Raw genomic sequence first — 288,358 nt, forward strand, 5'->3', positions numbered from 1 at the left:
GCCTAGAGTAAAAAGAAAATTATAAATACCTCGAAAGATGAACAAGCAAATATACCCGCTGAGCTAAATTTCTTTTCTGCTGGAAATTTAAATCTTAAAATAAAAGCTATGCAATTTGTGAGTATTATCTTCACCCTCCCTAGTTTCCGAGCTCGACTGCCCCCCTTCATTCTATCTTTCGAACTATCCTTTAGTTTCCTAGATATTGAAGTTGCAGGGAGGGCTGAAAATCATTGATTGCTCCAGGCAGGTGGGGTTATTCTTTCAGACATAGCGCAGAAGCGCCTCCATCTAAGACCGGCAGGAACGTAATTTAACTTGTCCGCCATTTTTAAACTCAGTCTTATTCTTTACTTACACGGTAATAAGTCGGAACTTTCTTCAAAAGACACGACATTTTTATGCCAATGACTTTTTACCGCCAAATGTCAATGGACTGACGTAAGAACGGCGTCTCAAGATGCTGATAGTAAATAAAACCATGTCAGTTAACCTAACCATTTTTTTTCAACCTCTGACATAGATCAGAACATCACCTGTTCTAGATGCAGCAGCACTATTTTATAAATAGAAACTTTTCATTAAAATAAATGTCTAAAACTTTTTTATTTACATAGGGTAAATGACTAGTTACGGGCACCCAACCATAGTTATGGGCAGGTTTCTCATGTATTGTCGATATCAAGTTTGTAATCGATATTCCAGTAGTAGCGGATTTTAGGGGGGCAGGGAGCCCGTGCCCCCCCCCCCCCCAAAAGGATGAATTAATTTCACTACTTCATTTTTTTACCTTTTAATTGATCTTTCTTTTTCATTTTTTTAACGTAGTTAATGAAAAAGAACACAAAACACACACAGCATATTTTGAATAAGAGCATTTTTGTTTGCTAAAGAAGTGTTACTGGAGTCAGAGGGCCCAGAGTTGCAGAATACGTTTAACTCATTGGTTTCGAATTCAAGTGACCGTATTATCGCGATTCGTCCAGAGCGCGATAATTCTGATACTGGACATGGGGCACAATTCTATTTTAGGGCCCTCCTAGAGCCCAACTAAGGTTTTTGAAGACACTGGGCACGAAATTCATTTTCCCTCCCCCCCCCCCCATTCCCGCTTATATTACATGATGAAACAATAAAATATTTCAGTGCTTTCGTATTAACACAGCCATGTTAAATTTGATGTTACCTCATATCACAATAGTATATACAGTTAAAAAGCATAAGAGATGTATGTGATAATAATTATATAACATATGGTTAAACTTTGTTCATTGCAGTAAATCGTAAATATCAAACTTATTAACGATATAACTTTTAATTGTAAATACAGATTAAACTTGGAGTGGTTTTGAGATTTGCAAAAGAGATAATTTTCTAAAGGGGAATAGTTATCAGCAAATAACAGATTTTCCCCTTGTCTTGGCATTTGCAAAAAAACCAATGATATCATGTACTCTAGATTCTGAGTGAAATAATTATTTAAACATAATAATGCTAAGGATGATAGTTTTCCTTGCTGAAAAAAAATCATAAAGAAGATTTCATTCTTTTTTCGAATGAAAATGATCGTTCTGCAGTGCAATTGGATATTGCCATTGTTAAAAAATTGCGCATAATAGTCTCAACATATGGAAACCCTGAAGAGAGATACGTATTAATGGCATGGAAGACGATTTTGGGCCCCCTGAAATTTAAGAGGAGGGACCTGTGCCCCACGTGCCCCTGCGGTAATCAGGCTCTGGATTCGTCCACTAATTCTTCTTTGTTGGAATCAATAATAACCATTTTTTTTAATGTGTAGGCGCACCTAAAAAGAGTCATTTTGATTCAGGAACCTATTTGCGAAATAATAGATTTCTTTTTCAGCTTATAAAAAATGCAAAATGAAAGAAATCATATGGTAGTTTCTTGGAAAAACCATGATTTTTAATGGAAACGGCATGTAGTATCAATATGCCATCTCAACTCTATCATCGCTTTAAGAACAAATCAGCAACTGTTTTGAAATTCTCGCAGAAATAGTTTCTGAATTCTTCAATAAAACTCATATGTTATGAAGTTATGATTTTCTTTATAAATTAATTAAAAGAAACTCAAGCGAGATATGGGTTTATTTAATAACCTTGCCCTCGTGTTATAATCATTTTGACAATGTTCCTAAATAAAGCTTCTCATAGTCTAGCATCTCGGTGACATTATATTGGGTTTCGTATTTAAATGGCTTGAAACGTTAAAGATGTTTTCCGTCCACATTCAAAGTATATTAGAGCATAATATTCATGTACTTAAAAGTAGATTCATTGACTTGAAGGAATCCTAAAAAAGAAATTAAAAAACAATTGATTAGAACCTTCCAGAGTTACTAAGAAAGCTCCAGAAGCATCAATGCAACCATGACCAAAGCAGCATTGCAATTCTTGTCTTGAAAAGACTGTAGCTATCCAGGAACTTATTCGCTCTCATTAGGAGTTTAGTTAACCTGAACGGGCATTGATCGAACTAAAGACGATACACTTAATAAATACACTCAATTAATCCTTAAACTTGTAGCTAATAAAATTTCAAACACCAATGAGGAGTCTGCATTTGTGCTACTTGAAGCAGTTCAGGAAACATTTTTGCAAAGATACTTGATTTTACGGGGAAATAGGTGAAATCCCGCAACGTCCCACGGAAATAATCAGTAACATTTCGGAATTTTGTTACAGTGTATGTGCGTATGCTTTTGTGTATAATCGAGGCTCTACACACTCTCTTAAAATGACTTCGGGAAGGAAATGCGGGGGGGGGGGGGAGACCCTGCCTAATGCTTACAAGAACCTATTTTTTCCGATGATGAAATACGGCAGTGAAGTTGTCTCCTTGGCAAGCAACACTAGCTTAACTTCGTACAATTTCGTACAGAGCGACAACCCCCGAATAATAATCTGCTTTCATAAAGTGAAATATGGTTTCAGTTTGCTGAATATCAGCCCGTTGTTACTCTCTGCTTATAATCAAAGTATTCAAAATTTGTATTCCTTTTCTAAGCGTCAAAATCTCGTTCAAAAATTATTTAATTTTGAATATCTTTGAAAAATGTTTTCACCGGCAAAGCACCCGAGCAACCCCCGCGTTTACACCTTTCGGAACCACGGATTTTAGGAGCACAATCTCCACATGTACCCGGCGGGTATACTTGGAAGCTTCGGGCTCCGTACCCGGAACCCTTCGATTCCAAGTCTAGCTCTCTAACCACTACCTCCCCACGGCCAAACGTTTCAGGCTGCGTGTCATAGCACTTAAATAAAGCGGAAATTTACAGTTTAGGATTTAATTTTAAACCTTTTCAGTTGCTTTACTACATTTCTCCCAAATTCGTTTTTTCTACGAAGGACTGGAGTTTTATTTTCGTTTTCTGTTTTTGAAAAAACGGATTAGGTTTTGATATCGGTTGTTAAAATAAACTGTGTTTTCACTGTAAAATCAGTAAGAAATGAATGTCTTTCTTTAAAGCACTTTTTTTTTTTTTTTAAAGGTAAACAACTGTGCTGTGAGATAGTCTTTACTTCCACCTTCGTTTTTTGACTAACAGTTGCTAGTGAATCAAGGTTGCCCATGTGCAAAATTGTAGGGGGGGGGGCTCAGATATTTTCCCCATGGTTTAGCAGCGTATTTTCTAAATGAAATCGATTTCAGGACAGATTAGAGTCATTACAATTTGTCATTTTTACTAACTTATTCATTAATGGCTGGAGACTAAATGTTTCTACATTTTTGCAAAGAAAAGAGTACCAAAAGCGAGGAAGATCTAATTTCAAAGGGGGACTTGAGCCCCCCCCCTTGCCCCCTACATGGGCGCCCTTGTAGTAAATGCCGGAAGCGGGCTTTGTGAAACACTTCATAATGTTGATTTGTGCGTAAAGATGGCGGTAAGAGTGGGCCTGGATCTATCGGAGCTCTAAACTGCAACCACCCTCTCCAGATCGTCCCCCCTTCAAGTTCGTCTGCTAGCTTCTCCCTTGATGTTCCATCGTTCTATTCCTCGAAGCTCCACTCCCGTTCGAAGCAAAAAGACGGGAAAAAATAATAAAAGGAGGCGCAGTTGACTGATACATACCGGGCGATTGTTGAGTTATAATGCAGTCTGGAGATTAATGAAAAAGCAAAAAGAAAATAGCTAAAGGAGGTTTTTTTCGGCGAAGTTTTTCCGTCCTCGTTTTTATTCTTTTTTTCCCATCCAACTTTTACTTACTTGTTGCCAGCCGCGGGGTTTAAAAAACAAAGCAAAAACGAAAAAAACTCGTAAGACGCATTTCAAAAAACAATCCTTCTTTTTTTTCCTCCACATTTTTCATCTTTTTAAAACACGGTAATTTTTTTTATTTTTTTTCTTTCATTTTACTAAACTGCATGCGAAAGAAGGGAAGTTGTTTCACATAAATTCGGTGCATTTTCAAGGAGAGAAAAATAATAAAAGACTTTTAATTCATTTAGTACGCCATTGTTAAAGCCTTTTATCATTTTGACGGGTGAAAACTTTAATGGAAAAAAATTTAAAGATACTTAATAGCTTCCGATTTCGAATTTGAGTTTGATATATTTTGGTATTATATTTTGTTGATGGAACTCAAAACAATTTAAGCTTTGTAGAATTTTGAACACAGAAAAAGTATCTTATTTTAGATACTTTATAAAGCAGGAAATTTTTATCGTTCAGCATATCACATTCAAGTTAGTTTTAGTTATACAATTGTTTGAGCCAAACATAGAATACTGTTAGAATTATTTTTGCAATATGTCGTGCAACTCTCATTATGGTTACACTGGTAGCCGAATTTGAATGAACTACAAACAAAAAGTAGTAGAGTAAGTGGGGAAACTTTTACATTCTTGCAATATTTATTTCAAGCACTGTGTCATCTACACAATGCTCCCAGCACGTTCTTGACATTTATCTCATGATTACTTGCGTACCTACATTTATCTCTAGTTTTAGTCAGTTATCACTTATTGGGGGGGGGGGTTCATTTTTTTTAATTTACTTAAAAATGAAGCAGAAATCTGTATTTTTGAGGCTTGTAATGGAATATTAATGTTTCTTTGATATCTGTAAACTAAATATTTTTCATCGGTTTTTATAATGCATTAACCTCACTAAAAATAATCTCAAGATTTTTTCTTGATTTCGAGAAAATGACACTTTCTTGAGAAATTTTACAGAGATCTCAAGATATTTTTAAAACTTTTATTTTGCTTGAAAATATCTCTAGAACGTTTTAAGACTATGAAATAGTCTGGTTAATAAGACGTACATAATATGGTCTAGCTCAGCTGATCCAAATATTTTTTCCCTTTGCCAACTCCATCCAAAATCCGAAAGAAGTTGGCGAACCCCGTGTGCAGTAAGTAATAAATAACAAGCAAAAAGAGAAAGAGAGAAAGAAACATACACCCACACAATAAAATTTGAGAGAGGTGTTTTTTTTTTTTTTTTTTCAGTTTGATGTTGTTTAGTAACTCAAAACAAGAACGAAAGTATGATTGTAAAATACAGAGGTACAAGCATTGCTTTAAACTAAAATGATAGCTAGAAAATAAATGAAACATAAATTTAAAAAAAAAACTGATTATTCTTCGTTTAGCTTCAGTAAACTTTGAAAAAACTCTCAAAATGGGACGATTGTGAATAATAATTATTTATCTACAACACGGACGCATTTTTTTTTCCTTTTATAAATCTTTTTTTTTTCCATGAAAATTTTGTTTTATACCTTTTTGAAGCTATTCGGACAGTATATTTTTCCTGTCTTATTGCCTTTTGTCTGTGAGAGGGGTCCGATTGTGAGTATCGTTGGTCAAATGTTACTTCATACAATTGAGGATTAGAGTTCCTGATGAAATTTTTGAAAATCTTCCAGAAGTCGATGACGCATGAATCGTCTCATCATACATCAAATTCCTGCAATGTTTGGTTTAATACGCCCCCCCCCCCCCCCCACACCCCGATAAAATGAATCAAAACATAAAATCTCTAAAACAATTTTTATTTGGAAATACCACCCAAGCACATTTGCAATCAAACCCAGAAGCAAATTTTGCAAAACATTCTCAGTGTAGAACGTGCTATAATCGATTTTGCGTTTTCCCGCTTGGTACATTTTTTCATCACTGGTCTAACAGAATACGTAAAATCTGAGCTCTTACATTGAAATTAGAAAATTTTTTTATCAAAATTTAGTTTACTCAATTAATCGACAATTTCATGAGAATTTTAGAAATAAAGAAAGAAAGAAAGAAATCTGAATCCAAACAACGAATAAATGTTATTTTATAGCATTTTATTCAACTTTATTAAATATTCTAGAATCACTTCGTTTCAAGTACGTTTATTGATATACAGTACGACCTTGTTTACCGATGGGTCATAGCCAGAACACATTCTTAAATAAGCAGATTTATGTTTTATTGCAGCAAAAAACAATGCTTTGTAACAAAATTGCATACAATCGTTTCTCACAAGCACTTTATCATTGATATCTCAGCTGTGGCATCGGACTGACGTTCCGAGTACGTCATGTTGTTTATTAGATTACAGTTTAACCACCAATTACCTGGCAAACTTCCGGTTTACAGGCGGAAATGAACGCATCTATTAGTTTTCAGGGATGCCAACTTTTGCAGATGTATGTTAGCTTCTAAATTGAGCAACGGTCACATTCAAATGAGAACACTCGCATCAGTTTTTTACTTCCCCCTCATCCGATAGACTCGTCTTAACTGGACATTTGCCAATTCCACGTAATCCGTGGTCCAACTTGTACTATAATTTGTTTTATGACCTATGCGGAAGTTGCAACTTTAATCAGAATAAAAAGCGAATATTTGGCGTGTTTATGATTCGTTCTTGCTATTATAATTTAAAATTATTATTTAAGTGAGTAACTTTTCATTTTTACCCTAAAAATTCGATCTGAATAAACCGGAGATTCGGATAAACGGTGGCCGGATAAACGAGGATTTACAATAACAACAAAAAACCGATGTTCATTTCATGAAAACAACTAAGCCAAATGAGCGATCAAAAACCATTTTGAGAAATGCTTTTCCATTCTTCAGTGTTTTTTTTTTTCCTGTTTAAAAAATAGCAAGATATTAGAGAAATAAATATAAGAAACTTTTTTTTGCACTTTAACAAACGGGTTCACATTGTGAAATGGTTGTTCGAAAAGAATCTGAAATTGTTCGACCTCTTCAATTATCGCAAATCAATTGTCTGTGTGAGAGTAAAAACGAGATGGCTGTAATAGATTTTCAAAAAGATAATAAAATTGAAAGAGAGAAAATCTTCGGAAAAGTTCACCCCGAACAAAGTTACGAAGTCAAGTGACTTAAGTTTTATTTATGTCACTAGAGTTGAATGATATGATGTACGAGCGGAAACGTTGCTCAGAAAGATAATTTTTAGAATTAAAATGCGTTGCCTTTGCCTTAACTATTGAATGATTTTCCGAGAAGCAAATTTTGAACAGTTAATTCGGAAATTCCTTTAAACTGTCTCTTTCTTATTTTTTATTCATTACTGAAATGAGTAAGAGAGATGAAACAAATGTAACTCAGGATCAGTTGGGATAAGTGGGAACAAACAGCGTAATCACACTGTAGTGATTTAGAAACTAATCTAATGATGAATTTAGAGTAAGCAATTTAGGGACAAACCACATAATCACAGTTGTAAATTTTTGAAAATAAATTACTAGTGAATGAAGACGAAGCAATTTAAGAACAAACCGCATTATCACACTTGTAGTTTTTTTGAGCAATCACGATTGCTTATTGTTCTCATTTGACCATCTTTGATGTTCCCTGTCTTTTTCAAGCACCACCGCCACCTGCAGGCGCGGCTCCGTCCTCCGGTAGCCGCTCCTGGTCGGTGGCGTCCATGTCCTAGACACACGCACGCTCATACACACACGCACTCACACACATACACACACGCCAACGTGCATACACACAGGTCTACGCACACACAAAAGCCTACACATATACAACTAATACACACGTCTCCATTAAACAGGAGGGCAGACCTGGAGGGACAAGAGCCGTGTCTAGAAACAAGTGAGTAGAGTAGTAACTAATTAGTAGGGTTCTGTCGCAACTCGTGATTGCAAAAAACATAATTTGAATTCAAAAGTTCAAAATTCAAATTAATTTTTTTTATTTTTTTTTTAAACTAAACTAATGGTGAATGAAGACTAAGCAATTTAGGAACAAACTGCAGAATCACATTTGTAGTGATTTTTGAAACTAAGCTAATGGTGAGTAAAGACAGCAATTTCGGAAAAACATTCCGAGATTTCAGTGTGTTTCCAAATAACTGTGTAGGTGTCAGTGGTGTAATCACGGAAAACAAAGTCGAAGGACGCAGTGCCGGTTCGACCAAAAATCTATGCACAAGGGGGCTATAATTTGACGCCCAGATCTAAAGCGAATTTCTCGCCCGCAACACGAAAATGTTCGAAAGGGAATTGCGGTGTGTAATTATCGGCTTTGTTATTTTCTCATCACTGAGAGCGGAAGTTCCCACATCGTATTAGTCTGAACATCGCTTATACAAATACTCCTCATTTTCCATCTATTTAATTTTTTTTCATTCTAAATGTGAATGTTGATGAAATATAATGACACCTAAGAGCTCCGTTTCATCTAAAGTTTGCGAAGATGAAAGAAGAAGAGAAAGTTTCTGACAATTAAAGAAAAGCTAAAGGTTATGTGCATGAACAACTATAAAATGCGTTGAAGGTAGCACTACAATTAGGTGTGAGTGAATCTTCCATATGTACAATTAAAAGTCAAGAAAAGGAAATTCGTAAAAGTTCACCGAGTAGTTATCTAAGGAAAATGCAAAAATTATGAAAATGGAAGCTGCTCTTGTATTTCGAATTTACGAAACCAGAAAGAGGGGGGTATTTACCATAGATGGAAACGTTATAAAAAATAGTGAAGCAACTGTATTATTTATTTAAAAATATATAAGAATAACGGTTTGATCAAGCAGCATAAATCATCATCATCTTCATTTTATTAAGTTACAAATATCATTACTGGATCTACTATATATCACAACTAAAGTGCATTTGTTTTTCCTACTACATACAGTACGCACTACGTATCGTACTGGTTTATTTTATATCTGATTTTGTGCATCGTAGCAGTATTTTGGATTGAATAAAACGGTTTTTTTTAAATACAAATAAAAATTTAGTTTTTTATGTAAGAAACAGTAATATATAGTTGAGAAACGATTTTTAATAGTTTTAGGTGGTGTTTACAAGTGTTTAAAATAATTGGATATATTTCTAAAAGTTTCTACACACACCCTTTGCCACAACGCGAAATTTCGACTGACTTGAGGAGTCTTCCCTCGCGTAAGTCGGGATTCCACGGCATTTTACAAAATTACGTAATATTTTATTTCACAAAAGTTAATATTGTTTAACAAAAGGCATAGTGTGCACTTGAAATTTTAGCATAGAAAACTAACAATTATGTAAAAGGAAATTTCCTTGCGATATTCAGTAGTTTATTTTACACACCAGTTTATTTTACCAGAAAACACCAATTTTCACAATAACTCACGCTGTATACACAGTACTTAAAAGAATGTTTCCAACTGCTCTCTGCTATCTTATATTAGTAAATGGCACCATATGCAGTCCTCGCCGCCAATTTTCGGAACCTCCCGTAGCCACTAGGGAGAAGTGCCCATATTTACACCATTACACCTGTGTTCGTTTTTACACCTTTTCCTCTATTATTACTTTTATGGATAAAACAAAAAAAAAAAAAAATAAAGAACTAATTAATAAAAAATGAATATTATATTTACGTATGCGAAAAAAAGTAGACTAAAATATTAATTTCCACAGCGTTCATCGTGTGATTCACTATTTATCAATCATAAAGTAAAGTGATCTGACATCAAGGCCACGTAAAAGTGAGAACAACAAGCAATCTTGATTGCTCAATAAATGAATCGTGATTTATTGATAGAACGCCAAACACAGAAACGATATATTTCGAAAACAAAAAAAAAAAATAATAATAATAATAAAAAAGAATTATCAAATGTATCAAAATGCTTAGCTTTCTCCAATTCCAAGTAGCTTATTATGTAAGGGGATGTGCGGCAAAGTGAAATGGTGACATATTTACTCTGCTTTTAGCGGCACCTATCTAATAATATTTTAATTTCTACGCAGTAACACATGTAGTCTAGTCCAGTCAAGAAAAAATTACCTCTGAAAATCAAAGAATATGATGATACAAGCAATTTTCAAAAATTGATACTTATATTGTAATATTTTGTCGTAAGTCAAAAACTATTTTTGTTATTATTAAATGATACCCAGTTCTTGTTAATAACATTTGAAATATTAATTGAAACCTACTAATATACAGTACAGTATTTATTTGTTTAATATTAAGCTTATTTGTATTTTAAATGCTTTGTACAGTTAGTCAAGTGCATGCGGGGAAAAGTGAATTAGTTTATTTCATTTACTTGTTTAATCTTTTAACAAATCACTGACTTATTCATTTATTAATTATTTCATTTACATTTATTCACTTAATACTTCACTTATTTTCTTATTCATTCACTGTTTTATTAACTAATATCTTTTTTCTCATTTATTAACTTATTTATTTATTTGTTTATTGTTTCATTTCATTTTACCTTTATTCATTACTTCCTTTATTTACTCATTTATTTGATCAAAAATATATTTAATAATCGAATAGAAAATATTTTCATAAGAAAAATATTTTATTTTTCACTTTTCCCCATAAAAAAAGAAGTGAAAATTTTCCACCCTTTTTTCTGGGTACAAATTTACTGCCAAAAATAAAATATAATATTTTAATACAAGTTTTATTTTAAAATATATTGTCCTTTATTTATGTATAGTAATTTTCAGAACAAATTTTCAACTTGTTCATTTTGAAAAAAAGTAAGTTATCATATTTATTTCACTTTACCCTACATTCCCCTACTCTCTCTCTCTCTCTCTCTCTATATATATATATATATATATATATACATATATATCCGTTTTAACCTGTAAGACCTTTACTTTCGCAACCGTAGTCCTAGATGTATACTTCCAATTGCAAAAATGCTCAAAATCAGATGCAGGGTTAAGACATTGAAAGTTTGAAGCGAAAATTAAAAAATGTCAAAAAATACAGAATTTAACTTGTTATACACGCCCCAGGTCCCCCAACTTATAAACGGGAAAATAATCTCCACTGAAAACTATCACTAACACAAAAAACTTGACATTTTTGCGACCACAACTCAAGGAGATATTCCAGTTTAAAGTTTTAAGGGATCATACAGAAGATGAAATTGGAACTTATCGCCTTTTCAGAAGAATGACAGGTTGTCAAAGCAAAAAAAAAAAAAAAAAAAAAAAAAAAAACAAGTTGTTTATATTTTTCATTGCTATTCAAAAATAAATGCAAATGTTATACCGTGATACGCAAAAACGCATTGCGAAACCTCGAACAATTTGAAAAAAAAAAAAACACTCTATGCACACATTAATTTTACACATTTGTTAACCGCTTATTCCCCCCCCCCCCCCCAAAGGTGTTATTGACGGCGAATGTAAAGTGGTGTAAGTCACAAAACGCTGCTTTTCATTCCTCGGTGAATATTGGTCATACCAATGTCAAACTTTTTTGTGTTGGAATTATATTTTAAAGGAGATTATATCCCTGAATATAAGTAAGGGGAGCTGGGGCCCGTATAAAGCGTAAATTTTGACTTATTTTTATTTTTACTTCAAACTTTCAATGTCTTAACCCTGCATCTGATTTTAAACATTTTTTCAATTGGAAGTATACATCTAGGACTAAAGTTGCGAAAACAAAATTCTTGCAGGTTAAAGCGGAACACCCTATATATATATATATATATATATATATATATATATATATATATATATATATATGTGTGTGTGTGTGTGTGTGTGTGTGTGTAAACGTTCGCATTAGAGCCCGGATTATATATAAAATGCATATGTGCACATTTTTACTTATTTTGACGCATATGCATAGAAACGGCATTTTTTAAACAAATACATATTATACTGCGTTTTTCACATATTTGTAGATTTCTTTCAACTAAGAAATTTAAAAACCAACATTTAGTTCTTCATAAAGAAAGGAAAATCGGACTGACTATGGAAACCAATTTCGTGGAAATAAATATTGCCCCTTTCGATAGCCAATAAGAAAAATAAACCGTGGGGGGTGGGGGGGATCAGCGACCTTTCTAAATTAGAGTATTTTGTTTCGAAACATTCAATGGTTCTGAGCGATTGAGATGATCGAGTTGAAAAACTGTATGCCATCACTAAGTGAACGAAGTTTTACTGCAATCGTTCTATTGTTGTAAAGAAGTACACTTTACGGTTAAATGCATTTTTCACGCGGAAGAAAGAGCTTAATAAGCAATTTTTTTTCGATAAAATATATTATTTTAATGAGCTTTTTATTTGGCGATAAATGAATTTTTTATGGAAAAAATATATTAGCTGCATTGTTTAAAACTGCTACTATATACTTCACTGTTTTTTTTTCTTTTTTTTACGTATCTATTTCATTGGATGAGAGAGGCGTATTTAGTTTCTAGAAACAAACGTAGAATGTTAAAAAGGTATGTTTGACATAATTTGCAGTCTAATTAAAAGAATATTGATTACATACTAGAGATTCGATGTTGATATATGAGAAAATGGGCTCGCTTAGTTTTAGACGGATCTTCTTTTTGTGATGAACTGCATTCGGGGCCTGAAGTGGCTGCTTGTGTCGCTTGCCCCTAGGACTGGCCCCTTAGGACGCTTGTGTTAACTTTTTAAAAAGTAGGGGCTTCCTGGTAAAAAAATAATAAATAAATAAATAAAGGAACGGCGTTGTTTCCTTTCCTCATCCTCTCAACTACTGCACTGGAAGGTATTACCAGAGATGTAGCTACAGGTTTTCTTTTTTTTTTTCGGAAGAGTGAAAATACTCTTTGCTACAGTTAAGAGCACAGAAATTCATTTCAAGGACAAAACTGCAGTCCCTGGTTGCTGTTACTGAGCTGCTTGTTATGTGCTTGCAGTTCTGTCTTAGCCCTGGCTATAGGTGGTAATTTATATCATCACAATTAATTAGTATTTTTACTTAGAATGGACGCGTAGTTGTACAGAATGTAATTTAGTTTACAGATTTCATTTGTTCGCAGTTTTCTTTTCTTTTTTTCTAACGTAATGTTAAATCAAACAATGGATGTCTATTTTAAAAACAAAGATTTCGCTTCTAGGCCATAATTTACTCTTGAATATACTCGTATTTTGAAGAGTATTAACCTCTTTATGATACTGACAAAGACTGATTATTGAATAGGCCAACTAGACCATGGCTTGGGGCCCCGCTTTTTAGAGGCCCCCAAATGGCTGAATTTGTTTCAGTCAATGGCTAAAATTATAAGGTTTGACAACAGAGGCGCCCAGAAAAAGAGTTAGACCTAGGGCCTCTCGATCTCTCAATCGGGCCCTGGATCCTGAATATGTTCAAGTAGCACATAAGTCACACATTTTTGTCATCAAACATTCATGTCAAATGTAACAAGCCATCTCAAAATGTAGTTCGAACTTGATTCGTTTTTTATTCTGCAATTTTTCAAACTGTTGTTCCATTTTTGCTCGAATCGTATTCCTAAACGAGAACCGCCATCCGCTTCAGAGAAGTTCCATGAGAAATTCCACGTTTTCCCATACCCCCGACCACTCCCTGGAGACATCCCCGTCTGTGCCGGGATCCCCTCTTCAAAACACGTGACCCAGGATAAACGTCCCGGGAGACTTCCAGACTTCGCGCGCCAAAAAGAGGTCCGGGAGCGAAAAAAGACGCGCGTTCTTCGGACGTGGGAACAGAAACAAATAGAGATGCCCACCGATTGCGATGCCATAAATTTGCCTTCTGTAAGATTTGTCAAGTACGTGAATTATTGGCCTCGACTAATGAAAGAGAAATACGTGTGCAGTTCATCGATAATCTATGCTTCAGTAAACTTTTGAGTGTTTCGAAACTTGAAGAGATTTTTCAGCATCATCGATTCCTCAGACTTGTATTTTGTAGTTCAGAATTTTGCTTTGAAAATGATACTTGCACGATATTTTTTTGTACAAACGTGTGGAAAAAATCAGTTCTACATCATAAAGACATAAAAATCTATCCACGAAACTCCGTTTCATTGAATCATCTTATTCATTTTTGTTGACACTGACCTTTCTTACCGCAAAAATACTTTAACTTTACATTTGGTTAAAAAAATGCTCTTATTACTACTACTTTTTGAAAACTTTAAACATAAACAGTATTTCTTTCGAACTTAAAGTTTACGTCAGCAGCTCCTTACAGCTTTCATTTTTCCTATAATGGATATGGGTCATTCTCCAGAAAACGTAACTTTTGAACGCAAATGTTTTTGAACTTCGAAACATTTTGTTGTCTTTTATTTTCATTCTTGTATGAAAGTGTTAAAGCTTGACCACGAAAAGAAGGCGGATGACCTTGAAGCGAAACATCATTTGTATCATTTGTAATAGGTAGAATCTGCCTGAAAGCACCGAATAGTAAGAAGTATGGTCTCGCTAATCCTATCTATTCAAAAATAATAACAAAAACCCTATTATAAATGATACAAATGATGTTTTTGCTTCAAGGTCATCCGCCTTCTTTTCGTGGTCAAGCTATACCTGCTAGAAGTAACCATAAACAATGGCCCAGCTACGTTCCAATTATTTTACTCATAAATAAATTTAAAAAATAACAATAAATTCCATGTACACGGAAATAAAAGAAAAAATAATAAAATTATTAATATTTAAAAATCGAGGCTAATTTAATATCAAAGTAGTAATTCTGTTAATTGTGCAAACAATAAGCTATTTTAATGATTAGTGGGAATATAGTATTAAGCTCTCTTAATCAAAGTACACTTTAATTAGTAGTGTCAAATGTATGTTAAAAAATAGCGTTTAGTAAATTTGAGGATACACTGGCAATTTATAATTTTAGTATAATGCCTATTATTGATGTATTTCCCCTCCATCATTTATTTTCACCTCAGAAATAATGACATTGATAAGGTCGATCACGGAGGTGAGGAATTTAACATTTAATATAGGACTAATAGATACCTTTTTCAGAGATTTTTTTTTCTTCGTTGCTACAATCTGCACATGTTAAGTATATGAAAACATGTTCACTTCTTTTTTTACATCAATTTACATTCCTGAAATTCAAGTTCACGGAGGTGAGAAGTCAGAATAACCACACTAAGTTTTTAAAGCAAAATGTATCTACTTGTATTTCGGCAAAAATCTCACAACTTCAATTATGACTTTAAAAAAAAAAAAAAAAAAAAAAAAAAAAAAAACAAGAGGGCTTCTTTGTATTATGGAAAAGAAAATTTGATGTCATTACTTACTTCCACGTGTTAATGAGGAATGGCATTTTTTTTTCTGTTTAGGTTACGGAGGTGAGAATTTATTACGTGACATGACTCCTTGTTCCACTAAAACGAACTAAAATACAATATTAAAAAATTAAATGTACTTAAAAAATTAGTATTTGAGACACTTGTGAAAGGAATAATAAATAAATAAGTACATACTTTTAATTAAACAAGTTATTAATCAACATAAACAGTCACACCAGGTGTGTGACGGAGGCGAGAATTATTGACATGTTGTGAACCAAAAATGTACTAAAATAAAAATTATTATTAAAAAATTGTTGGTAGGTTAAAATAGATATATTTTTGATGAAATTAAAAATCATCGTTAAATGAATTGTTCCTTAAAGTTTTTACTGTAAAAGCCGTGTGACAAAAAGTTACTTTTTGAAGAATGACCCATATTCATGAACTTACATAAAGACACTGATAAACTTTTATCAGGAAACCAGTGCCAATCACCGCATTCTAAACAGATTTCATCACATTTGTGTTCAATGGGTTACTCTTCTGTTACCAAAACCAACCCCTCCTGATTCGTTTTTGATCGAATCGTTCTTTGGGCTGAACTCAGAATCTTAACGACAGGAATTCCGTATACCTGTTTAGGATTTTAGAAACATCAAAATAAAAGATTAAAAAAAAAAAAAAAAAAAAAAAAAAAAGAAATGCCCTTTCGAGAGGGAATAGTTAATATGTGCCTTCAATTTAATAGGAATAAAATTAACATCATGTCTATGGGAAAAATCGCGCCTAAATATATTGACCCTTGAATAAGAGTGATCCTTAAGAGAAGTTTCTCTGCATGTACAAAATTAATTTTACTGGGAGGAGAAGTTTTAAGTACAAAATTGAAAACGAAAGGGAAAGCCGGGGCAGTATGAGACAGCGGGCGGGATTACAAGGAGCTCTCCCCCTCCAAAAAAAAAAAAAAAAAAAAATTAACTCTAATTTGAATTCCGAAACTTTGAATTCAAATTATGTTTTTCGCAATCACGAGTTGCGACAAGACTTCTACTGGTTAGAGTTATTGTTTCTAGAAATGACTCCCCCGCCCAAGCATGTCCCTCCTCCTGGGTGGTTACGTGTGTAGAGTTGTGTGTGTCGGCTTACGTGTGTGCACGTAGGCGTGTGTATGTGTGTAAAGGCCTGCGCGCGCAGGGGAGTGTGTATGAGCATGCGTGTGTAGGACATGGCCCAGCAAAAGTGGATTCCGGGGGACAGTGCTCAGGACCAGCCGCGCCGCCGCCGGTGGACGGTGGTGCTGCAGGCCTGGTCCAAGCGGAAAAAGGCACGGACACCAAAGACGGTCAAGTGAGAACAATAAGCAATCGTGATTGCTCAAAAAAACCATTATATAATAACTGCGTTCGGAACTGGATGAAAAATCGTCTGAGTACTTATAGTTGAGGCAGACCTAACTGGCAGCATTGTGAAGGCTATACATAGATCCTAATCACAGCTACTAGGTTAGATTTACCCCAGGTATAAACGATTAGTAAAATTCTCGATTGAAATTAGTCTCTTGAAAAAATATCCTGGAGCTAAAAACGCTTATAACTCGTGGCGAGGAATAAAAAACTGCTAACTGTACTTTAGATCAAGGAAAGTCTCAAACATTGAGCTAAAAATAAATTTATATGTTTTGTTCTATCTTAGAAAATTCAAACATGGAAAAAAAAAAGCTACCAGATTCCTTTTGGATCAATCTCTCTTCGGTACTAAGAATAGAAAATAGAAACTCACTGAAATTTTCAGTAAAATTAGCTCGTTAGGTTTGACTTAAAGTCAAACATGTAAACTGTGGCGGCACAAATTGACATGCAAATGCGCGAGCCAAAGGGTAGTGAAGTCAAGTGAAATGGGTAACTTTTAACTAGAGGTCAAGGTGAAAGGAATAAGCGAGTCAGAAGCTCGAAATTCTTAGCTACGGATGTGTGAACTATTTTTATCACTTTTAATTCAAGCTTTTACCTTTTTATGTTCTTTTGAAGTTTTCCTGTTTTATTGTTCATAAAAATAAATGTTTAAATGTGGATTGTTTCATGTGATGAATTTCAGAATTAGCACCAACTATATCATTACAGCGTGGCATTGGAAAGCCGATATAAGCAAACATTCTTTTTATACATAGATAAGTAAAAGTATGAAATTGTTTCCATGCTCAGTTCACATGCGTGGGAAGGGCTTAACCGACGTTGCATGCACCCGACAGGATCCCCCCGATATTTTCGGACACCTGCTGGACACGTGTGAACCACAACTCATCTACAAATCTTTTTGCTGGAAAAGAGCAACATCCATTTACACCGTGTTCCAGCCACCAGCGCATCCAATTCCACAAGGGACCGGAGAGGACGGAAGAGCGGAAGTAACGTTCGGAAAGGGGGCTGTAGAGCCCTCACGTGTGTGGTCACGTGCCAACCTGGGAAGTCAGGAAGGATGGATTAGCATCCCGCACGCAGTCCGTCATTAATCTGGGGATTGGTGTAATGGCGGTTTAATGAATTATAGCATTCGGAAAGCCGCAAATTTGGGTAATGAGAAGATAAGGATTTATAAATCCAGATACTGAGGTATTCGGTTTGAATGAATTAGGATTATACTTCTAGCTGGCAGTTACAGGAATTTAGTTGAAATTAAACTAGGACGATGCGCACACTTCGGACATTATTCGTAATAATATTATGAAACGCATATTACCAGTGTTATAGTGCTAATCTTTCTTTTAACGCAAAGCAAGATTTAAAAAAAAAATGTTGAAACCATCTTGTTTTTTTAATCAATCAATAGAGGGGGGGGGGGGGGAGAGAGAGAGAGAGAATTTTCTAGGAAAAGTATTGAGGTCTTATTGCTTTTTAAGCGGATGCTTTAAAAAAGTCATTTATTGGTAACCAATAAACGATATTAAAATAGAAAATAACGTAAATGTTGTTTTTATTCAATAAAAAACGATAAATAAAATTAAATCAAGTAGTAATTACTAAATAAATAAAATGCATTCAAAAGTTTCCACTGAGGATTTTCACTTGACGTCAGTAATTTGCTTTACCAGCCACCACGTTTTTTTTTTTTTTAATTGAAAGTTTTTAAATGAGTCAATGCCCTGTGGTATCTTGTGGATAGGTAACAATATAATAATCGATTTTCCGCTGTTCTTTAGCTAGATCAACAATTTTAAAGAATTTGAAATTGCAACAGGTGAAATGAGGATTATTGACTTTGATTTAGGCACAATAGTATTCAACTGGCGACATTCGTATTCTGCTAAACTTACTAGTATGACTCAGATACAGTTTCATTATGGTAATCAAATTTTCATAAATATTACATTCGCGGTTAACCAAAAAAGCGTAGCAGGTTTCCAAAAAAAAAAAAGCAGTGGAACGGCTCGTTAAATTGTTTCTTATGCTGACTTGCTGACAAAGATTGAATAAATTTAAAACCGAGGATTAAAGTATCACTTCAGTGATAATTATTAACCGTTTTATACAAGTAAAACACGTTTTAAAAAATCATTTGTAAATATTTTATTTCCTGAAAATTTTTTAGATCAATGTGTAAGCCTGAGCAAGAATGGATTTACGTACAAGCTATAGGTTAGGGCCTCCGCTTTGTTAGGGGCCCCCAACTCCCGGAAATTAGCATGATTCGTTCCAAAAAAAAAAGTATTTGAAAAAATAAATTTAATTTTCTAGTGTCTGAAAACCCCTCCTGGCGCAAAAAGTCTCTGTATTAACTGTGTATGCTTCGATAAGGACTGAATAGGATTCATGATTGATAAAGAGCGGATTAAATGATGGATATGATTGACACTTGACTAGTCCATGTTCATTAGAATGGAACTTCAAAATATGGAACATAAAATTAAAATTTCAGTTTTGGAAGCAATTTCACCTCGAAACAAAGCAAGTAAAAGTCCGTTCAAAAGCACTTAAAAGATTGGCAAACATAGGGACATCTTAAACAAAATTTTATCATAAAAAAGGTACATACTTATGTTGTGAACGAACTAGTATAAGAAGAATTATGTTGGCAGGTTCGTATTTTCAAAGCTTTTCAGGGAGGGGGAGGGGACAAAGGGTATGAATTCAATGCATTTTATAGGAAATAAGGGTCTATCCCCCCCCCTCTGATTGCCCAAATGACGGGCATGTATATGTGGCCCGTCTATATGAATACCTTGTGGGTAAATTGAAATTGCGAAATGGGGGATGTCATGGAAGATAATCTTACAGCTTTCAACAAGAACATTAGCTAATAATGAATTAACTAAAAAGGGAGTGGGTAGCAAAGTAATGAAAATTTGAAACCATGTTGTTTTAAAACGAATTCAGCATAAATTTAAACAAGAAGTAAACTTTTATTTCGTTGTGAAGAAAACCTAATGAATTTGGTTAGAAGCAGTAATAAAAAGTGGTACCAACTTTTGGAATAATTTGTCTAAATAGAATACAGGTTTCTTGAACCTTTGGTGAAGCAAATAGTTTAGCAAAACGAGCAATAGAACGAATAAAAAACAGGTTAAAGGGTCGTTGAAATAATTTGAGCTAACGTAACTATTGAAGTATTAGATCTTAATTCCTTACAATGGGAATGTTTATTTATTGCCGATTAAGTACTAATTGCAATCATATCACTTATTTTATCAATTTCATCAACGTATCATGAATTGATTTAAAAGAATCCCGATAAATTACCATTTGGTAATGGCAAGTTGAGTATTAGAAATTACATTCAAAACGCAACGACGGCCTCAATTTACAACCTGTTTTCAGCCCTGTTTTTGAGAACTCTAAACTAAAATCAACATTAGAAGCAGTAAAATGATGAAACGACTCTTTTTGTCAAAAAAAAAAAAAAAAGTTAAGGCACAAAATTCAAACATTTTCGTTTGAAGAAATAACATTAGAAAGGAAATTTTTACTCAAAACAGCTGAATTGCCGCTGCGTCAATACTTTATTTTAATTACTATTTGATGAATAGTAGGAAATCCATATATTAAGTATACAGTCGACTACTGGGTAGATCAACCAAACAGTATAGAACCAGTGGTCAATCTGCCATGGCCAACTATTGGAAGTGCATAAGAATTTAGTACCCAATGGTCGGCCACCCCTCTAAAAATAATTGAGTCGAAGAAGGAGTTTATTTTTTAATTGAAACGTAATGTTATACCTTCTATTAAAACATAAGTAAAAGCAAATTTACATTAGAACGAAAAAAAGAAGGGTACTTAACATTTAAAGATGATGTGCCCATCTTAAGAAAAAAAGAGCTGATGTGTGCATCACATGACTTCCTTTTACTCCAATTTAATGTTATTTCCCCATTATTGGCAATTTTAATGTGATTCAATTGTTTACTCTCTAAATATCACCAAAAGTGGCCAAATTGAAACCAAATTTAAAAAAATAAATAAATAAATAAATAAAATCGCCAAATTTATCGCCAAGTTGGCGACAAAACTTGGCGACCAAAAAACTGGCGATATATCGCCAAGTGTCCGAAAATTATAACACCACTTGCGTTTACATCGAAATTAACAATGATTTCCCTCTAAAATGATGATTGGGAAACGATATCACTTAAATATGAGGAAATTATTCAAAAAAATTAAATACTTTCTTTAAAAAAAAATTTAATAGATAGAATTCTTTTCTGTGTTTTAATTGTGAACAATTGATACAAGATAAGCTAAACCTTTGTTTGTAAAAAAAAAAAAAAGGTGATTATAATAATCTATTTAAGTATTTTTAAGTGCCTGCTGCTGCTGTATCGATTATTTCCGTAATGATATCTTCTAACATTACTTCAGTTAGAAATAGGGAGGTTGTTAGGGAGGCGACCCCTTAATTTTGTCAAATACATGCATCAATACAGAGAGAGATAGGGAGAAGATTGATTTTCTTGCATGTGAAATTGAAATCTTAAAAAGGCGATTGTAAACTTTTTTTTTTTTTTGATGAAAACTAGGACATCGACAGTTATTCAAAAGTTAAGTTCCAAAAACGAAACTTTTACCGACCTTCGATGATTTTAGGAGGAGGAGTTATGGCGAGGCTCTCCTTGGAATTTTTTCGAAATTCAAGCATTAAAAACGAGATTTCTGACGTGCTTTACTGATGATGACGAAAGGGAAGGGGGGGGGGGGGACTTTCTTTGAAATTTTTCGATGCTGTAGATTCGAAAACGGAGATATAAACGATCTTTCATAATGTTACTAAGAAGAGTGGTGTGTGGTGTTTAGATTTAAATTTGAGGTTTTAATTTAATATTTGGGAATAGGTCAAAAAATCTTCTGTCATGATGTTATGGGGAAAATGGGGATTTGGGGGTTTTCCTCCTTTTTTTTCAGATTGAAGCCCAAAAAAGGTAATTTTAGACGATCTTCGATGATATTATGGGAAGGAGATGCTTAAGGGGCCTCCGAAATTTTTTCGACACTGATTTCTGACGCTCTTTAATGATGGGGTGGGAACGTTTCTAGGCCGATTGCGACAGAAATACTCTCCTCGAAGTTTTTGAAGCTGCAATCCCAAATACGCTGTTGTAGGCCGTCTTTAATGACGTTAAACTAAGAAATGGAGTTCGGGAGTTTTTCCCAGGAATTCCTTAAAAAGCTAAGTTTCAAAAACGCACTTTAGGCAAGCTTTGGTGACTAAAAAGGAAGATATAAGCTTTTAGATCCCTCTCTTCCCCCCTTTTGGCTACGTCCCAATCTTCTTTTATTTATTTTATTGATAAAAAATATGAAACACCCTCCAACAGTGTTCTCCTTCAAAAAAATTTACATTTAGATTTTCCGTAATAAAATTTTAAATTTCCAGCCCAGTATTTTTATTTGCTTGAAATGTAAGCTATCTGCGGAACCAAGTAAAAAAAAACTTTTCTTGAACTGATCTGGTGCTTTGGTGACCTTAAATAACACCTTAATGATCTTTTTTTTTCACTCTATTTTATTTTAAATATGATTCCTTTTCACCTCTTGATAAAGTTTTGTTTCAATTTTCAATTCATACACGATTTTTACATTCAAACTCTTGGAACTACTATGGTGTGACTATTAATTTCAATATTTTCAATCTCTCTCGCTATATTTTAATTTTTCTCCTAGTTAAACCATATTTCGGGGACCTATGTATTTTTCTATATGCATAACTCTGATTTTCAGGATGATATTTTTCATTAAAAAAAAATAGGAAATGTAAATGGTAGAAAAGATCGGTGTGTCGGGCCGACATACCGATCTTTTCTACCTAATTCTCAGGGAATTATATTTTTTTTATATAATCATTTTTAAACTGAAGGATCTTCAACCGTGGGTTTTAACCCTTCGAGGGATATTGAGTGAGAGAAACTGAATATTTTATTTTTCGCAAAAGAAAATGTTAGAAACGTTTAGGAGGTTCTTTACTTAAATAATCTTTAAATTACAGAATTTTGGATGCTCCAAATTGTGTTTTAAGATTGCATTTTCTGTTAATCCTTTATTGAAGAAATACTTTTTGTCACTCTTATTGCAATTGTTATGAACTACAATTCATATGAATACAATTCATAAGTAAAGTAAATGTGAATTGCAATTCATAGATAAAATTGAAAAATGGACAAAAGTATTGCAACTTTTAAATACTGCCCTTGTTTTTCTGTTTCTTATTTCATTACTAAAATGAAATTGGCGACCCATTTCTGAAAATCTGGTAGCACTCCCACGGCCCCCTTAGTGACGACCTTGCACCTTCCATCCGTGGACTTGAGCCCATGCGCATAAAGAGGGATTGAAGCTAGGGGATTTACGTAGCTGTATTTACATTTTACTGTTTGTAGACAGGGCAACTGATCGGCCCGATACATGACCGGCCCACCGGGCAAATGCCCGGTTGCCCGCCGGGTTTATCCGCCACTGACCCCACTAGGAGTCTACGTAAGAAATTTCAAATTTCAAGGACATACCGTTTTTGAGTTATGCGAGACACATACGAACATACATACACGGACGTCACGAGAAAATTCGTTGAATTAACTCGGGGGTCGTCAAAATGGATATTTCGGGTGTCTGTAGGTTCTTAGGCATATATCCACGTGTGGTTGCGGGTCAAAAAAAAAAAAAAAAAAAACTCAACATTCATTCGGGGTTGAGAAAAATGGAAATTCAGGCCGATTTTTGAGTGAAAATTTTTTTGCGAATACAATACTTCCTTTTTTGTAAAAGGAAGTAATAAGCAGAATTGCAAGCTAGTACAACGTTTTTTTTTTTTTTTTAAGACTCATTACTACTTAATAAAACGTGCTAAAATTTCCGGCTGAGAGCCACTAACCCCACTTTCGCGTCACCACAATTGCCATAAATATTCCTTTTTTAAATGAATTTCGGAATTTAGAAATTTTAGTTTAGCAATGTTCTCCTCATCTTCCCTTACCACCCCTAAATTTCATTTTTAAGGCTTCACTTCAGAAAATTTTCGGGGCAGTTCTCACGTAACGCCCACCTCCGTCTATTCTCTGAAATCACCGAGGATTCCCTGAAATTAGGTTTTTTCGAGACTTTTAATGTTTTGTAGACTTGTAACTTTTATTTCGGGGGAGAGCCTTTTGAAGCTTCACTGATTTTGCCTTTGACTTCACTTATCGGAGCTCCTCGCGAAACTTCTAGCCAGGGCGGATTCAAACAGAATTCTCGGAGGGGGCCATTTGAAAAAATACGATACTTTAGGAAACTTTTGAATTTTACAAATATCAATATAGCCCACCTTTAACTAGAGCATTTTTAAGGAATTTTCACTAGGCGGCGTTAGTTTAACATAAAGGCTGTAACCTTCCCAATAATTTTCCTCTTTTCTCAACAAACGTGTGCATATATCGTGGCCTCAAAATGGTATTAATATAATCACTACCGTATTCTGAGGAGATTGTACAGGACTTCTGATTTTAGAGGAAGCCGATATGAACCAATCGCAAGTATAATATTAACTCCGAAGTGGAAAATTTTCGAGTTTGAAGTCTTAAAAACGTATTTTAGACGATCTTTGGTAATGCTAGGGGAGAAGAGGTCCGGTGGCGCTCGACTGTCTAGTTTTCGAAATAGTAGCTCTAAGAATGCCGTTTTAGACGATCTTTGGTCATGATAGAGGGAGGAGAGATTTGAGTGCCCATCTAAGGAAATTTTTCTGATTTGTAATCTTAGAAATTTATTTTAACTGTCATTCGTAACATTAAGGGCTTGGGTGTGACCCCCCCCCCCGCCTATTTTTAGAAATTGAAACCGAAAAAATGCAAACATTACCTTCAATAATGTTAAGAAAGAGGTTCGGGGTTTCTCCGGCGGATTTTTTTTTTTTTTTTTTTTTGTCCATTGTAGAGCCGAAAGCGCCATTCAATACGATCTTTTCGAATACGTGGAGGAGAAATTTGACATTTTTCTAATTTGCAGTCTTAAAGATGCATTTTAATTATCTTTGGTAATGGTAGGGGAGAAGAGGTTTGGAGCGCTCCCTGCGAATATGTAGCTCTAAAAAGGCTGTTTTAGACGATGTTTGGTGATGTTAAGCGGAGGAGAAATTAAAAGGTCCATCCCAGGAAATTTTACTAATTTATAGACTTAAAACGCATTTCTAGAGCATCTTTGGTTTGGTTAAGGGTTGAAGAGATTCTGAGGTTCACTCCCAAAATTTTTCAAGATTGAGCTCTTTAAATTGTAAATGTAGGCAATCCATGATTCATGAGTAACTTTTAAAGGACCAGCAATTTTTCGAAATTGAAGTTCCAGAAACGTAATTCTTGTAGACTTTCAATGATGTTAGGGGGGGGGGGGGGAGTTACTTTTAGAAACTCAAGCGCTTAAAACAAAATTTAGGCCGATCTTGAACGATGATGAAGAAGATGAGAGGTGGAGGACTCTCCCCTGGAAATTTTTAAAGTTATTTTTTAAAACGTGGTTTGTTAACGATTTTTGGTAATATTAAAAAGAGGTTAGAGTAGTTTGGAGGGTCTCATATTAAAAAGGAATGAAGAATATTTAAATAGCACAGCATAAGGTTAAAATTTAAATCTAATTTTAATAGAGACGTACCGAGCAGTACTTTGGCCGAGTACCGAGTACTCGGCCTTTCACTACTCGGCCGAGTACCGAGTTCTCGGCCTTTTACTACTCTGCCGAGTTACCGAGTACCAATTATGTTTTATGTAGGGGGGACACACATGTGATGAATTTTGAACTTATTGGAATAGTAGTATAGACTCCTTGTCCATATAATAGTTTTTTAAAACTAAATTCCTGCTGAAATTTAATTATGCATTACATAAACAATTTTGTTTGTGTCAAAAATTTTACAAAAAAAAAAAAAAAAAAAATTTAAAAATAAATAAATAAAAGGTATGATAATCAAGTTGGAATTAAAACAAATTACAGTAAAATCCCTCTAATGCGGACACTAACAGGACAATTTTTTTTTTCTCCGCAACAGAGAGGTGTCCACAGGACAGGGGTTTAATAATGTTAGTTTCTGCCCCCCCCCCCCCGTTAAAAGGAACGTCTTTTTCAGTGCATAACATGTGAGTTAAAGAATGTAAAGACATTCGATAAAAAAATCCGACTTCTGTCGGATGCCTTTAAATCCACGGGCTCCCATTTTGTGCATTGAAAAAGGAATTCCTTGTAACGCCAAAACACGTGTCTGCAGTGTTCCTGCACTGTGCTTTTAACGTTGTTTTATTTCCTTTCATTTTTTAAGCAATTAGGTATTTTTATATTTTTTATAACTAATTTTTGTTTGTAGCAAAAATACATTTTTAATATAAAAATTCCATATTTTCTATACTTACCTTTTTTGCATAATTTTGAATAAATAAGTTTTATTTACTTTGGGGACATTAAAATAAAGATTTATTAAATTGAAGCATTAAACTTCATTATTCTCAAAATTTAAATTTGACTTATAAATTTTAATTGTAAATGATTGCAGAATATAATGCTTGCTCTTTTTTTTAAAATAAATTTTAGTATCTGTCTTGGACAATATTCAATTTTTTGCAACTACTCGGTATTGGACGAGTATCTGATCAGAATTTCGCCGAGTACCGAGTACTCTGCAAATTGGCTGAGTACCGAGTAGTTACTACTTGGTATGTCTCTAAATTTTAACTTAATGCGCGATCATTAAATGTGAGTATAACTTTTTATCGTACATTGACTAACGCATATTCCTTTTCTTTCCCCCATGGGGGAAGTAAACACATCTAACAAGACGAGCCCATTATGCTAAACGAACCCAAATATTTGGCATACACTTGACATTTTTGAAATTTTCGTGGGGTGGCCATGCCCTCCCTTTGGCATTGTTTCCGTTCCTTTTGACTTCACACGAATTACAATAAAGTTTTTTTTTTTCAATTTAAGCTAGGAAAAAGGGTTTAAAAATTTATACTTGAAACTTCCTCAATGTGGTTTTATGGCTTCCCGGCGTTGTTTTTATATTCTTGTTAGACTTCGAGGAATTATAAGATTTTTTTTATATTTAGCTCTAAAAAAGGTTTTTAACTATTTTTTAAAACTTTTTCAAGGTGGCCATGCCTTCCCCCTCCTATTATGTTTCTTATTGTTAAACTTCATATGTATTATAAGGGAAATTTTTTTGCATTTTTGCTCAAAAATAGGGGATTCGAACTATTTTTTAAATTTTCTCGGAGGGGGCCATGGCCCCGCCCTGGATCCGCCCTTGCTTCTAGTCCGTCCCAGGAAACAATTTTGTGTGCACCTTTGTTTGGAGTCGTAAAACTTCTGTCTGAGCTGTTTTTGCCCTTAGTCACACTTATTGGTCACAAATTCCCCATCTTACAAACAACTTCTCTCGTGCAAACCCAAAAATTTCATTGAACTCACTTTTGGATGACATGACAATTAACTGAATTGTTCACTGTTCGTTTTTGTACACTTTCCGGACATTTCCAAGCCACTTGAAGCGGCATGCCGCATCAAATACTGTTTACCGAGGCACAACAAGCAAACGAGTTGTCATTCGACTTGGTTAAACATCTTTAAAATAGGTCTTTTGCTTAAAATTGTAAGAAAAGCGAAAAACAATACATAAACTAGGAGATATATTGTAAATTATTTTCTAATAAAGTGAGAAAAAAAAAATAAAGATACTCGTTAAAATGAAATTACTTTACTTTCATTCGATGATGCAATATTTGACTCGGGTTTTTTTTTTTTGCCGCACCCTGTATACTGCCGTGTTAAGCACAAAAGTGGAATCATGCGTTTGAGCTCAAGCTGAGATATGTCGTTTTAAATTTTGGCTCCTCTATATTTGATTCAGATGTCTTTTTTTTTCAGAACTTTTTAAAAAATAGTTCTTGATCAAATGACCCTAAAACATTTTATTCATTAAGTAAAATACGAAATAGAGAAAAACTTGGTTATAATAACTTAGTTTTGTTAAAAGTGCAGGTATGACTACTTTTACTGATGTGCTTAGCACGACTATATGAAAAAACAGAAACTCCAGTTTAAGTTTTGGTTCAGCTTTAGAAACCATTACGCAGTTTTGGTTTGGGGTTTCTGTTGGAAAGAAAAACCAATTTAGTTTTGATTTCGACTTAGACTGGATGGGAAAAATTCAAAACTCAATAGCTTTCATTTTCAAACAATAAAGTTACGTTGCAAGGAAGGGAAATCATACTTATTTTTCCTTCAAACAATATCAATCATGTTTGAAAGTCATTAATTACAATTATTATTTCAAGTTTCAAAGACAATCTAAAACAGAAAATTTTCGGAAATTTTACATCTCGACTCCTAGCAGAAGCAAAAGTTGATAGTTATTGGCCTAATTAACTAAAACAGCTGTTTACCTGAAAAACAGGAATTGACAAGTACTGTACAGAGGAAGACACCTTATGAAATATTTTTTGACAAAAAACCATCTGCAAAAGAATTAAAACTGTATGGCAGTAAAGTGTATGTACAAGTACTAGAAGGACAAAGAGAATCCAAATGAGATAAAAAGGCTGAATTTGGAATCTTGCGTGGATACACGGAAGTTGTACACAGAATTTTGGTCAATAACAGAATAATAGTTGCCAAGCATGTTTACATTATTGAAGAAGACGTTAAAATTGTGATGATGATGACAGTCATGATACAAATGATAAGACATTATCTGAAGAAGTGTCAAATGGGCAAAGTAATGAAAAGAGTTTCAAAGATAATGCGAAAAATGATAACGGAATTAAAAGTGAAACAAGACCACACGTTCAATTTGATGAAGAGTGTGGATATTATTGTGCTGATGCAAATTTTTTGTGATGCTACGATTCCAGACAACCCCAAATCATTACACTGCCTCCGAAAAAGTACACAGTGTGAACGAGACATGTAGGGTCCATTGCTTCGTGTGGCTCTCTTCGAACCCTGACGCGTTCGTCATTCTGAATGAGCGTAAATCTTTTCCCAATCATTAACAGTCCAATTTTTATGATCTTTTGCAAATTGCAGTCTCTTTCTTCGATTAATGGCACTGACAAGGAGCAGTCTTCGACAATGGCTCTCGTCGCATTGTACGCTTGGAAATTGTTTTACTTCCCTCGTTGAAGAGTGCTGTGAGTTGAATGGTCGATTTTTTGCGATTTTTCTTCAACAATCGCTTCAGAGAACGCCGGTCATGTTCGTCCAGAGTGGATTTACGATAACAAAGATGTCGCAAATAGGTAGCTTCTCCACAATCTTTCCATTTTTTAATAATGCGTTGAACAGTTTGCAATCCTATACCACTAATTTCAACTATGTCTTAGCATTTTGTCCCACTTTGGTACAAGTCAACAATTTGTTGCTTTTTGAATTCCATTACATCACTTCCTCGAACACAACTACCAATTCCAGTCATGTTTACTTCGAACTAAACAGTCTTCTAGTGCAACGCCCGCATTTTAAGCTTGCAAAGATTTATGCAAAGTTTCGTTACATTTTCGTTGTTGTCTTTTGTAAATAAATATAAGTAAAAATGCATCAGAATCTTTTCTTCAAGGAATCTAACAAATTAATGGAGATTACATAAAAACTTAAAGTTTTTATGACTTCAATTACGGAAAATTTCCAGAACCCCCTTTTTTGACATCATAAGTTTGTCTATCAATACCATTGCATTTTTTGGAACTTCCATGAGAAAAAATTGGAGAGATGGCAGGAGGAATAGATTTCAATCTTTTTTTTTTAATCGATCGGGGTAGTCTCTGAGCCTCATCCCTTGCCTAAACACCAAATATGAACTATTAAAGATATTTTTTATATTATTTTTTAAGACTTCAGTTTCAAAAAATTGCTTCGGAGCCCCTTGTTCCCTCTAACGTTACTGAAGACTCTAAAACTGTTTTTAAAAGTACAATTTCGAAATTATTCCCGGACCGGATCCCCTATCAGATGACAATATTTTAAAGCAACCCCCCCCCCCCAGACATTTTTTAGTTGCACCACTATAATAGATGACTTTTTTTTTTTTCTCCACTCAAAAAAAAGTTTTAAAATGAGATTTTTGTATAAGTACGTCAAACAAGACAAGTACCAAGTTAAGGTGCTTGTTTTTCTACTGCAGATTGAGGACCCAGAGTTCTCCATGTGGGGCTTTAGCACCTTATGCTCCAGACAGCAACCATCACAAAAATGCATATTGAACAGTATTTTTTATAAAAATGTCTGTGCCCTTAGGTCGCTTGTCCACCGTCTTTTTAAAGGTCCCTGCTCGGTTAAGCAATAAAGGCACTTTTTTGCTCCTCAAGAACTAAATATACAGAGGCAGAACAAGGTGATCAACAAGTGATAAAACAAGGAGCATAATTTATTTAAAAATAAATGATAATGATTTTTACAAGTAAAAATATATAATGTATTTTTGTGTTTCCACATTTCAAATATGGGAAAAATATATATAAAAATACATTGAATATCTACACATTTCTCAGTAAAAACAAACATTAAAAAAGGCTACTAATTTAAAAGTACATACATTTTTTTTAAAAAAAATCACAAATCAGCATCAGCCAGATCATCACCAGTTTTTCGGTTTTTAAGGTGGGCATGAACTATCTCCCCAAATTTGTTACGTTTCAATAAATAATAAGCTAAAGGCAAGAAGCGAAGTATATTTGGATGAAAGTATGGATCTCCATTACAAAATAAATCAATCCCCAGCTCAAGTCCTGTGCCAAAATCACATTCATCATTGGCTAAGTGCACATTATGGATGATATCAAATAAAATGCTTTCATTTTCTTCCTTTGTCTTCACATCTTTAGCAGTCACAATTTTATTCAGAGCCCTTTTTAATGAAGCTGAAAAGTAGAAATAAATAACTGAATAATAATAATTAAAAAAAAAAAAAACACTGCATGCATCTATTATGTACAGTATAACTCTTTGTTCCAGCACTAACAGGGTAGAAATGTTCCTTCATTGCATGAACTTAGTGCAAGTTTGCCCACTGCATTTTTTTTTTTTTTAAGAGACACTTTTTTAACAAGTAAAAAATATAATAAATCCTCCCTTCAAGATATTTTCCCTGCCAAATGAATTATTCCATATTATTCATATTTGATAATGATTCAGTTTTAGCTTAGTCCCTCCCCCCTCCTCCCCATACAGTCCCCCATTACTCAAAATTAAGTTTTTATCCCTCTACAAGATTTTTTTTTTCAATTACACATAAAGCTCAATATTTGAGAAAATTTCTTATCAATGAACAAATGTTATATTCGGATAAAACATCCTTTTTGCGTGGAAATTAAAGTGATACACTTGGCAATTACATGCATCATGCACAACAACGAAAGTTTAAAGTAGCAATAAAAAATAAATATTTTAAGTGGGAATGCACCAATTAATCGGTAGGAATCACTAATCAGCTTTTTTTACCGATTAACCGACAGAAAAACCTGTTTTAAATGTAAATTAATTTAACCTAGTCGCACCCAGTGCTACGCAATGATTCCTCTCTTATCAGCCCAGTAGCACTGCCCTGCTACGCGCTCTGATCGATGCTGATGTACCAGCGTCACATATATATGCTTTCTCGAAATGGAACGATTGAATTGAATATTTAAAAGATAATAGATGGCCCTAAATGGCTATAACTTTCATCATATTCGAGTCCCATGGTATCTGACCTTCATTTCTCTTTTTTCGTTACGAGTAATTGAAAGAGATATACATCTAGCTGAATAAATTATGGGTGAGCATAGGAAGGTTAAAATATTTTTGAGTATGTGTTCCAGACTATTGGGATTCCCCTGTTCAATGAGAGTACAGGAATGATTTCAATCACTGAAACTTATGATTATTTTTTAATCCTTTCTGATATCGTTCTTTTTTATTTATTCTTTTTCATTTGGAGACTGGAAAACTGCAATAAAAATGGTTAGCGAAGTGAGTGAAAGGGAATGTTTTTGAGTGCATTATGAATCAGTTTCGAGACTTGTCGCGGGAGAATTTAACTAGTTTAAACTCGTGGACTTTAGTTATTTTAATTAAAATTATATAAGGAACACATTTTTTTGCTACATTTCTTTTTCTTTGATTACACACTCACGATGTCTAACTCTAACTTTGTTTTTGTGCACATATCATTTATTTTTTGTGTGCATCAAGTTTTAGTATTCTACTTATTTCACTCCCTTCTAATAATGTCATAGCCTTTATATTAATAATTAGTAATCAGTAGTACATTGTTTAAGCAAATAAAAAATTGAGAGTCATTATTTTGAGATGCTGATTTTAGATGAATATTTTTGTAAAGTTAGGCTTAACCGCTGTAAATGCTCGGGCCAATAGCGGCGTTCCATTTCGGAACGTTCGGTCCCGTAGCTGCACTTTGTTTTCCGTGCGCTGGTCCTCAAGAGGTTAATGGGGGGGGGGGGGGGGGACCAGTTTAGACGGGTAAAAAATTTTCTTTTTGTTTTTTAGTATCATAAAATGTTAGTAAAACTTTTCAATAATATGTTGCCAAAGTTTCAGTTTGTTCCGATGCTATGAGCACTTAAGTGACTGGAGATTCGAAAACGTTCACAGCAGTTTTCTAGCTCAAAGAGTTATTGAACAATCATTCTACAAATTTGTGTAAATACACTTTATTCAATTATAATCTATACGAATCTAACTCTGGGATGATATTATTTATTTAAAAAAAAGCACGAAATGCGAAAAAAAAAATGGTAGAAAAACACAACATTGTAATCTCCTCCCCCCCCCAAATAGCCAAAAACATGCAATTTTCAACTTTTTAGATCCCAATTAGGTTCATATTCATAGGACATTTGTTGTTAACCAAAAAGAAAAATTGCAATGATAACAGATAAAAATTGTGGCTTTGGTAATGCCCACCAGCAACAAGCTCTGATGGCGAACACTCATGGACAACAGCTTCTAACTACACTATTTCAGGCGGAAATTACAAAGTGTACTTCAAAATATGAATAAAATATCCTCCAAGTTTGAACAAATTCTGATTATTCCTTTCTTGTTAAAAAAATCAACGAGAAAAACTAAAATTTCGGCCTCCTAAACTGGTTTCCCCCTTAAGTATTCCAAGAAGAAGAAATTGTTGAATGAGTTAGTTAACAATAAAAAAAATGTAATTTCCAGCAACATAAGAAAACATGTAAGCATTGAATATGCCCCTGGTTTAATGTCCTGCTAATACATTAAAGCTGTGCAATTTTCGAAATAACCATTCAATCAAACTATAACATGCACAAAGACCGGTAGTTTTCCCTGAACACAGAAATTAAAACCCCGAGTTAAAAAATATACAATCAGTTTTAAAAAGCAAACTGAGAAAATGGGCACAAGCAATACTTAAAATATTTAACACTTTGAGATCTATGCCCAAGCGTCACTCGAGTTGCCGTTTTTGGGGAAGTTAACTAAGCCCGCGAGTCTCTCAGGGTCCAATATTTACTCTCTTAGGAATAAAAGTGCAAGTTATATACGTTTCTAGCCTTATTAGAAATTATCTATGAACCTTTTACTTTCAGAAAAAAATATAGATGGCACCACCAGGCAGAAATGGCTACATGAAACGCGATAGAATTGGGGTTTAAATTCGGGTTCGTGCTTTGAAATGTACCATCTAAAAGTAAATTTTATCAAATAATGTTTATTTAGAATTTAAACCTATTTCCAGATATTTGTTCAAGATTTAGGTAAGTTTTTAATTCAGTCTAAGTAAACTTTTATGGTTAAAATGTTTTCCTATGCAGAGCTTTTTTTTTTAGTTTAAAACATGCCTTTTTTGGTAATTTCTTAAAAGTGATTTTTATTTCATTCAAACAGTTCCTCCATTACAAAAGAAAACGTCTTGAAGTATGTAATACAAAAAAAATTTATCAAAATACACATCTTCCAGGTATTTTTAAAAAATCATGCAAAGCGCTAAAAAACCCCGGTCTGGAGGGAGTTATGCGGTCGAAATAGCTCAGACCTGAAAGTGCAAATAAGTATTAATTTTAGGAGAAAACAAAATCAATCCATAGCTTAAACACAGATTAGCAGTTTTCCTTAGTTATTCACTGAACTTTCCAATTTGAGTAAAAGAAGTTGAGGGAAACGTGGAGTTAACACAATTTTTCATTTTTTAAAGACTTACTTTAAAAAAATCAGAGTGTGTGTCATTATTGAAGCAATTATTTTAACATTGATTTAAATTAAAAAAAAAAACCTTACCATCAGTTTCACTTAAACATCTATATCCAACATCACGTACAATCGGTACAACAATTCCAAGAGAATGAAATGTTTTTGCCACAACCCTTTTTTGTCTATTTTTAGTTTTTCCTGTTATTGTTTCTAAGGAATACTTTTTTTTCTTTGCAAATACTTGTAAATCACGTTGAATGTTCAAGAACTTTTCTTTCAGCTTTTTTTCATTTATTCGATTCAATACCTTTGAAAGGGCAGAACTATAAAAAGATAAAATAAAATAAAGACATTTTAGAGGCTTACAGTAAATATTGAATTACAGTCAAGTCCCGACTTATGCGAGGGATGCATTCCAAGACTCCTCGCGTAAGTCGAAATTTCGCGTTGTGGAAAAATATATGCATACAAATCTTTTAACGTATACCAAATACTTATAAACACCCCCCAAACTGCTCTAAAGCGTTTCTTAACCATACACTACAGTTTCTTGCATAAAGAAATAAACTTTTACTCAATTTAAAAAATAAGAAACTGTAATTCAACATGAAATACTTTAAGATGAACAAAATGAATGACCAATGGGAATGAAAGACATAAAATTAAAATGAAAAACATTAATAGTACAGTAGATACAGTAACAATATTTAAGAGTTAAAAATGAAGATAGTGATGATTTATGCTCCATGATCATATCGTTATTCTCACCTAATTCCATTTTTAAATACGTTTGCTTTGCCTTCATAATGTTTCAATTTGTGGCAACATTTCCTCTTCCTGATCTCTTTATTAATCCACAATACAAGAGCAGCTTCCATTTTCATAATATTTACTTTGCTAGACTGCTCTGCAAGCTTTAATATTGAAACTAAGTTCTGAACTTTTACGTTCAGAACTTTAGTTTTTTTTTTTAGTTTTTACTTTTTATTATTGTATGGAAGATTCACTCATACTTATTGTCGCTCTACCGTTGAAGTTTTGTATTTGTTCAAGCATATCGAGAATTTTAGAGTTTCTCTCTCTCTCTCTCTCTCTCTCTCTATATATATATATATATATATATATATATCAGAAACATCCTTTTTCTTCCCATCTTCAAACTTTAAATGAAGGTGACACTAAGGTGCCATTCTATTTCAACAACTTTTATATTTAGAAAAATAAATAAATAAATGAAAGATGCGGAGTGGTTATTTGATGCATCAGACTAGTTTGGTGTGGGAACTTTGGCTGTCAGTGATGCTGAAAGGGATGCAATAACATTCACGAAATCAATATTTAGTCGCCAATAATGAAGCTGATACTTCTTTCCAAAAATATTCGTGTAGTGGGCGAAAAATTCGTGTTATAACCATTTCGCGTAAGTCGAATTGCGTTGTAGCGGGAGTCGACTGTACATAACAAACATGTACAACTAATGGAAGCTATACTTTTTTCAATTATAAGCATGTGTTAGTATTTAGTCACATCAATGAATTAACCAGGGTGATTCATTAAAGGAAGTTTATACAGACTTCAGTAAAAAAATTTCCAAAGAGTCCAAAAAACTTTAAGGAATTACCATAAAATTAAACACACAGAGTGTGTGCAATAGCACTTCATATTTTATTTACTTTGAATAAAGACAAACCAATCTGCTTTTCTTAAATTTACTTATACTAAAACTACTGTACATTGTCAGTGTATAAGAAGTCAATTGTATTATTTCCAACAGTCTCACATCTGATAAAAATTAGAAGACAATTTTAATATGTTTCATTCTAACAATGACAAAAATGCATGCTATTTTCAACATATTGTTCAATATTTCAAACTGGTTTCAAAGGTTTTATGGATAAAAAATAGATAGATTACAAAGCCTCCAAATACTAAATAATAATTATATTACTGCATCTACATGAAATTAAAAAAAAAAAAAAAACTGTCAGCCCCACTTAATTAAGTAACGGATAAATGAATAATACCCTGCTGAACCTGGAACCGAATATTTTCCCATAGATGTAATGTTAAAAATCCCCTCTTATTCAAATAATTTCCCCGAATCATCGAATAATAATGGTCCGCTTTTGAACACACTTTTGCAGAGAAAATTTTTGAATACATTAAAAATAAATGAAATAAGAGCAAAAATTGACAAAAATTTAAAATAGTATTTTTCGGCAAACAATGGGCGGGAAAAACAACATTCATATTTCATCAAAGCATTTAAACTATTCTATCTAGTTTCTTTTATAGCTGCCATTACCAACAGACAGTCGATAATTAAGTTAAAAAACACAATGAAATACAAACATTGTAGATGATAAGAAATTGATAAATAATTATTAGGTAAAACACGGTAATTGAAGTTAGAAAAGTATTCTCAAAATACCTTGAGCAAGAAATCCACTATTATAGACTTTCCCCAAAAAATATGAACTGAAAAAAGGTGTCGAAACAAAGATTTAATACTTCAAGCTGTAAGTTCAGCGCTGCCACAAAAGTTCAAGAATGAAATTCCCTGACATTTGAATGAAACAATGCTTTAAAAAATTATCAGTAATTGTAATAAATATTTAGGTCATGTTAAAGTAAAAATTTAATTGCATTGAATACGAATGCTTTAAAAGATCAACAGTTTCTGATTGGTACTTTTTTTTTTTTTTTTGAAAAATGACTGAAATCTCAAATGCACTAAGCAATTTTAGGCAAAGTTAGTTTCAATGTTGGCATGTTTCAAAAAAAAAAAAAAAAAGTTTTAACCTATAAAAGCAAAAGTTTTGACACTTTAAATTTTTATAACCATAATTCATTTCATGAAAAAAAAAAAGAATGAAAGCAATTAAGAGATTTAAAAGACCATGCATTGCGGAAAATTCTAGTATTTTATAGCCAAGTATGACTTGGGTTACGTATTGATATTAAATCAGAACTTTATGATTTTTATGAAGATCTTTTTTATGTTTATAGTCTTATCAGATTCAGTCTTCAAACATGACCTTGAATTTTCCTCCTCTCAACAATCAGGAAAATTCCCATATCTGCAATGCAACATTTACCATGCTGCAGCATCTTAGCCCAAATTGCGCAGCAGTTTCCCAAAACAGACGGAAGGAATTCCCTGACATTTCCCTGACCATTTTAGGTAATTTTCATTTTCCCTGACGATTCCAGGTTTTCCATGTTTTCCAGGTGCGAGGCAACCCTGTAAGTCACAAATCTTTAATTTTCATAAGTACTTATATATAAACAGTTATTATACGATTTTGTTGATTATTTAGCATATTAAAAAAAAAAATGCTTTTTAATCAAAAACATTTTTTTCTTCTATTACTTAGATATTGGTTTATTATTATGTTTAAAGACAAAAGTTTTCAACCAGGAAAGGTAAATAAAATTTCCCCGTTTAATCAAATAATATTTCTTGGAACCAACGGTATTCGTTTTAAGCGGGGCCGATAGTATTATAAGAAAAAGGGTGATCTATTTTCAATGCAATATACACAATAAAATGCAGTGATTTACCAACTTAATTTGCTTTTTATGATAATAGCAATAATTTGATTTATTATATATATGTTGTAAAAGGAAGTTACACTTCAAATTTTTTTTTTTTTTTTTTTTTGACATTAGATTTTACAAATAATTAACAACATAAATAATTTAATAATAACTAAAAGAATTAAAAAATATGTACTAATAACATAAATATTCCAATTTAAAGCAGCTAAAGCAAAAACAACTTTTATGTTTCAGAATACTTAAAACATTTACGGAAGGATTCAAACCTCAAGCACTGATATAGAGATATTAAACAACTTTGAAAGCATATTTGTCACCTCGTATTTTAAATAAAAATTCTCTCACTGTGGAAAATGTAGGAAAAAAATCATTGTCATTCAAAACATTTCATCTGAATTTATAATTATATTTTTTATACAAAATTTTGAACACTTTAAAAGGTAAAAATTAAAATAATACACATAACTTCTTCTACCATCAACTATTTAATCATTTGAAAGACTTTAGCTGAAAAACCTTTTGAAGACTCAATGATGTATTACTACGAAAAGTAATTTCTAAACACACTTGTTTAGTTTATTATAAACTGATTTCCAATTTATTTGTATGTAATTCATTTCTGCATTTATTTGAACTATGAAAAGTCTAAAAAGAAATGTTACAACAAAATAAAAAATAAATAAATAAATAATAAATAAATAAGAATAAAAATTAATTTGAATTTTGACATTTGGAATTCATATCATGTTTTTCGCAATCACGAGTATGTGTGTGCGTGTATGTAGGCAAATGTGTTTGTGTCTGTGTGCAGGCATGAGTGTGTGGGTGTGTATGTGTATGTGTGTGTAGGTGTGTGTGTGTGTAGGATATGGACGCAACCTGGAGACGGTTTTCGCTAGAGGAGCAGCATCGGGAGGCCAGTTGACGGTGGTGATGCAGAGAAAAGCGGGGGGGGGGGGGGAATAAAATCATATAGGAATTCAAAACAGTAAAATGAGAACAATAAGCAATGTGATTGCTCAAAAAAAAGAACAATAATAATGCAATTATTATCAAAATAAAAAGTTGATTTAAAGTAGCATAAGCTAAAATTATTTCCAACTTCAACAATAGTTAATATATTTTTAGAATGCAAAAGAATTGAAACCACAAGCATAATGTTCAATTTTTGGCTAACTACGTACTTGATTTAGGCATGCTACCAAAACATAAGTTTCCCTAAAACAAGGTAGAAATTTAAAAAATTCAGTTCAAATATCAGAGATTTTGGTCAATTTTTTTAAAAATTTGTTTCTAACTTTAGCAAATAGATGTAGAACACAGATTTTCATTAGAGGACGACTGTATTATTCTTGTTTGTCAACACCATATTATAGACAAAGAGGGAATGGGGAAGAATGCAATAAATACATGAATTTAAACAATATTTACTTCATAGCAGCAAATACATTGTCACCCATCAAAGTTAGTTTTGCTCCTGAGTTTGCCTTATTTGAAGCCAGTATCCGAGGCACTTCAGATGGATCATCACTGCAAAACCAGTACCATTAAAGAATTTTAAAACATATCTTTGAAATGGTACATAAACATTTTTATCAATCATTTCTATTTAAATCATGTTGCTTAATTTTTTTGAAATCATTTATTAAAATCATTTGAAAAGTGATGTTGCAATCTTGGAATATGTTATTCTAAATTTGTTGCATTTACAACTTCAATTAAATAAGCCATCTATAGCTGGAGCGAACCTAACCTGGCAGCATCGTAATGCTGTAATTAAGATCTGCGTAGCCTTCACAATGCTGTCAGGTTAGGTTTGCTGCGTAAACTAAAGGTCCCTCTCTGCCTGCAAAATGTGTGAGACAACTCTCTGTGTGTAATTTTAATATTTAAGAACTAAATTATTTTTTTTGGTACCTTAAAGTATTGCTGTTATTTTTCAGACATGAAATAAAAAAACAAGCAAAAATTGTAGTTCTTCACCAATATGGTTATGAAAAATTCAATTGTTCAACATAGGATTCCTCTGCTAAAGACATATAGATTGCTTGGGTGGATCGCATGTCACTGATGCTTAAAAGTGTAATAGAATTGATATTCAAAATCTTAGAAGCCTACAAAAGAAATTTAAAAAAATCAGATTTAAATTCAAAAAATCTGTTTTTTTTTTTTTTGGTTCATGCAAAAATATGAATCCTGATTTTTATACGTATGCTTACAGCAAAGTTATTAACATATATTGAATTTCAATAACATATGAAATCACTGAATGAAACCCATAAATCAAAATTAATTTGAGGTAATCTAGGCAATGATGTTCTCATCAATTTTTCTGAGGGGGTATACTTCCAGTAATCCATTACGTGCAACTTGTGTATGTGATCACACACATAGTATGTCATAATATGAAAATTAATGCAGCTTGAGGGTATAAGCTATATGCCTAAAAAATGTTTGAGAGTATACGCGTGCATGGAGTACGGCGTATGGGAACGCCACTAAATCTAGGGTCTAGGTGAGGTTGGTACGTAACAGCAGCCCCTTTCACAACATCAGTGGGAAAGCTGACACTCTTTGTCCTAGACAAGTTTTTGATTAGGTTTTAATTTCTGACAAAGTGCACCCTAGGTCACTTTCATAGCCTCGCTCAACATTGTAACTTATGCTAAATGCAAAAATCCAGATTCAAACAGCCATGTGGATGAAAGCTAAACTAAAAACCTCAACAAAAAAAAAGTGATAATATTGAAAACATTTAAATGTCATAACAAAAACAAACATATTTTTGTTTGATTTACTTTTTCAATTTTTTTTAAAAAACATTTACGTCTCCATTGAAAGTTTTTTACACCACCTAAAGGTGAGCATACATTCAGGTTGAGATTCCATGCATTAGACAATGCTATAATTTTTGAATCTATGTGCTGCTTGCTAAACAATCATACAATATTAGTTGTTAGCACAGCTAATGAATTACCTGAAATATCCAATATGAAATAGGTCATCCCCATCTAGTTTGATAATAGTTTGAAATTCAGGGGGATCATAGTAATATCGCCAATGGCAGTGCAGATACACCGTTTTCGTCTTCGGAACTTTCTTTGCCAGCAAATCATAGACTCCAACTAGGTGAAAACCAATTTCTGCAAATGCATCTAAAAAGAAAAGGCTTTGAATAACTATATGCATCATACCTTAAGTTAAGGTTAGTTATCACGTTAAAACTTTTAAAAAGACTTCTTCAAAATTTTGAACATGAATATTATAGGGCTAGAAATACCAAAATAAAAATTTTCAAGACATTTTCAAAAAAAATTTATGTAACATTGAAATAATTTTTTAAAATCAACATAATAAAGATTGAAATTGTGAAGTAAAGAGCAAGTTGATGTATTTATTGAACATATATTTTATGTTATTCAATCATATTTTTAACATTGTTTTTTGAAATAAATTCATTGATTCATTTACTTTTTATTGAGGCAAGATTTAGCTTGTTGAAAAATTATTAGCATTCTTTCTTTTTTCTTTGTAAATATAAAGCATAAATGCTCATTCAAAGGTATTGACGATAGAGAACAATTCAGAAACAGGGATGAGAGTGGTCAGAGAGCAAAAAGGAGGAAATCCAACAAAATTTTGTAAAAGGGATGATATCCAAAACTGCATCAAAATAGAATGTGGAAGCCATAATATTCAAAAATTCACCAAAAATGTCTAATTTACCAGTTTTGAAGGCAATATGTATCTATATATATAAAAAATGGAGTTTGGTAAATTTGTTCCCTAAGATCTCAGAAACTACCCGGCAGATTTGGCTGAAACTTTCACCGTTTGTTCAGTTTGGTACTGGGAAGGTTTATAGACCAGTTCGAAAAAAATCCGATTGATAGTTCCCTTTTTATTCCAATTTTAGTCCCAATTTTCGCATAAATGTCCCAATATGGGGGTGGAAAAAAACGTGCACATATTAACATTATATGTCCATCGAAAGCGCCAATTTTTCGGCTGAAGATAGCATCTGTTCGAAGTTTCTAAGTTGTATAAAAAACAAGTTATGAGCTTTTTTTGTTCCCTGTTCGAAGGCTTTCATCAACCCAAGTTATTATTTAGTGTGTCATTTCAACTCCCACGAATTGTTGCACTGTAGAATATTTTTGCATTTCGTCTGACTTTTTGAGGCTTTTCTCAAGTCAAATCTTAAAGCAACGTTTTTCCACAAGATTGGCTAAAAATAAATGGATTTGGCTGATCATTTTACTTTTAAACGAACTTATGTAATTAATGGATTATTATTATTATTATTATTTATGCTGATTGGACACTTGCTCACTATATCCAACCAACCAGCAGAAATATCGCCAGAATTTTTTCAGAAAGATTTCAGTAGCTGATGCATTTGGCAGTTTTTTCCACCGTCGCTGTTTTTGAGCCCAAAGACTACGTAATGTTGTTTCTCAGCTTTCACCATATAAACAAAATATCGCCAATCAAAGATACTTAAAAAAAAAAAAAAAAATTACTGTGTAAAAAATAATTCAACAACTAAATTAGGCAAATCCATACACCGCACAAAAACTTCTATTAATTTTTCTTTTTGCACGATTTCAAACAATCGCCGAATTTTACTACTTATTTTGGAAACATTTCGGATGAAACCGTTTAGTGCCATTTTATTTTGACCAAAAGTATCACAGCATCTGGTGACAACATTTCTATAATAAAAATTAGTAAGAGGAGGGAGTATTATCGAAGGTGTCCCAAAATGATTCTCGCAAATTTGGTAACATTTTAAACCGCAATAAGTGCCTACAATAATTGAAATTTCCCAAAAAAACTAAAGCAAGTGTAAGGGGAATATGGACAGCTGCATTTTTTAAAACAGTTCGTACATCAATAGCCATACAGAGAAGGTTTTAGATGTAAAAAAAAAGTACCAGCAGATAAATCTTTTTAAACATGTAAAGTTTAACTTCATTTTTCGGAAATTTTTCAAATTTGTATACGCTTAAATGTCATGCTTTCGTTTGTTCTTTATACTTATTACTATTTTAGTTTTATGAGTTAGGAAGAAGCTCGATTTTTAATCGCGTCAAAAAGGTTTGTTTTGAGTTCTTTCGCTTAAAACAGAAAACAAGGGCAAGTAACGATTGTTTCTCATAACTATTACTGACCCGGGCAACGCCGGGTATTTTTGCTAGTTTAAGATAAATAAATACCTTTGTGCTGAACAGTAATGTAAGACAAACAACGTTAGTTGCAAATTTGTGCTTCTTCTAACGTTGTTCGTCTTATAATACATATTTAATTAAATATAAGTAATAATTTTATACAATTTGCTGCATTGTACCATTTCTTGCAAAAGTGTTTATTCCTAAATAAATCTAAATTTTGAGAAACAGGCAACAATTTCTAACTCCCGAGTCCTCAACAAAGGGTTGTGGTAGCCAGAGGTCAATCTTGGCTGCATCACACAATAGTGTCAACTTTTCATATTTTTTAGAGAAAAATACTTTTTTTTTCATTAAAAACATTTGAGTTTATAGTGTTAAATGAGTGGGAACATAAATTTAAAAATTAGGTCAGTTTGTAAAGTAAAAATTTACAACAAAGAGAAAAATCAAATATTTCCCTTTGTGGTAGAACATACTTTTCATAGTAAGAATTGAAAATAAATAAATATATATGTATATAAACGATTGGTTATCTTTTTCCTTGCATTGGAACCCGAAATTTGTTTTTAAAAACTTCCTAATCCAATTTCGGAATCAAAGGAACAACTTGCAGCTGCCCCATTTAATCATGAAATCCCAAAACTTTTAACAGGCTGTAAAGCCTTAACCATTTGAGATTCACGATAAATATTTTTAACACTTTCTTAAATGCACAAAAAAAGTAACCATGCCAAGTTTAATTAAAATTCGAGACTGTGGATGCTAAGCCACATTTTTGGATTGACTTTTGCATTTTTTCTAAAATAAATAAAAGAAATAAAAATATTATTGAAAATGATGAATAAAATAAGCAGATATAAGGTTAAATATAGTAAAAACCCACCCAACATTTAAAATAATTGAATTAGTTGCAGGATGCAAAAAGATTAAAATCTCAAACGAGGCGGCATGCAACTTTTGATGCAGGACGTGTTTGACGTCGCTGGCATGATTCCAAAACATACGTTTTCGGCAGAATGAAGATTCCAGGGGGAAAAATAGAAAGAATAGGACATCGGGGACCGAAAATTAAAAAAAATCCTATTCTCTTCCAATTTTTGAGAAAAAAAAAGGCTTGAAAGAGGAAAAAAAAAAAAGAAAGAAGGAGGAGGAAAGGCTTTAAAAGCCAATAGAAAAGGCCAGAAAAATCTCATTCCTGCAGAAAACAAATTTGAAAAATCAGAAACTTTGACTGTAACAAAATGATAATAGTACTCAGGGCAGCTCTAGAATGTTCTGCTGCCTTAGGCAATATTGACAAGTGCCCCCCCTCATTGAATAATAATAATAATATAAAATAATAATATTTTAATATAATAGAAGTAATAGTAAAGAGTTAAAATTAAAGTGAGTTTCTAGTTAAATTTCAAGCTGGGTTTTGCATATCCAAGCACTGATACACACTTTAAGTTATCTTTTTTAACATTAAAGTAGCGCAACTTATGTCACTCAAACGGCTATTAATATTTTCAAAAGTCTTTTGAATCATGCAATTTGCTGCCTCTAAAATTAAATTGAATTTCTAGTTAAATTCCAAACTATGCTTTGCATGTGCAAGCACTGGTATACACACTAAATTATTTTTATTTTTATCATTGAAGAGTGAATCTTATAGCCCTAAAACACATATTCATACTGAAAAAAAAAATGTTTCAACATCAAAATTTGCCGCCCCTAAAATCTGTCGCCTAGGTCGCCTACCCCAAGAGTCGGGCCTGATAGTACTAAAAATGCAAAAATAAAACAATGAAGTATGAAACTGAAAATATCATTTCAAATGCCAGAAAATATTCATGTTTTTTTTTTCTTTGGCAAGCTCTGAAAATGTTCAGTGACATGACTAACGCAATTAAAAAAATAGTTTATCCAAAGTAGTACAAGTAAGAATAACTTTCAATTATAAAAAAATATTTGAAATTTTTACAGGATGCAGAAACAGTTTTCTTCTTTTTTTTTGGGGGGGGGGGGGGATTTCATTGTAGGTGCTTGAAGCTTATATATTCAGACTTGACTGGTAAAAATCAACTGCAAAACAGAAGATGTCTTTAAAAGCAGGAGTTTTTCGTTCAAATCACGAGGCGAGGGCTGAAAATTGTTGCATTGGTATTATTTCCTTCTCTTATTTCTGTTTTGTCTTCTGAATTATTTCTACTTCTTTTTCTTTCATTTTTTCTTCAGCTTGGATACTTTGAACTCTCTCTTGAGCTACTTTTGCTGCTTTAAGGTTATTTTTTTCCAGAGCTTTTTTTAGTTTCTGAAAGCTTCAGCTATCAGCTCATTTCTTGATGCTTTGGTTTAAAGATTATACTTTTTTTTTCATTCAGAGCAAGTTTCACTTTCAATAGATGATTTAATTCTTTCCATTTTCTTCATTTCTTATTCACAATCCTTTCCTTTTTGCTCCTCTTCTTGCTTCTGTTCCAATTTCAATTATGTTGCCAATGTGCGCAGAAACAAACTACGCAGCTGAACTTAGTCAAATGCTCTGCAGTAAGAAAGAAACAAAATGGCGTTTAGGCGTTACCTACGGAAAACGCCTTGAAGGTAAAGGGGGATAGAAAGACTTATTTGGGACTGCTCTTCAATTGCAAGCGATAAAAAAAATTCTCTGATATTAGCAGAAATTTCCTGACGTTTTCCAGAAAATAAAACTTCCCTGAGAATTCCCTGATTTTCTGGTAGCATAGCTATTTTTCTTAAACAACAAGGTGCGAGGGTAGGGCACATTTAATGCTATTTTTTTAATTATTTTCAATGTTAAAGCTATCAGTCAGATACTTTTCAAGAATTTAATTATTAAAAAATTTTTCCTGAAGCACATTTAAAGAAGAGCGAGTAGGGCGACAAAAATTACAAAAGGTGAGGAAATGTAACCAAAATTTCCAAAGGTGACTAAAAGTGAGAAAGGCAACCGACTCCTCGTCCTGTCATTTGCATAGTTTGTAAAACAACATGAAATTCCATGGACTTTTCAAAGAAACAGCTGTATTTAAGTCTTTGATAAATGGTACAGCAAAAGTTTATAACAAGTATTTGTATTTCTGTATTTTTTTTAATGGCCATTTAAGGATCGAAGAAGGGATAGAGTTACAATCTTATTAGCTTTCAAGTCCCCCCCCCCCCAAAAGAAAAATCAGGTCACTATAACTTAGAAGCATTTGATTGTAAGGATAACAACCATTTGTGTGACTAGGTCAGGGTTGCAGCCTAGAATCAAAGCAATCAATCCCTTAGGTATTTATATTCCTTGTGTTAAACAATCAGTAAGTTTGAATGGCTCTTAAGCAGCAATGTAGTAGTGTTGTACTGATTGTGCAACGATTTTCAGATTCTAGCGAGGCATTTCATTTTATTTCTATTTCGGCAAATAAGAAGAATTTGCTTTTAACACTGAAATCATTGTTATACTTCGTTTCACTCTAACTTGGCACTGGAGAGAAAGCTAGGCAAACCGAATTGCAGTCGTTGTCGAGGAAACGAGGTTACTCTATACAGGGCGCACGCCAGTCAGTGGCGCGACTTGCCGAATTTGGTGAGGGAAATTTAAAATATCAAGAACAAAACTACTCTTTAATTTTTCAAAGAAATTAGATTTGTTTCAAATATATATTTCATTGTATTTTTTATGACAAATGCAAGGCTGTGAATGGGATCTCATTTAGCAATGGCAGAGAGCTACTGGTCACCAAAGTAATTAACAAATACTTTTGAATGATTAAAAAATTAGCAGAAAAACTAATAGTAATAATTAAAAGAAGAGAACATGCTCTGACAGACGCATACTCTGTCTCTGGTGATTTCTTTGTTCGCTGATAAAAAGCATGGGCCCACATGCCAAAATACTGACAATCCAGTATATATATAATCTATTTCAAAAGAAAAGGCGACGACAGGCATGTTCTTCAAAGCGCATGTTCGTTTTCTACTGTAGATCAACACTGTTCATCAACAAGCCGTTAGCGAAAAAAGTTTTCAGTCCTTGCCTGCAATTTTATTAGTTTGTTAAGAAGTGGAACTTTTACCCAGCCTGTGACATGGAAAGCTTACCATTGTTACCCCCCACATCCTTTACTTCTGTTTTGAATAACTTCTCTTTAATTTTTCACAAGTGCTCGACTTGCTCTTTGCAGCTGAGAAATGCATCCTAAGTTCGTTAAATCTTTGGAAAAAAAAAGAACCTATAATATTTATAGATTATTTTCCATAATCCCACTGATTTAAAAATTCAAATGTAACAACCATTATTTCGGCATTTGGAAAAGCTGCCAATGTGTCTTTTTATACATATATGTTTGAAACGCTTTAATAAAAGATAAGGTTTCCATCAATATTTACATTTTTAGTGTAAAATAATATGTTGAACAATTACTTTTCTTGACTATAACATATTTTGTCATGGTGTATGAGAAAAATGTAAATTTTTATTTTGTTCTGAACAACTGTTTTTGGAGTAAAAGCAATCTTGAAAGAGTTTGAGAACCTGTTACACACAGAAAAAGAGAGATCTATGTAGTTTTGGCAGTTGGAGTTAAGATTGTATAATGCAGCATTGTTAAATTTAGAGCCACACATTCTAAAAATGCAAAATCTTAATATATAAAAATCTTCTGTGCGGACGTTTGTCACCATAAGGCTTTTAAACAGCTGGACCAATTTTGATCAAATTTTTTGTGTGTAATTAAGTTGTGGCAAGCATGGTTTCGAAGCACGATGGATTTAATCAGAAATGTTTTTTTAATTAATTAATTAAAACATTGGATGGTTATGTCTCCTAAATGATTTAATCAATGTATTGTATTTTTTGTTTATTTGGCAAAATATTTCAAATAGTAAAGAAATGTTTTTTGTTTTTAAAGAGTGTTTAGTCATTTTAGTAAAAGAATGTTTATATTACATCGGGAGGGGGGGGGGGGGGTTGGGATGAGTGATTTTCGCTTATTCAGAGAACTGTTTTTTACCTTTATTACTTTTTAAACGATATCCTTTCCATTGTTTTATTCTTTTTCATATGGGTGATGTTGCAGCAGGATTTCCCCTTTATTCTAGATGGGTAACTAGTTTTTTACACTCAATATCTGATTATGCTTTTTATCCTTTGAGTATGGCTGAAGGAACAAACCATCAAGTACGGGAGAAAAAATAGTTAATACAACAATTGCTCAGTGGGCATTAGATAAATCAAGTTGTAATAAATATACGCATTCTGACACCAAGCAGCTTAAAACATTTTCTTTTTACGTATTTTTTCAATGAAACGGTTTAAACACCGGATAGTTTATTGAAATTTTTTAACTTTTCAATTTACAAAGTTTGAACAGAACAACGTATGTCGGGTCCTCTAGTTAATTTATAAAAATAAATGCAACTGATTTCAATCAATGATTTTGTTAAAAAAATCACTTGATTGAAATCAATTGATTTAAATCAATGATTTTTTTAAAACAAATCATTTGATTGAAATCATGATTTTAATCACGATTTGAATTAAGCTGATTTAAATCAACAAACCCTGATTTTAAACCTCCAAATTTACGAGAATTACTCATACAGCGTACAATCTCGTACCTTTCCCTCCAGTGCCAAGTTAGATTGGAACAGACTTGTTTCATTGGAATCAAGAGGGTGTTTAAGGGGTTTTAACACCCCCTTAAGTCAGGGTTTTAATATTTTCAAACTAAATATGGAAAATTTGCACATTATCTGGCTTGGGCTAATACCAAAGTAAATTGCTATATACGCTTCTGATGCATGAGAAGAAGCAAATACAATTCCTTAGATTGGACAGCTGTATTGGTAAGCGCTTGCACCATTTTCTGAAGGTGCAAAACAAGACTGATTGAGATAAAACAAAGCTAGGAGTTTACTTACACAGATGAGTCAAATTAACATGGCACTTTTGTCTAGATTTTTTAAGAGTCATATTCCAACAGTTTGGGAAATAAACAGTTTGGAAAATCTAAAAGCTACAAGCAGGTTTTGATTTGTAATAGTAGTGCAGAAGACCTCTTATCTTCAGTATTTTTTTTATTTTCATACATAAATAGCCTGAATCACCTCTTGTATGTGAACATTCCAATAAAACTGAAAATAAATACAGGAGCAGAGTTCCACACAAATAAAGCCCTGGGTATGAACAGAAGATATGGATTTGCCAGCTGTCAAAGAATTTTTTGCAGCATTGGCTGGTTATCTGGAAGGATTGTATCATGCAATCAAATTTCAATATATGAAATGGATAAGGGGAAATGACATTACAGTATGAAATCCCAGACTTTGGAAAACCTGAAAACCCAAACTTTTTTCCTTAAATATATTTTTTAAAATCAAAATCTTTGTTTTCAGTTTTAAAAAGTTTAAAACTGCTAACGTTCGGTAATTACATGTTCAAAACACAACACTTTCAATTCAGCCTTTTTTTGAAATGTTTTTCGCTGCCAAGTGTTCCATGTAAATAAGAGTTTGTATTCCGAGAGAAATTACACAATAGTTAATTTGGCATTTTAAAGTACTGAGTAATAGGTGATTGACCATTTCCTTGATAATTGAATCAAAATAGTTCTCTTTCAACTCTATGGAGAGAAAAAAAATAATACTGTGACATTTACAGCCTGCTGCATGGGATATGATTTTAGTTTCTAGGCCATGTAAAGCATTAGAAAAGGTAACAGTTTGAATGGGAAGTTTCATTTTCGCTTTCTGCAGAATCGGTATTCATTGGTTGACCTCTTGCCTGTCAAAAATTGCTCATTCCAAAAAAAGCCTTTTTCTGCTTCAGACAAGATGGATATATCATTTCGAAAACAATCCAATATTTCCAAACTCAAATTAACTATAAAAAATTAATTTTGGCGGTTCAAATAATTTGTTACTTCAGGGCTTATTATTTGTCAAATAGATGTTTTTGCCTTCATCTTAGTTGGAGAAAAAGAAAAGTTAGCTAAATTGTAAAATTCGTTAAATAGAGGTTCGTTAAATCGGGGCCCGACTGTACCAGAAAAGCATGTTTCTAATTTTTCATTAGAATAAGTAATATAAAACATTACTTGGAAAATTGAAGGCATGCTCTGCAATTAATTTAATGTTCATAATAACCAACTGATATCATCAAATATTAAATCATAGAATTAACCAATAATAAAGTACCTAGTATTTATTTATATGTTAAAATAATGTAAATATCTAAACATTCTAAACACAAAATGTTTCACTTTTGTAAGACTTTAAAAGTAATATCATGCATTCTTTCCTACTAGTCTATTATTTAGTATTGATTTTTAGGGGAGGATTTAACAATGTCATAAGTTAAAATATGTAGACAGATTAATGAATTTATATTTAAAAAACTGAAATATTGCACCTATAACTATCAAATAATTACTTAAGTCGCATATCCACCCTTGTATATATAAATAACATCACTATTGTTATAAGTTTCAAAGCTAGAAACACTTGAAGAATGTGTAATGCAGTACATTTTTATGTAGCTTCATTTTAAAACTTAAATTTTTTTTAATGGAATTATAAACTAAATATACATTGCTAACAAATGTTTTATTCATTGTTGAATGAATTCTTTCGGAATTCATTCAACAATGGTTCAATACATACAAATCCAAGAGTTCAATACAAATTTAAAACAAATATGCATTTCTATTATGATTTATCATAAGGTACAATTTTGAGTTTAAAAGACAATATCAAATTGTAAACAAAAATTTGCAACTAAATTGTTTCAGGCCGAAGCGACCAAATTACAGCTCACAGCCAGGTTGAATCTCTAGTAAAGATGATCACTTTTATGTATAATGATACTTCGCTATAGCGTATATAGCTAGTGCGTTTTGGGTCCTTGATCATTATAAAACATTGTGTCACAGTGCATATATTCACCGTACTAAAGGTTTGAATCATCATAACTTAAGTAAGTTACCTTCAGGTTTTGCTTTGTTTATAGTAGAGCAAAAATTCCAGAAATCAAAAAAATCAGGAGGCATGAGTTTCAAGATATCTTCAACAGTTTCTCCACTTTTCTTATTCAGAGAATCTCCTAAAAATCCATTGCTTTTTGGCTCTACAACTTTTTGAAGGGGTTGCTTCTGCTATAAAATAAAATATCCTGTCAGTTTTGATTAACCCGAAAGTTTAGTTATGAAAGTATAAATCTAGATTATTTTAATTCTTATTACAAAAAAATTAAAAAGAATTGGAGGCTTGCAACAAGATCAATATTGAACTTAAATTCGAAAATAACAAACTCTGACCAACACTAGTTAAATTAAAAACAAGAAATAGGGAGATGTAGTAATAAATAACAGAGTTTATGTTTAGGCGCTATAGCAGGATTTTTACGCTAATTCTTTGTAAAGGGATGCAACTTCGGTTCTACTCGGCTTTTAAGTCAATCAGAAGCAGGGCCTGATTGAGTAAAAATAAAGCTTAGATGCAGGTGAATTTTAGAGCCCCTCTAATCAAACCTTTTCAAAGTAGTTGTTTCAAAAAAAGGTAAGAAGGAAAGAAATTAACTCATTTTGGTGCCCAGGTCTATAGACCTGCAGGATTGTGCATTAATCAGGCCCTGTTGAATAAAATGATCTAAACCAGCCATAGCTAAGATTTCTTTTCTTCTGTCAAGCCATACTTGGGACAAGTATTCGACTTAGGCTGCAGCATCAAAGACAATGAACGCATTAGAAACTTATTTATCTTCGGTAATGTTGCTCGAATTTGTCTAACAAAAAAGTTAATTGTATCTGCAACTTTCAAAAAAGAAAGTACTGGAAAAAAAGATTATGCAGAGTGCCCAATAGGGTTTCCAATTCCGCGGGATCTCAGGATCCCTCATGATTGACTTCAGTCTACTAAAACTTAAAATTTTAATATAAAACAAAAACAAAAAGTGCTTTTTAGGAACGATGCTTTTGTTACTTGAACTAATAGTTATCTCGAATTCCGTGCACCAAATGCAGAGCATTTCAAAAGTCACATTCCAGTTAGCATTTTGCGTTATGTACGCAAAAGTGTGCCGTAAAAAAGCCTCATGTATCCAAAGCATCACTCTCATAAGATGGGAAATGATTTTTACACAAAAAATAATGCCATTGATGAAAACGTGTGCTGTGGCTCCACTACAGTTGGTTTTAATGAGACTGAATAGTTGTGGATATTTAGCAAAAGATCCCACAAACTTCTCACCTTCTAAAACAGATTTTTCTTTTCCTATGGGAGTCATATTTGGGTTTTGCTCAAGAACTGCAAATTCGGAACAAAAACTATTATATATTTGATTTGTGTATTACTGTATCCCATTTAACTTGCATCGAAAAATTCCCTCAATCATCAATTGCTCTCAATCCCACGGAATTAATTCAACTAAACATCATGCAGGATCCTGCAGGATTCGGGATTGGAAACCCTAGTGCCCATGGCAGGGGAGGGGGGCAGTTATGGTGGCACTTTTAAGGATTGTCTTAAGGGATCTTTGTCTTTTTTTTGACCAGGGGGGGGGGGGTGAGGGGTGGATGCGTTCTACTCAGGGGCGGATCCAGACTATGGATTTGGGAGGGGAACTTTTCTATCAAATATGATTGTGGGGGGGGGGGGTATATGAAATTACACATTAAAAATAACCATAAATATTGAGTTTTACAACGTATCTACTGCTCCTTAATGCTTCATGTTAAAAAATTTTATTCATTACAAATTCTAAAAGTACAATTCTTAAATAATTATTTTTAAAAATTTGTCCATTCTTCTATTTTTAAGTGCTTAAATGAAATTTGCAGCAGTGGTTTAACCAGAAAAAGTTTTAGAGGGGACACTTTTAAAATTTTCACTATCTGACAGAGATTCCGGGGGCCGTCCCCCGGAAAAAATGTTGAAATTTTAGTCTTAAGAACGCAGTTTTAGACGGTCTCTGGTGATGTTACGAGAAAGAAAGGTTCGGGGGCCGTCTGCGGAAATTAAAGTTTTAAAAACGCGATTATAAGCGATATTTGTTGACGGTAGATAAGAGATGGGATTTTTTTGGGGCTGCCTCCGATCGATTTTTTGTAAAATATATTTAAATCGATAATCCCTCCGCTAAATTTTTCGAAATTGAATTTCCAAAAACACAGTTACAGACTAACTTTGACAATGCTTTGAGCAGTACGGTTCTGGGGCTTTCCCCAAAAAATATTTCGAAATTGAAGTCCTAGACAACGAAGTTTTTAAGCGATAATCGGTGATAAAGGATTTAAACGCTCTCCTCATTAAATTTTTCAAAATTGTAATTTTTTAATGTTCAGATTTTCTACAGGAGCATTCGGACCCTTGTCCGGAAATTTTTCGTTATTGACATCTTAAAAACATGACTGTAGACCATATTTGGTAACATCAGGGGTTTGGCAATTTTTCAAAATTGAAGCTCCAAAGAAGCAATGTTAAACGATTCTCGATGTTATTAGAATGCGAGGTGTTAGGTAGTTAGTTCTCCCCGTTTAAAATTTTCAAAATTGAAGTCCTGAAAACAAGATTTAAGAAGCACTTTAAAGGTATTGGCGGAGGAAGCGGACAGCATAGCATTATGAAGACTTTCTTATTTTTAGACTAACTAAAAAAAGGCGACTGTTCCCAAGGTACATTAAGAAATATTTTACAAAAACATTCTAGGGGAACGGCCTTCTGGGGGAACACGGGTCCTGTCGCCCTGTGCCCCCCCCCCTCTCGCCTCCACCTCTGATAACGCCTCTGAATTGCAAAAGCTTTACAATGATCAACCCTTCACCAAATAAATGCAAAATACAGTTTAAACTGGTTTGTGTTCAAAGAGGCTTACTTTGAAAGGTTACTTGAAAACAGATACAAAAAGCAAGTACAGAAATTTGGGAGACTTATAATGGCCCTAAAGTGGATAAATTGAACTACGACTGGAAAGTTGTATTGTACCATATCAATGAGTCTTAAAAAATAAGTACGATGAAAAATATTTACTCTCAGTCCCCGAACTCGAATTTTTATATAGTTAACTTCCCGTAGTCTTATAACTTAGCATAGCTTATAAACTGTGACGAAAGCATTTAATTTTTATATTTTTCTATAATATAACTATCTTTACATTCCTTCAGTGCCGGATTTTCGGTTTTTCAGAACTGGAGCAAATTACATTATAATAGGTGACTAGTTGGCGAGTTATAACTTATTAAAAGTTTCCCCTACGATGAGTTCCCTCTAAGCTATGTTAACTAACGCCAAAAATTAATCCTTTAAGTGGTCAACTACAGGTGTTTTTTCTTACTCTGTTTTCCGCACAGTTTTAGGTTTACTTAAGATTATTTTGTTTTGTCGAAGGACATTCCCCAGTTCCCCTCTTTAAGTCCGCTTTTGCAATTTTTTCCTTGCTTTTCCCTGCGCCTTTCTTCAAGTTCAATTTTTATGAAACACAAGAATTTTCCTACACTCTGTTCTAAAAATTTTTAGGTACAGTTGTGATTTTTGGGAGGAGGGGAACATTTCCCCAGATCCCCACCATGGATCCACTTCCGCTATTGTCACATCGCTTTTCCTGGAGCCTTTTGTCAAGTTCTAAAAAACGGAAACATTTTCCTGTACTCTGTTTTCTGAAGTTTTAGGATCACTTGGGATTTTGTTTTGGAGAAGGACGTTCCCCAGTTGATTTCTTTGAACCCGCTTTTGCAATTCTCCCCTCTCTTCTCCCTGCTCCTTTTTTCAAGTTCAATTTTTATAAAACAGAAGAATTTTTCTGCACTCTGTTTAAAAATTTTTAGGAACACGTGGGATTTTTGGTGAGAGGAGAACATTGCCCCAATTCCCTCCTTGCATCCACTTTTGCTCTTGTCTAATCGCTTTTCCTGGAGCATTTTCTAAAGTTCTAACAAACGGAACATTTTTCCAATAATCTGTTTTCTGTACAGTTTTAGGATCACTCGTTATTTTTCTTATGCAGGGAAGAAGGGAACATTCCCCCCCCCCCCCCCCCCAGTTCTCCTCTTTAAATCTGCTTTTGCAATTCTCTCCTCGCTTTTTCTTGCGCCTTTCTTCAAGCTCAAGTTCTATATAACAGGAGAATTTCGCTGTACTATGTTGTGAAAAATTTTAAGTACATATGAGATTTTAGAGGAAGGGGAACGTTCCCCCAGTTCCCCTCCATGGATCCGCCTCTGCTATTGTTTGATCGAATTTTCTGGAGCTTTTCCTCAAGTTTAAGTTTTATTAAACAGAAGAATTTTTTTGCACTCTGTTGTGAAATTTTTTGGTATATATGGAGTTTTTTTTTGGGGGGGGGGGGGGAGAACGTTCCCTCACTTTTTCTGGCGCCTTTCTTAAAGTTCAAGTTTTGGAAAACGGAATTGTTTTCCCGTACTCTCTTTTGAAAATTTTTATGTATACTTGGGGTTTTGGAAGGGGAACGTTCCCCCAGTTCCCCTCCCGTGGATCCGCGCCTGGTTCTACTGCATTTGAAAGGAATACAACATTGCTCCCCAGTAGGCGGGGAGGTAATATGTAGATTATAGAACATATCTTTTCTGAAAATTTGACATTAGCAGCTTTTATGGAATAAGTCCTGTTATTGAAGAATAAAGTGATTAAAAAAAATGAATAAACATGACAATACAGGGTGGTGACAGGAAGTGTGAGAACAAATTTCCCTGATTTACGTTACCAATGATAATGGTTTCCCCTCTTTGTCCAACTTGAAAACTATTGTATGTTATACAAAATGCAGCATTTAAAACGTTTAAGCTGTTAAAGTTTTAAAAATATGATTTTTTTTTAATTAGAGAAAAGTTTTAGAAAAACTTATCAAATACACTTCATTGGAAAAAAAAACCCCCTAAGAAATAGTTTTTTAAATTATAAACATGGAAATATTTTAGGAAGTTTGTAACAAATACTTTACTTCCAGCCACCAATTAGCATAAGAATTCGAAGAAATTATCAAAATCCCTCATCAAAAACATAAATCTAATCACGATAAAACTAAACAGTTAATATTGAATTAATTTTGAACTAAATTTTCAAGCAGTATAATAATTGCTGCAAGAGCAACAAGTAGCAGCGAAAATATAGAAGTAATGTAATTATACTTAGGTAAATAGATATATTTTTGTAAAACAAACTGAAACCTTTCGACATCCATTTACACTGAGCTATTTTCTGATCAAGAACTTAGGTTTTTATGAGTATAGTTAATAACTTTAAGACAGTGGTAGCAACCTTTGGATTGTCGATCTCGGGATTTTCTCAAATTTTCATTCTTTCTTGTTCAATTTTATATTGCTATTAAATTTATCCATGGGTGCAAGTTTGGTGATGTGTTCAAGACGGAAAATATTTTCAGCCCCTCGCCTCAAGCATGCGTGCTTAAGGAAAAATTTATGTGGGTAAATGTTGTAGATTTTAACAATGCCAGTTTTGGAATCTGATTTCAGTTTTAAGCTTTTGACTTTTCTAACAACACGAACTTAGTTTAGATTGTAATATTTAAGCGTTTTGATATTGTAATTCCAAAAACCAAAAAGCCGCCAATAACGGGGACTCTTGGGGATTTTTCTCCAGAATTTTTTTCAAATTGAAGTCCAAAAAACGCAATAGTAGGCCATTTTGATAAAGTTCAGGGAAAGGAGGGGTTCAGGGACTCTCTAACATCATTTTTTTCAAACTGATTGCCTCAAAATCACAATATTAGGCGACCTTCAAAAATATTAGAGAGGGGGAGGGGGGGCTGTGGACTCTCCTCGAAATTGAAGCTTTAAAAACGAAATTGTACTCCATCTTTCATAACGTTTATACGCTTTTTGAATGCATTATCGAAGGGATGGAGTTCAGGAACTCTCCTTCGGCAATATTTCGAAATTGAAGTTCCAAAAACGCAATTTTAGACGATGTTGGATAGGGCTAAAAGCGTTCAAGGCTCCCCACCGTTAGTGTTTTGCCAATCGCAAACATTTTTATTGCAGCAATAAAATCGCTTGGGACATAAGATTTTTCACTTTTGCAACATAAATCAATTCTGATCGGAAAGTCTACCCAAGTTAGTGCCAATTTAACCAGAAAAGAAGGAAAGGTGGGGAAGGGTATGAGCGACTAATGATAATAAACTGGCACCATTCCCCCATAGTCTTCATTTGAAAATAAATTATTTCGTAAGATAGCAGGTGGTGAAATTAGCCATAAAAAAAAAACCACTTCAGTGAAGTAGATACATTTTTTAAATGAGGTATACTTTCCAATATTCATTAATTTAAAAAAAATCAATAGGGGAACTGAATCCTCACCCCAGGGAGGGCCGCCGACTCACATCCCTCTTAAATCACTCAAATATAGCCTAAAGTGACATTTTAAATATTTCAGCTTCAAAAAATTTTCGGAAGAGAACTCCCGAACCCCTTCTTCTGAATTTACCACAAATATCCTAAATTTGAGTTTTAAGAGGCTTCAGTTTCTAATACTTTTTTTTTCTAGGAACAGTACCCCCCTTACCTATATACATGACTTATGACCGCCTAAAAGTTTTAATATTTTAATTTCGGAAACTTTTTTAAAGAAGCTTCCAACTTTCTTCCCCCTAAAGTTATCTAAAGATATCCCAAAACAGAGCTCTTAAAATTTCAGAAACAGAAATATTTCGGGCTGGGCGGCGGAATACCCCCCCCCCCTCTCTTTGTGTTTATTAAAGCAGTATAAGTTTGTGTTTAAGATTTATTTTTCTATTGAAAGAGCAACTCTCCTCCCTACATCACCAAAGACAACCCCAAGTTTTAATACTTCAATTTCGAAAATGTTCCGAGAAAGACCCCCGAATTGCGTAACTCTTAACTTGCTCAAAAATAGCCAAATTAACAGTTTAATACTTCAGCATGGAGAAATTTTCGGGGAAGAACCCCCCCCCCCCCCCCCGAACTTCTTCCCCTAAGTTCACTAAATTTGACTTAAATTTGAGATTTCCCCTATTCATCACTGAAGTTTAAAAAATTTAAGTTCTAAAACTTATTGGGAGAAGGCCTTCGAATTCCTTCCTTAGTCCCCAAAGATAACCTAAAGCTGAGTTCTGAATACTTCAGCTTCGAATTTTTTTTCGGGGAAGGGGAACCCCGAATCCCAAGACGGTCTAAAGTTGCGCTTTTAAGACTCCAGTTTCGGAATTTCGCCTAAACAAAGCCCCCTCCCTCTTGACATTGCCAAAGACAGCCTAAAAGTTTTAAGACTTCAATTACAAACACTTTTCGGGAGAGGGTCCCAAATTCCCTTTCTCCTATGAAACTTAAGTATAGCCTCAAACAGTTTTTAATACATCAGCTACAAAACATTTTCCGTTTAGAACACCAAAACCATCTCAGCAATTCACCAAAGATTGCCTAAATTAGTGTTTTCAAGACTCCAATTTCCAATTTTTTTTTTAAAACCTCCCCACACCATTAAAGACAGCTTCAACATTTTTGACTTTTAAATTTTTAAGAGTTTGCCAGTGGGAAAACCCCAAACCACTCCTAGCTTCATTAACGACTTTGAATTCAGTTTTTCGATATTTTATTCTGGATCCCTTGAGTAGCCACCACTCCCTCGTTTTAGATTGTCCAAAAATACAAACGTTTTAAGACCTCAGTATCGTGGGCTAATTTGCGGACTCACTCTCTTTGCTAGAGCAGAGTTTTTTCGCAAATTCGTGTTGCCGTTATTTTTCTCGTTTCCTTTTCTTTCTCTGCCCCCCCCTCCTCCCCTCATATTTCCATTCTAGAGAGTGTTAGATTGGAAGACATTAGAATTTAGTGATTCCTCAAGTCCAAGAATATTTTACCAGAAACATGTTGAAAATGCAGGAACAGTTGCCCATCGGTGTTTCGAAACAAGCTCGAAAATTTTCCCGCTTTCCAAAATTCCCATTTTAACTAAAATCTTTAAAGTCCCTGATAGTTCCCGTTTTGCCTGGTGTGTGGACGCACTATGTTGTGGCGTAAACATTTCACCCGTCAGCAATCACTCTCAATTGGGGGTTTAGATTCAACTCTAAGACATTTTTTGAAAAAAAAAAAAAACGAAAGGATGATCCGAAATGGAAAGAGAAAAGGCTAAATTTTCAAATAGAGACGATTAATTAGATAAATCAGGGAGAATAATGAGCAACTTCGCGGTCTGCAATGCAGTGAGTTGGAAATAATGGAGCGAGTCTAAAAGCCACTCCTTCCAAAAGCACGTTGCAAACAAAACAAGCCCATGGTTGAAAATCGAGAGAGTGTCGATGTAATTTCGTAGTTATAGAACGGTTCAATAATTAAAGCATATTTTTTAAACACTCAATTTTTCTTTTTTAAGTAAAAACTGAAGGAAAGTCATCGAATTTCTTTCCGTCTTGACCTCTGTCTCGGAAATTTTCACCAGGACGGAAATCCGTCCTGAGATGGAAGGTCTTGCACCCATGAATTTATCGTCTACTAGTATCAAAGAGCTGCCTATGGCGCCTATTGAACTGAGATGTGATGTTCAAGGCAAAAGTTGATTTTGATTCAGCATTCAAATTCCAGCAATTACATTAAAAACGAAAATAAGTACTTTTTAAGCTTTTATCAACATCTAATCTAAAAATAAAGATTTCTTCCTAAAATCGCAATTATAAGATGCTAATAACTTTAAGACAGCAGTAGCAACCTGTGGATCGTTGATCTCGTTTTTAGTTGATCGCAACAACATGCTGGACCATGTTTTTTGTCAGATCAACTTGAATAAACGTTATTTTCTGGAGGAAAATTGGGCTCAACTTCTTAATCAAAAGTCATTTGAATTTTTTCCAAAGCTTTTTTGTAATTGCTGAAAGAACCATAATTCCTAAATTTCATTAAAAACTACTTTTTGCTTTTGAAAATTTCCATTAAAGTTACTATATAACTTTATGGAAGTTACTATATTTTGATTACAAATAAAACGTAGCATGAATGATTTACATATCTGTTGCCAGTTATCAGAAAGGAGGATCATCCCTTTCCCCCCTACAACAAGTCGATCTTAGTGTCCACCAACTAGGGAAGTTGATGGACAGTTAATTTAGGTTGCGTACCGCTGCTTTAAGACACTGAGTAAAGGCAAGAGTGCTAAGGCAGAAATGAGGACTTCTTCTTTGTCTGTAGGGGTTTTATTTTACATAGAATGGAACGCGTGAATAGAAAATTAATGTTATGAAAAATAAACAACCCTTCCGGCACAGAAGCAGTCTTTGTAAGTGAATCCTGGTTTATAAGTTGAATTTCAATACTTGGAAGTTACAGGAAAAAGGGGCACAAACACGTGGCAGCCTACAATTCGTGCTCAATTAAATTTACTTTTTTTAAAAACAGATCATCGGTGGATAATGCACCATGAATTACGGTACTTAATTTTGCAAAGCAAAGATTTTTTTTTCATTCAATCATTTTTCCATGAATTTTAGTTATTTTTTTCGAAATTCCCTGATTTTTCGCTGATTAATAAAGTTTCCCCGACTTTTCCATGATTTTCAGGTTCTGTCGACACCTTGCAATAGTTATAGTGCTCATTAGCTACCTTACATAGTTTTATGAGGGGATTTTTCTGAAAATAGGATTTCCCTGTTGACTGTGGTCAGAGTAGTGTATGCAAGTCAAAATATAGAACGAGACATTAAAGATAAAACATAACTTTATCTGTCCACATAAGTACCAAAGAAGTTGAGACACATGTCATAAGACTTGATAAGCTTCAAAAAGCTCTCTTAAGAAAAACTCGGGGCTTTGTGCATGGAAGAAGCGTTTAATGGCTTGTTTGACTTCAGCATTGCTTCCAAAGCTCCTTAAAACCGAGATTCTTCTATAAAGCTTGAAACAGATGGCAGTCACTTGGTGCAAGATCAGAACTGTGCAGCAGATGATGTAAGCGCTCCCTACCAAGAGTTACAACATAGTTTTGTGTTGTCATCAGAGTGTGGTCTCAGATTATCATTCAACAACAGAACACCAGGCTGTTTTCTTCCGAATCGCCTCAATCAATCTGGATACAGTATCGCAGTATACTGTGTAGCATTGTCCCGTATGCAAATTCCTGATGTTTTTCTGGAGGTCTTTTTGAAGCTTATCAACTGGTATGACAAATGTCTCAATGTGCTTGGTATTTATGTTGACAAAAAAAAGATAAGTCATGTCTTTCATATATCTTTATATTGCTTAACTTTCATACACATCTCTGTCCACAGCTACCATGGGGAAACTTATTTTCTGCTCATTCTCGTATTATTTACATATTAAAATAATAATAATAATAATAAAACTGTGGGAAAACATTTCGATTTAATTCATTTTTTATACTGATTACAACTTGTGGAGATGATTCAATAGAGCTCACCTTTCATTGAAAAAATAAATTTAACTACTAAAACCAAATAAGACACGTTGGCAAACTTCGGATAGAGATCCTCTTCAGCAATTTTTTAAAGACACTAAAACGGCTGCAAAAATTCATAAGGTTTGGCATTTCTTTGACAAGAGATTCCTAAGTTATAATTTTTTGCTGAACTCAAAATAAATTATATTTCACACGTTGGGGAAAATACTTCAAGATACATTTGGACCTCTAACTCTGAATTCTGTACTTCCTGAACTTTTTATTTGGCTAGGAGGTTGCTGACGAACACACAATACTAACTCTTCGAATTATTTATAAAATAGCAGAAAAATCGAGTACAATTTTTACTTTATACTATAACAGCACATATTTTTGCAAGCCGTAATTTTCATGAAAAGGAAGATTTTGGTAGTTTTGCGAGCTGAAAGTTTGAAAAATTTTATATGAACAGAACCAAAAGTTGAAAGATGTCATGGAAAAATATTTTGCAAGGTTCAAATTTTCATGATTACAATGAGCATGCAAAAATTGAAGTCTCACAAAAAATAAATGCTTTTACAAAAGTTGAAAAATGAAAAACTTTGAGAAACTAACTTCAGTTTTTATTTGGTACTGGAGATAAAAATTCAGAATATGGTCTGCGCTGGCCCACAGTGGATTGAACCTTTGGAGTAACTGGGTAACTTTGAGTCCTCTTGGCGGCTATTATTGTACGCATTTATAATTTTTAAAAGAGCTTCCTGCAAGAGCAAAATGTTGATAAAACATTGGTTGAATCAATGTACTTTAGAACCCATAAATAAAATTGGGAAATTGTTGTAATACAGTAGAATACCTTTATAACGTTGATCTATCAAACGCAATTCTCTATAAAATTCACATTTTTTAGAAGTAAAAAATAAGTTTTTTAGTTGAAAGAATGCTTGCATATAAGTGAAGACGACCCCCTTCTTTTAGGAAGAGAATCGGGGAAAAATCAAAAACATGCCTATAAGTCGAGATCCTTTTTTCTGAAAAAATTGGGAGCTTTTTGCCTTTCTTATCATCAGCCTATCAGTTCAAGGAGAAGAATAATTCTTATTGGCTGGGTAAAAATGTCTTTTACGCTTATCTTATTAGTTGTTCAGTGTGTGTATGTGCTCTGGGTTGCAGATAACACTATTGAAGATCCTTTTTATGAATCTCGAACAACGTATTGAAGTTCTGAGCAATATGAGCACGCAAAATCAGTGAGAGAATTACAGTATGAAACCCCAATTTCAGAATCTTAAAATCCGGAAGACCCAAAACCGGAACTCTTCCGCGGAAATATTTGTACTTATTTATTTTCAGTTTTAATAGTTCAAAATTGGGTTATGTTCGGCAATCGCTTGTTGAAAACACAGTACTTTCAGTTCAAACTGTTTTTTTCGCTGCCACACATTATGCGCAAATAAGCATTTTGCTGTAATTGTACAGCACTCTTTTAACACTAGAACCGCTGAAATTTCCGTATACCTAAAGCCGGCGGACAGGGGTCAATTTGACCCAAAGCTTAAAATGGGTTCTTTGATGTTTAGGAAGAGGTAAAAAATATATTTTTGATGAACAAGAGTAATACTAAGATTATACAATATAATAGTAAGATATAAAATTCTCTCCCATTAACTTTAATCTTTGTAGTGTAAATTTCCTCCCAGAAGTAGTTTTTTCTGCTATTACATTGTCCACAGAAAAATTAGATACGGTATCTTCATTCGAGGAAATATTTTCTTCATCTGGGGGCACATATTCATCATCGCTGAAAACAACTTCTTCATCATTATCGTTTTCGGATTCATTTCTTGATAATTGTTGCATATATTCGAGGGCCTCGCCATTTGGAACAAAAGTTCCTGATTTTATTTCATCTGGATTTGAATTTGACAACTTTTTCGTTTTTTGTACATATTGTCTTTCTCCTTCCAGAAGTAGTTTTCCTGCTAGTACATTGTCCAGAAAAATTAGATACGGTATCCTCATCCAAGGAAAAATTTTTCCTCATCTGGTGGCACATATTCATCATCGCTGAAAACAATTAATTCATCATTATCGTTTTCAGATTCATTTTCAGATAATTGTATCATATATAAGAGGACCTCACTAACTGTTAATTTACGCCTATTTCTTCCAGCCATTTTCACATCAGATCAATTTTATCTCCGTGTAAACAAGGCACCAAAAAATCGAACAGACTGGTACAATCAAACTATCCAAGGCAATGCGAACAACCAGTTGTGATGTCATAAAGAACAGGATGTGCGCTAGTTCACCACTTTCCCTTCTAGGCCGAAACAAAAAAACATCAGAAAGAAAACATTCCTTGAATACACTAACCAGACGCATTTTTTCCACAAGGAACGATAACGTTAGGAGAGGGGGGGGGGGGTGTCTGCAACACTTGTTACTACAACTGCAGGCGCCCCTTCCCCCACCTGCACTTCTGTTATAAGTAGCAATTAACTGACCTTGAAGTATTGTTCTGCCTTCATCTGGGAAATAAAGAGAAAACTGAGAAAGCTTTTCCTATTCTAGGAAACGTTGAACTACAACTTTAGTGCTTGTGATTATAATGGGGTCAAAATGACTCATTCCGTGGTTTTAGGTATAAGTATTAAAAACAAAAAAGTGGTAAGTATTTAACGTATCATAATTTCACAGATTATTATTGGTATAAAAATAGGAAAAGTCACGAATTATTTTTTCAATTTCGTTTGTAATTTTTTGAGGAAATCGGAAACAAAATTGCTTTTTGTCAAAATGACCCCATCCGCGGTTCTAGTGTTAACATCCACTTTCAGTTAACAATACTTTACTCATCCTCTCATAAGTACATAGGAAGTTTATTTAACAAAAGAGCAAAATTATTTTTTATTGTTTACATTGGCACATTGCATAATACTAAAAGCAACATTTACGAACTTTGCCCTGCTGCAATTTGTCTCCAACTTTTGTTTTAACATAATGAAGTATGCTTTCATTCAGATTGATTAAAAAATAAAAGAAACTCAGTGCGAACATTTGCAAAACCAGAAAAAACATGACAAATACCTCCTTCCAGGAAAGTTTTCGCATCAGCATCCACAATCCAGAAAGGTCACTGACCCGAGCATTCCGGATTTAGGGTTCCATACTGTATCATAAGAGTATGATTTCGAATTCTTTTTGGTTTGAAACAGCTTTGATAATTAAATGCAGACTGACAAAAATGTCTTATTTTTAACAAGGCAGCGAATATTTTCAATCAAATCTAATTTTAATTTGAGATAGATTTATATCAACTAATAAGTTTGCTGTGTGCATTATTAACATTTTTAGACCAAATAAATTTTGGAGACTTCAGGCACTAATTCGCCCTTGAACAATCAATTTACCAGTATGTTTTGTAATTGTCCGCAAGCTAAACTTGTCAACTAAAGTGATTTTGGGAATAATATAGTATAAAGTCATCAGAAATTTGGATGCAATGACAAATAAAATTGGTTAGCATGTTATATTTTGAACTGAAAATCAAATTTGAAAACAATTGTTCGAATAGAGTAAAAACTTAATTCACAAAACGTATCTTTCTTTCAAAATATGTAATCAATAACTACAGAAAATACAGTAAAACCCCTCTTAATGGACACCCCCTCTTATGCGGACAATTTTTAATTCCCCAGTTCCAATGCAAATAACAGTATTAAACCCCTGTCCTGCGGACAACTCTCTATTGCGAACAAAAAAATTTGTCCTGTTAGTGTCCGCATTAGAGGGATTTTACTGTACTATTTCCCCTTTAAAAAAGTCTCAAACGTCCTTTAATGGGTTTAAACTTCCTAATATTATGGACAATAGAAATTATATTAAAACTGTAACTATTTAAATTGGTAATTCCCTTAGAACAGCCAAAATTTTACTGTATGGCCAAAACCTAAAAACACGAAACCTCTGATCCCATATTGCACGTTATAACATCTTCTACTGTACCTGTACTTTTGTCCTAAATAATATGATTCAGGAAAAAATTACCTTTGGATTATCTGCATCATCACGGTCATTTTGCATTTGTCTTGTGGCATTTGTATCGTTAACCTAGTAATAGGAAGCATAGTTAGACAAATAATACATACAAATCAAAACAAAGAGATGCATAAGTCCAATTCCATCTAAATACTGTCAGATCTTTAGCCAGGGTGCCCACCTAGGGGGGTTCACGGCACAGACTGCACCCAGGGGTCTGTCCAGGATTTTTTGTGCAGGGTCCATTTTTTGTGAAAAATCAAATAATTTTGTGAAAAATGAATTAATTTTGTAAAAAAATCAAAAAATTTCGCAAAAAAAAAAATTGTTATAAAATGAAATTTTAGAATTTAGAGATGGCACAAACTGCATCAATTAAACTTAAAGTTGAGTGTTTTCCTCTTCTACGTCGAGAAAATCATTCCGGATTTTTTCTGATATTTGGCGGGGGGGGGGGGGGGCATCGCTTTTTCAAGTATCAATATTTATCTACCATTCTACATTATGTTAAATTATACTAGATATATTTCTGTACAGTACTTAAAATAATTGTAACAAAACTATAAATAAATAAAATAAAATTCAGAATAGGGTTCAGCATTCAACTTTTTGACCCAAGACACTCTTAAAAAGCAGAGAATTTCGTTCAAAACTTATAAATTCCGTGATTTTAACAAAAATAAAAAGATATTTCAATTGTTTACCCTCTTAAAAAAGCGTAATAATCATTAAAAATTCGAAAAATCGGATTCCCATAGCGGATGCAAAGAGATCGCAATTCTCAAAGTGAAGGCATCAGAAGTATAAAAACGGCTTGTAAAAGAAATATTTTTGATAAAATTATTTTTAAAATTGCATTTTAGAGTCCTATGACAAACATATCATTAATATCTGTGGACACAGTTGACCCAAAAAATAAAATAAAATAAACCCATCTATTCAGCATTTTGATTTTTGACTCATAACAGAAAATGGAATTTTGCTTTAAAAACTTGAAATGAGAGTTCTAACAGAAATAAAGAGACTTTTCATTTACTTGAATCCTAATTAAGCGAAGTTAGCTTGAAAAAAGAACAAAATATGATTCTCATATCGGATGTTAAAAGATTGCATTTTTCAAAATGTAGACATCTAAAGAAAAAAAACGGTAATTAAAAGAGTTTATTTAAAGTTAATCATCCTTGTTAGCATCGAAAAATCAAAACCCATATAATTTTCTCCCAAAATAACAATTAAACATCGCACCGCACCGTAAAAAACGCATATATTGACAAGCTGGCAAAATGATGAGAATATTTTCTAATCAAGTCATTATAAAGATTCAACGCCAGACGCTAAGTGATGATAATTTTGAAGTTGGTAACACTATCTGAAGCGATCATATTTTTTTCCTCACCCTTACTATCCCTTTGCAGTTCTAAGTTCATTTCGCAGATATATATTATTATTGTTTTATTAAATCATGAGCGGAGAAAAGTGCTAACCAATGCCTTTTCAGAAAAGTTTACAAAAACACCGCTGCTAATTAGCTGTGATAAAACAAACAACCATTATATTTATTTGGCGAGTAGCAATTATTTATCTCTTGCAGGAGCATCCCAAGAGTGCCGATTTTTTTTTTTTTCAAAATTAGCCGATTTTGTATAAGCTGATCCCTCTAATTTTGACTTAAAAAAAGGTTCCAAAAATTATCGGTTTTATACCCAGAAATATGCGTTATTTTTGCTTTCAGATTTGCTCTTTCAATAAACAATTTGACAGATCCGATCTTGTTTATCAGAATTTTGTGAAGGGTTCGTTTTGTTTGATCGGGATTTTGTGAAAGGTCCGTTTTGTTTGATCGGGAATTTGTGAAAGGTCCGTTTTGGTTGATGGGATTTTTGTGAAGGGTCCGTTAACGGACCCAAATATCCTCTGGCCAGACCCCTGGCACCATTGAAATTTTTAGGGGTAGGGTATTTTTTCCCCTTCTTGTTGAAGGGGGGGGGGGGAGGCACCCTGCTTTATCTCTATGTTTTTATTTGGTTTCAAACACTTGACACTGTAGTGGAAACTTCTCATAACTTGGAACGTTTCAGCTGGTCCCTTGGGACTTCGACTTATCGGGAGTTGAGTGTAATAGTTCAATAACTAAGAAATTCTCAGCTTGTCAGCAAATGTAAGTCAGAAGTTAAAATGTCTAAGGAATTTTTTGTTGGACACAAAGATACACTCTGATCATTCATGGCAATTTATGTGGGATAATTAATTGAAATTTATGTGGGCTACATCAAGTTATCATGCGCTTGATGTGAGGCGTACAAACTACATCATTCTTTTGGTGCATAACTACCAACGCGATTTTTTGTCTCCTATTTAAAAATTGGAAATCAATTTGGGATAAAGTAATCGCTTTAACAATCAGGAAACAGAAATTCAACTCAAAAAATAACAAAAGTGTCTTACAGTTTCAGAGGATTTCTTTTTACTGTCACCATGCTCAGGATGAAAAAAACTCTTTAAATGTTCTGGATTCTTTCTATAGCAGGGCAAGAACCATATTTGCACAAAGGTTTATCTGCAGTTTTTCTTTTCAATGTTTTTGTTTTGACATCCATTATTTGACCAATTTAATTAGCAATTTGACAGGCTCGAAATGAAACACAGAAAGCAGAAATAACTGCGCGCCAATTCTTACATTCGACTGATGAACCTCACCGGTCGACCGGTGAGTTACCGGTTGCTAGCCACAGCGTTCTTGAGAGTTACCGGTTAACTGGTTGCTTCCGATGTCGTTCTATGAGGCTCACCGGTTGATCTACCGGTCGACCGCAACTCTAGCTGGTTGATTGGTTGATGGAACCACGTGACATTTTTGGCCAATTATATGTATTTTGCACCTGCGTATTATTCGTCTGCGTCATGTCTGCGCAAGTAACTGGTGATCAACAGAAAGCTTTCGATGAAGCATTGGTCCGTGAACAGCAGTAACCACTGACGTCATTGCTGTCACGTGATGAACTAACCGGCCGTTACCGGTCATGCTGGTCGAACGTAAGCTCTGGTTGTGTTCGACGAAACTCACCGGTCGACCGGTAAGTAACTGGTTACTAACCGAAGCGTTCTATGATCAGTCGGTTACCACAGCGGTTACCATTCTACGCAGTTGATTCGTTGATTGGAGCACGTGATCATTAGCTGTCACGTGATTAACTAACCGGTAGCTCCCGATCGAGTTCGTCGAACGCAACCAATAACTGCACGCTTCAAAAGTTTTTTTTTTTCTTTTTTAAACCCAAAAATATCAAATTGAATAAAAAATGAGTTAAAAACTCTTGACAAGTCAAAAACTACAATTTCGTGAAAATTTAGCCAAACTACAATGACAAGCTGTAGAAAAATCGAATTAAAAAAAAAACAAAGCAAGTATAAAACATCATAACATAAATGTTTAAAGATAAATTTAACTTGTTTAACTTAAAGAAATGCTGCTTGTGATTTTTTCTTTATTATTATTTTTTTAATTGTTTTTTTTTCTTTTTAAGTTAGAAATTGCTTACAAACATCTAAACTCTAATTGTCTTCTGCACTCCCCAGATCTCGGATTCGCGATCGCGAATCTATTTATAACCTTGTACCTTGTGCAAGTTTGCCTGCTGTTGATTAAATACAAAGTTTCCGTGGCTTTGCAAGCGGTCTCGTTAAACACAACCTTAGTCGATGGTAATTGTGTTTCCACATAGGAATGTAGCATACGTTTCTTTACAAATCAGTTCACAAAAATGTGATTTGTTTACATGCGCTGTCATTGAGCATAAACAAGCATGGTAAGTGGAGAGTTGTACGTTGTTCTTTCGAAAGCATCGAAAAGAACATGACCATACCAAAAATAATTTCAACATGAATTTTTTAGACATTTAACGCCAATTTTCGAGTTTTTTAACAAACTATTCCGAATGTTTCCTCCATTCGAAATCAAAATGCCAATGTCGCCGAATCAAATGGATACGGAAGATGTTCATGACATCATAATTAGGCAACAGAAAGTTATTGAAAGACTGAAAGAGCTCATAGTTGAAAAAGATGAAGAAATTCAAAGACTAAGATGTTTACTTGATAAGTATCAATCTGTATTCAGCCCCAATGCTAATTTAAATAAAACGTATGGACGAAGAAAACATAGAGCTCAAGGTATTTCTGCAGAACCATTGTCATTAAGAAACATTCAAGAGTTGATACAAACAAAATTCCCGGAGTACCCTAAGTCTGACACGTAAGTGAAAAATTTTTCTTCTGTTGTTTTTTAAATAAATTTGTTCAATTTCGAAAAGGTTTTTGCGCATTAAGCATCGAAAAATTGATAAATTATTTTATAATTACTCTTGTGTTTTTGATATTGGATTAAAAGCATGAAGTGTGTTGCGATTGAATAGCTTATTAGTTGAGAGAAGTAGTTTTTAAAGATCCTAAGATACGGATGATGCATTTTTACGTTTTTACGGCCATTAGGGGCCATTCATTAATTACGTAAGGATGATTTTGGCAATTTTTGACACCCTCCCCCATGTAAGGGTAACTAAGATTTTTCAGCCCCCTCCCCCTATTCTTAAATAAGATTCCATTTTGTTTTTCAAAATAATGAATCTTACATCACTGGAATTGTTATTAAATTCACCATTATTAAATTAATCCTTTTGTGTAATGAAATATTTACTAAAAAGTTGGAATCTGGACTGAATGTTTTTTCGACACTTTTTTTTTGTATATGATGCAATAATATAAAATATGCTATACATAGTGTGATTCTTCTATTGTATGTTACACTATTCATTCTTTGTAAAACAAATAAAAAACAGCTCTTTTAATATGTTTTTTACCTTCCAGACGTAAATGAAATAGGATCCCTTCCCAAACCACGTGACCGCATGATTTCTGTAATAAAAGATTGATTTAGAAAATATTATGTAAGAATGGGTTTGATCTCCCTCCCCCCAAAGTAAGGGTATGTAAAGAGTTTTCCAACCCCCTCTCCCTTGAGACCCTTGCATAATTAATGAATGGCCCCTTATTATTGTAAGAAGATCGTTTTGAGGGACCAAAATTTGTGCATAAATCTTTTTTTGAAAACCGCCTATTTACATTTTCACGGGAGGTCTTTTAAACTGTTTGATCTGTCACTGACCTAAAGTATTCATTTTTCACTACTATTGTTTAAGGTTAGGTCACGTTGGGACAATGCAATTTTTTTTTTTTTTTTGACATTTTAAAGTAATTTTGGAATGTTAGTCAAATATTATTCGTGAAATAACTAGTAGAGCTTAACATTTGAAATAAAAGATCTTCAACCAGTAAAATGTATTTACTCAGGATGCACCGTTATCTAAGTCTTTATGAGTAACGATCCCACCCCTCCTTGGTAAAAAAAATATCCAATGCATTTTGATGATGCAATAAATTGCGATCTGAGTTGTAAAAACTGCAAATTTAAATGTACATTTTAAAATATTGGTATAAAAATAGGGTGATTTGAAAGGCAAAAACTATAGCATGGTTTTGCATTAAAGTCAACCCTCATTTATTGCACTCAGTCCGCTCCGAACTCTTCCATGATAAATGAATTTCCACACTAAGTAGGATTCTTTATTTATAAATCAAATATTTTCCCAGTTAGAGACTAAAAAGCTTCTTAAAAACCTTGTGTTTTAACATTATTTGAGCTTTCTAGATGTGAAATAGTATCATTTAGTCACAATTACACTTCTTTTTTAATAGGCTGAGTACTTTTAAAAGCTGATAACTTGTTCTAGGCTGAGCCCTTTTAAAAGCTATGATAACTTGTTCTGGAAACTGGTTAAGTCGGGACTCACTAAAGAAAAGACAAAGGATGGCGAAATCATTGAGGGTACTCATACTCATATCAATATATAAAGATTTAGACTAGGGATTCTGAATAGTTGCTATTGGCTACTAGAGTCACGAAACCTGGTAGCCACATTTGAGTTCTGTTAGCCCTTTTTAAAAAATGTGTATATTCAGCCTGAAAAATAAACAACCTCAAAGGAGATTGCTCTGTATGTTGCCGAGCTGGAGTAAACTGATGTGCGGGATATCTCAGGATTGGATGCGTGTTGTTGTAGCACAGTATCGATATGATTTTTAACAAATAAAGAAACACATGGTCACCCCTTTTGGAGACTAAGACACAATATTTTTATAACCATTTTCAATAAACTGTTCACCCCAAGGGTTGCCGCATGGTTTGGCAGGATATTTTCCCCATAAAAGTCGTTTTTGATGCAGTTTGGAGTTATTAAAAGTTGAAATTTTGAATACCTTATTCATTAATGGCTGGAAAAGAAATGTTTTTACATTTTTGCAAAGAAAAATGTACTAAAAGCAAGAAAGTTCTCATTTCTAAGGGGGAGCTTAAGCCCCACTTCCCCCCTGTACATAAGCGGATTTAGGACTGAGTTCCTGGGGGGGGGCAGGATATTTTTTTTTTTGAGCAACATTTTTAATTGCCCTCCCCCCCTTCCCATGTTTTTGTCTGTTTTCTGTGATGCGTAAGGCCATTCTTTACTTTTTTATGTGTCGTTTTCATTACTGTGTGTAATCATGCTGTCCTTTTTAAATTTACCTTAAAAGAGAGGGGGTTGGTATTAAGAGAGTAATGCAGTGCTCCCTTTTAAGTGGGATATAGAATATCTCCAGTTTTAGGGGGTCCGGGGGTTACTCCCCCGGAGGAAATTATCTAAAATGGATATAAAATTCTGCATTTTGAAGTCTTATAAGGGTTATTTGGAAATAATAGGCAAATAATTTTTTTTTTAAGTTTTACGCTTTAAAAGTGCTTTGTGATGCAAGTTAATACTTCAAAAGAAATGGTGCACAGATTTAGAGAATAGGTATCAAGAGAGTAACATACTACCCATTCGAACAATTCTTAATTTATACACTTGATAAGAAATAAAATTGAAGCACACTTTGCTTAGGAGTTTCAAAGACTTGTCTAATTATTTTCAAGGTTTGGTTGGTTAGATTGGGTTTTTGGTTCAAGAGCCCTTGTAGGCTATACTGCGCCAATCTTTTCAGGGATTTTAGAATCTATCAATAATTTGCACTTTCCAGCCTCTGAAATTGAGTAGTAGATTATACACTTGTACAGTATTGTTCAAACTTTGTAAGAAACGACTATTTTAAGTTTAAAAGAAAAAATAAACTTTAATTTCCTATTCAAAAAAGAAAAAATCATGATTTTTTTTTGTTATAAGATTTTGGAAGATAAGTTGTTACTATACAAATTCCTCCCAAAACTGGGGAGCATTGTCCCCTTTGCCCCCCCCCCCCCCTATAAATCCACCCATGCTCTTCTGAACTATTCAAAAACGAAAAAATAATGTTTTTTTTTTTTTTTAATTTTTGGAAAATGTGTTGTTACTACATAAAGTCCTCCCAAAACTGGGGGGGGGGGGCATTGCCCCCCTCTGACCCCCCATAAATCCGCCCATGCCCCTGTATGGGCGCAGAAAAATTTGAAAGTTTCGACATTCCACGACAATGGCAAATGATTTTTTTTATTTGTTAATGAAAGGGGGTCCCTTTATAAGAATGAGGCTTTAATGTCTTACAAAGAAATGCTGCAAAATTTAACCACTAAAATGAATAATTTTTTAAATCACAGGACAGGAACCTAACTCCTATTTTAACATTACGATTAAGTCTTACTTTAGGGGCATTCCAAGGTATTTTTAAAATTATGTAGAGTCCGTAACGTGACCTTTTTTTGCCATAACTTTTTAATTTACCATTTGATTTGCAAATAATTTTAGTTTGAGCTGGTGTGTTGGTAGGAAAAGATCAAAATAAAATAATATGCTAATCAAACAGTAAACTAAAAAGTTATGGCAAAAAAGGTTACGTTACGGACTCTACATAAAATGTCAAAAATACCTTGGAATACCCCTTTATGCAATTTTGCTTTTCGCGGTATTTTTGTGGAATGTAACCCTCCTCATAGGATCTTCCTACACTGTGTTAATGTGTTTGATTCAGTTTATCTTAACGTGACAAGTGAGAGTAACAGGTTGCTTGTCAATAATAATTAGTTATCACTTTGACTATAACACACATACTATATGCATAGCTCCCACATGGGGGAGGTAGGGGTATCTCAGCAATGGGGCCTGGGTGAATAAGGGCCACGTGGTGAGGTTAAAACTTATTTCATACCCATATATATTTTCCACGTTTGGAAAAACTAGAAATGTGGGGTTTGTGATTATATGTAGATAAGTAATCAGCGTTAGAGATCAGTAAAAAATCCTTCTTCGGACCAGTCAACATGAATACATACTGGTTCGCAGACATCATCACTTCTCTGCTTTAAATTGACCCTAAATATCTTGGTCTTTGTGCCTAAAATTATTTTAACTTTATGATTCTGTTATCTTAAACAGCAATGTATGGTTTGAAAACCAATTTCATTAAACAAACCGTAAAATAGACTACCAAAAATTTGAATATTTTTACTCAGTTTCAGAGCATTTTTTTCTGCCCCCTCTCCCCTTAAGTATAACAAATATTAAGCAAAATCGAGATGTGCAATTTAAAGATATATAAAGCTATTTGAAAAGAAAACTTGTCAAAAAAGCCAACCAACAACTTGGTTAATAAATAGCCAAACATTGTATGCTAGGCGAATGCTTTTGTTAATGCTAGCCATAGGCGGATTTACGGGGGTGCCAGGGGGTGCGCCGCACCCCCAAAATTTTTGGTTGGGTTTTGAAAAAAAATTAGTTTAGTATATTTCACTCAGAAACGCAGTTGAGGGAAAAAAATTCATAGCTGCTATACTAGTTAATTTACTTGAATCCAGTGTATCACCACACGTCGCTAGTGCAAGAAAAACATAACTGTGCTCACATTAAGAATTAAAGTAATTTTATCCATTTGGGAAAAAAAAAAAACTAATAAATAATTTCATGCAAATAAAGAAATTTCTCAAACAATTTATTGTTCAGTGCTGTGTTATTGTATAGAATAATTGCATGTTCTGTAATTGGGTATTTATTCGTATATCAATATAAATTCTTCTATTTTAAAACAACAATGGCTAATAAAGTCCCCCCCCCCCCCCCAAAAAAAAAAAAAACATGGCTATTGCAAGAAACTTGATCAATAAAATCTACACCGAAATCAACCGAAAACCAACAATTTTAAGGTAAATAATCAAAAATATTTGAAGGAGGACTTCCGGACGTTTTGCTGCAGTTGTGCATCCAGGGGGGAAAGGGGCACAAGACTGGTGACCCTCCCCACAAAATGCTGAGTAGATGTTTTAAAAAAAAAAATTCTTTATTATTGAAGAGAAGAAAAGATCTCATTTTGGGAAAACGCAGTTATTTTACGAAAAAAAAAAAGAAAGTTGGGAAAACATCTTAATTTCTTTTTCAAAAAGAAATATTGACATATAACTTTTTCAACAGCTTCGGATTATTGGCGGCGAATTGTGTGCCTTCTCGCACAATTCTCTTTCTTTCATATCTCCCCTCCCCCCCCCCTTTTTTTTTATTTTTTTTCTATTAGTCCTCAAAATGTTTCTTCTCCAAATCCCTTTCTCCAGCCAAAGTTATTACAGAGTACCTCAAATTTCGTTTCTTGGGCTTCACTTTCGCAAAATTTCCAAGGAAGATCTTCTAATCACCTAAACACATCGAAAATCGTTTAAAATTGCGTTTTTGGAGCTTCAGTTTTGAAAAACTACAGTGTCCCCTAAAGTTACCAAATATGGTCTTACACTCATGTGTTTAAGACTTTAATTTTGGAAAATATTCGAACAGGGGCCTCTGACCCCCCTTTCTCTATTATCATCAAAGAGTGTTAATATTTTGGTTTTGAAAACTACTATTTCGAAATACTTAACTGGGAGAATCCTTTTTTTTTAATACCATGGATTATTGCAGAAGAACTTCATTTTTAGGACTTCAATTTCGAAAATTTTCCAGGGGAGAGTTCCAGAACACCCCGTCCGGTAACAGCATCAAAAATTGTCCTCCGTAGTATTTTTGAAACTTCAATTATAAAAAGTTAAAGAGGTAGCGTGGGGGAGGGGAGGGGGGTTACGTATTTCTATCTGTTTTTCAAAAAATCGATTGGAGACAGTCTATGAGTCCTCATTCATAACCCAAACTATAAATATGAACTATAATCACATTTATAAGACTAAAATTTCTAAAAATCGCCTTGGAGCTACACGTACCTTTCTTGCCTCTAAAATATCACCAAGAACTGTAAAACTCCTTTTTCCCATCCCATTCCAAACCAATAGCTAGATTCACCCATTGCTTCTAATATTGACTTTCGTTTAAGACTTTTTCTGCAGTTTGAAATATTAAGTATAATCTTACTAAATATGGTTTACATCGCGTTTTTTAAACTTAGAAGTGTGTCCGCCCTAAAATTATTTTCTGATTTCGCCACTGCCTTGTTATGCCAGGAATACCCCTCCCCCTCCCTCAGATCCCTGTCATTGTTGCACCCCCAAATATTTCGGCCTAAATCCGCCTATGATGCTAGCTAAGTATGATCTAAAATAGTCAGTGGTTGGTAGTCCCGCGGACTACTGATCACTTTTTTATGGTGGACTAAGGCAGGTTTCACTGGTCTGGGACCAACAGACCAGCAGTAATTTCGAATGCTAAGCTAATGGACCATTCAAATGGGGAAAGAAAAATTGGCCATGGGAACTTGTAGGTTGGGTCCCGTGCATGTATATCCAGCAGAGCATTTTCAATGTCTTGAAATCTGTTACAGAACACTGTAATACACCTGTTGCTTGGATTATTTGAAATGAAAATTTGATTGTTTGAAATCTTTGATTAGGGGTACTTGTAGACTTTCTTTGAATAGAAGGCTATCTGCGGCAGATTTATGTTTTTGGGAATGTCGGGTTACGTGAATCTAGTGAGATGGGGGGTGTATTTTTTGTTTGATTGAAAATATTTTGTGTTAAAAAGTAGGGATTGCCAGATGTCCCGGTTTGATGACAAAATCCAGGTGTCGCAGTCCGTTATGATACGCCCTGGTAAAGGATAAATTTGATTACAGATGACCAAAAAAAGTCTCAAACTAATTTACTGTGAAAAATTGTTAAAGATAATTACTTTGTTATTTGAAACATTGACTTGTAAAATCAATATTGGATTAGTTTTCATGGATTTTTCCAAGAGTAAAACCAAAGAAGACTTTCTAAAAAAGTCTTAGCGAATGAAATATTGTTCAGACTTTTATCCTTCATTCAAAGTCTTTTTTCTTACTAAAGTAACTAAAGTAAACAGTGGTGTTCCCATAAGGATTCTCCTATGCTGTGTGCTCTCAAACTTTTTTAGACTCATAGCATATACCCTCAAGCTTCAAAAATTTTCATATTATGGCATATTATATGTATCATCGCATACACATATTGTGCATAATAGATTACTGGGAGGATACTCTCAGAAATATTGATGGGAACATCACTGTTTATAAGTATTAATAACATGTAAGAAATAAAATGTTTAAATTTATCTGCTTGTGTCATTTATAATTACCCAAGGTTTAGGCTTGTAATTAGTAAAATCATTTATTCATAGCTTTAAGAAGGAACTACCCTTTAAAACTCTAAAAATCAGCAAGGAGTGTGTATCCTTTTGAATATTCGCGTTGAGGGGGGGGGGGTCATTTCAGGGTCCCGGTTGACCGTTTCAAAATATGAAAAGCCTAGTTAAGAAGGCTTAAAATTTACTCTTTAAATTCACACTCAAACTAAGACTCGAAATAGATTTCTATATAAATTATGACTATTAGCATGCTTCATATGTAGTGGATTGTATCTTGAATTGAACTTTTTGCTGTTAACAAAAGGTTATTATTTTTTTAAACTGTTGTAAAAATATAGTTTATTTTTTAAAAAATATTTGTTTCATAACTGGGCTTTAAAAAATGCTTTGTGGGAACGCATAGGTTAAAATTTAAAATATTAGCCAATTACTTGGCTAATTATAGTTGAAGAAACCTTTGCATATATTAAAGGTGATCGGTTTAACTTTTTCCCTTTAAAAATAATCAAAATCTCTCTCTTTTTATGTTTATTTTAACTGTTCTAAGATGTCCTATCTTTTACATGTTAAAGAGCATTTCCCACTTCAAGGAAAAATGCCTGGATATACTTCTAGTGCGTAGTAACCAGAATGTTCTCTTATCATTTTTGATAAGATATTGGATAGGAGCTATTTCCGTAGCAGTCGACTCATTCCACGAGATAAAAATAGATATGTTGTTAGGATTCTGACTTCTGGTTTAAAAAATTGTTAATTTAATCAGTTTAAGCATCATTACAGAGTATTGTTGCATCATTATAAATAATTAGTGTTACCTTTGAATGTTGTTTATTTGATTTTAACTTAGTTTACTTCCTAACTGTCCTTTTTAACCAAAACTACTACCTTTGACAATGAAAGGATCTTTACTAGGGGAGGGGGCACAGGTAGAAATATTTTTAATGCAAAAAATGCTTATTCGTTCTATTTTATCAATTTTTTTTCTAATCACAATCTTACACGTAATCCTTTCAAATGTGCTTGCTCAAATATTAGGAGATATGACAATGTTTAAAAAATATATATATTTAAAAATGTAAAGAAATCATCATCATGTGCCCTTATATCTGGTACATTTGAACACCATGAAAAAAAAAAGCACAATAATAATTTAAAATGTCAAAAAACAAATGGCTTGAAGTCACATGAATAGATATCCCTCTTCTTTTTCCCAAATCTGTTTGATTTTTTTTTTTTTTTTTTGCCACTTTCAGAAGTTACTTTTAAACTGGATAGAAATTTTGGGATTACAGACGAACCAAAATTTAGAGGTCTGCTTGGAATGAACTTGTATCAAGCCACAAGATCTAAGCATTTTTTTCGGGCAATCGCCCTAATTTTCGAAAAAAGTCGATTTTGAGATTTTAATAAATTCAAAGAGGCCCAATGTTCTAAATCCAGATTTTTTTTTAAATCAATGAATTGTTGAGAAAACTAAAAGAAATTTTTTAAACACAAATGTGGTGCAAATAATAAACATTTTTTAAACTAGCAGAGCATCAAAAAGTTATGGGGAAAATAACACATTTTCGGACCGGAAAAGTCCCCCACCCCCCTTCTCTCCTTTTTTTTATGCTTTTTTCGCAAAAAAATTAATTAACTTTGGACTCGCAGACTGTTACAGTGCAAAAAGTTAGCGGGCAGCTGAGAGGTTTTTTTTTTTTCAATTTTTTTTACAGAATAAATAAATGAATAATAATAAAAAAGTATACAAATAAATAAAACTTTACTTGGCATTAAAAATCTGTTGCAAAACATTTAATCGTAAAAATTGTAGTTAGATAATTACTGAAATAACTGTCCATAAGTAAGCGAGCATTAGAGAAAAACCATAGGGAATTTTGAAAATGAATCACAAAATTCACGCAAAATACACTGCATAATACTATGATTGTTATTATTATTTATTTTTTCAATAAGCTTTTTTTTTAAATCTTTTTATCGCAGATGAGCAAAATATCTGAGGACTGGCAAAATTTTACTGCGGACAGTGCCGGACCACCGGTTGAGAATTAACAGCTTAGATTCAAGGTTGGCATGATTTAAATCAATTGAGTTAAAGCTAGATTTAAATCTGTTGATTAAAAAAAAATCATTGATTTAAATCATTAGCTTTCAATCAGTTGATTTTTTTTTTTTTTTTTTGAAAAAATCATTGATGTACATAATTTTTTAGTTTGGACTTAATTTTTAAAAATTAAAAAAATGTTGGATAAGAATCAAATATATATATATCTCGAAAGATATGAATAAGCAATTTAAGCATGCCTTTGGGCAAGAGTTTATTAAACCCCTCTGTCTTAAATCGAAATGAAATTTCAATTAGTGTGGATAAAGATAATCAAGGTGCGAAATTTATTAAAGAAATATGTCCATTCCTTGTCAGCATTATAGCCAATTTCCAAACAAGAAGTGGCCCATTTCAAAAATCAGCATTGATTGATAAAAATGTAACAGATAAAATGACCTATGATAACTGGTGGGGTTCATTTTATGCAATATAGGAGGTAGAGAGAGAGCATCACAGAACCAGAAATCCAGTTTATACACCAGCTAACAACAGCCGTAGCTTCAGGTATACAGAATAGACAGACAGGTTTCATCTTTTGGTTTTGTTCATTCTAGACTTCGTAACAATTTAGGAGTGGACAAAGCATCAAAACTAGCATTTTTATACAAACAATTAAATCATCAGAATTCATTTTCTTAAAAGATGTTGTATGAATTGTGATTTTTTTACTTTTAATAAAAAGTTCACGTTAAATATTTAATTTGTTCCTAAAAATTTCCTTTTAGTTAGTTTGAATTATCTAATAACAAAAAAGAAAAATAAATAAATAAATAGAATTAAAAAAAAAATAGAATGCCTTTAGGTTAAAATATAGAAATAAATATTTAAATAGAATATTTTGTGTAGATTATATCTATTTGAGTAGAATATTCCATATTTTCTTGTAACAAATTGTTCCACGCATTTTCCAAAGAAATTTGTAAGTATAAGATAAAAAAATCAAATAAATATGATTTAAATTAAAAAATAATCCGATTTATTTGATTTTAAAAAAACATGATTTTTTTTTTCCAACCCTGCTTAGATTATATAAGAGCCTGATTTTTATTTTTTCTGATAGTATGGTGCATTTGATATGTATATGTATGATACTACCAAAGACCATCTTTGACACTATGCAGTTCGTCAAGGTTCCAGTTTCACAGTGCCAAATCTAGAATGTTTATGTACTCAAATTGTGTCATAATTTGTCAGGCTGAAAATTATTCTAAGTACTTGTGCAATATCTAAATGTAATTTGTTAGTGATATTTTCTCTATTTCGTGGGAATACGATAATGACATAACATTTTAAAATTCTATTAAAAAATAAAATAATATAGCAATAGGCCAATATCATTGACTCGCCCCCGGATGAAAGTTAAATAATAGAAATAAGAATAGATATAGGAGGTATTTTTAGATCAGGTATTTCATTGAACTTTGCTTCCAGTTTCCAGACTAAACTTCAAAGAGCATAATGTTACATTTAAGTGTTATCAGTGCTTTTATCTTTTGAAGTCTTATACAAATTAAGTTCTGATTGGTGTAAAAAATATTTCGAGAAGCTGTCTAATATCACTTTTTTTATCACGAATTTGGACCTATCAACTTCAGTAAGAAAACACATATTTAACTCTTATTTGTTCTTTTTTTTTCTTCGTTCGAATGCCTTCATAGGAATTATGCAATGAACTCGAACGTTAACGACGAACACACATTTGTAAAAAGATTGTTTCAAAATACAACTGCTTAAGTACAAGAGTGTGTTCAATGCACACTAATATGATATGCAGGGGTGCTCATTTGCCCAAAGAGCAAGGGCGCAACCTCCAAATACCATAACCCCCCCCCCCTCCCAAAAAAAAACTCTAAAAATTTCAATCACGCCGGCTCTCGACGGTCCTGTTCTCAAGAGGAAAAGCTTTTCGATTGTCTGTAATTGTTGTTGTAATGACTGGTAAGTTGACATTAGTATCTGAATTAATTATTATTAGTATCTAAAGAATTTGTAATTGAACTAAATAGCAGAGAAAACGCGCGATTTACCATGTCATTTGACCAAAAACAGTAGAAAAGCGATAGCCTAAAAAGGGGTTTCCATCTGAGTACATAGATTGTTTTAAGGAAACAACTGCCAAGAAAGACTGCTGGGGGGGGGGGGGGGAGGAAATGAAATTTTAGAAATTTTTGGATCGATTAGCTGATTTTCTTGCGTTTGATTGGACCATGCAAAAGGTTCTCTACAACCTAAGATCGTTATATCCCGGTTTCGCCATATCAGGGTTTGACTGTATAAACATTTAGTTTTGAATTTTACATTTCCATCTATTTTTGATGTGTAATTTAACCGTTTTTATTACTTCCTTTTACGAAAAAGGAAGTATTGTATTCGCGAAAAAATTTTCACTCAAAAGTCGATCCTAACTTCCATTTTACTCACCCGCGAATGATTATTAAGTTCTTTTTTTCGACTTGACCGCACGTGGATAAGTGCCTCAGAACGTATAGACACGCGAAATATCCATAATGACGATTCCCGAGTTACTTACAACGAATTTTATCGTGACGTCTGTATGTACGATGTGCGTATGTATCTCGCATAACTCAAGAACGGTAAGTCCTAGAAAGTTGAAATTTGGTACGTAGGCTCCTAGTGGGGTCTAGTTGTGCACCTCCCCTTCTGGTTGCATTCGGGTTTTTCTAAAAGAATCTTTTGCCCCTTTTTGAGGAGGAAATCATTGTTAATTTCGATGTAAACTCAAGTGGTGTTATAATTTGGTGGACGCTTGGCGATATATCGCCAGTCTTTTGGTCGCCAACTTGGCGACAAATTTGGCGATTTTTTTTAATTTTTTTTAAAATCTGTTTCAATTTGGCCACTGTTGGTGATATTTAGAGATTAAACTATTGAATCACATTAAAATTGCCAGTAATGCGGAAATTACTTTAAATTTGAGTAAAAGGAAGTCATGTGATGCACACATCAGCTCGTTTACCCCATACATGATACTCCAGGGTTTAAGCAGAGTTCAAAAGTCTTTCAGCATAAAAACTAAAGTTGAGGAAAAAGTTTCGTAAAATATGCGGAGATGCTACATGTTCTCATAAGGCTTTTTTGTGTCTTTAAAGAAATAAATTCAGTTATTGTTTATATATATATATCAAAGCTGGAAGTTTGGCTCTCGGTCTGTTACACGCATAGCGCCTAGACCGTTTGGCCGATTTTCATGAAATTTGGCACAAAATTAGTTCGTAGCATATGGACGAGCAAATTAACATACTGTTTGACAACGGATGGTATGTAACTTGTCAATCGGCCAAGTTGAGACGATTCCATCTGAATGAATGTCGCAGGGAGAAGGAAAAGTAGCGATGTGATTTTGATGCACGCGTTTTATAATGTCACTAGTGCCTAATTAATTTATTGCATTCTCTAAGTTGAAAGAGAGTGGAAACAACAGAAAGAAAATAAAATGTTTTTATTTCGTCAGGAAATATAAAATCAAAGTTATGTTCTAAAAATATATCAATAAATTTTTTGTAGTAAGAATATAGATGAAACATAGTTTAAATTTAAAAAAATGATTACAGTGAACGAACTGTCATTTGTATATAAGTGCCTCTAAATAATTAAGAGGCAAAAGCGCACATCTGTTAGCAAACTATCACCCCTGTAAACTAATAGATGCGTCCATTTCCGCCTTTAAACCGGATATTAGCCTTTCCATGTAATCGATAGCCGGACAGTAGCATATTGGCGAGAAATTCATCATCCATTATTTGTAAATATACAGGCGGACCAAATGACCTTTCAGTTTTCTACTACGGGCAAAGCCGTGAGGGTACCGCTAGTGTAAAATAAAAGATCTTGGATTATGCTTGACATTAAGAAAACGCATGATTGGATTTCAAAACGTTTCAAGTCCCATCCTCCTAATACTGCTTTTATTGGAGGGACATAATGTCCATTAAGTCTAGGTATTGTTGAATGTAATATTAATTTATTAAACATCTTACCTAAAATTTTAAAAAGTTTAAGTTGATTTTCATGCAATTTTCTTTTTTAAATAATTTTAGATTACACTTGGAGGATACTGCGCATATCATTCGAGCTATGGGCCGCAGATTAAGTATTGTTGAAGGTAGAACTTTTCTCAAGCTTTTAAATTGGTTGTTTATGTTGCGATAATCGATTTAGATTAACCTGATGGGGAACGTGATTACTACATTTACCACTTAGTCTTTGTAGTAATTAGAAACACTCTGGGGGGGGGGGGAATGTAAACATGATTTTGTTCGCTAACAAACAGTCATATAGTAGTCAAATTTTTCGTACGCACTTACTCTCTGAGAGTGTACTGTGTAGACTTCGACGCAATGCCCAAAATTTTATCTCTCGGTTCATCGAAAAGAAAGGGAAGGATCTAACCGATTAACACCAACTGGCCCTACAAGCTACTCTTTAAACAATAAAAAAAATGTCATATATGAACTCCAAAATTCAAATTATAGGGGTGTCGTTCTAATGTAGCTTGAATATATATAATGTATTTTTCGAGTCTAAATTAAAAGTTTTCAGTGAAATTAGTTTCAATATTCGTCCGCTCTCTTATGTTTTACTACGCTCTAGCGTGGAATATTTTTGTCTTCCAAAGTCTAAAAATACCCCGAACACTTGCAAAATGTTTGATCAGCGTTTGTGAGTTTAGCATTTCCGTGTATCTGCTCCAATTTTAGACTATTTACTTAAGAGCAATAGCCATTTATGTATTCAGTAGAATGATCTTGTGTACATACTGCACTGGTGTTCTTTTTGATTTGAGGGGTTTTTTTTTTGTGCTTTTGTAGGGAAGACATTGTTTTCTTTCTTTTTTTTTTTTAGCAATACGATAATAAACTTTTTAGGCAATGTGGAAGATGCTTCTTTGATTTTAGAATTCGGAAATAATTATTTGATTTTGCTAAATGTGGAAATGCAGAACACTTATCTAGTTTTTTGTTTTGAGAAAAAGAGAGGCTTACTTTATTTGAGTTTAAAAGCAGAAAAGCTACATCAAAATCGTTTCGATTTTTTTTCTATAATTTAATTAAATTAAATAACTACTATCTAAAAATGTGTATGTTGTATTTCTGTTGTGTTTGTATGATCATGTTTTGTCTTTTTAAAGTTTTTTTCCGCTTAAGCTTAGGATATGAATAAAATACTAATAGAATAGTATAGTCTTAAGTACCAGTTATACATATAAGTAGTAGTTTAATAACATATAAGAACATAACAAAAATGGCAAATGAATTGGCTTTTTTGAGACTATTATTAAAAATAATTCTTCGGTTTTTAAAAATTAATAACTATAAATTATTTTCAAATAAAAAAAGAACCGACTTCAAAAAACACCTAGCAACTAAAAAGCAAAAAATAATTGATTACACTTTCATACGATTTCCTACCCAAATGTATAAATAAATTTATTTTACAATTCGAGTACAAAAGTCAACTAAACTAAACACCCAATTATAAAATGAGCACTGATTTTAATTATTATACGATGAATTATTTTTATACCTAACTAATTATATACGATCTCTTAATTTTTAATAACCATTTGAAGTTGAGGCCTCCTATCAACTACTACCTAACATAACTGAGTAGGTTTAGTTTTAAAGACTTTCGCGTTTTGTTAAATTAGTGTTTAAATCAGGATTCGGTGGGTTGTCAGTTATGTATTTAATGTAAAATAAGTCAGAAAAACTATTAGAATGAATTATTAGGGTGATCCCCGTCACGTGTGGAGCAATTAAGACGAATTTTCCTTACATTTTTATGTTTGTAACAAATTAATAAGGGCTAGAAAGTTGAAATTTGTTGACCCAGTGAAAGTACATTACTTGTGTAATTTGCCAAAAAAAAAACTAGTATGTTGTGGCCATCACGAAACTTTCTTCTATATATATATATATATATTTTTTCTGATTCCTCCCCATGCTTGATGAGGAAGCAATATTCCCAACAAAAACAAAATTACACATGCAAAAACTTAACGACCATCCCAATGTCTGAATTATTGCAAAAGCAAAGCAAAGAGCGAAAATTAAAAGTTATTTTAAAAGCCTTGCTTGAAATAATTACAAATATTTTATTTGTTAACAAACATAAGATGGCAACAGTTAAAAATTTTAAATCATTGAGATAATATTTCCGATCATTTCCATACAATTAAAATCACGAGAAATACGCAGACGACAATCTATTACGATTTATTTTTCTTATTGTTGCATTAATAAAGCTATTTTTACTCGCAAAAAAAAAAAAAAATTGAATTCTGAAATTTTGAATTCAAATTATGTTTTTCGCAATCACGAACTGAGACAGGATCCTACTCATTGGAGTTATTGTTTCTAGAAACAGCTCTTGTTCCCCCCTCCAAGCCTGCCTCTCCTCCTGGACGGTTGCGTGTGCATAGTTGTGTGTGTAAGTGTGTGTGCGTAAGCCTGTGTGTGAGCGTGCGTGTGTGTAGGACATGGACGCCTCCGAGCAGGAGAAACGGATAGCTCAGGAGCGGAGCAGCCGCGCCGCGCCGCCTGCAGAGGACGGTGGGCGGTGTTGCTCTCTGGTCTGAGTTGAAAAAGGCACGGACGCCAAAAACAGTCAAATGAGAACAATAAGCAATATTGCTCAAAAAAAAAAAAAAAATCAACACCTCTTGGAGCGATTGGCGTCAAAATTGAACCGAAGCCTGTTTACATATGGATTCACATATGTTCCAAATTTCAACCAGAACGTAGCATTCCTTCTTGAGATAGGGCACTCACAATGGAAAAAAAGAACGGGTGATTGCGCTATCCCCTTTTTAGCTGTTGGACACCAAAATAAAATCGGCTCTTATACCCACTAAGGGCTACTTGCCGATAAATTTTTCTTTCATTTCGTTCATTATTTCTTGAGATACAGCAGTCACAATTGACGACAAAAAACGTTCTATAGCTCAACCCCCGTTTGAGTTATTGACACCAAAATTGAACCAGCACCTGTTCCTGTTAATGGCAACATATGGACCAAATTTTGTTTGATTCCGCCAGTTACTTCCTGAGGAATAGCAAGCACGCGCAACTCAAAAAACGTCCCATTGCTCCACCCCCCTTGGAGGAATTCGCGCCAAAAACCAATGGGCTCAAGTTCACATAGCGGCACATATGTGTACCAAATTTCGTTCGATTTCATGCGGTAGTTTTTGCTGTAGAGCGGCCACAAAAAACTGGTCACACAGACGTGACACACATACACAGACAGACAGACATTTTCCAAAAATAGTCGAAATGAACTCAGTACACCTCAAAACGTTCGAATCCGTCAAAATTCGAAATTCGAAAATTTGCACGAATCCAATACTTTCTTCTATATATTAGATATAGAAGAAAGTAAAAACATTCAAATTTCTTTTTCAATAATTATTTTTATGAAGTTAACCTGTCAGTAAGGAACATCAGCTTTATAATCTCTCGATTCTAGAAATATACCCTCCGAATCTATTGCTAAACGTATAACTTGGCTTTCTACAAACTTTAGTGTTTGTTTCAAAAAAGACGATCCCTTGCTTCAACACTACTGCCAATTCTGATATGGTAGTTAATACACACGTTGAGACTTTCAACCAATCTCGGGTGGTAAATTCTGGCTGCTCTTGTGGGCTTTGATCAAACTAAAATCTTCAGTGGTGTATTGCTCAAATTTTTGCATTTTGTGGAAGAAAAAAAAAGCTAGTCTGTCAAAGTTTCGAGCTTAGTTTTTTGCATCTGTTCCCACAGAGATTGCGCATAGATACATACTGTGAAGTAATGATTTGCGATACTCCTTTGCATCCAGTCATTACCGTACTCAGCGGGTCGTAGAATTCTGCGTTAATCTGCCGGCCTCCTATGCTGCATTTCAATTCAGCCTTCTCTGCCTTTTAGCATATATTCTCAACGGTTTGTGGTTTCCAATGATGTTTCGTTATCTGCCAACACAGCTTCTATTAGCTTTACTGCCATTAGGTTCTTCTCTATCAAATTCGGGGATATTTTTAGCCATGATTATCGCAAGAGGAAACGAGACGGGTTCCGTTTCGATTAAATTTAATAGTTGGTTAGGTGTCAAAAGTTGTGCTTGGTGATTTTGTTTTCGAAACTATTGATTAACATTTTCTTTATTTTATTTTATTTTATTTATTTTTTTTAGGGCATTTCATGTGCGCAGGCAATTTTTCAGTAGAAGTAGAAACTGCCGTAAAACTTGTTCGCGGTTAATACTTTTGTGACGGAGATTTTTGAGCAATCACATTGCTTATTGTGCTCACTTGACGGTTTTGATGTCCGTGCTTTTTATCCCCCCCCCCCTGACTTCCTTTGCAGCAGCACCGTCGACCGGTCCCTCCCGATGCTGTTCCTCTAGCAAAAACCGTCTCCTGGTTGCGTCCATGTCCTACAAACACACGCATGAACACACACATCTACCCCCCCCCCACACACATACACAACCCACACACTCATGCCTGCACACAAAAACACACACACACACATTCGTGATTGCGAAAAACATATAATTTGAATTCAAGATGTCAAAATTCAAATTAATTTTTTTTTTCCTTTTTTGAATCAAGAAAAAATTATACACTCGAAAGTAAAGTTTCAGATTTCAACAAGCTTACAGAAGATTCTTTAAAGGATTAAAGAAGATTTTGAAAACGAGTTTTGGTATACCAAATGTTACTGCAGTGCAGTGAGTTCGACGTTGTTGTTGTTTTTGTCGTGTAGCAGCTAGGCTGGCCATTTAGGGTGCGCTGCATAACAGCACATTCACACAAAGAAAGGACAAGAACAGGAGAGAGAAAGTACATTCATTCCCGAGCCGGAATTCGAACCCGGGACCTCCCTCATGCAGTCAGACATTTCTGACCACTAGACAAGGCGTAAGCCAGTCACGTTTGATAATTTGCAAAAAAAAAAAAAAAAAAAAAAGGAGAGAAAAGAAACGAAGAAACAACCCAGAAATGCGATATTTTTATATTTTTAATGTTTTGGTTTAGGGAAAGCTGTCGTTACAGTAAAATTGCGCAGAAATGATAACATGTAGACTTCATTTACCCGCTGACTAAAGTGAAAGTTCAAGATAACTTACTGTCTAAAATACATATACTTCTTTTAACTTACTTCGTTTACTCCTAATGTCTTGCCTTGAGAGATCTATTGTCGTAGCAGCATTGAAACTTTAACAGATCTCCCGAGGAAAACGTGCGATTCACTTCTTAAGTGTTTCTATGAGTTTTGTATTGCATCTGTTTTAAAATTTCTTCCACAGCTATACTTTTAAATAAGAGATTTTTTTTTTAAACTATTTTTTTTTCTTTTGTATTTTTATGCGTAACAATTGAACAATTTTATTATATGTACTTCATGTGAAAACGGTAGAAAAACTAATTTAAACTGGAAAATATTGCAGAATATTTACAATGTTTATTTATTTCATCTTTGCATGTCCCTAAGGTTTTTTTTTTATACTACTAATATCTTCAATCAATTTTTAATGATATTTTCGAGAATTTAGCAGAAATGCTTTCTTCCACTTGTGAATAGTAGGATTTTTTTTTTTTTAAATTTCAGTTTCAACTGTATTCCCAAAAGGAACAAAGCATGTGAATCGTATTATTTATTTTTCAAATAAATAATACTGTACCTTACATATTCTCTACTGAACAATCTGATTGCAACTGCATTACGTACCAACTTCTCTATTAGGTATTCTTTGATTTAGAACTGAGGGTCCAGGGGAACAGGATTGCCTCCTTTGAAAGTTTTTGAGAAAGCATGCGGCCCTGTGAAGTAGGTGCCTAAACCTGCACTCGATTTTAAAAACATTAACGAAAAAAAAATGTTCCAAAAGTAGTTAGTTGATAAAATATGTGAATAGAAAGTTTAAATAGTTTTCATGTGTTTAGAAGCTGATGTATCAGTGACGTAAACTGGTAAAGCAATTGGTGGAAACAGCAACAAAGAAGTCTTATAACTCTTTGAAAACAATGCATGATTAAGTGTTTTTGCACGATTTTTATTTCTTTCCTCCGTCAACAAAAGATCTTTGTGTTTGTAATATTTTACTGGGTACTAAAAACACTTCTTGAAGTGGATAAGAAAGGCATTAAGATCTCTGTTACTGGGTTGAGTTAAGCAAGTCTTCCCTTGCCCGCTTTCCCCCTTTTTTTACCATATGCTTCTAACCACTTGTTGAAAAGACTCTTGACTTCGACCAAGTCTCGTGCCGGGTCCTTAGAATTTGACCTTAGTCACACATTCGAGGATCGAATTGCTGAGTTTTGCCTCGTGCGGTTTCCGTTTTCTCAAGTTAGGTGGTTTGGTCTTTTTTTTTTTTTTTCTTTTTTTTTTTTTTAATGGATGCCAAAGATGTGCGGAATCTTTTGTGGAAAAAAAGTATGATGAATGTGTTGTCATGTTGATATTAATGTCATGATAAATGTGATCATGACATGAGAAAGCATTGGTGTAGAATCCTGTATTGTGATAGTTGTTTCTTTGCCAATTTTGAAGTTACGATGCTGCGTGAAACTTTTTTTTAATCATCTGTTGTAATGAGTCAAATCGACAGCCTTAAGAGGGAGTGAATTCGTGAGCCGATCGCTTGATTTATCTTTAAAGGAACAATGTATCAACAAAAGTCATGAAACTAGAGGTAGATGGTAGACGCTTTGATATCGATTCACTTTTCTCTGATGCTCACTTTGAAAAGTGACCTTGTTCAGTGGAACTTGCACAAGTTTGGTTAATATTTGAGAGTTTGAATGGAAGTGTGTTAAAAATTTGAGTACAACTTAAAATTGCGTGCATTCATTAACTATTTCTTTTATACGTTTTATTAACTCTGATAACATTGGAAAAAAAAGCATTTGAAAAGTTGATGAGTTGATGCAACTTCAACTTAATCAACAGCAATGCCAATATTTTTTGTTGCTGTTAAAAGTTTAAAATATTGAACAAAATAGGCTTATTATATTTATTATATATATAAGTCCTACCTCAGACATATTTACGAGGAACTCGTTAGTAATCTCTCAACTAGAGCAAATACAATGTAAATTATAATATTTTAGACTGACACACAAAATACAAGTTTTGTGGAACGCCCCAAAAATTCGTTACAATTCTTTGCAACAATTGTAGCTGCTGATTTGTTTCAAAAAGTGTTTTAGACGCATAATTTAAATAAATAGCTTAATTTGCAGTTCAGGTCTTAATTTGCATGGGATCATGGGAACCCAGCTGTTGTACATTTTTTTCCCTTTTGCAATGAATTTTTACGTAATACAGTGAAACCTGTGTATAACGATACTGTCTGTAACAATAAACCTGTGTATAACGATTTTTTTCTTGGTCCCAAGCAAAATGTCAGCATGAATATATGAGGCCCCTAGTTTCAAAACCGGATACTTGTAGAAAACCAAATTTTACAGGAGACGTAAAAGTCCGGTTTTGAAACTGAGGCAGACCTTCCCGCCCCATTTCAAGGGGGAAAGAAGCGGTTTTTGAACCTAATATTGAGCAGGCAAATAGGCCTTATGATTCTCTGCAAGATTAACAAAAAAAAAAAAAAAAATCGAATTTTTTGCAAGTATCCGGTTTTGAAACTAGGGGCCTCATATATCAAACTGTCTATAACGATAACCTGTCTATAACAATATTTTTTTAGGTCCCAACAATATCGTTGTAGACAGGTTTTACTGTAGAGGGTTTACATATCAACATATCATTGATAGAATTGTAAATTTATCGAATATTGTTCAATGCGTTTTCCAGTGTCGGAACTCAAGTGATTGTATCAGAACCGATATAAGTTACAACAATTTCGGTGTATGAACTGATGTGATATTCACATTACAAGTGTTTTTCATCTCATGAAGAGAGGTGATTTTGCATTCGGTACATAGCATTTGTAACAATGATATGAATATTCAAGTTTATCATTGACTTAATCTAGCACTGCTAGTACAGGAGATTTGCAAGAACAACAGCGTATGAATATAGAAAGAAATTTTAAATCCTAGTTCTGTTTTTTCCGCAAGTTGAAAGGAAGGGAAAAAAAAAACCGACTCCCGTTTTGGCAAAGTGCAATTAACCTCTTCGCTGTAACGAGATTTCGTCATGCTGATTTTACGAATGTTGGCATTGTTTTCAAATGGATGGATTGGAACATCCCCATGTTGGAATGTTGGCACAGAGTTTGAGTAGGGAATTATAAGTCTTCCCTAAAACGAGATTTTCTCTGCAAAACGAACTCTGCTAAAATGTGATTTGATTGTATTTCTTAGCCAGCGGATTAAATTGCTAAATGAAGTATTATGTTGAATACAAGACTTTATTCATATGAAAGACGACATTCCTTTTGGATGGTGTAGTGATCAACGTAAGAAGAACATGTTTCTATAAAAGATGGGACTTATTATGTAAGAAGCGGATAAACTCCTTTATTTTTACTTAACTTTTTGCGTTCTGTTTCGTAATTCAAGAGTCCACTTACACCACTGTAAAACGTTTATAATCCAGTTTTCCAAAAAGGTATTTTTAGAACCACCTTGACCCGTTTGATTGGCGAAGAGTTGCTCAGTAACTCGATCGTGCTTTCTGTCTGTGAGAGGTGTTTTGAAATTCTCTGTACGGTTTAGTTATGAACGTGACTTTAACAGCGCGCCAAGACTTTATTTAAATTTTTTTTTTCTAAGTTGGAACACTTGAATAAACTGAAAAATGGTTACTTTCTCTTTTATTTTATTTATTTATTATTATTTTTTCAATTTTCGACACTTTTCTAAATCAAACTACGTTGTTTTAAAAACTTTAAATCAAGTTTCGTTCGTATTTCAAGTGGTGAATGCTACAAGTAGTTAACTACATTCAGTGGCGTAGCTAGAAATTCCTCAAGGGGGGGTGTCCTGCCTAAAATCATCCAACTATGATACTTGGAAACGTTTATTGAAGCAGAGGTAATTTGATTTTAATTTTGCATGCGCAGTATTACATTCGTTAAATTGATTTGATGTTGAAAAAGTGTTTTGAGTGGAAATGGAATAACTTTAATTTTTAATATTGCAGCTCAATTTTGAGCTTCAAGGGAGGGGTCCGGACCAGCGGATCACCACTGATTTCAGTATTTGTTCATACACTGTTTCGAGAAAAAATCCGTAAATTCTTGAATTTTCACCATTTTTGAGGAATGTGAAGACCTAATTTAAACGTTATTAAACGAACGTATCTAAATTTTGTTTGACTTTAAGTATTTGATATTTGCCTTCTTTCAAAAAAATTTTCAACACCAATGGAACATTTTTTCCCCTTCAAATTTGCAGTTACTTACTTATAGTACTCAATCGACGATTTACTAGTTTCTTTATAACAATTCTCCGGGAAAATATCGCATATAAAATTAACAAATAAATAAATGCTACCGTTTTTGCTTTACTGCACATTAATTTCTTATTTTGTTACAAAAAAATTCAAAACATAAAGTGAAATAATCAACTTGCAAGCTGCATTCGCGGTTTATTTTAACAGATCTTATCTTTGTCGTGGCCATGTCGCACTTGTTTTATAGGATGCTAATTGTGTCAAATTTGAGACTCTAATTTTTGTTAAAGTCATTTGCATAATTATGCGTGCAATCATTGTGCTCGTTCCAAGTCACTGTAGCTATTTTAAAAATTAACTTGAATGCTGCTGTCGTTTCGTCCGCTCTTCCGTGTCTTCCAGTTATGTTGCCAGTTGTATTAAGTTGTAAGCTTCTTCTCGGTAGTATTTTTATGTGAGATTTTTCAGTAAGATAAGCTCTAACGTCGTATCCTACCTGCCCTGTGCCTTACTTTTCTCTAATTTTTGTCAGTCAGAGACACTAGAGATGAGCAATGTCGTTCTTTTTGATGATTCGTTCATTAGAGGATGGTTCATTTCTTTAACCCGTACATTGAACGCGTTCATTTGAACGACTTCGTTCAATTTCTCGTTAACCAAGTGGTAAGACAAATGATTTTCATTCCAAAAGTTGCAGGTTCGATTCCAGCATGCTGCAGGAATTGTTTTAACTAACATGAACATTTAAAATAGAAAAATTAAATTATCGTTTTCGATACAGATCGTAATGATAGAAGAAGAAACGAAAAGTCGGGGGGGGGGGGGGGGGGCAGTTTGGGTGTCCAAACAATTGAATTATTTAAAGGAATAATTTTTAATAGTTAGACTATTGGTACTTACGTAATTTTCGCAAAGACGATAATTTACGTATCTAAAATGTGCTGAGATAGCTTAAGAATTCTCGGGACAGATCTTTCTATCACAATAAAGAAGAATTAGAGGTTTTTTATGCCTCAAAGTAGCAAACATCGAGGTGTAGGGAGGAATATTAAATCGTAAATGAAGCTAAGTAGCAATATTAGAAACCAAACATCCAGATTTTTTAAGCAGATGAATAACTTTGACGCCACTCAAGATTTTTCAAACTGTAGGGGAGAGGAGGGAGGATTGGGACACTTTTCACATAAATGATTCTTATTCATAATCCTCTACTTATTTATTAATGCAAAAGCTCACACAATAAACTTGCATATTATTACTACATTTTAAAAATATACACAATGTTTAAACATTTTATTATTTTCACACTTGACTAATTACAAATTGCAGGAATTTTGTCCCATTCCTCCCTCCTGGGACGGAGGAGTGGGACATGAGTATGGGAGGAGTGGGACACATTTGAAAATTGCAGAAAAATTAGCAAATTAGCAAGTGTCATAATTAGAAAGGTTCACATTAAAAGAAAAACAAGACTGTGCTCTACTAGTCCCACCAACCAATTGTGGTGGCGGTAATTTCATGACAATATCTGTTTTATCTATAATGCTACAGTCATCCTGTTGAGGAAAATTAAAATTTCATGTCCTTTCTCATAAATTTTGCATTGTAGCTTTCAGTATCATAAATGCTTTCCACCCTTGCGACATAGTTTGGGGGGGTTAGCAATTTGCTTATTTTTGCTGACAACGGAAGGGGGGGATGTTTGAGTGATGCTTACGTAAGACATTTTCAAAAATCTTAAATTGTAAAAAAAAAAAAAAACTAGAATAATTTTTCAAATGGCTAAGTTCTTTTTAAATTGTGATCTAAGAGTTTTTCTTAAATAAGGAAATTAAATAAGCATTTTTTTAAAATTAAGTCTCATTTTTTTAAATTGAATTTTTACTGTAGCACATAAGCTATTAGCTTATGTTATTATTAAGGGGGGTTTGCGATTTGCATATTTCTGCTGACAAGGGGGGAGGAGAAGTCAAAATTTGATAAAAACATGCTTACTTAATATTTGAACAGCCCTTTTACAGAAGGGACATATTTATGGGGCATGTCCCATTCCTCCCTCTTCGGAGTGTCCCATTCCTCCCTCTACACATTGTTTCTAAAAAATAACTTGTCGCATAAACCATGCTGGTTTTAGGCTTAATTAAATTGCAGATAAGCATACATTATATACTTAATATTACAACGATAATGTATTATGTTAGCTTTACAAATTACATAAATAAAGAAATAAAACTAAAAATAGATTAGAAACTTATTTTGGAGGTGAGAAATTTAATTTTTCCAACTATTAACTGAAACTTCCTGCTGGATAAAATGCAAGTATGAAACAAAAAGAAGCTATACAGGGTTCGTACGGGTCATGGAAATCCTGGAAAGTCATGGAAAAAAAATTTAGCGAATTTCAGACCTGGAAAAGTCACGGAAAATTGAAATTTTCGTTCAAAGTCATGGTAAACTATTTAAAGTTATGAAAAAATGCCCTGGGCAAAGAGAAAGTAACAGTTGCTAAAAGAGCATCAGAAATATTGAGTGATTTAACAGTCTTACATATTAAAACTGGAAAATTGAATGATCGCAAAAACAATTCTGAATTTTGAAATCTCATTACATCCACTTCTGTAGCAGCCGCTCGTCTTTCTTTGCAATGTGATTTTACTGCTTGGACATCACTCGTTTTGCATTTACAGTCGAGTCCCGACTTACGCGAGGGATGCGTTCCCAAACCCTTCGCGTAAGTTGAAATTTCGCGTTGTGGAAAATGGAATGTGTAAAAACTTTTATAAACATACCTATACGATTAAAGATACTTGTAAACACCTCCTCAAACTGTTAAAACCCATTTTTTTAAGTATACATTACTGTTTCTTAAATAAAAAATTGAATTATAGTTATTGTATTTTTTAAAAAAAAAGTTTTATTTAACATAAAAAAACTGCTACGATGCACGAAATCAATGATCAATGGGAAAGGAAGAAGTAAAATAAACCACTATGGTACGTACATTATGTAGTAAGGAAAACAAATGCACTATAGTTGTTGAAACTTTCTCTTTTTCCTTCTATCTTCACAAACTTTAAATGAAAAAGCGCTCTTATAGGTGCCATTATATTTCATTAACTTTCCCATATAGAATGAAAAAAATAAATGGAAAATGAAGAGTATAGAGTTATTTGTATAAGCGATGTTCAGACTAGTATGGTGTGGGAATATCCGCTCTCAGTGATGCCAAAAGGATGAAGGTCCATTCACGAAAAAAACCGCAATTTCCCTCGGAAAATTTTCGTGTTGCGGGCGAAGAATTCGCGTTAGGAATAAAATTCTTTACCGAGGAAAAAATCGCGTTATAGCCATTTCGCGTAAGTCGGATCGCGTTGTAGCGGGAGTCGACTGTACCATTATTTTCAAGACTTTTTATATTCTGTAGTAGCGAACTTGCACATTCTTGATTTTGCCACGCCCACTTAAAAAATGCAATTCAATTGCATCCGAGTTTGTTTCTATCACTCGTAAAAACTTTATTACTAAATTCATCAGAGTTTGTCTCAATTTGTTCAAAGTTTTAGAAAATGTAGATCTTTAGTCAGGTGATAAAACACAGAAATAGGGGAATTCTAATACTCTAAAACAGTACTGCCCAACATACGGCCCGCAGAACTAATCCATGCCACCCACTGCTACGTTCAATGTCAGGAATCAAACCCTATGTTCAGGAATTTCTGAACCTATTAATTTATATGCATTTGAAAATGTGCAAATAAGTAAACAAGTACATTTGAATCAGAAGATTTATTCGCTACTGAATGTTTTTGTTTCTTTTTTTTTAAATATAAATATTTGGTTTAGAAACATGAATTTACTGAAGAATGGCTTTTCTTTAATGAACCAAAGTACTGTCAAGCTATGTGTATGCTTAAATGCACTGCTGATGCTAAAAGGCAACCTTTGAAGCAAATTTATTGAAACTTAGTTTTAATGACATAATTCAACCTTTGTCCCATTCATTATCATTTTACCTGTTTATAAAGTTTATTAGACATTTAAGCACCGTTATATTTCATTCACTGTAGTTTTACTAACTTTACTAAAAGTTATATGATGAAGACAAATAAGAATAGAGTTTAGTTTTTAGGTGTACACTGATATTTTTTCAATCTCAAGTAAGTGTTTCGATGAGGTAGAAGCATTCATGTAGAAGTTTCGCTAATGCTCATTTCCAAAAAATTTCCAGTTTGAAATTAAATAGTACTATTCTCATCATGTAACAAGGTCATGAAATTTTTTTATGAAGTCATGAAAATGCCTTGGAAAAGTCATGGAATTTTTTCATCCGAATAGGGTATGAACCCTGGCTATAAACAGGCCCTCTAGTGGTCAAATTGACAATAAAATAAAGTGATTTATTTTGCCATAAATTTAGCTGTCCCACTCCTCCCACTGTCCCATTCCTCCCTCCTCTCCCTTACTAAAAGCAGAATGAATCTAAATCCAATCAGGATTTCCATGAAAATTTTTGTAGTGGCGCAAAAAAATGAGTGATGAGTAACTGACGATGAAATGTAACATAATTTCTGTACCTCAGAGCCAGAACAACGTAAGTCATATAATAGCGGTTTTACAGGAGAGAGGAAAAAAGGTGCGCGCTATTTAAACGCTGGTAAATAATTTCAAAGTTTTTTTTTTTTTTTTTTCAAAATTGAGTTGTATCGGAAACTTAAAAAATATTTTTTTTCTGAAAGAACATGCTTAAAAACACAGAATTTAAACATTTAAAAAATTATTTGACAAAGTTTAATATTTTAAAAATTTTAATCGGTGCGCAGTTTGAAATTCATTTTTTTACGCTTCTGCGCATGACATCACAAGTGATGAAATGCCATTCACTGATGGTATTAGCGCACAGCGCCAATTATCATGCCCTGGCAAGGCGGTTGACAAAGCGTAAACATTTAGGTACCATTGGGGTAGCGTGCCAAAGTACATCACTTGTGACGTCATAAAAACCACGCCTTATGTCTCAAATCGGACAATTAAGAAAATTGAATAAAAAATGACTGTTGGGAAAATAAAAGTTTTTCTGGCTCCACGTTTTTTTTTTTACTTATTCTACCAATTTCAGTGACTAAAAGTAGTACTTTTGGCTGAAGGAAAAAGGGGTGCGATGTCGAAGCTTCGGAAACATCGATGTTTTACTTTCGATGTTTTTGGACCATCGATGTTTTGGTTTCAATATTTTTTCGAAGCTGATGTTTTTGCATTTTAATTGAAAATTATCGTAAAATTGCTTCAATTTTCTTGCTAGGTAATTAAGTTTACTTATGGAGTTGCCAAAAAAAAAAATCATTTTTTTGCACCCATTTTATAAGATTAATTTTTCTGTGTAGAGGATGATTTTTGGGAAGATCACTACAATATAGTAGAAGATTAACAAGAGAGTGGGGAAGAGGTCAAAGCTATTGGAAGAACCTGACACTGGTAGTCTGGTGCCAGAACTTGCAGTCTATTTCAAGGGTCCAGTTCTTAAACTGAAGGAAAATCTTATACGTTACTACATTGAAAATCATAACTTGAAAAATTCAGAGCTGGTAAAAGTTGCTTTAAAGTATTTGATAGTGATAGCAACTTCTGTTCCATCGGAAAGAGATATTTCTCTGACTGGTGGGATAGTCTGCGAAAAGAGAAATGCCCTTCTGGGGGTCAAAGTAAACAAGCTTTTTTTTCTCTAAACTGTCAACACCAATATTCGGGGTTACTTATCGACTTCCACCAAAGAGTCGTCCCTCTATTACTTACAATTTGTGTTTAATTATTAACTAACATTACAACACATATTTCTTGCTGTTGAAAATAACTGTTAGAATTAATTTTGTATTTTAAAAATAATTAGCACAACTTTTCCTCATCATTCAACTGCCGGTTAAGTGCTATGATACATTTTTTCTTAGATTCTTTTTTGATGTAAGTTTACTTTTAGTTTCATTCAGTTTGAAAATATTTCCTTATTACTATTACTAGTTTGTATTAATGGTTCTCCTCTTATGTTATCAATTTTTGACCTACTATAATACCAAGATGTTGCGAAATTATTCTTATTAAATTATATTCATGATTTGAGGTTCAGTATTTTCAATATATTCGTCGGGTACGTATTCTTTTGTATTGCTTAAATTAGTGTAGTATATTCAAAAATGTGTGTTATACATTGATAAAAAGATCGATGTTTTAAAACATCGTTGTTTGGAAGCATCGATGTTTTTTGGTCGATATATCAATACCGTCGACGTTTTAATTTCTAACATCGATGTTTAGCCATCGATGTCGCAACTTTAGAAGAAAACAACCCCATTACGTTCACATGGCTGGATTCGGAATAGGTTTTCTACATACAACGCACGAATAAACTGAAAATGGTTATTTTTGGACTTAGTCTGGCTCTGAGATACAGACACAGCAAGAGACGCTAAAAATTAAACTATCTTCTAAATGTTGCTTTTGATGAGCTAAATATTATGGCGAGGTATTGGGGTGACCTATGCGCATAAGACCATCATACTTAGGGCCACACTATTTTAGTTGAATAACTTCCATTTCAAAGTTTAACCACTCCTATTATGATATTTAATGGTTCCAAATTCCGAGTTAGTCGAGGTATCATGCTTCGTCTGGTAAAACACCCCGGTAAGTGTATTTCATGATTTCAGCAACAGATTGCGCCAGTGTCGACTTTTTCAAGAGTATTTGTGTAGTTTTACGCGTACACTACAGCCATTTTCTGCGAATTTTCAGAGGTAATTCCAGCTTTATAGCAAAGTGAAAGATAAGAGTGACTTTTTAACGCTTGATCTAAGTTAGTAGTATTTTCAAGCACTTTTTTTTAAAGTGACTATGGTTCCAATGTTGTATTAAATTTTCTGTTTATACAGTAATAGAACGTCATAAAGAATGCTGTTTATTTTATCGCAGTATTGCAGCTCGCGTCGGTCGAGATCCAGTGACGGTTAGCAGAATATGGATTCGATGGGTTCACGATGGTAATACAGATCGCCGTGCTGGTTCTCAACGGCCAGTAATCACTATGAGCCGAGAGGACAGGCATGTTATCTCCATGGCCTTAATGGATCGTACCGCCACGTCACGAGCCCTGAGTAAAGAAATGTGGTCATTTGCAAGACAATAAGTGTCTGCACGAACAGTTTGGCGACGTGTACAGCAGCATAGAGTGTCAGCTCGGAAACCATGGCTTCGGCTACCATTGACGCTGCATCACAGACAGGAGCGGCTTCAATGGTGTGATCAATGACGAACCTGGTGTACAGATGGCCAGACGTCATTTTTTCTGATGAATACAAGCTCTGCTTACAACATCATGATGGTCGCATTCATGTTTGGCGGCACCATGGTGAACGCACACTGGCAGCGTGCATTCGCCATCGTCATACTGGCCCATCCCCTGGCGTGATGGTATGGGGTGCCATTGGATACACATCTCGTCTCTTCTTGTTCGCATAGACGGCACTTTGAACAGTCGGAATTACATTTCTAATGTGTTACGACCCGTGGCACTACCCTTTATTCGAGGCCTGCGAAACTCTACAATTCAGCAGGATAATGCACGACCGCATGTGGCCGGTATTGTGTCGACTTTCCTTGAAACAGAAAATGTTCGATTGATGCCCTGACCATCACGCTCTCCAGATCTCTCACTAATAGAAAACGTCCGGTCAATGGTTGCTGAACAACTGGTTCGTCAGCAAACGCCAACCACTACGGTTGATGAACTGTGGCATCGTGTTGAAGCTGCATGGGTGTCTGTACCTGTACTTTCCATCCAATCACAATATGACTCAATGCCCAGGCGCGTAAGCGCTGTTATTGCTGCCAGAGGTGGTAGTTCTAGGTACTAATTTCTCAAGATCTATTCACCCAAATTTCCTGAAAATTTAATCATTTGTTATTTCCAACATATTATAAGTGTCCAATAAATATCATTTCGTTATCTGAATTTCTTCTTGGTGTAGCAATTTTAATGGCCAGTAGCGTATATGCAGTCTTGCATAATATAGACTCAGAGGTTCCCAACCGGTGGTTCGCGAACCCCCAGGGGTTCGCGAGGTGCAGGAAGGGGGTTCGCGAAAATTTCGGTGCAATGGCGGATTTTTAATAGTTTGGTAAAAAATTATAAAATATTCAATTTGCATACATAGTTACTAAATTTTCTTTTTTAATTTGAAAACGCACCAGACTCTTGTATTAAAGCTCAAAAAAAAATTGTAAGCTCAAAAAAAAAAAAATCTTTCAGCGGTTTTATAATCTTAATTAAAAAGAAATTTTCTCATTTTTTTTTTCGATAGACAACAAAAAGAGATATCCTTCCTTCTTTATTGCGAGGCGCCATGCAGAAACGTTGTATTAAGCTGTGGCGGGGATCACGATGACCTTAAAAAGGCGCCATCGTGTGGAGTCAATCAAACAATCTTCATAATATACATATGTCGAAAAAAATAAAGAATTCTCAAACAATGCATCATAGGGGTATTATTTCTAATCTGGTTGAAATATAACTCGGGAATTTCCGTCGAATTCAGTCATCGAATAGCAGACATGACAGCAAAAGGCTCCAAACTTAAAATTTATTACTGGATTTTACCCATCTGTTCGTTTTCAAAAATATATAACATCAGCATGCTCATAGTTCTGGGGAAATAGTTGTTAACAGACGTATTTAGAGATACTTTAGGGATGCTTGAAAACAAGTGATTTTGTTTGCGATTGGTTTTGCTACGTGAACTTGCTACTCTGTTTGTGAAGTTATAATCGTGTTGGTAATTTTTATGATTTAATAACTTTCTGCTGTTATGGATCGATGGTTGAAAACTGGTAGTTTGGTTGAGCGACAAATGGACAAGCAGTCAATCGATCAACCCTCAACATCAGCAGTAACTTTCGAATCAACACAGGATATTGAAATAGATAGCTGTAATGAACTGCCGCCTCCCCCGACTAAACAGAAAAGTGAACTAGGGGAGAAAAAAGGAAGAAAGCGAAAATATGACAGTGACTATTTACAAATGGGCTTTTATTTTACTGGAGAAGAGTCTGAACCTAGACCACTTTGTCTTCTCTGCAACTAAGTTCTAGCGAACAGCAGTTTGAAACCGTCACTTCTGAGAAGACACCTCGAAACAAAGCATCCGACACACAAGGACAAACCTATCGAATATTTTAAAAGAAAATTGGAATATAATAAAAAGTGTAGCGTCTCTACGTTCCTGTTAGAATCCAACGAAGATAGTAAAATGGCCCTTGAAGCTTCATATCGAGTCAGTTATAGAATTGCAAGATCTGGACAGCCACATACAATTGCAGAAAATTTAATTGGACCGTGTGCTAAAGATATTACTAAGTGTATGCTGGGAGAAAAGTCAGCAAAAAAAAATTGACCTGGTTCCGCTATCAAACAACACAGTATCACGCAGAATTACTGATTTGGCAAGTAATGTGGAGAAAGAACTTGTGAATAGAATAAAAGAGAATAATTTTGCGATCCAGATTGATGAGTCGACTGATGTAGCAAACGCTGCAATATTACTTGTCTATGTTAGGTATATTTTTAACGATACAATTAAAGAAGATGCACTATTTGCAAAACCTTTGAAAACCAACACAACTGGAGAAGCAATTTTCGAACTGGTCAACAGTTACTTTGAAGAAAATGGAATAGATTGGTCTTTGTGTGTGGGTGTGTGCACGGATGGTGCGAAATCAATGACAGGAAAATTTGTTGGCTTTGTGTTGCGAGTAAAGAAGATCAACGAGAAAATTGAATGGACTCATTGCTGCATTCATAGACAAGCATTAGCATGTAAGCGTATTCCCGCAGAATTATCCGCTACTTTGAATGATGCGGTAAAACTTGTAAATTTCATAAAATCACGTGCCACAAACTGCCGTCTATTTCACGCGCTTTGTGAGGAATTGAGAAGCCTTCATGTTACTTTACTTCTTCACACAGAAGTTAGATGGCTTTGCCGTGGCAAAATTTTGACACGCTTATTTGAATTGAAGTCAGAAGTCCAAGCATTTTTTGTTGATCATCCATTACACTTGTCCACTTGCATATTCGATCCTCTTTGGATGCAAAGGCTTGCATATTTAGCTGACATCTTTTCAAAATTAAATGAATTAAATCTATCCTTGCAAGGTGCAGTTGTTAATATTTTCGTTGTATATGATAAAAATGAAGCTATGGTAAAAAAATTGAATTTCTGGATCCAATGCCTGGAAATGGGTGAGTTTTCTTGTTTCACTTCTCTTAGTAGTTTTTTATCAGAAAACTCAATGAAACTTGATGAAAGCGTTAAAAGAAATGTATGTTTACATCTGCAACATCTTGAACTAACTTTTGACGAGTATTTTCCTAATAGGCGTAACGTCCCTCTCTCAAACGCAATCCTTTTGAAGGAAATCCATGCTTAGAGAACACCCTGACATTACCTGAAAAGGAAATGCTCATCGAGTTATCCTGTGATAATTCATTGAAAACTACCTTTAAGGAGCTCTCGTTAATTGATTTCTGGCTCAGTGTAAGAAATGACTATACCGTTTTGTCCAAAAAAGCAATTCGAATTTTATTACCATTTTGTACAACATATCTGTGCGAGAAAGGATTTTCCTCCTATACTTATCTCAAAGATAAATACCGAAGCAGATTGAATGCAGAGCCTGATTTAAGACTCAAACTGTCAGACATTGAACCAAACTTTCAGTTTCTTTGTTCCGTCAACAGCCACAAATATCGCATTAAGGATTTTTTCCCCAATTTAAAGTATGCTAAAAAAAATAGTTGGTTTATAAAACTTCTTGTTTATAATTTTTCTTGTAGATGTAGTTTTAACTTTTTATTAATGTTTGCACTTAATGATATTTTACAATTATATTTTTGTTTATTGCAATCAAATGCTGCAAAACATGGAAAGCAAACATGCTGTTTTTTGTATTGTTTCTTACATGTTACTAATTTCAACATCAGGGGGTTCGCGAACTTTTTTGCCTGTTCCAAGGGGTTCGCAAAGAGAAAAAGGTTGGGAACCGCTGATATAGACGAACGAGCGAATGCCGTTCGCAGAAAACTTTTGTCTCTGCAGAAATGTTTTGTCAAACTGCCAATGTTAATAAAAGGAAATAAAAATAAAAACAGTAATAAATTTTTTTTAAGGGAATTTTTAAAAAAAACCCAGTTTATTTCTGTTGAAGCCTTTCTCAAAAAGCCTTTTAAAGCACACGTGTGGAAAAAAATAATGGTTTGGCAGTTTTCTGCAGTTGGTGAAAATTAAGCACAAACTATGTAAAAAAAATTAAGGATTGTTTTTAGCACTTTTTTTGGCCTCTTTCATATTTGAATATAAATTTAATTCTTTATTCAAGGGTGAGTTAGGGAAAATAATTACTTGCAGAAAATTTTCTGGTTAGGATTTGTGTTCGCAGAAAGCTTTTTATTTTATCCAAGTCTGCGTATATGTAATAATCAAACTATAAAGTATTCGGTACTTTTCCTTTCATTATATGCTTACTACAGCTGTAAGTGTAAGTTTGGCTGCTTTAATTGAAGGTCTATGTGGGGGGAGGGGTTGCGCTTGAAAATATTTGCCCCGGGCGTCGTTGTCTCTTTGGACGGCCCTGCTTCCAATTGATGCTTTCCACTGATGCTTCTAATATCGGCTTTCCAAATGGATTTGCGACGGTATCTTCCAGTTAATGCTCGGTACAGTTACGATTGACCGGCCGATAACGTACGATGGAGTGTGAATAAGAATGAAGGAAGGCAGTTGAAATATTACTCAAAACTTTTATTTTTACTGAAAAGCGTGAATAGAACACACATCGCTGGAAAATGCGTTTTTCCTTTTGCAATTTTTAATTTTCTTTTTTATGTATCGTTCAGACGATAAAATTGTTCTTATCTATGCCATCTTTGGAGTTTTCATATAAAAGACTGGTAATTTTCAGAAAATATTGCCAGTGGATTTAATAACTTTTATTCCGGCCGACACATCTTGGCAACACATCTTCTGCTTTTATCTGATAACATCAAACATTATAAATCATCGCTTTCCCGAGCTTTGAGCTATTTTAAGCCGAGAGCAATTCAAGAAAACGACATCGAAAAAATAGCGAAATCTCTTCTATATGATAAAGAGAAAGAGAAGTCCAGCTGCATTACCTGGCCATTTACTATCTTTTCTGTAATCAGAGAGTCGTATTATGAGTGTGACTTGAATAAATTGTATTTTATAAACAATGATGAAAAAAAGGCGGTTTCCGTTGGTTAGTATCTGCGCCGAATTTAGCGCCGCGGCCGCCCATAGGCTGATCTGAAATCTTCCGCAGTCCCTCTTCTTAAGCGAAGCAGGACTTAGAACAGCACGCAAAACCCAACCTTTTTTTTTTGTTTGACAGTACTACCTTGCACCCTAATGTGCCTATTCATTGCGCAAAACATGAATGCTTTCATACCTGATGATTTTAACAAGCTTTCGAACAAGATGTGTGAATTAAAAGAAAGAAGAAAAGGGGGAAATAAAGGCTGTCAGTCAGTGCAAAAAAGGTCCAATTATTAACTCATTCTCAAATTGCTCTCAGAAAAGATCAAAGTGAAATGCTCTGGAAATTTATGTACCTTTTCCTGTGTTTCGAGTTTGGGGATTTTTGCAACTCTTGCCCCGTCGGATATGGATAAATAACCGCCTATATTAACCAGTGCAATTTCACTGGGAAATAGGCAGGGAGGTCGAATTACACAACAATTACTTTTTTCTTCAACAACTCCCTACCTTTTAGTGTGAACTTTAGAATTGCTACAGCCAACTCTCGATAACTCAAATATTCCTTTGTCTCGAAGCGTTCACTGAGTCCCCAATCTGGAGAAGGCTGTGGGAGCCCATAACTCAAACTACCAATAGCTCGAAGCGTTTAGCCGGTTCCTTGGTAACTTCGAGTTGACTGTATATAGCACGTAGAAGAGGGGTAGGTTCTTTCCATGACCTTTGTTGGGGATTGAACCCGGGTTGTCTTGACGAAAGACAGTGGTCCTAACCATTAGATCACATATGAGGCTGTGAGAAGCAAAGGGATGTAAGTGCCAAAATTAAAATTTTGGAGATACGGACATGGTAGGAGAACTTCTCCTCTGTTTTGGGGCAAGAGATGGTACTAGTAGCTCCAGTGGGTGCTTGCTATACAGCATGATTTAGGAAAAAATATTCAATGAAAGCCTACCTAGCCTCTGAACTTTAAACGCGTTTTGCTCAAAACTTTAAAAATTAACTTATATCCCTTTGCTTCTCCCTGCCTCATATGACCCTGTCTCAACCGAATCACACTGCTACGCTTTCTGTTGAAAAGTATCCCCCCCCCCCTGAAATTCTGACTGCGCTAGTGACATTTTACGTTACATTTTGATTCACACATCTCCATTACCATCCAACTTGTGTTTCATACTCAGAACAAAATTTAAAACTTTTGTAAATACATCCTTATTTTACTAATTTACTTCCTTTTTCGCTATTCGTAATACCACACCGTCGGCTGTAACTCACATCACTTGCGGCAAATGCGACTTGCCCCATTCGCCCATTTTTTGACATTCAGGGTACTGCAGTCGATACTCGACCCTCTCCTCTCGTCAGCCTTTGCAGTGCTAGAAGGCCCTATAACTTTGAAGGCAGGCTAGGATAGGTTACAAAAATCACAGAATGCCTAACCTTCACTGTATAATATAAAGACATTTTATGTAAAAAGGAGTGAGAGTACATCTGATTAATAAAGCTTAATTTGAGTTCAAACTTTTGAGTGGAGGAAATATAATAAAAACAAAGTAATGAGAATCACTGAGGGCCAAAACTGATCAGATGATCCCAGCTCATAAATAAAATGCAAATAATGTAGAGGAGGACATTCAACGAGTCACAATGTCATACGGCGGGAAGATTTCCGGCCATATTTTCGACTTCAAAATAGTCTTATAATGTTTTAAACTTGTATTTTCTTAGTTTTTTGGGCTTAAAACAATGCTTCTTTTCACCTGATCTGGTGAAAAATTGGAAGAAAAACACTTTAAGGGGTGGGGAGCCCCTTCCCTAATTTCTAATGAAAATTGCCATAAAACTAGCCTGAATTTCTTCCTTTAGGGTATTTTTCAATTAATTCATTTATTAATTTTTTAGGAGCTGTTTGATGATTCACCCATCCTTGATAATGAAGTATGCAAAAATGCAAAATGTTCGCAACTTTATTTCATACATCTTTATCATCACATATGCTTGGGTTCTCATTTTGTTGCTTATGATTTCTTCGAGATGTATTTCCTTTTGAACTATGTGTATAAGGTAATCGAATATCTTATACGCATGTTGTGTAAAAAAGAGTTATAACAAACACCAAGTGTTTTATAGCTGTTTTATGAACTATAATAAATTTTATGCGTAATGCCAATGTAAATATTCAGCGTCTACAGATTTTGCTTAAAATCTTCATTACGCTATACCGCTGAAAATTATGACGGTTGAACTTTTCAATACTCCGAAATTTAATTTTTCCTTTTTAAACCAATTATTTTCGGTTTAAATCAAAATACAGTTTTTTTTTTAAAAATTATTTTAAAACTTACCCTGGTAAGTAGTTTATGGTTACAGGAAGTACTTAAGTATTTTCTCTAATTCAAACGTATGTTTTCCCTCGTTTTCCTTCTCAACACGTTTTATGCTTTTAACCTTCATTATGAATGTCAAGATCATAAAAATCTGCAATATTTCAAGGATGAAAATTCTAAAAGTTTTTACAAGCAAAGTCTTTGTTTGAAGTGTTTGTTATAATTTTTATTCTTTGAACATCTTCGAATATGAATCACGTCGATCAAATTTGGTATGTGGAAATCTTTTTATGCATAAATCTTAAGTGTTGCATATTATAAACCTTAAACATAAATGTTATAAAATAGTCATCTTCCAAATATATCAGATTCTGATCTTATTTTAAAATTTCGTTTTAATTTGTGGAGCTGTTTTTTTGCTTCTGAAATCTTGTAGTATACCATGCAATACTGCCAATGCTTCTTTTGTACGCCCTTTCATTCACATATAGATAGTAAAGGAGCTGAGGTTATGAGGTTTGAACAAATTTCAATTAGTGCGGAATAATCAAGGCTTTCGACTGAAACATGAGTAATCTTAATACGTGCGAAGATTTTTTTCGCCCCCATGTTAGGAATGATGTGTAACTTAGCTTAAAATTGTATGGAATAAAGGGGTGGGAATAAAAAGAAGAAAGAATGAGTTTTTTTTTTTTTTTTCAAACCTTTTTTTGAACACTTAATGTTACTGATTTCAAACAAATTTTTATGAAATCTGTCGTGGTGTCTTAAATACATACGGGGCAAACCAACGAACAAAAAGTTATATAGATAGATAGATTAAACTATTTTATTTTCGATATTCGCAAAGTTGTTCTGACATGAGTTAAACTAATAATACCTTTTTTTTTTTTTTTTCATATTCCCAAACAAGTAAATACGTATATGCGAAAACTTGTACTAAGCGATTAAACTATTGCGAACCTTTCCGTACGCGCATTCTCATTAATTGACTTAACGAGTATGGGGGGAAAATTAGTTGCGTTTAATTGGCACAAAATTTTTTCTTGTGATATCCACTGAAAGCGTGTACGATATTCCGTGGTATTATTAGAAGTTCTTGAATAATTAGTTCAAGGTCTTTATTGCTGGAGAAAGCTGAGGGAAAATACTGCAATTCTATTACGTTCTGCTAGCAATAGGAATCGACGCTAGAATTACGGAAGGGGTCATTTTGACCCAAAACAACCTTTTTTTTGCTAACTGCTCCTCTGTATTTTCATAAACAGCTTAATCCTTCCTTGACCATTCCCAAATCATCATGTTGTATAATAATATAGAGCAGCTGTCGTTTTGATTCATTTGAGGAAAAAATCAATGAAAATACATTAACGAATTCTGAAACACAGAAGAAACTCAAAAATGCCTCTTGGAACATAGCATATTGCAAAAACTTGAACCAATCATAATATTTCTGTACATAAAAGGGAGCATTGGCAGCAAGTTTCTGAAAGTGTAACGGAAACAGCGTTGGTAATTTTAAGGGTAAAAAATAAATAAATACAGGCGTCCCTCGTATAACACGGTTAATTCGTTCCGTGTATTATCGAAACCGTGTTATACGAGACTTTAAAAAAAAAATAACTTTTTAACTTGTTTTGTACACTAATTAATCATGTACATAGTAAAAATCATGTAAATTTTTATCGTGTTGTATCGAAACCTTGTTTTATGTTACATCGAAACCGTGTATACGAGACTTAGAAATAATTTAAATCAAGGGATGTGTACTGTGTTATATCGAAACCAAATTTCATAAAAACAAAGTAAAAACTTATTATAGTTATTATCAAACATCGACAGAATGTATTAAACCAAAATGAAATTCCATCTTTTTAAAACATAACTTTCGTGTTACATCAATACCATGAAGTATTATATTCAAGTTTCGTTCCGTGTACTATCGAAACCGTGTTATAATAACCGCAAATTTGGTACCGTGTAATATTGAAACCATATTGTACAAGCACCGTGTTGTACGAGGGAAGCCTGTACTTCATTATATGTCTTTAAGATATCTGCATCCTTTAAATAAATTGTATTTATTTTGAATATGTTTATTTTCAACTAATTTTTACAAACATATACTATTATCTAAGGAACTTTGCAAATTTCTTCTCAGAGGGTCAAAATGACCCCTGCCATAATTATAGGTGTACTAAGATCGCCGTAATTCTAGTGTTAAACTGTTGTTTGTGTTGAAGATAAGTTTGAAATTATGTTGTGTGGCAACCCCCAAGTTTCATGTTTCTGAGAAGTCGTTTGGCATCAGTTCTGTCGTTATGTTTTTGCAGAGTATCTGTCGTGTTTGTGTGTGTGTCTTTCTCTTGTAGTTTTCACTCATCTTCTTTATCTTCACTAATAATAAAGCTGAAAGTCTCTCAGTCTGGATGTCCGGAGGATGTCTGGATCTCTGTGACGTGCATAGCGCCTAGACCGTTCGGCCGATTTTCATGAAATTTGGCACGAAATTAGTTTGTAGCATGGGGGTGTGCACCTCGAAGCGATTTTTCGAAAATTCGATGTGGTTTTTTTTAATTCCAATTTTAAGAACAAAAATATCATAAGATGGACGAGTAAACTACGAAATAATCATAACGTGGAACCGTAACATGGGCACAAGCCAATTGGCGAGGTACGAAATTATCATAACGTGGAACCGTAACATGGGCACAAGCCAATTGGCGAGATTCGAAATTATCATAACGTGGAACCGTAACATGGGTACAAGCCAATTGGCGAGAAAATTCACCATATATTATTTGTAAAAAAACAGGCGAACTAAAAGACCTTTTAATTTTTCTATTACGGGCAAAGCCGTGCGGGTACCACTAGTGTATCAATAAAATTTTGTTAAATGTAAGAGTTTGGGCCTCATCAATACATTGTCTTTTCTCCAATTACAAGTATCAAAACATTCATCTCCCCAACGTCTTATTCAAAAGAGAAAGTGCGCGCGCGTTCGAGCAACCAGCCGCAATGAAGGCCGGGAGAAAATCATTGCTGCTCTGATGTTTACGCAACCAGTGACAGGAAAAAGAAGAAGAAAAAAACGATCTGCAACCTTGTGCTATTTTTAGACCTATTATCGCTATGAAAAGCGACGTTTCTCAGAACAATTGCAGTTATGGCGTTGTTTGTTTTTCTTTTGGATTATGCTTTTTGACAGGGCTTGGTCATTTTCATTGTTACTCAGTTGTGTAAATCTTTTATTTTTAGACGCACACTTTGATTTTATGAGATGCTCTTTCTATTTTTGGAATATGGAAATTTTCGTTCATCTCGTGTTTTCATTTCGCCTGTCTAAATAAATGCAGCTGTGTGCACTGTCACGTTTTGCAGATGTTCTCTTCAGATGGTCTTTAAGTAGGTTTACTGAAAGATAAGGATGTTTATGAAAATTTCTCTCAACTCCCCCTACTTTCCACTCTAAGGCAACTAACAAACCTTCTCGTCCTTACTAGCACACTATGTAACTGCTAGATAATGAATCCCTGCGTTCTCAATACTGCCTTCCAACCTGCACTTATTGGGGGAAAGTATTTTTAGTTTTTCTTCGAATTTCAGACTTCCAGCCACTTATATTTGTTCTTCCAATTTGTTCCCGCCTTACCTCGTCATCGGCTTCACCTGCAAAAGCATTTTGTCACTGTCCAAGTTTTCGTGAATTCGAACGGTTTCTTATGATATTTGAATAAAAAATGATTAAAGTAATTACAGCAATAATAACTTTGTATATTCGTTTGAAAGGGGGGAGGGAAGAAACGGTCACACAAACACAGTTGCATAAATCAATGGCATAATTGACAACACTAATTAAACTATGAATTTATTTCTTTGCCAGAACAAAAAAATAAATAAATAAATAAATAAATAAAAAATTTTAAAAATGAAACTGTTATTCACAGGCGTTTCCATTATTTTGAAAACTACCTGTATATATATATATATATAATTTAAATTCTGACATTTTGAATTCAAATTATGTTTTTCGCAATCACTAGTTGCTACAGGACCCTACTGATTGGGGGCTATTGTTTCTAGAAACGGTTCATGTCCTCCCAAGCCTGCCCTTTCTTCTGGGCGGTTACGTATGTGTATGTGTGTAAGGATGTGTTTGTGTGTAAACGTGTGTGTGTGGTGTGTAAGGACGTGTTTGTGTATAGATGTGTGTGTATGTAGGACATGGACGCCACCGCCTAGGAAGAGGGGATTCTAGTGGAGGCTAGGACCAGAGGAGCAGCTCCGTCCTCCGGTGGACGGCGGTGCTGCAGAGGCCCCTGGTCCATTCTGAAAAAGGAACCGAACATCAAGGACGGTCAAATGAAAACAATAAGCAATCGTGATTGCTCAAAAAAGCACACACAAATAACTTTTAAAAACGTGATTTCACGTTTTGTAGTTTAAATAAATATTCAAATCGTGGAAAATGAAAAAGAAGAAATTAATTGCTTAACTGCTTTTTCATGAATGGAATCATGTAATAAATTTCGGCTCTGACTTTATTTTGTCTTGTTTGTTTTGTCAATTCGCTAAGCTGTTCATTCTCGTAGCTTTTACCGGATTCAAAAGCTCACTACTTTGCATTGAAAAAAGAGTTCCCTGTAACTCCGAAACAAATGTATGTAGTAATCTGATAATTTTGTGCGTTGAAACGTTGTAAATTACTATTTACTTCTCTGTACTAAGGTATTTATTTGTTTCTTACTTAAACGTTAATTATACTAATTTGGCAAAGACACGAATGCAATAGATTTACAAGACAGTTAAAAGGGGAGTAAAATAATACATCCGCGTTTCGTTAAATTTTGCTCCGGATATAATGGCAACTTCCTTTCCAAAATCGATTTCATACGCATGAATGTACGGATATGATATTGCAACATCTTTTATTTTGAGACGGCATCGGAGAAAACGGAAAAGCTAATGTCGTCTGCCTCCCGCATTAAAAAATAACTATCTTTGATTTTATAGGGCCACAAATGGTAGTGTTGAGTCTTACAAATGGGAATCCATACTGGAGAATTCTAAATTCTTGTTGTAGAGTTATAGGCACGCTTGAAAAAGTAAAAAATTATTATTATTATTATTTTTTTTTTTTTTGTACGAAATGAATTTCTACACTATGGGTAAGTTGAACACATACTTTCCGTTTTGAACGGGACAGTCTCGTTTTCAGGTAGCCTGTCCCGTTGACCCTGTACACAGCTATTGAACTCTGAAATGTCCCGTTTTCTGAAGTGAAAGAATAGAACATTCGGAAAGTTTCTACCGAAAGTCGTTATCAAATGTTTAAGCATTTTTATGCCAATAATTTGAATTATGTGACCTTTTGCGTAATTGTGGAATAAATTTTATGTTTGCATTGGTGAAAGGGAATTTTGCTTGTTAAAAATATATGGACTAACGAAAAAGCTGAATCCCAAAACGTATTAAAGCAATGTTGATTGCAAATGCGAATAAAGCGAACTCCCCCCCCCCCGCCAAAAAAATTCATTCTTATTTAAACTCAGCACAAAATGTACTCAAGCAAATTTTTAATTAAAACATATAATGCTCCATCGATTCTTCTTAGTTTACATTTCTGCTGTTTTTTGTATACACTCAAACTGGAAAAATATGTGACAGTTTTCAAACGCACATGCAGTTACCAAAAAATGTCCCGTTTTGAAGAAAAATAATGATCACCGTAGCAATGATATTGAATGAATAATTATTTCGCATTCTAATGAAATGTTTTCGTCAAAAATACAAACATAAACATTTCTATCTGTACGTACCATCTTAAATTACGAAACATTTTTTTTTTTGGGTAGTTGAACAATTTAAACAATTTCATGCGAAGGTGTTTTCTAAATGAATGGGGTCTTTCCTTCAGTCAAAAGTACTACTTTTAGTCATTGAAATTGATAGAATGAGTAAAAAAAATAACATGGACCCAGGAAATACTTTAATTTTCCCAACCGTTATTTTTTAATAGTAATTTTTTAAAATGTCGATTTTGAAAACAAGGCGTGGTCTTTATGACGTCCCAATGATGCAATTTGGCGCATCTTTCTACCACGGTTCCATGTTATGATAATCAAGAAGCGAATTGAATATTGCGCTCTACGCTTGCTATCAACCATATCATTGCCAATACACGTGAGTAAAGATGCGAATTAAATTCTGTGAATGGCAACACTGAATGGCATTTCATCTGTGATGTCACACGACAGAAGTGTAAACGATAAAAGCGCACCGATTTAAGTAATTTTTTAAAAATATTAAGCTTAAATAAATTATTTAAAAAAAATGGTCAGATCCTATGTTTTTGAGCATGCTCTTTTAGAAAAAAAATACTTTTAAAATTTTGGAAATGACCCCACTGTTTATAATCTAATTCAAAATATGAGGGCATCGTCTATTGCTGCCTCTGTTTACGTTGCAATTACGTCAGCTCACAGCAAACGGCTCTCAATTGACGACTGAGTGAAACGTCTGTATTAATTTAGAACGTGAGAAAACCGCAAAGCTACTGCTTTCAACTGCACCATCATTCGAGTATAAATTTTTCGTCTGATACCCCCAGAATCCTAACTTATTTGGGAGTTAAGTATTTATCATAACATTTTAATCACAAGCATTTCGCTCTAGAGGGGGGTAATTATTTTCTGAGGATGGTAGCATAATAATTGGGTTGCAACATGGTCCTTGGTGAATATGAATTATTTATCACTGATATGTACCTTCAGCATCATGGGAGTTCGTCAAAAACCTTCAGATGATTATATTCTTCTCACGCAAACTAGTTATTACAGTTAAAGTTAAGACTAAGGTATACTTTGAACATTCGTAATTGATGTCGCACCACCTTCGCATATGTACTTGTATGTTTATGTATAGTTTTTTTTTTAAATTAGTGACGGTACCAGTGTAAGCTCATTAGCTGTATATCAATCAATGTTTTAGAAGGAAGGAAATTTTTTGTTCAAATGAGCAATGGACTGACTTATGGAGGACATCTTTTTTAAATTCCGAAGGGTCACAAAGGGAAGTAGTGAGGCCAGGGGCGGCAAATAGGGGGGTCAAGGGGGGGTGGTTGCACCCCCAAATTTTTCACTAAGAATAATAAAAAAAAAGGGGTAAATTCAATTTAGATAACTTAGAAAATCATTTGCCTGCAATTTCAGAACAGAAAAAACTGATTGAGAATAATGGTTTGCCTTAACTAAAGAAGTCATCTTTTCATACGGATTAAATATTTAAAAATTGTGTACTCTATGTTATGATGGTGCATCTTGTATGAGATGTCCGTACAGTGTTGAAACTGCGCAATTTTGACACATAAACTCCATATCATTTTACGTAAATTTAATGCTCATATTAACTTAATGTTTCGCTAGTAAGTGTTCATTGTTTCCCTGTACTTGAAACACATTTTAGCAACTCGATATATTATATTCTTTCATAGAAACTTTTTGAAAAGATATGCTCTTTTTAAAAAACTTCCCCCATCAAAAGATACTTTCACATCAACAAATATATCTTCAGGCTCTTTACTTGACAATCTCTGAGTGACACAAATGATATTCAAGAGTTAAACCTATAAAAGCTCCCTGGAAGAATAACTGGAAAGTGATCTTCTCAATTATAGAAAATCTAATGTTATTTTAATATGTATGACTTTATTTGAATTTTTGTTTACTTTATTTCCTGCAGAGCGTTTTGTGTACAATGCTACACTCTATCATAAAAATTTCAATATCAATTATTGGATTGATAATTGAAACTCTGTAATTTTCGCACTAATGCATTCTTGAACCAAGTGTGGAACTTTGTGACAGAACTTTTTATAACAGTTTTTATTGTATGCCAATGTAGAAGAGGTGACAAAACCCATATGAAGTTGCAGTCAAATTATTAAATTAATATTATGAATAAAATAATCAATTTTCTCAAGAAAATGAGACAGGATTTGATGAGATACAGTTCTCTTTGGTCTTAAATTCAATATTTTGTAAGTTGGTTATAGAAAACGGAAATGAAAATATTACACTTATACACTAGCGCAGCCAGAAATTCCTTCTGGAGGGTATTTTGGTAGGTATATTTTTTGGTTTTTTGTAGGTATATTTTCTGGAGGGTTTTTTTTTTTTTTTTTTTGGATGAAAAATACATTCTGAAGGGGATTTTTTTAAAAATCAAGCAGCCCTTTCATATGTACAAACTGCTGCATTAGAATTTGCGTTTATGTTAAAACCAATGTCTCTGGGGGGTGTTTTCACCCCCCCCTCGCTGCGTCACAACACTTACACAAGAAAAATTCATAGCATGAGGGAAGAGTAATTGTTTTGTGAATTACGACTATACTTTTTAATGACGCAAAATAAATACTAGCCCATTTTAAAAAGCTTTCTTGGTTATTTCAAAGAAAAATAGGAAGGAAGTGTGTTTTTTAACATAACTTTCTTGCTTCCATTGTTTTTGGTCTATTTCAATCTGGTCAGTCATTTTAAAGATGACTTTTGTGTCTCAGGAGGTTAGAGAATTACTTTTGAAGAGAAATGTGGCAAGCAAGACCTTCATCTTTAGCTATACTGGAAATAAAGCAAAACACTATTGAATAAATATAGTTCCAAAATTTTCTGTTCTTCCTGACCCCAAGAATATCAGACTAAAACTTTACTAAAAAATAAAAACTAGTACCGAAATATTTTGCGAGATAACTTGTCACAAAATAAATTTGAAGCTTTGTTCGCAAATATTTTAATTGTTCTTAACAAGCCTAATTATTCTTAACATTAAAACCATTTTATTATTCCTTCGTTAACCAATATGTATTTTATACCGTACTGAGGAAATTCATGCTCAAGAAACTCGACCCCCCAAACGAAATGCTGAAATGCCGCCCCTGAGTGAGGCACCGTTCATACGTTTTTAAAGGGATTGTATGAAAAAACCCTTCAAGTGAAAAAACGTATAACAGGTATTAGGGTGTGAAAATTTAAAAAACAAAACAAAAATATTTGAAATCGGATAATATCTTGCAGTCGCGCAACGAGCTTGAAAATTTGGAAAAATGAAAAAAAATGATGTTTTTTTACTAATTTTTTATGAATTTTGTTTTAACGTTTTTTTAATAGTGTAAGACGGAAAAGTTGCGATTGGTGCAGCCTTGAGAAATTAAAAAGAAATATTTTAATCGAATAATACCTTCTAATTCAGGAACAACTCTAAAAAATCGAAGAATAATTGATAAAAACGAAAAACATATAAAAAGAAACGTATAAATGGTGCTTCACTATATTAGCTGAGGGGAGGACAGTCAAGGAACAAACACAACGTAGTGTTACCCGTAAACATATTTTCTCCTCTCACGAATTTTTAAGTTGAAGTATTTTTAAATTTTTCTAACATAAATTTTTTTTAAAAAGATTTTTTTTTTTTTTTTTTTTTTTTTTTTTTTTGCGAAAAGAATTTGTGAATAGCAAAATTGAAGCAGTGGGAAGCAAAGGGATGAAAATGAAATTTTTAAAATTTTGAGTAAAATGCATTCAAAGTTCAGACATTAACTTTGAATGCTTTGATTATTTTTTTATTATTATTTTTTTAATCCTGCTGCACAGCAGCATTTACCAGAGCTACTAATGTCATTTCTTGCCCCAAAACAGAGAAGATGTTTTACTATTTGTAGGGGAGACTGGGGATACTTGATCCCTGGGGATACATGATCCCATAGCCAAAAATGTTTCAAAATCATTAAATAGAAATTTGAAACCTGAGAATTATGTTAAAGTTATACTTGTACATAAAATCTGGCAACACTTTGTTTTTTCAGCCATTTTGTTTTAGCTCAAGAAATGATTGTCTGAATATGTCAAGGAAACTTTATTTTAGGAAAGCATTCTGAAGTTTATATTATCCAATATATACAACTTAAAAAAAATATTGAAGTTAATGTTAAAGTATAGACAGTCTTTTATAATTGAGACATATTTTTTGTAAATTGCTACTGATTGTTAGTAATATAACAAGTATGTTTGTAAAAATCGCTTTTTAGGGATATTTGATCCCTTCATTTAAAGGGATACATGATCCCAGGGATCAAGTATTCTTATGAAATATAACACACAATGAAAACAACATAACTGTTGTTTACTTAGTTGACATTAACTTTAAACATTCAAAACCATATTAACATAATAAAATTTATCATAGTATGAGTGATACATTTATATAATCACTGCAGTAAATATGCTAAACAATAAAAATATCAGTTCGCACTTGTAAAACACATAACGCCTCAAACATCTAAACATAAACTAACTCTACTGTTGAGTTATGTTTTGATGAGCCAAATGAGCTTGAACAAGTTCAAATAGATGTCAAATCCTTGTTTGAATGAAAAAAAAAAATGTTTTGCTATCGTTAGATTTACAACAAAAAAGTTAGTTGCCCATTGTGTAGACCCATTAGCGGATAGAATGCTAAGTTGGATTTCTAGAGTTTGAAATAAATTTTCTAAAGTGAAAAGGTAACATGCTTAATCAATCTATTTTTCCTGAAAAATTGACAAAAGTGTAGTAAATGAGGATGAATGTGTTAAGTTACTCACATCCAGATGGGTTGAGCGGAACATTAAGAACTACAACAAACGAATTGTTCGCGTTTGACCTTTCAGGTTTTGAAAATATATAAGCTAGGCTTTCTATTCTTTACTATAAGTATACTAATACTTACATTTTTCATCCCTCTTTTTTAAAATTAATTCAATTGATAAAACTCTTAATTTTACTATTGCAAGACAAGAAGCAAATACGTTGTTTTTTGTGCTTTTCGTCCTTTTTCTTTTCTTTTTTACTTCCTTTTACAAAAAAGGAAGTATTGTATTCGCGAAAAAATTTTCACTCAAAAATCGCCCTTAATTTCCATTTTGCTCACCCCCAAATGAATGTTGAGTTTTTTTTTCGATTCGACCACACGCGGAAAAGTGCCTAAGAATGTATAGACACGCGAAATATCCATTTTGACCATCACCGAGGTAATTACAACGACTTTTCTCGTGACGTCTGTATGTATGTGCGTATGTGTGTATGTGCGTATGTGCGTATGTATCTCGCATAACTCAAAAATGGTATGTCCTAGAAAGTTGAAATTTGGTACATAGACTCGTAGTGGGGTCTAGTTGTGCACCTCTCCTTTTGGTTGCTTTCGGATGTTCCTAAGGGGGTCTTTTGCACCTTTTTGGGGGGAAATCATTGTTAATATCAATGCAAACTTAAGTGGTGTTATAATTTGGTAAACACTTGGTGACGTATCGCCAAGCTTTTGGTCGCCAAGTTTTTTCGCCAACTTGGCGACGATTTTTTTTTTTTTGTGCTTCTTATAAATTAATTGTTCTCCTGCCAAATATACCTAGCCATTCCTGATTTGTTATTTTATAAGAATGAGATTAAAATATATTCAGCTCAGTGGTGACTCTTTTTTACTTCCTTTTACAAAAAAGGAAGTATTGTATTCGCGAAAAAATGTTCACTCAAAAATCGGCCTTAATTTCCATTTTGCTCACCCCCCAAATGAATGCTGAGTTTTTTTTTTCGACCCGACCACACGTACATATGTACCTAAGAACGTATAGACGCTCGAAATATCCATTTTGAAGTTTCCCGAGTTAATTACAACGAGTTTTCTCGTGACGTCTGTATGTACGTATGTGCGTATGTATGTCGCATAACTCAAGAACATAATGTCCTAGAAAGTTGAAATTTGGTACGTAGACTCCTAGTGAGGTTTAGTTGTGCACCTCCTTTTTTGGTTGCATTCGGGTGTTTCTAACGGGGACTTTTGCCCCTTTTTGGGGGGAATTCATTGTTAATTTCGATGCAAACTCAAGTGGTGTTACAATTTGGCGGACACTTGGCGATATATCGCCAGTCTTTTGGTAGCCGTTTTGTTGCCAAATTTTTTCGCCAACTTGGCGACAAATTTGGCTATTTTTTTTTTAAATCTGGTTTTAATGTAGCCATTGTTGGTGATATTTAGAGAGTTAGAGAGAGAATCACATTAAAATTGCAATAATAGAGAAATAACATTAAATTGGTGTAAAAGGAAGTCATGTGATGCACACATCAGCTCGTTTTTATTTGTTGTAAATTGAGTTTCATTACGCTACTTTAAAAAAATGTTAGTTTTATTTATGAAATATATTATTTACAACTGTATTAGAGAATAAGTTACTGATCAAAAGCATCATAAGTTCATTTAAGTTGTGTACATTTTTTTTTACAAATGTCCTAGTGGAATTGAAAACAATGTTATTTTGTGTTCACATTATTATAATCTAATTTAAAAAAAATTGAACTAGTGTTATTTTTTAGAAATATTATGTAGAAAACTAAAATTCATAAATAAAGCTGATCTAACAAAAAGTTTATGTATTTTCTCAGTGAGATCAAGTATCCCCCATGAATGGATCATGTATCCCTTGATGTGGATCTACATGATCTTTTTATAAAGTTACTGAAAAAAAATATTTTACCAAAACTATCTGTTTAATTTCAAGTAAAAAAAATACTGTCAGATAGAGGAAAAAATTATCTTTCTTCACGTACTTTTTTGCAAAAAAAAAAAAAAAAAAAATGATAATTTGCAGCCGAGAAAAAAATTGAAAACTAAAGTGGGGATCTAGTATTCCCAGTCTCACCTACTGGTTACCTCCAAATTTTTGATTTTGCCATTTACTTACCTTTGCTTCTCACTCCCTCAGTTGTGAAATGAATATTTGTGCTCCTTTTACTTCCTTTTACAAAAAAGGAAGTATTGTATTCGTGAAAAAATTTTCACTAAAAAATCGACCTTAATTTCCATTTTACTCACCCCCGAATGAATATTGAGTTTTTTTTTTTTTTTTTTTCGAAACGACCACACGTGGATAAGTGCCTAAGAACGTATAGACACGCGAAATATCCATAATGACGATTCCCGAGTTAATTACAACGAATTTTCTCGTGACGTCTGTATGAACGTATGTATGTATGTCGCATAACTCAAGAACGGTAAGTCCTAGAAAGTTGAAATTTGGTACATAGATTCCTATTGGAATCTAGTTGTGCACCTCCCCTTTTGGTTGCATTCTGGTGTTTCTAAAAGGGTCTTTTGCCCCTTTTTGGGGGGAAATCATTGTTAATTTCGATGTAAACTCAAGTGGTGTTTGGCGGACACTTGGCACTATATCGCCAGTCTTTTGGTCGCCAAGTTTTGTCGCCAACCTGGTGACAAATTTGGCGATTTTTTTAATTTTTTTTTTAAAATCGGATTTCAATTTGGCCACTGTTGGTGATATTTAGAGAGCAAACTATTGAATCGCATTAAAATTGCCAGTAATGGGGAAATGACATTAAATTGGAGTAAAAGGAAGTCATGTGATGCACACATCAGCTCGTTTTCTTTCATTTTAGGTCTTAAGGTAGCTCTTTCAATATAAATTTTCTTATTGGATGAAACTGAACGTACTTCAAAGAGTAAAATTAAATTGAATCATCTCATTTTATTCCATTTTTTTCGCTTTGAAATATCTATTTCTTTACATTGAATCCTCACATGTTTTTGTCATTCATAGAAATTTTGAGATTTCTTATCTATTCTATTATTCATAAATCGTTGCCTTGGAGGGAAACTGCATTGATCCAAAAGCAAGTTTTACACCTCAGTTAATTTTTATTACTTTTTAACTAGTGACAATAAGGGAATATACCTATTTCAATGATAGCATTCTTATTGACATTAGTCCCATTCAGAGGCGCAAGTTATAGGGTCAACTCCCACCAGAACCCTTTGCTTCAAACCAAAGGTTCCCAAACTTCACACCTCCGCGGACGCCTTCCGTAAAAATTACGAACTTCGCTTCCCCCCCCCCCCCTTCTGGCATGCGCGCAAAAAAAAAAAAAAAAATAAATAAATAAATAAATAAAAGAAAATAAAATAAAAAAATAAATAAATAAAAATGATTTGACACAGTTAAATCTATTTTTCTCTAATATATTTTTACGCTTTTTTTCCTTTAAATTTATTTATTCATTGTTATGTATATTTTCTGAGCTCTTGTCTGGTTTTCCTTTAAGTTATTATTTTGAGTTATGGAAGTAAAATTCTATTTGAAATTCAATTAGGAATAAAAATGTTATCAATATATTTCTACAACATGTTTACTAATAAAAAGGAGAACTTTTGAAGTTGGTGAACAAAACACTGTTAGCCTAGTTTAAGTGTGTTATTTTTTCATGTGGGTTGTATTGTGTAGTTGTATTGTGTAATGTGTAGTCTGTTTACTTCCCGGGGGGGGGGAGCTGCTGCGTCCTGCATGTACTTAAACAAAAACTTTTTTATTCCTTATAAATGTACTTTCTTTTTAAATTAAAATATCGTTACTCGTCCTTCAATCTCAATTATATTAAACGTTTTAGCTGGATAGCATCGCGGACCCCTTGGGAAACTCTGCTTTAAACCATATTACCAATCCTATATGGTGTTTCATGTTTATGTAAGAACTAATAGGACTAAGGCCCCCCATCCTCAAAAGGTATGATTTCTGGTTCCCCTAGTGGCTTGGTTGTTAAAAATATCTTGTCATACAATGCGTTGGAACAGCGTATTTGTGCTATTTTAACGAAAATTTATCATTCTTCTGTGTACGACCTTTTTTCCATTGAGATGCGTTATTGTTAAAAGTTCTTCTCCTTCATAAAACTCAACTTGCTATTTAATACAATTTTCACTTTTATGCATAATTTCAATTCTTGGGATAATAATCCTGAGTAATCCTGACTAAAACACACACTATTTATTTACTAAATAAAAATGTAAGGAAGATATGATGTAGAATAATTCACATGTTAATGCGGCATCCTTTTAAACACAAGGATGTAGCAACATAATTGATTAGAGGTAATTAAGTTCGAAGTCGCTGGGCTTGAATACGCCACCTTGTGGTGATTTAAGAAATTAGATAAAGAGGTAAAACATTTCAATTTTTCACTATAAAGGAAGAAGTCTCATTGGACAGGTCATATCCTATACGTAAGTGGGTTGGGCTTGGTTTTACATCTTTCGGCATCTATTAACCAGAGACTGCAGTGCCTCCTATTATTGCAGTGTTGCCCGACCTTTTTCTTTTACGTAAGGTCTGCACATAGGCGCTGGTGGGGTTAACCAAGACGAATTTCGCGTGCTAGAACGCATATAAAATTAAAATAATTTTTGTTAACTTGAGAAAACCCGGAAAATTACAAACCAAGAATTGACGTTACCATTGCTACATGCTTATTTCATTGACCAAAAAGTTCCCATCTGTTTTTAGAAACCATATTCTGATTATATTTGCCTTTAAATTTGAAACAATCATTCGTAATACCCAATGAAGATGATCGCTTTTTTTAAAATAAATTTTTACAATTTCGGGATAGATTAATTTTTATTCCCTGTAAATAATTAAATTGCATATTACATTATTTGTATGTGTGTTGGTCTCTTCTCCAGTGTTAATCAATGAATTATTTCAGTCACGTATCTTGGGTTTAATAGAAGTAAAACGGTGTAACTTTTCCAGTGTATTTGTGCAATCGGCTTTCAAAAGTGTGCCATGCATCGAGTTTGATTTACGTTGGATTGTATTGCAAGAGTGTTTTGTGTTTTGAAGGTGACCCTGTGCTTTTATTATTTAAGAAAATGTAGAAACAAAGGCGTAGTTTTTCGTTTATTTGTCAATATTAAGTGTGGGAAGATTGCTTTCGCAAAAAAGGTAGAAAACAATGTTTGATGTTGTATCTATGTAACTGGTACATAATGCAATCATGTGCGCCCCGATGGGAGGTGACTGAAGACCTCTCGAAAAATTCTTTATTCGGCATATTTTGTATCACGATTCGGCTGATTGGAAGATATGTAAGGGTGCTAAATAGCGTCCCCCCCATGCCTCTGTATATCTTCTCATAAGATGTGGACATGTTATTATTTCAAGCACACATAAAAATAATAGGAGTTGCTTTTCAAAATCTTAAAACAAATGTTTAGTTATCCTCTGAGTTATTGCAATTAAGAGGAGGCATAGTTCTTCTACGGTAAAAATAATTAATAAATGTAGTAAATGGGTAGTAATAAAATTACACATCGCTCTGTTAATAGAAAAGTGACATAATTCAAAAACTGTTATTTTTAAATTAGGGTAATGAAAAGGCACCCTAAAGCATGTATATTTTTCAGGGTTTAAGCTGCGTTCAAAAGTTCTTTAGCATAAAAGCTAAAATTGAGGGGAAAATGTTAGCAAAGTGCTGAAATGTTACACATTCTCATATATTTATATATGCCTCGGTGTGTTTCATCTCCAGTTGAAAATAAAATTCATATTTCATCTGTGACATCTTTGAAGAAATAAGTACAACAGCTATTTTTTTACAACATAAAATAAAAAAAGAAAACACGATTGGTGTTTAGAACATTGCAGTCTCCTCCTAATAAAGCAGTTTGGGGGGGGGGGGGGACATAATGCTAGATAAGACTAATAGTTATTGAACTTAATTGTAGTTTAAACATCTTAACTAAGATTTAAAAAAGATTAAGTTGATTATCGCCATACATGCTTCCTTTCTAGGATCATAGATTTCTTCTTCTTTTTTTTTTATTAATTTATTTTTTATTTGAGCAAAAAAGCAAAAATGCATTGCTTTATTTTCGCAATTCAAATAGTGTTTTCGCATTATGCGAAAAATGCGACCGTAGCGGAAACCCTGATATTTTTAAAGAATACGTTATAATTCAAAGTGTAACAGGGGAAAAAAAGTATTTTATTCATATTCACTGTCCTGGTTAATATGCTGTTCCGTTACAAAGCTTTTAAATTGCTCTTACCCAAGAAATGCAATTTTTATATGTATCACTTTTCTATCAACGGAGCGATATTACTGGGAATGCTCCAAATTGAATGAAAACATGCATGAATTTATGATAATCATAAGTTGATGTTTTTTTTATACAGTGAAACCTGTGTAAGTTGACCACTTACGGAGCACTACTTTAGTGGTCAACTTAAACAAGTGGACAACTTACAGAGGTTGATTTATATGATATAGGACTGATTCCGTGCCTGGAAAAAGCGGTCAACTTAGACAGGTGGTCAACTTACAAGGGTGGTCAACTTCACAGGTTTTACTGTACTTAAAAAGTCGTTGATGATACCACTGATTTGTATTCTGTTACTCTCAATGCATCTTACAACTTCTATTGGAGATTTCCAGGCTTATCTATGACAGTGATTGATTGACTTTCATGTAAAACACATGTTTGCTTTTAGCTTTAAAGAGGGGTGGAGGAAGAATTATTTTGGATATGGCAAAATCTGATACATTATAATGTAGCACATGTTTTGCTTGATAATTTTATGATGCATATTAGTAGCTTTAAAAATTAGGTTGTTTTTCGTTTTATAAAAGTATTATTCTGTGTTGTAGTCTAGTAATTTTAACTTGGCTAGTTGACTACAGGGAGGAAGATCAAGTGAGATAATGAGAAAAAGGCCCGTGAAAAGGAAGTCGTAAATGTTATGTTTGTATTTAAATGGAATAGCTCTCAATAAGCTTTGAAATTGTCTTTCTTTCTTGATTTTATTGGTATTAAAGGAAGTATATTTTCAGAACCGGATACAGTAAAACTTGTAAAGTTGACCACCTGTCCAAAGTTGACCACTATTTCCAGGCACAGAATTAGATATATCTCATATAATTCAACTTCTAAAAGTTGACCACCTGTTTAAGTTGACCACTAAAGTAGTGCACCGCAAGTGATCAACTTACACAGGTTTCACTGTATATAGATTTTTTGTTCAAATATTGTATCTGCTCCTTCTTTACTAAGAAATTTACGATACAGTTTTAACACAGAGCTTTTTTAGTTGGAAGTAATAAGAATGCCTCTGATCTCATGTTGGAGGTCACTTTTTTTTCTCTCTTTTTTCCGCAGTGTGTTGCAGTGAGGGCTAGAAAATTTGCACGTGGCATGTCAGCCGTAGATTTTGTCAGACTGATTTAAGCAGTCGCTGTAGATCAATATCGCATTGAAATCTCTATTTGCGATTTTTTCAATTACATTATTCGAGCTGAAGGATGTGGAATACAATAGACAAGTCAAAAAAGAAAAAAAAACATACCACTATTTGGTTTTATATTATATCATTTTGAAACAGTTTAATTCAAAACTACCTAGCTGACATATTTCTTCAGTTATCTGCAGTCGCGATGTTAAGTAATGCATATCAAACAATTATGTGGTCTCAATTAATAATCTTCTTGGAAATTCTTGGAGTGTATTTAATGTTTCTTTCTTCGGTTAATTTTTCACGATGATTATTACTCGCCCACGTTGAGCTAAACCTAAAATAAAGTTTCATTCATTAACTTAAAATTACTGTTAACTCTCATCTTGAGCTCATCGAACTTCTGCACGACGGGGAAAACTTTGAGACAATATACGGGCTTTCCAATGGCACCAAATTCGAAACGAGACGGTTATTCCTTCACTTAAAACGAGGTTTTATGCTTTTGTTTCTTCGTTTAAATTGGAATACAAAAAGAACAAGTTCGAATTTTGAGAAAAACGATTCGAGGTGCAGCAAGACCTGACCTAAGGTGCCTAAACTTTTGTGCTGCTGGACCTTGTGATCTGCCCAGTTCGCAACCGACACACTCACCAGCTTAACTCTGTGTTTTATTTAAAACGAGAGAAGAGATAACAGTCACTGAAATTGATAGAGTAAACAAAAAATTACGTGGAACCAAAAAAAAAAAAAACCTTACATTTTTCCTAACAGTTATTATTTATTTATTCTTTTTTTAAATGTCCGATTTTGGAAATAAGGCGTGGTCTTTAAGACGTCACAAGTGATGTACTTTGGTGTGCTACTCCATTGCCGCTCTAAATGTTAACGCTTCGCTGTCAACCGCGTTGACAGGTTATGATAATGCGCTAATGACATCAGTGAAAGGCATTTCATCACTTGTGATGTCATGCCATTGATGTGCTGTAGCATAAAAAATGAATTTCAATCTGCGCACCGATAAAAATAATTTTAAAAAAATATTAAACTTTGTCAAAGTATTTAACAAAGGGCTAAATCCTATGTTTTTAAGTATGCTCTTTCAGAAAAATATACTTTTAAAATTTCGGAAAGAACCCCATTGTGCACATTTCTTGCTGTATAATAGATAATTTACTTCTTTTCTAAGGATTGCTTTATGCATCATGATATGCCTTTCAAAGTGTTTGACCTTGTTAATGCTCTTTTCGTATCTTTAGTATGAATAAAAAAATCTGAAAAGATAGTTTTTAATCTGTCCAATTTTAAAATTACACAGTAACAATAGTAGAGCGTAAACATTCGAAATGTAAAGAACGTTTCAAGGAAAAAAAAAAAAAAAACGTTTCAAAACCTGTCTGCAATTGCTTATTTCCAAAATTTTAATTTGTCAGAAACAAATTCATAGAAAAAGAAAAGAAACTGGAATTAAAGTTTTTGATAAGTAGGCACTAGCACATCTTTAGCACAGTTTGTTCATCGTTGGCTGTGATTAGCTTTAGCCCGTTCGCAAAGAAGTTGGCGTGATTCCGACCAATTGGGATTTTCTGTTTAGTATTGGCATTGAGACAAATCGTTTGATAATCCATTTCTTCCAAGATAGCGCCTTCACGATAGCCGTAGATGCATGTTCAGGGAAATTTAAACTGCAGCTAACTTGTGGCAAATATAAGAAATCACGAACATTTTTCAACGTTATTTACTTGTTGATTATTACAGCCGATAATTATACACTTGTGCAAAAAAGTCGATGATATTTCTGTTCCTGCCGGCTGGTGGCGTGATGGTTAGGCACTGGCTTTCTACGCCTGGGGACCCAGGTTCTGACCTGGGTAGCCAGTCGGTGGATTTTCGAGGTGCAGAAAATCTTCAGCGTCCATGTTGTATGATTATGCGGCATGTAAAAGATCTTTTGGGTATTCGTTTGGCTTAGAATATCCCTCGGCTAAATTAAATTCCTAGTGCAATTTCGCACCAAATGAGAGCCCAGGTGCCGCCATCTGGTGGAAACTGGGCGTCAAAAACACTACTGTGTCATGCATCAGCGCCTTAATGGTGACACACGAAAGACTGATGCATTGTTGGGGAGCGCACTAGGTCTGGTTATGGCCCAGACGCCTCTTGAGGTGGGTCTCTTATACAGCCCCATCGGAAAGAAAAAAAAAAAAACTTCCTCAAAGCCGAAGTAGCGTAAGTCCAAAATTTAAATGATTATCAGTTTATTAGTGGTAATATGTATGTAGCAGAATGCTATTCCGCATCTAGCCATCTGAACGAAATTCTTTGAAAAAATAAAAAAAACCCTTTGTTATTTATTTATCAGTGTTAAAAAGATCACAAATTCCATCCTTTGTATGCACCAGGCAAACGTTTTCCCTCTTTCCTGTAAAGCAATGATTATATGACTTACATTAGTCTTCCCTGTGTCACAGATTTATTAAGGGCTCAAAAGGTTAAATAAATCTCTTTGCATTGTGCGGTTTTAATCGTTGTTACTGGATAAATCGATATGAGAGGGATTCGACATCGATGTCGCTGTTTCGAATCATCGCTGTTTCTGTGGAAATATCGATATTTCTATCATCGATCTAGTAGGGTAGATGTTTTTGCGTTCGGATGTCGATGTTTTGTAATAAAGCAATAAATATCATTACAAAAAGTCTGATATTGCGTTTGGGGCATTCCACGGTATTTTCGACATTATGTAGAATCCGTAACGTGACCTTTTTTTGCCATAACTTTTTAATTTACCGTTTGATCTGCAAATTATTTTAATTTGAGCTGGTGTGTTGGTAGGAGAAGATCAAAATAAAATAATATGCTAATCAAACAGTAAATTAAAAAGTTATGGCAAAAAAGGTCACGTTACGGACTCGACATAAATGTTAAAAATACCGTGGAATGCCCCGTTTATAAAAATAAGTAGAGCCGAGGCATGTACTATACTATTAGTTAGAATTACTTGTTTCAAATTTCTCTAAATATATTTTTGTCGTTCAAATGAAGAAATTTTGCTTTAAGTTATCAGATTTATCAAGGTCATAAGTGCTAAATATATTTAGTGTTTTGAATGTATTTTAACAATTCTTCTATTTGTTCTTAAAATTCGTTTTTTTTTTCTTCCCCAATATCTAGTTTGAAAAATATTACAAATTTCTCGAATTGATTCGTATTTGTCGTTAAATAACTATTTCCCTGGGGTTTTTTATTACTTCGGTGGAAAATTCAAACATATTACGGAATTATTCCTATTAGTTTGTATTGGTGTTTCAAAGCTCTGTATTTTATACATCCCGTGTGTAGCAGCGCTTGCCCAGTGTGTTCCAGTTTCGAAAGTGAGCCTGAATGTGCGACAAGTTCAAAATCCAACGACTTTGGGTGTTGACTATGAACAAAAACACTATAACTTAATTATGTGTTCAAGCAGCCTAATTTGCGAGATATTCCGCATATCTACCCAACTTTTGAGCTACTCCATGTGGAGCAAAAAAAAAAAAAAAAAAAAAAAATTCTTCTGAAAACCAAGCTAAATTTATCATCGCTCGTTCGGTTTTACCCTCGTAATTCAGAGCGTCCCATTTCTTTACTATGGCACCTTGCCTCATATTTTCGAAAAATAAACACATCCCGATGTGTTAGCTATACATTTCACCGAAAAGATGTATTTTTGACTGCATTAGACGGTAGGTGTTGATGAAGGAGAACTTGTTTAGCTCATTTTGCTATCTTTGGCTCATTTTCCAGCTAGTAGGTCAGTCGTTTGATGGATCGCTTGTATCCGAAGTTCGGCAGATCCCACCATTGCAATATTCCGGCAGTTTATCTGAGAATACGAAAACATAAACCGTCTGACAGTGGTGTAAATGGAATAACATATTTGGGGAAAATAATCACCTTTTTGCAGGGGGGGGGGGTACATGTCGTAGGCAGACAGCTTTGTGTTAGGCTAAAAAAAAGATGGTCAGTTTTAATTTAAAAAACCGACATTTATTTATATTTTGAAAAAGAAACGGTGGTGTCATCTTTAGCCTTCTGAGGACCATATTATGGGACTTAAATGTTCCCAATGTTCAAGTTTATTTTATAAATTATTTAACATAAATATGTTATAAATTATATATTTTTCATGGTGTTGAGAAACCAGACAGAAAAGAGCTATTTACTCAAAATATACTTTTTTTTTTTTTGAAAACACCACTAGCTTCAATATTTTACTTCACAACTTTAGGTCCTCAAAGAGAAAGAGTTAAACGCACCAAGAAAGAGTTGTCAGAATGAAATAAAATTTTACGCACGTAAGGACAACAATGATTACAAATGAAAGCAAAATAATTATCATTTATTACGGGAAACATCTCAAATAAGATGGAAATTTTAGTACCTGGTTGAGCCACCTCTAGCGTGGGTACACGTCCAGATATGCTGAATCTGTGACGAAGCAGGAGATCGAGCAAGCCAGAGAAGGTTATAACGTGGTGCAGGAAGATCTATGACACCCTTTCTGTGTGTGACCGACAGTTGTCCTATTGATAAACGGCTCCTGGGAACCAAAGATTGGGTGTGGTGTGTCGCTGAAAAGCAAAGGCACTATTGAGATATTCAACTCGGCTCCTCCACACACGTGCACGAGTGTCATCATTGCCCAAATTGAATCTGGATTCATCGCTGCAGACAATCTAGTTCCATTTGGTTGCCATCTATTCCCTTCGAACATGGCACTGCTCCTAACGGAGCCGACAATATGAGAGCCCTAATCCTGCCTTTGTTTTCTGCTGCAAACCGCACCAACAGCTTGGATGATGTTATGGGGCGTCATTGCATACGATAAACGGTCATCCCCAATATGAATCCACAACATCACGAAGACCCAGCGGTACGCTTGTGACATGCCTCAGTCCCATGCGTTTGTGATATGCCTCATGGAAGAGCTCCCAAGTAGCCTTTACTCAACAGGACAATGCTCGGTCACGAACAATGAGGATGTCACTGAATTTTCCCTACCAGATTATTACCTTCTCTGACTAACTCGATTTCCTAATTTGTCACAGTTCGAGCATATATGGGATCACTTGGGATGGTAAGTTGGACAGCCTGCAAGTTTGATCGAATTAGAGTCGCTTTTACAGTTACAGTAACTGTGTATCGAGCCCTATCTTGAGCTTTGCGCAAAATTCCATTGACAGTCCTGGTATATGGTCGAGTTAAGGAGTAACAAAACGATAAGGCTTAATAAATATTAATTTTAAAAAAAATCTTTTTATTTTTGAAAAAGAAACTTTTAAGAACTCTAGTAGTCTCTTTCTCTTAATCTTTCTTTGTGCTCGAGCCATTTGCTTTTTTTATGTCCTACATCATGACATATTCACTGTCAAGTGGGTACAAAAATAAATCACTTATTGCAGAATGGATGTTTATAGCTGCACTCCACGTGTGTGTATGACGATGTTCAAAGCAGAATCGAACTTGGACCTTTGTTCTTTGTTCGATAGAATACAGCAGAGGGAGAGAGAAAGGGAAGATAGTTGAAGATGAGTTAGAAAAAACAGCTTTCTGTTCGTACTTGTAACTAAAAATAGATTGTTATCTGTTGCCATGGTTACAGATGCACCTCAGATTAAACTTTAAACTTCGGACGGAATGTTTTTAATTATTCTGCCCGGAAATATAATTTTAAATTTGCGGATTTTTTTTTCTGCCAATGCTTATTTGCGTGAATAAATAAACATTAATTTTGTTTTTATATAGATATGATTTTTTTGTTCGAAGAGTAGATATAAGTTGACCATTTATTGGAACTAGTGTTCGCCCAGTGGTCAAAATTCGACCATATTCATAAATGAATATTTGAAAAAACTTGTATGAATTTAACTATTTCCAACATTTTTATTTCTACTCTTATGCTTACTGCATATCTGAAAACTTACACTTTTTATACGGACACACAATACTACAGTAATAATTTATTCCAATGTTGCTTTTTATCTGTTAATCTCAAAATAAATGGATGAAAGGGGATATTTCGGTAATGGGGTCGTTTCCGAAATTTTCAAAGTATTTTTTACTGATAAAAGATGCTTAAAAACAAACGTTTTACCCATTTTTTAAATATTTTGAAAAAAATTAATATATTTTTAACAACTATTTTAATCGGTGCGCAGATTGAAATTAATTTTTTGGCATCAAAAGCGATAAAATGCGGCTCATTGATGCCATTAGCGCGCAGCGCAAATTATCATAACCCGAAAACGCGTTTGCGAGCAAATCGTAAACATTTAGCGCAACAATGGAGTCGCACGCCAAAGTACATCACTTATAACGTCTTAAAGACCACGCCTTATTTCCAAAATCAGACATTCAAAAAAGTTTTAAAAAAACAACTGTTGAGAAAATAAAAGTTTTTTTTGGCTAAACATTTTTTTTTCTTATTCTATCTATTTCAGTGACTAAAAGTAGTACTTTTGATTGAAGGAAACAACCCCATTGAGAAATTGGTGTGGTCGACAAATTGCTGGCTTGAATAATTTTATTTTGGATATCATGTTGCTTTGTGCTATAACCGTATTTAAATAAATATTTCCCTACGCTTTGTTTACGTATGCAAAGGAAAAACATTTTTCGTGCTGGCATTGGAAACAAATAAATTGACGCCAATGGATAAAAATCACCAGTTATCCAATTTTCGAAATCTTCCCGTATGAAATGAAGCATCAAAACTCAATTTGTACGTAAAACTTCTGTGTGAACAATGTTACTTATAAGACGTCTACTATTATTGAGTAAGTTGCTTCTTCGTCATTAGAAATATAAATTTCCAAGTATCAAATGAACGAACTCTACTCGTGTCAACATATAACTGTCCATTCAAAAACACTGGGCGTCGTAATAATAGTACAATTTTAAAAAACGGTCGACTTTGTGATTTGTTTATGGTTAAGGGTGGTGCATAAATGATGTCACACTTATCAACATTTTCGACTCTCTCCCCCCTTTGTCACAATGTTTTGCACTTCACTGTACCCCCTCTTCCTTTTGTCACATGTCACGCTGTTTTTCATAAACGTTCCTATTAAAAAAAGGTTTGTTGTCACGTTCTCCCCATTGCATGCCCCTCTTGTCATGTCTTTCCTCTCCCTTGCCACTAACTGTTACTGTTTCGTGAGCCCCACTTAAAAGCGGGACTTCATTCGTGGATAGCCCCTGTTTTGTGGCACCCGTATGCAAATATACATTTCCCTACTCTTTGTTTTCGTATACAAAGATTACTCGAGCTGTAAGTAGCGCCAAAAATTTGACGCCAATAGATGAAGAGCGCCCGCCAATTTAACAATTATCGAAATCTTCCTGAATGAAATGATCCTGCAAAACTCAGATTATACGTAAAACTTCTGCATGAACACTGCTTCTTTTAAGAAGATTAATATTATTGAGTAAGTTGTCTTGACCTCTGCCGTTAGAATTATTAAGTTCCAAACAGTCAAATGAACGAATTCTACTTGCTACCTTAAAAATTGTCCATCCAAAAACACTGGACGTCGCAATAATAGTGTAATTTTTTAAAAAATCGTGTTTGTGATTTGTTTACGGTTTAGGGGAATACTGACAAATGCAGTTTTCAAAATTTTTGTTTTCTCTCCCCTTTGTCGCAATGTTTCACACTTCACCATAACCCCTCTTCCCTTTGCCACATATCACAGTTTTTCATAAACGTTCTTATCAAAAAAAAAAAGAAAAAAAAAGCTTGATGTCCCATTCTCCCCATTGTACGTTCCTCTTGTCATTTATTTCCTCCGATTTTTACTGGAATAAGGCCCTTAATCATCACCGTTTATTCGCTATAAATCGATGTTAAAGTGATAAGAGTTTTATTTATTCAATAAAATAAAAAGCAACACTAAGCTTTTGATGAAAGACAGCATGACTGTTGCTTATTCGTTTTGAACACTTGATCATACGAGGCAGTGAAAAGCAAAGAGATGCGAGAGACCTTTTTAAAGTTTTGAATAAAACGCGTGCATGTTCAAACGATATGGTATAGGCTTTCAATCTCATGCTGTGTAGCAGCAAGTTCCATTTACCACCAGCACCATGTCTTGCCCTCACACAAATGAGAGTTTTTCCTGCCTTTTATCCTAGTTACCACATTTTTAATTTTAACATCCCTTTGCTTCTAGGTGCTTCATTTTCGCAAATAAACTCAGCAAGCAAATCTTCTGGTCTTCCAAGCTTCCGACACGGGAAATTACTATCTCCAACACATACAGGCATAAATGAGCTTTTGAAAACTCGTTTTTTGTTATTAATATTCAGAAAGTGTCGAAGTACCTATGTCATTGAAATGGTTCTCTTCAGTTTCTGAAAAGCTTTTCTTTCGCCTCAAGTAATGAAACTTTTTTTTTCCTTTCAGAACGTGGTCGCCCTGATAAAACTGCTTCATTCTTGAGATTTTAAGAACGTGCAATTATTACATGCTATTGCCTATTTTCAATTTTTATATTTATGAAATTTTTAATTTTTGTGAATTTCGTGCGAGGTCACGGAAGGTCACTGTGACCTCTCGAAAACTTCCTTATTTGGGATATTAGGAGACAATATTGCAACTGGATGTTACTTTTGTGTTGTATGTTTGTATCATCGTATTTTATCATTCGGTAAAATTGGAATTTCATTCGACAAAGAGAGAAATTTTCACCCACCCAAAAATTTTAGTTCGTGGCGCCCCTATGTGCACCATCGCTTGAAAGTCCGTAATTATCATGCATAGCTTAAGATTCTGTATAAGTCTCGCTCTGATCCCGTTTTTCAGTTCTTTTAAAATCAGACGTCGACCACGACATGTTTGGGCTCCGGTTAATAGGAGACTTCGAGGGTTCCTGCTTCCATTGTGCGCAGTAGCGTAACTACGAGATCTAGCGCCCCTGGCGAACTAAAGAAATTGCGCCCCCCCCCCCCCCAGGGTCGTCCACAGGGAAAGTCACGGGAGGTCATTGTGACCTTTTTTTTTTTTTGAACATTTTGATTAGTTGATTCGACAATTAGGAGGCAGCATTGTAATTTATTTTCTTGTTTTCTTTTTACTTCCTTTTACAAAAAAGGAAGTATTGTATTCGCGAAAAAATTTTCACTCAAAAATCGCCCTTAATTTCCATTTTGCTCACCCCCAAATGAATGTTGAGTTTTTTTTTCGATTCGACCACATGCGGAAAAGTGCCTAAGAATGTATAGACACGCGAAATATCCATTTTGACCATCACCGAGGTAATTACAACGACTTTTCTCGTGACGTCTGTATGTATGTGCGTATGTGTGTATGTGCGTATGTGCGTATGTGCGTATGTATCTCGCATAACTCAAAAATGGTATGTCCTAGAAAGTTGAAATTTGGTACATAGACTCGTAGTGGGGTCTAGTTGTGCACCTCCTATTTTGGTTGCATTCGGGTGTTTCTAAAGGGGTCTTTTGCACCTTTTTGGGGGGAAATCATTGTTAATTTCGATGCAAACTCAAGTGGTGTTATAATTTGGCGGTCACTTGGCGATATATCGCCAGTCTTTTGGTTGCCAAGTTTTGTCGCCAACTTGGCGAAAAATTTGGCGATTTTTTTTTTTTTTAAATCTGCTTTCAATGTGGCCATTGCTAGTGATATTTAAAGAGTTAGAGAGAGAATCCCATTAAAATTGCAATAATAGGGAAATAGCATTAAATTGGTGTAAAAGGAAGTCATGTGATGCACACATCAGCTCGTTTAGAATTGTTTTCAATGATGCCCAGTGTTCCTTCTCAGTAGATGCTATGTATGTGTCTCTAGCTCTTTTTCTTGCGAGTTTTTTTTTTTTTTTTTTCATTTTTTAAAAGCATTTTTCAAATTCTATGAAAAAATTTTTAATCAGGTAAATGCCGCCCCCCTGGCTGCTGCGCCCCTAGCGAGAGCCACTCCCGCCAACCCCTAGTTACCCTACTGATAATGCGTTGTAATTAGTTACAAAATTCGAAGACTGAAACACAAGCAGTAAGACATCACCCCATAACCAGGGCTAAGACAGAACTACATGCAATATACCGACAGTCCGGTTATCTCATCCAGAGACTGTTTCGTCCTTCTTTGGACTCATCAGTTTGGAATATGGAATAACCGAGCTGTAAGTAGATCCGCCTTTCGGCTATTGAATATTTGATTGCGTAATTCATTGCTTTATTTCCAGGTTAGCGTAATTCTCTCAAATTATGAGTAAAAAGTTGAAATATAAAATTAAAACGCGACTTTTATTACACAATTCATTTAGTCTCGATTACGTCTATGATGTTAGAGTAGCCGTAATCGATTACAATAGTTACAGATAACCGATTTTGTGGGGGGAAAAAAAGCTTTGTTAGATACGGGGAACCTTTTTACCATTGGATTGCACGTTTAAATTGGGCAGTAATAAAGGAGGCCGCATAGGTTCATCAATCTATAAATGTAACCTTAATGTATAATTAGTGTACTTTTATGTATAACCACTTTATGGCATTATGTAGAAATGATAGAAAAGAAATAGCATTTAGGTGTTTATTTAATTTTTCATATAGCAGAAGAAGTTACGATAAAAATATTTTTACATTCGCACAAAAGTAAAAAAAAAACTTGTTACACTTTCAGTTTTAAAAAACGATATTTTTGCACCACTTCGAATGAGAATGATGAAACACAAATCTTGTTTCTTTTTTTTTTCTTTTTAATTTCAAATTTGATATTACGTTATGAAAAAAATTGCATTATGAAAAAAATTAATAGGTAAAACCATCAATACAAAATTAAAAAAAAAAGCATCAATAATGCTTAAAATATTTTTTAAATCCGATGAAAAATTTAGGGCGATATTTGCTTTTGTTTCTTGCTTGGAATAAATGGAATATTGCTATACACTTGACATCCGGACTTAAAGTCAACAAATGACAATAGTTCGACACGGACATCTAACTTGTTCTGAACACAATCACGATTTTTTTTTTTTACTAAAGTAGTAATTTTTAAATTGATTTTCAAATTGTCGCAATATATATAAATAGTAATTAATACAAGAATTTTTATAAAGTCCCCACCTCCCCTAGAGACTCAAGGAGGCAGCTTATTTCCCCACTTCTGCCTTATTACTTGTAGTATACAGTACATAATAGTGTTTTTGATGTTGCTCTAAGGAAATTCCTCTATTTTGTTATTTGTATTTCCTGAAAAAGCTTCGATCATGTGCCTCTTCCAAAAATACAGGTCTTGTGATATTTGCGTGTTCTCGATAAACTTTCCTTCACTGATTCTCTTCCGTCAGATTTCCTTTATTATTATGGCATCCAGACGGGTTGTAAGCAATATCATTAATGCGATCAAGAATTTCAAGTAGGTGGAGCTTCGGATTGGAGGGGATGCCTTTCAAAAAAAAAAAAAAAAATTTTTTTTTTTGGCTTAGCAATCGAAATATTATGAGAAAACCTATTCCTCCACCTTCTTGAGAGAGTTACTAATAACCTACTACTTCCATTAAAAAAAAAAAAAACGAGTGTCTTACTGGCAGGGGAGGAGGTGCTCTTGGGGTACCCTTGAATATGATGCTTACATTTGTGCAATTCGGCCCACTAAAAAAGAAAGAGAACCCCTTTTTAATTCAAAGATATGAGCTTAGATTAAACCGACTTAAGTTATTACCCGACAAAAATTATCGTGCATAAGCTCATTTTTGCATGCTTTCTCGTAAAAGAGGAAGAAAAAAAAAAGATAAATAGAATTAATTAAATGAATGCCACATAGCTTGCAACTATGCACATAGTTGGCCGTTAATATAAATAAATAAATAAATATTTTTAAAAGATGGAAAGTAGGGTTTTGAGAACGGAGTATCCCGGCTTACAAACATTTTTTAGCCAACTTTATCAATAGAAGTCGAAAAAGGCGTGAAAGAAGGCTTAATGCATCTTTAAAATATCGCTAAAAAGAAAAAAGAAAAAAAAAAGTCAAACATAAATACAATAATTAAAAAAATGTCGAAAAGTTAAAAAATAGAAAGTAGGGTATTGAGATGGGGAAGAAAAAAAGTCTGTCTGTCTGCAATGTCTGCAAAATAACTTTTGAGTGAATAGTTCGATTTGAACAAACTTTTTTTTGTTCAAAAGTTTTCGGCGAGGAGACCTCATTCTCGTCTTTCACCTTTTGATTTGAACAATTTTTCGTTACGCCTAGGAGAAGATTCAAGACAAATATAAATCCCCGGGGCTTAGAGACGAACTTACTTCAAACAAAATTTGCAGGAAAAAGCAGATTGATGAAGAATTTTTATAGAAACGATATTTTTGATTTGAACAATTTTCCGTTCAATTCTGAACAGTTGAAACGATTTAAAATTATCGCTTACAGATAAACTAAAAGTCAATATAGATCCCAAACTTAAAGGCGGATTTACTTCAAACACATTTTGTTGAAAATAGCTCTTGATAGTCTTAAGATTCCACTTCGCTTGATCTACCCTCATTGAGTTTCCATAAGTTGTTTCCATCGATGAAGTTGTCAATAAAACACGAAAATAAGAATTTTCTACCTCTTTCACGTGAAATAACTAGGGTTGCCAGGGGCTGAAACGCTGAAAGTGCCTAAAAATGAATAATCTACCCTCATCGAGCTTTCGAAAATTGTTATCATAAATAAAGAGTAAAAGCCATAAATTAAGCGCTAAAGTATGGTTGACTACCCTTTTCCGGTCCCTGATTCGAGTTGCCAGAGGCTAAAAGGTGCCTAAAATTGACTAATTTAACTTTACTAAGTTTTCAAATATTGTTATTATAAATAAAGAGTAAAAGTTGTAAGCGAAACGCTTAAGTAAGGTTGCCTACCTATTGCGTGTGAACTAATCAGAGTTGCCAGGGGCTAAAGGTGCCCAAAAATGAATAACTCACTCTTATCAAGTTTTCAAAAATTGTTGTCATAAAAGAAGAGTAAAAGTTGTAAAGAAAACGTAAAATTAAGGTTGCCTTCCTTTTTCCGGTCCGTAATCAGGGTTGTCAGGGGCTAAAAGTTGCCCAAAAAGAAATGAGTAATTTAACCTCATCGAGTTTCCATAGGTTATATAAAAAAATAAGTAAAAATATTACAAAACCGATGGTATAGGGTTGTCCGAGCAAAAGTAGTTCAATCATACTGTTGTCGCAATTCGAAGTCTCAATAATTGAAACTTCGAATAGCGACAACTGAAATTTGTTGTACAGTCTCTTTTATCTCGAATCAGTATATGTAGTTCTGAAATTGTATGAAAAAAAGTTGTTGTGAAATCTCGTATATTTGTAGGTTTAAGTGTTTAAGTGTTAGATAGAATTGTTTATGTAAAATTTTAAAAAATAAATAAGTAAAATAAATAAAACCAAAAAATAAAAATAAAAATAATAATAATAATTTGAGTTTTGACATCTTGAATTCAAATTACGATTTTCGCAATTATGAGTGTGTGTGTATGTGCGCGCGTGTGTGTATGTACACGCGTGGGTGTGTATGTAGGCTTGTGTGTAGGATATGGACGCAATCTGGAGACTATTTTCGCTAGGGGAGCAGTATCGGGAGGGGCCGGTCGACGGTGGTGCTGCAGAGGGAGGCGGGGGGAAAATAAAATCACACACACACAAAGGAACGCCAGTCGAAGGCCAAATGAGAACAATAAGCAATGTGATTACTCATTAAAAGTAAGAATTTATTGAAATGTAATGCCTAACAATGTGAGAAAATGAATCAGCGTTCAATTTTTTTTAAAAACAGGTCTAAAAAGAAGAAAAATAAAGGCCTTATGTTTTGATTTTACAAATTAATTTGAAATATTAGAAAGGTATGCATGGAAGTTCTTCGTTTTTATATAGCGATATGAAAACAGATGCATACTTTCCCCAAACCGTTAAATTTTGTTTTACATCTCGACCATTCGAACTTTTTTGAGAGCCCCTGGAGAGAAAAGAAGAAAAATACTTATGGATGGTGCCCCCCCCCCCTCCCATTCGACGATACCTCTCCTACCATCCCTCACACAGCTATTAAAATTTATGTTGCCTTATACGCCTGGAAATTATAGTAAGAAAAATTGGTATTCGAGATTTTCTGCTGGAGGCCCTAAAAAAGGGGTCTCCTTTCCAGGCTCCCGAAGATAGGAGGCCTCCTTCCTGACTTTGAGAAATATGATGTATTTAAATATTTAAGTGCGCATTCTGTTGTGTGTTTTAATATTTATGTCTACAAAGTGCCATATGGCATCGCCCTGGAAAATTTTGAAATGATGTCTGCCCCCTTTTGAGAAAACAAAGCTATGTTACTTTACTTGTTCTTGCTTTTTCACCATTTGGATTTGGCGGTAAGCATGTCTTCTTCAAATCTCAGTAGATGGCAGCACTAGTTACATTTAACTATTTCTTCTTTGTATTGGGATGGTTAAAAACAAAAAAAAAATTCAAAGTTTTACTAATTTGAAATAATTTTGATTTTTACGGAGTTTCGCTTTCAAAGTTGAAATTAATACAGAAAACATTATTTAAAAACAAAAATTCCGCAGTATTTTTACATTATTTTTAAAATGAAACTGAGCTTAAATAATTTTCCCTCCTTGAAATGAAGAATAAGTTATTTGGAACAAATAAATGGGCATTCCGTAAAAAAAAAAGGAAAAGAAAAAACGACAACTAAAACCCATTTGATAGCGGCAACCCCCCCCCCCCCCAAAAAAAAAGAAAGAAAAAGCAAACAATAAATAAAGTACACAATTTTGCTGAATTATGTATTCAATAACTTTCCCCTAAGAAACACTTAGACATGAATTAGACTTACATTATTCACCCCAAAGTATTTTGAGATGTCACAAACACTTGGTAATAATTTCATTAAGCTTGTATCTAAACAATGATTACACAAACCAAAATTTACTGCTTGTGCTAAATAATATTTCATAAACATTATTTAGCACAATACAAAGAAATACAAATAAATATAATCCGAAAATTTTGACGCTTCTACTTTTTTTTTTTTTTAATTTCTAGTTTTGGTTCCTAATTTGGAAAATTAAGTATATGAACCATAAAAAGTGTGCGGGTGGTTCCCCCCCTTGCCTCCTCCCCCCAATCGCCGCCACTGATTTTACACAATTTCTAGAGTAAATCAATTACATATATTGCGTTAAACATATTTTATCCAATTTTCAACTTTAGCTGCGTTTAGAATTGCTTGAATTTCTTTTTTATGTTTGTCTTAAATTTTACTTATCTCGAAGATCTCAGTTAATTTTCGCTCTTTTCTGTACAGTATTTCTCGGTAGATGGCGCCACATTTTACTCAGATTCAACCTTGAACAGACCTTGTTTTGAACCTTGAACCTAATGATTATTCATGAGTCTATTTTTAGACTGACTTGTTAGCTTGTTACATAATGATTTGTTTTCATTCTTATCCTTGTCACGAAAAATACAGGTTTTATTTCTTTGCAGTACAATTAAGAACATAAAAAAGAATTCATGCCTTCACTTTCAACAATTTACTTTTTACTTATGGGAGTAAAAAAGGACTGAACTTTTTTTAAAAATAAATTTATAGTATTTTATGCGGAGATTTATCTGTTTATTTTTTTGTTGAAAAACGTATTCTTCATTCAATCGTAAAATGTTATGCAAGCTGCTCATTGCGGTTTTTTTTAAACACATACTTTTTTTTTATTTCATTGAATCATCATGTTTTCATTCGACACTTTTGAAGAATTCTGTGTCGGAAAAATGTCTGCATGGTCTGAATGTTAAGAGCTTGTAGAAAAAAAGAATATATATATATATATATATATATATATATTTCTCAAGTGAATATTATGAATGAATTCAGAGGTAGGAGTTGTCCTAAGTTTACTAAAATTCCTAATTTTTAAAAGCTATCCTAAAATTCCTAATATTTTGAATTTTGTTCTGTACCCTAAAATTTTTATTTCATTTTGCAGAAAAAGAGAAATTCTCTCTTAAATTGATTCAAAATTACATCTCGTAATTCCGATTGAAGCGTGTGCGACTTTTAAATGAAAACAATTAGGCAATCAAAAGGCAGTTCATTAAATGGTATGGCATGGAGAAAAGTATTGCCTAAAAGACTTGTTACTACATTGCATAAAAACTGTAAAATGGAAAAAGAATGTTGAAAAATTAATATTGTCTCAACCATCTATTATTGAAAAAGAAATATGTTTTAACCTGTACACGCAAATTAAGAAAAACAAGCAAAAATATTTAATAAAATTTTATGAACTGAAAAAGTTGAAAGCTGACATGCAAATTGTAAATTGTATTCTGTTATTGTATGTATAATCAGTGAATGATTATGAACAGTAAAAAAAAAATGTTTTGCTCCGTTCGGAGTATTCCCTTAAGAGTTCTTTAGGGGGAGAGAGACAGACACAGTTCTCCATTTCACAGGGGTATCCACCTGCAGGGGTAGAAGTAGTCCTATATATCCTATATTTCCTATATTTTCAAAAAAAGCATCAAAAGTGTCCTATATTTCCTACATTTTTGAAATTGTCCTATATTTCCTATATTCTTATAGTTTGTTATAAAAAAATTGTAGAAAATTACCGTTGAAAAGCCTTTTGGTCACTTGATTCAAACCTTCTTTCACGACTTGACAATTCGAGACTGCTTAAAAACAAAATGCTTGTTTATAAATATATATATATATATATATATATATATATATATATATATATATATATATATATATATATATATATATATATATTTTTTTTTTTTTTTTTTTTTTTTTTTTTTGGAATCTCTGCCAGCACCTGTCTCTTTAAATTTTGTAGAGTATTGTTGACAAAATTTTCAATTTGTTTTAAGAGAAAGCTTCAATGATCTACAGTTTATGACAAGCTCTGCAAACTATTGATGAAGCACTTTGCCAATGAATTTTCACTAACAACAAAATGTGGGAAGATTCGGCCGATTTTAATGCTAAAAAAAGGTCTATTTGAAATATTTAAATGTAGGTAATTATGCAAAAAATAAATAAAATAAATAAATAAAATAAAAAAGATTAATTAACCCTGCCTGGATTCAAAATTTGAACTTCTTACTAAAATCAGAATTTTACATTATTCGAACACTACATTTTTAGCAGAATTGGTTATTGAAAAAAAGGCTTTTCAGAAATTTTAAAAAAATAAATAAAATTTTTACGGGATCCTTCCATCGATACGTCACTATTTCGTTAAAAATTTCGAGGAATCGGGATTGGATGTTACTTGGATGTAAATTAATTCATTTTGGAAAAATACTTCGTAATGATAAAAATTGATCAGCTTTCTAGATGCAAATACTTAGGTTTTTTAGTAGTGAAAGTCTTGACCACCTTTCATAAGTAGCATCAGTTGAAAGAGGTTTTTCTCGCAAACAAAAAGATACTGACATAAGAAAGATCATTTTAAAGCATTGACTCTATAATAAGAGTTTTAAGGTAAATTTAGGTACTGCAATTGGGAAAGCAATAAATTATGCATGCACTACCAAGGAAAGGGTTCGGTTTTATCATGATTTATCATAGTACTAAATACTAAATTTGTAAAGAAATGGGAAATTCTTGTAGAGATGCAAAACAATCAGAGGCAAAAGAAAAGGTTCATGTACCTTCCAAAAAAAAAAAAGTGAAATTTGGAGAAAAAATTGATTTTGACAAGTCTGATTAATGTAGGCAGTCAAAGCATAGAAAATGGCCTTAAACGTAAATACATATATATGTAAAAACTTTTTTTTTCTGAAGTTTTATATCAGTATTACTCATAAAACGTGTCCTATATTTGTCCTATATTTTTGGTGGAAAATGTCCTATGTATTAAAAGTTGACCACTTCTACCCCTGCACCTGGGGGGGGGGGGGGTCATGGCGCCGACTGCGCTATTGAAATTTTTAGGGGGGGTTTTGAGGGATATTTTCTCTTCTTTATGGGGGGCTTCGCGATTTTAAAAGGGTGCGCTTTGCTCGAAGGGGGGGGGGGGGACACCCCCCGCATTTCATGACCCCCTGCTTGAAAAATTTGTTTTTGAATTAAAATTGAAATACCCTAATTTTATTATTAATTTTATCCCACGAGGAGAAGGGGTGCAGTCCCCTGTACCGGTTGAACACTTCAGAAATCTGACATGCCTATTTATTGGTGTTAACTGTGGTGGCATATAAAATACGGTTAATTGTTTTTATACAGTTTTCATTATCTTTACAAGTATAACTAATGGGCTTGGCGGCAAAAACTGGCAGGAGACACCCCTGGTCTTTCGGCCGCCCTTCATCCCGGCAGCTAATATCAACCAAAAAGTATTTTTATTTTGAATTATGTATTGTAATACATATTATAGGATGAGCAGTAATTATATAGCCTGCACGGCGTAAAAAAAAAAAAAACTTTTGTTTCAAGTTTACGATTTTTGTAATTGACTTGTAATCAGTCTTCATTCATCAAGTTAGTATTAATATCGAACGATATGCGCTTTTTCAATTGCTAATTTTAATTTTCCGCAGCGGTACAAGATCCTTCTTTTCCTTCTTCATTCATCATTTCTTAATCGTAATAAGATGTAATGAAATACCGAAACGTCAACTTTTACTAATCGTATTTCTTAATTAGATGGATTGAAGTTGTCGTCCTTTGCTTTTGAAACCCTGAATCATGCAAGACTGTTTTCTGCTCTACCGATAAATGAATTAGACAAGCTATCTTAGTCAAAAAGTGACACATTTTCCCAAGGTTTCAGAATAAAGTAGGAAAACCTTCTCGCTGTTGCACAAGAATAAGATCAGATGACTAAACTTCTGACTTGTCGGAGTAGTTTTTGACAGATGCATTTTAATGAAATTGTATGACAGTGTACGTGAGTTGAGTTTTTGTAACATATGGTGCACCTGAGTGTGTTTTCTGAAGAATAATAGTCGAACTCGCTTATTTTCTGAAGAATAATAGTCGAACTCGCTTATATCGAGCGACTTTTGCTCGTTATAACCTAGTGCGCGCAAAAAACGAGATTGTGAAAAAATCATAAAAATTCACGTTACTTTTCTTTTTTATCATTTTAATCTCTGTGCAGAACTAAAGAAAAGTTGGTTAATTTTCTTTTAACTGTCTGAATGTATCTTTCTTGTGTCATTGTTTTTGAGGAATACACTCATATAATTTTTAATAGTTTCTTTTCTCCACGAATTAAAAAAAAAAAATGCTGTCATCGTTTGTTCTCAAGATTTAAGATTTATCACTAACTTTAGGTTGACTTCAGAATGTTAAAGAAAATTTATCGAAATAAATAAATAAATAAATAAATAATAATAATAATAATTTGAATTTTGACTTCTTGAATTCAAATTATGTTTATCGCAATCACGAGTTGTGTGTTTGTGTCCAGGCAGGAGTGTGTGGGTATGTGTATAGGTATGTGTATGTATGCGTGTGCGTGCATGAGTGTCTGTATGTATGTGTATTTAGGTATATGTGTGTATAGGTAAGTGTATGTATGCGTGTGTGTTTGTGTCTGTATGTATGCAGGCATGAGTGTGTGTGTAGGTGTGTATGTGTATGTATGCATGTGTGTGTAGGACATAGACGCAACCTGGAGACGGTTTTCGTTAGAGGAGCAGCATCGGGAGGACGGTGGGCGGGAGTGCTGCAGAGGGAGACGGGGGAGGGGCAGGGGCGGCATCTCAGCATTTCATTTGGGGGGTCGAGTTTCTTAAATATGTATTACCACAATGCGGTACCAAACACACATTAGCTAACAGGTAGTGGTCATAAAATTGGTTTAATATGAATTAAAGTTAATTGTTTCTAAACACTAAAATTTTTATTCATTTTCTAATAAGTTATCATACAAAACATCTCGATACTAAAGTTTTTATACCTTTTAGAAAAGTTTTAATGCGTAATTTTTGGAATTCGGAAAAGCAGGGAATCGTGTTACTAATCTATCGGTTTCTAGTGTTATGCTGTTTTGTCAGTACAACTAAATAGAAAAATAATTATCATCAAATCTTGTGTTAATTTCATTCAAAACTGAATATATTACGTCACAAAATATTAAAAAAAACAATGTTTGACTTCACATCATCATGTAGATTTTTGTCACTTTTTTTTTTTGGCTCGGAGGAGGAAATTTTTTGAAAAGTTTCATGTTTGATTGAAATATACATGTCAAATCTATTTTCAGTTTCAATTGTAGATTGAACTGTGGCTTGAATTGTCCGAAAATTAAGGGTAGCGGATTGATGATGTTTTGATAGAGTAAAGCATTTTTCAAAAACTTTCCTCAATACAAACAATTTGAATAAAAATTCAAACGAAGTCATACATGCTAAAGGGAATGAGCTTTTTCACCATTGAAAGAATCGTTTAGCAATAATTCTTCCAGTTGTCAAATCACTGCTTTGAACTTATAAAGAAATGTTTCTATGGTTTTAACTCTTGAAGACCATCTTGTGTCACTCCGAGATTGCATAATTATAGAGCTCCATAAAAGGTATTTGTTGACATGTTTTTTTTATTCAATAATCACATGCATTTTTAAGAAATTTCTATGAAAGCATATAATGCATTGAGCAACTGAAACGTGTTTTTAGCAGAAGAAAGCAATGAACACTCATCAAATAAATATACACTTAAAAAATGAGCGTAAAAGTGAATGTAAAATATCAAGGAATTTCCTTGTGAAAACCATGCAGCCACACCACCTTGCACGGGCATCTCATATTGGACATACCATTGTTATACTGGGCACACAAGTATGAAATATTTAGCCTATTTGAGGAAATGTTAACGAGTTAAAATCAACCATGGTTCTCTATCAGTTTTCTATGATCTGAAAAGGCCGGAAAATACTTCATGATTTTCTAAGTCATCATCCAAAGAACGAAAAACATTTTTTCTTGTCTGGGAATTGTCGAATTTCATCAAATTATTACTGATGAAGATTGATTTCCAACTTACATAAATTGAGTTCACCCATTTTCTATCATTCTACTCAAAAAATTTGGGGGTGCAACTGCCCCTTCTTGACCCCCCTATTTGCCGCCCCTGGGGAGGGGGCGGGGGGAATAAAATCATAGGAACATTAAAACCGTCAAATGAGAAAAATAAACAATGTGATTGCTAAAAAAAAAAAAAAAAAAGATCAGTTGAGCAAGAAGTCAATAGAAATTTTATGAATCACAAAAATATTTATCGCTTTAAGAGGGGTTTGCTCGTTAAAAGCGAGTTATGCTCCCACAGACTAAACATTGTACCAAGTACAAGAAATACACCGCCAGCTCAGTCATTCCAGCCGAGGACTGCAGTTTCGTATCGTCTGATCAGTGCTAACTCTATATTAGCTACCAGTTCGTTTGGCACTCTTGGCTTCCTTAAGCCGGGCTGATGAATGCTGATAAGCACGAAACTGCAATCCTCGGCTGGAATGACTAAGCTGGCGGTGTATTTCTTGTATTTCTGCCTTAACCCTGGCTATAGGGTGGTAACTTACTGAAAATATTGTACCAAGTATTTCTGATTTCCTTCCAAAATCCGGGTTTTCGTTTGATCAGGGCTCGTTATAAGCTAGTTCGATTGTATTAATCTTCCGTCGGGCGCAACTTATCCGTCAAGCGCAGCTTTTTGACTGGAAAGTAAAGACTATGAAAACAAAGTATTTAATAACATGAACTGAATGAATGATTCTTCAAATTGAATTAACTTTTCTTCAGAGCCTGCGCCAGCAGAACTGTTAGCCAATAAATTAACCAAATTTTAAAAGTCTTAGCTAAATGATTAAATTAGCCGAAGATTAATTTTCACAAGTTTTAAGAAACTTTTTGTATGGAACTTCCATTATAGAATAAAGAATAATTTTAAAATATAAAATGCAATCAATTGCTTACTTGTTTTAAAGATCTAGCATTCACTTAAGTAAGACCAAGTTAGTGGTTTTTTTCTCTTGCAGAAATTTTAACAATCTATTGGCATTATTTTCAGGATCGAGAGGATTTTTTCTGTATATATTTTAGAGTTTTCTGTTTGCTAGTGCATACGCTAAATTAGAGTTTGTTTTGCCAAATTTACTATTTCACAGCATTTTGTGTGATGGTGTTTCAAATTTGTAAATATAATAATTTTTTTTTTTTAACCAATGGTAAAAACCGGAGCTTCATTTGCATGGGAGCTCATTGGAGCTTAGCTCATGCTCGTCTTTTCAATTTTAATTTAATTTTCGCATATTAGATGGAATTCAGGCTATTTATGTATGTATGAACACAGGTTTTGAAGACTTTTGGGCTCCTACACTTCTTGGAAGTTGAAGAGATTGTTCTTTTCAAAAATTATAGTTCGGTTTAGTGACAAACAGGGAAATAATTACTGTTTTAAATATTACTACTTGTCAGTTTTAAAAACGCTGTGGTCAATTTTATTTTTACTATATGAAGAAAATTATACGGCAAAAATATATATGTTCTTTCCTCATTTGGTGTTCAATTTTAGTAGGACTGTTGGATAATAATTGAAGGGCTCGGGGCAGGAATGTGATATGCGACATGATGTGAATTTTCAGTAGGCCAATTTCCAATTAAAAAAATATTTGTAGAATTTTTCAAAGGTATTATATATTCTATACTCTGCAATACTAAAACCAGATATGCTTTTCTCCAAATGATAAAATCCACTGTCACGTTTTTTTTTTTTTTTTTTTTTTCAATTTTAGTTTTGAGAAACAAAAATTTTTATCGAAAAATTACTCCTTGTGGCTTGTGACATTTCGGCCCCGATCCCTTCAACTCTGTTTTTACTTTAGTGGTCACTTTTTTTGGAGCTGATGGTTGTCCTTTTCTTTACTTTGACAATTAAACAGCTCCTCCTGGGAAATTCACCCTAAAGTAAAAACAAGAAAAATGACAATAAAAAGAAATCTTTCGTTTAACAAAACTAGACATTTTATACTAATTGTGGAAATTTGATATGAAAAGTGTAAAAATAAATGGTTTTGAAAAGCTATTTTAGAACGTTCAGTTGCTAATCTGTCTTCAATCTTGGAAAATAAGACACACAAGAAATCTTAAGACATTTACGCTCTATTTAATTTCTAAGTAGGAAATAGGATAGTTGTTTTGCAGAAAAAAGGGAAAGTGTTGTGAGAAACGCAAAAAGGAAATCAAGCGAATAAAAAGTGAATTATTGTGGTCGTAAATTTCGATTACTTGGTTAAGCAAAAGGTAAGAGAAAAATGAAAAATTTGGAAATGCGCTGAAGTTTTCATTGAATAAGTATGATAGAAAAATAAAAAGATAGGCATAACATAAGGTCATACATAGGCTTGCCAGATTTCTGAAATGTTCAACCGGGACACCGGAATGACCCCCCCCCCTCCCCCCGCGTCGCTAGTATTCAAAGGGGCTCACACCTCTGACTGATTTTTGGAGCGTTTATTCTCCATGCTATGAACAAATGGTTACTAATTATGAACCTAAATTAGGGGTAGTAAAAAATGACATTAGCAGATAAAATTTTAACATTTCACTTCCGAGATGTAAATATTTACAATTTATTTCAGTTAGAAAAAACACTTCGTATCAGGAATAAACAGGGGCGTAGCTAAGGGGGGGGGGTTTGGGGACAAACCCCCCCCCCCGAAACGTTAGTCTCAAAAAAAAAAGAGAAAAAGAAGAGAGAAGAGAAAGAAAAAAAAAAAGAAGAAAAGGAAAAAATTCCAAGCGATTATATATATATATATATATATATATATATATATATATATATATATATATATATATTAAAGAAGTAACCCCCCCGAAAGTCGGGTCTAGCTACGCCACTGGGAATAAATAAATAAACAATATTTAGAAACTTTTTTCACTTTATAGGACTTAAGAGTCTTTTTTGGTTTTAATCTTGTAAAAATCCTCACAAGCTAATCCGGTATTAATTTTACAAGTCAATATGATACAAATGATAGAGTAATTATACTAAATAATCATTCACAGTTAACTACGTTTAGACCTTTTTGGACATTTGTAATCAAATCTATCTTTTTCCGGGACGTGAAGTAAACCGGCCGGGAACCGAGATTTTGTTTAAAATCCGAGACTATCCCCGTCAAACCGGCACGTCTGGCAAACCTATCATACATATTTTAATTACTGGCAAACCTGGTAGCAGACTTTTTTAGCCTTTATATTAAAAAAAGCATTCATGATTGAAATTTACATTGCATTGCATTGCACCCCGAAGCCCCCCGGGGTAAGTTCGCATACGATAAGTCGTAACAGTTGTTATAAAACATCACCAAGGAACTCTTGAAAGTAGAATGCTTTTTCTTTTACAAATTATTTGGAAAACTTGGGCTTAAAGTTCTTTAATATAATAATATATTTAATATAACTGAGGCGCAGGTAGCTGCCGGAGCAAGTGCATTTGTCCTCTCAGCCACTATAGGGACTCCCGTATAGATTTAGGCGCCTTTTTTATTTTTACCTATTTTTCTTCTTCATTCCTTACTGTATTTTTCTACTCTAAATTTGACAGATTCGTGCAAAAAGGTGGGAATAAACTTTTTAATTCGAAAATAATCTGCAGACTTGCTCAAGAATCTGCGCCGGGCGTCGCCCTGTTTCTGAAACCGGGCTGGTATCATAGTGAGACACAAGATTTTGCCACTTGTTTTATAGCTTAGAATACCGGATTATTTCAAAACTTCTTCTAATTTTCATTCCTTAAGACTGTTGATTACAATGACTGTTGGGGAAGTGACCAGCACTTTTAAAGAGTTGGGTTGAAAGTTAAACTCGCATTCCTGCTTTTATTAAAATTGGTGGACATGTCAATACGGTGCTTAACACCAGAGCTTAATTTCTACTAAAAGAAGAGCAGAAGTCCTATTGCCTCCACGGCAATATTTTTACGCGTAAATAGCCTGAATGTTGCCTAAAATGTCAAAATTTAAAAATTGAAAAGAAGTAGCTGAGTTCAGTTCCCGTGAGCTCCGATGCTAATTGAGCCCCGATTAATACGTTTGTTCTCAAAGTTCATAAAGCCCTTCCGATGCTGCCTCAAAAAAGCAAAAGGTTTTCTTAAATATTGAAATATTCGGGAAAGTTACTACTTTTTGTAATTCTTTTAAAATTCGGTAAATGATGTTAGACATTCAAAGTAAATTTCTTAATAAGGTTTTACTTGATTTGTGTGCTGATACAACAGTATTTTTTCGGTTATTTGAAGCTACGGGTTACTATCTGTAATCGTTATTTGTAACCGATATCTAAAACTATCAGTTACAATACAGCCTCCAAAAAATCTTTTTAGAATTAGGCTTGCCAGACGTCCCGGTTTTACCTGGACAGTCCGGTGTCTCGGCCAGTTTGCTTCTAGTCCCGGTAAAAGATAAATTTGATTACACATAACCAAAAAAAAAATGCTAAAAATAATTATCTCTGTATTATTATTTAGGATCTTTTTTTTTTTCATTCGTAGCATTGATTTCTAAAACTACTATTGGATTAGTTTGAGGATTTTTACAGCAAGATTAAAACTTAAAAAAAAAAAAAAAAAAAACTTTCTAAAAAAAATCTAAGCTAATGAAAAGTAGGAGAAAAAAGGGCACATGTGAACATTTTTTTTTTTTTTTCAGTTATTAATTTCCCAGAAAATATCAGTTTCTCAGAGCAAAAATGTCCCCAGGATAGAATAGTCTTTCCTTTGTGGCCTGGAATTTGTTCAGATTTTTTAAAAATATATTTCTTTACTTTATGGAAGGTTTAAAAAATGTCTTCAATTGCTCACATGAGCCCCTATAGTGGGGCACCTTTGAACAAGCGCGGGGTACATATGAACGTGGTTGAAAAATGCAGGATAAGCTTCATATTTCAACGAAAAAACTCTTTAATATCAAACATATACGTATATACAGATTGCATTGAAGGGTTTGTAACCTAAACTGTCAGTTTAAGGTGTACAGTAACAGTCAATAAGAAAATATTTTTTCCGAACTAAATAACTCTGCTCACTGCCATATTTTAAAGTTTCGTAGCATGTTCTAATCACTAGATCGTCAAAAAAAAAAAAAAAAAAAAACTACAATACAAAGAATATTTTATTATGAAATGTTTATTCTTATTTTTAGTGTGTTAAGCTTCATACAGAATATGGTGATTCATTCAAAAATTATTTCAAACTTCAGTTTTTAGTTAACGGAAAATACTTTCTTAGTTTTCTTGTAAATATTATATTTTACTAAATTTTTGGCGTACTATTTCGTAACAAAATAATTTAAAAAATAAAAACTATAAAATAAATGCCTAAGTAATTCATAATAATGTAATAACTATTAACAACAAATTTGCAGACTCATTATATAGCAAATCAATAATTATAAATCAAAACGCCTTTTTTAACACTTATAATAACCCTACACTAATATTTATAATACGGAGATGATATGGGAACTGTTCATACGTGCCCCTACATGTTATGTTCACAAGTGCCCCGTCAATTACCTCGGAACTAATCCTCAAGAATAAAGAATTCTTAATTTAAGTAAAAATTTTTAAAAAGATTGTCATAAATTTACTTGAATGTTCATAATGGTTTTCAAAAAGTTTAGTTTTTTAGTTAGTTTAAAATGTGTTTTCGCTTGAAGAAGGCAGTGATAAAATTACATACAACACTTGCTGAAACAAAGAAGTTGTCACCACATAAACATAAACTGGCTCAGTGCTCTAAAAGTTCGACCAAGAAGTTGGATTGATTCGTACTGTCATTACTTGAGATTTTTTCAAGATTTTTTGCTTGACTTTATCCTAGTAAAACATACCATGTTCACGTGTACCCCCTTTTCCCCTACATATTATGCTTTTCAAATTTTTATTTCATAGTTAATGACCATTTATTAACTGCATTGAGAATGAACCACCCTTCTAAGACACTATGAAAACCAACCAATGGTGTGTATGTTTTAGAATACCTGTAACGCTGGGACGGGGTGGGGGGCATTCTGGCGTCCCGGTTGAAAATTTTAGAAATCTGGCAATCCTATTTAGAATAAAAATAAACTTTTCATACGTAGGCTTTTTCATGGCTATTTATGCACAGAAATGCCCACGACGGGGGGGGGGGGGGGTCATGGAGCTAACTGTGCCATTGAAATCTTTAAGAAATTGATGTTACAGGGTTTTTTATCACATTGGGAGAAGGGGGAGGGGTCTCACTTTGTTTTGAGGGATATTCCATCGCTCTTGGGGGAAGGGGGTACCCCGACTTATGTCGTGCCATTTATTGTATCCTAAATGTTATAGATTCATCGGGATTCTGTGCTACAGGCATGGATTAAAACTTTTTTATGTGTGAAGATGAAAATGTTTAAAAAGATGAAGAAATAAGAAACATCCCTTCGAAAGGAAACGTTAATTGTTATTGAGGGGGGGGGGATTTAACTGTTTGAATCAGGGTTGGCAAAAACCCGTTTTTTTAAAAAAAAAAGCCCATGGACCCAGGGTTTTTTGGTTTTTTTTAAAATAAAACCCAAAAAAAAAAACCAACTAAAGTTGAGTTTTTTAAAAGAAATGTGGGTTTTTCTGTCTTTTTTTAGGGAAAATGTGGGCTACTTGTAGCATATTGTAGCGTAAGTATATGGACAAAGTGCAAAAATTATCTTTGGGTAAAAAGCTGGCAAACTAGTTAAAATTCAGCGTTTTCTGAAGAAAAGTATAAAAGATGAAAAAACCCAAGAATGTTAAAGTTTCAGATTTTTTAATTTTCATTATTACCAACAGTTAAGGCAAAGTTACTTCTCGAGTGATAAAATCTATTGTTCGTATTTAATTACTACATTTTTTTTTTTTTTTTTTTTTTTGCATTTTACTTTATAGTATTTCATTTTGTTATGCAAAACTACTGTAGAACCTCAATTAGTTTAAATCCCTTTTTACTGAATTCCAGCTTAATCAAGACATTTCTTTGAATTTTATGTTGCCTGTTTTTCTATTTCTGTGTACAGGGTAAGAAATATTAAACTTTTTTGTAAAATAATGAAAATACTGTACCTGTTCTGTTTTCTGTCGACCGTTTGAAATATTTGTTTTTTTCTAAAAAATTTACCTTGTGTTTATTCGAGATTTGTGACGTGTTGGTTAGTAGAAAATAATTTACATCAAAGCCTTTTAACTAGATTAGTTTCCTCTGTACAATCTACAAATATTGAGAAAATCAGACGTGACAGGACTTGGTCAAGATAATTTGAGTTATTTATTGACCAGTTAAAGAAAAAAGTTAAATACATTTATTTAAAATCTTTGAAGTATATTTTTAATGCCGTTAAGAGTTTAAAAATACTATTAAAGCTCAAAATTCATTTTTTATGTTCATTGTCTGTGGTGAAGAACAAATAAAAAGAAGTTTAAATTGTGAAAGTATTTAAATTAATTAATTTTTTAAAACTTCTCACAAAATTTTAAAAAACCCAAAAGTGGGCTAAATAATGGGTTTTTTTAAATGGGTTTTTTCAAAAAAAAACCATTGGGTCCAACCCAATTGGGTCCAATGCGGCCAGCCCTGGTTTGAATGCTGACTCTTTAAACAACAAAGATTCCGTATTCCGATTAATTGTCCCAGAAGTAGGGGTAATACATATTTATCAGTCGTCAAATTATTCATTTTCTTTTTAGATGCCTTCAAACGTGACTTATTACTTGGCTGCCCTGGCGCAGCTCATGAATATTTCATCTATACTGGAAAAGTTCAGGGTCATAATAGTCCTTTCATTTATATACATCAGCATACTAGGATAGGCAGCAGGCCCAACTCCTGGGGTAGGCGACCTGTGCCACTGCCTTAAGCCAGCAGATTTTGAGGACGGCAAGTTTCATGATGACAAAATACTGTATAAGGAGAGAAGAAAATGAAAAACCCTAATTTGTTCCTTATTTTTTTTTTTCTTTGTAGCTACTAATTGCATCAATACGTGAGAGTATGCTCGATGATTTAATATATACATATATATTATTAAGACGAGGAGGCGGCACTTGGCGACATCTCCTGGGGCGGCAAAACGACTAGATCCGGCGCTGATATCCCCGCACTACAGGGGAGATGCCCTGATAGGCAGTATGGTTTAAAGCAAAAAGGTCTGGCAGAAGTTAACTCCCTAACCTCTTCACGGTGCCTGTGGTGAACTGTTAAGTGGCCATTCATTAATTACGTAAGGATGATTTTAGCAAATTTTGAACCCCCCTCCCCCTATTCTTACATAAGATTCCATTTCGTTTTTCAAAATGATAAAATAACGAATCTTACATCACTGGAATCGTAATCGAATTTTTTTTTAAAACCTTTTTGTGAAACGAAATATTTACTAAAAAGTTGGAATATGGGCTGAATGTTTTTTCAACATTTTTTTTGTTTTTGTTTATGATGCGATACTAATTAAAAATAAAACATACCACACATAGTGCGATTCATTTATTATGTTTTACACCGTTCTTTGTAAAACAAATAAAAACAGCTCATCCTAATACGTTTTTTACCTTCCAGACGCAAATGAAATATGATCCCTACCAAACTACTTGACCGCGCGATTTCTAATATAAGATATCGACTTCGAAAATCTTACGTAAGAATTTGTTTGACACACTCCCTCCCCCCTAAGTAAGGATATGTTGGAATTTTTCCAATCCCCGCCCCTCTTCCTCCGGACCCTTACGTAATTAATGAATGGCCCCTAAGAAACGCTTGAAAATTATACATTGTAATGAAGGAATAATTTAGTTAAGGCATCTCTTTTTAAAATGCGTTTCAAACGGCTTACTTACTATTTCTAACATCTTGAGCATTACTCACATATCTGTTAAATTGGGTTAAGCTGGCATTACATTTTGTTCCTGTGATTTAGTTGATGTTTTTGGCCTTCAGTATGCGGTAGATTGTGATATTATACATAGAAGGCCTTCAAGCATCAGATGATACAATTTTTTTTATCATTTTGTAGTCTGCTCCGTCTATTCGACGTTACCAAGATTGGATTTTGCTTCGTTTTTTCATTATGTATTTCGCTCTCAGAAGTTCCGAACCGCTTCACCCTCGGTCTACATTTAAATAAAAAAGTCTGCTTAAAAATACGTGGATGTTACGTCCATTTAAAACTATTTTATGGCCGACATCCCCTAGTACACTTATCATTAAGATTATTTACAGCGCATAACGTTATGTATTTTTATTTCCTATCAATCTTAAATGACGTGAATTAGCAATGTGGAAATTTTGTATTTGGATGAAGTTTTGCTATTTAAGTTCATCTATATAAGTGTTTTTTTTTTCCCTGAAAAAAAACGTATCTTGACCCCAAAAAAACCTTCTAAATGTAAAATTTGCTTGAAGCCCTGAAAAGATGAGTGAAATCAAACCCAGAGAGAGAGAGAGTTTGTAACTATGGCGACAAAAATGTCATTTTCTAAATAAACATCAAAAACAATCGTTGTAATCTGTTAGCGTGGTAATCTGAAAAATCCGAGCAACATCAGTTCAGCATCATTTCAGTTATGTTCTTCAGCAGTTTTAGCAACCAAAAGTGATTTGGTCTTATTCGGAACGTGGGCCATAATAAGGAAAACTCTGAGCAAAGATAACTTCGCACAAAAATGCCAAAAAAGTACTATTAAACTAAAACGAATTGAAAGTCTTTAATTATACATGAAATCACATTTGATGATTTCAAAAACATTATCGAAAATTCCATGTTTACTTCCATGGAAAGGAGAAATGAACGATCATCATATTTGGTGCAACTGAAAAACCTTTTAATTTTTTTTCGTTACTCATACGCACAACTCATGCATATATGTGTAGCATATATGCAACAAATAATCAAATTCCACACCCGATACTCCAATGACATATTATAAAAATCACAGGTAAAAAAATTACGGTACACAGCGACATTTATCTTTTTTGCTGACTACATGAATTAGGCTAAAAGAACAATATGCAACTTTTTCATGCTAAAGTAACCTCCACTGAACTACGTTGAAGCAAAACTTCCAGAAAAATAAGATCAGGTACTTTTTACATCAGTCTTCTGTAATAACCTTTGCTTGACTTCATGTTAGGCTTTCTGATGACGGTCTAGTGAATTTTTAGTATGTTACATAGAAAAACGTGGCGCTATTGGTCTTTTTAACCTTACTTGGCAAACCTAACTAAAATACCTATATTGATAACATGAACACTTCGCGACACCCCTCGCCTCTTACCATGGCACCCAGTTTGAGAACCCCTGACCTAGAGGATTAGTGGCACTGCACAAAGTCAAAATTCCGAATGTTAGGGATGTTCACGAAGCTATGATTTACGGATCAAACATAAACGTTTGTTTTCGGAACATTACCAAATACAAATGAACTGAAATGTTAACTAACTTATACTGCGTCATATTTGTTTTTACAAATATTAGTATTTTTTTCCTCTCTTAAAATTTTCTGTGTTTGAGTTGTGACAGTGTTCTCTAGGTGTGTGATATACTCGCTTCCTTAATTTATTATTTAGAACGTAACCGTATAGTGACGGGCTTCTCACCAACAAGCTTCGTTTTTGTTATAAATTAATTTAAACTGGTTTTTATTTTGGTTAGTCTATTGTCATTGCGCTTTGACGCGGTAAATAACTACAGTCAAATATGTCTTAGTGGCAGGAAGTTATCAAGTGCATGACGACTGAAATGAATTGTTGATTCTCGCCAAAGCGTAGAATGTCAAACACATTTATGCTTGGGTCAGCGCGATGCGTTTTATTAGATCCGCATTTTTAACGCGTGTGCTGTTTCTTTTTCTCTTTTTTTGATATCGTTGATAGTTTTTCCCGTTTGTGCTTGGTAGCGCACTTTATTATCGTATTCGAAACCCCTGTATCATCCTTTGTGTCTGTCGCTTATTTTTAAATGCCAGTTCTTCAAATATTTGAGTGAAAGGACTTCTTTTCACGGTGAATAACTTTAAGAAAAATCCAGTAATCAAATTCAGGTTTCCATCAATCGTCTGTGTTATTTTTTTTACGAAAATTGTGAAATAATATGCTACTTATTTATTTGTTGTGTTTATTTTGCATTAAAAATCTTGGTAACGTGGCACTGTGTTGGATGTCACTGCAATCTACTTTGGATTAATTGTAATGGTGGGAAAGGAGAAAGTATTTCTAAATTGTAGGGCAAATGAGCTTAAAATCAGGACGTGATAAAACGCTTTATTTTGCAAGAACAACTAATTTTATTTCAAAATAAAATGTTCGTCTTTTTATTTTTAAGTTACAAACATAAAAGCGGTGTTTAAATAACACAAATAATAATGTTAGAATTGCTAAAGGGGTCGTTTCCAAAATTTTAAAAGTATGTTTTTCTGTAACAACAGGCTTAAAAACATAGGATCGAACTATTTTTTAAATAATTTGTTTAAGTTTAACATTAAAAAAAAAATAATACTTAAATCGGTGCGCTTTCATTGTTTACATTTCTTGCCGATGACATCACAAATGATGAAATGCCATTCTGCGTTGCCATTCACAGAGCAAAATATTTAATTCGCATCTTTACTCACGTGTATTGGCAACGATATGGTTGATAGCAAGCGTAGAGCGCAATTTTAATTCGCTTCTTGCTTATCATAACGTGGAAACGTGGTAGAAAGATGTGCCAAAGAGCATCATTTGTGACGTCATCAAGACCACACCTTGTTTAAAAAATCGGACTGTTTAAAAAATTAATTAAAAAATAACTGTTCGGAAAATGGAAGAATTTTCTGGCTCCATGTTATTATTATTATTATTTTTTGGTTATTCTATCAATTTCAGTGACTAAAAATACTACTTTTGACTGAAGGAAACAACCCCTTTGTGCAATTTTAGCGTTGTTATGTTTGTATTTTATTTTTCATCTGAATCCTCTGTAAGACCGTTCATGACGAAGACGTTAGTTGGAAAATAAAATTATTTTGTCAATAATAATTCTAATTTATGTATACAAAATGTTTCTAGATTTTATTTGCTTGTAGTTCAAACCTAAAATGTGAATAGCATAAAAATATTTTCACGAAAGCTTGCTCATTTATCAGGGGTGCCCTTCTTCCCCCTCTCCCCCACCCAAAAAAAAAAACAATGGAGCACTCTCTTCAAATTGTTATAGAGAACCCCCCAAGCACGAGACCCCCCTCAAAATTGAAAACGCCCTCTAAATTTGTTATTGGCTCAGTCTACGCCTTGATCCCCTTCGTGAGCGCACCTCTGCATTTATACACAGGGAGCGAGGGGGAGGGGGGATCGGGTGTAGATAGTTTTAAAGACAGCGAAAAAGATCTGTCGTTTTGTGAGTCCTTTTTGTTAAGCGAGAAAAAAGTAATCAATAAATAAACAAATAACAATTTAAAAAAATCTCCAAATCAAATTTGTTAAAAATATTAAATGTCGAATTCTTTATCGAAAACGTATATCTAAATTTCGATTTCGTTATCTCTTTTTCTTCTTTTTTTTTCAGTTCTAAACAACAGTTTTACATAAACTAAGGGTTTTACACAAACTAAACTTTCGCTGGATATCCTGCATCCAATGGTACCAATACTGACCTGGTAGACAGTCACAGTTCGGAGGAGATAGAGTTGCCGACACACACAGACAGACGCGCAGGTTTTAATAGTATATGTGCTCATAAATGGAATCTTAGAAATTTCTGCATCGTTTAAACTTTTAATAACAATTTAAAGTTTAAACGTTAAATTCATTGAAATTAAATAATTTCAATGAGAGCAATTGGGAATTAAAATATGTGCTTTCATAATAATTTAAAGGAAAAAAAAGGTATTGTGTTGCTAAGTCTAACTTTTAAAAAGTTGATATATAATAACAATCTAAGTGAGGCAGGTTGGGATACTGTCCCAAGCTGCTGTACAGTACAGAAAAGCCTATGTCTTTGTACTTAATCTTCGATGAGTTTAACTGAACTAAAATTGAGAAAATGGCTACTGAGATACAGAAAAATGATTTTTCTTTCTCGGTATAGTTTTAAAAAATTAAAATGACAGAAATGGTGAGATCTAGAAAAGAAAATAGGAAGATCCCTGCTGTTGATGTCTCTTCTCTTGAAACAGCAGCAGAAAATGTTCTTAGTAATAAGGTTTCAATTATTTAAGATGACAATTATTAGGATTATTGCTGGCGTCCCAAGGTACCACACCTACTGGGGCAGGTTAGGACTTTGTAATGACCTTCTAATTTTTTTTTCTGAAGATTTAATTTGATGAAATAGTGGAGTAAAATAAATTTTCATTGAAGCAAAAATGTCTAAATTGCATGTTCAGCTAAGTTTGGTGAAAATTGGTTTGAAAATAAAATTTCTAAAAATCATTAACTGAAATGTGTCTCAAGGTGCCCACCTACCCCCTACCAATTGGTTTTAAGAATTCGAAAATCTAAAGCTATATCATTTTTAAACGTGTCAGCTTTAAGCGATCCGATGAAGCATAATGATTTTCCCTATTCTTAAACTATTTTGATGTTATAGTTTAATAATGAAATCTGAATTACTTTATAAGTTTAAAATTGATGTGCGACGCCGTTTACTTTGATTTTTGATTGCATTTTCAACCAAAATACTGTGCATTTGTCACTCTTTTCGGTGTTATTCGCCGCTTCTTTAAATTTGTACCGAGATACCTTTTGTACGTTTTATAATTGACTAGTTTACAAGTTTTAAGACAAAAATCCCATTCATGGAATCCGTGGCTTAATCCTTCATGTGTTTCTGTTCTAAAATTAAGGTATAGGGCCATTCGACCGAAAACCTTCATTGTGTCCCGCACGTGACCCCTCATATATTTCATTAAAATTAATACTTTTAAATATCGATGAGCAAATATTTTCTGCTTAACAAATGACCAACTTATGTGAGATTTCTTAAGCAAAATATTTCGTCATTACCCTCTAAAATTATTGCTTTTTAATGAAATATATGAACCGTCACGTTCATATATATTTCATTACAAATGTTATAAATTTATAATATTACAAATTGTTTAAAATACAATAACGTTTTGATTGTATTGTAAACAACTCGAAATTTTTATTCATTGACATCATTGGAACATACGTTTTATCTTTTGAGCATTGCTATTGACCTACAGACTGCAGACGGTGCTTCATCCTCAGCTGATGCATGGCCTCACTCCACATTAATTATGCCTTTTTGCTTTAATTATTGCTTCCCTCCCCCCTTATCACCAAAAATAGTGATATATTAATAACTTATTATCTCGAAATTTTTATCCATTGACATCATTGGAACATATGTTTTATCTTTTGAGCAATGCTATTGACCTACAGACTATAGACGGTGCTTCATCCTCGGCTGATGCATGGCCTTACTCCACATTAATTATTGCTTTTTGAAAGTCAATTTTTGACCCTGAGTCATCTGCTTTTACAGAATATTGACTTTGCCATTTTTTGAGCAAAGCCTTATCTTGATGATTGACGCAAACTGAGATGGTTATTCTTTTTATCTTTCGACTATCTTTTTTTTTTCTTTTCTATTCTCTCTTTCTCAGCTTCCTTTCACATCCCGCGATGATTTGCAATCCTTGATCTCTGCATAAGAGTAAATATGTTTCAGCCAGATGATTTTTCAAAGAACTTCGGTGGCGTGATTTTTCTGTGACGCGTGGTACGATTAACGTTTCATCGTTGGAAATCTTCAGCGAGGAGTTAGTGCTCTTTGGAAAAAAATAGTTCGTGCAGTAAACAACCAATCGCCACTTGAGAGAAGTGTTTTTTTTTAAAGGAAAAAATAATCCGTATTTTTAAATTTTTTAAATTGAATATTATTATTTAAAGGCCTTTAATAGAACTTGTGCTATATTTAGTTCTTCTTGGCGGTAGAACAACAAAAAAAATTTCTGGATAGAGAAGTGCAAGATTTTTCGATTTAATTTTCTTCAGTATCGGCAACTGATGTTCAACGAGGATAAGTACTTTTATCTTTCCGAAGTTATATTTTCTGAGGCAGATTTTTTTTTTTTGGAATCGAAACAAAAGTTTATAGTCCTCGCTTTTTTGATGTTCCAATTAAGTTTTTATTAAACTTATTTTACTCTAAATAATATGGAGGTTTCTTGATAGTTGCTTAAAGGCATGTTAAAGATTGTTATGTTATTTGAAATGCCAAATAAAATATATCATTTTGAAGGTTTAGTTTGCGGGATGAAAACTTTTCATTGCTATCATACGCTTCATCGAAACTCTTTTTGGACAAGAGAATTTTTTAAAGTCATTTATATTGCAGCATATTTGATTGATTATTGAGTCTTGTGTTCATATTTTTTTACTGATAAATAAATTTGTTTCCTGCTTTTTGAACTTTTAAAACTAGTGAACTACTCTAATATTCAGAAAAATTAGAGACGTGATATTTCCATGCATAGAAAGGATTGAAAATATTGCAATGGTATAGCTTCAAATATTTACGTGGCACAATAGCTGTAACAAAAAAGGCAATTTGAATAGCATGTGCAGTTGGATGTTTATTGAATTTATACTCTGCTTTCTTTTTATTCCGTTAAAGCAGACGAAGTATCATCGGAAGTAAAGTATAGAAGCACTGTATAAATTGTTAAATATTTTTCTGACTAAAAAATTTAAAAGAAAAAGAGCAAGGTTTGTTCATGCTATCTATTTGTTCATTATATGGAGCTACCTTTAGTATTTAAATTATATTTCTGTGTTATTGATTTTGGAATAAATTGAAGGAAACGTGACATGTATAATTAGATGCGAACTTCAGTAGCATTTTTTAAAAATGTAATAAAATATTTCATTACATTCACTGTAAAGACTGTATTTTAGTCGCTTATATCATGTGTTCAATTGGAGATGATATGAATTGAAAAATCGTGTTGTTAAGAAGAATTTCATGTTGATTTCAGTTGTAGTGACAAAACGTTCAGTGGTATTTTAGTTGATATTTTTTTGCCTGTTGATGAAAGTAGAAGTGTCAAATTCTCCTTTGCCAAACGAAACAATACTTGAACGGATCATTAATCGTGTAGCCATGCGTTTCGCAACCGAAACTAAAGCAAAGACTATCAACACGTCATTAGCCGCTAGGATTGTGCAGTCGCTCGACCTGTTGCCGACATTCGAGAACTACCCTTCGGTGTGTTCGGACGGCCTGAAATACCTGTCGGCGCTCCCGATGCGGTGTCGGCGCGCACTGACCTCCAGGTTCTACAATTTCCTGGCGCGGCCGCCCGCCCTGGACCTATTTGAGGTACTGCATCGGCGCGCCGACTCGGCGGCAAGCTGGCTGGACCCGCCCTTCTGGTCATTCGTTTTTCGGAAAAAGGAACTCCTAGAATATGCGTGGAGGTTGTTGTCCAAAGATGAAGTGACCCTCGACAAGATAGAGACTGTGATTCGGAAGAAATTGCTGGTTTTTCTTGTGCATCAGTTGCATGGGGTATTAGTGCACTTGTGTCCACTCTGCAAAAGAGACAGGTAGGTGCGATCAGACTTAGATTCGACAAAGCATTACATATTTTATTGCATTTGCAAAATCGTTTCATATACAGGGCTGCCGAGAACCATGGCGGGCCTCTTGTCAGCTTGGTTGCCCCCACCCCCCTCTCCTCCGCCCATAAAACTTATAAAATTTATACTACAACGATTCCGAACCAGGCCCTGTCAAGCATCGGGCCCCTAGTAGGCTGACAGGGCCTCTCGTCTGCCCTGTTCATATAGACAACTGGAGAATCGGCAAATTAAGTTTGAAACACAAACTCAGAAGGTAAATGGTTGAATTTTAACTATTCAAAAACTATTTTTTTCATAAATGTATTTCAGTTAAAGTTTGAAATAATAATTTAGACTTCACGATGACACCTAGGATAAATTTCCTAGATGTCAAGATGAAAAATTTGGATCATTTTCGAGTCATTCACATAATATGAAGTTATAAAATAATGGTGCTTTTTTCATTTGAAACATTAAAACAACAACGGGTCAAGTGGATCAGCTTTGCGGGCGGGATGTGGCCCGCAGGCCGTAGGTTGGACACCACTGCACTATATATGTTTTCCTGCGAAGTGTAAATTATTTCATTGAAACTCAGGAAACAGAGAAGAATAAATTCAGTATCCCTCCTAGACGCAGTCCCGCCACAGACTTCCTTTCAGAATTTCTTGGACCTTATTTTTTTTTTAATATAAAGAAGTCAAATAGGTGCTATATGGTTTCCTGAACGTAGACCTGCCACAGACTTCCTTTCAAAATTTCTTTGACCTTACTTTTTTTTAATATAAAGAGGTCAAAGAAATTCTGAAAGGAAGTCTGTGGCTGGCCCCTTAGTCCGGCTTTGTAAGTTGTTACAAGTTATTTTCAAACCTGGGGAAGGGGTGCTTTTTGTTCCAAAAGGAACTCCATAATGCGTTTTTAATCTGTTTCTTTTTAATTGTCGGTTTAAATCTTTGCGAATCAAATAAGATTCGAAGCAATCTTCGGGGGGTTGGTGAGCGTCAACGAGCAGGGGGCGGAACTCCTTATATATATATATATATATATATATTTATATATATATATATATATATAATATAATATATATATATATATATATATATATATATATATATATATATATATATATATATATATATATATATATATATAGTGCAAAAACCTAATTAATGTCCTTTATTTAAATTTTCTTTTAAACTAAAATTTAAGAAATTATATTAAAACAATTGAAAATTGCTCCACTGTACCCCCCCCCCCCCCCCCACCCGCTCATACTTTCTTTTTAACGACTGTCTACGTTTTGGTTTTAGAACTTAAATATTCGCGCATTGATGAAAAGTAGCATATTTTAAAAACATATTTACTAACAATGAACTAGTTTTTGTCTAAAAAGGTATGAGCGTTATTCGGTTGAATAGACGTTCGCAGTATCGGTAGTCATCTCGTATCTCGGTTATTTGGAAAAACTTGTTCCGCTCCGAATAGTTTTCATTTGCTTCATTTTACTTGCGTTTAGTGATGAATATATATTAAAGAAAATTTCTGTACCACTTGTATTTAGACTGTAACTTAGTACTTCTCTTGGTACTATAACAGATTTTTCCAAAATAATTTTCTATTGTTTTGATTATCGCAATTTGCTGCATTAGTCATTTTTATTAATAATATTGTATAAAAGAATGGATTTATACTTGAATGATTTATCCCTGTAAAAATTACTCGTTGTTGCGATTTTGTAAAATGTTGCGCTCATGTATTTTTTTAATGTAATTGTTGTCGAAACTTGATACGACAAGACTTCGGCTTCACTGTAAAAGCCACGTGTTGTTCAAAAATTTTGGTTTTTGGATGCCTCTAAATTATACTCGTGTTCTTAGGTGTAAAATATTGAAAGGAATGATTAGGGGCGGGGGATAAAAACTAAAGGTTAGAATTGATAATTTAGTTCGTTCTATTACATTTACATAAATTGATTGTTTCTGAACGGCATACTAGAAAAAATAAAGTCATATTTTGAAAGTAAGGCTCAATGAACAAGTTTTTATTTTTTAAATAGTCGCATATTACATATCACTTAATAATTACATATCACTTATGGAATTAAAATTTTGCACATCATCAGTTGTTTTTTCAGTTTTGAGCCTTGTATAAAATTATATACAAAACTACGTTTAACAAACTCAAAAAGTATGTAAAAACGCTCAATTAGCAAAAAAAAAAAAACCTGACTCGCACGTGAAGAGTTTTTCTCTAAGATGGGAAATGTTTCTCATTATGCAAGGTTTGTACAAGTTCTTGATTTTGGACAGTAATACCCTAAGGTTTTTTTTAATACCCTAAGGTTTTTATTGAAAAAAAGAAAGATTTTTCGTCTTTTAAATCTCATCTCTTAATTTCGCTCTAAAATTCTTTAAATGTTTCATCATTACAAATTGAGAAAAGAAAAATGCCATTTTAAAATAAATACTCCAAACGAAAAAACTATTCAAAATTTAGTCGAAAAGTTTATTCAGTGTTCTCAAACTGGGGATTCTATTGAAATGTATTTGTTTGCAAGTTACATCATTCGTTGATGATGCTAAATGCTATTATAAAATGCTAACTGATGCTCATTTTATTATTTTTATAAGGTTCATTTTTCCAAGATCATACTGATAATGTATTATCGATAAGAAACTTTAATATTTAAGCTACAAATGAACGTATTTTTCCATATATTTCATTTCTTTATGTATTTTTTTACAACAACGATTTTTATATTTTTTGATACTAACTTGCGTAACATAGGTGAAAGATTTTACTGCGTAGTTTATAACCAAAATGTTGAACTTTTTTTAAAAATTTTAATTTCATTTTTTATTTATGCTAGACTCACACTGAAATAAGTATAACGACGTTTCTCGGCTATCCTTTTAATGGTATCCGACTTTCTTTGAAACAATTTACTGGTGTTTTACTTTTTGAAATAAATTGTAATGCAATTAACGTAAATTACGTTCGCCAACCATAAAAAGTTTCGCTGTGCCGAAAATTCTTGTTAACGGAAGTTCGTTATGAAAATAGTTCAAAGAGATAAAGAAAGAACGAAAGAAGAATAGCTTCAAGTTATCAAAATTCCACATCACAATCTGCCAAAACCCATTCAATCTTCTCACGTGCAAGTCACGTGACTATTCTGTGTATGAAAATTAAACTTTCAGCCTGTAGCTGGAGGATAGGGCAAAGGTAATCACATTATTAAATACCGCAATGTAATTTCATATTCGCTATTCAAACGAAATTGCACATACCGAGGACCCACAACTCCGTAATTTTGCTGTCAACGTGTTCTTTTTATCCGCAGATCCTAGCTTCCTGCTGGAGGTTCCACGAATACATTTTCAATGTTTTCGAAAATATTGTTTTATTCTTCTCTGGTTTGTCATTAATTTAAATTCTTTTCAAGAAAAGTAATTTCCTTGAAAAACCCGTTTGTCGCTTTATTACACGACTATTTGCATTTTACAAACGCCCGTTGCTTCTAACAGAAGTTTTCGTTTTGATTCAGTAAATCTCAAAGCATTATTTTATTTTTTCGTGGGATGTGATTATGTAGAAAGATTTCAAGGAAATTACTTTTGTGCCTTAGCGTAGAGTGATGCATTTGCCGGTCTTCTTCAGTTAATGAATCGGCTTCAGAGTAAGGCCGTTAAAAGGCACTATAGTTAAGGTAAAGAGAAACCTGACCGTTATAACGTTGTAATTCATTTTATAGCGGAATGTTTTACGAAAGACGAGAAACTATGCTAACAGGGCAGTGCTACTCTTTTGAATATCAATATTTTCTGTTGCATTAAAAATAAAGATCACGACGTTAACAACAACCATTTTTGCCAGGAAAAGAGAGAACCTCATTTTTATCCCCAATACAAAGTTCTATCAACCTGTCCGATAGTGAATCCCAACGTTACACAATGAGTCATTTAGAGAAATATTTTTTTCAGATAAACAACGTTCTCAGATTTGCGGAGGTGAATTCAAAATGTAAAAGTAAAACTGATAAGGAAACTCCTTTTGTTAGTTTTGGCAGTAAATTTTAGCATTCGGCAATTTACTCCTACACTGACGCATTTTATCTTCTGTCAAAGACGATTCATTGGAACATAATGAGACAAAAAAATTGCTTAGGAAAATTAATGGCTAAAATTGATGGCCTATCTTCTTTATGGCAACATGTCAGTGATTTCAACATGAAAAAAGCGAAAAGTCATGTTTGACATCAGAGATATTTTTAGCGCCCCTTCAAGCGTATTTCACGCATTGAAAATCGAATATACGCCTCAAAAATTTAGTCTAACGTACTTTCCCGATTTGTATTTTAAATAAAAATTTTATAATCGTGAAAAATGAGGGAGTGGGGAGCAATTAGGATTTATTCATCTAATGCTTTTTTTAACTCTAAAATTTAAATAACAAAAAAAAAAAAAAATATATATATACACACTTTTTTTCTACCCCCCCCCCCCCTATTCTCTTATCCTTGGGAGTTAGTTTTCACTATGGAATTGATCACTTTCATTACTGTTTTTGTATATTTCATTCCTCCAAGAAAAATTTCACTCCTCTAAAAATGTTGAGGAGTGTTTCTTTTCTCCTCTACAACACTCCTCAGCATTATTAGAGGAGTGTCGTGACAACCTGGAAAAAAAATCCGAGCAATTGAAAATGATTGAAAAAGGTTTAGATTTTTTTAAAATTTGATTAAGGTTTTCCTTCAGCTTCAGTTAATAAAAATCCATGAATTCTCATACATTCCTTGGTGTTTTACAATGTATAAGATGAGATTATGGAAATCATGCAATAAGGACCGGACTTCTAGTTTACATGGTCGTAAAATTACATGAAGCATACAATTGTTGAAATGTATAATACTGTCCAACCACGGATTGTATGGAATTGGCAAACATCCAGTTAAGACGAATCTATCTGAATAAGGGAGGAAAGTAAAAATTTGATGCGCGTGTTCCGCTCATTTGAATGAGATTCTGCTATCTGCAAAAGCTCAAAAACTAATAGATGCGTCCATTTACGCTTGGAAACCGTATGTTCCTTTCCATACAATCCGTGGTTAGACAGAAGTCGAAAATTCTTCTAGTATTTTTAGGCTTAGGTTTCAGTATACATGTTCCACTACATAATGTGCAGTTTTAATTCATTAATCTTTGTCTTAATGAGGGGTCAAGCCAAATCCAGGATTTCCTTCTACCCCCCCCCCTTTTTTTTTTGTAAAATTTTTTAAGTCGACATTCTGTTTTTGTTTAAATCTTTTTTAGACATACGATTTATTGTAAAATTTTTTAGGTCTTCTAAATCTTGCCGGAGCTTCAATTGGTTAAGTTCAATTTCATCTTAGTTATGTTTCCAGTGACGTTAATAGGTTAAAAAAAAAGTTTTCAACAAATTGTTAATGAAATGCAAAAAATATAGAAAAATCAAGTAACCTAATCAACAGACCCGTCATTTAGGAGGATAAATTGCCTCCTTTAGCTTTGAAAAAAAAAAATTTTTACGCATAAGTGGGCGTGGTTTTTGTTGTTTACCGATAAAATTTTCATTGAATATACACCCTTTTACCCCCTTCCAATACCCTGGAAAACTTCGAAATGATAATCTTCAAATAGCAATCAAGAAAAACTCGTCAGCATTTCTGTTGTTTTGTTGCTGTAGGCTTTATCTTCAAATGGCAACAATCTTGTGACATTGCTACTGGCTTTTTTTTTTGCTTTCTTCTTTAGGTTTTAACCTTTAAAGAAGAAAAGGTTTTTAAAAAGCTAATTATACGAGTCGCTTGATCCTTTTTAAGTATATAGAACAACTTCTGATACAATAATCACACAACCTTGATTTATATGTTAAAACTCATCTGAAACTTAAGTCTTACTTTTTGACATAAAAAATTAAAGTTATGATTAGAACTTCGAGGGTTTTGAAAAATAACCACCTTCAAAATATTGGCATAAGAAATTTACTCCATATTTATAATACTGATCTAACGCGTGTAAACTTCCACCAATAATATCTTTGCGCCATTTAACTAGTAAAAATTTTATAATAGCTCAACAAATTTCTGAAATTTCGATTTGTTGGTACATTCAGGTTTTATGGAAATATCTCAATTTGTTTTTAAAAATTTAAGAATTTGGATTTTTCTAAAATATTCCGTTTCATAATCTAAGTTTAAGCTCTTTAATATGGTAATTATTGAATGAAGTTAGTTTGCGCGTTGCTGGTAACGTTAGCTTGGGCCACTTGACGAGATTGGCGGTAAGTATTGAAGTCAGCGGATTTGTTTTACATTTTAGCAGAAATTTTAATTTGGCGTGTTTTTTTTTAAGTATTTTTTAAGTGGATTATTTTATTCAGTTTAAGAAACGAATTCTAGTTATTATTATTTTTTTTAACCACCACAAATTACCGCGCCGAATGATACAATTGCCAGTAAAGTAGAAATCTGAAGTCGTTCCATTGACCAGATTAGCAATATTTTGGTTTTTCCAAAAAATCTTAGTTTCATTGTTCTGCATGACCTTGGAGGACCTATTTATTTCACAGTGGATGCAATGAATGCTAAATTGATGTTATTCTATCCAACTTGGTTTTTGTCTGAAGTTGCTTGTTATCTTTTGTTATGATGCACCTTAAATGGAAAGTACAAGCTATTTCAAGACGATTTTAGCTAACCACAACACATTCAAACTTGAAAAACTTATCTGAGAAAAGATGAATGAATGCAATGGTCACAGGACGTAATAAAGATAAAAGACATTTCATTTATATCTCACAAGGTTTTTTTTTTTTTGGCTAGCCAGGAAATATTTCCTTCATTGTACATGTAATTAACATCAATCTTCTCAAAATATTCATAAGCGAACAATCAACATTTCGAATGCATTTCCTTATGAAGTGTTCTTTGTCTCGTTCCAGATCCAAAGAGCTTATTCAGCGAGCCATTCTAGAATGTGATTTTATGAAGAACCTAGAGACAGTTCAGATCAAGGAGATCACTGACTGTATGTATCCGGTGGAATATAGCCAAGACAGCATCATTATCAAGGAAGGGGATGCAGGCAGTGTCGTCTTTGTCATGGAAGGTAAGTTTTAAGGATTTTATTTGTTTAAAAAAAGTTTTTTTTTTTTAATTTTTATTTTTAAATTTAGTTATACCCTGTTACTAGATTAAGTATCTAAAAGTACAGCATGAGGCAGAATCAGTGCTGTAGTGCTTTAATTATATTTTCGTGTCAATGCAAGAATGAGAGGGGAATACAGAGAATATAAATTAAGTTGCAGGTTGTTATTGTCGTGCTTTGTTCATGACAGGGGTGCCCACGAGAGAGGGGAAGGACTATTGGTGCAGTCTGTAGCATTTAACTTTTTTTTTGGGGGGGGGGGGGGGAATAGGTGATTTTAGAGATTTTTAAAAATCTCATTTAGGTGAAGGGGGGGGGGAGCTCCACAGCAATTGAGGAGAATGCACCACCCCACCGTCGTTGGCTCTCCTGGGTTTGGAGAGTGAGAGGGGGAATGAGGGTTCTTCAGAAAAGGGATCGACTTCTATTCCATGTAATTGTGTGAAATTATTCTATGTTAACAATTAAAACAATATCCATTTTGTGAAGGATTCAGACTGAACAGTCAAAATTAGTCTTTTGAAGCAAAATAAGGATTTACAAATAAAATGAAAAGAAAGGTTACTGAAATAATGTTCCCAAACAGCATCCCTCCTAGTGGAAAAGAACCAAAACTACATTGAATTCCAGTCCCATTACATCCCTTGATAGAATTTGTTACTCCATGTTAAATATATATATATAAAAACTTGTATTTATTGCTAGATTTGTGTAGCACTTATTATGTAGTTGAGAAGTCCATAATTCAAGAGGTTTTAGAGTTCTGGGCTTTAAAAACTAACATTGCTATACCCTATCATTCAACTCAACATGCTAGTCCCCATCTGAACATCCAGAAAGTCCATAGTCTGCAACATTTGGGATGGGATGTGATAATCTGTTGAATTGCAATAGGGATAGTTTCTTTTGAATCACGGCTATTTCCTTTAAGACAGAAAAACTACTCAATCTAGAGTAATGTTCCTGGCGCCAGTTTTAAATTTTCTAAATATTTCTGTCACAATCTGTATTAAGTTGATATGTTTTGTTAGTAAATAAATCTATTTAAATTAGCTTGGATTAAGCACCCAATTTGTTTTATTTGAAAATCTTTTAAAAATCATCTAAGTCCTCTAAATTGAATTTGGTTTCACTCAAAAACATACCATTAGAAAAACAATGTAATTGATTTCTCTAGTATTATCTTTGTTATTTTTACTGTGGATATTAAATGTTATTACGTTATTTCTTGTTTCAGAGGGTAAAATTCAGGTTTCTAAGTCCGGTCGATATTTATGTACTCTTGGTCCTGGAAAAGTTTTTGGTGAATTAGCTATTCTATATAATTGTACCAGAACGGCAACTATCACAGGTATGTTTTCATAGTAATCCTGTTATTAAACGTTATCAAAAATTCATCATGATTAGAAAATATTATGTATGTATTATTAAAGCATAATAGTTATTTAATCAGGGGTGCCCACCAGTAGCGTAACTATGGGGTATAGCGCCCCTGGCGAACTAAAGAAATTGTGCCCTCCCCCAGGGTCGCCCACATGGGAAGTCACAAGAGGTCATTGTGACCTCCAAAAAAAATTTTTTTTTGAACATTTTGATTAATTGATTTGAAAAATAGGATGCAGCATTGCAATTTTTTTCTTATTTTCTTTTTTAGAATTAATTGTTTTCAATGATGCCCAATGTTCCATCTCAGTAGATGTTATGAATGTGTATATATATCTATATGTACCCTCTCTAGCTCTTTTCTTGCGAGTTTTTTTTTTTAAATTTTTAAAGCATTTTTCAAATTATATAATTAAAAAAAAAAACTCTTAATTCTTTTTTAAATCAGTTGAAGTGCTGCCCCCTGGCTGCTGCACCCTTGGCGAGAGCCACTCCTGCCAACCCCTAGTTGTGCTACTGGTGCCCACCTAGGGGGGGGGGGGGCTCATGGCTCAGGACGGCGCCATTAAAATTTTAAACGGGGGAATTGATGGGTATTTCTCTCATGTTGGGGGGGGGGGGGGAAGCTCAGCTCTTGCATTTGGGGGGGATCTCCGTGACATTGAGGGGGTGCTCCCTTGCCCTTGGGGAGGGGGCACCCCTGATTTAATTGGAACCGACATGTGCTTAAAGCACAACAAATATTTTGAAATTGAGAAGTAAAGAGCAAAAAGTCGAAAGCGTAAAAATTTTTTCTTATGAAAAGCACAGGATAATCAGGATGCCTGTATCATGGAGACTTGGGTTGAATTATAAAAGACTCAGCCTTTGATATATTTAGTGGTTCGAGCCATAGTTACTGGAACTTGCTTAAATTCAGTATGACAAGATATTATTGTAATAACGATGGCAGATTGGTGAAAATCATCAACTGTGAAAGTATACCCTTTGGGATGCAAAGTGTCATACAGGGGTGCTCTGATGGAAGGTTACTGTGACTTACCAAAAGAGTTTCTTGTTTGACAAATTTTGTCTGAGGATTTGGCAAATTGAGAGTCAGTATTGCTCAATGACTCTTATCATTAGATGCAGTTATGTATGCTTGCTCGTTTGTTATCATTCGGTATGATTTAGTCTCATGCGGTAAATTGAGAATTTCTCCCTCCCAAAAATCTTTGTTTGGAGCGCCGCTGCTACCATATTGGTTCCAGCGCCACCAGTTGGAGCATAACATGTTTTGATATTTGAATTTTCAATCATTTGATTTAAAAAAAAAATCCATTGATCTTTTATTTTATTAAGCATTCTGCTTCATCAAATACATTTTGAAAAGGAAAATAAAAAAGTACAATAAAGTTCAAGTGGACAGGGTTCGTACGGGTCATGGAAATCCTGGAAAGTCATGGAAAAAAAATAAGCAAATTTCAGACCTGGAAAAGTCATGGAAAATTGAAATTTTCACTGAAGGTCATGGAAATTTATTTCAAGTCATTGAAATATGTCTTGGACAAAGAGAAAGTAACAGTAACTAAAAGAGCATTAGAAATCTTGAGTGATTTAACAATATAACACACAAAAGCTATTAAAAGTGGAGAATTGAACGATCCCAAAATCAAATCTGAATTTTTAAATCTCATTACATCCTCTTCTGTCGCACTTGCCTTTTTTTGTGAGGTGATTTTACTGCTTGAGCATCACTCATTTTGAATTTACTATTATTTTCAACATTTCTTATGTTTTATATTCTGTAGTAGCGAACTTGCACATTCCAGGTTTTGCCATGCTTACTCAAAAAACGCAATTCAATTGCGTTTCGTTTCCATCACTCTTGAAAACTTTATTGTTAAATTTATCAGAGTTTATCTTAATTTGTTAAAGATTTTAGAGAATAAAGATCTTTAGTCAGGTAATAGAAGACAAAAAAAAAAAAAAAAAAAAAAAAAAATGGAATTCTAATACTCTTAACATTAGTGCCCATACACACGGCCTGCTAAACTAATCCATGCAGCCCAATGCTACGTTCAATGTCAGGAATCAAACATTATGTTCTGGAATTTCTGGACCTATTAATTTATATGCATTTGAAAATATGCAAATAAGTAAATAAAGCAAGTAAATTTGAATCAGAAGATTTATTCACTACTGAATGGTTCTTTACATTAATATCTGGTTTTGAAACAAAGAACTAAATTATGTGGCTTTACTTTACAGAACCAAAATACTGTCAAGTTATGTGGATGATTAAATGCACTGTTGACATTAAAAGGCAACTTTTGAAGCAAATTTATTGAAACTTAGTGATGACTCATTCAACCTTTATCCCATTCATTATCATTCTGCCTAGTTATAACAAACATACTAGACATTTAAGCATCATCATATTCGATTCTCTGTATTTTTACTTTACTTAAATTTATATGATGAAGACAAATAAGAATAGTTTAATTTTTTAAGTGTACACTGATATTTTTCCGGCTATGAGTAAGTGCTTCAATGAGGCAGTGGCATTCATGTAGAGGTTTTGCTAATGCTCATTTCCAGAAATTGGCAAGTTTTATATTAAATAGTGCTATTCTCTTCGTATAACAAGGTCATGAAAATTTTTATTGAAGTCATGAAAAAGTCTTGGAAAAGTCATGAAATTTTTTAATCGAAATAGAGTATGAACCCTGAGTGGATGTCATTAATGTGACCTGTCACTGTATTTCTGTTATGCAGTTTTCTCCTTGAATCAGTTTGCACATGATTTTAAAAAGTAATCTGACGCTTTCTCTCAATGTTCTGATCTGTAACCAAGGAAGAACTTAAACTTTTTGGGATACTTACAATATATGCTGAAGAATATAATTCAATAATTCTATATGGTAAAAATATTTCAAACCCCACAAGAAAAATTCAATAAATTTCTGTTAATTTTCTTTTTATACTGTGAATGCATTTTAGTTATATTTTGTAAAATTATAGAATCTAGTGTATTTTTTATAATATTTTTTTTCCTTAGCACTAAGTGACTGCAGACTCTGGGCAATAGAAAGACAATGTTTCCAAACCATAATGATGAGGACAGGTTTAGTCAGACAAGCCCAGTATACAGATTTTCTTAAAAGGTAATCAATTTGTTTGTTTATTATTATTTCAAACAAAATTCAAAAAGAATAGTTTGGAAGGTTAAGTTTTTTAACGAAGCTGAAAGAATTAGGGATGGAACTAGAAATGGTACTAGTATTATTGTGAAGAATGTTTTGCCCTAGTCCACTTTATAACTGCAGTTAGCAAAAGTGCATAATTTCTTGCATTGTTTTTGCAGTTTTAGATCTTAATATGCTTTTGTTTGTACTTTAAATAGAAGCCTTGCTAAATACGTGTATACATAAGCTTAATTTGCACACTTTTCAAATACCTATAGCATACTTTAGTCAACTGTGAACTAAAATATTTCTATTTTTTTTAGTGTCCCTACTTTTCGAAGGCTACCAGAAGAAACACTAATAAAAATAGCTGATGTCTTAGAAGAGGTACTTCAATACATTATTGTTTTGAACCATAAAATTGTTCATTAGTTTATGCTCATTTTCTTGATGCTATTATCTTGCTCTAAGGTTGATGTTGTAAGCAAAACATATCTACTTTCAATTTTTCAAAATTTTGGCACTTGATCATCTGTGATTTTGTGTATTTAAATTGTTATAAAAGAATCCATGAAGAGTAATAATAATAGCAAACAAATTATTATTGTGTGTCACATAAGTTTATTAAAAAATTTAAATTCTGGTAATTTGGTAAAATACCTACATCGCGTACATTTGTCGCTCAAAAATGTACGCAGCATTTGAGATTTCAATTCTTCTGCATCCTGAAAATGTTTCAACTGTCTTGAAACTTGGAAACTATTTTAACATATGCTATATTAATCTGCATTTTTAAATTTGTATTTTAACCTTTTTTTTATTTTTTAAAGCTTAATTTTTAATTATTTAATTATTGCAATTATTTCTGTAAATGCAATGATTTTAATTCTTCTGAAAAATGTTTTAAATATTTAAGCAAATGAGGTTTTAATTGTTCATTGTGAAAAGAAATATTATGAAGCGATATAAATTAAATATAATATCATAGTTATATCTTTAAGTTCCGAATTCTCTTGCTCCTATAGCACTTTATTATTTTTTTTTTTTTTGTCTCCTATTTCTCCCCTTTTTTTAATTGAGGTTTTCTGAAGTTATTCATTTGTTTTTAATTTATTTCAACTTTATATATTTGATACAAAATGTATTGTTGAAGTATTTTTATGAAATTGCACTAAACCTTGAGGTTTATAAAACTTTTATTTTTAACGTTTGTATGAAAATTAGGAACACTCCATTTAGAGGTCATTGGGATTTCCTAAAAATGTCCTTATTTGACAAATATTGTCTGCTGTTCTGAAAATTTGGAGAAAATCTTGTATTTTCAAAAAATGATAGCTAATTTATCTTATCAGATGTGGGTATGTGTGCAATGTGAATGCTCATATTTTATCATTCAATAAAATTAGGAGCTTCATGGGTTCATTGATTATTTTCTCCTCCCAAAAATTTGAATTTGGAGTGCCCCTGATAAAAATGCTTCCTTTTTTTTTTCACACCACATCACAATGGGGAAATAGAGGAGGCAGAAAATTTTTCTGTGATACATATTGCACCTGAGTAGTGTTTTGAATCTATGTATGGAGATTAGTTACTCTAGAGAAAATTAAATATATAATGTCTAATAACTGCATAGAATTAAACAACACTTGATGACTTTTAGTTTACAGTATATATTTTTTTTTCTAGACGACTTATAAATATGGTGATTACATTATACGTCAGGGTGCAACTGGTGATACATTTTTCATAATTAGCCGTGGAAAGGTAAGTGCTTTGTGTTTTTCAACCCTCTATTGAAAATAAAATCTTTTTCAAGAATATTCTTACTACTTATGGCCAATAACAAAGTTCAGAAAAAATTTAACAAAATGTCTGCCTGATAGTTTTATATTTTATACAGTTTTTATTGAAACAAATTGGAAAACATGTTTGTGTGCTTGCTGAATGTTTTTCTTCTTTTTTTTTAATTTTAAAGCCATTAAAGGACATAATTGTTTATTTATGCTTTCATTGAAACATCGTGGTTAGCATTTTTTTAACTTAAATAGGAGTACATTAAACAGTGTTTTAAATGTATAAATTTGCAAAAATCACACCACATTTTTTTTCTTTTGCAATTTTGTGCATTTTAATTTTGTTTAAATGACTTCAGAATGGAGTTAATTTATTTTTTAAAGCATTTATTTGTTCAGATTTGCAAATTTTTAATGAAGTCATGCCTTTTGATCACACTTATTTTTTACCTTTTGGGACAATGAATTGCAACTTGCATATCGAGCATTGCATGCATTCCAAGTCATATGTTAGGGCTGTCACTACTGTATTTCTTGCTCTGCATCATCTATCAACAACTCATATGTTATATAGGTCATTTTACAATGAAAATATTCCTAGTGCAGTGGTAGTAATGAGCAAAGAAAATTAGTGAAAAAGGTTAAAAGCAACTTTATATAGTGTATATTTGACTCGATTAGTTTTAAATATGTTAACCTTTTACAATTTATCTTTCTCTCTGTTTATTCGTTTTGTTTTTATGGTTTTGTTTTTTGTTCGAACTAGTTTCAATGTTTTAAAACTTTTATCAAATTTCTCCTATATCTGGTTTTAATGTTTTCTGTTTATAATTTAGGTAAAAGTTACTATAAATGACCCAGAACAAAATGTTGAAAAATTTGTTAGAACATTAAGTTTTGGAGATTTCTTTGGTGAAAAGGCCCTACAAAGGTATTTTACTTTTAAGTATAGCTGAAAATATTTTTATTATGCAATTTTACTAACCACAACAATAAATGATAACAAACTATAATATGTTTATTTATTTTTTGTTAATGCATGCTTAAAGCAATTGAAATGTTAATGAAGTGGCTAGAAACTTTGTGAGACATTAGTAATGAATTGCTGAAAAATTATGAAATGGCCATAAATTTGAAAATAATAAGAGTCATTAAAATTCCTTATTTAAAGAAATTGGATAACTGTTGATACCTAAAAAAAAGATCACGAAAAGCGCAGGGGTCATAATGCAAACAGTTGCATTGAAATGTTTATGAGGGTTATTTTTGGGTTCTTGGTCTTTTTTTGAGGCAAGGGAGGGGGAGGGGGTGAGGTACAAGTCTTGGGAAATGCTCCCTAGCTCTCCCCACACCCTATAATGAACATTGAAATATCAGAAAGTGAACAATAAAGCAGTTAATTTGTGAAATATGCTATAATCTAATTTTATCATGCGCTGTTTTGCTTTGAATATTAAAAACAGCTATGTTGAAAAATGTGGCTCTGAAGGAAAATATTTATTTTGCAACTATTTGGATTGCACTCATGAAAAAAAAAGAAGCTGAATTGAACGGAAATTGTTGAAACTGGACATGTGCTGAGTTGTGAAATAAAGTTCTGCAGTTCTTACGATCACAAATTTTATGAAAACATTTTATTTTTCCTCTATTTCATTGCTCAAAATGTGTTTCATTTTTTCTCCCATTCTCATTTTATCAAATTCATAATTCCCATGTTTGTTTAATTTTTTGCTCTTCAGTTCTGATTCAAAGAAATAATTTCTTTTATCTTTAAATGTAATGCTTTTATTGCAAAAACTTTACTAAACAAAATATAGATGAAATGTGTGTTTTCTCTCAATAAAAGAAATCTTAATTTTATTGTTTAATTTCAACAATTTGATATTTTGATAAGTTTAATCTTAAATGTATGCATTTTTCCTTTTGTTAAAATTTTATGTAAAATTGCAAAAACAGGATTATGTGTTACTAAGATTCTTTCATAGGGGTGATAACTTGTAATTCATTATGTATAGTTCCTGTTGGAAACTTTTCACAAACCTAAGATTCTCTAATCTGACTCTTCCCCTCTTTGTATGGATTTACTCATTTCCACACAAGCATAATTCCCATTTTTCTATTAGCTTCTAATTTCATTATCAAAAGTAGTAAATGTTAACAGATTTATGAAAATATTTTTTCTTCACCTGTGACTATCAATTACTAGTGCGAGAAGGGGGGGGGGGGGGAAGGCGAGTAAGGGAGTTTATCCTCTCTCCGGAAATTCTATAGTAGCAAGTGTTGATATGTGCATAATAGCTGCTGGAAACTTTTATTTGGATTTATAACTATTATACTTTAATAATGTTTTATATTTGCAGACAACTTTGAAAATATTATGATAATATTTCAGTGCATTTTCTATGAAATTTGGTTTAACACTCATATTTATCATTTTGTAGTGAAGATGTCAGGACAGCAAATATTGTTGCTGACGATCTAGAGGGTGTTACCTGTTTAGTTATTGACAGAGAGTAAGTATTTCTAATGTTTTTTTGAAAGATTGAAATAAACTTTTATGTTTTGTAAAATTGATGCAAATACAATGTTTTAGAAGTAAAACATTTAAAACTTTTTCAAAAATCTTTAATTTTTTAAAAAATATATATACATTGTGTAATACGACAACGGCACCAGTAACAAACATGCTTAAGACATCGCTCTCAGCTTAACTCAATTTTCTGAGCCTTTTACTGTATTTAGACTTCTAAAACTGTTTTTCTCTCATGCAACCACATCTCATTTAACGTTTGGCTGCTTCTGAAACCTCTGAATTATTTAACTCTATTTTTATTTGCTCAATTTCAAAAAAAAGGCAGACACCCCAGTAACAGACACCGACAATTCTGACGATACCCAGTAACAGATAGGATGAGGAAAGGATTATAATGGACAGAACTCCCCCTTTTCTCTTCAAAATGTGCAAAAGTTCTTTTTGTTTTTAGATCTAAAACCTTATAAAATTCAAACGAACATGAAACACCGGCAGACCTCGTGGTGGCTGTTCATGACCACTGCCTTGTAAATACCAACTGGCTGTTAAAATTCACTCTGATAACACAAGATGGTTGCACTGTATACATGGGTCGCAACACCATTAGTTTTACCCGCCTGAAATTCTTATTATTTAAATCCAAACTTACGATTGTCTGTTACTGGACCCTTTTCTGTTACTGCTGCTGTTACCCTATTTCTTACTATCCTCACTCATGAGAGAATAACACCCTCTGCTAACTCTTGTGCTAAATGTTAATGTACATAATAAGACCAAATAGTTACTGTGTGATTGTTCTTTGAATAATTGCCTTTTCTTTTGAAACTTTTGTGTCTAGCAAACTTCTTAATAGTGCATTAAATAAGTTACCCTATTTCTTACTTTCCTCACTCATGAGAGAAAAACACCCTTAGTTAACTCTTGTGCTGAATGTTAATGTCCATAATAAGACCAAATAGTTACTGTGTAGTTGTTCTTTGAATAATTGCTTCTCTTTGAAACTTTAGTGTCTAGCAAACATATTAATAGTGCATAAAATAAGTTAATGCATTATTATTAGTGCATTAAATAAGTTAAACTTATTAATAGTGCATTAAATAAGTTAATGCGTTATTAATAGTGCATTAAATAAGTTACCATATTTCTTACTTTCCTCACTCATGAGAGAATAACACCCTCAGTTAACTCTTGTGCTAAATGTTAAAGTACATAATATGACCAAATAGTTACTGTGTGATTGTTCTTTGAATAATTGCTTCTCTTTGAAACTTTTGTGTCTAGCAAACTTATTAATTGTGCATCAAAAAATTCATTCACTTTAAAAGAGTGCAGAGACCTTCAGTGCTTTAAGATATAAGTAAATACCTTTGAGCTAAAATGTAACATTTAATTAAACAACATTATAAAACAGCTTCTGTTGGATGTCTTTTCATCCTTAAGCTCATACCTTTTGCATTGAAAATAATGCATATTTTTTTTAGTCCTTATTATCCCGAAACTCATGTCTTGGATTGGTTTTTTTTTTCTCTTTCAAATCTGTACTTTTGTAATATTGTTTTCAAACAACTTTTCTGTGCTTTCTTTCCACTAAAAACATTACCTGGCATTGTTGTGTTTATTTGTACTATCTTGAACGGGGAAGAAAGCATATTTCTAAGAAAATAATTTCTAGCTTTGATAAGTCATCAGCACTTTTTATGATAAATAATGGAACATCCTAAAATTTTGTTTTATGAACAAAATCCAATGGAAAAAAAATTTGATTCATTTATTTCAGGTAACTAGATATGCATAGATAAAATGTGAAACAAAGCGATGATAGAACTTTTTCTTTGGAGTTTTTTTGTTTAGATTTAAAACTACTTTCTTAGAAAATTAGAACGATTTACTACATATAACCGTGAAAATATTATGCCTATTAACACAAAAACAAATCTATTGTTTAATGGCATTAACTCTTACAGACCAAGATTGTGGAACACCTTACCCAATTGTTTAAAAACCATTAATAGTCGAGATTTGTTTAAGAAAAGGCTAAAAAATTTTATATTCAACTCTACTGCAGTTAATTTAGGATAAAGTAGCTTATTTGTAATAGTATGCCTTGATTTTGTTATAAAATTTGACATACTTTATTGCATTACTTGTGTTGTGTTTATGTGTTCTTCATATGATTATACATTTATTTTTGTTATTACTATCTTATGTTATAAACTGGCCCTAAATTAAGTTCTTTTCTGAGTGGTGGGAGCTAGTCAGGCTATTGTTATAGCCTTTACTTCCACCTACTCAATCAGGGATTTTCAAATAGACAAGGTGAAATATATTTCTGTTTGTAATTTCTTTGTATTTTATATGTGAAATGCATATTTTGTAAAAATTATTACACTGATTGAAATAAAATGAATGGAATTGAATAGTTTACAAATTTATTGCATTGTTTTTATTTGATACAATTTTGATAATAAGTCGAATATTATCATTGTACAGTTATAAGTCTCCATGTTTAGATTATTAGCACCCATAAGCAGCAAAAAGAACAATTTATTTTATTTATTTATTTATTTATTTTTTTTTTTTTTTTTTGTATTTTTTGCATAATTTAAGTTTTTTTCATTTGAAGTTTGAATGAATTATGTGTGATAGGAACAAATACCTTTGTGTAAGAAAATAGCAGAAGTAAACAACGTAAAAAATAAGCAATTGAATTGCAATTCAATTTGTTTATTTGTGCTGTAGCTGCATAATTTTCTACTGTTGTAGTCATATGTATGGTTGAAACACTAAATAATTCTCCTATTTTGTTTTAGGTCATTTCATCAATTAATTAGTCATATTGATGAGATCAAATTAAAACGATATGACGAAGATATCAGTTTTAGGAAAAAGTAAGTACTTTTTGTGGATTATTCATGCCATCCTGTACAGAAATCTAACTGTTGTGAACTGTAGGCATATGTGTGATATGTACTACCTTGTAGCATATAGTACATTTATGCATTTTGCTCACAGCTACACATGCTGATTTTTGAATTACCTTTTCTTCTGGGATTTTTTATTTCTAACCTGTGTCTCTTAAATATAGAAATAAAAATAATACCTGAATGAAATGTGTGTACTTTAATATACTAATTGGTACTCTTCTTCTTTAAAAAGCTTGCATTGTTGAAATTTAAGGTAAGAGCACTTTTTTAAAAAGATAGAGACTTGTTATTCTTTATGTTTGAGCAAAAAGAAAATAAATAAAATAAAATTACAAAAAAACTATGAAGTTAAATTTGAAATTTCTGAAATAACTTAAGAGTATAATATTATCACTTATGTAGTTTTCATTCTTCTTGTCACATTATTTCCCCTCTGTGTTTAAATATAAATGCAGCATCATTCAGCTAAACATTTACGTGGAGGGGAAATATATATATATATATATATATATATATATATATATATATATATATATAAGTATATGTATATATATATATATATATACATATATATATATATATATATGTATGTATATATATAAATATATATATATATATATATATATATATAATATATATATATATATATATATATATATATATTATAATATGAAGTAAAAAAAGAATAATGAAAATAATTTTAATTTTTCTTGCAGTGGTACTATAATTATTATTTACATACAAAATTATTATCTTTTTACTCAAACTTATACATTTTTTTGAGGTACTTTGTAAACATACAAAATGTTTTCCCTTATGTTTTCTAAAACAAATTTTTTTTAAATCATAGTTTATAAGCATATTCTTTTTTCTTTTTTCAATTGAGGAAATCGATTTTGTAAGTATCGGTTTTCCCTCTAAATGTTGCATTGCAAAACTTTTGTGAAATTGTATTTAATTGTAACATTCTATGATATAAACATAGTGCAACAATTATTTTCTTTCTTAATTTTACTTCTTTTATGCCCTGCATATATTTTGATTAGGATGAATTACAGATTGGCTTTTTAAAAGAATTTCTCAGAAAATTTTGGAGAAACTACCGTTTTTTTTTACATTTGTTTTGCTTTTACAGTATAGGTTTAATGATACATGTATAACATATCTTGCTATCCGTTTTAGCGCCAAAATATTTTGATTTTTTTTTTTTTTTTTTGCATTGATGAAACAATTTTTTAAGTTTATGAATAATTTTGCCTTCCCTCCAAATTAAGCCATAAATTCATATGCCTAGAAAAAGTAATTCTTTAGCTTTCTTTTTTTGTACATTTTAAAATGTCCCTATACTGCAAAATCGGATTTCCAATCTGGTTAGGGGAATATGAGGTAAAGTAAACTAGCAAAATATTTTCATAGTTTGCATCACTGCCTATCCTGCAATATTTTAACTATATTATTAAACATGAAGTTGATTCTAGTCAAAAAATAGATAGATCAATAGATAGACTACATAAGATCAAGGTATATAGTAATAAAAGTCGTTTTCAAAATTTGGTACCCCTGTTGTTGTATTTTGGTTTATCGAAAATAATTTTTGGTTTTTATTAAAAATGATAAAGTTTTTGTTTTTGTCATTTTAAATAGCAATTAAAATTACTAATGTCTGAAATGCAATGTGCCATGTGCATATGGGCAAAGTGAAATAGTTTATTTTAATTATTAATTCATTCATTAATTTACTCTTTAAATGAATTCATTCATTAGTACATCTTCATTGATTCAGACCCTTTTTTTATTAATCCATTCACTTTATTTCCTTATTAAATCATTATTTATTTCTCTCATTTATGTACCCAGATTGTATTTTATTTATTTATTTGTCTGTTGATTCATTATTTATTAATTCAAAGAAAAATATGTTTAATAATCAAATCAAAAATATTTTAATTATCACTTTGCTTTGACTCACATATCGGGCAAAGGAATTTAAAGCCAAAAATGGAAAATAATATTTCAAGCAAGTGGTGTTATAAAACATATTGTTCTTTCTTTATACACTGTAATTTTCAAAAAAAAAAAACACAATTAAAATTTATTCATTTTGAAAAAAGTAAGTTATCTTTACTAATTCACTTTACCCCAAATTCTTCTACTTTGTATTTCTGAAAGTATACTTGCATAAAATATTTCTACTCTGTTGAATAATTGTTTTATGTTAATCATTATTATGGAAAGTTTTTTTTTTTAATTTTGCATGATGTGTGGTTTAATGGGACTTCATTCTTTCAGAGCCAATGAAGAATTTTATGACATCAGACTAAGTGATTTAAGAATTGTAGCTACATTAGGTGTCGGTGGATTTGGACGTGTTGAATTGGTATGCCTAACCTTTAACTTGATATGTATTCTTTACTGATTGTGACTTGTAATTTTTTGGAATTTGTTGTAGTTTCCATAACTTAAATTAGGAAAAATTATCATCACTTTTTTTTATGCTTTACATTACAATTATAGAGAATGTTCCCATTACAATGAATACTAATACAACAAATTATCTATTTCAACAAAATAAATTTTCATTACAACAATTTAATATCTATTACTGCAAAATTCCTTTTACAATGAACAAAAATTCCGATCCTTTGAAGTTAGTTCTAACTGGATTTCCATATATATATATATATATATATATATATATATATATATATATATATGACGCTCATGCTTGTTATAACGACCCCTGCCGTCCAATCGGAATCGGTCCTTATAACAAGAGGTCATTATAACATACTAGAAAATCGCCAGTCATGGTATGACGGGTGAAAATTTGCTTCTACATTTGAATGAAGCCATTGCCTGTTTGGTGATATTTTGGTAGTTTAAAGTTTAACTCTTAACTCCAATGGATTAACCCTAAACTCCAGGAGGTAGCGTTCATTGTTGACCAATTTATCATTTCTTCATTTCCTTAAAATGACAGTCTTACCAGTAAAACTGTTAAGTTGTCGGATCGAGTTCAGTCTGGTCACAATAAAGCATTTCCCTGCACATTTAACATTACCAAAAACATATTATCAAATTTTCATGCCGTGGCGCAAGTTTCATTGTTGAACCACGCGGGTTACTCGATCATCGGCTATTATTTATATGAGGATTGCATGTCATTCAGTCTTTTTTTTTTAATGCAGGAATAGTTTATCAAAGTCATGCTTGGTCTCAAAAGATAATCAAGAAACTAAAATAATATTAAAATAGTTGCATTAAAAAATTATTTTGCTGCTTTTGTCTCATTTTAAATTTTGTTCTGAAAAACTATCCATAAATTACTCATATAACTTAAAAATAATACATTTAACGACAAAGTACATTGAAAATAAGTTATTTAAAAAATTAGTTGGACATTATAGTTATAGCATTTTTTTGTTTGAGATTTTTTCCAAGTATATATTATCTTATTACATTATATGATAAAAGCTTTCCACTATCTTGACTTTTCCCAAAAAAATGGAACTACACTTTGTGTGCGGTTTTCATCATTATTTTTCTATCATCCTATACCAACCTGTAATTAATTTCAGTTGAAATATTTTAGATTTAAAAACATAAAATGTTTAAATATTTGTTTTTGAATAGTTAACCCTCAGGATAATGAAACAAAAAGAAAAGAAATTTAATTTTAGTCGTTTTGTAGTGAACGGTTCAGTTTGGACACTGTAATGGCATGGGCGGATTTATGGGGGGTCAGAGGGGGGCAATGCCCCCCCAGTTTTGGGAGGACTTTATGTAGTAACAACACATCTTCCAAAAATTAAAAAAAAAAATCGTTATTTTTTCGTTTTTGAATAGTTCAGAAGAGCATGGGTGGATTTATAGGGGTGGGGGGCAAAGAGGACAATGCTCCCCAGTTTTGGGAGGAGTTTATATAATAACAACTTATCTTCCAAAATCTTATAACAAAAAAAAAATCATGATTTTTTTCTTTTTTGAATAGGAAATTAAAGTTTATTTTTTCTTTTAAACTTAAAATAGCCGTTTCTTACAAAGTTTGAACAATACTGTACAAGTGTATAATCTACTACTCAATTTCAGAGGCTGGAAAGTGCAAATTATTGATAGGTTCTAAAATCCCTGAAAAGAATTGGCGCAGTATAGCCTACAAGGGCTCTTGAACCCAAAACCCAATCTAACCAACCAAAGCTTGAAAATAATTAGACAAGTCTTTCAAACTCCTAAGCAAAGTGTGCTTCAATTTTATTTCTTATGAAGTGTATACAATGGCTCCCAAAAGTGTTCGTACACCTTGAGATTTTGTAGTAAAACCAAAATAACGCAAAACTGAATTCGAATATGAAGTCCAATTTTTTTTCGCACCATTCCTATGCCATTCTGAATAAAACCCAGTAGGTTTTTTTTTTTTTTTTCAAAATATTGCCACATTTTATTTTTGAAATTTATCAAAAAACAAAGAGACAGAGAAAAATACGCCACAAAAGTCATCGTACACTGAAATATTTTCGAATAAATTCATGATTAAAATTATCATATGTCGTTTTTTTTATTATTTTGGCATTGTATTGACCCTTAAAAGTCATTAGGCTTTATTTTTTTGTTTATTTATTCCCTAATATTCTGCTTATTATTTTTAAATGGCTGGTATGCGTAGAAAACAACAAACACGATTCGAAATTTGTTTTTTTTTTTTTCTCACAGTAGACATAAATTTGTTTAAAATATCTGTAAATTAGTTAATTTATACCATTCTATAGTGAAATGCTTGATAAAATGCTTTTAAGACAAGAATCGGATCGAAAACAAGGTAAGAAAAGGTCAACTGGCAAAGTTAACAAAGCGTGATCGGAGGTTTACAATTAAAGAAATTATGAATAAAATAATAGTTTAAAAAACTAAAAAAACACGCTTTCGTATCAAAATGAACTAAAAAGTGAAAAATAATCTTTGAATGATAGTAGTAGACCAATCACTTAATTTTAATGTAATACAAAAAAGCGTGGGGTGCTGTCTATTTACATTTTTGCTTGGACAACAAATGGACGAAATTCAAGACAACTGATAAGAAGCCCCCCCCCCCCCCACGCTTTTTTGTATTACATTAAAATTAAGTGATTGGTCAACTACTATCATCCAAAGATTATTTTTCACTTTTTAGTTCATTTTGATACGAAAGCGTGTTTTTTTAGTTTTTTAAATTATTATTTTATTTTTCTGTTTTTTAGTCTTATGTTGGAGAATTATCAGGCGACGAAATTATTTATAAAACGAGTGCGAGGTAATATCTTAAAGTTAGGACAAGGGCACCCCGATGCGAAGCTACTGTGAGTCATCAATGTATGTTTGCGGAAATCATATTTATATTACGTTGATAATTTAAGATGCATTTGAATAAAAGTTTTATTCAACAATGGTCTGATCAGCAATGAATTTCCAACTGAAATCTCACCTAAAATATTGGCATGAAATTAGTTAAAAACAATTATATTTCATGTTCTAATTACCTTGGAACATTGGAACAAATTTTGTCTGATGCAGAAAAATTAAAGGTTTTTGTAGATATTTTTTAAAAAATTTTGCGAACATTTTTTAATGTATTTTTTAAAATCTTTCCTTTTTCACATTGTTGGATTTCTGCCAAAATATTGATTAAAACTGGAGGAAATTAACAAATTAAAAGAGTTAATTAATTAATTTGATTATAGAATATTGCATTGTCATCGGGTCTGAGGTCGCGTGCCAAATTTAAAAGAAATCCGATCGCAGGAAGTGGGCGAAATTTGAGCTGCAATATTCCGTTACAAGATACATACATACATACAGGTGAAGTTAATAAAAGCGTATTAAAAATGCGCATTTGAGTGCTGAAAAAGTTTCAAGTTCATAGTTGAATGAAACATTTTACGTTTAATTTTCACCTAAAACTATTCGCCAAGTTCTCTGATTAGTTGTATTAAAGAGGGGACCTCTTCCCGCAGAAATTTTCCTGTTCATGCGAAAAACACTAAGCTCACGCTTTCCGTCATAAAATAAATGATAAATAAGCTCAAAACATTTTGGAACAACGTCTTACTTATAGAGGAAAATAAATTTGGGTTAAATTGTTGTAAAATTGTCAATAGAAGGAAAAATTAGGAATTTTATCTTAGGAACTTAGCTGGATCAGTTAATCAGGACGGTGAGGTGTTCTTGGGTGAGAGTGCATAACTGTAGCAGGACTTGGAAATTTTGAATTTTTTGATGAAATAATGAATCATGCGGTTCATTTAAATATTTTAAAAAACAATTTTAAACTATTAGCCCAAAATTTGGTAATCGGAAACAACTATGTTTTTTTATCAAAATAACGATAAGAAGTACACGTTTGCGTTTGGAGCCTCAAAAATTGTCCTTAAACTTAGAAATATCTCCTCAGTCGCCAGATTTAAACTTAATGGAACATATTTGGAAACATCTGGTGGCTAGATTACGAAAATACACCATTGAAACAAAAAGCGAACTAGAAACAGTAAGACTCGAAGTGCGGCTGAATACTTACTCAGAAATTGCAGAAAAAAAGAAAGAAAAAACAATGAAATCTATTCCCAGACGTTTAAAAACTGTTGTTGATACTCCATGATTCTCTACTAAATAATAATTTTGTAAAAAGTTAGATTATTTACTATTTTTTTGACATTTTTTCAAAGTGTACGAAGACATTTGTGAGATGAAATTTCCGGCACCTTTTGGTTTTTGATTTTTAAAAAATTAAGGTTTTATGTTTTTTAAAAAAATTTCGTGTAGTTTTGTTAAAAATATATCATAGATCTTATAATTAAATACCTATTCCGAAATATTAATTCTAACCAATGCATAGGGGCCTATTTCATTGAAAGTCGAACACTTTTGGGAGCCACTGTAAATTAAGAATTGTTCAAATGGGTAGTATGTTACTCTCTTGATACCTATTCTCTAAATCTGTGCACCATTTCTTTTAAAGTATTAACTTGCATCACAAAGCACTTTTAAAGCTTGAAACTTAAAAAAAAAATTATTTGCCTATTATTTCCAATTAACCCTTATAAGACTTCAAAATTCAGAATTTTATATCCATTTTAGATAATTTCCTCCGGGGGAGTAACCCCCGGGCCCCCTAAAACTGGAGATATTCTATATCCCACTTAAAAGGGAGCACTGCGTTACTCTTAATACCAGCCCCCTCTCTTTTAAGGTCAATTTAAAAAGGACAGCATGATTATACACAGTAATGAAAATGACATAAAAAAGTAAAGAATGGCCTTACGCATCACAGAAAACAGAGAAAAACATGGAAGGGGGGGGGGGGAGGGCAATTAAAAATGTTGCTCCAAAAAAAAAAAAAAAAAAAATCCTGCCCCCCCAGGAACTCAGTCCTAAATCCGCCTATGTGTAATGGACGTTAAAATAACATTGCATCTATGGAATAGGGAACAGGACTTCCAGCATCGATCGCTATAATGGAAGGGTCGCAGTAATAGGGGGTCAATCTAAAGAGAATTTATATTATATTTTATATTAAACATATTATATTTATAACATATTGATTGATGTTTATATATATTTGTACTTTATGTAACTCTGGACAAGTCATCAACGCTGCTCATCTGGACAATTGCTCCGCACTAACTAATTTTAATTGTGTTGTTGAGAAATACTGCAGAGTCCGTGGTTTAATGATTTAGTGACCAATTGACCCAGCATTTGTGAAATAAAAATAACATATATATATGAATGATTTTTAAAAAAATATATTTAATTTCATGGTATTTTGTTTAACTACCATATTATGTCTTGATTTTCAAAATAATAGAGCGTTTATTAAAACATCTAGATTGATTTTGTACTACTCTTTCTTCACTCCTCTTAATTCCATCCAGTGTTTTGGAATACCACTTATAAATAGCTTGTTTTAAACTTACAAGGAAGTTTTAACCTGATGTGCACTTGTAATTGTGCATTAGAATTTTTAAATCCAAATTTATATATATATATTTAAAAAAAAGCAAAAACTAATTTTGATGGTCCATCCGGCCATTTTGCAGGATTTATTTGTGCCCCCTATGCCCCCTAAAAAATTTCTTGCAGCATTGATTGATCTCAAAATTCAGCTCAGATAATGTGATTTATTTAATTTTGTAAAAAATAAACCTTGCCAGATTCTGCTAATCAAAAACAAAAAAAAGTGCAGAATTTTGCACTTTATTGAATTAAAAACCAAAGTACTATATTTTGTATTTGAATGAGCAGTGTTTATGTACTTAACTATGTTAATCACTTTTTTTCTTTTTCTTTTGTCTAACATTTTCTAAAAATTACTATAAACTGCAGTTTAAAAAATAAAAAACCATTACATTTTATTTGGTAAACTCATTTAATTGCCATTACAATAAAATGATTTGAAGCTCTTCTTAGTTTGAAAACATTTGCTAAAAACATTTCTTGTGTGCAGTACGTATGGCTGTTTTATCGCTTTTTATCTAAGTCCAAGCTGTTTTTATAATTATTAGTCTTAAAAACCCCTAAATGCATTTTGTAGTCTTTTAAAATAGTGTTGTTTTTCAGATAATTTTCTTTTTTTTTTCTTTTCACAGTTGCATCTGTTAAAATGTGTCTTAATTAATTAATCTTAAGCCAATAAAGCAATTTCTTGTTTCATTCAAATTACAAAAAACTGAAGCTTTAATGGGTATTATAAATATTCATTCTGTAGAGTCTCGTTTATCCGGCTCTGTATTATCCAAATAAAAATTGTATCCTTTAAAAAAAATTAATGTTCACATATAGTGGCTCCCAAAAGTGTTTGTACACCTTGAAATTTTGTGGTAAAACCAAAATAACGGGGAAAATGAATTCAAATATGAAGTCCAATTTTTTTTCACATCATTCCTATGCCATTCTAAATAAAACCCAGTAGTGTTGTCAAAGTATTGCCTGATTTTATTTTTGAAATTTGTCAAAAAACAAAGAGACAGAGAAGTAATACGCCACAAAAGTCATTGTACACTGAAATATTTTCGAATAAAATTATCACATGTCATTTTTTTATTATTTTTGCATTGTGTTGACTGTGTAAAGTCATTTCACTTTAATTTCTTGTTTATTTGTTCCCTAATGTTCTGCTTAACCTTTTAAAAATGGCTAGTATTCGTAAAAAAAACAATGAACGCCATTCGAAATTTGATTTATTTTCCTCACAGTAGCGGTAAATTGGTTTGAAATGTCTCTAAATTAGTTAATTTGTATCATTCTATAGTAAAGTACTTGATAAAATGCTTTGAAGAAAGGAATCAAATCCTATCAAGAAAAGGTCCACTGGCAAATTTAACAAAGCGTGATCGGAGATTTACAGTTTGAAAAAAATTATGAAAAATACACATTTGAGTGCTGTAAAAGTTTCTGTAGAATTTAATGAAACATTTTACGTTTAATTTTCACCTAAAATTTTTCACAAAGTTCTCTGATTAGCTGGATTAGATAAGACCTCTTCCTGCAGAAATTTTCTTGTTTGTACAAAAAACAAAAAGCTTACACTTTCCGTCGCAAAACCAATGATAAATAAGCTCAAAACGTTTTGGAATAACTTCTTACTTAGAGATGAAAATAAATTTAACATTTTTGGTTAAATTGTTGTATAATTTTAAATAGAAGAAAAAAAACGAGGAATTTAATCTTAAAAACTTAGTTGGATCAGTTAATCAAGATGGTGAAGGTGTTCTTGTGTGTGGGTGCATATCAGCATTAGGACTTGGTAGTTTGGAATGTTTTGATGAGATAATGAATCATGCTGTTCATTTAAATATTTTAAAAAGCAATTTTAAACTATTAGCCCAAAATTTGGTGTTTTGAAACAACTTTGTTTTTTTTTTTTTTTTCAAGATAACGCTAAGAAGCAAAGTATTCAACGTTTGCTTCTGGTGCCTCAAAAATTGTCCTTAAGCTTAGAAATATCTCCTCAATCTCCAGATTTAAATTTAAACTTAATGTAACACACTTAGAGAAATCTGGAGGCTAGATTATGAAAATACAGCATTGGAATGAAAAGCGAACTAGAAACAGTAAGACTCAAAGTGTGGTTGGACACTTACTCAGAAATTGCACAAAAAAGAAAGAAAAAGCAATGAAATCTATTCCCAGCCGTTAAAAGCTGTTGTTGATACAGCATGATACTGTACTAAACAATAACTTAGTAAAAAGTTAGATTATTTACTAATTTTTTGATATTTTTTCAAAGTGTATGAAGGCTTCTGCAAGATAATGTTTCTGGCACTTTTTAATTATTTATTTCTTAAAAATCAAGTTTTATTATGTCATTAACAATTTTTATGTAGTTTCGTAGAAAATAGATCATAGATCTTCTAATTTAAATACCCATTCCAAAATATAAATTTTTAACCGATGGAAACGGGCGTCTTTCATGGAAAATCGCTAGTGTACAAACACTTTTGGGGGCCACTGTAGATGATTTCAAATTATGATAGCCAAAACTCAAGTACACTAAACATTCCCTATTTATTTAGATCTATTAATGACAAAGTCTTATCACACAATGGGAATTTTCGAAATATTTTTAAGGTAATATAACAATTCAACGTTAATTTTGTTACAAAACATGGTTTTTATTCTTAATGAACGGTACGTTTGCATTATTTAAGGATTTGTTTTGCTTGTTACCCATGCTACCCTAATTTTTGATCATCAAAATTACTTTTGCCCCAGTTCGTCGGGACGAATGAGGTTCCACTGGGCAAAATTTGTTCATCAAAACTACTCTGTACTATTTTAATCTTTCAAGTTTATGCTAAATTTATGTGTGCGAAATTATGATTGATTTTGTGAGAATTGTATGTTTCTATATTATCAAACAAATATATTGTTTTCATTGAGTTTTTTAAAATTATAGATCAATGTTTGATACTGTGTCTTAAAAATTCCATTTTTTTGTGCAGGTTCAATTAAACAATGACACTTCACGATCCTTTGCTTTAAAAGTTATGAAAAAGGCTCAAATAGTTGAAACACGGCAACAGCAACATATTTTATCTGAGAAAACCATAATGGAGGAGTCTAACTGTGATTTTGTTGTTAAGTAAGTTGAATTTAAACTAGTATTTCCTACAACATATATTTGGCCACACGTTTTAAATTAAACCATGGTTACAATTATAAAATGTAAATTGTTACAATGAACATTGTTAAAAACTATAACAGATTTTTTTTTATATTTTTAAATTGGGAGCTGTAAGTGATCACATAAGTTTTAACTATATTTTTATGAAAGGTAAAACAAAATAGTAAATAATCACTATAATAGTTTTATTCCCTGTTTGTTAGTTAATTTTTTATAGCTTAAGCAGTATGTATAATATGTATATATATTTTGTTAAATTATGTCAATATATTTTATTAAATTATGTCATTCATTTTTATACAGGCATATTCTTAGCTTTTGGGTTATATTTTCTTATGCATAATTGTCATATTTACATAGCAGAGGAAGTATTTCCTTTATATAAAGTAATATCACTATTTTAAATTGTTATAAGTACTATATTCTTTTAAATTAGGGGAACATTAACATTTGCATCAATATGACATAAATACTATTGCATGTACTAAAATATTGTTTTCAATGCTACTTTTGCATAATGTAGTTCATAAAATTAGTTTGAGTGTAGAATCATTCATTACTTGAATGTAAAGGGAAGTCATGAAATGATAAATTTAATAAACTTAATGACAAAAACAGCTGACAGTGGTTTAAAAAATGTTGTAGTTGAATATTATTTTATTGTACTTACAAAAACTACCTTGAAAGTGTATTTAGAATAGTTTTGTTAAATTTATAAAATTATATATCATTCCTTATCTTTCAGATTGTATCGTACATTTAAAGACAGAAAGTATTTGTACATGTTGATGGAAGCTTGTTTAGGAGGAGAACTTTGGACCTTGCTACGTGATAGGTTTGTGGCAATTTATGCATTATTTTGCTAAAAAATATAAAAACTAGGGGTTCATTTTATGTAATCTTACTAAATCATATACTTAAAAATTGTGTCAGACGTGTCTCCTGAAACTATTATTTTATACTATATACTATTTTCGGAAAATAGAAAACATCTTTCACAAGTCATAATGTGAAAAATCCATGTGCACTTTTAAAACAGAGCTATTCTGTTGCTGAGTGAGTTGAATGAGATTAGCCAAAACAATTAATAATTCATCATACAGAACTATGCGAAGTAGATACTGGGTGGTAATACAATTTGGAAATCAGGGAATTCTCTGGGAAATTTTAATTTCTAGAAAAAGTCAGGGAATTATATATCAAGGTGTTTAAAATTTTTCTTTATGTTCGGATATGGAAAAAAACAACCTTTTAAAAATAAATAAAACTTGCTTAATATTCAAAAATCAGATTATTTTCCTTTCATTACTTTTTAATTTATTCAAAAATTCTGATGATCATGTTGGTTAATACTGCCTTAATTTTTTGTTTCATACAGCTAATGAAAATTGTAGTATTTTTGCATCTGTGTTTGGAATTTGATTTTTTTCCATTTTCGATTTAAACTTTGTTAAAAGGCTTGTAAATAGAATTTATTTGTAAATTTTCATGAACACCTTTAATGGGAAACGTTTGATCAAAATTGTGTGCTCATTTTGAGTGCAAGTTTTTAATGCCATGAAGTTAAATGTTGAATCAGATAAAATTTAAATAAAAAAAAAGCTGAGTCTTAAAGTATTTTAAATGTAATCTTACTGTTTTTTCTTGTTTTTCGATATAACAATCTACAGTTTTCCTCCTGCATTTTGAGCTAAAATCTACTGCTCGTATTTCTTTGAAAGAATGGCAGATATGGTGCATTAATGCAGTTCTATCTTTCAAATCTGTGTGATAGTCACGGTTATAAGATCAGGAACAATTTTGGAGTTAAATCAAAATATCAAGGAACTTTTTTTCCAGGATTTATTTACCATCATGAGATACTTCTTCCAAAGAAGCTAATGACTATGATTTAACGAAACCAAACCACTTTGACTGACCTGAAAATCATTAAAAACTCTCAAATGAATGAGCAACCTTTCATTTCTTGCAAAAGCGAAACAATTTGTTTTGCCCGAAAGTAATACACCAGACTGAATATTTTATCATTCAATCAAACCACTTTTAATTTCTTTGATAACAATCTCTTGTACAAAAGAAAATAATTGACATGTTGTAATGATAACAGATTAGTCTAAGGTCAATCAGTATTTTTCTTTTTAACATGTTCAAGAGTAAATTATGTGTTTGATTATATTTTAAGTGATTGCAGTAGCATGAAATTTTGCAGATTCAATAATATTAGTGAGTGGTTTAATGAAATTATCATTTTTCAAAGATGATTAGGTTGTGATAGACATTCTGTTGCAATATATAAATATATTTATTACCTGTTCCTTGGAGTTTGTTGTAATATGGTTTCACTATATTTGTTTTCTCTACTATTGCAGTAAAATACATTGTGCTTCATTCTTCTAATTCTTTGAAACTGAGGATATTTGCTCAAAATATTCATCGTGGTGTTTGTATGTCGAAGTCAATTTACGTCTGAAATTAAATAAAAAAAATTTAATTTCATAAAAATAATATAGATTTTATTATTTTTATTTATTTTAATTTTTACTCTTTTTCATTTTCATAGTATTTAACTTTTTACATTTGTTCCATCATTTTGAATTCCCAGAACTATTTGTTATTTTGTGTTTAACACTAGAAAGACGGCATTTTGCGTATACCTAGAAAGACTTGCAGAGGTCATTTTGACCGCCATACTTAAAAGATTGGAAATTTCCACCTTTCGGGATTTTTAACCATAGAAAAGATTTGTTTCAACATGTAAGAGTTTAATTTAACAATTTAATCGTAATATAGTCTGCAAATAAGTCTCAGATAGCTTTTTTTTAAAGTTATGTTCGATCAAGTGAAATACACATGCTTTACACAATTGGCATTGAGAAAGAGCAATTTTTTAAAAAAATGAGGAACTTTTCTTAGCATGTAATAACTAACAAGTACTATAAACAACCATGCATGTGTTTGATTTAAAAAATACCTAAATATTGCAAGATACCGTACATTACTATCTTTTACAGTATTTCGAAATACTTATGTTATCACGTCACCTGTATATTATCCATTAACAGTTTTTTTTTTTTTTGGGAAATCAGAACAAATGCTCGTTGATTTATTTCCGCATAGTTTAATTTCACACTATTTTAATCTGTTTCCTGAGGTAGATACTTCTTTATATTCAGCAAAATTGATCAATGGAGGTGACATGGAAGAAATTGGAGAAATAGGAGTTCTGTTTTTGAAATTTTCCCCTTTTTTTCAGCGTCGGACCTTTTTCCCCTTTTCTTTCACTGCTTTTTATATTTTGAGCATCAGTTTTTATTAACGAGGTTTCTTCTAATTCTAACTCAGAAGAACAATCTTTTCCGCAAATCTGGGCTCCGAAAAATACTTGAAATAATCTAATGAAAGCAAACTATTCTCATTGCTAAGAATATATTTCTCTTCATATAAGTCAGACTGTTCATTCGAGCCATAATCTGTTTTAGATAAATCTGCAACAGTTTCAGGAATATAAGTTTTGCTTGTCACTGGTTCTTCTCGACATCATGAAGATAATTATGTGACTGAGCACTTCATTATCATCGAAGAAAATAAACGCCAATGCTTCAAGCAAAGTGGTGCACAAAAGAATTACAGCAAACATTTTTGGAATTTACCCTGTTTATATTTACTTCTTTTTAGACCCAAAGTAATTTCACGTGTCCAACGTGTCCAGTCACATGCTTTTCAAATTTACCTTTCTCAACTTTGCCCCCTGTGAAGATAGCAAAAAACTGAAACCATGCAACCAGCAGGTGTTTCGCATTTTCCTAACAGTTCAAAGAATTAAACCTGACCAGCAGGTACTACTCAAGCTCAAAAGAACATTATCACCCTGACAACTAACAATAGTCCATAGTACGCACAACTGATAAGAGAAAAAAGAAGAAAACGGATGCATAAAGAAAGATTCACTTAGCGGTCAAAATGACCGTAGTCAGTCTTTCTAGGTATAAACATTTATAGCGACTATAATAATAATCCTAAAGAAAAAATAATAATGTTATAAGATCTTAATAAATAGTTAGGAAAAGTCAATGAAGGAAAAAGAGTTTGAAAATTAAACACAGCAAATATGAGCATTTGAAAATCGTTTGCGGTCAAAATGACCGCTTCCGTCTTTCTAGTGTTAATCTTATATAATTAAAAACTGAGCGTATGTACCTATGTATCTATGCATGTATGTATGTATCTATGTCCAAGTTACTTCTCCCGAAAGACAGTGAACTGACCATCGAACCTGGTGTCGATGGATTCATAACCTTCCCGTCTTTATTTTTGGCTGTTTAACATAATCCTTGGATAATAATTAGCGGAGATATCAATTGAAAACTATTAATTATGACACTTAGGTTTTGACATAAAATCCCTATATTTTGAAGACTTTCCTCCATTCAAATTATTATTCAGTGCTTCATCTCAACTTTCCGCAACAATGCTCTTATTAAAATTCATAGTGGGAAGAATATCATTGACACTAAAGATTTGTTGCCGTTTTTTTCTCGACTATGAACAAGTAAAATTCTGGTTTTAAAGGCTTTTCCTGTAATTGGGGGATTTAAAATATTTACTTTTTGATTATTTTTCCGCAATCTGCTGGAAAGTGTTACTGTTTTTTTTTTGGTGGGGCGAGGGGGGGGGGTTCAAGCCTGAGTATTGAACATGCATCATTTGACATAACTTTCATTTTCAAGGTGGACCGTGCAAAACCGGGCGACGTAGCTAGTATTCTTATTAATGGATGACTGTTTTGAAATTCAATTTAATCATTGGTATATATTGCATTGGCTATATAATTTACCGTGAAAAATTCATTAATTCCTTAAAATCTTTTGACATATCATAACATAATTTTTGAGAAAGTTCAATCATTAAATTATTTAAGTAAAACAAAAGACAGGTAAAGCCTTTGTATTTTGCATCTTAAAATATTAATTTCTGTAAGATGTTTTTGTTTTCAAAAACTATTTGAAATGTCTAAAATTTAATCAAAACATTTCTTTTTTTTTTCAACACCGTTCAAACTTTTTCCAAAATAATATAAGTATTCCTACTTTATTGCTAAATAACTTAATTGCAACCAGCATGAAATTTTTTGTTTCAAATATTACTAATTTTAAAATAACCATAATTCTATCGAATTGAAAGTGCTTGTTTAGTGTAATTGAATTGAAAGTTAAAATTTTTTTTCCTTCGATTTTTTTTTTTTTTTTGAAATTTTGAAGAGAATATCTTGTACTTATGTGGCACATTTATAGTTCAGAAAAAATATATCTTATGTAATAGCTTGAGTAATTCATTTGAACTGCTAATATTCATATTAATTCTATTAAATGACTGAATCATAATTTTCGGGTATGCAATTTTAATTTAGGAGGAGCTTAATATTAGGAGGATTGCCCTCTAAAAATTCTAAATTCTCATACATTCAAAAAATAAATATGTTTTTTATTTCAGCAGCATTAATAGTGCGATTGAAATTAGTTATTATTTAACTTATTTAAATTGATCATTTTCCTTTTTGGCTTTTACAGGGGCAGTTTTGATGACAGTACAACTCGTTTCTACGTTGCCTGTGTCATAAATGCTTTTGATTATTTACATTCAAGAAATATTATTTATCGTGATCTCAAACCTGAAAATATGCTTTTAGATTCTCAAGGTTATGTTAAATTAGTAAGTACTTTTTACTAGTTTTTGTCTTTATATTGATGTTAATAAACTTCTGTTAAGAAACTTAACAATATTTTTTTCTTCAAAATTTATTGTAATACATAATTTCATATGGGGTTGATTAGTCACTCATCATTAGTTGGTTTATTTAAATGTCTTCTTCCTCTCAGCTATTTAATTGAAAGCTTCATGTAGATTTTGAAAACTTTTTTATAAGTTATATTATTTGTTAATTTTCACATCATATTATCTGCCCAATTTAAAAAAAAAAAATTAAATAAATAAATAAATAAAATTACATAATAATAATTTTGAACTAGTACCTATTCCTTGTAAGAATTAGAAATGCAAAAAGAAACTTTATAAATAATGCTCCCCTTTAGCCTTGACTGCATGAAATCTGAAAGAAACTCTCTCATATAAATACAGTAGATGCTGCTTAGTGGGATCACAGTTATTGTTATCATTTGCTTAATGTTATCAGAATCACGAAGTCTTGAAGTACTTGTATATTAACATGTGTTAAAAAAATTGGATATTGTAATCAGTGTCTTTGCTTATTGTTATCACGTTTTCATAAATTTTAAATTCCCCCGCCCCCTTTTTTCCTCCTCAATCAACAGAAATACAAAGGCAAATCTTGATGAGTGGCTTCCAGGAAAACAATTTTCCTTTTTATCAGTAAAGCAGAAGAATTTTTCTCCCTGTTTAGTTACACTAAGAATTTCACTCTAAACTGTCAAACATTTTAGAGAAAGAGAAAAAGCGCAATGATTTAACTGTCAAGGAAAAAATTGACATTTTAAAATGCTGTGACATTCATGTGTGATGAGTTGCAAAAATGCTGCAGAACAACTAAACGTTTCTCAGCCACTACTTTGCAAGTTACTAAAAATCGTGGTGAAATTGAAAACAATAAGAAACTAAATGAACATTTAAAAAACAAGCAAAACTGTGCTGGAAAAGATGGTGAGGTTGTATCTGTTTTGAAACTATGGTTTGCGAATGTGAGGTGCAAGGATGCGTGAGTAAACGGTTCATTAACGCAACAAAAAGCAAAAGATTTTGCTTTTAAAATGGGCAAAAAAAGACTAGCGTCAGACGGATGGTTTGATTGATAGAAACATGAACTATTCCATTCTGCTAATTTATTAATTTACTAGTAGTACCCGCACAGCGATGCCCGTGCTAAAATTTAATGGAAGTCCGTTGAATAAAAAAAAATTGATGCCCCCTCCCCCTCTGATGTGAAATGATTGTTTTTCTTTGTATAAAATGCGTACACACCTTTTCAAAAAAAAAAAAAAAATTAAGTTTCTTTGGAATTTAAAATTTTTTGTCAAATCATTAAATTAGATTTATAGTTGCTTTAAAACTCTATTTAGCGAGTGAAGTGGTTTTTACTGCAGTTTAAAATATTTCGCCAAATAAACAAAAGAAGACATCAAATAATATCTTTCAAATGTAAAAATATTTCTGCAGCTCTATTGTTTATCGCAAAACTTGCCCAGCAACCACGCTATCATAATCCATCCGTCTAACGAAAAAAAAAAAAAAAACATCCCATGGAACATTCAAAAATCATCGTCAGGAAAAAAGTAGAAAATGTCGTACATTTCACTCGGATAAAAACATACCAAAAGTTTCTTTTCTTTCAAAACAAATCGCCAAAACAATGAATTACATCAACCGTTGCCTTAAAACTAATCCTAGAGAGAACTGCTCAGCACCTAACGTGCCAAGCGACCATGTTACCGGAACCCAGCCCTTTTGCGAGTAAAGCGGATGTTTTTTCTTTGGCAATAATAAATGTTTCGCCAAACAAACAAAAAGGTATAAAATGACATTAACAGTAGCTTTCAAATCTTTATATATTAAGAGCTGCGTTGCCCGGCTTTGCCCAGTCTACCTTGAGAACAAAATTTGTGTCAAGTGACATATAGTCAACAATTAATTAAAAGAATAACTTAATAACTTAGAAAATAACTTAAATAAAAGGAAAAAAAAACACCATGCAAAATTACCCTTCCAAACAATGACGACAGATATTAAAATACTTTTAAGAAATTAAAATGTGAAAGATGGATTTTAAAAGCGTAACCATGGAAACATGAAATAAAATAAGTTTAAGAAATCAGATACAAAATAAGGAAATTCAAAAAGCGTAACCATGGAAACGCAAAAATAAAATGTTTGACAACATGAATCAAAATGACATATTTCGAAATTGATTTAAAAACGCTTGTAACTTTTTTTCCTTTGAAGATAGAAGCTAATTTTTTCGACCACAGGTCGAGTGAGATCTGGAGTAAAAAATCTCGCTTTTTCCAATGCTGTCAAAAAGAAAACTGTGGGACAATTCCTTCATTTTTTATTGATACTTTTAATGAAAAAAGTAGTGCCTAAATTTCAGCAAAGCCTAAAAAAGTTCGAGCTAAAAACACAAATTACTCCCGCCGTAATTAAGTTAGAGCATTGAAACAAATTGTTTAGAATGCAGAAAATTCTACCCTTTTTAATGATATATAATATTAATATGTGCAAGTAATTTTTCACTCCTCTAATAGCCAATAATAGGCAATTTACGTGAAATTTGGGCCTAAATTGGAATAAAAAAAGAACTATTTATCGGATTTTTTTCTAATCATAGCCTATGTTACTCAGTAAGAAAGCACCTTTCATATAGTGAAAGAATTTTTCAAATAGGTGCAGTGGTTCCGGAGATTACTTCAAACATATAAACACACAAAAATCCGCCCTCTCTCTTTATAATATTAGTAAAGATAATTTAAAACTGCGTTCAGTTGAGTCATTGTAATTTTAATTTGCAGTTGTAAAAATCAATGCTTCTTTTAAAAAAATCAACATTTTGTGTGTCCTGGATTATATTTGGTAACTGTTATCAATCGGTTATTGTTATCAAACTATATTTGTCCCAAATTGATCACATTAAGCGGTGCCTACTATAGTGCACTTTTTATTTTGCACATTTATTTATAAAGTAAAAAAACTTTTGTATGCACAGTATTTTCTTTCAAATATGCTATTTGCATTGAAAGAAAATAGCATTGAAACCTAACTAAAATCATTGTTTACTGACATGCTAAATAAATGGCTGATCTTCTGTGCACATACATATATATATACACTTATATATTTTTTATTTCTTCGCATAGGTTGACTTTGGATTTGCAAAAAAGTTACCTAATGGTCGTAAGACTTGGACATTTTGTGGGACGCCAGAGTATGTTGCTCCAGAAGTGATTTTAAATAGAGGACATGACACATCAGCAGATTTCTGGTCACTAGGTGTTTTAATGTTTGAGTTATTAACTGGAACGTAAGTACTCATTTCTTTCAAGTATTTTAAGTACAATTTCGCTAAATGTTTTATTAGATAACACCAATGCAGCATACCTAGGTATAACAAATCCTAATAAGACAATGATTGGTTTTTTTTCAGGCCTCCTTTTACAGGACCAGATCCTATGAGAACCTATAACATTATTTTGAAAGGTATAGACATAGTAGAATTCCCTCGCACTATTTCAAGGAATGCAACTAATTTAATTAAACGACTGTGCAGGTATGTTTCATTTTGACTCAGGCATGTATTTTTCATTTAACTACAACAAAACCTTTCTTTTGTTGGAATTGAATACCATTGCTTTATTTATGCTGCTTGTACATAATCTACATTAATAGCAAAACTTCATCTAAATACAAACTTTCCAAATTACTAATACCTATCATTTAAGATTGATAAGAAATAAAAATACCATAATGTATATGCTGTATTTAATAATCTTTATGACTAGTGTATGGGTGAAAATTGGCCATAATAACTATCCTTTAATATCATATCCTAATTACCATTTCTTGTTTATGGATAGGACTCATCTCACCTAATCTAGAAAATCATAAGTCCCAGTCATAATAAGACCGGTCTGAGTTTTTTCTCCATTTACATTCCGTTCCATTTGTAAAAACGCAACAAGTGGGGTTCTATCACAATTCATGATTGCAAAAAATAGAATTTTGTTTCAAGATGTCAAAATTCAAACGAATGCCAGGACCTGGATGCTGATTTATTTTGTTTGTTTGATTTTATGCATAAACACATAATGAAAAACGTTTCAGATAATCTAGGTTCTATATATATGTAGAATGCCATTTCTTTCAAGCACAATTGAGCATCCCCATGATATTCCCTAAATTAAAACAATCCTCTAAAAATGTTTCATGGAATGGCACAATTTATGTCATAAGATTCCTCTTATAAACATCTCTATTAGACATATGCATATAATTTGTCCCTAAATTTTCCCATTTTTTCATTCTGTATAAAATATTATTCAGAATGAAAAAGTTTCTATATCTATCTTGTAGCATTGACTTCAAAAAGTTTTCTACGTGTTTAATTACTCTATAAGTAATGAATGGAGGTATTAAATTTTCATTACTTAATATCATTTCATTTGTGGTAATTATAGTCAACTCTCAATAACTCAAAGCCTTATAACTTGAATATTCCTTAATCTGGGAGTTTCCATTGGGTCCTAAGCTCTTGAGAAAGCCATGGGAACTTCCCATAACTCTTATCTACCAATAACTCAAAGGTTTTAGCTGGTCCCTTGAGACTTCGAGTCATGGAGACAGGGGCTTATTTGGGAAAGGGTCAAAGGGTCAGCTGACCTCCCTGCCACAAGAATTTTACTATGATAATTTTTAAAGTTCAATTTTATAGATTCTAAAAAATAGTACACAGAATCCATGTTACGCCCCCCCCCCCCCTTTTTACTTGGTTCTGCAAGGTATTTCTTCTCAGCACGTCATAATTCAAATGATCGACTGGGTTCATTTACTGGGCAACTGCTATTTTCAGTTTTTGTTCATTTTCAAAAGAATAATAATCTCTATTGAGCTTAATGTTTTTCAAAGCACTCTTTCATCTCAAACCATGCACATGTGTGTGTGCACATGCTTTTTCCAATGTGTCCAACCTGTCTGCCTAAAGAGATGTGACTATTTATGAAAATTTGAGGGATGATCCATGATGCAGGTTATGCCATTGGAAGTTTTTGAACTAGGGGGGGGGGGGTGGCAATTTGAAAGGGTTTTAGTCTCATTTGGGGTGGGGGGTGCTCCGTAGCATATGAGCGGTACTCCATCACCCTTGGAGGGATGGTCACACCTGCTTAACTGATAATTTTTTATAATAGAGGTAGACTGTCCATTGAAACTGGACCCCCCTTACAAAATTTCTGGATCCGCCCCTGCATGGAGAGTTGACTGTCGTATGAACTTGAACTATCTATGTATAACATTAAATTAGTTTCATATTACTTTTGCATGGACATTCTGGATGTTATGGTTTTGTCAGATAATTAATGTATCTGTATTTTTAGGGATAATCCTAATGAAAGAATAGGATATCAGAAAGGTGGCATTAAGGAAATTCAAAAGCACAAGTAAGCATTTCTTTTAAAAGTTTATATACTTTTTTTATTTTTATCAGAAATTTGTGATTTTGAAATACTTTTATATTGTGTACTTTTAGATGGTTTGATGGCTTTAATTGGGATGGACTAACCAATAGAAATTTAATGCCTCCTATTCTACCTAGAGTAAGTTTTTCTTTCCTTCAAACAAATTTATTGATTAATATCCATTACATATTGTATTTATTTAGCTTACAATTTTAACGTAGCTTGCTGGGGAATTAATAAAAAAAGTTTGTGTGTGCATGTATAAAATAATTAAAAAACATAAGTAAACACAATTTATAAATATATATATACTCACTGCCAAAAGTGAAGTATAGAAAGAAAATTGTTAATTTCCAGAAGTCATTCTGAATTTGGCAAATGGAGCTAAGGTTCTCCATAATCATCGATACTGAAGTATGTTATGAATATTGAAGTAATTAATTTATTAAACTTTCTTGATATCTCTGAATTGGGTACATTGGATTTAGGAAATCTTTTCACCAGTATTCTCTTTGGTGAACTTCTTTTTTTTTTTTACTTTCTAATTTTGCCAGTCTTTCACACAATTCAGATGTTGTTTTACTCTTTGTGCTTTTTACCAAATTTTTGTTGACTTGGTTTGGTGTATGTATGTTCAGGCAGAATCTTGCAAATCAATTTTCACCCACTTCCTGTTATCAGATTCTTTGGAAATTTAGTAGGGTTGGTTGGGGTAAGTGGATCATTGGAGTAAGTAGATCACACCCCTAAAATGGAGATATGAATAAAGTTTTCAAACTTTTTTGCATTGATCATGTAAAATTTCATCACAGCGATTGGTTTTGCACATATTTGGGATTCGTGGATTTTTTTTCTATGTCATAGCAATTAGTCAGAAAAAAAAAACGATTTTTTTTTTTTTTTTTTGGGAGCTCAAGCAATGTTTTTCAAAGAAGCGTTTCCAGGTTAGTTTTTATTATTTTTTTATGATAATTAATTTTTTCACGTATAGTTTAACTTTAAGTTCATACATCAAGAAGAATTTTTGCATAAAAATTATTGATAAATTTTTAACAAGAGGGGTCCCACTTACCCCGTACATTTTTGCTATACGGGGTAAGTGGGTCCCCCTATAATAATGGGGATTTCAAAATCAAAAGCAACTCTGATTAAATATTAGTATTTGTGAGATACAAGACAACTATTATGACTTAGTAGGAATTGATAGTTCAGCTACAAAACTGCTAAAACGGGTGGTTATGTATTTGGGAAACATACATGAAAGAAAATCATTTAGATTTAAGTAGGTCTAACATGAAAGTTGGTGATACAAATTAGAAAATACTGTTGAATTTGCAAGAACAAATAGAAATAGTGACTTTTTATTGGCATAGTGCAGATGATGTTGGAATATTTACTGAGGATGAGGCGATACTGGTTCTTCCTTAACCGACTTTACATAGAAGCAGTCAATTAGTGTTTCCAATTTCTTTTTCAACTTGTAGTTTTGGCAAATTTACTCATTGATTTTATTCAACTGGATTACGTTCATTAAACACACCTTTATATGTAAAAGTAAAATATATACCTATAGGCTTTCAATAAATTTCAAAAATGAAATTGATTTGTTTTAAGCTTTTAAAATTTTCCATGATACAGATTTAAATGACAGTAAATATCTCATAAATGGATGCATTTACAAAAAAATAATTCACACTAAAAATTTACATACTTGATTATGTAAGACCCCCCATACCCCTTTTTAGATATGCTTCATTTGAATTTAAATAAAAGGGGGGGCCCCTTACTATGGGTAAGTGGAACACCAATCCGATTTTTTAAAAAATATAATTGTTAAGAATATTTAAAGCATTATTTTAGAAAATAATGATGAACTTTTGTTTGTTAATAATGTCAAAGATAAAATAAGACTATGAAATTTTTTGTTTCAAAACCTTTTTATTAGGTTTCAAAAACGAACTCTTCTCAAACTTACCCCAACCAATCCTATGTCATGTGGCCTCAGACCCGATGACAATGCAATCTTCTATAATCAAGTTAATTAGTTAACTTTTAGTTATAGATTGATTCCAATTTTACTAACTTGATTTGGTGTATGCCTGTTCGGGTGGAATTTTGCAACTCAATTTTCAACCACTTCCTGTGATTGGAATCTTTTGAAATTTAGTATGCGACCTCAGACCTGATGAAAATGCAATATTCTATAATCAAACTGGTTAGTTAACTACTAATTATTAATTTATTCAAATTTTTATCAACATTTTTGCATAAATCCTCTATTATAAGGATGCAAATTTTTTCACCCTAATTAGAATTAAATATCTATAGAAATCTCATTTTTTTGCATCTGATAAAATTTGTTCCAAGGTAATTAGAACGGGAATTATAATTATTTTGAACTAATCTTATGCTAAAATAAAGGTGGCCATCAATTGAAAAATCATTGTTGGTCACGGTCATTGTTGAACAATGCTTATTGAAATGAATCTTAAATTTTTAAAGCAATATAAATATGACAATTAGTTTCTGCTAGGGAAGTTTCAGATAGGTGAACTTTCAAGGTAAATAAAATTTAGGGTAATTTGCAACTTTTTAGCAGATATGTGTTTTTATTTCTGCTTTGCTCATGTCTAGTATATTTTTTTAATGAGCTATGTATTTCCAGTTCATTTGCAGAGGAATATATTTGTGATATGTGATTATATTACAACATTAAAAATATTCTACTTGCATTGAACTTATATTGTACATAGAAATGTAAATAAAGCTAAATAATTTTTAGGGTAACAATGGTATTTATCGTGCAGTTTATTGTTTAAGCTAATTTTATCCACTGAATAAATTTACCGAATTCCATCAATGTCAATTGAACCTCCTCTGTCATTATCTAATTGATGTGTTAAAATTCAACTGAAGCATTTCAGACACACAATACTAAAAAGCAGAAAATAATTAATGAAATAAAAAAGTTTTAATATATACCAAGTTTTTCAAAAGGACTTGAAAAGTATAAACCTATTTCTCTAATCTTCATTCAAATTTAAAATCTTGTGCAGTTTTGAATTTTTTACAGATTGTCTGGAGAATTTGTGATTGTGAGATTTTAATAGCTATCAAAATATTAGAAAGTTTTAAAAAGAAAAACATCAGGAGTATGTACTACAAACTATAAGTGTAAAATATAGCTATTATTGAGAAAACTTACACCTCAGTTTATCCTATTTGCAAAGCGATAAAATTTTTAGTAAAATTATAGATGCATAAATTGTCTGTTGCATGTGCACCATATTTGTTCATCAGTAATCAGTAAACAAAAACTATTTTTATCAAAGTTGTTTGAGTTTAAAAAAAACTAGTTCTGTCTTGATGTTAATATTGAAATAGCTCTATTGCCAATTACCTAAACTCGTAATCAACTTCTAAGTTTCCAAACTTTTTCTGTCTCTCACTCTTTTTCAAAATCTTACAAGCAAAATCCAAAAGTTTCCCTTATTAGTATGTTGTGAGCTTAATAATTAAAACAATGTATGAAGAAAATGTGTAGTTTGAATGAAGTTAATAGATAGAACTAACTAAAAATTTTTAATAAAATATTTAAAGTTTAAATGCCTTTGCTAACAGCTGCTAGCAATTTCCCACAGTGAAAATGTCATTCAAAAGCAAATGTTTGTGACAAACTTTCTTGGATGCAGGAAAAACCAGACGATTAGAAAATATTGAAAATTCAACAAAATGTAAAAAAATAAAATCAGCAATATTAATAAATTTATCCAAACAATTTAATGATGTTTAATAATGTTGCCATGCATTTCCCAACTCTATGGAGCCATTTGTTGGAAGCAGCTTGAGACTTGTCACATAACATTCTCTTACTGGTCTAATGCATACCAGAGTTAAAGTCTGAACAGAGTTTGCCAATGTGCCACATGCACCCAAATGTTGTCGAGCTATTTCATTTCCTTAAGATCTAGAAAATAGACAAAGGGCAGTACAGATTATGGGCAAAATACCTAAAAGCAATACTGATTATTTGGCAATGTTATATCCACCTTTAAGGTGAAGACTTTAAAAAAAAAGAATGAAATTTGACTGTTATTTTAAAAACTTTTGTGTTGCTCTTTTAGGTGCGACACTGTTTCGACACTTGCAACTTTGACAACTACCCACCCGATGCCAGTGGAGCCCCAGTTGATGATATCACAGGCTGGGATGCTGAATTTTAAACTCGCAGACCATGAGAAAAAAAAAATGTTTCCATATACGTGCATTTCTTCACTGAACGTTCCATGTTTGATTTCAGCTGGTTCTGGTCATCTGATCAATGAGCTTTTACTAAAGAATCAGTTGCAAGACAATTTAGTTTATATATAATTTATTGATTTTCTGATATAGTAAAATCATATATTATTGCTATTAAGTTCCTTTCTTGTTATTCAGTCGCTTTTAAAATTTCGTTTTTGAAAACAAGCCTGTTGCAACCATACTTAAAACTAGCGTACTCGTAATGTGACTTTTCTTTGGTTATGCTTGTTTATTACAAAAAAAAAAATCATATAATTCATATTTTAATTTTTGATGAAATACTATTTGTTATCACACTTTTCCATTCCGGTGATCTATGTTGCATTTGATGTAACTTTTATTTGATTTAGTCTCAAATGTATATTTGGAACATTGATTCATTTAACCTTTAAATGAACTTAATCCGAAGTAGCTTTGTTTAAAATAATTTTAATGACCAAAATACAAATAATAAAATCCTTCATCATGCGTAGGTTCATACAGTATTATTTGTACATTGTGTATGCATAATGGATACAAAATACATAGTTGTTTTAAACAGAAAAAAATGTTAAAATTCAGTACAAATCATACAAAGTAATGAAATACAAAAGTTTGAAAACAGAAATTCAAACATCTAGCTCAAAACATATAAGCCAACCAACATCATCATTAATTTTAAAATTCTGAAAAATTAACATTTTTTCTCTATAGGTTTTTATTTATAAGTAAAAGTCAGCAGTAAATCATAATTATAACAGAGGTTTAACATCCAAAAAAACATACTGGAAAGAAAACAAACTATAGTCAGCCAAGAAAATCATTACATTAGAAAGCAAAACTGCAACTTATTTGAACAATACAAGTTGTTGCAAAAATGATAAAACAAAAGTAATATAGAAAAATTATTTTGCATGCATGAAAATATAATGTATAAAAGCCGTTGCAATCATTCAGTATCACTATTTTTAGGAAAGTTAAGCTCAAAATGTTACTTTAATAATAAAGAGTTTCATATTAGGTTTCAAGGGCATGTTGAAATATAAAATATCTGTGTATGTTAACACATCCACTGTCTTCCTTAAAACATGTTCTTGCATTGCCATCAAAAGAATTGTCTTCCAATCCCAATTTATCTGTTGCTGTAAGCAACAGCATGTAGGTGTGCGTTAGAGATCACTTTAATTTCTGAAAATTCTGAACTAAAATTTCCAGCATTTCATTTGCTCTAATTATAACCTGTTTATGTGATGTGATGTCTGTGATTATTGTTTTTGTTGAAAAAGTTTTGAAGTCCGTTTTCAGTTGAGAAAATGTATAGACTTTATTGTGTTTTTTTTCTCCTTGTTATTCCACCTCTCTGATGATAGAAAGCAAAATGCTTTTGTTTGTAAAATAGCTGTGAAGATTTTCTGTATAAATGTACATATATATCTGAAGCTCAACAGGATCAAGAAATTGAGAATGATTGAGTTTGCTTGCAATGTATAAATACTTAAACTGAATTATTTTGAAAATGTTTGAAAAACCACGTGAAGTTCAAAATAATTTGTGTGAAAACAAATTTGCAATAAAATATTTTTTAAATACTTTTTTGTACATGTATCTCTAAAAAAAACTGAAATTCATTTTTTAAATTTGAATACAAAACAGAAACTATCTTTACTACACATCCGTTAAATAAAAATGAGGGAAAAGCAAATTATTTTTTTTTATGCTGCATTGTATTTGCAAAAATTTATCACTTGACAAATAATCGCTTTATCTTTGAGTGTCATATAGTAAATTTTAGTAAGAACAGTTATTTTCTTTTTAAAGTTTATAGCTTGCAATCAACTAGCTAGTCATTATTTTTTTTTTTGGTTCAAATATATTATTGTGTTGCAAAAATATATTTAACTATTTAACTAAGGAGTTCAATATCCTAATATTTCATCTAAGAGAACAAAAATATTACAGTAGGGGAATGTGAAAAAAGTTAACGTAACTTACTTTTTTCAAAATGAACAAATTAGAAATTTGTTCTGAAAATTGCAGTACGTAAAGAAATAATAATATTGTAACGGATCCGGCGCGACTTCCACTTTCTTGAAATGAAGACACAGTTCTTGATAAAAACACAGGAAATTTATTTACACTATGTACAGGAAAGATCTTCAACAACTGCTAAATTATTCATCAGCAATTAAGCAATTATCACACAACACCGTAAACTCAACGTTTACACACGTATTTACTTCCAAATACGAAAACAACACAGCGAAATGCCTCGCTATAAACAGAGCAAAAATCTTCTCAGTTCGAAATATCAATCGAAACTAACTGTTTATCCATCGCTAACGGCTTAAATACACCGAAAAGAAATTTCTCAAATATTCCACAGGCTTCTGTAAAGTAGTAGACCGTTATCAATGAAAAGAAAGAAAATAGGGGTCGTATACTTTAGCCGAATGAAAAAGGGGTTGTATATTCATTACGGGAAACTATTTACAGGTTACGTTCCTACAATAATTACTATTTACAGAATTTGTAACAATATATTGTATTTCATCACAAAGTAATGTCGACCTAACACAAATTCCTCTCGTTAACACGAAAATTTTCAGAAGGGAATCGTGGTGTGAAAGTATCGGCTTTGTTATTGGCTAACTAAAAATATTTTTTTCGTGAATGGACCTTCATCCCTTTAATATCACTGGCAGTAGTCTTTGTTTGTGTATACAAATATAAAACTACTCCCCATTTACCATACTGTTTTCATTCTAAATGCGAAAATTGATGAAATATAACACCTAAGAGCAATGTTTCATCTAAAGTTTTTGAAGATAGAGAGAAAGTTTCTGACAATTAAAAGAAAAGCTAAAGGTTCTCGATGTGCTTGAACAACTAAAAAATGCGTCGAAAGTAGCAAGACGGTTAAGTGTGAGTGAATCTTTCATATGTACAATTAAAAATCAAGAAAAGGAAATCGGTAAAAGTTCACAGAGTAGTGTCTAAGCAAAATGAAAAAATTATAAAAATGGAAACTGCTTTTTTTTGTAATGAGAATTAAAGAGACCAGGAAGAGGGGTGTTGCCATAGATGGACACGTTATAAAAGAACCAGAGAAGCAAGTGTATTTAAAAATATATTAGAATAGCGATTTGATCACGCAACATAAATAATCAACATCTTCAGTTTTTAGTTACAAATATCATTAATGGATCTACTGTACAGTATTATTATAATAAATCATTTTATTATTACACCATACTGGTTTATTTTATGTCTCTCTTTCCTGTTGATCACTGATTTTGCTCATCGTAACAGTATTTCATGTTGATTAAAACAGTTTTTTTTAGAAATATACAAGTAAAAATTCAGTTCTTCGAGTAAGAAACGGTAATGTATAACTAAGGAATGGTTTTAAACAGTTTGAAGTGGTGTTAACAAGTGTCTAAAATAATTAGGTATGTTTATTAAAAAATTTACACATACTCTTTTCCACAACGCGAAATTTTGACTTACGCGAGGGGTTTTGGAACGCATCTCTCGCGTAAGTCGGGATTCGACTGTATTACCGGGACGAAAAAAAGAGCGTTAAAAACTTATATTTGTACGTCTATCAACAAATATTGCACCATTAGACAATGCGGCCCCGGCCTTGATATAAATGCGTGGACCATGCTTTAGGGTGTTGATACATGAGCAGAGGAATGCACAGGTAGGTGGGGGGGGGGGGGGGGGAGGGGAGAAGGGACACCTGTTTTCCCAGTTCGGAGCCTGAAGGGGGCCCGAGATTTTTTAAAGAGGGGTGAAATTTTTGTATGGACAAAGGGGTAAACAAGATAGACGGGCCCGTTCACGTTCAAGTCATTTGTGACGGGCCCCAAAATTTTTGTGCACGCCCCTGGTATTCACTGGTTTTGTGACATTCAACTAAATGCTGTCAGTTGGCAAGATATTTCATTAATTTATGGACAGTATTCATCTGACGTCACTGCGGGTCAAAATCGTCACTGCAGTGTATTGTGGGAACTATAGCAGACGAAATTCCGGTACTACAGCGTATAATAACACTTGCTTTTGTGCGGCTTATAAACTTTTCTTTCTATTTGAAAATGAGAGTTTTTTTAAAGTTTTTAACTAAGAAACGTTGTAAAAGAATGATGAACGATTCATTTGATACGAAATACTCTTTATTATCGTGCTTTCATGGGTTTAAGCCTCTTTGGTTCCTCATCAGAAACATTGTGAAAACTCGAATTCTCTTCTTACTTTTCCCTTTTCTCGGCTTTTTTCATGCAGTCATAAGTCTGTATAAGCCCTAAGCTTGTTCATTATGCGCATGAAGTCCAGTAATCCTTAAATAAAGCGAGTTTTTTTAACACTGCTGACCTTACGTACTAGTTGGTCAAAATACCCGCAGACGGACAGCTGATGGGACCGTTGCCAAACCGTGAATACGGTCCATTGTAAATTATCGCTATACGAATTTTTTTTTTTTTTTTTTTTTTTTTAATCTCAGAATCGCGTATGGGAAAGCAAGTTTAGATTACGAACTGAACTAAATTGAGTGTGAAACAGGGACAAAATTTCGACTGAGAAGAGAGAGCTCCTGAACATAGGCTGATTTAAGACTGAGTTCCAGGGGGGGGGGGGGAGGGGCAAGGCTGTTTTTTTTCTTTTTGAGCAATCTTTAGTTGTAATCAGGGAAAGATTTTGACTAAACGAGGTCCCCAAGGTATTTCATGTATGAGGTCCTTTTGTAGTCTTAAAGTCACATACGATAGTCTTAAGTCTACAACTGAGGACTTTGATGCAAGAACCAGTTAAAAAAAGTCCAAACTTTTTTTTTTTTTAATTCATTTTTGCGTGTGGGAGAATACCAGAAGTTCCGATTGGGGAAACAACGGGACACAAATGTAAGATCAGACCTCTGCTTTTTAGTAAATAATGTGGGAAAGATATTAGACTTCTTCTACCGGACACTGATGTTATTTGTTGATTTTTTACCAAAAATATGTGAGCCTGGACTTGCCTGGTTCTTGCATCAAGGCCTTCAATTGTGTTTTTCATATTTAAATATCAAAAAATTGCCAGACAATGTCTTCGAACCTTCGCCATTCCCTTAAAGTCACTAAAGATAGCTTAAAATTTCACTTATAGAAATTTTCGTGCTTCCGTATCTCTTTTGTTTGCACTATAGCCTAAAATTTATTTTGATAGCCCCCCAGAGGGAACTAGTATATCCCCCAGAGCAAAAAAAAAAAAAAAAAAAAAAAGGCAGTGTGTTTTCATATTAAAAGGATACTTTTTAAGAGATGTTTTGTAAAATACAAAAGATGCTTCGTTTACTTTTTAGTTTTCTAGGTACATACAAAGTTTAAGTATTTTCGATAGAATAATTATTTTTTAAATATTGAAAGCTTATTTGATGTTTAGTTTTAGTTTTAAAGGTAATGCAAAAAACATTCAGATATATTCTAACCAGATTCTTATGGATAAGTGATTGAAACGAAAGAATGACGTTTCAAGTACAGGCTTGCGTGAATCTTGACCTTTTGAAAAAAATTTTCCATTCGCTTCCTTGTGAAGTTTTGTTTAAACTTTTAAGGGGCAAGGAGGGCTGATTAAGTTAAGGGGTCGTAGGTTAGCTTAAAAGCGCCCTCCTAAAAAATCAATCTTGGGGAAAAACCCGTCCCTTTTCCTTTTAATGTTTCCAAACATTATTATAAAGATATATAGTTATTTTAAAATTTCCATGTCGAAAAATTCCGAAGGAGAGTCGCCGGATTCCCTGTAGTTACTAAAACGTAGTTTAAAGTTGGGTAGAGTATTCTTCAGTTTTTAAATTCTTCCAAATGAGATCACTGAACGTGACCAATGATAGTCTTGTGATTTTTCATAGTTCAAAGTCGAAACGTTTTCGTAGAATGCTCCCGATGCTTCCCTGTTCCATTAATTTTACCAAGGATAACCTAAAATTGCATTTCTAAAACTTCACATTTCTGAGATTTTCCGGGAGAGCCCCCTGACATTCTATTGTCAACTCCATAGACTAAAAATGGACTTCAATTTTGGAAAAAAAAAATCTAAGAAAACAAAATCCCATTGGGGAACTCCTTCTTTTCCCTCTTCTTATCACGTTACCGGAAACTAAAATATCGGTTTTTTAACATCAACTTTGAAAATACTGTTTGGAAGGGAACTATATAGAACCCTTTCTCCCGATTCTTTTCTCCTTCTGCCTAATACAGATCAACCAATTTCGAAAACTTTCCCGGGGGAATTTACCTGATTCCTCCCTTTCCTCTTGTCCTTCCTATGTTGTCAGCACAGAAGCCTAAAGATGTGCCTTTTCAGACTTATAACCATTAGTATCCTTTTTTGAGGGCACATAAAAAATGCGTCAGTGTTAGCTTCATTATACGTTTCACAATTTCCTTTTTTTAGAGCTTAAAACTTGATTTAGAAACTTAAAGCAAATTAGGAACGCTTGTCTTTGCTCAACTCGGAAGAATCGAAATCCGGTACTGGTTAATTTAACCTTTTTAATTTACAGAGGTGGGCCAAAATATTCTTTTGCCGACTGGGCCAAAGTCAGCCAGTCCGCCCCTGACGTGATATCATTTATGGACAGACCCTAAGAAAGCAACTTACAAATCAACACGTAAAACAGATGATTGCTGATAAACAACTGATATTAAAAAACTTTATAGTCCGAATTTTCCTTTTGTTTGAATACGTATGTCAAACCATGTTGTGACACTTACACTCCCATTAAAAAAAATTCTTCCAGTTTTTGTTTTACGTGTAAATAGAGGAGGGTGGCCCAAAGCAGGCAGGCTTTCGTATGCCCCCATGTCGTGTTTACATGAACACCCCCTGAGTTTTTAATCAGTCCCAGCGATGCAGCATGGCGCAACCAGCCTTAAAATAAAGAAAATGACACATTTCTTTAAAAAAATGAAGTTTTGTGACTTGTTATTAGTCGAAGACCAGCTTATCTTTTTGATTGTCAATAATATTACATTGTTCTGACACCATCTACCTACAAACTACGATCGTTACACTGATGAGCCAAAACGTTATGACGCGTTGTGCCACCTTTGGCCTACAAAACAGCTGAAGCTCGCCTTGGCATGGATGCCACAAGCTCTTGGTAGACGTCTGGAGATAGATTGTACCAAATGTTAATACAGCGGTCACGCAAAGTTGAGATATCTTGACACGGTGGTGTTTCAGCTCTGAGCTGCCTTTCCATGAAATCCCCAATCTGCTCTACAGTATTTAAATCCGATGAATTTGGTGGCCAGGGGCATTAATTTGAATTCTTCATCATGCTGCTGGAACCACTCCAGCATAAATTTAGCCTTGTGACATGGGGCATTGTCCTGCTGGAAGACGCCATTTCCAGCAGGGGAGACCGACACCATGTACGGGTGCACCTGATCTGCCACGGTGTTCAGATAATCCACAACCTTCATGGTATGTTCTACCTCAATTAAGGGTCCCAGAGGCCTGCCAGGAAAAAGTCCTCCAAATCATAATACCGCCACCACCAGCCTGTTTAGGACTAACGGTACAAGACTGGATCAACTGTTCACCTTGTAAGATGGCGAACCCTGACACGACTATCCACGGACGTGATGAACAAGAAATTGTAATTCGTCAGACCAGACAACTCTCTTCCAGTCATCCAAGGACTAGTCTCGGTGTTCTCGGGTCCACTGTAGGCGTAGATGGCGATGATGATTGGTCAATAGAGGGACACGAGTGGGACGTCTGCTGTGCAGTCCCATATCCAACACTGTCCGCTGAACTGTGTGTTTGGAAACACTTCCACTCGCACCTGCATTGTATTGAGCTGTTAGTTGATCAACTGTCTGCCTCCGATTTTGCTTTACCATGCGGCCTAGTCTCCGACGTCCCTTATCTTTGATGACGCGTGGCCATCGAACACCTTTACGCCTACTGTTGGTTCGAGACCCACGCGATAACAGGCCAGACAACTCCTCTCCCCCCCGCCTTCGTTACGCCACCAGTCGTCGATCTTTGAACTTGGCGCAAAACTTTGAAAGCAGTGCAGTTTGCAAGCAAATAGAGTGCTACTTGTTCTGGTTGAAACAGATGAAATGGGAAATATGTAACTTCGGATGCACATTCTTGAACACAATACTGTTGGATTTATCTCATCCTTTAAACGTACCGGAATGTAGAGGCAATTAAAATATATTTATATATATATAATAATAAGTGTAAGTGTCTGAGTGTCTGCTGAGAGAAAGTGAGTCAGCGATTTGCGCTACCCGAACAACCTGCATGAAAAGAAAAAAATCGGGCGCCTCATGGAATAAATTTTAAAGTTCGGAGGTAAGTACTTTTCTCAGATAAATAAATTAACATTTCATGCTTCATGCAGTTAACGGTTACTTAACTTTTCCTCCATTACACAAACAATTGTCCGTTTCCTTTCTGATATCTTTGTCTGTAATTTGTAATTTCAGCATACTGCTTTAATATTTGAAACAGTTAACTTGCAACTTTTTATTTCTTTATTTTTTTCAACATTGTACACGCATTTATTCGAAATTGATTTTCCAAGCTGACAATATACATGTGTCAAAATTTTCTGCGAATATACTTGTTGCTATCAGAAGCAACAAACTTGGTGTTGATATTCAGTTAATATGTAAACAAGTTTATTGAAACAGGCTTTTAAATGAACTAATCTTATATTTTTTGGTTTCGATTAAATTGTTTCATACGCTAGCATGTGTTATTTTGATCAAAAAACATTCCTTGATGGGCTTCCGTACTTCTGATGGTAATAAGATTAGCTTTGAACGTCGGAGGTGGTGGGTTCGATACTCAAACATTTTCCCCCAACTACGCCCCTGCAATGTTATTCAAACAAGCTGGTTCTGTGCGCAAATTAAAAAAAATATGTTTTTTTTTTTTTTGCACTGTTGTCTTTAAGTTTTATGATATTCATGTACAAATTGTGTTTTTGGTGGAGTTAACATTATGATATTCGTGATTACTGGGCTTGCGAAAGATTACTTTTGAGTAGTGGCTACAACACGTGTTTTTGCCAAATGCTCTATGCTTGTTTGTTATGCTTAAAAAAGGCAAAATGTCTTGAACTATATAATTTTTGAACTCCTTGGGTTTTCTGTTAAAAAGCTTTCAGGAACTCCGAAACTGTAACATAAATTGAATTAAGGGGCTGTCCATAAAGGATGTTGCAAAATGTTGAACAAATCCCCCCCCCCCCTTGTTACATGTAACGCTGTTCAACATGAGCATATTGTTATAAACAACGCGTGATGTCACACTTCTTGTTATCCTCTCCATTCCCCCTGTCACAAAAATGTCACACTGAATTCCTAAAAGAGCCTACTCAGCAAAATGTTGATCTAAATTTAACATATATGAAGTTTTAAGTGTTGAAGAAAGTTGATAAAATGGTTATTCTATGAGAAGTTTTTTGAAAAAGGTTACTTTGTCATTAATTAATGCTCTTTAAAATAATTTTTCAAAAGCCTAAAATGATGAACTATTAAAGCCCCCCCCCCACACAAAAGAATCATTAGCAGCAGAAAAAGCTGAACATGGAAAAATAGCCAAATTCCAAAAAAAAAAAAAAGTCTGCTTTGATATTGAATACATTTTTTGATGTACAACATACAGTATTCATGATGTTGTATAATTCCTTCTTTAATTAACGTTTTTCAAGTTGAATTCCTGTGTAACTTGTCGAGAGTGCCCACCGAAGGGGGGGAGGGGTAGGAATCATAGTCTCATAATAATGATAGCTCTTCAACGGCATAGTTATAAATAACTGTGCCCTTGAAATTTTAAGGGAGATGGGGGAGATGTTTATGGGGAATTTTTCTTGAAGTTTTCATAATACAAATACAAATACAAATGTGACGACCAGCAACAGGCACTGGGCCCAGCTAGGCTGGTCCTAGTCAATTAATTAGTCCCCAATGAAGATCAATGGCCCTCTTAAAGCTATCCACTCCCTTGCTCATTACCGCCTCTTCCGGTAAGCTATTCCAAGTGCCCACGACCCTGCTAAAGTAGTAGTTTTTTCCTGATTTCCAAGTTAGCCTGAGATTTAAATAGCTTAAAACAATGACCCCTTGTCCTGCTTTCCCCGCAAAAATTTAATCCATTTACATCTTTCATTTTGATAAATTTAAATAACTGAATCATGTCCCCCTCTGACTCTCCTTTGCTCCAGGCTATACATGTTAAGCCTATTAAGTCTGGTATCATAATCTAAATCTGAGAGTCCCCTTACTAATTTAGTTACCCTTCTTTGAACCCTTTCCAATACAAAAATATCTTTCTTCAGATAAGGCGACCAAAACTGAACAGCATACTCCAAATGAGGTCTTACTAAACTCCTATATAAAGGCAGGAGAACTTTCTTAGATTTGTTTGAAATAGATCTATTGATGAACCCAAGCATTTTGTTGGCTTTGTTACTAGCAATACTGCACTGTTGACTAAACTTGAAGTCCTGATTTATAAAGACACCCAGATCCATAACATTTTCTGCCTGATTTATGACTGAACCCTGTAAACGATATCTCATACGCTTATTTCCATGACCTAAGTGTAGCACTTGACATTTCCCTACATTAACTGCCATACCCCATTTATCTGCCCACTTGGTATAATTGAAGGAGGTAGGGCACCGTTTACTTTGGGGGATGGCACCCAAACATTCATGTCTTTTTAAAAGTATAAATTTGCTAAGCTAACATTAATAATCTGGTATTATGTATTTTAATTTGATGTTATGTCTTTGAAACATATTGCAGTTATCTTTCTCGTTTACTTTAGTAAAAATGTTTATTTATATTTTAAAATTTCATTTTATTCTTATTCAAATACAATGGTAAAATTATTTTTTGTTTTGATGTAATTGTAAAATGAAAGTTCATTTATTTATTTGAATACTTCTTAAGACTTAATGTTTCAATACAATATACGAGTAGTTAAAATGCGATTAATGTTAAAAAATTTTCAAATGAAAAATAAAACTATGTTTATTTATCACTTCGTTTTTTCAAGATTGTAAAATAAAATCGTGTTTAGTTATTTGAATACTTTGTAAGACTTATAAATGCTTTTATGTGAAATACTATGAATTAAGCTCAGTGTATTTTTTAATGTATGATTATTGGTTCCTTTTTATGTTTTCAAATGAAAAAGTAGAAGTTTTAATGCTACTAAAATAGTAGAAGAAGATAATAAATAAACCAAATAGTTTAATTAAACCAAAATACTAATCGAAGTGCTCACTTCCCAATATCATTGTGGATCGACGAACGATGACGTCATTTGCTAGTTGGATGGCCTTCCTATCTCGAAGGCCTCGGTTGGTTTCATCGTCTTTTTTCCACTTTGCATAAGTACTAACCGACAGATTGTGAACAACCTACCAGTCTTGCAGTTTCTGAGATACTCGTTTCGAGTCTTCGGGCCATCACAATATGCCCTTTATCAAATTCGCTAAGATCGTTACCCTTTCCCATAACTTGCAAAAGAAAGTGCTCGAATGAAGCCTTACCTTCTTCAGCCCCAGTTATATACTAATCTCACCTCATCATGTGAACTCCATGTCATCCAGACGAGTTCTTTGAAAAAGTTAGGAGTGGTCATTATGTTTTGGTTCTTCAGTGTATTTCGTCTGTTTATTTTTTAAATTTAAGGTTATAATTATTAAAATAAAAAACGGTCCTTTGGGCAAAGAGGGCGGGTATAGGATCTAATCATATATTTATTTATAATTTCTTGACTCGATTTTCTATTTCAATAGGATAAGTTAACTTAAAAAGTTATTTTTTAGAATAGTAATTAATTAGTCTATTAATTTGATTGGTTATTTCTTTATGTTTTATAAACAAATATTCTGAATTTAAATTGGATAAGTACAACTTTTTAATATATTTTTTTATATATTGGACAGGGCTCGACCGATGGGCCGATGCCTATTGTTCAAGGATGGCCGATAGTTTTCCTCCAAATGGCCGATTGCCGATGGTAAAAAAAAAAAAACAGAAATAAATTGATAAAATTATCAGGGATTTAAAGGAACTTTGATTCATTTCACTTTACTTCCTTTCTACGAATAAGGAATTGTAATCACAAAAAAAAAAAAAAAAAAAAAATCAGATTCTGACCTGAATTTCTATTTTACGATCACCCAATTTAATCTTCACAAGATTTTTCAGCACATCTGTACATGCACATGTACCTAAGAACATATAGATGACCGAAATATCCATTTTGAATGTCCTCCTCAGTTAATTATGGCAAATTCTCTTGTGATCTCTTCATGTGCGTAAACTTGTGTCACTCAAAAAAGTTATGAAATAGTAAGTTGAAAACTCATACGTACGTAGTATGATCTAAAAGTTCGAGGACAAGTTGTATGAAACCTTACCCTAAATAGTTCACATTACCGAAGCACATCTATCTACAAAATAGTCACCTCGAACGACTATGCACTTATGCCAACGTTCGTATAGCTTTTAGAAGCACTCATGAAAGACATTTTTCGCAACTTCCGGTAAGGCCTCTTGCGCTGTTGCTTTAACTTCATCGTGGGGAAGAAGGTGACTTTCATGTTGAGGATGCACGGTTCGATTGGTCAATACTCTGATATGTCAAACAAATAACATAACGTTTCGTCGGACTCAGCTCCGTGTGACTTTTACCTGTTCCCAGCAAAAAAACTTTAGCATGGACGCCGCTTTCTTCCATCAGGAGAAGATAAAGCTGCATTATAGAAGGCTCATCGAAAAATGACTTCCAAGAGTGCCTCCCAACTCTTTTGGTTTTGACAAAAGACTTGTGTTTTTTCCTCTAATCTTACGATCCTCTTGCCAGAAGGCAATATCTTTCCCCCCCTTTCTTTTTTCTGACTTGTGTTCCATTCGAGAAAAAAATTTACTTCTTTTAATGCTATTAATGGTTCAAACAAAAGTTATTGCCGCTAACTACACTAAAAAGCACAAAATAGTTCAGCGGAAATGCCAACAACCATGTTTGTAGTCAATGCTCATACTTGCCGATTTTTCAAACAGCTAGAAAGATTTTTAGGATAGGTCATAAGTCTGCTTTTAGCTTTTTAAAAAATAGTTCAGCTTTAGGATAAAAATGATATATTTGAATGGGAAAAGGTTTTTTCCACTCCTATTTCTTCTCGAGCATTCGTGTGTTATTGCAATGCGCAATCTTTTTGTATCTTTTACAGAAATTGAAATTTTCGCACTCAAAACCTTTAAAAATAATCTCAAAGGGAGGGCACTTTGTACAATTTTCATTTAAATTTTAATTTTTTACGTATGCAAGTAAATTAGCAAAATAATACTAAATTTTCAAATTCTTGTTTGATATCTCCAAATTAAAATATCTAGTCATTATTTAAAAAAATATTGAATTTTTGTGGATTAAGAAAGGATACCATTGCTAGTAATGATAAATTTTTATGAAATTAGAAATGCAGGAAACGAAACGAATTTTTTATGCTTCCAATATTAACTTGCATATTGAACCTCTAATTATTCATCTGAAGAGGAAATCAGATATTCATGATTTGAATAATGCTACAAATTATAATATTTGTCGATAAAGTTCATCTTTAACGACCACAAAAAATATAATAACACCTAATATTGTTTCGTCTAAGATATTTTGTTTAACAAATTATTGCTTGCAAATACATAAAGAAGAAAAAAAATAAGAGTTTTTTGAAATGTAACTCTGCTGATAGTTTGAAATGTCCCTTCAGTGCAAAAATTTTTTTGCATCGCCATGAAATAATGAAAATTCGCTTAATTGTATCGCCATGAAATAATGAAATGCGATGCTGTAAATAATCGTTTGTACTACAAATGAGTGATAAAGAAATTAAATATTAATATAAGAATCAAGTGTCGGAATACAGCAATACACAAATCAAATAGACATCGTTTTTTATTTGAAATTTGCAGTTCTTGAGCTGCAAGCCAAGTGATGTGAACCTCTCCTCTGTCTTGGGGAAAGAGATAGTACTAGTAGCCCTGGTAGGTGCTGTTATACAGCATGATTTAGAAAAACCTTTCAATGAAACCCTACCTAGGACCTTATCTTTAAACGCGTTTTCTCAAAACTTGAAAATCTCCACTTACATCCTTTTGCTTCTTACTGCCTCATTGTTTGGCTTTCAAAAGCCCTACTTTGACTTCGTAACATTCTTTAAAGGAATTATCCAGGAGGGATGTGGTGACGAAAACTCGGTCTTAAAGTCTGAATGCCCAAGTTATCTGCTGCTCGATTATCTTCGATTTTGAGTACATAAATGTTTTTGTCGAATTTGTAATCCTGATTGGAAGATGAAATTAATCGGCTGATTACGTCAAATTTTTATGATCTGGATTGCGACTACGATTGTAGGTAATTGCAGTTTGTTGATTATGATTACAAAAAAATATAATCGATTACTTTCGATTAAGATTACGTTATCTTCGATTACTCCAAGCCTGATATCAGTTGACGTAGAGGCCATCATTAAATTTACATTCTAAAAATGTAACTATCTAAAATAGATTGAAAAGAAATGAAATGAAGAAACAAAGTAACCAGAGAAAATATGAACATTTCATACAAACTAACAACATGAAATAAACATTTTTGTTTATTTAAAAAAAAAATCAACGACTTTTAATTTTCTCTAAAAATAAGAAATGAATACAGGTTCAAATAATGGAAATAAAAAGTTTCTAAAATATGCAAGGCATTCAAAACATAAATAGCTTAAAAAAAGGTAAACACATTTAACAAAACGATTTAATTTAAGTAGCAATATATATAACTTTAAACACACTTAATTATTTAGAAAGGAACAGGTAATTGCCCAAGAAATCAAAATTTAAAGTGAAAAAAGAAACGTTTAGTAAAACTTTTCGGTTAAAAAATGCGCATTAGCTCCGTTTTATAGCTTAAGCAAAACGAGTTAGACATTTAAGCTAAATGAGAGGGAAAAAATAATTTCAGTTTCACGAAAACTGCTAAAACTTCGATTAATTATTCCAGGTAATTAAACTTGGAAATTAGGCTGTAATGGAAGTACATGCAAATTTTTTACCCGCAGATAATCTAAGTTGAAATTTTTATTCAATACGTTTCATATAATGTAATGTTTTTTTTCCCCATAAAATGGTCATTTCCTAATATGAAATTTTTGTTTCCCAACATAATTTTCATTAGGTAAAAATGCAAGTGTGTATTGGGAATATAAATGAAAGTATTTTGAATAAAATTTCGAGAGAAAAAAGTTTTAAGTATAAAAGGGAAAAATAGAACTTATGCACATTTTGCATATATAACAATGTATTATTAAGTTAGTCTACTTTTTAAAAATTAAAAATGTGAGACAAAAAGTTATAAAAATTTATTAATGTATTACAGAATAATCAGTTATGTTAAATTTTATCTCTGGCGCCGTTTTTTGAGTACAACTTTTCGTCACTCTGTATTAGTAATTTTAATGCTTAAAACTATTAGACTAAGGAAATATATATATATATATATATATATATATATATATATATATATATATATATATATATATATATATAGAATGTCGCACTTTTTTTCAACATGTTTGAACCCCTTTGTCACTTCACCTTTTTTTCCTCTCCGCTCCCCTAGTCCCATATCATGCAAAATTACATCTACATATTGTTACCAAAAAAAAAAAAAAAAAAATTGCAACAAAAATGTGTGATGTCACACTTCATGCCTCCTTGCCACAATTTCACGAACCCCGTTCCCTCTCAAAACGTGACATCATTTGGTCACGACCAGACGCAATAAGGTCGTTTCCGAAATTTAAAAGTTTTTTTTTTGAAAGAGTATGCTCAAAAACATAGGATTTGACCATTTTTTTAAAAAAATAATTGGACAAAGGTTAATATTTTTTGAAACGTATTTCAATCCATGCGCAGATTCAATTTCCTTTTTTACGCTTCTGCACATGACATCACAAGTGATGAAATGTCATTCACTGATGCCATTAGCTCACAGCCCAATATTTATTTCAATTCTTTACTCGCATGTACTAGCAACGATATGGTTGATAGCAAGCGTAGAGCGCAAAATTTAATTCGTTTCTGAATTACTATAACGTAGAAACGCCGTAAACAGCAAGCGTAAACATTCAGCGCGTCAGTGGAGTGAGTGCCAAAGTGCATCACTTGTGACGTCATCAAGACCACGCCTTTTCTGAAAAATCAGACATTAAAAATAATTAATTAAAAACTAAAAGTTTTGAAAATGAAAAAATTTCCTCGCTCCATGTTAGTTTTTCTGCTCATTCTATCAACTTCAGTGATTAAAAGTAGCTTGACTGATAGAAACAACCCCATTTGCTGCATTGGGAAATCTTCGTTGCCAAAATAATTATTTAACAAGTTCTAAAGAATACAACTTAGTTACAAAGATTCATCATCACTTAGTTTCTTTTTCATTGATTATTAGATCTTTTCGTTTGATTATTAGGATTTTCCTTTGGTTATTAGATTCTTTCATCGTCAAGTCTCTCAAAGAATGAGAAGGTTTAAACATAAAATGAAGCATGAAAAGCAGTTTAAACTGTGTTGCAGGTTGCAGTCGGGGGTGATAGTGGACTTGAGTAAAATTTTCTGAAGACAGTGAAATTTTCTGAATCTATGAGGAAGCTCGCCCCCCTCCCGTTAAAAACTCTTCAAATATGAATAGAAAAATCATTTAGGGGAGGGGAAGCATTTAAAAAGTTTTTTCTTCTTTTTTAATAGCTTTTCAGCTATAGAATGTGTTGTCAGTCTAAAATTTTTGGTTCACAAACACCTTTGGTTGCATTATTTAAAAGGAAAAAAACTCCTTATAAAGCAAGGAAACCGAAGAACTATAGTTAAAAGAAATGGAAAAAATAAAATCATATATTTACATGAAGATGAAGGAAACACAATTTTATTATATATGTGTGAGTAGGATGCTCGGAAGCGATTCTGTCTTGGAAGCTGACCATAAATGATATCACGTTTTATTAAGACGAATTTGACCTCCTCCCTCTTGTCACCAAGTGTCAGACTTCGTTCTAACCCACCTCTCTTATTATATGTCACGCTGTTTTTCATAAGGATATTGTTATTTAAAAAACGCGCGATGTCACACTTATCGTTTCTCCTCCCCTCCCGTTGTTACAAACTGTCAAAATGTCATTAACCTCCATCCCTCTCAAAGTGTAACACCATTTAAGTGAGTGAGAAGCGGAAGAATGTAAATGGACAGTTTCAAGTTTTGAGTAAAAAGCGTTTAAAGGTTACATCCTAATAGGTACGCTTTCGTTGAAAAGTTTTACATGATTCTGCTGTAAAACAGCACCTACCAGGGCTACTAGTACTATCTATTGCCCCCAAAAAGAGGAGAAGTCCTCCATCATTCTTGCAGATGAACTCTAAATTTTCAATTTTTGCACTTACCTCCCTTTGTTTATTGTGGACGGTGCCTTATTAGGTATTCTTTCTTAATGATTAGGGTTTTTGTCTTCGTTCGTAAGTTCTCATTTTAGCTTTTTACCCTTCGTTTTTATTATTCCCCTCTCCTTGTTATAAACAATTCAACTTTGACATTTTGATTAAATCTTTTTTTGAGTCATTAGATCTTTTTCGTTAGATATTATGGTCTTCGAATAATTTATACCAGAGTCATTGTAATGTTTCATTAGAATATCTACATATTTCAATCGTTAGTTGAGTTAATATCAGAAGGACGTGACACTGCAAAATATTACAGGGTGGCGACAGGAACTGTGAAAAAAAGTTCCCTGACTTTTCCCTGATTAAGTTCACCCAATTTCCCTGATTTACGTTACCAATGATAATTGTTTTCTTTCTTTGCTCTACTTGAAATCATTTATATGTTTGTATAAAATGCAGTATTTTAAACGTTTTAAGTTGTATAAAGTTGTTGAACTAAAGATATATTTTTAAAAAATGCTACTTTTTTAATAAAATGGTTTTTTTTTTTTTGGGGGGGGGGGAACCCTACAAAACAGTATATTAAATTTTTCTACATGGAAATATTATAGAAAATTAAAAAAAAATACTTACTTCTAGATACCACTTAGCATAAGAATTTTAAGAAACTATTAAAATTACTCTTAAAAACACATATGTATTTATGATGAAACTAAAAAGTAACTGAAGTTATTTTGAGCTAAGTTTTCAAACAGTGTAATCATTGTTGCAAGAATAACAAGTAATAGTGAAAGAATAGAAGTAATGTAGTTATTCTTATATAGCAAATTGAAATATTTATGCAGAACAGATGAAACCATTTGTCATCCATTCATAGGGAGCTTTTCTCTAATCAAACACATAGGTTTCAATGAATGAATACAGCATTTTAACAATAAAAAAAATAAAGATATTTATTTAAGTACATAAGTTAACTCTATTTCAAATGATTTCAGTATGTAACGAAAAAAAAATCTTAGATTGCTTTTGTAACAAACAACTTTGAAATGCAAGAAAAAAAAAAAAGAAAAGAAAGAAAAAAAAAGCAATTAGTTAATTTCAAAATATGTAAAAGAAGAATACAACTTGGTTATAAAATTAAAGAATCACTTAAGTCTGAAGAAAAGAAAACCTTTATAATCTGCGGTGACAACAAATAGTATAACGGCAAAAAACAAAGTTTTTTTAAATTGAAAGTTCAATTTTGGCAATTAAATTAAAAAACGCAAAGAAGTAATAAATTTTAAGCTTTTATAGTATTAATTCAAAAACCAAAGATTTCTTCTTGAAATCGTGATTACAGTACGCTAATTATTTCGAGACAATGGAATAAAGGCAAAGAAGCTAAGGCATTAATGAAGGCTTCCTCTTTGCCTGTATGGTTGTTTATTTTACGTAGCATTGAAAGTGTAAAAGGAAATTTCAAGCTAGGTAAAATAAACAACCTAGCAGACACAGAAGCAATCTTAGGAAGTCATCCTGTGGTTAATAAGCAAGATTCAATACTTTGACGTTGAGGAAAAAAGATGCACAAATATGCGATAGTATATAATCTCACCTCAATAATTTTACTTTTTTTTTTGAACAGGTATTTGCGGAAAATGCGTAAGAAATTATAGTAATTAATTTTGTAAAGCAAAAAAAAAAAAAATTTTTCTTCATAAAATCAATTTTCCCTGATTATTTGTTATTTTTTCCGAATTCCCTGATATTTCCCTGACTTTTCCCTGATTAATAAAGTTCCCTGACTTTTCCCTGATCTGTCGCCACCCTGTATTATCTCTTGACTGTCAGGACATTTCATTGATGACAATAGAAATGAACGAATTATATTTAATAAACGATTATTTACATCATTATTTACACTTAATTACAACGGAGGAATGCAGACGTCTGCTGCTCGTCTTATTCACGTCGTGCGTTTACAATGAAACTTTTTTCTCGCTCTTGGCTCCATACCAAGTGTTGAATCCTGGGCAGCTGAGGCGACAATGGAAACAGATGAAGTGAGGAGGCGAGGCAGTAGACCAGCTTGGCATCACAAGTCTCGGCGTTCCAACACTCGTCTGGTACTCCAGGCGATCCTAAAAGTAGATTAAACAAAAGAACAACAAAACAATTCAAAATTAAAATTTGGCATCTGGGTGAGAAAATAGTTTATTAATCCAACAGTTATCAGATTGAATGAGAGGACATCTGCCTCCAGCTCAGCCTATTCTCAATTCTAGACTGATGAGCCCAAACAAGGATAAAACTGCAGTCTCTGGGTAGGATAACCGGACTGTTTTTTTTTTTGATTGTAGTTCTCAGGTAGTTCATGCTTCTAAATTTTTCGTCTTCATTTTTTTCGCCTTCAAATTATTTGTCTTCGTCTGTCGTCCCTAAATGTTTTGTCTCTATTCTTCGTCCAAAAATTCATCGTCTTCATGATCTTCGTCTTTTTTCTCGTCATTTTCCATCTAATTCATCTTTCTTCCTCTGTTTCGTCTGTGTTCATCTTTCTGGTTCGTTTCATCTCTTCATTCTTAATCAGTCACTTTGGTATTTAAAAAATAACACTAGTTTCTTCTTTTTTTAAAAAATGCTTTTCTTCTTTGCCCTGTCACTCTCCTTCGCTTAGTTTCTAAAATCTTCTTTATGCTCTTCTGTTTTCTTAACTTTTTTTTCTTTTACTTCCATAGATTGCGACTAAATTTTTAAAATGATAGGACTTCGGCTCTTTTCTTCGCAAATTTTGTCTTCTTGTTCTCCTCCTGAATTTTAAAAAATGTTCCTTCGCATGGTTTCTCATTTCTTCTATTAGAGCTTCGAATTTTGCTTGAAATTCATCTGATAAAAGTTATTTGAGCTTTTTCTCCGGATAATGCGGGGTAATACGGTATTTCACTGTGGCCTCTACCAGTGCGTTTTTAGCCCTTGAAGTGAATACTACTGAAGCACTTCTTAGCAGGAAAATTTAATTATCTTACTTGCTGCGTTATTTTAGTAAGTATTTTCATGTAATATATTGAAGATAAAAATAATTTTTAAAAAAGTAGCGGAATTTAAATACTATCATAAATTTTGAACGCAAAATTTTGAGCCGGAAATTTCCAAGTTTTACATTTTTATCGAGTAGAAACAAACCTCTTGGGAGGGGGAGGGGGGACCTTTTTTCTCCAAAATTTCTTATTTTTCCCGATATTGAAGAATTCTTGTGAATTTCTGATTGTGACTGGGGAAAAAATACTTCGTTCTAAGGCACCACCATGGCACCACTTGATTCTTGTAGGCCGTCACAACCGCTGAAATCCATGGTAATAAAGAGGGAATATACAAGGAACCCCTGTTTCCATTACGTTGCCATTGATTGGTGGATCCCTGTATTCCCTCTTGTGGTCAAAATGGGCGACGTCCAATCAAAAATAAACAAACTTTGAAACGTTGAAATTGAGCTGCATCAGTTTAACATTGCCAAGGCCTGTTAAGCACCAGCTTAATCTAGTGGGGCCATGGTGCTACATAATTGTTGTTAAATGACGAGGAAAAAAAAAGAATAATTATTACTACAAAAACAGTACGTGGATAATTTATTCTTGTCGAAATGTTGATTTGCATAATGCATATTTTCGAAAGAATATTTCTACATGAAAAAAAAAGGCGTGATCCATTCCCTGAACCGCCCTGATAAAGATATTTTTAATGAATCACTACTGCAGTTAGAGAGAATGAAGGTTCTAAATATTATTTCTCAGTAGTGTCTGCAAGAAAGTGCTTGTGCTAAGTTTCGTAACAAATGAACAAACACATTGCCATGGCCTTCCACATCAAAGACTAAAATTTGTTCAATGCAGCATTCAGTTCAAAACTTTCAAAATTAAGAAAATCCAGTTCTTTTTTTTTCTAGAAAAATAGCCTTCAATGAAGTGTTAAACTTTGCAATAAAAAAGTTACTTGCTTTTTCATTAATTCATTTTTAGAAAATAATGAGAAAATAGGGAAAAAAAATGTGAAAGACGAAAATATTATTTAATGAAACTGCAGTCATCATTTATAATTCAAAAATTTATACAAAGAAAATAAAATGCGAAGAAAAAGTCAGTTAAGTTTTGTGGATCGAATTAAATTATTGTCCACAGTTTGCAGCGATAAATTTCCTGAGAACTGGCTCGAGTTAACTTTCTTATTTATATCCCTTTCCCCTGTTTAGCATAAGTAATTCGTTATAAATCATTCTTTCTAGTTTATGCCGCGTATCGATGGGTCTAATGAAAAGCGCTATAATCTAATAACTTCCTTCCAAACTTTAGCAAGGGGGGAAAAAATGCCGCCACCTATTATCGCGAAAATGGTGAAAGATCGTTTAGTCCCTTTTAAAAATGTTCGAAATATAAATTAAATTTTACGACTTGGCAGCCGGAACATAAATAACTTTTACAGGAATAATGAAGAAAAGAATTTAGATAAGAAATATTTGAATAGGAATCGGACTAAATTATGTTTATAATGCGCCATTAGCATAATAAAGAACAATTTCTACTACCGATGAAAAATTTTTGCTTACCTTCATCATGAAGAAAAGATCGCTCTTTTTCAAAGAATATTTTTTTTTTAAGTAAGTATTACACTTATCTGAAAGGAATAAACACATAAAATTAGGTAAAAAAAATCGTAAGCGAAAAAAAGTCTCGTTTTTTTACTGATTAGAATACTAAAACAAAAGTAAAGGGATTTCATCATTAGTTCTGTTTTAAACAACGTTTTCAAACTCAAACGAGTATTTTTTCAAAAGTTTGAGGATTCTTTTTTGTGAAAAATGTCGAACATGAATCATGGTAAATGGAGTTTATTAAAATGTAGGTTTTAATTAAAATATGAAATTAGACTTTTATCGGAAATTTATTCCTTTATAAGCTTTTTTTTTTGTATGTGAAAAGGGGATTTCTTGTAACCCCAAAACATGTCTCTGAAATTTTCTTGCAATTTGTGTATTAGCCCAGTCAATGAAGGTAAAAAAATAGGCTTTGTCGCAACTAATTTAGGGAAAGCTGAATTTTTGCAGGATGTTAGCAAATAAAGTATACACTAAAAAAATACAAAGTCATGACCCCCACCCCTCTTGCTTTCCCCCCATTCCCTCCGATACATTGCAAGAGCAGTACTATGATTATACGCTTTTCGTGTCGCAACTAATTAGGGGAAAGCTGAATTTTGGCAGGATGTTAGTAAATAAATAAAACACTAAAAAAACACAAAGTCCTGACCCCTACCCCTCTTGCTTTCCTCCCCACCCTCTCCAAAACACTTAGACCATCAAGAGCAATACTATGACTATACGCTTTTCTTTTCGCGAGTAATTAAGAAAAAGTTGAATTTTTGCACGATGTTAGTACATAAAGTGTGCTCTAAAACCTTAACAGTCCCGACCTTTTTTTATTTCCCTCCTCACAATATTGTAAACCAGTGGTGCCCAACCTAAGGCCTAGGTGCCGTATCCGGCCCGCGAAGCTGATCCGTGTTCCCCGTTGTTTTGTGAAATGTTACAACTCGAAGAGCACGATTAATGACAATGTTACAAATTGTTAGCCTAATATTTAGAAATTGGTTTCTGAAAACATTGTTGGGGACCACTATTATACACAAATTCTGAAACATACACTTTTTATGTAGATAGCTCAGTTTCACCATTTTACCAACTTAATCATATGCAGAAAACTCACAACAAAAACCAAAAAAAGTAACTTCAACAAATTAATACCTTTTTATCATTACTTCTTGGAAAGAAATGTTTGAACAAAATTTATAGATAATAATACGATAATAATAATTTTCTTGAAATGGATCAACAATGTAATGACGTTCACATAAAGTTTTTAACCATAATGCAATTATTTGTTACAATAGTTTGTAATTCGTTTGTGTCGGCGATAGTGTACAAAATAATGTTAATGCTTGGCTAACTATTTAAGCTTTAAATAAATCAGGAACAATATATTTTAACAGAGATTATTTTCTCGCAGCGAATATTATTAACGTTTAATATTACTTTTGGTTATATTTTTAAGTCTTATTGTATAAGGGACCATCTTCTAATATTTCGTTGGTTTGGTCCGAAATATTGTTACAGTGCATTCCGCAACAATGTCCACACATAGACGTGCAACGTGCAATCGAACCTAGCTTTACGACAGATACAGTTTGAAACACATAATGTTTTCAATTGCAAGATATTAATTGGAGAAGTTCACTTGAAGCAGAGGTAATCTTCATGAACTTAGGAATCAGTCTGTTGCATGAAGTATAATGCCAACCCCACTCTTCTGGGGGACGTTTGAAATCTAACCAAGTTTGAATCTGGTGTTGACCCTAAAAACTCTGGTGGAAACCTTAAAAAGATGTTGACGAGTGACGTCTGAAGTTGGTGGAAGTTTTGATAAATCAACAGTGGACTTTAGGGACATTTTTGTGATTACTTGCTTTTCACAAACTTTTATTCAAACTTGGGTAGGTTTTAAATTTCTAGCAGAAGAAGAGGTTTAGAAATATATTTCAAGCAACAAACTGATTCTTAAGATCATGACAATTGCCTCTGCTCCAAGTGAAATTCTCCTACTCATATCTTGCAACTGTACAGGGTGGCGACAGGAACTGTGAAAAAAAGTTCCCTGACTTTTCCCTGATTTCGTTCACCAAATTTCCCTGATTTACGTTACCAATGACAATGGTTTCCTTTCTTTGCTCTACTTGAAATCCATTGTATATTTGTATAAAATGCAGTATTTTAAACGTTTTAAGTTGTGTAAAGTTGTTGAACTAAAGATATATTTTAAAAAGATGCTACTTTTTTAATAAAATGGTTTAAAAAAAAAAAAAAAAAAAAAAAACAAATCAAATCAATTTTTTGAGGGAAAAAACCTACAAAAATATTAAACTTTTCTATATGTAAAGATTGTAGAAACTTTAAAAAAAAAATACTTTACTTCCAGAAACCACTTAGCATAAGAATTAAAAGAAACTATTGAAATCACTCTTAAAAACATATGTGTATTTATGATAGAACTAAACAGTAATTGAAATTATTTTGAACTAAATTTTCAAACAGTATAATAATTGTTGCAAGAATAATAAGTAATAGTGAAAGAATAGAAGTAATATAGTTATTCTTATATAACTAATTGACATATTTATGCAAAAAAGATGTAACCATTTGATATCCATTCATAGGGAGCGTTTCTCTAATCAAGAACATAGATTTTAATGAATGAATACAGCATTTTAACAATAAAAAAATAAAGATATTTACTTAAGTACACAAGTTAACTCTTTTTCAAATGATTTCAGTATGTAATGAAAAAAAAAAATCTTAGATTGCTTTTGTAACAAACAACTTTGAAATGCAAGAAAAAAAAAGAAATAAAAAAGCAATTAGTTAATTTCAAAATATATAAAAGAAGAATACAACTTGGTTATAAAATAAAAGAATCACTTAAGTCTGAAGAAAAGAAAACCTTCATATTCTGCGGTGACAACAAATAGTGTAACGGCAAAAAACAGAGTTTTTTTTATTGAAAGTTCAATTTTAGCAATGAAATTAAAAACTCGAAGAAGTAATAACTTTTTAAGCTTTTCTAGTATTAATTCAAAAACCAAAGATTTCTTCTTGAAATTGTGGTTACAGTATGCTAAAAACCTCAAGACAATGGAATAAAGGCAAAGGAGCAAAAAGGCATTAATGAAGGCTTCCTCTTTGCCTGTATGGTTGTTTATGTTACGTAGCATTGAAAGCGTAAAAAGAAATTTCAAGCTAGGTAAAATAAACAACCTAACAGACACAGAAGCAATCTTAGGAAGTTCATCCTGTGGGGAATAAATAAGATTCAATACTTTGACGTTGAGGAAAAAAGATGCACAAATATGCGGCAGTGCATAATCGCACCTCATTAATTTTACTTTTTTTTTTACAGATAATTGACAGAAAATGCGCAGAGAATTAGAGTACTTAATTCTGTAAAGCAAAAAAATATTTTTTTTTCTTCATAAAATCAATTTTCCCTGATTTTTTGTTATTTTTTCAAAATTCCCTGATATTTCCCTGATTTTTCCCTGAGTAATAAAAATCCCTGACTTTTCCCTGATCTCCCTGATCTGTCGTCACCCTGTGTTACAAACTGTAGCTGTCATAAAACTAGGTTCGATTGTACGTCTATGTAGGAGCACTGCAGTGGAATGCATTGTAACAATATTTCAGACCAAGCAAACAAACTGTCAGATAACCCCTTATAAAAAAGTTGTAGTTATAATAACTTGATGCCTTTTTTTTTTTTTTTTTGAATACAACCTGTTTTTCAGAAACCATTTGCATTATAGCCCTCGAGTTTTAATATTTTGCAAAACAACGGTCCACACTGATCAGTTTCATGGGTCGGATGTGACCCGTGGGCCGTGGCACCACTGGTTTATAATATTGTAAAAAGTGAAATAAAAAAAGGAATACTATATCATTAGTTTTCGAGCTGTAAGCGTATAATAATGATACTGCTCTTGAATTGTTTCGGACGGGGCGGGGGGGGGGAAGCATAGGGGTATAGGAACTTTGTGTTTTTTAGTGAATACTTTGTATACTAACATCTTGGGGGAAAAAATCAGCTTTCCCCTATTTAGTTGGGACAGAAAAGCGTATAATCATAGTACTGCTCTTGCAATGTTTCGGAAGGGGTGGGGAAGGGGGGGGGGGGAGAAAAAGGGGGGGGGTCGGGAATTTGTACTTTTTAAAGAATACATTACGTACTAACATTCGGCCAAAATTCAGCTTTCTCTTAATTAGTTGCGACACGAAAAGCGTACAGTCATAGTACTGTTCTTGCTGTGCTTCGGAGGGGGTGGGGAGAAAAAGTGGTGAGGGTCGGGACTTTGTACTCTTTTAAAGAATACATTATGTATTAGCATCCTGCCGAAACTCAGCTTTCTCTTAAGTAGTTGCAACACGAAAAGCGTATTATCATAGTACTGTTCTTGCAGTGTTTCGTAGGCGATGAGGGTGGGGGGGGGGAAGAGTGTTGGGGGTCGGAACTTTGTACTTTTTTAAAGAATACATTATGTACTAACATCCTGCCAAAATTCAGCTTTCCTCTAATTAGTTGCGATACGAAAAGCGTATAATCATAGTACTGCTCTTGCAATGTTTCGGAGGGGGTGGAGGAGAAAGCAAGAGGGGTGGGGGTCGGGACTTTGTATTTTTTTAGTGTATACTTTATGTACTAACAACCTGCAAAAATTTAGCCTTCCCTAAATTAGTTGCGACATGAAACCTTTATTGACTGGGCTATATTTTGAACTTCGTTAAAATGTTTCAAACCAGTAGACAAATACACATTAGGATATGTAATCCTTTTTTTTTTCAATCAATATCATAAAAGCTATTATTAAAAAAAATTACACAACCACCTCAAAAAATGTGTGTATTTTGCATCACATCAGAGTCATGAACAAGAACTAACATATGTTATAGCACTTACTGAAAAAATTACTCAGAAATACATGAAAAGTGAAAAGAACAAGCTAAAAATTTTGTTAGATACTAGTTCATAGACCAATTTTTCGATTTGCAACTACAATAAATTTTTGATTCGTGAAATTTCGAAACATTGCAACAGAAAATTTCACGAATCGTATTTTAGAGGAATCTTAACTCCATATATGCAGAATTTATGAAAAAAGTTAACGTCACATCATCGAGAAGAAATACCTTTAAAAAACTGCAGTGCGTCGATAAAGACATACGATACAAGTGAAACGTTTGTACTACAGGGAAGCACATCAATTAGGGGAAGGGTTGTAGTGCCTGTCCATTTGATGAATTCGATTAAAAGTCAGTTAAACAATTAAATGCGTTTTTCTCAAACTTAACTTTTTTTAACTGACGGGGTTTCTCCCCTGTTGCTTTCAACCATTGTTCAGGTACGTAATTTTCTTCCAACATCGTTGAAGATTGCTCGTGTCGTGAGAACATACCATTTTAGGAAGAACCAGTTCATTATTATGGATATCTTCAACAAACTTTGATTTGTGGCAGTTGATTAAGCGACAATTTTGTTCGTTAAGTATTCTACCACATAGGATTTAATAAATAAAAGAGTGGAAAATCTTCGGTTTTTGTGTTGCAGATTATCTACCTTAACCAGTTACTAAATAGATAGAACAACTTCAACTACACCATAAAGAACAATTAAATACAGTGGCGTCATCTATTGAGTAACTAGATAACTAAGAGCAGTACATCTCCTGCTACATTAATCATTGCTTCTGAAATGCTGTATTAGGCAATTAAGCTAATAATTAAACTTGTACATTACCACAGGTTCTCCGTAAAGTGATGTCCAACCAGTTGCATAAAAGGTTTCGCCCCCACACCTGAAATTTTGCTCACCTTTCGTGAAAGAAACAGGTTGAGACAACATTTCAGGTGGAAGGGTGAAAAAATTAATTTTTCATTTTTTTTCCAGTTATAAATCCTTGAAAATATTTTTCTTAGTTTCCAGAATCTTCATTTGTAACATCCTAGAATAAATAGAAACAAAGACAGTATAAATGGATAAAATTCCTTAAAGTTTCTTTACACAACAATTCCATCTCACAAATAGTATGAAAACGTATAAGAATTAATAAGACATGTTTAGCCAAAAATTGACGCATTAAACTCATAAAAACAACTATCGACATTAACAAAAGAAAAACACTTTGGAATAATAACGTTCCACAAAGCAAGGAAGTAAAACGAGTTTCGTCAGGAAAAGTAAAAAATAACTAATTACGTATGAAAAAAAATTGAATAAAAATGATAATTAATTATTTTTGAATGAATGAAATACATAATAAAGTTAAAAGGTTGATAAAATTATAATTAATATACTAGGGGTTCTCAAACTTTGCTGATTCGCGGAAACCTTTGAGGAATCAGAATTTTCTCACGACACCCTATTCTATACCTGTTATACAATACATATTGATACCATGATACCGTGTACTACTGTGGACACTTCGCAGAAACCCTTTCCCTGGGGCACTCCAGGTTACCACTTAGGGAATCCATGATATATATATTTTAAATTATATAGCTTCTGCTTTTAAGAGAAATTCCATGAATCGTCGGTAAAATGATATATAAAAGTTAAAGAAAACTCCAATTAATGGTGAATGTTAAAATCAAAATTGGAGCAAAATAAAATTAAAATAAATTTTATGCGAAAGGCAAATATTTTTACAGTAAAGCTGTATCAGAATGGCACTAGGCATCAGTGCCATCACTAATCTACACTTAGGGAAAAAAGACTGAATGTAACTGCTACATTTTGAATGCTTTTGTAAACAAACTACTTCGGTTTTCGACTCATACGCATAATAAATTCTGCAGAAATTAACTTCACAAGAATATGATTCCTGCCGTAGGCTGGGGCCGGAGTCTCAGCACATAGCATTAAAAATTACTGAATTGAATGGCATTAATAAATTTATCTAAGATAAAAAGTGTAATCAAAATACAGATATAGGACAAAATAATAGGAACACACAGTTAAAATTGAGTCTTTCTTCGACCGACCAATTAACGACCGCCACGAGTTGCAACAGTTTGCCACCTAGTGGCGGTGCTAGGGAAGGCATCAATCAAGCATTTGGCAGTGTGAGAGTTGCATTGAACAATTCTGTATGAAGGAAAGCATGATTATGTACGATCTCTCCGACGACGTGAAAAAAGACAATAATTGGAGCTGGTCTAACTGGAGCACCAGTGTCCAGAAAAGTCTTGTGGGTGTTTCAAGGACCACTGCATCAAGGGTTATGACAATCTACGCAACTCTTGGTGAGGTGTCTTCTGCGAAGCACAACAGTGGGTGAAAGTCGAAATTAAACGATCGCGATAGACGAGTTTTCGAGGATTGTCTAATGCAGAGCTTCGCAACCTGGTGCGCCGCGACAAGGAACCCGGTGTGCCGCAGTATTTTTTTAGATATATAAAAAGAAAGAGACTTGATGTATATTATTTTAAAGTTACGACCGAATAGCATTTGTATCGTTCTGCAACTTCTCAATTCACCCTGTCGATCTTGTGCAGTAAGACATACCCAAGAAGGGGAGAGGCGGGATTTACTGCCTCACCTCTTTTAACTTCTTGTGATCCTATTACTTTCAGTTTTTGAAAACGGATTCTAATTTCCACGAAATCAACTAATTATACAGAATTTTTTCTAAATCTTTCGCAAACGGGGTTATCGCCCCCTCCCTCAGGCAGGGATCGTGCCCTCCCGCCCAGAATTTTAGCCACAGCTTTAACTTTTGTTTTCCTCTTTTCCGGTTCCGGTACTAATTTCATTTTATCGTAGTTTCTCAAAGCTCGGTTCTGAGACTTAGCAAACTGGAAATTAAAACCATTTACTGTTTCCACCATCGTGAAGCTCTCATGGCAAAGATCTTACCAGATGAGCTGAAGTCAGCTTTGGCTGAAGTCGTGAAAATCGTGAATTTCATAAAATCGAAGCCGCTTAATTCTCGCTTTTTCTCCGTATACTTTGTGAAGAACTGGGTGCAGATCACCACTCACTACTTCTTTATACAAAGATTCGCTGGCTTTCATGTGGAAAGGTACTATCAATAATTTTCGAATTGAGGGACGAGGTACGACAGTTTTTGATTTTAAAAAACGAAATGCAGTACGCCAGTTTGTTGCAAGACAAATATTGACTGAGAAAACTAGCGTACATGGCTGACATTTTTGAACACCTTAACAAATTGAACCGGAAAATGCAAGGACAAGGAGAGAATTTGGGTTACATGTATGGACAAGCTAAACGGGTTCAAATCAAAAATTCAGCTGTGGAGAGAAGAAGTAGATCGTAGCTCATTGGACATGTTCAAACGGACCGTCAACATGGTATGTCAAAGAAATGGTATGGAAGAAAAGCTGCTGAATGTGGTGGCCGAGCATTCGGTCATACTTCAGGACAAGCTTAAGCACTATTTCAAGAATACTGACATAGAATAGTATGACCGGATTCGCGATCCATTCTCTTCATCTGCGGATGCATCAGTTAAAGACCTTTCTTTGAAGGCGCGAGGAGAATTCATGGACCTCAAGAGCGACCGTACTCTTAAACTTGGGTTGAGCGAAGTGTCTCTGGACGAATTTTGGTTGCTGGTTAAGAATGAGTATCCCACCATCTCTTGTCTTGCTATTTATGTGCTGCTACTATTTTCAACTACATACCTTTTCGAACTCAATTTCTTAGCCCTCACACTTATAAAAAAAACAGCAAGAGACCATCTCTAAAGAGCCTGGATTAAGAACTTCGTGTAGCTTTTTCCAGCATAGAGCCGAACATCAATCGTCTTTGCTCCTCAGGGTAGGCTCAAGTGTCTTAATAGTGTCAAACGGAAGTTAGGTGCTTGGTTTTAATTTCTTTGCTTGCTTCTTTCTTGAAACATCCTTTGATAAATCGTTTAACTGCACTGTGCACTTTAATGACATGTTTGACAGAAATGCTTTGAAACATATGAAGCATAATTTTCTGTTAAGTCTGATATGGGTACTTTTGTTGTTCATTATCAAACTCAATACATTCGAAATATTTCTACTTTCTAAATAAATTTAAATACTCTACGTTAGTTATAATTGTTTTATATGAAAAAAGTCCCCCTCCCGTCTTTTTAATTGTGAAGGATAAAATATTTCTATATTACCATTGCGAAATTAAATTCAGTGTGCCCCGTTGATCTAGAATTTTTTTAAGTGTGCCGCAAAGTTAAAAAGGTTGAGAAGCACTGGTCTAATGGAAACGCAAGACTACACTGCCGCAAAATAACGTCCGAAATGTTGCGCACATTCATGGCAGAGTAGCTATTCCAAAGCCCTTAGCTTCGGTGCAAAATGAAATAAAGTGACTACACTACAGTAGTGCAGAGCAGGGTTGGCAAGGTTTCGGACACTACGGTAAAAATCATGGTTTTTACCTTCCTATCCAAAATTACATTTTAGAGAAACTGTATTTTGTGAGAAAATATTAAAAACAGAACAAAATGTGTCAAAGTTATGTTTTACATTGAATATTTATTCTATGTGAACATTCCAGTTTAAATATATGTGTAACTTATCTTCTTTAGCGTTAGCATACTTTTGGACAGGTTAAGACACTTTCGGACAGTTTTAGACGGTAAAAACAACCTGTACTGTCCTAAATCAGTTTTGGACAGCCCAAAATCCAACACTGGTGCTGAGACTACTTAAACTGGACACAACTGAAATGGCAACAAGTCATATGGTCTGACGAGTCATCATTTACTTTATTCCAAACCACCGGACGTGTGTTCCTCTGGCGAACACCGGCAGAAGCATATCATTTTGACTGCTTGGTTCCTACCGTGAAGCATTATAAACCTACCGCAAAGCTTAATAGGCTTAATATGTATAGCCTGGAGCAGGCTTGGAGTAATCGCAATCTGAGTAATCGATTACATTTTTATGTAATCATAATCTGTCGATGGGATACTCCCGTAATTGTAATCATAATCAGGATTTTCATGCGTAATCGTAACTGTAATCTAAGTTAAATTATCCGTAATTTCCCCAAGTAATCGTGTAATCTTTGACTTTCTAAAAGTGAAAAAATTTAAGCCGCCCTTTTACTAATGTATGGAAAGATAACATAGTTCAATAGTAACACAGAAAACGACTTCTTTAAACGACTATTCAGTGCTCGTTCCTACTCGTCCCCGTTTGCGAACGAGAGTCATAAATCGAGCCCTTATCTTAAGCGTTTAGTACAATTAGTACCCTGTGGGCTTGACAGAAACGTTTCAGGGCTTCTTGAGAACGTCTTCCCCAATCCTTACACTTGGTCATTCATCAGTTTCCCTTTCTGTCAATATTAGGCAATTAAGCGAAGCATATTGCTGCCTCAAAATCGGATTTTAGCAGAAAAAGTACGATGATATCAAAAGTACAACTAAGTTTCGCGCAACAAAAAGCTTTTGCTTTCTTTCATACTTTTATGAGAAAGTAGTGAATGACTGAAAAAAGATTTTGTCAAAAGAAAACCGAATTCGCATTTATGTTTCAGTGATTCTTTAAACACTCTCGCATTTACACATATTGCATTTATTTTTTGCTACATGGCATCTAATCTAAACCCTGGTGAATTATATTTTTACTTCCTATTACAAAAAAAGGAAGTATTGTATTCGCGAAAAAATTTTCACTCAAAAATCAGCCTTAATTTCCATTTTTCTCACCCCCGAACGAATGTTGAGTTTTTTTTTCGACCCGACCAGACGTGGGTAAGTGCCTAAGAACCTACAGACACCCGAAATATCCATTTTGGCTACCCCAGAGTTAATTACAACGAATTTTCTCGTGACGTCTGTATGTACGCATGTATGTGCGTATGTGTCTCGCATAACTCAAAAACGGTATGTCCTAGAAAGTTGAAATTTGGTACGTAGATTTCTAGTGGGGCCTAATTGTGCACCTTCCATTTTGGTTGCATTCGGATGTTCCTAGGGGGTCTCTCGCCCCTTTTTGGGGGGAAATCGTTAATATCGATGTAAACTTAAGTGGTGTTATAATTTGTCGGACACTTTGCAATATATCGCCAGCCTTTTGGTCGCCAAGTTTTGTCGCCAACTTGGCGGATTTTTTTTTTTTAATTTGGTTTCAATTTGGCCACTGTTGGTGATATTTAGAGAGTAAACAATTGAATCACATCAAAATAGCGAATAATGGGGAAATGACACTAAATTGGAGTAAAAGGAAGTCATGTGATGCACACATCAGCTCGTTTTTGTATGGTTTCAAAATAATTTCTCGCACAGTTTCATCTTAAGTTTATATTTATATGTTTACAACTGATATTATCTCTAATTAATGATTATGTATGAAGGTAAAAAGTTTGCATTGATAGTTTTTATAAAATTTGTTTACTTTTATTTTATCAAGGAATAAACACAAATTTTGAAATTTAATTATCATTTTATGCTACGTTTTTAAAGTGAGAAAAATTGCACTTCACTGCTGCATTAAAACTATGATGTATAAATATTATTATAAAATACTCATTTACAGAAAAAAAAAAAAAAAAATCCGTATAACTCATCCAAAAAAAAAAAAAAAAAAAGTTGTATAACTGAAAAGTGGAAATTATAGCAAAACATGTTATGCTCTACCTTATTTTTTATGAGTGTTAAATTGAAACTTTTTAGCACTTGTAAAATGCAATTTCTTTAGTAAGTGATTGATTCAAGAATGAAATCAAAGCATATACGAATGGCTTATCAAATGATCATAAAATTGATCCTGTGGAGTTTTAGGTGTCTAACACACATATGTATCCTTTTGCTAAAAATAGTACTACCGAAGTATTTTTTTTATTTCTGTGTCATCTGCTCCAGTTCAGCGATTGTTTAGCATTGCTTGAAATTTTTTCACTTCTCAAAGAATGAGAAAAAAAAAAAAAAAACCCAGACATCTTTGAAGTATTAATTAAAATAACTTTAATTAACTTTAATGTATTTAATTCCTATTTTTTTAAATTTTCAATTGTTAAGTTCCGTATCTTTTATTTACACTTTCTGCGTATTTTATTACATTGCAGTTTTTCTGCATGAAGAACCATAGGAGGTTCTTTTTTCAAAAATGACTGCGTATTAAATTAACTGATAATATACTAAATAATTGAGAATACAATGCTAAAATGTACCACACAAGTTTCGGAAAGTATAAACTCTAAAATGTTGAGCAGTTTAGCAGTAAGTTATTGCCCTTAAGCCAGGGCTAAGGCGGAACTACTGCAATGGCAAAATAATAATAAACAGCTAAGTCAAAAACAATATGCACTGTGTATACATTTGAATAAGAGTGACGCTATACTTGTACAGTCATTGCAGCACTTTGTAATGTACGCTATTTGAATTTCCTAGATGTATTTTTTATCTTTCATATATTGCTCTTTTCCTGCAATAGCGCGATAGTTCAAAATAAATAATCTTTAAGGTAATACAAGGTAGTTGCAATTGTCTCTTTAATATTAAATCAAAAATCATAATTTTCAACTGTCACGTTGTTGATGCAAATGAGTGATATATATACATTATAATACAAGTCTGTAATCGTAATCAAAATCATAATCGGCATATTATAATCGTAATCTATTACATTTTCAACATAATCGGATAGTTGCTGTAGTCGTAATTACGTTTTGCCACAGGATTATAATCGTAATTCCCCTTTTTTGTGCCCGTAATCATAATCGTAATCGATTACATTCCTTCGCAATTGACTCCAAGCCTGGCCTGGAGCAAAGGAGAGTCAGAGGGGACATGATTCAGTTGTTTAAATTTATCAAAATGAAAGATGTTAATGGATTCAATTTTTGCAAGGAAAGCAGAACGAGGGGTCGTTGTTTTGAGTTATTCAAATCTCAGGCTAACCTGGAAATTAGGAAAAATTACTACTTTAGAAGGGTCATGGGCACCTGGAACAGCTTACCGGAAGAAGCAGTACTGAGCAAGGGGGTGGATAGCTTTAAGAGAGTCATTGATCTTCATTGGGGACTAATAAACTGATTACGACCAGCCTAGCTGGGCCCAGAGCCTGTTTCTAGTCGTCACATTTATATTTGTATTTATTAAAGAGGTTCTGAGACTGTGTGGGGAGCAGTATCTTCTCGTGGATTGGGGCCTCTTGTCCTGGGTGGGAGAATCACAGATGAACATTATCGAAGCATTTTCGCCGATCATATTCATCCCATGCTTCAGACTCTTTAGACAGAACGTCTCAGTGTTCCAAGATGTCAAAGCCCCTATTTACCCATACCACTATCTATTCAAACATGGTTATTTGAGCATGCCGATGAAGTGGAACATCTGACGTGATGCCCACAATCGCCTTATCTGAACATCACTGAGCTTTTGTGCGGTTTTTTAAAGAACAAAGTTCGTGAGCGGTTTCTTCCGCCACACACTCTATTTGAACTCTACACGGTCTTGAACGAGGAATAGGTGAGAATTCCAATGAACTATATTCAAGACCTTTATTTGTCAGTCCTACGTCGCATACAAGTTCGGCAAAGACAGGCTCAACCCCTTATTAATAAAAGATTTTCATTTGTTCCTATTATTTTGTCCTATACTAGTATATCAAGTATGTAATTTCTGTGTGTTTAAGCAATCGAGTCGTAATGACTGAACATTTTTACGATGACGAGAAGTGCAAAAATATGAAAATGCAAACCTTTTTGTTCTAACATTTTGTTTCCAATTGACTGAAGTCCATCTGTTGTCATCCAAGGAGAATAAACGTTCAATACCCACACACCTGAAACTTTGCTCAACGTATAAAAATATGTGTCGGCTGAGACAAAGCTTCGGGTTCGCAGGTAAAGAGCACACATTTGAGAGGAGTATGTTCTGTCTTGAGGGCTAACATCTGACTGGTATTCCAATTGTTTGTAGACATTTTTCTGAAATGAGAGAAAAAAAAATTATATATATATATATATATATTGAAGCAGTTAAGCCAGACACTTAGAACTGAGTAAATAGCATTGGGCGTTCATTATACAATAACATTATGCTTTACGTTCATTCCACGTATAAATGCCATCTTTGCCCTGCACGGCAACTAATATATCTAATCAAAACCAGTAATTTAAAAAAGTAGTGAACAAACTTTTGTTTCTTAAGAAATCAAACGTATGTGTGATTCCTTAAGCAAAACATTTTGTTCACTACCTTTTAAAATTATGGATATTTAATGAATTACACGCGTGCCATGTGTGGCCAAAATGGCGGCTTTTCCGTGAAATGGCCCTTGGATGTTTAGGGCAATGACGAATGCACTTTCAATCGACGAAACGATTACTTCCAAAAAGACTAGACATTAAGCACAGCCTACCCAAGGAGGCGTCATTGTCATGGAGCAGACTGCGTCATTGAAATTTTTAGGGAGACGGGGATGTTTTGAGTTTTTTTTCTAAGGGAGGCTTTCGTTCTTGAGAGGGTCTTCATGGTATTTGCGGGGGGGGGGGGGGGGGGAGTGTTTTAACGCCATTTCTATAGGGGAGGCACACTTGCATTAAGCAAACTGTTGACGAAGGTTAGTCTTTCCCAGAGAGTAAATGAGCATTCACTTTACGGTACTGGCCGTCTAGTGCAACATTAAGATTTTTGTATTATAAACACGCGCAAACGTAGAACGTTTAGTGTGAATATATGGTAAATTTTAAAACACGGAAATAATCGATTTGACTCGTGGACACACACACATACACACATAGAATAATCTTCATTAGACCTTTAATTTCCGAACACTTATTTCATATTTTCTAAGAATCCAGATTAGTGGCATTGTTATTTTAATTTCATTTTAATACAGACTTAAAAACCATTTATCATCGAACTATTACACATATTTCCAAAACAATTTCATTAAATTAAACCATACGTCTAAATACAATTTCCATATTAGATTCAAAAGTACCAAGCAAAGTATTGTACCTAATGCATTCCACATCCTTAACTAATTCGAAATTAACTATTCTAAAAGTTACTTATTTTTCTTTTTGCAAGATTATGCAACGCAAAAGCGAAACTTAATAAGGGAGGGAAACGCATAAAATCCCATCAGTTTACATACATTTTTAGAAAGCAACTTAACATAGTTTACATGGGTAATTAAAACTAAGCTTCAACCTCTCAGAGAAGAATTTTGACTTTGAGATTTTCACAAAATGGCGGGGACAAAGGAGAAATTCTAGAGTATATGTATAATTATGCCTTTGAGACATTAATTATCATTTTCCTTTTCCAATCGAATTCCCCAATGTATGGTTCCAAATATTTCGGTATTAATTTTGAAACTAAAATGATATATTTTTATATTTGTAAAACTAGGTTCGAATTAATGAGTTTTATCATTTTCAGTCGAAGTTTTGTTAAAAATAACATGTACGAAGTTTTGGATTTATACAACTTAATTTAAGATAAGGTCAATGAGAGGATTAGCAACTTAAAGGAAAGGAATGCAATAGGATAAACCTAAACCTGGTTTTGCGTTTTAATTTTATTCGTCAGGCTGAACCAGTAGGAGAGAAAAGTGGTAGGGATGTACCGATTAATCGGCAAATTATTTTGAAATATCATTAAAAAAAAAGGAATTGAAAAAAGTTAAATTTTCACTCACAGAAATGAACAATTAACTTGTTTTGAAAAGTAGAATTTGTAAATAAATAAAATAAACACATTGGAGAAATTCAAGAATTAAAAATCAGTGAAATTGTTATTAATTGACTGCCGATTGCCGTTTACCTATTTACCAATTTCGTCAGTAGCCATTAATAAAATATTATAAAAAAATATATAAATATAGCTTACTTTTCTCACTCAAAGTGATTAAAGATTTTAATTTATTGAAGTGCACACTCCTAAATACATTAATCGAGTAATATACTTTTCGTAAATTAGTTCATAAAGGTTGCATTTTGATTTTGTTGAAAAAGTTTTTTTAAAAATTACTTAATGTAGTTTTTAAACGTTAAGGTCAGTCTATTTTTTAAGGTGGCAATCGGGTAGCGAGTGACAGATGATTTTTTATTCGCTATTTGTTTTTATGAAAATTTGTAAGAAAGAATAAAAATTGTAACTGTTGAGCTCTGAATCCATAAAAATCTTCAAGTTGAAATTGGCATGAACGTGTGAAAATCCGGATAAAAATTTTTTTTTCAAGGACATAAGTCGATATTTTTAATCAAACACTCGAACTAAACATGCGTTTTTTAACGACCAGATAAGAAACTTTTCAGAAAAACCCTCATTAAAGATTCAGCTTTCACTCCTCTAATCTAACAAACAAGAACATTTATATTTTGAATAGCACTAAAAGAAAACATCCAAGCTTTTGCTTTCAACCCTCCAAATTACTTTAAAAAACAGCTATAAAAATAGACATTATTTTTTATAGCTAATCGAAACAAACACGAAGGTTTTGTGAAAAATTTAAACTAGCTATGAACAAAGTTTGAAAAATCTTATTACGCATTCCGAAAAGCATTAGACGTAAATTGCAGGTAGTCGGTCTTTTAAAGAATCATTAAATTGCAGCATTAACCAGTCTGAAAGCATTATTTTTGTAATTGGCGCTACTCATTTCAAGGGATTGTCCAGAACTTAACGAGCAAATGCAGTTTTAAAAGCATTTCCGAAAACAAAACTCGTAAATTGCAATAAATCTGGACGAGTACCAACATTTCTATTAAACTGAAAATTTTGATCTTTCTTTCCGTTATTATAGAATCTTATTTTTCTGGAAAAAATGCTCATTTCCATACTTTTTTGTCTTTACCTCGTAGTACTTAAAAAAGAAAGAAAAAATTCAATTATCAAATGTGATGCATTTTTTACCATGAAAATGCTTTAATCAGATTTATATTTGAAACATTTACCATAAAATATTTTCTTTAGGAATGAGAGGGTATATTCATAAATTTTTAAAATGAAGTGATGTTCGCAAAGCAAATACCGACACTGTACGTAAAGGACCCTCGAAAGGATATAAATTTTTCGCAAAGGAGGAAGCCGGTGTAACATTTTGATGCAACAAAACAATCAAAAGCAATAAATAGAATAACACCTACAGTAAACTACGAAAAAAAAAATAGTTATGTCAATGTGGTACCTTGGAACAAAAACAACAATCAAAGTGAAATTTTGACCGAATTTAGTTTATGAGAGAAATCTGTCCACGAAGTTAAAATTTTTGGTGAAATATCTACCAAAGTGAAGCAACACTGAGTGTGTCAGTTATAGTTACCTAAGTCCTATAATCTTCAGGTTTTTTCCTCCCAACAATCCAATCCTTTTTATTTAAAGTTAAACGAAACGGTTTTACTCTTAATTCAAGTATATCCAAAATAGTTTTAAATAATGTATGTAGCATGAGACGATAATCTTTTGAAGAGTTAAAAATTTCACTGGTCACCGGGTTAGATCAAACCAGAAAATATCAAGAGACTTCGACTATTTTTCTCAAAACATATTTTTTTGATTGGGTGTTGTTATTCCAAAGTACAAGTATATTTATATAAGTATACTGTCAAAACCTACTTGACGAATCCCTATTTAACGAATTCCTAAATTTCACGATCTTTTTAACTCCTCAACGAAATTAAAGGCAACCGCTCACCCCTTTTCCCCCACACACTTAATTAAAAGTTTAACTTCGTCGAATTAACGAAATTTCTCGAAACTCCTTGACAGTGTGTTTATTTATTTCACTCTGATAAAATGATTATTTTTCCCCAGCATCTATTTTTTTCAGATTTCTTATAGTTTTCTACTCATTGTAGTAAATATTGACTTCGAAAAAGGGTGCAATGATTCATTATAAATTGTAGGATCGTGGAAGACTGCAACATATACCGCGTTATTTGATAAAACTCCTTGATAAAATTTAGAGTTTTAAAAAAATCTGAAATTCATAATTAAGAAATTTTGAATTGCTGGGTCAGCATCAAACAACGAACTAAAATAAGAAAAATAACTGCATTCTTTAAAACTAAGAATAACCAGGCATCACATCAACTGCAACTAAGAGTAATAGCATTTAGTTAATGATATAATTTGCAGAAATATGTTTTTTACATTATTAACCACAGGGATTTCGAGAAACTAAATTCACGGAGATTATGGGTGATATACAACTCTTCGGGGTAGTTTTGAGCCACAATTTCTTTATTTTAAACCGCCCCACTTAAATGTTGATAGTAATATAGTATTTCTCGGCAAAGAGCGGAAGAAACATTTCTAATCTATTGTAGGGTAGACCGGAGCACGTTTACGCGGATTTTTTTCAATGAATTTTCTAATTTTTATGTTTTAACTTAGGAAATTTTAGACATTGCGGTTTTATGAAGAGCAGTTAATGGAATCAAAGTTGGTATATTCAGTTGTTGCTCAGCTTGTGTTTTTAACCATTAAAAAATTACTTCTTAGTCCAGGTCGGTTGCGTAAACTTGCCCCGGACACGGGGCACGTTTACGCATTTTTATTTTGAACGTGGTTCTGTTAGTGTTTTGAACATAATGTCTCACCATCGCTAAAATAAAGGAAATTTATTACAGACTGAATAGTGTATCAAGTTGAAGCTGAAAGGGCATGAAGAAGCACAACATGATTGTAAGATATAAGATACGAATGTGTAATTTAATTAAACATTAAATGGTAATTTTCAGAACCAAATAGCCGGAAAATACTAAAAATGTTTGAGACAGTTTGGAGCGAAAAAAGTATCAGAGGCGCATTTAAGTAAGATATAGTAAGAACGATTGCAAAGGTGCTCAGACGTCAACGCGTAAACTTGCCCCGTCGCCAAGTTTGGATTTATTTTTAACGTGCAAAAAACTTTAATGATATTTCAGGTCATACAAATACTATTCTCAAAAAAGGATAAAATTCTACTAATTATTACATATTTGTTTTTTCGTAACTAAGTATTATTTATTCACAATAAGCTTCAAAACTTTCAGTACAAAATTTACTCAACTTGTTAGAAAACAGATTATTCTTTCTGCATGCCGGGCCAAAGCTTGACTAATGCTCAAAAACTTGTGAGAATATTTGCTAGGGAGTAGCAGTAATGTGTTATGATGACTGTTGGCTCTCCAGTAATAATTCGTTTTGAAAAAAAGAGCACTGCGTAAACGTGCCCCGGTCTACCCCTACAGTCACCCAAAATTAACAACCACTTGTTAAATCCAATTACAATGAATTATCAGCCAAGCACAAAGTTATAATTTCACTTAGGGTAACTTTGAGGTACGCCATTGAAGGCATGAAAAATAAATTTTAATTAAAGTGGGGCAACTTCTACGCAGTCAACAAAATTTCTAGATGTTCAGAAATTTTTGAACTTGATAACTCTTTGTCTTTCCAAGACTCAAAAGATTTCTATTATTTATCACACTGCATTTAATTGTTACAATGTAGGAACAGCACTTTTAACAATGGTAAGAATATCTTCTAAAAAGTATCTTCAAAATTATTGAATGAAGCAATGAGCTATGTACAATAAATAAGGCAAATTTTCTTTTGTATTAGAGGGACCAGAAAGTAATGTTTTTTTTTTCAAACAAATACATTTTTTTAAGTTTTTATTTTTAATCAGCTATATAATTACCCTCGTTATCAACAACCTTTTGTAGTGTAGTGCACAAATTTTCAATCCCAGATATATAGAATTGAATCTATTTTTGAGCAAGCTATCTGGAGATGGCATTTTGGATATCAGACAAATTTTCAAGGTTTTTTTTTTTTCTCACATTTTTATTGGAATAAAGGGGAATAAGATGGTGAAATGTCAGGTGAAAAATGGTGGGTCAAGCAGCTCACCACAACTCCTTAATTTTCTAAGGGTTCGCCTTGAGCAGTGTGGTTTTGAATTAACATGCTTTCGGATCACTTCCTTTTCTGCTGTGGAAAATATTCCTACCACAACGTATGCCATTTGATTTCCCTTTCTTCCAACAGTCAAAATACTTTTTTTTGAGACAAAATTTTGAAAATTTGGGTTGTATCTAAGATACCATTTCCATACATTTTGCTCCAAAAATCAATTTATTTTTATCAATCCGGGATTGAAAAGTTGCACATAGCATGGAAAAAAAGCCTGTAGATAAGGAGGGGTGGTAGTTACACCATTAATTAAAAATAAAAACTTAAAAAAAAATCTGCTTGTTTAAAAATAACGACAATACTTTCTATTGCCCCTATTAAAGTAAAGTAAAAAAGCTTGTTTTACACCCTTGCCGAGAGAGAGCAGCACTGGGTCTTAAGTTTTTTTTTTAAAAGTGAAATAAATTAAAAAATAGGCGTAAATTTAATCAGCAAGATTTAAAATTATCCCGAACGACTGTACAATCAAGGCATTCGTCTCATGAAAAGAAAAAAAAAAAGCTAAAAGTGTTAACACAGTCGAAGTCACTTATAGCGAGCCATGGTTTTACGAGAATTCGGATTTAGCGAGGGAATCAAAAAGATTTAATTGGCACAATGTAAGTCTATAAGGAGATAACTTGTTTTTAAGGAGCAAACACCGCTTACAGCGAGCAAAATTTTCGTAACTCATAATATTTCTGTTGATTTCACCCTTATAAAAGATTATCCTATTTTTGGAAAAATTAAATTCACATTTTGAATTCAAACAGAAAGTAAGAGATAACGAGCTGATGCGTGCACATGACTTCCTTTTACTACAATTTTACTGTCATTTCCCCATTATTGGCAATTTTAATGCGATTCAATTGTTTACTTTCTAAATATCACCAACAGTGGCCAAATTGAAACCAAATTTAAAAAAAAGAAAGAAAAATCGCCAAATTTGTTGCCAAGTTGGCGACAAAACTTGGCGACCAAAACATTGGCGATATATCGCCAAGTGTTCAACAAATTATAAACACAACTTGAGTTAACATCGAAATTAACAATGATTTCCCCCCAAAAAAGGGCAAAAAGACCCCCTTAGGAACACCCGAATGCAACCAAAAGCGAAGGTGCACAACTAGACCCCCCTAGGAGTCTACGTACCAAATTTCAACTTTCTAGGACATACCGTTTTTGAGCTATGCGAGACACATACACGCATACGCACATACATAAGGACGTCACGAGAAAATTCGATGTAATTAACTCAGGGTTCGTCAAAATGGATATTTCGGGTGTCTGTACGTTCCTAGGCATTCCACGTGTGGTCGGGTCGAAAAAAAAAAAAAATCAACATTCATTCGGGGGTGAGAAAAATGGAAATTATGGCCGATTTTTGAGTGAAACTTTTTTCGCGAATACAATACTTCCTTTTTTGTAAAAGGAAGTAAAAAGTAAACACAAAGAACAAGTGAGGACGACTCTTTTTATTCCAAATTCGGGGAGGAGTATTTAAAAATTATGTATTTGTTACAGCGAATGTTATCATTACTGAGGTATAGCTCCGAGGGAATTCAAGCTAATGCAGATGAAAAAAATAAATCGAAGCGACCAAGATAACGACAAATGTGAATAATTTGAAGTTTTTACAGCACTTGAAACGCTCGATGGCTTCCAAAGTGCAGAAAGAATTCATACTACTTTGAAGTTCCAGATGAAAATGACGATGTTTTTCGGGCCACATATTTGTCGAAAATAATAACAAGAGACAGTAAGACAGTTCAAAGTAAAAAACCAACTTTGGTTCTGTACAGAAATATAAAAATAACAAAGCAAGCATGTATAAATTTTAATGACATTCTTACAAACCCGTTTTTTACGAGCACTCTGCTATATCGAGCAAATATCACGGTCTCACGTTGATCTCGTTATAAAAGAGTTCAACTGTACCTTTGTTTTTCAGTTGCCTAATATGTGGCCACCCCCCCAAATATTCTGTATAAGAAAAGAAAACGAGGGAAAATTTCAAGAGGGAAAAATTGGAGAAAACAGTAGCTCATTTATCTTTGGATGACGAACAAACGCTCAGATAGCGATGTAAGTTTTTTCATCATATTTTTTTTCCTTTTAAAATGCATCAGAACTAATTAATAAAAACACTTAAAAGTACTATTAAATTCCTTTCTTTGAAAAATTGAAAAAGCACTTTCGTCTTAAGTGTTTTCTCAAACAGCAATGGAAGTTGCAGTTCCTGGACGGGTAGAAAATCTTATGGCTCTCTCACAAGTTAAAAAGTATTTGCAATTCAAAGTATAAAAAAGCCTCCATTAGATGATCAAATAGCAGGATGTTATAAGAAAATATTATTTTAAGATTTTGTTTTTTTCAAGTGAAAATTTTCGGACGAAGTTTTTTAATGTTGAGTTTTAAATTAAGTTTATTGAAAAATGAATGCTTCGAGGAGAATTAAAAAAACGGCAGTTTAAAATTAAACATCGTTCTCTGAAGATGAAATATATAAAGTTCAGCTTTTAAAACAAGGTTTTTGAGTAGAAGTTGTTCATAAACAAAATGAAAAGTCTTTTCTCTTGCACACTTAGAAAGCTTACATTTTTAACTAAGTAGTATAATAAATTTTTGTCCGTCAAATTATTAATCTACTTCGAGCTCTTCTTTTTGTTACAGTTTCAAGTTTTCTCTTCACGGAACAATGACAAAAATATTTTTTATAGTAGCTTTAGCTGTTTTTTTGTCGAATGAGGCATTGGCATGAAATAAATTTTCTCTGAAATTGTAGCCGTTCCTTTTATAGATTAGCGATGAAATTAAAATTGACTTTCACCACATTACTGCTCTTACTATACTGGTTTTAAGATATGAAACTAGTTGGGGAAAACCTAACCTGACAACGTTGTAGGACTGTGATTAGGATGTCAGTAGTCTTGATTATGCTGCCAGGTTAGGTTTGCCCCAACTGTATCTTCCGATGTTGTTAGTTGCAGCTTAACTCTCTGTGGAGAATAGTCATGTAACTAGTTAGAGTCTATTTTCCTAGAAGTTGCAACTCTTTTATTCGTAAGTCCTGAAACTCATCCTTAGTTGCAGTGTCTTTTAGAAGAGATAAAATGATGAACTATTTTCTTTTACAAAAATGGGGTAAATGAACTAACAGAATGATCTAAGTAGCTAATCAATTACAAGCAAAAAAAGTTGCTTTTTTTTAAGCTTTACTGAACACAACACCAAAATTTCAGAATTTATCAATAAAAAAAGTTGCATGTTTAAGCAACAACAAACTTTAAAATAGCTCAACAAGAAAGCTCCACTTAGAAAAAAAAGGGAAGAAAAAAAAATAGAAGGAAACACATGTATAAACCACCAATGTAAAGACTCTAATATATCAACATAGATAATATATTCAGTATCATATAACCTCAGACTTAATTCCCAAATATTTCTTTTAAAGAATTTTCTATACTTTAAAAGAACAGCAACGAAAATTATACCAAATTGCATGATTATTCAATAGGACATTCGCTGCTGAAAGGCTTTTATAATTTAGGTCGAATTTCAACCAGCAAATTATTTCAACTCGAACTCAATAGAACCAACTAAACAGCCCACACAGAACACCAATATCGGAGTGACACACACACATTAGCCTTTTATCTTCAATGATTCAACCCTACACATTGAATATATCTGAACATAAAAGAAATTAACCGCATGCTCACTGATTTTTCATTATAAAATTCCGCTTCTTCCAATGAATAATTAATGTGAAAAGGGGTCACGTGATGTGACGAATGCAATCATTGGTTCTTATTCGAGTAATATAGATTAGAAGTTCTAGTTCCTATATTCATAACTTTTATGAACTCCCTATCTGGTTGAATTTTTAGCTGAGATGAAGTGTAATTTGTACTAGGGACGGACATTTGACACGCAGGGCACGACACAGTTATCATGAAGTATGTTCTTCACCGGAGTTTTAATACAAAGGAAAAGAAGCATCAAAATATAATTTTTCATTGAGTCGTCCAAGTTAATCTCATTTTTGATGGGTCATTATTTACATGTCATCATTTCATGTCCTGAAAATGAAGTATTTCCCCCCCAAGTTATTTCTTTGGTTTCATAAGGAACGACATTTCTAATTTTTTAAAAATAAATGGGGGGGGGAGGGGGAGGTTTAAGGGTGTATATTACCAAAAAAAATACGTCCACTACTATGCAAATATACATCAATTTTCCTTCGTCAGAAAAAGTGCAATTTCAAAAATTATTCACATCAGTCGAAACTTGTTTAGTGACAAAATTCAACAAAAAAGCCCTTATTTTTCCAAAAAAGTTTAAGTTTGAATTCTTCAAGAATTCAAACTCAACTTTTTTGAGAACTCGAGAATGAATTGTTCGAAACTTGACAAATTTTTTGTTAAAAAATGAGTATGAATTCTTAAAGAATTCAAACTCAAATTTTGGATTAAATTGAATTTTTAAAGAATTTAAAGATATCCAAGAATATGATTTGTTTCATCTGACAAGCATCGTGAAATACATTTACATTAGCTAAATTTCCGCATGCGCTACTGGGGAATAAAACTAAATAAAGGAACGCAGAAAGATTCAGCTCGTTACATATACTTTCGTATTTAACGTAGTATAATGAAAAAATTTTCCGCCATTTTGTTCAGCAGAATAAAAGGCATTTCGCTCTGTAGCGGCGCATCGCATCAGATAACGCCGCTTTGCGTTCCAGGAATTCGAGAACATGTCGAACAATATCTTTATGGTGATATATTTAGAAAAATGTTGAATATAAACGCAACTCAGTGACAGAATAACATTTGGATGGGAGGAAAAAAAAAAAGACCTAGATGTTTTTAGAAAGAAAAATCACCCGCCGGGATACATTTGCATTCATTAAAAAGAACAACACGAAGAAAAAAAAATCTGGCAACAGAGAGCAACTAGACGAGAAGGGAATTTAATGGTGGGGGAAAGAAATGACACAAAGAGAAAAAGCATAGAATGGGGTTTGTTTGGTGAAATGTAGAGTTTTTGTTGAAAACGAAAGGGGCAAAAAGCAACAGTTCCCCATTCAGTTGGAATTAAGTTTGGATAAAAAAGAATACTGGGCTTTTCTTCCCTCTTTGAGCAAGGGCTTCATATGACTGAACATGTTTTTTCTTACTTTCTTTTCAAAGAAAATGTTATTCCATTGTTTGCTCGCGGTCATGTATGCACATAAGCGAGCATAAATGTACGACTACAACATTAAAAGAGAGAGAAAAAGAAATGCCTTTTTGGGATTATTATCACACAAACTTAAAAGCTGAAAGGAATTTTATTCTGTAAGTATCATTTTTAACATAGAAAGAGGAGGGTCATGTCGCATTACTTGAATGATTTTGCATAATTTGCAAATTTTCTTTCTTCAGAAAATGGCATTCATGTTATTAATTAAATCACGAAGTCAAAAATTTCCGTTATATTTTCCAGCAACAAAGAAAAAGATTGCAATCATATTAGTCTTGTTTTACAAAATCAAACATTTTATCAAAAAATTAAAGGAACTATTCGATGAGAAAATTTCTTTAGTGTGTAACATTAATAATTGTAAAAATTTCCTACAAAAATATAAAGAATTGGCAACTGCTTAAAGATATTAGTAGAACATTTAGTTACAAAAAATAATTAAAAAAAATTTGTGTGGGATAAATGATGAATGAATCTTTCCGATTATATCGACTAAATCCACAGACATATAGGTCAGGGGTACGATTCTAGGGGTGAGGGGAGGGCAAGGAGCAGACTGCGCCATTGAAGTTTTTAGGAGGGGGTGTTTTGCGAGGTATTTTTCTCTTTTAAGGGAGGCTCCTGCTTTTTGGGGGGTGGCCCTTGCTTTTCGGAGGTGGACACCCCTTTAGATGTTTTTTTTTTTTTTTCAGAGTTTATACTCGGCTTTATTGGCTCTACATTGAGTAAAATTATGGTTGAAGCCAGAATTTAAATGGTATATTGGCTGGCTAGATACTGCTAAAATCTTCATTTTAAGTTTAAACAATGTGAGACAATGCGATGCCGAAGCTTAACGTTTAGAGCTCCAGCATTTGTAGACGTGCGAAAATAAATTTTCTGTGGAGATAATCATCTCTGTTTATCTTAAAAATCTTTGCATAGACCATAAGGTAAGTTGACGACGTCCTCTTCCTTACGTGAGAATTCTGTCTACTGTCAACAAGATAGACAGCGGTATTTTTTCTTTTCTTTTTTTGTCGGGCAAAAGGTATTTCTGCACAGTCCCCTATAATGATTAAATTATCGTTATAATTATTTTTTTCCCTCGTTGTTTTACGTTCGTATTAAATAGTCGGCATTTCCTCATTCTATGTCATGGACCAGTAATTTTACTACAATGATATACTACCACAATTACTACTACTGCTACTACTATTACTACAACTATTTATTGCAATTGCTACTATACTACTATTATTGCTATTGCTATTATTACTTTTAACTGCTCTTACTGCAACTACATCACTACTAGTGCATTGTTCAACCAAAAAGAAAAAAAGAATGTTGATTTATAACAAATTCTGACAAAGCTGGAAAGGATTCGAATTACATGAAAAATAAGAAAAACCTTCTAAAGAGAGAGAAAAAAAATGTGTCACTGATTGAGTAAGTAAGAAATCTTTTGACTCAGAACTCGTTTGTCATTCTGTTTCCTGATATCTAGAACATCAACAGGGAATAAAAATCTCCCCTGTCTTGATGGATTGAGTACTCAGTACCGCGTGAAAGGAAAAGAGATGGTTTTGATTTCTATTTTAGCACACTTTCCATTGTGGTCTAACAGAAATTCCCGTATGTCTTCAGCGCGTGCCTTGAATTTGCTGTTGAGGAAGATTCGGGAGAAAATTTATCATTCAGAGGCTACTGTATTGCTTAGGGCAGGAAAGTTTAAACAAGGTCTAGTTCGTTAAATGGCATTTGGACAGGCGGAATATGAATTTTAACATACTTTAAAACGACGACATTTTTATACGAATAGAACAGTGGCGGAAAACATCTTGATGTTCCTTTTTGTTATTTGCTGCCTTCAGGTAAATACATAAAAAATGAAAGTGAAGCTAATCTATCACTTGTACACACCCTTTACAAACGTACGCATATATATACAATGGGATTGAAGAGGGCCAAGGATCAAAAGTGTGCTAAGACTAGGAAGAGTTTTGGAAGAAAATGATTATGCGTGCGCGCACACACAATTTCTTCTTATCAATATATTTATGAAACCTCTTGCCAGAATACCTACAGCCAGTCAGGATAGGAGGTGAATGTTTAGGTTAATGTATTAATGAAACTAAAAATTGTTAATAGTTCAACATTTGCTCATTTTTAAGTCGTAAAATTTTTTACTTCATTGAGGCTTTTCAAATGTGTGAAAGGTCATTTCTGTAAAATGGTCTTTTTCAGTTAAAATTGAAAAAGAGTTTTGAAACGAAAAACTTGTATTTAACCACCAGTTAAAAGTTTTTAAAAAAAATTTTTTTTTCTCATTTTTAATTTTTTTAAGACTTTTTTAGACATTGTTTTTTCAAAACTATTTTCTGATATAATTTTTAAACTATGTACAGTAAATATTAATTCATTAAGTGTCTGCAATTTAGTTGAGTTTCAGTAGTTAGTTTCTAAAAGTAAAGATACTTCAAGATTCAGAGAACAACCCTAAACTGATTTTTTTTACTCTAAAGTGTATGATTAACAAAGTTTAAGCTCCCTTTTTTTCTACCCTCTTTCCCCTGATAATCGACAAAAATTTCTTTTTTCCCCCCTGATTTAATACTCACCATTTATTTTCATCACGTGTTATAAGTTCATCGTTATTTACAGGCGGAAATACATCTTGCCCCACTATATGGAATATTACTTTTTGAAACTAAATATTCTTAGTTCCTATTTTGCACATTTTAATCTGTGTTGCCCATCCTCTTTTTTCTGAAGTTTCAGCGTACATATTTTCTTATTCTTAAATTGATTTACGGTATATATTCTGCAACTTTTACGACTTCAGTACAGGCGTCCCTCGTATAACACGGTATATTTGTACAACACGGTTCGATATTACACGGTACCAAATTTGCGATCATCATAACACGATTTCGACATTACACCGGTGCGAAACTTGAATTTAATACTTCATGGTTTTGATACAACACGAATGTTATTTTTAAAAAAGATGGAATTTCATTTTTGTTTTGCATTCTGCTTATGTTTGATAATAACTCCAAACGTTCTTACTTTGTTTTTATGACACTTGGCTTCAATATAATACGGTACACATCCCTTGATTCACATTATTTCTAAGCCTCGTATACACGGCTTAGAATTCATTTGTTTAAAATATATAATATATATTTTAAAGGATATAGTCATTAATTAGTTTAAAAAATAAGTAGAAAAGTTAGTTAAAAAAAGTCTTGTATAACACGGTTTCGATACTACACGGAACGAATAAACTCTGCTATACGAGGGACATCTGTTTTGATAAAATGTACAAATTATTAGCACACAACAAAGGAAATAAACAAAAGGATTTAACATATTCTGCCTCAAAAGTCATCGAAAACTCTCGGTAAAAGCAAGGAGGCTGGTCTTTCAAACAAGGGTAGAATTATTGGATTCTTTGAATAATACGCAGATCTCCCAGTACAGGTCACACAAATAAGAACAAGAAAGATTTCCTCCTCAATAGTACTAAATATTCTAAAAGCTCTTTCACGCGCCTCCAAATGTGTCAAAGGTTTTGAAAACAGCAAAGTTTTTCAAGATCTTGCTTCAACGCCGGTGGTCCCACTACTATTTATTCGAACATTCTTCAAGTTTAATCTTGAACTTTCTTTCGGGATTCTTTCTCTAGTCGGAGTGCTTTATTTTTTCCTTCACCTCAGGCTAAGTTTCCTAACAGGATCTTCAAGAATAAAGCAAGCCTACTTTTTCTGTTTGCCTGCATCGGACCAAGGACAAAAGACTCAAATATTTCTTTCAAAAGCAAATAAACAAACAAATAAAATAAATTCTTTTTTTTTTCTTTTTGTGATATTAAACTTTGAAAAATTGAAACTTAAAACTTGGGATAGTTACTAATACAGGGTAACAGCAATATTTATTGGTAATTTTTTATTTTGATCGGCAGAAATTGAAATATTGATGTTGGCGGTCAAAACGAGAAATTTACCATATCCAACGGCACTAATCTGTGTAATATTTAAATAAAAAAGCGAATAATGTGTTAAACAATACATTTATAAAAGATACAAATGAGTTAAATATGTCTTTTCTTCCGTTCGTTAAAAAATAGCATATTAATAGATCATAATGCTTAAAAGCAACATAAAAAACTAGATTTAAAAAAAAAAAAACGAACGCTAACTTTTTGAGGTTTTCAGGACAGATTTTTCAGGTACCAAGAAGCAAGAGAGCATCTCTCTTTGTGACTAATAAATGAATTTTCAGGTTTGCTATTATTTTTACAAATGTAAAACTCAGAGATTTAAATTATCATTTATCAAATAATAAAAATTTAGTATTTTCAAATTCACGGAAAGAAAATCCGCCGTATCAGATAAATAAACTGCAATCGATAAGTGTTCTATAAAAAGCTCATACCTTTTCTTTCCAATAAAGGAATGAGGGTGGAAAAGTCTTCGGCATGTAAAAATTAAGATAGCAAAACGTAATTCAGAAAATCGATTACATTGACCTTTTTTTTTTCTATTTTATGCAAGCTGTGGGAAGATGAGGTAGTAAACACGTTCAAGACCTGCTGTCATGAATAAAACATAACATCGCAAACGTGTGAGACATTTTGAATTGCTGTCATAAATTCGAATGTTTTTATTTGATTTAATGCTAAAAATGGTATTTGTTTTTATTTTTCCTTTCTCGAAATAATGCGAATTGAATTTGAAACTGGGATTCTTATGAAATAACAATAACTAGACAGTCCCCTCCCTCCTAAAAAAAAGATAGTTTGTTGTTCATTCTAGACTGGAAAAAGGGTGGACATTGAAAACATCAAATTAAGAGATATTGCAAGACGTGTGCAAAATTTCTTGCTGACTCACATGAATCATTCGAATCTTCCCAGGTCATTTATTTTAAATTGGTCATTTTTGATTCAACTTGAAAAAATTAAAGATTCTTCAACATCTAACGCCTCTAGAAGGACATAAACGTTTCTCAGTCTTTTGAAAAGACGTTGCAGGGGTAGAAGTGACCGACTTGTCACATATAGGACATTTTCCACAAATAATATAGGACAAATATAGGACACATTATATGAATATTTTTGCTATGAAAAAAGAAATAATACATATTATATGTTATTCAGTTATTCTTATCAATGATTTTGTTTAAAAAAAACTTCAAACAAAATACCTTACATCCATAATAACTTTCCAGTAGTTGAAAGAATAATTTTTGAAAAAAGTGTACTTTACAGACTAAATAACTAACCAAAATTTGAACAAAGATAATTTTTATTTTTTCTTCCTCACTCATGACCCAAGTACTAATTCCACTGCTCTTAGATTTTATATCTAAACTGAACCCTTTACCACCCCCCTTTTGTACCCTTTGTATTAAGGACAAACAGAGCTTGGGAAGGATCCTTCTGACGTTTTTCAGAGTTTTCTTTATGCTTGAATGTTTTAGCACGCTGCCTCAATTGCGAAAATCCACTATTGTTTAAGGGCACTGAAAAGTTGCAAAAATGGCAAAAAGCGGTAAAATCATCTTTTCCTTTAGTGCACCATGCACCAAAATTTGAAGAAATAATGTCCTCCTGGTTCAACAACTCCACACGAAATTTTGTTAAGCGATGCGATTTCGCCATTGTAATTCCATTTATTAAAACAAACTACGTTTTAAAATCATAAGGAACTAACCATTCCACGATCCCAAAATTCCACAAAAAGAAACGATTGCAAAAAGAAAATTAGAACATTCCGATCAGAAAATGCAAAGAACACAAAAATACACCAACGAAAACAAAAACCATGATGGAAAACAAAACAAACGGCTGTTGCCCCCCCCCTCCCAAATGCAAAATTCTAAAATCAACTATACCATACTATACTAAAACCAGCACTAGTTCTCGAAACTCCACCCACTATAGAGTGACGTCACATTGCTGTAGCTAATGAGAGAAGATGCCTGTTGCAGAATGTAGTCATTTGAGTTTAATTTGAAATTCGTTTGGGCACGTACTTTCAGCGAAAAATCCGATGTCAGAAAGTTTATTTACAGTTCTTTTTAAAAGATATATATGGTATAAAACGGGAATATAGGAAATATAAGACATTTTGAAAAAATATAGGAAATATAGGACGATTTTGAGGCTTTTTTTGAAAATATAGAATATATACGACTACTTCGACCCCTGGACGTTGTTTTAAACATAACGATGAAGTTGGAAAACAATATATTGAAAAGAACAAAAGAAATATTTTTTGTACTTCTACATGAGAATGGTTCGTTTTTGAAATTGCAAGTTTTGTAAAAAGGTTTGTTTCTGTGATGGCAACTTTTGTAAAAGATTCCTGTTCATATTTATTTTCTTAAACTATCAATTCACCACTATTTTAAATTGAGCGCAATGGTGTTCTTATTACGTCTATTTCTTCTTTCTTTCTTTTTTTGAAAACATTGCTAGTTTGTGTCACCTTGCATTAATGCATTCACTGCTATGAACATCTAATATGGCCCTGTGGAAAAAAAAAGTTTTATTCTGGGCCACGAGGATCAGGGGTATATTTCAATAAAATACAAAAAACCTTGCGCACTCACGCAAAGTATGTGGCATTCTGAAGTAACTTTCCTTCTAAAACAAATAAATCAAACATTAAAACTTTGTGGCCTTTTTTGCTCGAAGTGGGGCTACTGTGTAGGATGATACAATTAGAACTCGTCTACTTTTTTAAGGTTTGCCACCTTGGTTATCTTGGTTTTTCTATGGGGCAGTGAACGGTAGTACTGTTAAGTAAGTTCACTGCCCCATAGAAGTGATAATAAATGTTTATTTAAATATATTCATATACTTCCCGCTCCTTTTTGATCCATTTTATTTCATTTAGATTACAATTTTCATTCTCAGAACATAAGTTACATGCAAGAACACAAAATTGTAGATTTATCACCACAATTTATTCCCTATTCAAAAACAAGTTTTTTCTTTTTTCACTACGCCTCATGTGATCGATTCAGAAAAGATGAAACGTAAAAGAACTTGCGTATAAATAAGAAACATTCTTCAAAAATTCGAAAAATCTACAAAGGAAACTTCTAATTCAGTTCGTTACAGAACCAGCCATTTCGTTATACGCAGAACATATTCAGTGCTACCAAAGGCTATGAGAAGTTCGATGTAGGAGGAATTTCACTAAAGGAATATTCCGTTATAAGATGATCAGTGTATTTTCAGCAATTGAAGGGGAAAACCCGAGTAGCTGTAACTTAAACTTCAGCACATATGCCATTCCAGGGAGATCAAAGAATTGTTGAAACTAATTTCCGTTTGATAAAAATTTAAAATTTAGCTAAACTAAATTAGTGTGGAAAGTTACCTAAATGAAAAGGCTGCCAAAAATGAGGAAAATTGGAACAAAAAGTCATTAAAACTTTTGCAGAGCACAAGCATTTAGTTCGTCTATTTGATCGCTTTTTTACATGTACGTATACATAGCCAGGAATGTAAGTGGATTCAAGTAAAATTTTCTGAAGACAGTGTGAAATTTTTGGAAACTTGACCTCTCACCCCTCCTCCCCGTAAAATGTCTTTAAATATGCATACAGAAATCATTGAAATAAACCATTGTAACCATTTTAAAAGTTCTTTCTTTGGAAATAATTTTTTGGTTTTAGAATGTGTAGCAAGCCCAAAAATTTCGGAAACGGCAGCCCCTAATTTTCGGAAATTTTGGATCACAAACACCCCTGGTACACACACACACACAAGCTGCATACAATGGGTAGTAAAGATTCGCAAAAAATGTAGATGACTGTTTAAAAATTACTGGTGAATGGAATGTAAAATTGCACGAATTGTCGATATGAAAATTATTTATTATGACAGTTTTAAAAATCAGAAAACGAATAGGCATTTATTTCTCATTTATTACTCCATTCTATTTCTCTCCCTGCCTCCAGTGTGAGAGTCTTATTTTCGCCATTAACGGGCATATTTTACATCAAAACCCCATGCATTAGCGAACTCCCCTGGAAAACGTACAAGCATTTTCCGAGATAACACGCAGATAAAAAGCACATTTGAGACATTTATTAAATTCCTGGCTGCATCGAATCGGATGAATATCGATTTAACAGGCCGCCCGTTTTGATTCACGATTTTGCTAAGATGTTGTTACAGACGCCATTTAGATGCTCTGTCACGAATAAAACATTACATGGCGACTTGAGATATTTAGAATGGCTTTCATAAATCTGGAGCGTCTTTATGGGATTTAGTAGAGAACAAATACAAAACGATTTCGATTTGTTATACATTCTTTTACATATTTTTTGAGAGGAAAATAATATTTAATATGCAACTGTATTGGGAGGGAAATGAGAATTCGAAGGTTTAAATGAGCTTGTGGTTATACAAACATGATGCTCACAATAATATATATGTGTGTGTATGTATGTATGTATGGACAAAGTAAATAAATTAAAACAACAATCTAAAACAGTTTTACATAATCTCGGAATGAAAATAAACTGAACGAAAAATAAACAGATCATAAAGTGAACCAAAAAGAAACCCAAATTAACCGTTATAAATGTTTGTACACTGTAAAAAAATACTGGGATTCCAAAATATTTTATAGTGACGGGTAGAGTTTCTTCTCAAGCAATGCAGTGAACAGGGGCGGATAAAGATTGCTATCTTAAAGGGTGTCATGCTGAAGAATATAGGGTTTTGGGAACGAATAATTTCTAAAACTGCTAGGGTTTCAAGAAAAAAAAAAAAACATCAAATCTGTTAGGAATAAGGCACCTAGTAGGTCGCAAACGTTACTAATTTGAATTCCATAAGCAATGAAATGACGTAGCATTTCAAATAGTTACTTTAATTAATAGATTGAAAAGATAACTGCAATTGTTTAAATTTTATTCCTAAAGTATCCGAATACAATTTTGATGGATGATATTGACGATTTAGAGGGGGACATGACCTTTATCTGGCAGTAACGTCACTAAAGAAGAAGCTGCATAGGTCACTAGAAAAGTTTATGGTATCCGAGTTTCATAGAGATGTTTTAATAACACTGCAGTTTTTTTTAAAGTTTTCTCGAGAGACCTAAAAAGAAAGAAAGAATGTATGTACAGCGGTGGTGGATTTACAGGTTTGAAATCCGTTTCAATACATTTTTGAGGGCTCTATTTCTACCACTCTGCATCTTAAACACTTGTAAACTAACAGTGTTTAAAATACAGGAATTAAATAATAGCCACAACTAATCTCTGAAGCTCAGAAGTATTAAACTGATTGCATTTTTTATAGAATGCATTCTCACTCATATATAAGGGGCATTCAAATGAAACGTGGTCGCTAGCCTAAAGTTACAGATACGATTTTATTAACTCAAAAATAATCACCAAAACTGTTTGCACATTTATCCCTTTGCAACACTAGGCGGTCAATTCCATCTTTGAAGAAGCTAGTAGGTTGCTATCGGATCCAGGATTGAACTCAGTCACACACTTCGTCGTCCATTGTGATATCCGCGATATCAGGTGTATCATCTGCGAATAGCTTGCTTTAGAGGTCCAAAAACATGAAAGTCACACAGTGAAAAGTCTGCACGGTGAAAGGGTGCACTGTAGATGTTCCAGCTCCAGCGTTTCCCACCAAAACTACCGCAATGTCGTTTTCACCGCATTGGCCGTATGTGGACGCTTTTGGACAACATGCCTGCCCGTTTCGACTTAATGGCTCGTCTAAGGCTCTGTAAAGTGGCTTGATAACGCTGGGCATTAATGGTGGTTCCCCGTTCAGGAACTCGACAGGCAGTGGGCCCCCTCCCTCTGTGTGGGTCCTTGTGGTCAAAAAAAAAAAAAGGACCTGTATCGTAGTGGACGATGACTTGTGTGACCACCTTCTCTTCGGCGTTAAACCACACTGTGCAACATGAAACGTTGCACATGCGTCAGTCTATCTACCAATATATGGTATCTCCATACATGCAGTTACGTGGCATCGTTTAACGTCTAATGTGAAGTTAGCCGCACTGACCTGGTTTCATTTGAATGAACCTTATACAACTGATAAAAATAACTTCACTAAACAAATATTCATCATTGGGCGCCTATAAAGTTTCCAGGGCTGAATCGCAGTCTCAGAGTACCATACAGTAATAACAAGTTTTAATAATAATAAACAAGTTTTAATAATAATAAAAATTATAAAAAAAACTCGCTCAGCCCACATAAATTAACACACTATAAACACTTTTGCTTACAAACTCAGGGGTGCCCCCACCCTAAGAGCAAGGGCGCACCCCCTAAATATCACGAAGACCTCCCAAAAAAGAGAAAAATGCCCCTCAAAACACCCACCTAATAATTTCAATAGCGTAGTCTGCGCCATGACCCCCCCCCCCCCCCAGGTGGGCACCCCTGACAAACTGAACACTTTTTCATGAGCAGTTTTGGATCCCTTGGATAAGGGGAGGGGGTTCGCAATAGCAATATTTATGACGTGGTAACTCCGCCACAGAATACAGAGTACGGGACAAAATGAAATGTTAGTTAGAAACTTGGGGGGGGGGGGGGGGAAGTCATGACAGGGCATTCTATCAAACTGCAATAGCATTTACCAGATAAATTGAAAACTGGAAAAGTATCCCCCTACCCCTAAAAAAGGAAAGAAACCATCATGTTTGTTGTTTTTTTGGACGAATACTTGTGAAAAATGAGTTTTTTTGATAAAACGTTATATTTGTGTTGTACTTTGTTAGTCTTCAGTAGATTTAAACTTTTTCAAAGAAGCGGTAATGGGTACGAGCAAGTAATATGTCTAGCAAGGGGGAAGAACGGATAAATAGTAATTTTCAGGGAATAAATAAAACATTCTTATCATTGTTTTTAATAAAGAATATCGTATGAAAGTATTTCAAGAAATATGTATCAGGAACTCACGTATTTTTTGTCATAGCTTGATATTTTATGTGCTGCTGATTAATGTTCTTACTTTTCAAAGCATGTTTAGAGAAGGACAAAGCTAATTAAAAAGAGTTACAATATCAACAAATGAACGAATAAATGAACAAAAACAGCAATTTGTTTCGTGTTCTAATCGTAACGAAGGCACTTTGCATGATGTGAAAAAGGGATCAGTTCGCGTGATAAGTATTATGTTCGTTCGATTCACTTTGTAATGACTGACAATTTTATAGAGATGAACTAAGGGAAAGCGCGAATAAAAGCACCTACACAAAAATAAATAAGCATAAATAAATTAATAAATACATTAAAAAAATAAACACACCTAGACCAGACGAAGTGATCAGGATCTGACCTCTATTGGAAAACCGAAAATTCAAGATAAAATGCGTGCTCAGAAACGACTGTCAGGAAACAACAATAAATTTAACTCTAGCTTTAAACATGTTTACATTTAGAAAACTACAAATTCACATGATGTTTTTAATGACATTACCGTATTTACACAGAAATTTGCTAAGTAAATGTCACACAAGTCAGAAAATGCAACGCAAATTTAATAAACATAATATAGGTAACTTGAATCCTTCTGTGTTAATAATTCAGTCAGTACAGTGGTGGACAAAATTATAGACCCAATTTTTTTTTCTTTAGTTTCGATTATAACATGACTCGGTTTAAATTATTTTCATTGAAGTTAAGATGAATAGTTGAAGAAATAGTTCTAAAACTCGTACATCTTATCAATTAAATTAAACAATTCATGAAATTAAAAAATTTGCAAATTTAATATTTTATCATTACGGGAAACCTGGACAAAATTATAAACTCTTTTTTTTTTCATTTTTTCAATCATAATTTAACTCAGTTTAAAAAAATTTTGTTCCAGTAAAGATAAATAACTGACTAAATAGTCCTAAATTCAGTATAACGCATAAACTTTATAAAATAAATAATTTAATTTAAAAAATTCTCAACATTAATATATTAATAACACATGAAACCTGGACAAAAGTATCAATTCAAAAGTAAGAAACTCTAAAGTTTGGTAGAATTTTATTCAAATAATAAATAAACTTTAAGGGATCTTGTGTATTACATTCTAAGTTTTGGATTTTCTCATCATTAACTTCTTTTCCCTCAAGAATAAAATAAGAACATTCTTTTTATTAGCTACTGCTTATTTTCTTTATAATTATGTCAAACGAAAAAACGCCACTGAATTTAAAAAAAAAATAAATAAAATAAAATAAAAAAAGTTATTTTTATTTCAGACGATATTTTCTCCTCAGTTGAATTTTTCTTTATTCGCAACTCCAATAAACTATAGGGTGTGCTGCAACTACTCTCTAATGGCGGATGAAAATGGTAAAACAAACAAATGCCGTAACTTACAACAGTAAAAGTATAAAAGAAGGGTTCAAGTGCTGGGGGTATCAAAGTTATCAAATGGTCAGCTCGTAGTCCGGATCTTAATCGGATTGAAAATCTTTGGGGGACAATGTTTCGCAAATTCGATCATAATGGGCACCAGTACCAAATCCCAGAGGAATTAAAAAGGGCAATACTTTCAGCATGGAACCATATGCCACTGCAGCTGTTGAAAACTCTTGTGAAATCTATGCCTAGCCATATATTCAAGTAAATTCAGAAAAATGATGGCCCAAATCGTTTTTAAAAGGTAGTAATTTACACTAATGGCTAGATTTAATGCAGTGTTAATTTTTAAAACATTTCAAAAATTGATTTTTTTTCCCCATGTTAATAGTTAATAGCAAAATTACATTTTCCTAAATCTCTGCTTTGTTTTACTAAAGTAATTGCAAACGTAATTTAATTAAAGTCAATTTTTTAAAAATTTTGTCAGCTTATAATTGTGTTTAGGTAGTATCGTAAGTTAGTAATTTTGTAATTCAGCATTGGTTCATTTTTGGATATTAAATGATTAAGTATTTGAAAATAAAGTCTACCAAACTTCCGAGTTTCTTACTTTTGAGTTGATACTTTTGTCCAGGCTTCATGCGTTATTAAAATATTAAAGTTGAGAATTTTTTAAATTAAATTATTTATTTTATAAAGTTTATGCATTATACTGAATTTAGGACTATTTAGTCAGTTATTTATCTTTACTGGAACAATTTTTTTTTAAACTGAGTTAAATTATGATTGAAAAAATGGAAAAAAAAAATGAGTTTATAATTTTGTCCAGCAGTGCATTTATATGTTTATCATTAATTTCCAAAAGTAAAACTTTTAGCAATCACTGATGGCAACATTTATTCATTCTATGGCGTTAAATTAACATTTTCGAACGAAACTTTCTCGTAATCCTGGATTTTTTACCTTTGAGTTTATACTTTTGTCCAGATTTCACGTAATGATAAAATATTAAATTTGCAAATTTTCTAATTTCATGAATTGTTTAATGTAATTGATAAGATGTACTAGTTTTAGAACTATTTCTTCAACTATTCATCTTACCTTCAATGAAAATAATTTAAACTGAGTCACTTTATAATTGAAACAAAAGAAAAAAAATTGAGTCTATAATTTTGTCCACCACTGTAGTCGTTTGTTTTTACTTCCTTTTACAAAAAAGGAAGTATTGTATTCGCGAAAATTTTTTCACTCAAAAACGGCCTTAATTTCCATTTTTCTCACCCCTGAATGAATGTTCAGTTTTTTTTTTTCGACTCGACCACACATGGATATACAGTCGAGTCCCGACTTACGCGAGGGATGCGTTCCAAGACTCCTCGCGTAAGTCGAAATTTCGCGTTGTAGAAAAATATATGTATACGATTTTTTAACGCATACCAAATATTTTTAGACACTTATAAACACCCCCCAAACTGCTCTAAAGCATTCCTTAACTATACACTACAGTTTCTTACAAAAGAACTGAACTTTTACTGCATTTAAAAAATAAAAAACTGTTATTCAATATGAAATATTTTAAGATGCACAAAATGAATGACCAACGGGAATGAAAAGCATAAAATAAAACAACACGGTACGCACAGCATGTAGTAAAATTTAAATGATGCACTATAATAGAAAGGAAGCTTATAATATATATAAAAGATGCTGAGTGGATTATTTGATGCACTAAACCAGATTGGTGTACGAACTTTGGCTGTCAGTGATGCTTTGAGGGATGTAATAACACTCACGAAATCAATATTTAGTAGCCAATAACGAAGCTGATACTTCCTTCTAAAAAAATTCCGTGTTGTGGGCGAAAGTTAGCTCTAAAGTTCGTTACTCGTGAAAAATCGAGTTATAGCCATTTTGCGTAAGTCGAAGTCGAGTGTATGCCTAGGAACGTACAGACACCTGAAATATCAATTTTGACGACCCCCGAGTTAATTACAACGAATTTTCTCGTGACGACCGTATGTGCGTATGTATCTCGCATAACTCAAAAACAGTATGTCCTAGAAAGTTGAAATTTGGTACGTAGACTCTTAGTGCGGTCTAGTAGTGCACCTTCCTTTCGATGTTCCTAAGAGGGTCTTTTGCCAATTTTTGGGGGGAAGTTGTTAATTTCAATGTAAACTCAAGTTGTGTTATAATTTGTCGGACACTTGGCGATATATCGCCAGTCTTGGTTGCCAACTTTTGTCGCTAACTTGGCGACAAATTTGACGATTTTTTAAAAATAATTTGGTTTTAATTTGTCAACTGTTGGTGATATTTAGAGAGTAAACAATTGAATCACATTAAAATTGCCAATGATGGGGAAATGATTTTAAATTGGAGTAAAAGGAAGTCATGTGATGCACACATCAGCTCGTTTAACCATAAATCCATAGTTGAACAATTCAGCAATACTTTACTTTGACATTTAATGGTTTCCGAATAAAAGAGTATTAAAAAAATAGAATTAATTATCTACTGTTTCAAAAATGTACTAGTGGGTTTGAGAACAAAAAGGAGAGCAGAAGTAACAGAAATGTAAGAATAATTTCTATATGCAGTAGAAATGGCTGCCGGCCCCAATGACCTCGAAGTGATTAGTGTTTACTTACCTCCCTCCCCCCTTTCCAGCAAAAAAAGGCGGGGGGGGGGGGGGACTGGAAAATAAATGCAGTAAACCGACGTCGTTAAAACGAGCATCCGGTAAAAAGAGTTTCACATAATTTACGTTCTATTGCATAACAAATCAATTAAAATCTTTTCAATATGCAAACAAAAAGAGAAGATAATAAGCCAAAAATAATTAATACATCAAATCATTAGGCGAGTTTTCGATAAGCAACCATTAAAGGGTTAAATACATTTCATCTATCCCGCGTAAGACAATGCAAAAATATATCCCAACACATATTACACAAAAAATGTACAATCCGTATTCATCATATCAAGAATCTTTTTTTTGACCACACATTTCTCTCTTATTACCCACATATTAAAAAGACTCAAAAAATTAATATTCCATCCATTACATTAAATAACGTTAAATAGGGAGATTAAAGCTGTGCATTTAATTGTGATAGATATACATGTAACAAACGGAAAAAATGTGATGAAAGTAAAGTAAAACAACATTTAATAAAGAGGATAATGAACATAGCGGAGATCTCCAGCGAAGAATATACCGCCAAACAATTTTCTTTGGCTGGTAAGAATAGGTAATTATTTAGGAAGGTGAAGAAAAAAAAAGTCCCTTCTTTCTCCCCCTTCTTTTCCGTGAAGCTATAAATCAAGAAAATGAAATTTAATGCCAGATTTATTTTTCTTTAAACTATTTTTTCTCTTCTTTTAAATGGCTTGCCAGCAAAACAATGCAGCGGTAAAATTCCGTCGTTCGTTAAACTTAATAGACAAATCTCGGAATTGAAAAATTTCAAGGAGTATAGATTCTTTTACGCACAGTGAAATATTTTTGAAGGTAATATCATAAATTATGGGCTAAATGTGTAAGAAATGAGCCATAAATGAACCCAGAAGAAATAAAGCTAACTAGTTTCGCGCAATTTTATGAGGTGGCTGCAGTGGTTAATTCAAAAATAGCTCCTGTTTCCTGCAGAGTAACCTTAATATTATTATTTTGAAAACGTTAATGAAATAAATATTTTAACTTGAAGGATGAATATTTAATTGAAAAGCGGGAAGAAAGCAAAGGCAAAATAGAAAAGCTAAGCATACAAAGTTGCTATGTAAATCGTCGAAGGACATATTTGTTTTCTCATGCTATCTTGGAGCAACAACTTTATTAATAACACGACTCATTATTAATACTATAATTATTAAATATTTTATCAAGTTTGAAACACCGTACATTTCACCCCAAGTAGTAGTAGTAGCTAGGTATTTGGAAAAAAAAAATCCTTCGCGAGAGAAATAGCAGCTCTATTTAAAAAATAGTTTTCTTCCATTGAAAAATCATTGAAAAATTTTCTTAAACGAGAGAAAAAACAAAAATATGGATATTTTTAATCCACACGTAAAAATCAGGGTTGGCCGGGTTGGACACAATTAGGTTGGACCCAATGGTTTTTTTTTTTTTTTTTTGAAAAACTCACTTAAAAAATCCATTATTTAGCCTACTTTTGGGTTTTTAAAAATTTACAGAGAAGTTTAAAAAAAAATTAATTTAAATACTTTCACAATTTAAACTTTTTTTAATTTGTTCTTCGCCACAGCCAATGGACATAAAAAATGAATTTTGAACTTTAATAGTATTTCTTAACTCTTAACAGCATTTAAAAAAATACTTCAAAGATTTTAAATAAATACATTTAACTTTTTTCTTTTATTGGTCAATAAATAACTCAAATTATCTTGACTAAGTCCTGTCACGTCTGATTTTCTCAATATTTGTAGATTGTACAGTGGAAACTACTCTAGCTAAAAGGCTTTCATGTCAATTATTTTCTGCAAACCAGCAAGTCACAAATCCCAAATAAACAAGGTATATATTTTAGAAATTAACAGGTTTCACAAACGGTCGGACAGAAAACAGAATAGGATGTACAGTATTTTCATTATCTTACGAAAAAGTTTAATATTTCTTACTCTGTACACAGAAATAGAAAAACAGGCAACATAAAATTCAAAGAAATGTCTTGATTAAGCTGGAATTCAGTAAAAAGGGATTTTTAAACTACTTGAGGTTCTACAGTAGTTTTGCATAACAAAATGAAATACAATAAAGTAAAACGCAAAAAAAAAAAAAAAAAAAAAAAAAAAAAAAAAAAAAAAAAAGTAGCAATTACAAACGAACAATAGATTTTATCACTCGAGAAGTAACTTTGCCTTAACTGTTGGTAATCATGGAAACTAAAAAGTCTGAAACTTCACCATTCTTGGGTTTCTTCCTCTTTTTACTTTTCTTCCCAAGACATTTTTTTTGCTTTGTTCATGTACTTACGCTACAATATGCTACAAGTACCCCACATTTTCCCTAAAAAAGACAAAAAAAAAAAACACATTTCTTTAAAAAAACCCAGCTTTAGTTGGGTTTTTTTTTTGGGGGGGGGGGGGTATTTTAAAAAACCCTGGGTCCATGGGCTTTTTAAAAAACCCTGGGTTCATGGGCTTTCTAAAAAAACCCGGGTTTTTGCCAATCCTGGTAAAAATAGATTAATATATATTTTTAACAATTTATTCTTGAAATTCACTTTAGACGTAAGGATATTTTGAACAACATAAAAAAAAAAAGTTGAGCTCCAACATGCGTTTAATTTTCCCATTGTATCCCTTATTTGTTCATGAAATTTTCAGTTACAATGGAAAAAAAAAAGGTTAACGTTCATCATAGGCGCAGACTCCAACTTCTAAAGAGACAATTCTAAAGTGACTTCTAAAGTGAACTTGTATTACACAAGTCAAATTCTTATCAGCTCAATTTTGAAACCTCAACATAAAACGTTTTTGACTCAAAGTACCAAGATGGTGCTCGGGCAGAAAAAAATAATTCTAAAAAATCTGCGTCGTATTATTTTGAAAAAGGCTCTTGAAAAGACAAATAAAACAAGTTTATCTCAATTCAAGAAAATAGTAAGTTATGTAAGCTGCATATTTTAAAAATCTCTACCTTCGCTTCTTTACAATTTCGTAATGGTAATGGTTTCTACAATTTTAAACTTCGCCTTTCCCATTTATTCTGCATAATTGAGCTTCGGCTGTATACCTGAATATATATATATCGTCCAAAAAACAGCGAAATTAACTACTAGAAAAAGTATAAGAATTGAGAAAATAGAATAACAGCGTTTTTTTCTTTAAATGAGTGAAAACATTTCTTACCATTAATTGCCCCATTGTTTGCATTTTCTTTTCTCTCTAGACAGCTGCAAAAAGAAATGAGTCCTAAATGATACTGAAAGACATTAAGTTAACTAAGAAAAAAAAAAAAGCTAAGAAATAATTAAAAAACAAAGTTTAGAAGAAGAATTCTTTACCAAATTCAATATTTTATTTATGTTATGAGAAGTAACATACATTAAAAGCTTGCCAATTGCTATGTGACATTAATCTTTAAAGCTTGTGTGAAAAAACATTCGATTTTAAAAAAGCGTATAATAGCTGAAAATGTTGATAGATGGCGCTAGATACTTTTGGCAAAGTTGGATTTCACTCCATTGTGCGCGGAATTAAAACGGAGCTTAAAAAATTGATGGAAAAAGTTAAATAAATCATTGCATATGTGTGTGCAATCGTTTTGTGAAAAAAGTGTAAAGGGATTTAATCCCTCGTAATCTTAGGGAAAGTAATTAATTTAAAAAAGGAACGACTTCAACAAAATCCGACGTAATTAATTCAAGGAAATTTAATTTGAATTTATGTAAAACGGAAAAAAACTTTTCCTTAAAAAAAGAAAAAAAGATAATTCAATAATCTTGTTGTTTTGCGTCACAAAAGTGAATAAAACTTCGTAATAATTTTAAATCTGGCAACATAATCAGAAAAACATAGAAAGCAAACTTAAAAGCGTGGAGCAAAATTGAAAACTCTTTTTCTTTTTTAAAATTTAGCTTTAAATGTCATTTGATTTAATGCAAGAAAAAACTTTTGATACAAAAAGCACTAATGTTTCTCACTTTTAAAAAATATTTGAAGTTTAGATAGTGATTCTATGTCTAGCGTATTTAACATGCTATTAACAAATGTTATCTTTTCAAAGTTTAATTCCATTATCATTTTACGTTTTGTAATTAAATTCTATTCCAGAAAAAAAATTGTAAACATTACTAAAGCATTAATGGAGCTTTCTAGTCTTCTGCAGCGAAAATGAATAAAATATTTATATTTATTTTGAAACGCAATTATACTAAATGATCGTTTACGAATTTTTAAGGGATCAGCTAAAAGTTAAAGCAAGATTTTTTTTTCTACATTTATGTTTAGTTTATGGCATTTAAGCAGTTTGTTACTAAAAATGGATTAAAACGTAGAATATTTGTTTAACATTTGAAAAAGAGTTTGTCCTTTTAAAAGTTTCTTCTCACTCATATTAAGAAAGAAAAACTATGAGAGGCATCTTCCAAAGCTAAACAAATTATATTTCTTCACTTTTTTAAAAAAATTATTTAAAAATTATAGGTGGAGTCAGTTGGAGAAAAGGGAAATATGGGGTAAATGGAAACAAATTATTACCACACTTGTGGTAATTTGTAAAACTTATTTGAAACATTTTTTCAGCTTTTACTTGACATTTTTAGATTTTAATTTTTCACCTTTTATTTGAAAATTATAGCTAGGATCACTTGAGGGTAGAGGTAAATCTTGGGTAAATGGAAAGAAACAATTACCACACTTGTGGTAATTTTTGAAACTTTTATTTGAAACTTTTTTTTCATCTTTTGCTTGAAAATTATAGATAGTGTCAGTTGGGGGTAAAGGGAAATATGGATTTAAGGAAAACTCTGTTACCATACTTATAATAATTTTTGAAACTTTTATTTGAAACCTTTTTTCACCTTTTATTTAACTTTTTAGTTGAAATTTTTCTTTTTATTTGAAAATTATAGGTACTGTCAGTTACAGGTAAAGGGAAATATGGGGCTTATATATGAAAACAAACTATTACCATACTTGCGGGAGTTTTTAAAACTTAAAATTTGAATCTTTTTTTCATCTTTTACTTTAATTTTTGTTTTAAACTTAATTTGAAATTTTCACCTCTTATTTGAAAATTATAGGTAGGGTCAGTTGGAGGTAAAGGGAAATATGGGGTTAATGGAAACAACTATTACCACACTTGTGGTAATTTTTGAAACTAAACTGCAGGAGGGTGAAGACTAGGTAACAAAACATAATAGAAGACAGTCGGAGAGTTTCCAAATAATTGTATAGGCATCATCATTAGGCGTAAAAGTTGCTTTTTAAAGTTTAGATTTCTTATATTTTCACTCCAGCAAGCCTACAAATCAGAAACGGGCAATGTCGTTCCTTTTTATAACCCGTTCATCACAGAATCGTTCATTATTTTGACCCGTACACTAAACTCGTTCAAATGTTTTTTAGTTGCCGCTTTCTTTGTCCTGCCGCGACGTGACTACTGGTGACCGCTAGTCAGATCTTTACCCCAAAGGACAGACTACTGCTTTTAATAAAAATGCTGATATTGACTTACGTCTAAACAGAAAAATTCCACTTAAAATTCAAATAAAATTAAAGGAGTGAACTTTTGAAAGTTCGAGATTTTTTCAATTTATTCTTTAGAGTTTTAGTAAACTGTGCGTACGAATAATTATACACTGTAAAAAAAATCCGGAAACGTTTCTGAGTATATCGTGCAGCTGTGGTTCATGAAAGTTTCAAAAACGTTTCTGAGTATTTCGGAATCCTCTTTCTGTAATTTTCAGAAACGTTTCTGAGTATTTCGGAATCCTCTTTCCGTAATTTCCAGAAATGTTTGAGTATTTTGTGCAGCTGTGGTTCATGAAAGTTTCGAAAACGTTTCCGAGTATTTCGGAATTCTCCAAACAATTTTCAAAAACGTTTCCGAGAATTTCGGAATCCTTTTTCCGTGATTTTTTCTAAAACATAATTCTTTATTATAGTATACCATATCAGTTTCAATTCTTTCATATCTAAGAGCAATAATACAAGCAATTTTAGAATTATTCGTGGATTTTTTTTTTTTTTTGGAATTTCTAATGACAAATAGCATGGTTAACAGCATAACATATGCACAGTTATAAATTTTTGAAAAATTATGAAATAATCTAGTAGTTTCATTCCTAATCACAAAATCGTCGGGGAATTGGAGTGGGGGTACCTTCTGAAAAGTGGGGATTGTTTGTTAAACAATCTTAAACTTCAGTTTTTCTCTCAGTATTTTCAAGACAAAACTATCAACATATTGTATTTTTAATGCAGAACTTAAAAACATATCTTGTATCAAACTTGATAGCTTTTATCTTCGGATAAAATTTGACAGGACTTACCTACCCTTCGCGTTCCGGAATTCGTTCACCTCAAGTCAATTTCTCTGACGAACAAAGTGTACCGAAAAGTACCAACAGAGAAATTGATGAATTTAAATATGACACCAAGTCCCCCTGCTGGAACCATTCGGGTTGATTCTTCTGTTCTTGCCCTTTTCCAGCTCATCACAAATATAAATACTTATTCAAAATAGGTTACTGATTTTATTTTTACAGTGTGCGCAAAATGCATTATATATTTTATTTATTAAAACATTGAACTCTATTACATGATTATTCCATTTCATATATACGAGAATAACCCCTCCCCCACCATAAAAGTGATGGTGCACCCATAAAATGCTATGAAGCGCCCACCCCCCCTTGAAAAAGCAACATCATATACATTATAAATCAAAGTATCATATGAATTATAAGTCAAATACTTTAATATGGTGTAAAAATACAAAATTATTTTATTAAGTCTTTTTTTTTCTTTTTTTTTTGCTTTTGGTAAAATTGAGGCTCGTAAAACGAAAAAAATGAAGACACTTTTAAATACATATATGTATCTATTTGTTAAATAAATTAATACACATTTAACTAATTTAAAACGTTTCGCTAATGCAAATATTTAAAGAGATATTGTCGTTTAGATAATACTGAAGCACTATGTTCCTAATTACAAGAGATAGTTTTTTTTTTTTTTTTACTTCATACAATCTAGGTACACTGTTTACAAGAGAATGAAAACATGCAACCTTAAAGACGAACTATCAAACCTGACAATTTGCATATTATAACATTTAATTCATAATGCTTGATACATAGCCAAATATTAACTGAGATTGACACATAAAAACAAAGTACACAATAACACATATTTAAATTTTTTTATAATCTTCAATTCATAAATTTTACAGAATAAAACTAAACACACTTGCACTTTAAATATGTGTTCTATGTAATGTAAAATATTTTCAAATTGCAATAGTTCACAACGAAAAAATAATACTGAAGAAAATAGTTTTTTTTTAACGAGATTTATATGAACTAAATCACTTTAAAGTAATAGAGTTGCAAAGCGACTTACCTATTCGTCGGTGGTGGTCTTTTGCAGGCTTTGGTCACCAAAAAGGTGATTTTTATGACAGAATAAAATTCTGCCAACAAAAATTACCCATTTGGTAGAAAGAAGAAAAGTATCCAAGAAAAAAGTAAATTACCTACACAAGTTATGCGACGCAATGAATTTACATGGCGTCCTCTCGGTAGTTATTTGGTTTTCAATTTCAGTTTGTATTCCTTCCGCGAGCATGCGTCGAGAATTTGCACTTCGTACTTAAAAATAAGCGACATAGCTTCAAATTCAATCTTATGACGATACATATGCAAGAAAATATAAGACTTTAGAATTATCTTCAGTGAATTCATGCGAGGAACAAAACTTCTACTAATCCCCTTGATGAGTGTTACTTCGCATACATGAGTCAGCACTTGTTTTCATTGCGTGCTTTCGAAAGTTTCAGTTTAGATTTGCTGCTGGACTATAAAATTGTGAGCTGCGCATGCGTCGACTCTTACTTTCTTGCTATACGGGAAACGTTTTTGATTATAGCAGAAAACTGCGGAGGGCGTACGAATCTGTGTATTACGGAAAACTTTTTTATATATTCAGAGAGTTTTCCGAGATTTTTTACAGTGTATGTTACCAGCTACTTAATAGTATTGATAAGAGATTCGTGAAACTAAAAAATGATTGCTTGGCTACTTTTGCTCTTTATGTACCTATAAATTCTACAGGTTCAAAGTGTATATTGCCAGACAGTTGAAAGACGTTTTTAAATAATGTAATAATTTAATTTCGCATATGGGTGATCTTCAAACGCATTGACACATTACGTTCGACGCAACTAGAAATTTTTTGTTGTTATAAGCATTAAAACTTTCCTAGGTATAAATTCCTTACAATTTACAGCTTTCTAACCAGGTGATTAATTGTGAGTTAATTTGCTTAGTTGAAATTTCAAAAAACGTCTCGGCAAGTCACCGTTTTCTCATGAGTGTTACCTTTATAAACTATTCTGTAATTTCTTTTCTAAAAAAATAATCGAACAAATCTTGATTAAATTATCTTAAATACTCAGTTTTAAGTCAAACTGATGTAAATATTTATTTAAGAAATTTTAAGTAATTGTAAAAATGTTTTTCTCATGAGCGATACATTGTTTCCAAAATAAAGGGTAAAGTTTACAATAAAAACATATTAAAATAAAGATTTAATGTTTTCATTGCAATTACCATGAATAGTTAAAAAAATTCAATACTGAAACCAATTTTTAAAGATTCAAGAAAAAGTTTATTAATACAAATTCTCAATTTTAGCTATAGAAACACTCATGAGAGATGGTCTCATTAAATCATTTGTTGTAGAGTTTTGGCAGTAATTCTCCTAAAATATGTAGTTATTTGAATACAATATTTTGAGAATTAGTCTTTTTTAAACAACGCGCACAAATTTCATTTTTACAAACATTAGCTTTGTGTCAGTGTTCACTCTGCAATTTTAAAGGTAACACATGAGACTTATAGACAAATTCTTCGCTGGAATAAATTCTAATGGTGTTTTTGAAAATTTAATTAGGTTTTTTTTTCCTTAACAAAAAATACATTACTGCCTATTGTATATTTCTATACTTAAAAAATATTACAAAATAAATGGGTAACAGTCATGAGAGATGATTAAAATATTCTTCACACTGAATTGTACGTTTAAATATACAACATATATAGAATAAATACATCTATTTTTAGATTTACACATTGTAATAAGAAACAAATATGACTCCCCTAACACTGCAGATAACTACGATAAAAAATATTTTGCACGTAAGAAATCTTTAATTCCCTGGGGTAACACTCATAAATTGCATATAAGGACACAAATTGCATTGAAATTTTAAACTGTTAGATTAGCAGTTCAGTAAAATCTATTTCAGCTGTATGTGTAACTAACAAATATTACTTCCTTCTTCAATGCACAAAAAGTAAAAAGTCTGCTTGAAAGCGCACAAAAAAGAATTTGGAAATGTGAATTTTCCAGTCAGGACAAGGAAATTTCTGTTACTAGCTAACTAAAGTAATAGAAAAGGCTTATTAATCTACGATAAAAGTACTGAATGCAATGAATTAAGTGTAAAACAATGCCTTACCAGATCCTTTTGCAATGCTAAAAAATAATTTTATCAACACAAAAATGAATGGATAAAGTCAGGACCCGAACTGTCAATCGTTTTGAAAATCACCCATATAACAATGACATATGATGAAAAGTCATACAAAACGATGGTTGTTAACTAGACCTTTAAAGGACAATCTGCTGAAAGATGCTAGTATTACACAAAATAAATGACGTTAAAATTATATTGTAAAGAGGCGCTTTTCTATAAATTTCAGATTTCAAACAAGGCATTGAAATATGTATTTAACTTTAAAGTTTAATATCTTTATCAAATATATTTTTTTAATAAAAAAGAAATTGAGGAACTGTAAGTTTGCATGCTAGATGCAAAAGGTGTATGAAATGATGAAATCAATCATTAGTAATTAGATGCATAAAAAGCAACCTACTGGAAGACCACATTAAAATTAAGTAGTAATAAAAAGGAAGCATACGTTCACATTCCTATGAATGCAATTTTTATAAAATTATGGTATAGATTTATCACTTTACTTCTTTATGTAGAAAAAACAGAAAAAAACATTAAGTCCTTTTTTTATTATTCAACATACGTAGTTACGATAAAAAATACATTTATATTTGCATACACATGAGTTAATAGCTAGTAACATTTTTGTTGTAAAAATAAGCATATCACTTGAAATGAAAATAATACAGTAGAAGTCGAGATGGGAATGGTCGGAAAAATTTACATTTTGGGGAAAAAACATTTTTTTTTTTTTTTTTGAATAAGTGAAAGTTTTGAGATTTCTATTGCAAAATTATGTATTTAAAAATGTAAAATTCTTACACTTGAATGGTTTTTTGCTTAAATATTTCTTTTTTTTTGTTCAGAATTCCATATGAAAACATTAAACTTGTTAATGCAAGCTCCAAGATCACTTAATTTACCTGTACACTAAAGTAATCTTTGCTACTTTTCTCATCGACACTGTAAATGTACACACAGAACAAAATTAGTGTACAATATCAGTGGCGAACAACTTTTTTTTTATCCGCGGGTCACACCTCATAAGAAGAAACGTTTAATAAAATTATTTTCCTTAAAATCTCACAATTTAAAAAAAAAAGTCAAAAATTTGAATTTTTAAAAATTGCATCTTTCTAAACGTTTATGGATCATTGATGATTTGACTCATTTAGAAATTTTTTGGTGTTCTGAAAAAAAAAAACCGCTAATGACTTTTTTTTAACGGTAAAATTTTACGTAAATTTATGTCTAAAAGAAAAGAATAAAATGGATTGCATGAATCTTTTATGTTTTCTAAGAAAAGCTATTAACTACTGTTTAGTTTTCAAATATTAAATTTTCCATTTTTTCCAGAAATCCCCCGGAAATAAACCTATTCTTTTCCACCGCCACAAAATTTCCACAACTCTAAGAAAAAGTATTTTTTAAATTTATTTGTCAGTATTTTTTATCATGTAATGAATGTAAAGAAATAAACTCAAAAAAAAAAAAATAAATAAATAAATAAATAAAAATAAAATAAATAAATAAATAACTAAAATAAAATAAAAAATAAATAAAAATCAAAAATCAAAAATAAATAAATAAATTGCTATAAAAAATAAAAAAATAAAATAAATTGCTATTTAAAAAAAAGCTATTATATTGCGTTTAAAAACTGTATAAATCCGTAAAATTGGAAGTAATTGAATATTACTGTGTTTGTTATCTAAACTTGAAGCAGATAACTGAAAATAGTACGTAGAAATGACATTTGTCTTCCTGAATATAATCCAGATTATTTTATGTGTAACAATTTTTAAACAGATTTTTCAAATTGTTACAATTGAGATAGAGAGATATTAACAAATGCAATAGAGCTTTTATAAAAGGCGCACAAGAAACTCATGGAGGCATTCCGCACCTGCCCCAACTCTGGGAGAGAAAATCTTTTGGCCCAAAGTTAGTTTGCAGCATGGGGGTGAACACTTCGAAGCAATTTTTCGAAAACTCGATTTTGTTCTTTTTCTATTCCAATTTTAAGAACATCTTCCCATGCAAAATTATCATAAGATGGACGAGTAAATTACCAAGTAATCATAACGTGGAACCGTAACATGGGCAAGCCAATTGGCGAGAATTTTACCATACATTTGTAAATATACAGGCAAACCAGAAGACCTTTTAATTTTCTACTACGGGCAAAGCCGTGCGGGTACCACTGGTATACAAATAAAATACATCAGAATTATTGTATCTACAGGCGCTTTTTCTATAAATTTCAAATTTTAAACTACACATTGAAACATGTTCACAACTTTAAATCGTCTGGTATCTTTCATCAAATTAAAATTAAAAAATAAAAAGAAGAAAACTGCGTAACTGGAATTGACTTGTAGACGACACACAAGGGATTCTATCATCTACTTACAGAAAAGATAACCCCATTAACTTACCCATTGCACTTTCACTAAATTAAGTTATCTCTTCGTATATTCCTCAGCGTCAAAGTATCCTACTTGAAGTTTCCTCCCCCCTACTTTTTTTTTATTTATCCATCGTCTTTTCTTCCCATCCCCCTCTCGGCGAGAAGAGATATATATGTTATAAAATAGATTGCTGGGAATTGGTGCCGCAATTGACTCGCCCAGTTCTTGCCGGAAAGAATGGGTTTCCCCCAAGGGAACACTTCGTCATCAATCTCACGAGCTGTCGACTTCGAAAAAAGAACGAAAAAAAAAAAGTTTTATATACGCATACAAATAAAATAATTTCTTCGCAAATTCGCCTTTGCTGTTTTGTATCAAACTTGTTTTAAGTATCAAATTGTTCGGAAAAATGAATTCCTTCTCACGTCTAGAACGAAATATCAGGGAGTGGTCGAACAGTTCTTATCAAGAATTTTTTGTTGAATTTCGTAGATTGGAATTTAAAAAATAAAACAAAAATAAATATTTCCAAACGATTCTAATAAATTTTTTCCAACTCCAGATTTTCAGTTACCACTCACACAAGGCTTTCTAGCTTTAGGTTTTCAGTAACACATTAAAATAGCAACAAATGGCAAAAAACAAATACAAATGAATAAAAAATTAATAAAGAACGAATGAGAAGACGCGTTTCTGGGCTACATTTTTTTTAATGCAAAAAATTCGTGTTTCAATTTTCTATTGCTTTTAGTGTTATTTTCATGCTATTTTTATGAGTTTTATCTTACTGTCCAATAAAATAATTTAATAATTTTGAAAAAAAAAAAAAGAACCGTTTTCAAAATTGTTCTAAAAAGTTAAAAATAATTTTATTCTTTGAACACCACCGATAATACTTTTTAACATAATTTTTGAAGTTGGCGCAAAAACAAAAAGTAAAATCATGTGTAATCGTTCATAGTTTTTCAGAAAACCATCCAAAGTTAGGAACGAAACATTTATACCGTTACTCGTATGCTGTCATCAATGATAACGAATGCGAGTGGTAGTGAAGAAACTGTGCATAGTTAAATTTATAGTTGTATTTGAATTATGGCTACGGATGATTTTATCCATCGTTTTTGCGCCAATTTTAAAAATTATGTTACATTTAGTCGAGCGCAATTTCACGCTTTGTATCTTAAAAACTTAGCATCGTAAAAAATAAGGGCAAGAGCAATTTGAACGGAAAAATGTTGCTTTTGAATATTTTTTTCTATTTTTTTTTTTGAATATCAAATATTCTAAACGCTGAAAAATCAAAATAATTCACATCTTTTTTTCTCTCCTATCTTACATCTCATCCTTGGAAAGTTTTTTTTAAATGGAATTTGCCACTTTTCGCTCCTTTTTACTGTTTTGAACTTCACCACCTAAAAAATATTAAAAAGCATTTGCAAGTCTTAAAAACATTCTAGCAATAATCCAGGCTGACTCATACTGTAACAGTGCAATGCCTTCAGTTCGAGGTCAAGGCCCAAACACTAGAAGACGGTTTCTAGAGGGGAAAAGGCGATGAGGTGGTTGTCATCAGGGTAGCCATTAGGATTTTTTGCAAAAGTCAAGATTGGGCTCATAAAATTCCCAAAATCTAAGCGAGAAACTCAAGATGATAAAACTAATAACTCTTAAAATTTATTCACTTTTCGTTTGCTATTGCTATGATTGTAGCCGGTCGATTATGTATCTTAAAAACGAGAAAGTTAAAAAAAAAAATAAAATAAAATAAAATAAACACCAAAATTAATCTCTTAACAATTATAGTGAAACTTCTGAAAGTCGAACTTCGATGAGCTGAAAACTTCGACAAGCCGAAGTGAATCTTGAGTCCCATGTAATGGAATAGGGAACTAATGTTTTTATTTTCGACAAGACGAATTTTGTCGATTCGAAATGCTCGATAAGCCGAATTTTATTTCGTGACAGTTGCGTCGTTAAATTTTCCTTGTGATCGTAAAACCGAAAATCAAAGTTGTTTTATCCCATAATAGTGTGAAAAAAAGAAAGGCATCCAAAGAAGGCGCCTGGACGAATTGAATCTAATAAATCTTTATAAGTTGAGTGAAATTTTTTTAAAAAAGAAAAAAAAAACGAACATTCAATCAAACACAGATTTTATTGCAGTCGATATCGAAATTTAAGTCACAGAGTGCCCAACTGATGAAGATATTTTATCATGCATAAGTGAAAATAGCGAAAACGTTTCTGATGTTGAAAAGAATTAAAAATTTAAGCCAGTGGTGAAATTACCTTCTATTCAAGATATTAGAAAAGAGCAGATGTATTGCGCGTATTCAAAGAATCCCGTCCAAATGTTCGACTCCTCGTTTAGAAATTTTTTAAAATGAAATAACTTCTTTTTTTTTCTGGGTAGGTAAAGCCTGTTATATGGTAGACCAACCGGTGAATGAACAACTTGTACCATTTTTTTAAAACATGAGCTTTCAAAAGATATTTTTCAAATGAATTCAAAACCGATTTAAATTAAAATGTTTTAAGAAATTGGAAGTATTTAGCTTTATAAATTTGTACATATCCCGATTTTCATGAGCGTTCAGTGAAGTCAAATGTAGGACAATTCGCTAAAGTAATAGTCGTCATAATTATTTTTATAAACAGGCGTGACAAATGGCGACTGAATGTTAAATCACGATCTTCACAATGAAATTTTTAGGCATATAATACGATTAACAAAAGCTTTTTTTCAAACTCTGAAAGTAAGTGAATTTACTTATGCCTTATGACAAAAAAAAAAAAAATAAATAAATAAATAAAAAAAAAATAAATAAATAAAATAAATAAACAAATAATAATAATAAAATAATAAATAAAAAATGTTTTCTGAATAAAGACAACTCTTCAAACTCTGAAAGCAAGTGAATTTACTTATGTCTTACGACAAAAAAAAAAAAAAAAAATAATAATAATAATAATAAAATAATAAAATAAAATAAAGAAATAAAAAAAAATTATTTTCTGAATATTATGTGAATTTAATAAGTTCACCACTCCACAAGGCGTCAATATATAAATATGTGTCATATATGTTGCATTCCACTCTTATTTCTTTTATAAGTTTTTTGTTCAGAACATTATATAAATGTTTTAACTATTTTAATTTTATTTACGTCTTTTTCCCAAGTAAGTCAATTTCGATAGCTTTTATTGTATGAGATATTTTTCATTGTTTGAAATTTACGAGCAATCATCCATGCTTAAAAGTAACTCATGAAATCAATAAATCATTCATTTAAAGTTGTGAATAAATAACAGCCGAACGCATATTTACGTTTATAGAAACGACGAAAGGTTGGTTTCTGTTCATTGCCACTGCGCTGGCAGAGAAAATGTTTTTACAGAGTTGACTCTTCTCATTAAAAGACAACGAAAAAGTTGTACGTGAAGCTCTTTACTGCAAATGATAAAAAGTTCATCCAGAAGTAACCGAGCCTAGTCTTCAGTTTTTTTTTTAACAGCAGTCATACAAAATATATACTTCTGGATTGTTCTTAGGCTCTGAAATGATTTAAATAAATCTTTCATTTTTCGGGGGAAAAACAATTAAAATATATGTATGACTTATATGAAAATAAATCAAGTTAAAATTAATCGATACCAATTTCATTTTTCATGCTTTTAGTCTTTAAATTTCACTTAGTTCCAACTTTTTAAATTTTTTTAACGAGATGTTTAAAGTTAAGTACTTTTCTTTCAACATGTAAATGAGCAGAAAAAAGAAAACAGATCTATTACAAATAAACGTTTCTCCAAAATATCCTATTCTCAAAAGTAAAAAATAAATAGACCAATAAGGAAAAACAATTTCTACACAATGCTTTACAAATGAGCCTAAATTTAATCAGACAGTAAAAAAAAAAGAAAATCTTGAAGATTTATTTTATTTTTGATCATTGGGGAAAATAAAATAAATAAATCCATTTTAATAAACCAGATAATATTTTTGAATGCATGTATGTATGTTTCCTACACATATCTACAGTTTGCATCGAATTTTGACCAAATTTAGCTGGGAGGTACTTCTGCACCCGAAAAGAGTCGAAAAATAGCATTAATGAATATTTATGTTTCTGGGGAAAATACGCACTCCCCCCAGTAATTTTTACTATATCAAGAAGTGATAAACAATGAAGCCGGTGCATGCCCAGAAATATGAATCAATACATTGAAGTTACTTTATAAGTATAATCTAAGTTAATTTCTAATCATAATTATATCTTTGAGTGTAAGTCAAATAATACGGGAAAGTTCTTTACTGAAGATCTGCGATGCGACTGACTGCGAAATGCAATGCTTGCAATAAAAAAATTATGTATAAAAAAAAAAAAAAAACCACACGCAATTTTTTTTTTTTTGGCGTGGGGCTCATTGAAGTGAGCCCTATACTCCGGTTTTGTGTCGAAAAAATTAGTAAAAGAATTGTAAAACAAAACCTTTGGAAAAAAGATCGGTATTGATGATTTAAAAAATATTTTAGGGGGGAATACCCCCATGAGTCTCCCAACTTGTCCCAAATGTTTATGCTTCTGAACTTCGCAACTCTCTAGCCCCTCAGAAGAGTGTTGATGGCTAATATAATGTTCCATTCCTCCCGACTATAAATCCCGACTTTGAAACGATCGAAAACGGAGAAAAATTGGACGGCGCTGCCACCGTTTCCAAAAAGTTGACGTGACAGGGGAAAATGGTAGTCATATTTGGATTCAGGAGGTGTGACGTTGAAATTAACGTTCAAACTATACAAAAAATGAATAAAACAAGTGAGGATACGGCAAGATATATATCTATAAATATGGAAGTAAGATTAAATGCATAAAAAACGTCCAACTAAAATGAGAATTGGAGGATAAATGAAAAGTAGCTAAAAGATCCTGGGAGGGAAGCAATTTTCCTCCACCTCCATCCCACCTTTTAGGTTGGGAGAAGAACAACTGGAACAGAACCAGCAAGGTTAGATTTAATAAGTGGAATTACTGGAAAAGTTATTTTGTGCAATAAAGGCCATAGGGTTACCCCTACTGCTTCGAGGAAAAAATACAAGCCATTGTTCACGAAAAGATGTTCGATTTGTAGATGACTTTTGGAGATAACTTAAATCAAGTAAAAAAAAGGTACAACAATGGTTCTTCGTGAGACCTGTTTAACTGATTATTTCAAAAAAGGACAAAAATGATTTATTGCTACTTAAATAGCCTAAATCAGAAACTTTGAGGAAATTAAATAGAATTTTAGTGTAACACTAAGCAGGACCACTTACACAGATAATTATTTTATTCATTCATTATCGACTGCTAGATTTATTATTTATTCGTTTCTAGCTTTATAGATACTATATAAAGTACTACAAAACAGATGTACAAAAATGTAAACCATTTCAATATTTAAAAAAAAAAACTTTTTAAAAACATTAGTTATTCTGACACGTTTGTAAATGCTTACTAAAGAATTTTTTTATTGTACTACTGAGTTTCATCAAGCAATATACTCGAAATTTTAATATATACGAAGAAAAATCGAGTAATATTGTCTCTTTTCTGGCATAATTTCACGTACGTCATGCACATCACCGTGCGCATTCTCGCAGTTGCCACTTACAGAAGTGAAAGTTTCAACAGCAATGACCATTTCGCACAAACATCGAGATAAAAAATGGCGTTTACACGTGCATTAAATAAAGCACCACGCATGTGCTGCGAATATTCTCTGTGCTTAATGTCATCGTCAGAGTCGACTTTTCTACATCGCGAAAGTATACTAGCACGTGCTTCGAGCTCAAGAC

At 32.8% G+C, this 288,358-nt stretch overlaps 2 protein-coding genes across 3 annotated transcripts; one reads left to right on the forward strand and one right to left on the reverse strand.

Moving 5' to 3' along the window:
* Positions 1 to 30,364: 30,364 nt before the first annotated feature.
* Positions 30,365 to 67,776, reverse strand: LOC129223964 (histone PARylation factor 1-like). The gene is made up of 7 exons (XM_054858351.1): positions 67,761 to 67,776; positions 65,325 to 65,387; positions 50,881 to 51,049; positions 40,715 to 40,892; positions 39,169 to 39,267; positions 34,264 to 34,499; positions 30,365 to 30,878 (listed from the first exon to the last, which is right to left on the reverse strand). The coding sequence occupies exons 2-7, from the start codon at positions 65,358 to 65,360 to the stop codon at positions 30,571 to 30,573; spliced, it is 1,026 nt and encodes a 341-aa protein (XP_054714326.1). The 5' UTR covers positions 65,361 to 65,387; positions 67,761 to 67,776; the 3' UTR covers positions 30,365 to 30,570.
* A 1,167-nt stretch (positions 67,777 to 68,943) lies between these two features.
* Positions 68,944 to 209,223, forward strand: LOC129234104 (cGMP-dependent protein kinase, isozyme 2 forms cD4/T1/T3A/T3B-like). Of its 2 annotated transcripts, none has more exons than XM_054867995.1 (18): positions 68,944 to 69,567; positions 169,670 to 169,836; positions 171,113 to 171,226; positions 174,299 to 174,404; positions 174,749 to 174,812; positions 176,112 to 176,189; positions 177,055 to 177,149; positions 178,660 to 178,731; positions 181,562 to 181,639; positions 183,965 to 184,052; positions 192,649 to 192,788; positions 193,576 to 193,665; positions 198,398 to 198,539; positions 201,713 to 201,876; positions 202,000 to 202,122; positions 203,945 to 204,007; positions 204,097 to 204,163; positions 208,150 to 209,223. In XM_054867995.1, the coding sequence occupies exons 1-18, from the start codon at positions 69,251 to 69,253 to the stop codon at positions 208,246 to 208,248; spliced, it is 2,067 nt and encodes a 688-aa protein (XP_054723970.1). In that variant the 5' UTR covers positions 68,944 to 69,250; the 3' UTR covers positions 208,249 to 209,223. The 2 variants fall into 2 exon arrangements, with proteins under 2 accessions (XP_054723970.1, XP_054723971.1); XM_054867996.1 differs by lacking the exon at positions 68,944 to 69,567 and adding an exon at positions 162,365 to 162,691.
* Positions 209,224 to 288,358: the final 79,135 nt, after the last annotated feature.

The sequence above is a fragment of the Uloborus diversus genome, chromosome 1 (genome assembly GCF_026930045.1).
Source record: "Uloborus diversus isolate 005 chromosome 1, Udiv.v.3.1, whole genome shotgun sequence".
Classification (NCBI taxonomy): Eukaryota; Metazoa; Arthropoda; class Arachnida; order Araneae; family Uloboridae; genus Uloborus; species Uloborus diversus.

Coding starts and splice junctions, on each gene's coding strand:
- LOC129223964 (XM_054858351.1), bottom strand. CDS start 65,360: ATGCAAAATGACCGTGATGATGCAGATAATCCAAAG. Junction 34,500..39,168: donor AATGTATTTGCTGCTATGAA/GTAAATATTGTT, acceptor ATCTTTTTATAG/TTCTGCCCTTTCAAAGGTAT. Junction 30,879..34,263: donor ATGTTTAAGTGAAACTGATG/GTAAGGTTTTTT, acceptor TCTACTTTTCAG/CTTCATTAAAAAGGGCTCTG.
- LOC129234104 (XM_054867995.1), top strand. CDS start 69,251: ATGTTTCCTCCATTCGAAATCAAAATGCCAATGTCGCCGAATCAAATG. Junction 174,405..174,748: donor TATACAGATTTTCTTAAAAG/GTAATCAATTTG, acceptor TATTTTTTTTAG/TGTCCCTACTTTTCGAAGGC. Junction 204,164..208,149: donor TGCCTCCTATTCTACCTAGA/GTAAGTTTTTCT, acceptor TTGCTCTTTTAG/GTGCGACACTGTTTCGACAC.